The sequence below is a fragment of the Panthera leo genome, chromosome C2, assembly GCF_018350215.1.
Source record: "Panthera leo isolate Ple1 chromosome C2, P.leo_Ple1_pat1.1, whole genome shotgun sequence".
NCBI lineage: Eukaryota > Metazoa > Chordata > Mammalia > Carnivora > Felidae > Panthera > Panthera leo.
Genome location: NC_056687.1, coordinates 2,260,651 through 2,538,455, shown reverse-complemented (window position 1 = coordinate 2,538,455; position 277,805 = coordinate 2,260,651). Strand labels below are relative to the sequence as shown.

At 57.2% G+C, this 277,805-nt stretch overlaps 4 protein-coding genes and 1 long non-coding RNA gene across 10 annotated transcripts; 4 read left to right on the top strand and 1 right to left on the bottom strand.

Moving 5' to 3' along the window:
• Nucleotides 1-13,180: 13,180 nt before the first annotated feature.
• AGPAT3 (1-acylglycerol-3-phosphate O-acyltransferase 3) lies at nt 13,181-93,378 on the top strand. Of its 2 annotated transcripts, none has more exons than XM_042903275.1 (9): nt 13,181-13,202; nt 73,723-73,949; nt 81,350-81,519; nt 83,092-83,253; nt 84,346-84,499; nt 85,076-85,178; nt 87,735-87,810; nt 92,324-92,522; nt 93,129-93,378. In XM_042903275.1, exons 2-9 carry the CDS (start codon nt 73,772-73,774, stop codon nt 93,215-93,217), a joined length of 1,131 nt encoding a protein of 376 aa, XP_042759209.1. In that variant the 5' UTR covers nt 13,181-13,202; nt 73,723-73,771; the 3' UTR covers nt 93,218-93,378. The 2 variants fall into 2 exon arrangements, with proteins under 2 accessions (XP_042759209.1, XP_042759208.1); XM_042903274.1 differs by lacking the exon at nt 13,181-13,202 and adding an exon at nt 67,899-68,006.
• On the bottom strand, nt 62,443-67,819 carry LOC122198593. Its single transcript, XR_006193050.1, has 3 exons — nt 67,524-67,819; nt 63,138-63,390; nt 62,443-62,514 (listed from the first exon to the last, which is right to left on the bottom strand). It is a non-coding gene; the product is annotated as an uncharacterized LOC122198593 (long non-coding RNA).
• A 27,927-nt stretch (nt 93,379-121,305) lies between the features above and the next one.
• TRAPPC10 (trafficking protein particle complex subunit 10) lies at nt 121,306-207,765 on the top strand. 2 transcript variants are annotated; one of them, XM_042903268.1, is made up of 23 exons: nt 121,306-121,444; nt 140,509-140,590; nt 144,816-144,951; nt 155,360-155,556; nt 159,645-159,840; nt 161,436-161,547; nt 164,078-164,325; nt 176,553-176,699; nt 177,298-177,412; nt 178,437-178,513; nt 179,285-179,376; nt 181,250-181,390; nt 181,709-181,821; nt 185,779-186,293; nt 187,269-187,410; nt 188,435-188,593; nt 189,522-189,628; nt 196,856-196,956; nt 198,197-198,323; nt 199,174-199,344; nt 202,397-202,574; nt 205,821-206,015; nt 206,354-207,765. In XM_042903268.1, the coding sequence occupies exons 1-23, from the start codon at nt 121,378-121,380 to the stop codon at nt 206,593-206,595; spliced, it is 3,660 nt and encodes a 1,219-aa protein (XP_042759202.1). In that variant the 5' UTR covers nt 121,306-121,377; the 3' UTR covers nt 206,596-207,765. The 2 variants fall into 2 exon arrangements, with proteins under 2 accessions (XP_042759202.1, XP_042759201.1); XM_042903267.1 differs by having other exon boundaries at nt 189,399-189,628.
• Nucleotides 207,766-210,714: 2,949 nt separating this feature from the next.
• On the top strand, nt 210,715-226,863 carry PWP2 (PWP2 small subunit processome component). 2 transcript variants are annotated; one of them, XM_042903269.1, is made up of 21 exons: nt 210,715-210,913; nt 212,408-212,520; nt 213,557-213,651; nt 213,856-213,955; nt 214,804-214,947; nt 215,786-215,921; nt 216,182-216,399; nt 216,661-216,804; nt 216,984-217,054; nt 217,476-217,612; nt 218,065-218,213; nt 218,366-218,513; nt 218,737-218,887; nt 219,693-219,873; nt 220,839-220,986; nt 221,411-221,519; nt 223,283-223,348; nt 224,079-224,297; nt 224,424-224,574; nt 224,780-224,854; nt 226,302-226,863. In XM_042903269.1, exons 1-21 carry the CDS (start codon nt 210,896-210,898, stop codon nt 226,474-226,476), a joined length of 2,748 nt encoding a protein of 915 aa, XP_042759203.1. In that variant the 5' UTR covers nt 210,715-210,895; the 3' UTR covers nt 226,477-226,863. The 2 variants fall into 2 exon arrangements, with proteins under 2 accessions (XP_042759203.1, XP_042759204.1); XM_042903270.1 differs by lacking the exon at nt 210,715-210,913 and adding an exon at nt 211,001-211,239.
• A 2,488-nt stretch (nt 226,864-229,351) lies between these two features.
• Nucleotides 229,352-239,801, top strand: GATD3 (glutamine amidotransferase class 1 domain containing 3). 3 transcript variants are annotated; one of them, XM_042903287.1, is made up of 8 exons: nt 229,364-229,581; nt 229,968-230,020; nt 231,718-231,831; nt 232,781-232,900; nt 235,585-235,677; nt 237,011-237,117; nt 237,571-237,727; nt 238,945-239,029. In XM_042903287.1, the coding sequence occupies exons 1-7, from the start codon at nt 229,453-229,455 to the stop codon at nt 237,714-237,716; spliced, it is 762 nt and encodes a 253-aa protein (XP_042759221.1). In that variant the 5' UTR covers nt 229,364-229,452; the 3' UTR covers nt 237,717-237,727; nt 238,945-239,029. The 3 variants fall into 3 exon arrangements, with proteins under 3 accessions (XP_042759222.1, XP_042759221.1, XP_042759220.1); XM_042903286.1 differs by lacking the exon at nt 237,011-237,117 and having other exon boundaries at nt 229,366-229,581; nt 238,945-239,801; XM_042903288.1 differs by lacking the exons at nt 237,011-237,117; nt 237,571-237,727; nt 238,945-239,029 and adding an exon at nt 236,137-236,999 and having other exon boundaries at nt 229,352-229,581.
• Nucleotides 239,802-277,805: the final 38,004 nt, after the last annotated feature.

Here is a 277,805-nt window from a genome sequence, read left to right as displayed (position 1 = left end):
CACGGGGCGGCCACCGCCTATGTGAGTGCTCTGAGTGGCAGAGACACGTCTGTAGAGACGGGAGGTGGATTTGAGGTTGCCTGGGGGCGGTGTCGGGGGCCGGCAGGATTACTGGTGCGCGGGCGAGGGGGATCTGTGGGGGCCACGGAGATGGCCCGCGGCTCGGGGAGTTAGTTACAGACCACGGGCCGTGTCCTTGAAGGGGGCCGGTGAGCGCTCTGTAACGCAGCCCTCGACTGAGGGATAAATACCGATCTTCCATGGAGCCTACGGGCTTCAGTCCCCAACTCTCAGCCCAGATGGCGTGACGCGGAGGGAGAGCATTCCGTGCGTTTTTACGGCCCTTCTACGTCAGATGGCGTCACCTTCAGACGAGGCCCTGGTCCGGTCCTTGGTTGTGAGGACAGGACGTGCTTGTCTACCCTTCTCACCTGTGACGTGGGGTGGCCTCGCCACCTCGCGGGCTCGGGGGACGAGGGAGACGGCAGGCAGGGCCTGGCCGGGAACCGGCGTCACCTGCCCCGCTGAGAGCAGCCACGGCTGCGGTTGGGATTTCGGTGAGGCTGCGGGGCCCCACTTAGGTCAGGGCCGGACGGGGCCGTGGCTTTGGCTCCAGGAGTGTTTCTTGCACCTTCTGCAGGAGGAGTGTGTGCGTGTGTGTGTGTGTATGTGTGTGTGTACACACTGGCCCGCGTCTGCTGGCCTCTCCTGACACTCTGGCCTCTCCAGCAAGTCGGGGCCTTGCTCCCTGGGTGCGACCCGGCTGTGTGGTGGCACTCCGCCTCCGTTGTGACACTTCTCACACTGGTCGGTGGGGCGGGCGCTCCGGGTGGTGCTAGGCCACTGTGGGGGCAGGTGTCACGTTGAGTTGCCCTCGTTTCCCCAGTCCCCACTTGCCACTGTGCCCTCTGCAGACACACAAGACCGCCAGGCGTGAGCTCTGTTCTTACCACAGCACACACACACACAGCACACACACACAAAGCACACACACACACAGTGCACACACACAGCTCACACAAAGCACACACACACAGTGCACACACACACAGCACACACACAGTGCACACACATACAGCACACACAAAGCACACACACACAAAACACACACACACAGCACACACAGCACACACACAGCACACACACGGCACACACACACAGCACACACACGGCACACACACACACAGCACACACACAGTGCACACACATACAGCACACACAGCACACACACACAGCACATACAAAGCACACACACACAGTGCACACAGCACACACACACAGCACACAGACACCACACAGCACACACACACACACAGCGCACACAGCACACACACACAAAGCACACACACAGCACACACAGCACACACACACAGCGCACACACAGTGCACACACACACAGCACACACCGCACACACAGCACACACATGCAGCACACACACACAGCGCACACACATACAGCACACACAGCACACACACACAGTGCACACACATACAGCACACACAAAGCACACACCGCACACACAGCACACACACAGCACACACAGCACACACACAGCACACAGACACCACACAGCACGCACACACACACAGCACACACGGCACACACATGGCACACACACACAGCACACACGGCACACACATGGCACACACACACAGCACACAGCACACACAAAGCACACAGCACACACAGCACACACACAGCACACACACAGTGCACACACATAGCACACACACACAAAGCACGCACACACAGCGCACACAGCACACACACAGCACACACACATGGCACACACACAGCACACACAAAGCACACACACAGTGCACACACACATGGTACACACACACACACAGCACACACAGCACACACACAGCACACACACAGCACACACACAGCACACAGCACGCACACACACACAGCACACACGGCACACACATGGCACACACACATGGTACACACACACACACACACACAGCACACACAGCACACACAGCACACACAGCACACACAGCACACACAGCACAAATGACAAAGCGCGCTTCTTCCTTCCCGGATACACGTGTTCGTGAGTCTCCCACCCTGAGGTCGGAAGGAGAATGTGTCGAGACCCCTCCCAGTGTGAGCTGGTGGAGAGCGGGTACTCAGTGTGTGGCAGACAAAACCGAGCGGCAGAGAATAACCACGTGTTTGGCCCCTGGTTCTGTGGCTGGCAGTGAGGCCGGGCTCGGCTGGGCGGTTCTTCTCTGGCTCTGGCAGGGTCACCAGCCTCTGCGCCCAGCTGGCGGTCAGCGGCCTCGCTTTCCTGACGGTGGTTGACAGGGATGATGGGGCTCTATTGTATTTATGTATTTTTTTTAATGTTTATTTATTTTGACACAGAGAGAGACAGAGCATGAACGGGGGAGGGTCAGAGAGAGGGAGACACAGAATCCGAAACAGGCTCCAGGCTCTGAGCCGTCAGCACAGAGCCCGACGCGGGGCTCGAACTCACGGACCGCAAGATCGTGACCTGAGCCGAAGTCGGACGCTTAACCGACCGAGCCACCCAGGCGCCCCAGTTAGCGTCTCATTTTGTACTACCTTTGCCGTCGTCCCGTTGGCCAAAGCAAATTGCAAGAGCAGCCCAGGATCCCCCTCTGGGTGGAGGAGAGCAACGTTCCTGGGGCTCTTTGTGCCACGGGCTGGGCGGGGCCGGGGAGCCAGCTGTCAGGGGCTGGGTGCGCCCGGGGCCTGAAGGCCACCACTGGGGAAATGTGGCCCAGGGTGGCCCTCCCGGTGTTGCTTGGCACAGCGAAGATGTCTGATGGGACAGGACAACAGGGGCCCTGGTGCGTCGCAGGCAGAGGGCAGGCACGTGGATGCAGGTGCTTTAGCCAGTGCTGGAGGTGGGGACGCCGCTCCAGTGTCCTGGCGAATGGGCCCAGCAGCAGGGGGCCTGGGACTTGGAGGGGGGAACCTGGGACTGGGAGGGGGGGCCTGTGACTTGGAGGGGGGGCCCCGAGGACTGGCGGGGGACGGGGACCGAGAGAGGGGGCCTGGGACTGGAAGGCGGGGCCGGGACCGGGAGGCGGGGCCGGGACCGGGAGGCGGGGCCGGGACCGGGAGGCGGGGCCGGGACCGGGAGGCGGGGCCGGGACTGGGATGGGGGACGACCCTGGGGGGGGAACCTGGGACTGGGAGGGGCGGCCTGTGACTTGGAGGGGGGGCCCGAGGACTGGCGGGGGACGGGGACCGGGAGGGGAGGCCTGGGACCGGGAGGCGGGGCCGGGACTGGTAGGGGGAGCCTGGGACAAGGAGGGGAGGCCTGGGACTGGGAGGCGGGGCCGGGACTGGGAGGCGGGGCCGGGACTGGGAGGCGGGGCCGGGACTGAGAGGGGAGGCCTGGGACCGGGAGGCGGGGCCGGGACCGGGAGGCGGGGCCGGGACTGGGAGGGGGGGGCCTGGGACCGGGAGGCGGGGCCGGGACCGGGAGGCGGGGCCGGGACTGGGAGGGGGGGCCTGGGACTTGGCGGGGGGAACCTGGGACTGGGAGGGGCGGCCTGTGACTTGGAGGGGGGGCCCGAGGACTGGCGGGGGACGGGGACCGGGAGGGGAGGCCTGGGACTGGGAGGCGGGGCCGGGACCGGGAGGCGGGGCCGGGACCGGGAGGCGGGGCCGGGACCGGGAGGCGGGGCCGGGACTGGGATGGGGGACGACTTGGGGGGGGAACCTGGGACTGGGAGGGGCGGCCTGTGACTTGGAGGGGGGGCCCGAGGACTGGCGGGGGACGGGGACCGGGAGGGGAGGCCTGGGACCGGGAGGCGGGGCCGGGACTGGTAGGGGGAGCCTGGGACAAGGAGGGGAGGCCTGGGACTGGGAGGCGGGGCCGGGACTGGGAGGCGGGGCCGGGACTGGGAGGGGAGGCCTGGGACTTGGGTGGGCTCCCCAGCCTGTTTGGGAGCAGGCGGTTCACAGGCATCGCAACGCAGCCCTGCTTGTTGTTGTTGTTGCTTAGGTTATTGAAGTGTAATCGACAAACAGCGGTCTGCTGGTTTCAGGTGCGCGACACACTGATGGGCAATTGTACACGCGGAGCGTCCCTCCTCTTGATAAGTGTGGTCGCTGCCCCACGTTATCACAGTATTATCGACTCTGTGCCCCACGCTGTGCTTTTCTTCCCCGTGGCTCGTTTATTCTAGAACTGGAAGTCGCTGCCTCTTCCTTCCGCCACCATTTCACCTGCCCCCCGACCCCCTCCCTTCTGGGAACCACCAGTTTGCGCTCTGGATTCGTGAATCTGTTACTGTTTTTGTCTCTTCTTTTGTTTTTCGGATTCCACATGTAAATGAAATCGTATGGCATTTGTCTTCCTCGGACTTTGCTCAGCGTGGTGAACTCTCATTCCATACACGAGATTTCATTCTTTCTGATGGCTGAGTAGTATTCCATTGTGAGCATATATCACTCCACGGCCATTTCAGCTCTTTCCATAATTTGGCTCTGGTAGAGGATGCTGCTATAAACACAGGGGTGCACATGTCTTCAAATTAGTGTTTTCATTCTTTTTCTTTTCTTAGTATTTCTTTATTTTCGAGTTAGTTAACATACAATGTAGTCTTTGCTTCAGGAGTAGAGCCCAGTTGCTCGTCCCAACAGTGTTTTCATTTTCTTTGGGTAAAAACCCAATAGTGGAATTGTTGGATAGTAGGGTAGTTCTATTTTTTAAAAATGTTTATTTTGAGAGAGAGAGAGAGAGAATGAATGAGCAGGGGAGGGGCATAGAGAGAAGGAGAGAGAAAATCCCAAGCAGGCTCTGCACTCTCAGCACAGAGCCCAACATGGGGCTTGATCCCACAACCCTGAGATCATGACCTAGGCCGAAATCAAGAGTCGGATGCTTAACCAACTGAAACACGCAGGCTCCCCTATTTTTTCAATGTTTATTTATTTTTGAGAGAGAGAGAGAGAGAGAGAGAGAGAGCGAGCCGGTAGGGTAGGGACAGAGTGAGGGGACAGAGGCTCCGAAGCGGGCTCTGTGCTGACAGCAAGCCCAGTGTGGGGCCCAAACCCACGAACCGTGAGACCATGACCTGGGCTGAAGTCAGACGCTCAACTGACTGAACCACCCAGGTGCCCCCAGGTGACCCTATTTTTAATTTTTGAGGAACCTCCACGCTGGTCTCCAGAGTGGCTGCACCAGTTTGCGTTCCCACCAGCAGTGCGTGAGGGTTCCCCTTTCTCCGCATCCTGGCCAACACTTGTTACTTCTTGGTTGTTTTTTTTGTTTTTGTTTTTGTTTGTTTTTAATGTTAGCAATTCTGACGGGTGGGAGGTGGTGTCTCACTGTGGTTTTGATTTTTATTTCCCTGATGCTGAGTGATGTGGAGCATCTTTTCATGTGTCGCTTGGCCATCTGGGCGTCTTCTTTGGAAGAGTGTCTATTCAGCCCATGGTTTCTCGAATAATGACCGTCAAAGCCGAGCACAAAAGCACAGGCAGGTGCTGGGTGAATGGGAGGAGACGGGCAGAAGGCAGCCAGTGAGAAGATCCCGCCTGGGAGTCCAGGCAGGGGTCAGAGTGGCGGATGGGGGGGGGTCTCCGTGGAGATAAGGGTCCTACCCTGGGTAGGCTCCACGTTCCTGGTCCACAGGCAGGTATTACAGATTGAAACCCAATCTTCATCAGGGCCAAAGTGTCCTTCGGACCACAATGCCGCCATGACACAGGTCATCGGATCAATTGTGGGTTGGCTATAAGAGGGGCCCTGCTCTCAGCCATCCACCTGCCATCTGATTAGCGGGACTTTGGTTGTAGATTGTCTGGTGTTGGAGTGGTCCGCACCTGGTGGCAGTGGTAGGAGCCTGGGGCTGCTGGATCCCCAGGAGGGAGCTTCCGTCCCTTGTTGGGAGCCCCGAGGGACTTGCAGGGGGAGGGGTCGGCGGGGGCGGGCGCTGTGAGCCCCGGGCTCTTGGCAGCGACAGTGGTGGGTGCTTCCCATTAGCCTCTCATCTCACGTGCAAGACAACTTTGCACCAGGAATTTGGGTCCCCATGTTGCTCCAGAGGTCAAACACGCCGAGGTCATAAGCTGTGAGGTTGGGAGTTGGCAGGGATCTGGCCGCTGTGGGAGGGGCTGCAGAAGGAGCCAGAAGCATGTGTGTCCCCAGGAGAGGGGGTCAGAAACGGGTCCGGACTGTATCCCAAGTAGGGATCCCATTGATGCGCTAGGAATGAGCCTGACCAGCAGCCACCTTGCCTTGAAACTCCCAGGCTGTGTGACCTCAAGCCAACTACTTAGCCTCTCTGTACTTCGGTTTCCTCCCCTAGAGATGGGATGACAGTCCCTGCCTCATAGTGTTGTTAGAACAGCAGGGCATGTGGAGGACATACGGCAGGTGCTGGCTGTTGTCACCACCATCCTCAACCCTGTGACCCCCGTATCATTATTCTGACCCTGCTGTCACTGTATCATTATTCTTTTTTAAAAATTTTTTTAACGTTTGTTTATTTTTGAGAGAGAGAGAGAGAGAGAGAGAGAGAGAGACAGAGCACAAGCAGGGGAGGGGCAGAGAGAGAGGGAGACACAGAATCCGAAACAGGCTCCAGGCTCCGAGCCGTCAGCACAGAGCCCGACGCGGGGCTCGAACTCACGAACCCCGAGATCATGACCTGAGCTGAAGTCGGACGCTCAACCGACTGAGCCACCCAGGGGCCCCCGCCGTATCATTATTCTGACCCTGCGATCGCCGCATCATTCTTCTGATTCACTGGGTCAGCAGGTGCTGACTCTCTACTGACAACGATCCCAGGACAGTGGGAGCAGATAGTTGTTACTTTTGATCTTGTTTCTTTCTCCTGCCAGATTCTAAGCTCCCTTTAGGTCCCGTTCCTCAAAGGTGGCAGCCCCCGCCGAGCCCCAGCAGAGGTGGGTGTCGCAGAGCAGGGCCGCTCACCGACCCGGCCAGCCAGCACCCCGCTTCTCCACGCGAGCCCGCTTCTGCTTTCACGGATGGCGTGCCCCTTACGGCTCCCCTGCCCCGGCATCCTGGGATTTGTGAGGCGCAGGTGAATTTAGAATGCCTTCCAGCGTTGTATAAGAACCACATGTTTGTGGCACAGAGTAAAAATGAGAGAGAGCGTACGCATGGGCTGTGGGGGGGGGGGGCGACACCCCCAAGTGCATACGTCAAGTCTCGTATCCAACGTGTGTTGAATGTGACTGTGTTTGGAGACGGGGTCATCAAAGAGGCCACTCACTGGTGTCTTACAAGAAGAGATGACATACACAGGGGACGACCACGGGAGGGCAAGGGGAGAGGCGGCATCTACAGGTCAGGGAAAGAGGCCTCAGAAGGAGCCTGCCGACCCCGTGACCTTGGACGTCCAGCCTCCAGACCGTGAGAGGGTGGACTCTGTCATCTGGGCCGTCCCCGCCGACTAATACGGCAAGTGGGGCTCAGACAGTGGCCATCCCTGCGGGCCCCTCCAGCGGTCTCCGGGGATGTGCCCGGCCTCAGAGACCTCCACCTGTGAAAGCACATTTGCGGCCTTTTGTGCACACAGGATACAGGGGCTGGGGCGCAGCGGGGCCGGGTGGGGCGCTGTTCTCACGACGCACCCCTGCCCGGCCCGGTGGGGTTCCAGGGCAGAAACAAGCCGGCTAAGTCACACAGTGACAGGAGCCAAGAGGACATTGAAGGGTGCTGCCGGAGAGCCTGGGGGGGCAGCGCCCCATAAAGGGGGCGGTGGGGTAGGGAAAGCCCGCCGGGAGGAGGCCTGGCGGAGGAGACACCAGGGGAGGGATTTCAGAGAAACTGCGAGCGCGGCTTTCCCTGTGTGCCTTCACCCGGTCCTCCCAGAGACCTCACGGGGCGGTGGGCAGGGCGGGGCAGGGGGGCACCGGTACTCCTCATGGACCGTGCCGGGAACTGAGGCCCCGCTTCAGCAAGATCCGCTCAGCCAGGCGAGAACCCTGTCCCCCCCATTGAGCCACGCCCGCGACAGCGCATTCACGGGTCCTGTCCGGGACGACCACTCCCGTCCCCACGCCCCCACACCCGTCCCCGGGTCCAGACGCAGAGGGGGCTTGCAAGATAGAAGTCGCTGCATCTAACAGGGTGGAGGGCACCTGAGAACCCGGCCCCCACCCCCACGCCCTAGCTAGCCCTGAGGAAAAGGAGGAACACACACGGATTCATTTTGTGACTACACAGGGCACGTCCACGGCCCGTCCCCGTGCTAAAGGATGCATTTATTTTATGTGTCATGACGTCTTGGCTAAGCGTTTCCAGGAAGTGACATTGAGCTCGCTTTTAACGCCCTGGATGGTGTGCAGGCCCGTTCTTTCTCCGTGGCCAGGGGCACTTACCCGTGCCTCTCTTCTTCCAGAAACAACTCTTCTTCTGTTACTCTGAGTACTGGGGTGTTTAGAATATTTTATTCCCCATCAAATCATGTCATGATCTGTGTCTCTGCCTGAGGCATGTCATACCCTCCCCCCTTCATACTGACACGCTTGGGTGTTTCTTCTGGAAGGATTTCATTGAGCCCACCAACAACAGTCCTGGGTACCTCCTTCTCCTACTTGTCAGGAATTAGACGACACAGTAGGTCTGTGAGCTGGGTTCGGGCTCGCCTACATGCATTAGAAATACCAGAACTGGACAGGTGAACTTTAGAAATAGTATTCACTTGTTTTTATTCATTTGCTTTTTTGAACTCTAGAGAGCAGTCTGGAAACTGATTTCTTGCCAAGAAAAAAATTAAGGTGTTTGTGTGTCTGGGTGGGGGTGCGGGGGGAGGGAGGGGGAGCTTCCTTTGAGAGGTCACGCTTCCGCGCGTCTCCTGCCCGCCCACCCCGTGCACAGAGCCTCCCACCTTTATGAGGAGCCTGGATCACTTTACCGACTTGGCGACCCGCGGGCCTCCAGGTCAGGACGTGGACGCGTGCGACGCCCGCCTTTGCCTGCAGAGTTGGGTGCAGCCCCGGGGAGCGCCCTGGTCAGGCAGCATTTCTAAGGGGCCAGGGCGAGGTCTCTTGCAGGTGCCTGTGTCAGGTGGGGCCCCCAGGCAGAACACAGCGAGCGGGGGTTAGGGCACGAGGGGCTTGAGGGGTGTTGTGATGCCTGCATGAGACGAAGGGGGGCAGGACCGGGCAGGCGGGTCTCAGACCTCGCTGACGCTGACCGAGGCCTGGAGCACAGATGGCCTGTTAGGGGCGTGGGGCCACGAACGGACGTGCCTCGGCCCCGCACCCGCTCCGCGGGCTGGGGCTGCGCAGGGAGGGGGCCTCAGGTTGCGCCTCACGGCCTGGTTCTGGTGTCCCCGTCTGTGCGCCCCACTCCACCCTCTGGCACAGCTCGGCCACCGCACCCGGAAGTTACTATCGTCCCCACGTGGCAAACTGAGGCACCCACCCTCAGAGCCGGTGCGAGGCTGGATCCAAACCCAGGGCTTCAGCCCTGCACGGAGGGCTTCCCCGCGTGCTGGACGTCGGCCCAAGGTTGGTCCTTGGCTAGGCACTGGCTTCACCCGCTCTTGTGACCTTGACTTTGAGCTCCGGGCTGATCAGGCCAGGCTTCTCTCCAGTGCCCCGACTTGTATTCTCTAGTGACGCTCGACGTCTGGAGGATGGACGTCAACCGTCTTGTCTGACTCAGGACGTCCAGACTGGACAGTTTCTCAACAACCACCTCGGAACAGGGGCTTAGCGCACCCCAGGACTTCCAGTCTCTCTGCCAGGAAAAATCCCTTGTAGGGTTTTTGCCCTGTAGAAGCCCTTTTTTTAAAAGTTAGGTTTATTTATTTTTGACAGAGAGAGAGGGTGTGTGAGTGGGGGAGGGGCAGAGAGCGAGGGAGAGAGAATCCCAAGCAGGCTCCGAGCTGTCGGCACAGAGCTCGACATGGGGCTTGAACCCATGAACCGTGAGATCGTGACCTGAGCTGAAATCAAGTGTCAGACGCTTAACCGACTGAGCCACCCCAGCTGCCCCTGCCTTAGGCTTTTGAAAAATGCCTGAGTTGGCCCCAGCTTGGTCCTCTTGGCACACTCTTGGGAACAGGGAAGTCCGGGGTGGGAACCTCTTTGTTTCACAGGAAATGGAACTAAGACCCAAGTGTGTTGTGTCCTTGTCCGAGGTCACAGGCTAGCTCTGAGCCTTGGCCCTCGGTTCCCCCGGCAGTGGCAACAACCTGACGCCCGTGCCCAGGAAGCTGGTCCAGGAAGCCTTCCTCGGTCTGGAGTCACCTGGACCCACACTGCCACCCAGGCTTGGGTAGGCCTCGGTCAGGGCTTGACGGGGGCGGTTCGCCAACAAGAGAGAATCTCCCAGCTGGAAAGACTGCTTCTCGGCTCGGGGGTAGGCAGCTGTCCGCCATTTGGTCTTAGGATCGCCTCCTGGGCTCTGGTTTACTTACCTGTGAAATGGGATCAAGCAAGCTGGTTCTGAGATTTACAGCAAATAATGAGTGTGGAGTCCCTCTCCCAGGACGCACCTCCCACAGGGTGGGTACTCATGTTCCACTTCCCTTCTTTTCGTTCGTGCAGGGAGCCCCTCTCCCTGCACATTTGTGCCAACTCTATTCCTCTAGGTAAGACTTTTCCTTTCCCATGTTAATTTGGGGAGCTGGGGACCCGAGTCTGTCTCCCAACACAGAAGCCGTCATTTGTGGGGTCAGGAGGAGCACGGGCCCTGAGGCTGGGTCAGGGTCTGGAGCCAGGCTGCCGCATCCTGGCGGACGAGACGCGGAGTTCTGCTGTGCCAGCTCAGGGCTTTGTTTGGAGAAGCAGGTGAAATAACGCACACGGATGGGACACTCGTAAATCCTAGTGGTGACCGCATTGCCTGTCAGTCTGAGCACGTGCTCTGTGTAGGGCCCAGGAAGCCTTTAGGGGCTGGCTGGCTGACTTCCAAGTTCCGTTTAAATGTTTACTCTGCTCGTCCGTTCAGCTGAGCTTTTCCAGATGCAAGTTCCTTCTAGCTAAGGTCTGTATGATCACAGATTCTATCCGAATATAGATTATATTGATGGTGCTTTCTTCTGTCGAGACAAATACAGTATCTTTGAGCTGATCTAAAAGTTCAAAGTAACAGTTAAGTGGCCATCAAGTGTCTAAGTGATGAGGTACATATTTTAATTAGTTTTTAAAAAGTACTTATAAAATGTGTGTACCTGATTAATTAATTAATTATTTTTTTTAACATATGAAATTTATTGTCAAATTGGTTTCCATACAACATACATGATTAATTTAAAGATTACCACCCATCAACAATAAAGTTTACTTAATCCCTGCGCAGCAGGTAACAGTCTCATGTTTACCCTTCCAGGAGTGTTCTGGATGTATATATGCATATATTGCTTTTTAATACAGGAAATGGATCGTTGTAAAACCATTGCCCTGAAACTTCACTCCCATTTAAAAAAAATTTTTTTTTAAAGTTTATTTATTTCAAGAGAGAGAGTGAGAGGAGGAGGGACAGAGAGAGAGAGACAGAATCTCAACCGGGCTCTGGGCCGTCAGCACAGAGCCCCCCCACAGGGGGCTCGATCCCATGGTCCTGGGATCATGACCTGAGCCACGATCAGGACTCAGATGTTTAAGAGACTGAGCCACCCAGGCGCCCCATCTCTCTCTCTCTTCACTTTACAAATGTTGGAAATTGTGTAACATTAGCATATACAGAATTACCATATACATTTGTCAATGTTCTAAGAAGTATTAAATGAGTATGCTGGAGTTTATTTAACCAGGTGTCCGTGAGTTGCTTTCAGATTTCTCTAATTCTGTGCTGTGCGTCAGAACGTGCTTGTGTCCACATCTGGGAGTCCCTGTGGGAATTCACCTGTAGGACAAGAGGACGACTCCAAGGGGCGGTGTGGGCTCCCGGGTTTCACAAGTATTACATTTCCACCAACACCGCGAACCAGAACTCTTTTTCAAGGATAAGGGAACTGTGAGTAGAGCAGGTGCACGTGTGTTTATTTTATTTTATTTTTAGTCCAAGTGTTTTCTGAAATAATTGAAGGAAGTTTAAAATAAGGCACAGCTGACGTCCGCGGCGCCTGGGATCTTCGATAGTTTTCCAATGAAACTGGTCCAAGTTAGGGAGGTCCAGAGGGACCTGAGGACCTCCACAGGCGGCAAGTCACAGCGAGGTACCACGTAGAGAAAGCAGAGTGGAGATGATCCCCCCCCCCCCCCCAACCCAGGCCGTTTCCAGGCTCAGACATCAGCAGGTGCTCCGTGAGGGGCTCGCTCGCTCGGGTGCTTTGGAGCCAAGAGGGCAGAGCCTTCGGCGACCGGGCCTGGAGGTGTGGCTATCTAGGCAGGTCACAGCCAGGCTCCCCCAACCAGTTCCGGGAAGTTTCCTCCCGGGTCAAATGCGGATACAGTGTTGCCAGCCTGGTGCCAACTATAAATAAGTCAAAGGGTGCTGCACGTGGGTCTGAAATGTATCCTCGCGCGGAGCTGGAGCCCCGGCTCCCAGGATGGTCCCCACGTTGACGCGGGCCATCCAACCCCATGCGGCGGCGAACCCCACACGGACCGGACCAGGGGAGGAGCTCCCGCCCGGAAACAACCCCAGTGCCCCGGGGGAGGGGGGCACCCCCAGGGAGCCGGGGAAACGAGGGGGGTGGTCTCCTGACCTGAGGTGCCTTCTCCCTGCCCCCCATCATACTGTGCCGCCCGGTCCCCTCCCTGCGTCAGTCCTGCCCCCCTGCCCCACCTCGCTGGTCCTGCACCCCACGTGCGCCGCCGGCTCCCATCTCTGCCTCGGATTCACGGGCGTCCGTTACCGACCTCTGCCAGAGTCCCCCCCCAACCCCCCTCCCCGGTGTCCCGTGTCCCCCACGTGTCCCCCGTCCCCCACGTGACCCAGCGTGTACCCCGGGCCCCCCCCGCGCCTTCATCCGAGTCCCCCCCCGCGTGCCCCCCCCCGCGTGTCCCCGCGTGTCACCCCCCCCGCGTGTCCCCCCTCCCCGCGCGCCGGCGGAACTGTGGGATCGCCGCGCACAGGAAGTGGCGGGGCGGCGCGGCCGAGGGCGGAGGGCGGCGGGCCGGGCGGGGCGGGATGGGGGCCGGGGGCGGCGGGCGCCGCACTAGCTGAGGCCCGACGCAGGGCCGGGCGCGCCCAGGGCCGGAGCGCAGCGGCCGGAGGGGCCGCGGAGGCGACGCCGAGGCCGCGCGCGCGCGCGCGACGAGCAGGTGGCGGCGGCTGCAGGTGAGCGGCGCGGCCCCTGCCGAGGTCGGGCCCCCCCCTCCCGCCGCCCGCGGTCGCCCCCACCCCACTCCCCGCCGCCCGAGGTCGTCGCCCGCCCGAGGTCGCCCCCCGCACCGCCCCCCCCTCCGCCCGAGGTCGGCCCCTGGCCCCGCGCCGGGCGGAGCGCAGCCGGCCCTCTGCGGCGTGGGGCCTGCGGGAGGACGGGGTGGCGGGGCGGGGGGTGGTCCGCGGGCCCGGGTCCTCCCCGCACCGCCGGCCTCCCGGCGCCTGGTCCGGCCGAGGCCCAGGACACCTCCCCGTCCGCCCCCCACTCAGGCCGCTGCAGCCCGGGGTGGGGGGGGGGCACGCGGGGCCTGGCGGGGGTGGGGGGCGCTGGGGGACGGGGCGCCCCGGGAGGGGACGGGCGGCCCAGGGCTCTGGGACGGCGCGACCCCCTGTCCCTTGTTCCCTGTCTCCCCGCGGACTCTGCTCCCCTCCGCTCCCCCCTCCCTGCCGACGCGAGGCGGCCCCTGCCGGGCTGGTGGGGGGTGGGGTGGGGGCACAGGGGACCTGGGACCCCACGGGGCGCCCGCGACCCCGCTCGCCCGTGGCCACGGCTTAGTTTCACTCTTTGCTCAATCAGAGGGCGGGCTGCAGGTGGGGTGGCGGGTGCTGAGTTTTCCGATTTGACTTTGGCGTTTGGACCAAGGCCGACTGTGAATTTCCACCGTTCAGTGATGGGGTCAGTCAGTAATGCCAGAGCCATTCGGGGCAAGAGCCGCCTCCACCCCCACGGCCACCCGGAGGACCCCGGAACGTTGGACGCCAAGGTTGTCGGGAAAGGAGGTTTATTAGCAGTTGAAGCTACCTTGAAAAATTGTGCAGTTTTTTTTTTTTTTTAACTTTGAGAGAAGTTCAGTTGCAGTAGGGAAGACGCCTTCCTAAATGGCTTCCGTGGCCTTTTTTTTTTTTTTTTTTTTTTTAAAGCACAATACTAACAGTCTTGTCTAAGGGAGTACTTGAGCAGGCAGGTTCCTTTTTGTAGGAAATACAGTCACATGAGAAGGAAAAATGAGGGCTGTTGGCCTTGAGAGGCCGGTTTGGGAAGTAGCTGGCCATGTGGGAAGTGATGATTATCCCAGAGAACCCCAGTCCACCACGGGGTGCTGGTGCTGGTGGGGCCCCGGGGTGCTGGTGGGGCTCGGGGTGGCGGGGCTAAACCCAGAGATCCCCTCCTTGCTTCCCGTTCCTGCTCCGCAGCCTGATTGTACTCATGTAGGGATTACTCATCAGTGTTTCGTCTGTTTAAAAGTTTCAGGAGGGGTCTTGGGCTGATTCTGAACATTCTTTAATATGCTCCCTTCCTTGCTGCTCCCTCCCCCTGTTCTAGACCATCGTGACCACATCCCCCCGGCCGCCCTCAAAGTTTCAGAATTAGCCTGTTACCGCTCATTTCTAAGTTTCAGAATTAGCCTGTTACGGCCCCTTTCTGAACCACGCTTAGGGGTCTTGATTACGCTGTTTAAAAGAGAAGTTACATGGCATTGACGTGCAGAGCGGGAAGGGCCTCTCGGCCCTGGAAGGTGCAGTTGCCTTAATGTTTTGAACCCGATGTGTGCACCCATAGTGGCCGTGCTTGGTGGGAGTTCGAAGCTCACCCCACGTGGGTGGGGCCCCACCTGGGGGGATCTCTACCTAAGGTCTGTGTCCTGACAATGGCCTGGAGCACGCGGGAGAGCAGGTGAAAGTCCGTGTTGTAGGATGGACGGTCAGGGAAGGTGCCGGAGGGGTGCTTCAGTTGGCAGAGTGGGGATTCTCGCAGCGCCTCCGGAGAGGGTGCCCTTGCCCCTGGACTGGCCCATGTGGCCGGCTCCGCTCCTGCACGAATGCTTCCGGGCCTGTGTGAAGGTCTGTGGGCCAGCACTGGGGAAACAAAGGAGTCGTTTTGTTTTGAAAGGTAGAAAAAAGTGCATCCACGGAAGTGATCTGGTCTGTCCGTGTTTACTCCGGCTTCCCATGTTAATTAGGGTTGACCCTGATACACGGGGTTAGCCCTCCGGACGTGTGACCTCGGATCACACTTCAACCTTGGAAAAGAGTAGTCTGAGAAAACAGAGTCCTTGCTGCCTGCTGAAGGGTAGGTCGCAGATCAGCATGGCCAGAGTTAAACCAAGATCCCCAGGCTCCCATCTTCTGAGACCCCACCATCTGCTAAAAGTCCATATGTGTTTACCTGTGGTCAAATCAGAGGTAGAAGGGAAATACCGGGATGCCTATAAACCGGAAAAATGTAGAGTAGAAGTTGTGTTTGAGAAGAGCCAAATTTACTGGATTTTTGGAGGGGGAGGGTCTGGTTCCCTTGCCCAATCACGTTTTGCCCCTGAAATGCACACTTGGCTGTTGACTTGCAGACTGACTGAACATGGGAGACACGAGAGGGACACGTGGTGTAGACCAGGTGCCCTCACTGTTAGCAGTGAGCCCCTATCACCGTCAGAACACACTTCTGGCAAAAGCAGTGGTTTCTCACCACCCCCCCACCCCACCCCCCGCCTTATCAAAACTGCTAGTTTATTGGTACAACTTGCGGCTCATTGATATTTATAGAGCAAAGCGTCGGTCGTGAGCGGCTACATTTGCCCGTTTCCTTTTTCATGATGTGTATAAGGTAAGATCTTTAGTTACTCAGCCTTATTGAGAAATTGACTTACAGTAAGGGTGGACTGAATTTTGTAAAGCAGTTGTTCAGAAACTTCGTGCGTTTTACTTTTGGTTAACCAAAGAATGTTTGAGGCTTCAAATGAGTTATCTCAAGCTGTAAAGCGAAACGTCTTTCACTTAATCTGCTCTTTCTAAAACTACCTCGTAATCATCTTAACATTAATCGCAAATTCCCAATCTCAGAATGCTGCATTTTAGGCAAACGCATCAGTGGTTTATCTTTGGACAGACTGCCTTTCAGATATTGGAAGAATTCCCCGTGTTTTGATTATCTTTGTTGAGCAAAGTGTGAGAGCTGGTAATCTTGGGAGGGCATCTGGGTGCTTGGGAGGGGGGCCCAGGCTCTCAGAGACTGGCCCGGAGGCTGTGGTCCGGGGTGCCCGGAAGGGTCGCAGGTAGGATGCGTCTTAGATGTGGTCTGAGCAGATCTGTATGTGACAGGCCACAGAGTGCTTTTGCATCACACAGGACTCGGGACTGAGGCCTGGCGCAGGGGTGGGAATAGCAAGCCAGCAGCTGGCCGAGAGGCCTGTCCCCAGGCGACTCGGGAGGCCATGCATTATTAATGTGGATCTTCTCGATTCCTTTCTGAAAGTGGGTGGGGAGTGAAATCGGTAACAAAGAACGATAGTAACGAATTCTACTTGGAGCGGTAATAAAAAGCTGTGTGCTGCGACCAAATACCTTTCCCCAGGTTTGTCGCTCAGCGGTGACTTGTATGTCCCGAGAGTTGCAAACCTGGGCGGGGAGCTGAGTCCTAGAGTTCCAGAGAGGGCGGCTCTTCTCCTGTCATCGGCGACCTGAAGTCCGTATGAGCATACGCTGACTTTAAAAGTGTCCCCTGCCTTGTCACTTGGGCTGTGCATCTTGCTCTGTAACGGCAGCTATAATTACTGTGAGGTGTCGTATGTGCAGATTATATTGTTAGATTCTTGAAACAGCTGTGTAAGGACCGTGGCAGGTCCCTGTTCGCAGATGGAGAAAACTGAGTCGGGTAGCATGGCTGGGGTTGCTCAGCCAGCAAGCGATGAATCTAGATTTCAAACAAAGGTCTTACTGCATCCAAGGCAGCTTGCTGCTCGGAAAACTCAATGTATGAAAAACAAATCGACATATTGAAACTAAGCGGTCGGCTTCACGGAAGTAGTCCTTTGACAACTTTTCGCTTACAGAAGGCTACGCTGGGTGGGCCGGGGATCAGAGATCCCCATCTAAGGTGACAGAAACGGATACACGCTGGATATGGTGTTGCACCGGGGAAGAATTCAGTGCATCAAGTTCATGTGTGCTCGGAGGCATTATGCACGCGGCGGGAGTAGAATGAGGCACTGAGGACGGACGTATCGAATGGGCGGTGGTTGGGTCAGGCTTCTACAGACTGACTTCTCCTTTAGACACCATCCAAGTCTAACTGGAGTGGTTGGATGATCGTGCCATTTATCAGGATACACATATGCCCGTGTTCAGACAGGAATCAGTCCATTGGCCTACCTTGCAAAATAAGGTTTAGTTGTGGCGAGTTTTGCCCAAATAAGAAGCGTTAAACGAGGGCTGCAACCGTTTGGGTTATGCAGGAAGCAGATGTGAAAACAGCAGCGCAGAGGTGTGCTGGGAGAGATGCCCGTGGGGGCCGAGGGTCGTGGGGTGCATCAGTGCGGGGGCGGGGGGGACCCTGGGGCCACCGTGCTGGTCTGACGCGGTGAGAGGAGACAGGGACGGGCTGGGGAGGAAGGAAGGACCTTGACGCAGCCCTGAGCAAGTCTCGGCCTGGGGTCCTGGGGGAGGGACCCCCGTCCCTCAGGTCCCGCTGGCCTGTGGAAGGCACGCTCCTGCTGTGTGGCAGGTTCTCTCTCGGGGGCGTCGAAGCTGCATGGCTGCCTCTCAGACGACGTTCAGTGACTTGGTCATCAGCAGAAGTAGAATGGCCTGGTAAAAATAATTGCGCGGCACGGGTAGCGTCGTGGTTTTGTTTCAGGAGGAGCCGAGTGGCCGCGGCAGGCGTCCTGAGGCTGGTCCGTAGCTGCTTCCCTGTACCTGCGCGTGAGCAGAGTATCCTAGTGGGGACCACCAGGCGCTTCCGGACGGGCAGTGGTTAGAGCACACGCGTCAGCACGCGGTGGCGCGTTCCCTGTTTTGAGGCGGGGTGCACACCACGGTTACTTGAGTCCCAGAAACTGCTGGAAGATGCGTTACGGCCTGCCGTTCTCTCTTGCTCTGGGCCAGCGCGGCATGTTCCTGGGGCCCCAGCTGCTTTGCACCCTTTACTTTCCTTTATGTGTTAGGGGGTTACTGGGCGTGAGCATTTCTGTTTTCGTAAACGAAACTGTCCATAAAAAGTTGCGAACACCGGTTCTGACGGGGGCCAGGCAGGAAGGGGGCCAGTGGAAACGTAGGCGTGAGGCACTGGGGGTGGCTCTGTGGACAGGAGTGATGGCCGGGTGCCTCTTCTCCGGCCTGCTCGCCGGACCTCCCCCACCGGCTGCCAGCACTACCCCAGCGGGCACGGCCCCAGCATGGACTCCCAGCACCTCACCTCCAGCACGGAGCACTTAGCTCCAGCACTGAACACTCAGCTCCAGCACTGAGCCCCAGCACTGAGCACTCAGCCCCAGCACTGAGCCCCTAGCACTGAGCACTCAGGTCCAGCACTGAGCACGCAGCTCCAGCACTGAGCCCCCAGCACTGAGCACTCAGTCCCAGCACCGAACCCCTAGCACTGAGCACTGAGCCCCAGCACTGAGCCCCTAGCACTGAGCACTCAGCTCCAGCACTGAGCACGCAGCTCCAGCACTGAGCCCCCAGCACTGAGCACTCAGCCCCAGCACTAAACCCCTAGCACTGAGCACTGAGCCCCAGCACTGAGCCCCTAGCACTGAGCGCTGAGCCCCTAGCACTGAGCACTCAGCTCCAGCACTGAGCCCCCAGCACTGAGCACTCAGCCCCTAGCACTGAGCACTGAGCCCCTAGCACTGAGCACTCAGCTCCAGCACTGAGCACTCAGCCCCAGCACAGAGCACTCAGTTCCAGCACTGAGCCCCTAGCACTGAGCACTCAGCTCCAGCACTGAGCACTCAGTTCCAGCACTGAGCACACAGCACGGAGCACTCAGCTCCAGCACTCAGCCCCAGCACTGAGCCCCTAGCACTGAGCACTCAGCTCCAGCACGGAGCACGCAGCTCCAGCACTGAGCCCCCAGCACTGAGCACTCAGCCCCAGCACTGAGCCCCTAGCACTGAGCACTCAGATCCAGCACGGAGCACTCAGCTCCAGCACTGAGCCCCCAGCACTGAGCACTCAGCCCCAGCACTGAGCCCCTAGCACTGAGCACTCAGCTCCAGCACTGAGCACGCAGCTCCAGCACTGAGCCCCCAGCACTGAGCACTGAGCCCCTAGCACTGAGCACTGAGCCCCTAGCACTGAGCACTCAGCTCCAGCACTGAGCACTCAGCCCCAGCACGGAGCACTCAGTTCCAGCACTGAGCCCCCAGCACTGAGCACTCAGCCCCAGCACTGAGCCCCTAGCACTGAGCACTCAGCTCCAGCACTGAGCCCCTAGCACTGAGCACTCAGCTCCAGCACTGAGCCCCTAGCACTGAGCACTCAGCTCCAGCACTGAGCCCCTAGCACTGAGCACTCAGCTCCAGCACTGAGCCCCTAGCACTGAGCACTCAGCTCCAGCACTGAGCCCCTAGCACTGAGCACTCAACCCTAGCACTGAGCACTGAGCCCCTAGCACTGAGCACTCAGCTCTAGCACTGAGCACTCAGCTCCAGCACCGAGCCCCAGCATTCAGCACTGAGCTCCAGCACTGAGCACTGAGCTCCAGCACTGAGCCCCCAGCACTGAGCCCCCAGCACTGAGCACTCAACCCTAGCACTGAGCACTCAGCCCCAGCACTGAGCACTCAGCCCCAGCACTGAGCACTCAGCCCCAGCACTGAGCACTCAGCTCCAGCACTGAGCACTCAGCTCCAGCACTGAGCCCTCACCACTGAGCACTCAGCCCCAGCACTGAGCCCCTAGCACTGAGCACTCGGCTCCAGCACTGAGCACTCAGCCCCAGCACTGAGCCCCTAGCACTGAGCACAGAGCCCCTAGCACCCAGTACTCAGCCCCAGCACTGAGCCCCAGCACCCAGCACTCAGCTCCAGCACCGAACCCCCAGCCAGTGTGTCCCCCAGCATGGATCCCCGGCCAACATGGCCAGGTAGGCACAGGACTAGAGGGACTAGATCTTTGGTCTGCCAGGACAAGCCAGAAATCTGGATTTTTTTTTTTAGCAATCTGGATTTTTATATACGATTATTTATTTTTAACACACTGCAGACCAAATAAAAAATGTTGCTGCCTGAATTCAGCCTGTAGAGAAGTTGAGGCGGTAGTTTTTACAGCCCCTGGTCTGAAATGTTTGTTTGATTTCTGAACTGGAGTAAACTGGGCTAGTGAGGTGACACCACGGGGCGTTCCTGAATGCACGTGAGAGAGGCAAAAACACAGGTAACGGGTGCCCAAGACTTCATGTGCAGGTGGAGACCAAAAGGATGGTCCGTCCCTCCCAAGCAGGGCTGCTGGAAGCGGGTGGGGTTGTCTGATGGCGCGGGCAGGACGAGAGAAGATGGCACAAGAGAGCCGGTGTCCTGTGGGAAACGGGAACCCTGTCCGTCCCTGAATGCACCGGGAGGCCCTCCTCGGGCCTACACGGAGATGAGGTCTGAGAACTGACCCCGACCCGCGCCAGCCGCGCGCGCTTGCGTCCGCAGGTGGGGGCGCCCGGTGGCGGGGCTCGGGCAGGCGGGCCTGCGCGGTGGTCCTGGGCCGTGGCTCACACCCGCCCCGCGCCGCACGCCCACCAGCAGCCGGCGGGTGGATCCCATTCGTGCAGAGAATGGACGCAAGAGCCTCTGGCGGTGGCCTTGACGTGCCTCTGCAGTCCTGCCTCGTACTGATGGTCCCGCGTGTTTCCCTGAGCTCCTTCACCCGGTTTCCCGCTCGGCGCCTCACCTGTAGGTCTGTGCCGTCCCTGTTCTCCATCTTTCCTTTTATGGGCCATGCCTCCTGCGTGGCGCTAAGGGTCCCCGGGGGCACTCACGCTCTAGCCTGTGTTTTCTCGTGGGAGTTCTCAAGTTTGCCCCACCGAAGTGCCCATCCCTCCGGAGCGGTCAGTCTGTGGGGAGAAGTAGGGAGCCCGGGGCCCTGGCGTCCCCACGTGGAATCCCGGTTGTCCCACGTGCGGGCCCCTCTCCCTGCTGACGTCGTGCCGCCGTGGCCCTGTCTGTCTGGTCCTCTGTCCCCCTGTCCCTCAGCCGCCCGCTCCCTGCACGTCCTTCCTGCTCTTTGCTCCGTGGTGCACGTTAAAGTCGGCTTCTGAGTCTCATGAAAAACTGTTGGGGTTTTGACCGCAGTGGCACTGACTCTCTAGGTCACCTGTTTCACTGACGCTGTCGTCCTGCTGTAGAGCTGGCCTTGCCTCCGTCTGTGGCGACAGTCGTGGCTTCCGGTGAGGCTCTGGCATGTCCCACGGCCTGTCTCACGCTCTGCGGTCAAATTTCTTCCCAGGCCCCCTTATGGCTTCTATTGCTTTTGTAAGTGGCACGTTTAAAGTTTGTTTTTTATTAAAAGTTTTTTCAAATGCCGTGTTGGCGTTGAGCAGGCACGCATTCGATCTGGGGTGTTGCCTGGACAGCCAGCCGCCTTCCCGGTCTGTTCCGTCATCCGTACGTAAATATTCAGGAGTTTCTGCGTGGACGTCCCTGCCGTCTCGGGGTGGCGAGGGCTTTGTTTCCTCCTCATGCCCTCCTGCCCTGTGGCCGGGCCGGGGCCTTCTGGATGGTGCCGAATGGAAGCGCGACAGGGCGTCCTTGCCTTGTTGCAGATTTGAGGGGAGCCCTGTGACCGCTTCCCCTCCCGGCACCGGTGCAACAGTGACACGACTCCGAATCCTGGATCCGAATCCTCCCCTGCTCCCCCTGGGATCACAGGTGGCAAGACGAAGAGAAGCAGACGGAGGCGAGAGACCGCCCCACCGTGGTCATCGGGGGCCGTGGGGACGGAGCCCCGGTCGGGCCCTGGCCCGCGCACCGGGGGCCACGGCCAGAAAAGGTGCAGAGACCAAGCGCTGGGGCCGGCGTGGAGCGGACGGAGCCCCACCGTCGGGTGCGAAGGGGCGCCCGCGGTGCAGACCGTGTGGCGGGACCTGCCGGGGAGGCGGCCTCACTCCTGGGCACGCACCGGTGAGTGCCCGGCAGGGCCCGTGCGCTCAGTGTCCCGGCCGCTGTGGTCCTGATGCTCAAACCCCGGGATCGCTCTACCTGCCCGTCTCCAAAGAGAACGAAGAGGTAGCTTCTGGAATATTCACGCGGTGGGAGAGAGAAGGAGGCAGTTACAGGTGCAGGCACGTGTGTGCGTCTTGTGGGTCAGCCGAGCACAGGGAGGGAGGGAGGCCCGGAGGGCGGCCGAGCCCTGATTCGGTCCACACGGAGCCAGCGAGGCAGCCCGCGCTGCTGGGCGTGGGGAGGGGGCTTCCCGGGAGGGCAGGGGCGTGCAGCCGCTCCGGGGGGCACGGTGACATCCCCTCCCTAGAGCCACGTGTGGGTCACATGGGTGTGTGTGGCTTGTAGAAGTCTGAGCGGCGCACCTGCGGTGTGAGCCCTTTTCTACACGTGCAGTAGGTTTAAATTAAAAGTTCAGAAAAGGTGGAAGAGAGAGCTGTCGATACAGAAGACGGGCCAGGGAACCCAGCACACGTGTCGTCCGCAGCCCAGAGCCCGGTGAGGAAGCCGGGACGGCAGCCCACGGCCGCGCTCGTGAGCGGGGCTCTAGCACGAGAGCCGCCCGGACCCTGACCCCGACCTCGACGGGGCCGAGAGAGACCCTCCCGGCAGATGTCCCACTTACACGTGCTGCGTGCAGCCGCCCGGTCGCCTGGCCGGGAGACAAGAGCGGGCAGCCTGGACTCTCCCACGGGACAACCCACGACGGGCCAGGGGCGCCGCGGGAGACTCGCCCGGCCGCGCTGGACTTCTGGGCGGTCGGCTCCGCCACGCGCCCACGGTGGCGGCGGGAGGGTGGCCCACGGCTCTGACCGAGAGGCTCGGGGCGGCGACGGGGCTCCTCAGGGTCCTACGCGACCACGCTCCCGGGACGTGTGCTCCAGGTCAGGTGACTTGGCAGGTGTGAGGTGGCCCGGGCGGGGCCGTGCACCGGCACCCACCGGGGGCCCGAGTCTGGGGGTCGGTTGGCTGAGCCGGGAGAGGCCCCCAGGCCCGCACGCCGCACAGCCGAGAAACGGGGACAGCCTTCCTTTCCCCCAGGAAGGCTCCCCGGGTTTGGAAGAACGCATGTGGGGTGGGGGAGGGGTGGGAGCCCTCTTCAAGCTTTCTTGTGTCCGATGATGACGTCCCAGGAGGGACTCCAGCGGAACGCGGTTCCTTCCCACGTGGGGTGGGGCAGCGCGGCGGGGGTGCCGACGTTGACACGCCTCCTCGGACGACGTCAGCCGTTTCGACAGTGAAATTACGGAAACAGAGAATGCTTATTTTTCCGCACAGATGCCTCCTTTCGGGGTAGAAGTTCGCGTTTATACCCAGAAGTGTATTTTGCTGGAACTGTCTTACAAAGAGCCTCTCTGCGAGTGTCAAGCAGATCACATAAGATTTTTCCATCCATCCGTTAATTTGGTGAAGCAACGAGGAGCTTCTTTGCCTTCCTGGACACCCCGTCTGGGCCGCGGTTCGCTGTTTTCTGCTCCGTCGCTGTGTTTGGTCGGTCCGTGACGTTTCGTTTGGGGTTGTCTGCGCCCGTGCGCCAGAGTGAGTCTGGCTGGCGATCGTCCCGTATCACACCGTCCTCGTCCGGCCCGGCGTCTGGATTGTGCCGGTCTCCTAACCGGAGTCGGGCACCGTTGCCCCTTTCTGTGCTGTGTAAGACACGTCACGTAAGCTCGAGACTGTGTGTGTCTTACGTGGATTCTTGGTCTGCGTAGATCCTAGTTCACGCCCTGGTTCGGCTGCAGATCTGTTCGGGTTTCCCGACCCTTTCTCTGGGGAGGAATGTGCGTGTGTAACAGGCGGCCCCAGCGCTTGCTGGCTTTAAACAGCAGCACGTGTCGTCTCCCCGTTTCCGTGGTCCAGGAGCCCAGGCACAGCCTGGCCGGGTCCTCAGGCTCCGCACTCTCACCGGCCGCCGTCATCCCTGAAGGCTCGGCGGAAGGACCCAGTGCCAAGTTCGCTCCCGCGTGGCGGTCAGGATTCAGTTCCTTGCCGGTCGTTCTGAGGGCCTCCCGACACGCCGCTTGCGTGGAAGCGAGGGGCAGAACGTGCCGGCGGGACGAAAGCCACGGGCGGTGAAGCCTCATCCCAGACGCGGCCCATCTTCGCTTTTGTTGCACTGTTTTTGTTAGAAGCCCGTGGTGAGGAGCAGCCCGCCGTCGGGGGAGGGGATCACATGGGGGTGCGAACGGGGGGGACCGTCTTCAGGCCGCCCACCACGCCGCCCGCGTCATTAGCCTTCTCGGTTCCTTGGTGCGAAGGTCGGAACATTTTGTTTTTACGTCCCTGCCGTACCCGACGTGAAGTTGCCTTGTTCCCTGCTACGGTTGCTGCTGCCCTTCTTTATTCTTGACTCATCCTAGCAGAGGCTTCTCTCCGATACCTTAGTGCTCACAGGGAGCCGGCGTTCCGTCCTGTGGCTCACTTGTGCTGTTTCTTTGCTTCTCCGCGTCATCGTTTCTGGCCGTGCTCCCCGGGCTGATTCTGGTGTTCTCTTTCCAGGTTACCGAGTTGACTCATTACCGCTGTTTATTCTTTATTATTTTTCCTAAGCGTTGCTTCTTAACTTTCAGGCTTTATTTCTAGCCTGAGACTGTCGGGCTGTAACTTTCTTCTCGGCTCAGCTCTGCTGTCCTCTGCGGTTGGTTTGCGATGCTCTCACCGTTCGGTGTCAGCACTTTAAATTAATTCCCGTTCTTCCGCAACCCGTGGGTGATGCAGAAGCACTTTTGTTTCCTCAACGCACGGGGGTTTTAGGTTGTGTTTTTATGACTGACTTCGGCTCAGAAGCCCTGCGTTCAGAGGACACGGTCCGTGTGGCCTGACTCTGCCCAGTTTTTGAGATTTGGGTTGCGTCACGGCCCTGTGCTCTGGCCGCCGCGGTGGCCGCCCTGGCGTCGGCGGTGGGGCCAGCTGGCCTTCCTGTGCCCGTCTCCGGTTTTCTCGGGGCCGTTCTCCTCCCCCCTCCCTCTGGCGGCCTTCAGCCTCACTGTGGCACTGCTGGGGCGGGGTGGGGGTGGGGGTGGGGAGGCTTGCTTCTCACTTATCCTGCTGTGGATTCTGTGTGCTTCCTGCAGATAAAGTGTTGCGCCTTTTGTAATTCTGGAAAAATTCTGGCCACGACTTTGTTGAACTCCGCGTCTACCTCACGCTTGACTTCGTGGCGCGTCCTGGGGCCTCTTGTTGGAGCTGCTTGCGTTTCGGTCATTTTGTGCTGCCCCTGGGGCGGTTCCCCAGGCCTCCAGCCCTGCCACCTGCTCCGTGTCGTCTCGTCTGCCGGTCAGCCAGCCCGTTAAACTTTTCCTCCCGCTGATCATAGCTCTTGCTTTTAAAAGTTCTCTTTGGTCCCTTCCCAAGCTGCCCCTTTTCTGACTTGGTATTTTCTTCCTTGCATATTCCGACCTCCACGGCGACGTGCGAACGCTGTATGCGGCAGCTAATAGCAGAATACTAACCATCATGGTGGTCCTAACACCCGACTCGACGCGTCTCGGGGTTCAGTCCCACCGCTGGTGCTGCTGCCTCTTGCCTCCGGTTTCTGGAGTGCTCGGTAACACAGGCTTCTGTCCCCGTGAGCTCCACGGGGAGGCTCTGCTCCTGCCGGGCACCCCGGAGCGGCACTGACCTGGGACCGGTTTAGGTTAATTTTCTGCACCCACGAAGGGACTTCTAACGACGCCACTGACCAATCGGAAGAAGAGTGATGCCAACCGGGATTCTGGCCGCAGGGGAAGGGACAAGACTGGTGTGGATGAGGTCGCTCGGGGAGAGACCGGTGTGCCGTCGGGGAGTTGGAAGCTGAGAAAATGTCCTCGTCGAGTGCCTCAGCGAGGTTGGGACACCGGGCTTTGTCCTCAGCGGCCCCGGCTTTCCATCAGCGTCTCTGCATCCAGGCGAGGTGACTCCTGCTGCTTCGGAGTCACGTTTCGACAGCTGTTATTATTCGAGTGAGGCCTGCTCGGTCGCAGGAGAGCCGCACGGGGAGCTCGCCAGGCCTGGCCCGAGAGCGGGACCCCTTCCATCTGAGCAGGTGACAGGTCACGGACGTAGGCGTCGGAGCCAGAAAATAAATGGAAAGACCGTTCGGCGTCTAGAACGAGGTGACTCTCGGGGCTTGTCTGAGGCTGTCTTCGTGCTGTGCGGTGACCAGCCCCCCCAGTGCGGGTCCCCAGGCCTCCACGTCCTGTGGCACACGGCCGTCACCTCTCAGGGGGGCCTCCCGTCTCAGTGGGTGCCTTTCTGTCCATTCTGCCGCCACCCTTCCTGTGTCTCCCCGGGTCCTGCCCGGGATCCCCTTCCTCCCCGTCCCTTCACACACCTTCCTCAACAGCACTCTTGCCCTCCTTGCCCGGTGAATTCTTTTTCTTTTCAAAAAAATTTTTTTTTTTTTTTTGGGGCGCCTGGGTGGCGCAGTCGGTTAAGCGTCCGACTTCAGCCAGGTCACGATCTCGCGGTCCGTGAGTTCGAGCCCCGCGTCAGGCTCTGGGCTGATGGCTCGGAGCCTGGAGCCTGTTTCCGATTCTGTGTCTCCCTCTCTCTCTGCCCCTCCCCCGTTCATGCTCTGTCTCTCTCTGTCCCAAAAATAAATAAAAAACGTTGAAAAAAAAAAAATTAAAAAAAAAAAATTTTTTTTTTTAATTTCAGAGGGGGCGCACATGGGTGGGAGAGGGGCAGAGGAGGGAGACAGACAATCCCAAGTAGACTCCCTGCTCAGCGCGGAGCCGGATGCCGGGATCGTGACCTGGGCCGAAGTCAAGAGTCGGGCGCTCGACCAACCGAGCCGCCAGGCGCCCGCTTCCTGGTGAGTTCTTACGCACCCTCAACTCGGCTGTCGCTTTGCTGGGGAGGCCGCCCCCGTCACGAGTCCGAGTGAAGACGCGCACACGCACGCACACTCTCAGCACACGGCGCCGCCTTGTTACCGTCTTTGCGGCCTGGCTTCTCCGGCTCACGCTGCGCTTCTGCCCTTGGCGTCGGGGGAAGGCCCTGAAGGCCGGTCTCCACTGCGCTCTGTGCAGCCGGGCTGCCCCGTGACGGCACTTGGTGCAGGGCGCGCGGGAGGCGACGTCGCACGCGGCCGCACGCGGTGGGTCGTGGCCGGGCCAGAGCACCCCGAGGACGGTGCTGCGGACCGGCGGGCACCCCACCCAGGAGGGAGAGCGAGGAGAGAAGCGAGGGCTGAGCTCTGCGCGGGCTCGTCCCCAACGGGCCGCGTGGCAGGGGTCCCCGCGTGTTTGTCCTCTGGCGCTGGCTTCGCCCTGCCTTTCCCCTTGGGGCGGAGCCGAAGGGCAGGGTGACCGTTGTCCGTGTCTGTTGCCATCTACGCCCGAGGAAGCGTGGTGGCATCACGGCGGAGCGGCTCGCCGTGTCCTGCCGTGTTTCTGGAACGCGGCAGAGGCCGGGGTGCTGACGCTGGCCGGTCCGCCAGCCCGCACCAACTCCGGGTTCTCCTTGTTGCTGAGTCATTTCGCGGCTCAGCACGTCTGACGGGAGCGTCCCCTTCTCCCTAAAGCCACCGGGCACTGCTCGCTGCCGAGTTCCCGTGTGGCGGTCGCGTGGCTGTTTGCAGGGGACGCGGAGGGCCCCGGCCACCTGCTCTTGTGTTGACGGGATGCCGCCTGCCTCCCCGGTGTGCGAGCTGAGGGCCACGAGGACCCGAGCGTCTGGTGCTGTGCACGGCCTCAGGCTCCCGGGGCGGCCGGTTTGCCGTGTGGACGGCTTCTCCTGGGCTCGGTGGGGATATTTCCCTCCTTCGGCAAGTTTGTTGCTGTTAGCAGCTGTGGATGGGTCACGTTTGTGCCTGTGGCCTTTTGACAACAGGCCTCCACATTCGCAGACACACGGAGGTAGGCCAGCTTTATTGAACGGCGGTGAATTTTTCCAATCCCCCCTTTTCTGCCCACTCCCGTGCCTCCACCAGGGAACGGAAGTAGCCTGCAGTAGAGAGAGGCACCCGACCCCCCGTGTGCAGACGGCGGTCACCTGCAGGCTTCAGGGGCGCCTTGTCTGACACTGGGACGCCGGTGACAGCAGCCTGCTGCCTGTGCGTAGCCGGGGGGGGGGGGGGGGGGAGGGGGCAGGGAGAGGCACGGGGAGAACATAACTAAGAGAGAGGCTACTTATAAATAAGATTTTCTTAAGGGTGGGAGCATTCGTTTGTTAAGAGCGGCCAGCACAAAGTGCCACGGACCGAGTGGCTTAAGGAACAAATGTTGTGTCACAGTTCTGGGGACTGGACGTCCCAAGTCAAGACGTCTGTGGGGTTGATTTCCTCTGGGGGCCGGGGGGTGGGGGGACGCGTCTGGGCAGACGACCGCCTTCTCCCTGTCTCCCCACGTGGGGCCCTTCCTTTGTGTGTGTTTCTGTGTCCTTTTTAAATAAGGACGCCCGTCCTTCAAGTAGGGCCACCTGGTGACTTCATTCTCACAGGTTACATCTGCCGGTCCCCTGCTTCCGGAGGTGGCCCCCCGCTGAGGTCCCGGGGGCCAGGACATCAGTGTGTGAGTTGGGGGGGAACGTGACTCCCCCCGCCGGTAGCGAGCTACCCGGGTGCCAGCCCCCTCGCAAAGTCCTGATTATCGGCGGGTTGGGGCGGATTAAGAGGTGACCATTCGGCCTCGTGTTGCCGAGTGCGTTCGAGCTGAGGCGTGTGGTGCCCCGCGCAGACTCGTGGGCGGCCCCGCAGCCTTCCGGCTCGCGTGGACGCCGATCCAGGCGAGTGTCTGTGTTTCCCTTTCCCCGAGCAGCGGCGTCCGTGTGGGATCCTGCCCCTCTGTTCCCTTCCTGCCGTCCTGCCGCCAAACGAAGTCGCCACGGAGAAGCTTCGTGCCGGACAGCGACCCTGGCGCCACTGGGATTCGTCCCCTGGGCGGCGGAGGGACGGCGGCCCAGCGCGCACCCTGCCCGGCAGGTGTCCAGCGGCCGAGGGCCGGGCCTCAAAAAGAACGGTGTTAGGAAAACAGGAAAATTAAAAAGGAAGTGATGATAACTACTCATTATTTATTCTCAGTCATTTATTGTGTATTTATTTCTAGAGAGATTAGTTTCTTCCTCTTCTTCCAACCTTTATAGAAGACAAAGGAAACTGGGAGTACTGGATAATTTTATCATACTTTTTATTTTGTAACTTGTGATTATATTGGATTTCCCAGAATGAGTCAGCTTTTTTTAAGATTAGGAACTACTGTAGTAAATGAAGACACGTAAAATATTCAACCCCCCTGTACCTACCATCCGGTGGAGGAACTGATCATTATAGACAACATTTGAAGCGAGAGAATCAGTGAAATTAAAAGCTTCTAAAAACCACGTAAATGGAAAAGGAAAATGGGAAGAAAACAATCCTGAAAGTGTCCTCTCTGAGCTTGTGCTGCCTGATGCAGTGCCTAAGGCCACATGTCACAGGGCCATGGCTCACGGGGGCCACGGCTCCCAGGGCCATGTCTCACGAGGCCATGGCTTCCAGGGGCTGTGTCTCATGGGGAGCCTCGTCTCACGGGGGCCATGTCTCACGGGGCCACGGCTCCCAGGGCCACGGCTCACGGGGGCCACGCTTGAGGTGTGCCTGTCCTGAATTCAGGTGTGTTCTCACTGTGAAAGGCGCGTCTATTTAAAGACGTAATATGAAAACAAGAATGTAAAATGCCTCGTTAATGTTCTTTTGTAGTGATTAGGAGTTGAAATGATAATGTTTTGGATTTATTGGGTTAAATAAAATATTACCACATCATTTTGCCTGGTTTTTGTTGCTTTCTAATGCGGCAGCTAGAAAACACAAAACTGAAGATGGGGCTTGCTCTGCGACGTGGAAACGTCACGTTTCCACCGCGCGGTGCTGGTCGCGATCCAGGTCGCTTCGCGGGATGGGGCGGGGGCAGCGTGTGGCCCTGGGCGAGCGCCTCATCTCTGGATCCTGCAGCCCCGAGAGTGAGTGAGGCGGGTCTCGCGTTGTAAGTGTCTACCCGTCGGACCCGATGCCGCCTCTGTGGAGTGTGGTTGCCACACGTAAAGTGCTCAGGACAGAGTCTGGGAACACCAGCCACCAAGCGTGTTTGATATCATCACTAATAAATTGTCCTGTAATAGCTCTTTTACCGGGTGGAAATGCATTTCGTCGACGGTCCACACCCAGCGTTTTGAAAGGATTTGTACTCCAACGTGGAATTGCTTGGGCATGTCTACACTGGCAGAGCGGGCCGGCCCACAAGTAGTGCCCTTCTTGGCCCAGGTGCGGCCGAGGGAGGCAGGTGGGTCGGAGGCCCATCCCTCCCGGGTGTTGTGTTGGGCTCCCAAGGCGGAGTACGTCTTCCCGGGCGTGTCTCGTGGGTGGCCGCATTCCCGGAACATTCCGTGTGTGTGGAAACCAGGCTTCGCGGTGTTTGCGTCCAAGTGGAGTCAGGCTCAGAACTCTGGAGCGGACGTCTGGGCGGAAGGAGCACTGCAGGGCCGGCCCTCTAAACACCCGCTGTGCTTCCCGCCGCTGTGACCACGGGCACCCCTATTTCTGCAGGGGTCCCTGGGGAGCGCGCGGTAACGTCCCGAGGTCCCCGGGCCAGAGGGCCACAGGTCTGCCGTGGTGCAGGCCGCCTCTGAGGCGTGCCCTGGCTGGGACAGCCCATCCTGTCCCCTCTGTCCCTGGGGCCCTGGGCCCGGCAGGCCGGCACGCAGGCTCTCCGTTGTGTGCGTGTGCCACAGGAGCAAACACCCAGTGGCGAGGGACCGCGGCCCCACGGAGGCCCTGGAGGCGCGAGGAGCGAGCCTGCCTGCCTTTATTGTGACGTTTTCGCACGTGGGCCTCTCAGGGGGAAGCGCCGAGTTGCTCTTTTCTGGGAAGCGGTGACTTACAGGACGTTGTATCTTGTTCCGTCCCGGCTGGTGACTCCGGGCGGCACTCAGGGCAGCACTGTTGGCGCTCACAGGCGCCTGGGCCTCCGAAGGACGAGGCCCACAACAGGTGGCTCCGGGTTCCCACCTCCCCACTCCTGCCAGTGCTGGGACCCTGCAGTCAGGGGTGTCCCCGGGCCAGGGACCACGCGCTTGTGGCCCGAGGGCGCAGGCGGTCAGTTGGTGCCCGTCACTCCCCTGGCCTGGTTCTTGAGTCCGCCTACCGTGTCCTCTGCTAAGCAGCCTCCCGCAGGGACAGTGAGTCCTCGGCACTTTCTCCCCATCAGCCCTTAGATCTGTCCACCGTGGGTGCAGGTGTGTGTCTCCTGAAAGGGGCCCCTCTGACCGCTTGGTCACCACCGTCACCAGGCCTCTGTCACCCTGTGTCACCCTGTGTCAGAGCCTCCTTGAGCGTCTCAGAATAGTCTCCAGGGCTGGGGGCCGGGTCCCGGTGCAGCCGGGGGGCTCCTCCCTCCCTCCCTCCCTCCTCCGCCCCCCACTCTCTCCTTCCCCCTCTCCTGTGTCACGGAGACATCTGAGCTCGGGTGCTATAGGTAACACCTTTCTCGATAAATGCGCTTTTCATGGCCACCTCGCTGGTTCCAGGCGGAGAACGTGCAGTAACGAGTGACCGTGGCCCCTCCGTGGCCCCTGTTCATTCTCGCTGCCCCTTCTGTGGTTCCTGCAGAGCACACGCGCTTCCCCGTGGCAGCAAGCGTGGCCACCGCCTGCTCCTGTGTCACTGCGTGGCCGGTGTGGTCACTGCGGCCGCTGGCTGGGGACGGTGAGCCGGGCAGTGCGGGCCCAAGGATCTGGCCGCGAGTGCGGGCCCCAGGCGGTGTGGACGGTGCGTGTTCTGCCTCCCCTGTGACCCTCAACACGCAGGTCACAGCCCCGCTCTGTCCTTAGGCCGTGTGGCAGGGGCCCCACCACAGGTTTGGTGCCACGGCAGCATGGGCCCCTGAAGCGAGGGGCGCGCTCGGGCCCAGTGACCAGGGCGGCGGTGGCGCCCCTGGAGCAGAGCCCCTCCGGCTCCTGGGCTCCTGGCTGCTTCCCGAGTAACCGACTCCCAGGTCTGTGATCCTCTCCACTCGCATTTGTCCCCCACGTCCGATTCCGAGGCCACAGCATCATCCTGTCCGGTGGCCTGGCCGCAGGCAGAGGGCATGCCCCCAGGGTGCGGGGTCTCAGGTGCACAGGGACTCCTGCTTCAGTTATTTGGGTTTTCTGCATCTTCTGAAGCGTATTTTTGTCCTTTTAGCTGCATTTGAAGTTTACTGCTGGAAAACTGTCCAGAAGCTCCTCTTGGCTTTAAAACTGTAGCATCGGGTTGTTTTCCCAGCGTTGTTCACGTCGCCTCTCCCTTTACCTTGACTCTCTCGTCCAAGCCGTCGGTTCGTTCCGTCCTTTCAAAGAACCAACTTTCCGGCTTTCTGTACAGGTTTTACTTCATTAACTTCTGCTTTTTAAATTATTTCCTTCCTCCCTTCCTTTTTGATTCGCTTTTTGCTTTTCTAACTTCTTGAGTTGTGTTTAATGTCATTTGTTTTCAGCCTTTTAAAATTTTCCACTGCACCCCGAGGGGTGACCTTCAATCCCTGGACTGTTTTGGCCACAGCCTTTGTGGGCTGTGAGAGGAGATACTTTTCTTACTATTCCATTCAGTGGGTTTTTAAACGTGTAATTGTCTTTTGTTGTTATTGTTGATAACTCGTTTGGATTTGTAAGCGGTGAGGTGATTTTGCCAAGTATCTTTTTTGTTGCCTTTTTAAGTTACTGTTATTTGTTAGTTTATTTGTGGTCGGAGCCTGTGCTCTGACTGGTGCCTGTTTTTGGAAACTTGTTCCTGCTTGCTTTGTGGCCCAGCATATGGTCACATTCAGAAGGGTTGTGCGTGTCTCTGGAAAGATTGTGTTCTGCGGTTGGTGGGGACAGTGTTCTGTGTAGGTTCATACACTTTAGGAATCCTATTGTCCAAACCTTCCCTATCAGGCCGGCAAACCACAGCCTGTGGGGCAATTCTGGCTTGCCACCTGTTTCTGTAAATACAATGCTGTGGGATCCCAGCCATACCCCTTCGTGTCTCTGTCGCCTGTGGCTGGTTTGTACCAGGACAGGGTTGAGTAGTTCTAGAGACCATTTGGCCTAAAAGACTCCACTGTTGACTCTCCGGCCCTTTCCAGAAAGGTGTGCCGACTCCCACATCCTTGTTGATTTTCTTAGATCTGTGGTTCTGTCGGTTACCGGAGGGTCTGTTAGAATCTCCAGTCACCGTTGCCGATCTGTGTAATCTTCCACTTGCACTTCATGTATTTGGGGGATATGTTGCTGGTGATACGGTTTCTGTCCTTGTGGATGGAGTGTCTGCCCCTGTGATGTGATCTCGCCTCCTACAGTGCTCCCCACCTCTGCTTTGAAGCTCGCACGCACAACTGGCTACGTGGGTTGTCCTGCTCTTAACCTTTCTGTCCCTCTGTGTCTTAGAGGTGCCTCAGAGGTAGCGTCTGATTAAAGTTTTTTTTTTTTTTAATTGAAATTTGACAGTCCTTTTTTTAAAGTCTGACAATTAAATTTTTTTTTTAACTTTTTAATGTTTATTTATTTTTGAGAGACAGAGACAGAGTGTGAGCGGGGGAGAGGCAGAGGGAGAGAGAGAGAGGGAGACACAGAATCCGAAGCAGGCTCCAGGCTCCGCGCTGTCAGCACAGAGCCCACTGTGGGGCTCGAACCCACGAACCATGAGATCATGACCTGAGCGGAAGTCGGACGCTCAACCGACTGAGCCCCCCAGGCGCCCTGACAATTAAAATGTTTTTAACTGGAGCCTTTAGCTGATTTCCTTAAAGGTGATAATTATCAATGGATTGGAGTTTAAATCTGCCATCGTGTATTTTGCCGACCGCTTTATCTGTCTCCTCTTCCTCATCCTTCCTTGCTTATGTTTTAGATGATTACTGATCCTGTCTTTTTTTTCTCTCCCTGCCCCCCCCCCCCCAACTGGCTTGGAAGTTATAGACTCCTCTTTTGATGATTTTCCCAGAAATTGCAACATTCTTACTTGTCACTTAGCTAAAGTTAACAAGTGCTTTACTCTTGGGGAGGTCCACCCCCCGGGGGGCACCCCAGAGTCCCTTCCCAGCACATGTGTTGCGGTGTGTTTAAACTTTGCAAACCTCACCAGACATTGTTGCTGTATTGTTAGCATTACTCTTTTGTTTCAAATTTGTAGACACATTTGCCACTGTCTTTGGTTTTTATGCTGTTTTGCGTCTGGGATTTTCCAGGTGAGAACACTTCCTGCTTGAAGGGTGCGTTGGAGGTTGCTTTGTTACATTCTGCGGGCGGGCGGCCAGCCCTTCCCGTGTCTGTCTGACTGTCTGTCTGTCTGGGAGAGTGGTGACTTTCCCTGCCCCTCAGGGATGCACTGCCCGTGGTGGGATTGTCGGCCAGCGGGCGGGTCCTTCCAGCACGTAGGTGATAAATGCAGGGGCCTTCGACGCCCTCCACACGCTGAGAAACCATGGCCCGGCTGTCTCTTCTGCGAAGGTAACCTGTTCTTTCTGTGGCTGCTTTTAGATCAAAATTAAAAAACCCTTGTGCTTCAAAGGACACCATCAAGGAAGCAAAAAAGACAACCCACAGAATGGAAGAGAATATTTTCAGATCGCGTACTTGACCGGGGTCTTGCGGCCAGAATAGAAGGAGGGCTGTCATGAGGGTGGGCTGGGCTCTTGGCCTTCCTGGGGACCTCGAGGGACGAGGAGGGGGTGGGAGGCCCTGCTGCCTGCAGTGTAGGCTCCGGCCACGGGGGCGAAACCCGGTGGCGCCCCGAGCCCTGAGGCACACCTTCCTGTGGCTGTGCCCCCCCCGCCCCCCACGGTGTGGAGCAGAGCCCCATCCACTCTGCGTGCCGGAGAATCAGCCGCTGTTCTGGAGCCTTCTCAGGGGCCGCCTCGTCTCTAGCTTCTCCTGCCTCAGCTCCGGCTCGGGTTTGGAGAAAAGGGTGACTTCAGGCGGCGAGCTGCTCGTGACACATGTCAGTGATGCCGTTGACCTCGCTGAATAAATTGGGAAGTGGTTGTTGACGGAGAAGAAGGGCTGCGAGTGTCTCAATGTGCTCTGGGCACGTGGTTACCCTTGGGCACTGGCTCGTCTGTTTGCTAATTAGCCTCGGGCTTGCTGTTCTGGAACACGGACGGCCAAGCACTCCCAGCGCTCCTTTCTAAGAGAGCGAACGTGCTCTTGATGAGATGCTTCCATCGAGAGTGAGGGATCCGAGAACAGAAAAAGGTAAACGCCTTTGTTCTTTTCAAGAGACGGGTTTACGCGAGCTGCGTGGCAGTGAGGCCTTTCCTAGGGACGGAGCCTCTGCCTTCGATTACAGCCCGGTGCTTCTCACGTGAGCTGTGTCGTCCAAACCCGTTAGACACATGCACTTCGGGTTAGAGGACAATTGAATTAAAAATAGATGCTCTCTCTCTCTCCCTCTCGCTCCCTGCCCCTCCCCTGCTCATGCGCACACGTGCCCACGCGCACTCTCCCTCTTTCAAAATAAACTTAAAAGAAATACGAGGATCTAACCCACACTTGTAGCCACGTGAGGGGTGACAGGAACTAGATTTCGCATCCCGCCTGAAGCAGCTGGGAAGCACCCAAAGTGTGCGGCTGCAGGTTGCGATGCTGCACGGCAGGGCACAGGACAGTCGTCCCTGTGAAGGGAGCCCCTGGCCTCCCAGCCTGCTGCCCACGGTGTCCCGCCGAGCCCGGGGGGAGGGAGCCCAGGGCCAGGTGGAGACAGTGTGGAATTAGGGGATGGTGTGGAATGGCAGCACGGCTGGAACTCGTGGGGGAGAACACTGGGGGTGAGGGCACTGTGTAAGAGAGGGCTCTAGAGAGCTCAGGAAGGGTCCTCGTGGTCGTCGGTTGAGCACTGATCTGGGCACAGACCATCAAGGCGAGGAGAGGAGGTGCTGGAGAGGAGTGGGCAGGACCACTCCTGCGGTCCACACAGGGCGGGGAAGGAAGTTTGTGTTCTCACCAGACAGGCGGGAAGACCTCACAGTTCAAAGGGCCTGGGGTAGAGTCCGAGGAAGGTCACTGCCTCAGCCCTGCACACAGCCGGCTCAGGACTTCCTCAGCAGGGCTCGCGGCAAGCCTTGAGGGCATCAGGCTGGTTCTAAGTCAGTTAGCCGCGTCCCCGCGTAGAGCTCACTGTCCTGAAGGGACTGTGGCAAGCGCAGCCTCAACGGCATCGAGCCCAGAGTCCGGCACCAGTCTGCAGGTAGGGGGAAGTTGAAACCCAGGAGAGGAGGGAAATCAGCAGCTGGAAACAGACCCGGGCGGAACGGCATGGGTCCCGACGTAGGACTAGCGGACAAGGGGGTCACGGTGTCAGTTACAAACGCGCTCCGTGTGTTCAATGACAATGACTGTGAGCAAGGAGAAGGTGGGAGATGTTGGAAAGGACCAAACAAGTCTTCTGGAAAACGCGCTGGCTGGCGTTCCGAGCAGGTCAGACTTTTCGGAGACCAGCTTGGTGCGCGAGAGGACGAGCCTGAGAAGCACCGAGAACAGCTGGCGGAGGAGAGGGACAGAACATCGGTGGGACCGTGTCCAGTGGCATCACGAGTGGAATTGAATTCCGAGAGGAGGTGTGCGCGGTGGGAGACGCTTGAAGAAAACAATGGCTAGAATTTTTCCAAGTCTGACGAAAACTCACTTCTGGCTCCACAAACCCCGAGCAGAGGAAACGCGAAGAAAACCACCCCAGGGCACATCGTAACCAAATTTCTGGAAATTTTAAAAGCAGAAAACCGTAAAAGCAGCCAGAGGCAAAAACCTACCATGCACAGAGGAGCAAAGATGAAATTAGGGCTCACATCTCCGGAGAGGCTGTGCGTGCCCGGTGGTGGGGGAACATCTTCCGAACCGAGGGAGATCTTTGACTGCAGTTGTGTGGACGGCAGATCGTCTGTCCAAAGTGAAGGCCGAGTAAACTTTGCGGAATTCAAGAGCTGAGAGAACTGACCCCTGCCCACCTTCCCCCAGGAGCCTCGGAGGAGCCCCCTCAGGGAGGAGGGAGGTGGCACGAGGGAGGGATGTGGGTCTGAAGGAATGAGAAGCAGCCGAAATGCAGGTAAATGTAAAAAAAAAAAAAAGACTATGTCCCCTTGTGTTAAACAAGCCCTTTGATCAGGGGTGGCTGGGTGACTCAGTTCAGCGTCTGACTTCGGCTCAGGTCATGGTTTATGAGTTCGAGCCCCACACCGGGCTCTGTGCTGGTGGCTCGGAGCCTGGAGCCTGCTTCGGATTCTGTGTGTGTGTGTGTGTCTCTCTCTCTCTCTGATCTGTCCCCTGCCCACACTCTGTATGTGTCTCTCTCAAAAATAAATACACATTAAAAAAAAAAAAAGCCCTTTGACCGAAGGTTTACTGTTTAAAGTGAAAATGGTAACGATGTCTTGTAGAGTTGGTGATGTAATTAGATGTGAAAGGTCTGCAACAATGTAGCATGAAGTGTAGGAGAAGCGAATGGAAACTCTTGTAAAGTTGTTAAAATACACACCAAGTGTTAAAATGTTGGAAGGTGGGCAGCAGTGTAGTAAAGATATGTTGTAAACCCTACCGGGCAGCCACTAAAAACAGCAACGAGGTACACCTGACAAGCCGGAGGAAGAAGAAAATGGAATCATCTGAAAACTCCTGAGTCTGGATGAAGACAGAAAAAAGGACAAAATGAAGCCAAGAAACTCAGGACAATACAGGATGGAGGTAAACCCAACGGTATGGACAAGCCCGTCGAATGTGGACGGCTTGAAGACTAGATAAGAGACGTTTTGTCGGAGGTTGCCAGACCAGATGAAGCAGAGTAAAGTGCCATTCGCAGTAAATATAAAGCGTGGACAGGTTCAAGGAAAAGGTTGGAAAAAGAGGTACCGTGCAGATGTGAACCCGAAATGTCTGGGTCGGTAAGTTCGATTTCAGGACCAGAAGTGTTTCCCAGAATAAGAACGATGTGTCGCAGCGGTAAAAGGGGTCAGCTCGTCAAGAACACATAACGTATTGAATGTGTGTGCCCTTGATAACCGCCTCCAGATTCAAGTAGCAAACTGTGATGTCTTCGAAGGGACACACTCCAACCGCAGTTTCGGTTGGAGACGCCGTACTCCTGTGTCAGCAACCGGTGGACGAGTAGATGTGAAATGAGTGCAGACGCAGAAGGCGTGGACAGTGCCGTCAGGCAGCGTGACTCACCTGGTGCTCATGGACCAGTGCCCCGCCCAGCAGCAGGACAGGTGCCCTTCTCAGGTGCGCGTGGGACACTCACCAAGCCCACATTCTGGATGATAAAACCAGTCTCCGTAAATGGAGAAGGAGTCAGCCATACAAAGCATTTTCTCTGACCAGAGACCTAACTAGGAATCAGTCATTGAAAGCTATCTGGAAAATCCCCAAATATTTGGAAACAAAATTACCCTTCTCAAGTAGCCCCTGGTTCCAAGAGGAAGGTAGATGACATTTTGAAATTAGTGAAAGCTGACGTATAACGTGTCACAGTTTGTGGAATGCAGGGACAACGGTGCTTAGGGAAAGATTTGTAAGCATTAAATGAGAGCATAAAAACTGTTCTCAAATCAATGATTTAAGCTTCAGCCTTAAAAAGCGAGCAAAGGAAATAAATAACAGAGCAGAAATCAATGAAATAGAAAACAATAGAAAAAAACTCCACAAAAGTTGGTTCTTTGAAAGGATCGTTATAATTGATAAACCCCTCGTGAGACTGATCAGAAAAGAGAAAGAGAGAAGAGCGACCAAAATCAGAAATGAGAGATGAGAATTCACTACATGTCCTAGAGGTGTTAGAATGACAAGGGAATATTATGAAAAACTTTATGCTGGAAAGTTTAGAACACGGATGAAATGAACAAGTTCCTGGAAAGATGCAAATCACTAAAACTTACGGAAGTCAAAATAGCCCAAATAATCCTGTATCTATTGGAAAACTGAATTTATTTATTTACTTATTATTTTTAGAGAGAGTGTGAGCCAGGGAGGGGCAGAGGGAGAGAGAGAATCCGAAGCAGTCTCCATGCTCAGTGTGGAGCCCCACACAGGACTCGATCCCACGACCCTGGGATCATGACCTGAGCCGACATCGAGAGTCAGACACTCAACCGACTGAGCCACCGGGTGCCCCTGAAAATGAACTTCCATGTAAACACTTTTCAACAGAGAAAACCCTTGGTCCAGGGGACTGCGTTGATGAACTCTATCGGACATCTAAGGAAGAAATAATCCGAATTCTACGCAAGGTCCTCTTGTCATTGGAAGAGGAGTAAATATTTCTCATCCCATTCCATGACGCCAGCGTTACCCTCATACCAAACCAGACAAGGACTGCGGACCAGTGTCCCTCATGAGCAAAATCCTTCATGAGTCCGGAAATTTTAGCAAATCAAATCCAACAGTTTGTAAATAGGACGCCATATCACAACCAAGGGGATTTACCCCAGGAATGCAAGGTTGGTGTAACATTTGAAATCAATCACTGTCATTCACTATATTAACAGACAAAAAGGAAAACCATACAACTATCCTAATAGTGCAAAAAAAGAGCATTTGACAAACTTTAAAACTCGTTTATGCTAAAAACCCACCAAGTCTCAGCAGTCTAGAAGTGCGTGTCCTCAGACCATCCATGAAAACCGATAGCCAGCACCATACTTAACGGTGGAAGACGGAGGGCTTTCCTCCTGAGACTGGGAACAAGGTCTCTCTGACCACTTCTGCTCAACATTATACTAGAAAAGGCAAGAAATAAAGGACGTACAGAATGGAAAAGACGTAAAGTTGTCTTTATTCACAGGTGGCATAATGGTTTCTGTGGAAAATCCTAAGAGAGCTACAAAACAGCCACTAGAATAAATCGGTGGGTTTCGTGAATTTATGGGAGGTGAGGGTCACTCTAACAAAATTAATTTTATTTCTCTATACCAGCACTGAACAATTAAAAGCTCTGATAAAACAACATGTACAAGAGCTTCAAAAATATGAAATTCTTAGAGATAAATACAAGCAAAAAATGTGCTGAGAAATTTGAAAACTAAAATGGGCCAGAAGACCCAATGTTATTGAAATGTTAATTCTACCAAAATTGATCTATAGATTCAGTGCAGTTACAATCAAAATCCTGGGAAGGGTTTTTTTTAGAAACTTATAAGTTTATTCTAAAATTTACTTGGAATTCCAATGCCCTAGAACAGCCACAATAATTAAAAAAAAAACCTTTTAATGTTTATTTCTTTTGGAAAGATAGAGAAATGGAGCACGAGCGGGGGAGGGGCGGAGGTGGGGGGGGTGGGGTGTGGACACAGAATCCGAAGCAGGTTCCAGGCTCCGAGCTGTCAGCGCAGAGCCCATCGCGGGGCTGGAACTCACAGACTGTGAGATCATGACCTGAGCCGAAGTCGGACGCTCAATCGACTGAGCCACCCCAGGCGCCCCAAGCCACAATAATTTTGAAGAGACAAAGAAAAGCCCACCTGGTTTTAAGACTTTCTCCATTGCTGTAGCAACAGAGACATTGTGGAACTGGGAAAAAAGGTATACGTGAAGATCTGTGGGAAAGAATAGATTCCAGAAATAACCCCCCACACTTATAGTCCGTTGATTTTCCACAAAAGTGCTGATGTAATTCAATGGGGGAAATAATAGTATTTTCAACAAATGGTGTCAGGACTTTGGACCTCCGCATGCAAAAACAATGAACCTTTGCCCTCCTTCATCGCCTATTAAAAAATTAACTCAAAATGGATCACAGACCTAAGTGTGAAAGCTAAAACTGTTAAGATTTACAGAGGAAAAAGTGTGGGACGAAGTTCTGACCCACGCCACAGCGTGGATGTACCTTGAGGACATCACGCTCAGGGAACTAACCCAGAGACGGAAGGACAGATCCCGTAACGCGTCCGCTTACGTGGGGTCCCGGGGCGGCAGTCAGGCGCATAGAGAAGGCAGGACGGGGGGTGCCAGGGCTGGGGCGGGGCTGGGGAGTCGGTGTTTCGTGGGGACAGAGTTCCTGTTCCGGAAGATGAAGGGTCCCGGGGACGGAGGGCGGGGACGGCTGCACAACTTAGCACCACGGAGGTCAGTGGTGCCCACTTAAAATGGTTAAGGTGGTAACTTTTTGTTTGTGTGACCACCGTTTAAAACAAGCAAAAAACAAGGGCCACACTTAGCCAGTGAGCCTGGGCTTTCGCTTTGTGGCTGCCGGGCTGACGGGGTGCGGGTGAGGGGACTGCCCTGGAGAGGAGCCCAGCACCCGCCGGGTCGGCGGGGGGCCGTGAGCGGGCTCCGAGCACACCGGCCGATGCGGAACCTGTGCGTCCAGAGGGGCCAGAGGCTGGCGGCCGTTCTCCACCTCCCGAGGTCAGCACCCCTCCCCCGTCAGCTGTCCCTGAGTCTGTAGGGGACAGGGACGTTGCTTTGGTCTTTCCTAGGTGTGACCTCTGGGTCCCTCCGGGTCTGTTCATTAATGAGCCATCTGTTGGGCCTCCTTGCCCGGCAGCAGGGAGGGAGGACGGCACATGGAAGGGCCCCGGGGTAGGCTGTGTCCACGGGTAGGCTGCCTCCCTGGGTGGGCTGTGTCCCCAGCCCTCGGCTCTCTGGGGCGGCTCCTTTTGATTGGGAGCTCGGCTCGCGCTCTGGCCAGTGCGTGGGTTTCCAGTCCCGCAGAAGAACAGCGCACCTGTGTCTCTTACGTTTAGACCCTCAACTTGGAGACCCTGAGGACAGCTGCCCCGCTGGCTCTGCCGACCTTGTCCCTTTTGGTGACTCAGGAGATGGAGGCCCGGGTGTGCGCGTGCATGCATGCGTGTGCACGTGTGTGTGTGTGTGTGTGTGTGTGTGTGTGTGTGTGGTTATTTCTGTTTCCCCGAACAGCCCTGGAGCGGGCCCGCCCCAGCCGTCTGGACATGCCGCTTGCTGGCTGCTGTGGGAGCCCAGCCACGAGTGCCACGGTTGGTGGTCCAGCCTCGTGGGGACCGAAGGAACCACGTGGGGCACGGTCAGGCCTCACTGCGTGGTCGATTAATTTTCTTAAGGAGGCATGTACTTTATGGTTTTCCAAAAGGGCATTTATTATACTCAGTCCCTGTTTGTCCAAAATCCAAACGGTGAAGTTCTGGTAACGTGCCTTCCCTTCTGCTCTTTCCTGGGAGGGATGAGCTGAGCTGAGGAGCGGCCGAACTGAAGACGCCGTGCGGTCCAGGAGCTTCCGTGGGTGCAGCTGTGGGCGTCACCCAGGGGAGCTGCATCTGGGTTTCGCTAGCACACCTGGAGTCCAGGAGTCCTTGTCAGGACACAGACCGGAGGCCCCCAGCTTAGACGCCCAGGGGTGGACATGTGACCTGGAGGTCAGCGTGCACGTTTGCCGTGAAGAGAGCCCGTGTTTGTGTCGGGTGGTCTCCCCCTGCGCCACCCCCCCCCATGCCCCCCAGGAATCCCAGGGATAACCGGCAGCTTTGGTGGAGGGCACTCGTCCATCCGGGCCTGAGGACAGAGCTGGTGCCACAGGGTGGCCTCCAGTGACCCTGGCCTCTCTCCCGTCCCTCTGTGTCCAACTCCCAGTGGTCGGGGACCTTCCTTTCTGCGTCTGCACGCACTCCTGGGTGATTGAGTGACAGGTTCCTTTTACATCAGTGGAGCCACGACCAGACGGCACCCCCCGCCCCCCCGCCTTCTCTCCGCCTGGGAGACGGCTGTCCTGGCAGGTGCTTTCTGCACAGATGAGTCCAGCCGCCGCGGGAAGGCAGCTTAACCTCCCAAGCGGTGATCTCAAGTGTGCCGACAGCTACCACGGGGTGAAAACAAACCACTTTTAGGGTATGAGCGGGGTTGATGGAGACCCACGCCAGCCCCAGACGTTCTGCACTTGGCGTCACGGCTTGCGTAAAATAACGTTGTCGCTGAAATACGCCGGCCCGGCCGCACCTCTTCAGTTTTCAGACTTCAGCCACTTCGTGGACTGTCTCCTTGGAGTGGAGTCTTTCATCATGAGGGCTGATTTGCTAAGTGGTGATAGAAATGTGATGTGCACGCTGACCGCTGCTCCGAGCGGCTCAGCTCCAGCATTCTGAATCCCCAAAAGGTCGTTTGCTTTTCTTCGCTCTTTATCGATTTATTGCCGCACTCGTGGTCTCCACTGTGAAACCGTCGCAAGCTGCCGTCTGCGGAAGAAAATCAGACCTGGCTGAGGCCCAACGCGGGGCGCGGCGTGTTCCTTTGCTTTGATTATCGTCTGGCGGTGGCTGTACTTCTCTCAGGCCTGGGACCCCCTCTCCCTCATGGGCGCTCCGGCCGGCAGGGCTGGACCCAGCGTGCGGCCCGTGCGTGGCAGCGGGAGCCCTTTGATCTGCGAAGCGTATTGCACTGTGCACACGGCAGGCCTGTGTCCCCGATGACGGTCTGTTTCCGGGGGAGAGGGGCCAAGGGTCACTAGCCCTCAGCAAGACCTCTCCCGGAAAGATGGGCTTTGGGGAGGTCGCAGATGGAAATCACCTTGATCTCCCTCATTTCTGGGGACGGGGACCACGAGAAACAATGAGGGCTGGCAGGAAGAAAGGGGGGAGGGCGGCAAATCGGAAGCATTGTGTTTTTAGGACTGTGATAGCGGAGACAGTCCCCGGGTCGGGTTTATAACCAGGTGTCAGCCAGACCGAGATTAACTCAGCATTCACAAACAAAACAACCGTCAGGGGCGTGGTGCACATATGCGTATCTGTGCATATACGCGTGTGTGTATGTGTGTGTGTGTATGCACACGTATGTGTATGTGTTCACGTACACACACACGCACACACAGCGTACCCCTTTGAAGGGGTGGGAAAGGTACAGCAAAACCAAACACAGCACAGGCGATGTGCTCCAGCGACGGCCAGCCACAGAGCTAACCAGCATCAACATCGAAATAAAGCAGACTTGACTTCACCCTCTCAAAAGATGTCCAAGTACCTGATAGACACACGCGAGTGGGTATGCAACTCAGTCATCGGAGGACGGAAGATGAAACCCCACCGGTGTGGTGTCCGTGCAGTGCCGGGCTTGACAAGGGGGTGCAGCCGTGCGGTGCTCGCCCATCGCGGTATGTGAGGTGCGCCCCAGAGAGAGTGGAGGGTGCCTCAGACCTGCCGTGGCCCATGTGTACTGTGAGCCCATCCAAGGCCCTAACGTGGGGAGGTGACTTCCTAGGGCAAGGGAGGTGGAAGACCAGGGTGCCTGCGCTCTAGGTGAGTGGGCTCCAGGTGTGCGAGGCTCCGGGTGCAGGGGCTCCAGCCGCGGTTCCCTCTGCTGGGTGAGGAGGAATTCTCTCTACCCTGAAGGTGATAGCAGGGGGCCAAGCAAAGGGCTCAGACTTTGGCCACGTTGTGTCTAGAGGAGGCAGATAGCAGGCAAGCTCTGCTCTTTTCCTGAAAAAACCAGATCTTATCAGCGTCCAGGGTAATGAGTTAGACTGTTGTTACCACCACAGAGGCAAAAGGTTGGAGCCTGATGAGCAAGCAACGTCGCTTTTCCTTTAGCCTCTAAATTCTAATTGTGAAAGTAGTACGTGCTTGGAAAAGACGAACACAGAACCAAATCTAACACAGAACGAAATCATTCTTTACTCCACCCAGGGTCCCACTCTTTTCCCTGGCTTGTGGTTGACCCTTCCGCCACCTGTAACCGTTCTTGCAAAAACACGCACACGCAGTTTCCGCGGACAGGTTTACACGTAAACCAATGGAAGTCTTAGCCTACACAGCTGCACTTTGTTTAGAAAACTTCCTTTTTATGTGTGTTCCGGGCGTGTGTGCATATACATACGTGCGCACGCGCCCACGCGTTGTAGAAAACGTCTGTGTGATGGTTTCAGAGCACAGTGACCCCGTTACCAGCTTATTAGGACCAGAGGGTGCTTTTGAGCCTTGAAGTGTGTGTGTGTGTGTGTGTGTGTGTGTGGCTCAGAAGGCGTGGCAGACCTGGTGTACCGAGGGGCTGGCTGGGGGTCAGGTGACAGCGGAGACAGAGTCCGTGAAGGGTGACGACGGGCCTCGGCGCTCCGCAGTGTCTGAGCCCCGCATGGCCCCTCGCCTGGCGCCCTGGAGAGTGGACTTTGTCCCCTCCTGCCGTGAGCGGGCTTTCCATTTCCGTCCGTGGCTGGTGCCGTTTGTGAGTCGGCAGAGTTGGGCAGGCAGGCTGTAGATGGACAGAGACTCTGCCGAGCAGTGCCTGTTTTCTGGAACATTCCACACCTCGTTCCTCCTGTTGAAACGCACAGAAGGGAAGGTGTGCAGGTTCACGTGCATTTGTTGACTGGGTCACAGCGTTTGTTCGCTGAGCTGCCTCCCTTCCCGTGCAGCAGACACGGAAATGGGGCTGTCGGCCATGAGGCCACCGTGTCGGGACACCTGGCCTGCTGGGCCACCCCTGTCCCTTAGTGAATAGAACTAAACACTGAGAGCACCTCGTGAGCTGCTGTGGGAGGGAGCAGCAGCTGTTTGGCTTTACCCCAAGGGCTTCTGGTTGAGACAGAAGGAATGAGGCCGGGGCTGCCGGGAGGAGCGGAGGCTGTGGCCTCGAAACGGCCCGGCTCCCGGCATCGCCCGAGGGTGTCTCCCACTCACCTCCACATGAATCCTCGGACGCGGCGGGATGGAGGCGGGTGGCCGGGCTCACCTCTCCAGCCCCAGATGCTGAAGCGCGTCCCAGCGTGCAGATGGCATGCACGTGAGGCCGCCCCTCGTCTCGAGCGTGCTTTGCTGTCCTCCTGGGCCCTCGGGAAGGAAGGTGGACAGCCCTCAGGGAGGCGCGTGGGCCGCGGAGCAGAGCCGGGGAGGAGGGGAGACGTTGCACCTCCGGCAGCGGCCCCGGGGCCTTGTCGGCTCGTCCAGTCGACGCTCCTGTCATCTTGGACAACGGAAGCCACTTCCCTCTTTCTGGGTACGGCCCTTGTTGTTTACTGGTGTGAAGAGGCAGCTGAGGTGAGTCCTCTGGGGGTCGGAGCCTCGATGGTGGGCGTCCTCCTCTGGGGGTCGGAGCCTCGATGGCGGGTGTCCTTAAGCAACGGCGAGCGCTGCTGACCTTCATCACCTGCTTCTCCTGAACCTCATGCAATTATCACGTGGTTTTCTTCCTTGCCCTCTATTGTCAACTGTTAGATCAACTGATTTTCCATAGTAAACCGTTCCTGAGACCTGGTATTCACAAATTCGGTCAAGGTGTTTTTCTGTGTGCTTTTGTGACGCCACGGCAGGAACTGCTTTGCTGACGTGTATCTAGGGAGCACCCCACCCGTGTTCATGTGCTCAGCCTGTTGGGTGACGGCATTTTGCCTCGTTCCTGGTTGGCTGGACCGTCTCTAAGCGTTTCTCCATGGACCACAGTGCTGGGTTGGGGGCTGAGACATGATCACCTTGCAGGGAAGCATATAATGGGCATGTAGGATTTTTTAAAAACGTATTTTGAGAGAGAGAGACAAAGCGTGAGTGGGGGAGGGGCAGAGAGAGAGAGGGAGACCCAGAATCGGAAGCAGGCTCCAGGCCCTGAGCTGTCAGCACAGAGCCCGACGTGGGGCTTGAACCCACGAACCGCGAGTTCATGACCTGAGCTGAAGTTGGACTCTCAACCGGCTGAGCCACCCAGGCACCCCTGTATGTAGGATATTTTAAATTGACTCATACTTTATTGGGTATTTTTGTCAGCAGTGAGGTTGAATTTTGTTAAATTACCCCCCCCCCCCCCGGCATTCTTGTTAAGGACCTATAAAGAATTTTATGAATAGATTTCATAAGATCAAACCACCCTTGCATTCATGGAACAAATCCCACTGGGTCATGACATATTTTTAATGTGCTAGAGTTGGTTTGCTGATAGCTTTTCCCAAATTCTGTATTCACAATCAGACTTGCCGTGGTTTGAGAGGGTGCACGTGCGCATGTGTGACCGCGTGTGTCGTGCGTGTGGGAGGCGTGCGTGCCGCACGGTGCACGCTTGCGTGTGCAGAGGGAACCGGGACGGGCCTCTCTGGGCTCTGCAGGGAAGTCAGAGGGGCGGGTCTGCGGGTGCGGGGGCCTTTAGGCCCCAGCGGGCGTGCCGCCCCCAGGCCGCCCGGCACAGCACCCTAGAGAGGTTCTAGAGAGCCGGCCAGGGGCACGTCCGGTGGCGGGAGGATGGGTTGCAGAGGGAGAGGGGGGAGGAGCAGGTGCGGGAGGCCAAAGGTGAAGGGCCCAGTGGGCGGCTGGGCAGCGTGGGAGCCTGGCGGAGACTCGGCCACGATCCCCGGGGGCGACGGTGGGCGGCCCCGCTGGTGTGCCCGGATTCACTTGTCCCCGTGGCGCTGTCGGGGTGAAGGGGGCGTTCAGGCTCAACCCTTCCCATGGCGCAGCGAGGACAGCCTCACGCTGGGGCTGGGCGCGTGGTGGGAGGCGCAGACAACAGGCACATGCACCCTCGAGCTGGGGCCAGTCAGGGGCCGGGTGACGTGCGGCCGAAGGCAGGAGGCTGGGCCGGAGCCCCCTTTTCTGTGCACAGACGGACGCGTGCGGTGGCCCCCGCTGAGAGCTGTCAGCAGGGCCGTGCAAGGGTCCCGAGCTCCAGGGAGGCATCTGGGAGGAGCCAGACGGGCTGTGACGCCGACCTCTTGTGTGTCCTAGATGTGACGTGTACATGCCGCACGCACGCCCGCAGACACAAGTACACACGGCCGTATACGCGTCACAGAGCGCACTGTACACAACACCCAGAGCTTGAACAGAGATCTGAAACCATTCGGCGGAGGTTTCCTCTCAGTGGCGGCTGCATGGGCATGTGAGACGTTGCATTTCCGCGTCTGACTTTCCGGAATGGAAAACATGTGCGCGTGCCGCTAGAGGGGAGCTTCACTGAGGGCTCCGGTCCTGGGGGCGGAGCCCTCTGCGTGGTCGAGGGGCTCCTGGGGGTTCTGGCCCAAAGCCAGCCCGGCGCCCGGTGCCAGCGGACCTTGGGTGCGGTGGCTTCTCGCACGACCAGCAGGGGATTGCTGGGGGGCCGTGTGTGGAGGAGCCTGTCCCTTGTCGGCGTGACCTGGGCCCCAGGGCACCCTGAGGGTGGGGGGAGCCTCTGCCTGCGTGCCTATGTATTCCCGAGAGAGCCACTTCCTGGCGGTGTTACCTGGTGGGAGAGGAGGGGGCAGGGGAGCAGGGGTGCATTGGAGGAGGGAAGGGGTCCACTGTCCCTGGGGGCCGTGCTGGGCACAGCCTCCTTGGCTGTCTGTGGACAGGAGCTCAGACCCAGGATCTGTTCCAGTGTGGACCTCGTCCTTCTGGAAAGGACCTGGGGTTCTGAGCATCTCCATGTTCACGAAAGGGGGGATTCCCACACAGCTCAGGGTCGTCCTCACCGATGATGCAGCACGCGTGTGCTGTCTGTTAGGCACACGTTCAGTCTGCGTGCAAGTGTGGTAACAGATCCACGCAGGTCAGCTTTTCTCCCGTTAATAGCAAGCCCGGGGCCAGGCAGGCTCCCTCTGACCTCACTCGCAGCCTGCAGCCTCTGTGCTGCTGGTCATGGCTTGCTGGTCTCCCGGGGGCTGCTTCCCCCTGGCCATTTCATCTGCATTCCAGTAGGAAGGAGCAGAAGGGCACACCTGGGCCCTTACTGCCTTTTGAAAGCTCTCCCCAGGCTCCACCTAGTGGCCTCCCTGTCCCCTGTCCCAGGGGACTGGGACCTTCCCTCCTTGGCCGCTGGTGACCTGCCTGGGCCGTCCTGTTGGTACAGAGGCGAGGGACAGTGGATGGGGGAGGGGCAGCCCACTCCTTCCCACCTCTTGCCTCGTGGTCAGTATTCCAGAACTTTGACCCGGTTTGATAGGAAGGGGCATCCAGGCCCTTCCCTCCTCGCCGTGCTCCGCACCCAGTTCCGGTTTTCAGCGTGGGGGTTGCTTCTCAGGTCCCGGCTTTCAGTGTCTCTGAAAATAAGAATAAGGAGAAGGGCACAGCCACCGTCTGGAGCAGGACTGTTCCCCGATTGGTGCAGGTCCGGCTGGACGTGGGCAGCGGCAGCCCCGGGCCACCCTGCTGGCTGTGTCTGCCTTCCTGGTTACAGAGTTTAGGTCATGGGTGAAAAGGACATCCCTGGAGACCCCGCCTCCCGGAGGCTCCTGATGGGGAGGGGCTGCAGGCAGGATAAAAGCCGTTGGCTCCGTGCACACCCGCCGCTTTCCAGGGACTGCTCTGCACGTCCGCCAGCCCGCAGGTCACAGGTAAGGGCGCGGCGCCCTGCTCTCTGGTTGGAAGGAGGTGCCGCGGCTGCCGGGGACCAGCCGGTGTTTGGGCTGCACCTCAGACCCCTCCATCTCCGCGTCTGCACCCCGCGGGCTCCCCGAAGAGCGGGGCGGGGCGTGGTTATTTCCCCGGGGAGCCCCCGCCTTGGCCCTTCCTGCAGGAGAGCTGGCTGCCAAGTTCTGACCCTGAGCTGCAGGGGAGGGCAGACAGATGTTCTGATGCGACCTGTCGTCCGGCCCCCGCCGGTGCCTGAGACTCGACGCTGGGATCGGTCAGGCCGCGAGGCGGGGGGATCTCTGAGCCGGTGCTGTCTCCCCGGTGAGGGTGGCCAGAGGCTCTTATCTGCCACAGATGTCGCTGGAGTAACAAACAGCAGAGCGCGACGGTCCAATGTCCGATGCCACGGCTCGCACGTGGCCGCTGAGCCCGCAGAGCCAGGGGCTGAACTGAGAGGCGCTGCGAGCCGGCACACGGACTCCGGAGGCCGGCAGGGCAGGGGCGATATCGCGGGTGGAGAGGGGGGTGTTTTGGCCGCATTGGGTTAAGTCACACCATTACGTTAACTTCACCTTCTCCTGTCACTTTTTTCAGTGTTTGTTTATTTTTGAGAGAGAGAAGGAGGGCGAGCAGGGTAGGGGCAGAGAGAAAGGGGGACACGGCATCCTAAGGGCTCGGAGCTGTCAGCACAGAGCCCGACGCGGGGCCCAAACTCCTGGACCACGAGATCACGACCTGAGCTGAAGTCAGACGTGTAACCGACTGAGCCACCCAGGCGCCCCTGTCCTGTCACTTTCTTTTTTTTTTTTTTTTTTTTTGTCCTGTCACTTTCTAACGCAGCTCCGAGAGCGTTTAAACAACCTGCACAGCTCACTGTTGCCCCCGGGGCGCCGAGGAGGGTGACCTGTAAACTTGGCCCGAATTGCACTGCCTCTTTGCTCTGATCGCCAGCGGTTGTGAAATCTGGAGAATTCTTAAGTAACATGCTCACCGAGAGACGAGGGGGTAATTAACTGTCACTTCTGCTTTCGTCAGCCGAGCAGGCTGCTGCCTTAACCGACAGGCTTGCGCACACACGGCCGGAGCCAGTGGCTCCGGGGGGGGGGGGGGGGGGGGGCGGGCGCTGGAGCTCGGGGCAGGACCCGAGGTAGCATCTTGTTTGGGATGCCTGCGGGTGGGCTCCAGTCTGGCCGAGAGCAGACACCCACACAGGGAGTGTGTGTGCGCGGGACCCACGTGGGCCGGAAGTTCTCATTTGTGGAGAAGAGCGATCGTGGTCCTCCTGGGGTCAGTTTCTGGGAGCCGAAGTCCGTCGGAAGCAGGGGCGGGTGGTGCAGAGGCAGAGCCGGTATCTGGCCAGGGGCCCCGGGTGGCGCGGGGTGGGGGCTGGACGGCCCGGCCAGGGGTCCGGGGCTTTGACGCCGGCCTCACCCTCACCAGGCCTCGCCCCAGGCGTAGGAGGCAGGAAGTGAAAACATTTGCTCACGAATTAAGTTGCCTGCCCCCTTACATCGATCTGTTTATTTTGTCACCAGACGTCGATTACCATCGCTGCCGCCTGGGGTGGGAAGGGAGTGCGGGGACTGTAGGATGCGGGCCGCCGCGCTGGTCCAGAAGCGGCTGTGGCCAGTGGGCCGCACAAGCTCCCACCACAGCACGTGGGAGACCAGGCGTGGGCCCAGTAGAGCAGGGGCCTGGGGGTGCTGGGGTCGGCCCTGGCGGTCAGCGCGCGCCTGCCCTGGGGCCCCCTCGCTGGAGGGGGTCGCCGGCCCCGGGCTGTCGTCTGCGTCACCCACGGCACGCACAGCCGGGGGCACGGCATCGGTGACCCCAGCTCTGGCTTCTTCACGGAGAGCGAGCGTTCACGCTCCCTGGGACTCGGCGTGCTTGTTCTCTCCCTTCTCACGTGTTCCTTCCCTTATGTGACGTGACCACCGGCCCCTTGTCTTTACAAGTGTTGGCGGAGGACTCAGCCCGACGCTAACAGGAATGACGGCCTCTCCTTCCCTGTTTTGCACAGATATCTGCGTAGCTCTGCACGGTTTAGTGAGTCTGTGCAGCTACAGGGGCAGCTCCCCGGAGTGAGTCTGGGCCCAAAGAGCCAGCTGTCCCTGAACTTGTCACTGCAGGTGGGGAGACGGGGGGGGGGGGGGGGGAGGCGGGGCGTGCCTGGGCTGGGCTCTCCCGGGGCAGGGGGCCGCGGGAAGGGTTTCTGCTGCCTGTGGGAAGCACGTGGGGCCCGTCGGTGAAGACACGGGCCACCCAGAGGCTCTGCTGCGGCAGGTAATGTGAGAGCATGTGTCCCCCCCCCCCCACTCCCCCCCCAACCAGCAACAGACGAGCTCAGACCAAGGTGGCTGCCCCGGCCCAGGAATGGCACTGAAGGACACACCCCAGGGAGGGAAGTGCCCCGCGGTAGACGGAGACACGCGCGGCCGGCTTGTGCTGGGAACCCGGGGCTGGCGCGGGGTGTCCTGCTGAGGAGAGGAACCGGGCGGGCAGGAAGGACGCAGCCCCTCGACCTTGCGGGACGAGCCTGGCTGTCGGCTGGCCCTCTGTCTGAGCTGTGCGTTCCCGACATCACAACACAGCAAGGGCCTCAAGTCTTTTGTCCCTGGTCTAGAGCGAGGGCCCCAGACGGCCAGACAGGTGCAGCTGCACGGAGGCAGAGAAGGCTCACGGTCAGGGTGACGAGAGAAGGCGGGGTGGCCTGCAGCCGGAGCTGGGCTTCCCTCCAGATGAAGCTTGTTTGGGGAAGCACTTTGGAGGGACCCCGTGAGGGCGTGGCTGCTTCAGATGCTCACCTGCTAAGACAAGACGGGACCTGGACACAGCCCCGGCTGTGAGCTAGTGACGCTGTCTGGGGGGAGGGGGGGGGGGAGCTGAATTCAATGCCAGGAGATGAGGTGAAAAGCCAGTTTGTCACCGACCTTCTGCACAGTGTGGCTTCAGTGTCCCAATGCTTCTTGATCCCAAACCCCAGAGTCAGACGGGGCGGGCGTTCCTTCCGGCAGGGGCAGCCGCGGCCCCCAGCACACGCTGGGGGAGGCTCAGAGGGTGGTGGTGAACGGCAGCCCTGGGAGGTGACAGGAGGGCCAGATGCCAGCCCCCGGGTGTCCGAGGATGCGCGTCCACCCACACGGGTGCCGTGGCCGGTCCCTCAGACCAGCAGGCAGCAGGGAGGGCCGGGGACACCCACAATCAGAAGTCTGCAGAGGGGGCTGGAGGCTTTGCATTTTGGCCCTAGAGATAGGGGTGAGTCAGCTGTCTGTGGGGCGTTTACAGTGGGTGCAAAGACCTCTTTTGAGCAAAGGTGGGCAGGAATGTGCTTGAGAGAAGGTCCCTGGTCACCTGGCGTCCTGGGAAGGTGGCGGAGGTGAGCCGCCTCCAGCGGCTGCTCCCGACAAAGAGCCCAAGGGTGGCACAGGAGGGGTGGCCGCGGTCGAGCGTGGCGTCGGGCGAGACTGCCAGTCTCTGTGCTCACAGCTGGTCTGTTCGGGTCCAGCGGGATTTGTGGGCACGGTTTGTGTCGGTCCAGACGCGTGGCACAAGGACAGGGTGCCGGGTGCTGCCGGGCTCGGCAGACCAGGCAGGGCCGTGAGAATAATCTCTTTTGAAGATACCATCTCTCATAAAACTTACAAAAATCAACTCATTTTCCAAAATAAATTTGACTTCTTTCCCCGGTTCCCTGCTGCAACCCGACATCCGAGGCCCGGGCAGCTGGAACAGGGAAGGGCCACAGGGGCACTTGTGGGGGCTACGGGAGGTGGGGTGCCCAGCGGGGTCTCTGAGAACCCCTGCAGCTAGGGACCTGGGCAGCCGTGAGTCCCTGCCTCGTGCCGGCTGTCACACCATCGTCCCTGCCGTCACCTGCCACACAGCCGGCGGTACCTTCCGCTGGAGGCCGCTCGAATAGAATCCCGCGGCCCAGGCGGCTTGTGAGCCACAGACATTTCTTTCTCATGCTTCTGAAAGCGAGATCAAGGTGCCGGCAGGTTCCGTGTCTGGGGAGGCCCCTTCCTGCTTCACAGCCGGCGGCTTCTCTGTATCTTCGTGTGGGGAGGGGCAGGGGAGCTCTTGGGGTCTCTTTGAGAAGGGCACTGACCCCACCACGGGGGCTCCCCTCTCGTGACCTGATCACGAGGCCCGAAGGCCCCACCTCCCCGTGCCGTCACCTCGGTGGTCAGGTTCCAGCCCGTGCGCTTGCCGGGGCGCAAACCCTCAGTCCCTAGCAGGTGGCGCCGGGTGGGAAAACCGGGGTGGGGCCACCGTGTCAAGTGCGAGCCAGAGTTGGGAAAGTACAGACATCAGAAGACCAGCCGCCGGCCCCGGGCCTGGCGTGGGACGAAGGCTGATCTCCCTTTCACGCCCTGCCTCTGCCTGGTTTCACATTTTACAGCAAGAATGTCCTACTCCCTGCCAACTTACAGAATCTCCTTAGGGCTCCAGAGCGGGGGTGTTGTGACTTCACACGTCTCATTCGCAGGCCTGGCTGTAGAATCCCGCCAGGGAGCGCCCCTCCCGCGGCCGGTCTCCCTGCGGGGCCCTCCGCTGCCCTCCTCGTGAGCCGTGGCAGGCGCCGCTCCTGCCTCGAGCCGTGTTCTCAGCCGTGGGGGAGACCGGCCTCTCGGTGGGTGCGATGGGAGAATGGGCGTTTCCGGTTGGCTTGGCGTCTCGGTTGTTGACGACACAGTTCCTGCTCGTGGAAGCGGTGCTTTGACGGGTACTCGGCCTGCGTTAGAATCCTGATTCTGCTACGTGCTCGCCGCGTGACTCTGGGCAGGTGGCTTAGCGTTTCTGTACCTCAGTTTCCTCATCTGCGAAATGACTCTCATGAGAGCTCACCTCCTGAGGGTGCCGCGAAGACTGAACGAGCACGGGGGCATCGGGACGCCCCGTGACGGTGACGGTTCTAGACGGCTGTCACCCTGCACGGGACTGTGCGCTCCAGCTGGCGTTAGAGCATCTCGACTGCAGTTCCGGAACTCGGGCTCCTGCTCAGGGCAGCTGGGCGTGGCAGTTTCCCTGAGGAGAGAGTCAAGTCCTCTGCGGGGAGGGGCAGGGAGGGTCGGGGGCTCAGACCCGGGTGCTCGCGGGTGCTCTGGCCACCTCCCCCCCCCCCCCCGGCTCCGTGCTCCTGAGAGGGACATGGGACAGCAGGAAAGCACACCTCTCTGGAATATGTGTGGGGAAACGGGAAGGACACCCAGGAGCCAGCTCAGGAGACCAGCCTTCCTGCCACCCGGCAGAGCAGCCTGGGGCCCTTCCCCCTGGGCCCTCGGCCTGCCCCACAGCGTCCAGCCCCCGGCTGGCCCAGACAGGTAGGAGGCCGGGGTCCAGCCCAGCTTCTCTCGTCCCCTTGAGCCCCCCCCCCACCGGCTATTGTACCCCTGGGAACGACAGGCGCCTTCGATGCAACCGTGTCCTTATTGCCACCATCGCCTGGGACAGCGGGGCTCTGCAAACCGGCTCCCGTGCTCGCCGCGTGTCAGAGAGACCAGGCTGGCACGTCGGGCCCACAGACGGAGCCCCTGGGCACTCCCCGCGCGGGCGCTTCCCGGTTCTGTGCGCTGACGCCCGTGTCCGCGGTGTGCGGAGGGGACGCGGGGCCAGCCGTTCCTTGGTGCCAGCCGGGGTGTTGTTGCTCGTTGACCAGACCCCTTGTCCTGGCAGGTGCATCAGGGCCGTGTGCACAGCTCTCCGCCCGTCACCCGCCCCTGGCCTGTAGCTGCATCTCAGAGGCTGCGGTTATGAGCACAGCTTGGCAACCAGTCCCAAGCGCAGTCTTGAAACGATGAGTGCACTCTCGTCATCCCGATGCCCGGTGCCCGAGGTGGCCCAGGGCCAGCGAGCCGGGTCACGTGTCCTCGGGAGGCTGAGCAGGGCGACCCCCGTGTCTCAGTCCGGCTGGTCCCCTCCGGGCCCGCCCTTCACGAGCGAGGCGCTCCCCAAGAGTGAGGCGCTGCCCCGGGACACCCGCTGCCGGACGCCCCCGTGCGTGTTCACCCCGACCTGCCCGTGTCCACACCGCGCGGTGACCACAAGCCGCACAGCGTCTGGCACAAGAGTTTCCGAATGTGCTTCAAAGCGCTTGAGATTTGGCCGCTGGCTTCCCTGTGTGCACACCTCAGGCTGTTTACCCGTGTTTGGTTTGCATGGCAACCCGTGCTCCCCACGCGTCCCGGTGTGGGTTGGAAGGACACTGTCAGCCTCCCGGGGAGCACCAGCCTCACTCCTGGAAGCGCCACCGCCGGCTCCTTGACCCCAGGGTGAGTCGAAGCAAAGAGGCTTGTCGCGAGTGGGCCTTGATGTTTGCTACCCCCCCCCCCCCGACTTGTTCGTGTATTTAAAGCTGCGGGAGGCAGACCAGGTTGAACACGGCACCGCCGGCCTCCCTCAGGCGCCCGCGGCCAGGTCCCCGTGGAGCAGCAGGCATCCGTCGGTCGTGTCCTGCGAGGGACTGGAGGGCACTTGGCTGGCTGGTGCTGGGGCCACAGCGCGGCCTCCTCCTGCGTCGTGCCGGGACCAACAGAGAAAGCTCAAGGAACTCAGAGCCTTTCCAAAGAAGGGCTGCGGAAAGCGGCGGGAGCCCGTGCCCAAGCGGTCAGCGGGAGGGACGACGCCCCGGGCATGAGAACGGGGTCGGGGTCGCGACTCTGCCAGCAGGAGGGGGCCCGGTGAGGCCTTGTGGGGAGTCTTAAGTGAGGGCCTCTGGCAGCTTCTCTCCCTGTTGCTCTAGAGTGCTTGTGTAGCTGGCATCCAGAGGCTTCTTCCCGGGTCTGAGGCCGAGGGAGATCTGGAAGACAGGCCGGTGAGGTGGTGCGTTCCCCGAGCACCTCGTTAACCTAACACGCGGACGACGGTGTATATGGGGGGCGGGGGAGTCTCACTGCCGGGGCCGGCGTGTCTGTGAGGCAGGGCCCGCAGCACAGTGCTTGGTCCCCAGCATCTTTCCTTCCGGAAGCTCCACGTTGTGGCTGCTCTACTGGGTGTGGAGGCAGCACGGCCTGAGGATCAGCAGTGTCTCTGGTGACGCGTGGGAAATAGCGATCAGCCGTGATTTAGCTCGCGTCGAGGCGTGGACACATCAGGACAAGCGCCAGGATGTGCCGTCCCGCCCCTGGGAGCGGCCGGATTCACTCCTGGGGGCCTGGGGTGGAACTGGCCACGCTGGGGGCAGCGGGGCGCTCAGAGGGCCGCGTTTCGGACCCCAGGCTGCCAGCTCTTTGGGGATTTGGGGCAGAGGGACTCAGAGCTGCAGTCGTGCCGAGGGCAGAGCCGTCGGGATCGCCGCATGGTTGGTCTGCGGTAGCATCTGTGGCTTGGCGTGGCCTCGGCATGTATGTGGGTGTGGCTTCATGCACGTGGGCAGGGCCCCCCGTGGCCCCTCACCAGCACGTCTGGGCGTGGCCCGTGTGGCCTCTCTCACACGACACTGTTAGCAAGCACCCGATTCCGGCAGGTTCCACGTGGGGTCCCCCCCTGAGGGCCAGGACTGCAGGAGCTGGTGGCAGGGGCTTCCGGTTTCTGTGTGGGGTCAGGGTGGGTCGGGGACGGCCAGAGCTCTGCTGGCGGTGAGCACAGAGAACAGGATGGGGAGGCTGGCGGGGAGCGGGGAGCCCAGGGCCGGCTGTGCCGCAACCCCCCCCCCCGTCCCTCCCCTGCAGGGATAGGGGGATCGTGGGTCCATCCCGGAGGGTGGAGGGAGGCACTGCCCTCGGTGCGCCCCGGCTTGCCCGCCACTTGCCCTCCCTGTGGCTGCGCTTGGCGAACTTTCTGGCGGTCATCTCTCTGATCTCCTTTCTGTCTGGGCTGCGGTTGGTGGGTTCCTCGTTTGCAGGAGCCCAGCAGGTACCGGACGGAGGAGCGTCTGGCTGTCGCCGGGGGCTCCGCGGGCCCCCTCCGGCTGTCCGGCCCCCTCCTCACAGGATCCCTGCTGGCCCCAGGGTCAGCGGGGGTAGCAGAGAACCTGCTCTGGGACCACACGATAACAATCACAACATGCTTGCCGTTGCGCGTGGCCCCGCCCGACGGGTGTGGTCACCACCAGTCAAGCAGGGGGACTGGAGTGTGCCGACTGACTGCACGGGGAGAAACTGTTTCCTCTGAGGAAGTGTTACAGAGTTTTAAAGGATACTTTTTCCCCGTGGCTGCTCTCAGCGCCAAGAACTCCTGCCAGCACATGCTCTTTCACCCTTTTGGCGGGAATCACTAACGTTCAGGGGCAGGGAAATAATCCGGAGACTACGTTCCCGTGACGCTTTCTTGTGCAATACGTTCAAATTAGCTTTGTTCTCCTCAACCTAACGAGGAGGTGTGGAGAACGAGAGCCTCGAGGGAGGGCGGTGGCGGGGGTGAGGGTGGGGAGAGGGTGCGGGGAGGGGGGCTGGGGGGTAGCTCCCGGGCCTGGACGGCGCGGCCCCCGGTCTCAGGGGCTGGAGTTTGGGAGGTGTGTCTGGGGGGCTGCGGGGGCAGCCGGGAGGGGTCTGTGACCCACTTTCCACTCAAGACGCGTCATCGCGGCCACGCCCCGGAGGTCAGGCCGGAGCGCCCAACGGAAGCCTTTACCAAGGAGGGCAGGGCCTGTCCGGCCTCAGAAGGTCCTCACGGGACGAGTCAGGGCCACCTGCCGCCCTGCACGGAGACCTTGGCTGGGGGGTGGGCCTCATGGTCCCCCAGGCCCGTGTCCTCACGCGTCACACACCGAGGTCCCCCACGGGCTGGTTCTGCGGACGCACGTCCTGAACGGCACTCTGGGAGAGGAGGGCTTTCTTTTCGTGACCCATTGGAGAGGCAGCGGTCCGGGCACCTGGCAGGGAGTGGCACCTCCAGGGCCCCGCCGTCCCGGGAGGACGGGCACGGCTACGTTAGAGCCAGTCCGCCAAGGCCGCCAGCACCCGGGATTAAGGACTTGGAAAAGCCTTAGCCAGCAAGACGGTGCTCAGGACAATCCTCTGAAGCCCCTTCCAGTGGACGGAGTGCAGGGTAGTGACCCGCCTTCTCTCCTGAGACGTGTCAGGCCAGAAGCTAGGTGACAGATGCTTCTAGAAGGAGCCTTGCAGTGACCCGTCCAGAAGCCCCAGAACCTGCCGCCTCAGGGTCCCACGGGAGTTCCTGTGCTGTAGATTCACTGTGGTGCCCGGGGGGACAGGGGACGGGGGGAGGTGCAGGGTGGGAGCGCTGGCCCAGTCTCCTGTGTAGGAGAGTGACAGTAGTGACTTCATTTCCCCCTGGGACCGCGCCCTAGCCCCGAGGAAGGTTCTCCGGCCAGAAGAATCCTCAAGACGCCCTCATGATCAAATACCTCCCCACCCCACCCCCCACCCCGCTTCCTCAGGTGTCTGCTGAGGCCTTCTTCACTGGGAGCGGGTTTTGTGGGGTGACGCTTCTGTCCTCGGGTCACCTGATCTCGTCTCAGCCCCGTCACAGATCCCAAGTCTCAAGGAGACGGGGGAGAGGCACACACTCCCCCACCTTCCCTCAGTTCCTCCAACACAGACTCCCCAAGAGTAAGACGTGTGGCTTTCCCCCCAGGAGCCCTCCCCTGTCGGCAGCTGTGGGCTGGGACCCAGCCCCGAGTACAGGACGTCTGTCCATTACCTGGTGGCCCAAGCACAGGCTCCCTGTCACTAGCTGATCCCACGGTCCCCCCCCCCCCCAGGCCGCGCTGTGTTGGGGTCGTGCCATTGTGGCTTCGGAGAGGTGGGGGGGAGACGGTGTGTGCTTGTGGGCCGCTGACCCGCGTCCCGGCCCGGCCCCGTGACACCAGCAGCTCACGGTGGCTCCCGGCAAAGCTGCTTATTGGATTAGTGGCCCCGCGGGCCCCTGCAGCAGGTGGGGGGAGGCTGGCATTTAGGGAGTCCTGTTTTCGTCTGGGCTGCTCTGTGAGGCCTGCAGGGGCCTGGGGCGGGGGGAAGGCGGTGCCTGGAAGTGTGTGTGTTCCCCTTGGGGCTGAGCAGATGGTCCTGGTGGCCCCGGCCCGTAGGACACGGGCGCCATAGTCTGGGCGTAATCCCTCTTCCTTATCCGCTGGCCAGGGGCTGACGCTGCTCAGGCCGCCGGTCTCCTTCCGTCGGGCTTTCGCGGGCACAGGGTTCCGGGGGTCCGAAGATGCTGTCCAGCTACTCAGCCTGCCTTTTCTCGGGCGTGTGCACCGCCCTGGTCGCCGTGGCCCTGGCCTATTACTTCTACTGGTGAGTACGGCCTGGCGGGCTCTGGGCCGTCCCTGCGCAGGGGCCCCAGGCCTCGCTTTTCTTCCGCTTCCCCTCCTGTTCTCCGTGTGCCACAAACTTCCCGCTTGGGAAGGGGCCCTCGTGGTCGGCAGGGAAGTCAGCGTCAGTCCTGCCGGTTGCGTCCGGGGCTCGGCCCAGGGAGATCCCACCTCGCCCCGCCGCGAACGTGTCTCCGGGACGTTCTGGGACGTTCCTGGAGAAGGTTCCGGGGCCGGGCGCCTGGCGCCAGGAGCAGCTCCGTCAGCTTCCTGGTGCTCCCCGACCTCTTACCCCGCCGTGGGCGCGGGGGGCTCACGGGGTGGTCCGTCGATGAAGTGGAAAGTGGTAGTTTCCATCACGGAGAGGCCACCCTGCTATACCCAGGCAGGCTGAGCTGCTTTGCGGTGAGTCACTCGCAACCCTTTCTGGCTGTCGTGACCCGCGCGCACACTGGTTCTTGCTGGGAGGTGGGGAGTCTGAGAGGTGGTGCTGACCCCACCGGCCTGGGGTTCCCGAGACTCGGGTCCAGCCCGACCCCACACCAGGCCGCGATGGTGAATGGGGCGCGTGTGCTCCAGGCCACCTGTTTCCATCTGTAGAATGGGAAACCGTGTGCCCTGTCTGCACGTGACCGTCTGTAGCCAGGGCACAGGGATGGGAGCCATCGGGTGGAGCCGGCCCCCGCCCGGTGCTGGATGTCGTCAAGGTGGCCGGTGGGGAGACCCGAAACCCCAGGTCTGTGGCTGACTTCATTTTTTAGGGCCAGAAAATGGGGTTATTTCCGGTGAAGAGACATTGAGACGTTGGCTCTTGTGAAGGTTCTGACCCAGATTAGTTTTGTTTTCTTCAGCACACGGTCTGGCTGGGAATTCTGTTTGCCCGAGGCTTTCCCTTCTGTTGATCCGATTATCACTTCTGTTCTGACGGTGCGGAGGGCGCTGCACACGGTGTGTTCGGGGGCTCCGTGCCTACGCAGCCCCTGCCTTGCCGTCCAGGACATAAAGGCCCTTTCCTGCCCACTGGGAGCTGGGAGCTGGGAGCTGGGAGCCCCTTCCTCCCCAACTCTGTATCACTTACCGTGCAGAATGAATTTATGCCCGGGAGTTATTTGCATTTTAGATCTTACGTGAAAACGATTGATAAAATTTACAAAGAGTTACACGGGACCACAGAAAGGTAACAGGGGTGAATCAGGGGAAGAATTGGCCCAGGTGAGGGAAGGAAGGACTTTTGTCCCCTATTGAAGGAGCTCCGGGTCTTGGCCAGGTGGTTCCCCAGACCCCGCTGGGGCCCCCAGGGGACGAGTGATCACTTACTTTCATGGTAAACTTCCAGATGCTCTCGGCCAGGGGAGGGGTCCACCAGCCCAGGGGTGTGTCGCAGCAAAGGTGCCCCCCTGCCCCCCACCCCTGTCCTGGTAATCGATGGCGTGTGGAGGCCAGGAGAGGAGAGGCAGCTCGTGTGGCTCTGAAGGCTGGCCAGCTGCGGTGTGCTGGCGAGGGCACGGGCTCGCCGGGTCCCCTCGGTCCTGACGCTTGCCCCAGCCACTCAGTCGTCACTCCATCCACACGTGGACAGAAACCCAGATGGAAGAATGTTTTTGCAGCTTCTTGTGATCTGGCTGGCAGAGTCGAGCAGCCCCAGCTGTGCCCCCGTCCCTCCGCCCCCGTCCCTGTCCTTGTCCCCCACGCTCAGAACTGGGAGAAAACATTGAGGTTTTCTTGCCCTGGGTCTACAGAACGTTCTCCTCCCCAGTTTGTGCTGGGCTTAAGTGCTGCCTTTTCGGCCGCCAGTCCCCCCGGGCCCGGAGTCCCACCCAGACTGGCGTGCGCTCAGCCAGCCTGGGCTTCTGGGGCGCTGTGACCGGCACCGAGGGGGAGCCCCTCCCCGGAAGGTGCTGGAGAGGAGTGCTCTGTTCTGGTCAAGATGCCTCCGGCTGTGCGAGTTTGTGAGCACTTCCAGGAGAAGCTCAGGGTCAGGGAATAGGACTCTGGGCTCCAAGATGCCATCAGAGACCCACTTCTTTCCGAGGCTCTGCCGTGTGGCCCGGCCCTGCTCAGACGGCTACGGCTGTCCTCTGCAGACGTCACGGCATCCAGGAGAGAGACCTTCTCATCCGCTGCCCTCTTGCCGGCGAGGACCGTCTCCGTGGTGGGCTTCTCCACGTGCCCGGAGGTGAGCCCTTCGCTAGCAAGAGGCCGGACGCGGCCAGAGCGTGGCCCCGGCCCCGTGCCGGAGCGCCGCTTTCGGAAGCGTCCCCCCTCCTCCCCCCTGCAGGTCTGTCAGCAGGGCGACGTCGGGGCGCAGCAGCCAGGGAGGCGACCGTGCTTCTCTGAGAAAGCCTGGCTTCGCTTCTGGGTGTAAGACCCCCAGGACCCACCCGTGAGACAGACATAGGGAGGCGTGGGTTCCCCCAAGCGCACACTCACCGCCTCTGGTCGCCCACCGTTACTTCTCTTCGGCAACGTCGCCGGCACGTACCCCCTTTCAGACGTCACGCTCACCGTGAAACGCACACGGACCTCGTCTGTGCTTCTTTAAATTGTTGAATAACATCAGGGCCGGAGCCCCGCCTCCCCGCCCGTCACCCGGCCTCTGACCTCGTGCCCTCTGAGGAGACCTTAGGAAGAGCTGGGCCGCCCTCCCTCTGTATCTCAAATGTTTAACAAGTTCACTGGCCTAAGTGGCATTTCATATGTTGGTTTAGGGATCTTCCTCGTTTTAAGGAGCGCAGATTCCTGCCGCTAAGAACCAGCTGCACAGGGGAAGATGTTTTACATCTTTACGAGGGACAGAGACGTTTAGGGGAGGCCTGGGGCGCCCTCACTTCCGGCGCTGCCCGCACACCCCCGCGGGTCCCGTCCCTGCAAGCTCGCTGCTTTGTTGATAAGTTTCCCCGTTATCGCAGCCGAAGTATGGCTCTGGGTTCTCTGGGCTCTTTCTGGAAAGACACACTGGCACCAAAGCCCTTACTTGAAGTTACAACAGCAGCTACTTTTAAAAGTTAGTGACTTACAACCATGTCCGATAGAGGTTTCTACCATGGCCTTCAAGGTGTGTGTGTGTGTAAAGAATCAAAATCTCGGGGTGCCCGGGTGGTCAGTCAGTTGAGCATCCGACTCTTGACCTCAGCTCAGGTCATGATCTCGCGGTTCATGAGATCGAGCCCCACATCGAGCTCTGACTCGATGACAGCTTGGAGCTTGCTTGGGATTTTCTCTCTCCCTCTCTCTCTCTTTCTCTCTCTCTTTCTTTCTCTCTCTTTCCTCCCGCCCCCCCTCTCAAAATAAATAAATAAACCTTAAAAAAAAAAGAATTAGGGGCACCTGGGTGGCTCAGTCGGTTAAGCGTCTGATTCTTGATTTCGGTTCAGGTCACGATCTCCCAGTTCGTGGGTTCGGGCCCCACATAGGGCTCTGCCCTGACAGTGTGGAGCCTGCTTGAGATTCTCTCTCTCTCTCTCTCTCTCTCTCTCTCTCTCCCCCTCTCTCTGCCCTTCCCCACTCACACTGTCTTTCTTGCTCTCAAAATAAATAAACTTAAAAAAGAATGAATTTAGAAAGAATTAAAATCTCACTGATGTCGGCTGCCTGAGGGAAAGCGGGTCCGAATCACAGAAGCTCCAGAGCCTCACTGACAAAGCGTCGGGTCAGACCGCGGCTTCGGCGTGGCTCTCCTGGGTGTGCATCAGGCCTCCTCAGCGTGGGGTGCGCCGTGCAGTTTCCCCAACGAATGTGACCGTGAGGCCCTCTCGTAGCGGGTCGGTTCCCGGCGTCAGTGTCTCAGTTACGGAGTTTTACCAATGCTCGCGATGACTTAAATATCTGTCACTGGTACGGAAAGCGGCACTTTTACGAAGGCTCTTTCAGAACCCGGTGTGCTTATGAAACCCTGATGAGTTTTCAGGGACACTCCTACCTGCCCTTATTTCATCCTTGGAGCCAGCCCGTGGTTCTGGTAGTAAAGGTCCTCTTACCCTCACTTTCAAGTCAGAAACCGAAATTCAGAACGATCACGTCACGCGCTGAGGCCACAGACACGGGACAAGAACCGTTGGCCGAGCCCTGGGCCCAGTGCACACCTGCCCCCGTTCCTCGGTGGAGAAACCCACGGTGGGCGTGGGGGCCCCTCGAACGAGTCCGCTGAGCTGAGACCTGCAGGTCATTTTCCCTTGACCGAGTTACACGAGGACTCTTTTCACCTTTAAAGGTGCTATTTCGCGGTCGGCATTAACCCAGACCTTAAATCGCTTTATATTTGCATTTCTCTGAGTTGGCAGCCTGCCCAGTTTAAAGGAAAGTGAGCTCCCACCCGTCCCTTCCTCACTCTGGTTCTCAGGGTCGTGGCTCCAAAGCCGTCCGGCCGCTGATTCCCGACCGTTTGCTGATGCTCCCTTCCGTGACTCACTAACGCACCCAGTTCTCTCGCCGATATTTACCAAGTGTCCATCCACCGCGTGCCAGGCGCGGCTCTAGACTTTTGCTTCCCTGCGAGTGTGACAGGCACCTGTCACTCCTCACCGCCCCCGAGTTTGCTGGGTTAGCATTATTTTTAGTTATTTTGCTCTTCCCCTAATACTTCAGTATACTTGAACTCTCACTTTGGGTTGAATCAACTGGAACAAAGCCCTCCTGACCTGCTCTGTGTAAAATAACTTGGGTTTACGACATTCGTATCTGTGCGGTCGTTATAATTGAGTTCTCCACGCTTCTTTTGTAGGTCGATTTCAAATATTGAAAGTCCAGAAACAGCATTCACAATAAAACTTTTAATGAATCAGTCCCTGCCGATGCCACAGAGAAGGCATGAGAATCCCGTCATTAAGTCTGTACTGCTTGGAGGAGGAAGTCGCTCGTGAAGCCAACCGTAGAAACCCACGCCCCGTGTTAGTGCGATCTCTGTCGGCACCACAGTTTCCTGGCAGGGTTTTTTTTGGTTACTTGAAAATGTTAATTGCTTCGTTTTTATTTTTGAGAAAAGAAACCTATTTCTCCTTCAATACCAAAATCTTCTAGCTCCTTAATCGTATTCTTTGTGGAACAAATTCTTTGTTCTTGAAAGATCTCTGGTTCTAGTTTGGAGCAGTTTCTTTCCGGGCCACCTACGGGTGTTTATCCCGGCGTTTCCTTCCATTGCGTAATGGGGTGAGTTCTTTGTCTTAAATCCCATGTCTTTCTCTTTCCTTCCTGTTTCGCTGGACTACACCCTCAAGTAATCTTTTCACAAAGGATCAGCAGAAGTTCCATTTTCTGAAACCTGGTCTATCTCAGGACTGCCGTGATTTCTGTCTTGATTCTTTGTGTCTCTCTGGTCCTGATAGAGGGGAAATGGTATTCAGAGGGAGGAGGCTTTACTACAGGAGCTACTTACAAAGGAGCCAGCAGGGATTGGGGAGCGGTGAGAAGGGGAAAACCCTGGAGTCGGCACGTCCTTACTGACAACGTACTCCGTTCCAGCCAGAGCCGCGCGGGGAAGGGCAGGGCCCACGGAAAAGTCGGAGGATCGTGGAGTCCAAGTTGACTTCTCTTGGTCCCGGGGGCGAAATTCTGTGAAATTTATAAAGTGGCCACATTTCGGAGTGTGCCGGAGCATGAGGTTCTGGGGGCCATCTGTGGCGCTCCGCCGCTCTTGACCCAAGGGTTCCGGCCTGGATGCTCCCGGGGACTGGGTGACGCTTGTCACGGTGCACGTGCGGTAAACACGCATCATGCACTCAGCAGGCTTTGATGGAGCGCCTGGGTATGACACCCAGACCCGCGTGCTGGCGTCCCAGAAACGGTGGCTTAGATGCGTGCGACTGGTCCTCTCTGCCTGCGAGGTCTCGGCCTCGCAGGACCCGCGTCTTCCACACTCTGGGCCTTTAGGCCTCATATGTGTTGCTTCATGCTGACCTTGAGCCACCCTTCCTCACTCGGGGCAGAAGGGCAGAGGGCGTCCCAGAGGGATTTGTCTCTTGTCCTAAAACAGACGCCTTCTTGCAAGTACCTATGGACGTCTCCCCTGTCCCCCCCGCCCCCCGTGTCCCCCTGCCCGGAACTGGGCCTCACGGCCCACACCAGTCACTCCAAGAGGGGATGGGGTTCCTTTATGGCTTATATCTGGGGCCTTAGATCCCATCTTGGGATTCGATTCTCACCAGGAGCGGTGTGGCGGGAGGGAGCCCATGGTGGCTGCACGGGACTCGTGGGCCCCGAGGGGAGGTTGGCCTGTTGTTTAATGGCCTCTTTTCACCCACTGGTTGAGGAGATATGTGATGCTAAAAGAGCCTCCTGATTCCCGTAATGGTTTTAAGTTAATTTTGTATTCTATTTATTGAAACGTATTAAACACAGTAGAGAGGAGCCTGGGTGGCTCAGTCGGTTGGGTGTCTGACTTCAGCTCAGGTCATGATCTCGTGGTTTGTGAGTTCGAGCCCCGCGTTGGGCTCTGTGCTGACAGCTCGGAGCCTGGAGCCCGCTTCGGATTCTGTGTCTCCCTCTCTCTCTCTCTCTCTGCCCCTCCCCAACTTGTGCTCTGTCTCCGCCTATCAAAAATAAATAAATGTAAAAAAATAAGAAATTTTAAACACAGTAGAAATACACACGTGCCTCAATACAAATACAGCAGAAAGTCGACACGTGTCTGAGGCGTGGTGTTTGCTAAGCCAGTAGCCACACTCGGCGTGTCCAGCAGGGGTGCACCTGCTCGGGCGTGAGGGCTCGCGGGCCGTCAGCTCTGGTCCAGCTCACTGGTCTGCTTGTCTGTCCACGCGGGCCGGGGCTCGCTCGAGGCTTTGTCGTAGTTGTGACATCTTGTGGGCCGTTCCCTGGTCCCGTGCGTGGTCTTCTCGGCTTCTCTTTCTTGTTTGGTTCTCCACACGAGCTGTAGCACCCGCCTGTCTAGTTCCCGGTGAAGCTGAGGGACCGGTTGGTGTTTTAATTAGGATTCAAGTGCATCTGTAACTTAGAACGGTTTGCGTGTCAATCGCGTGTCACCATCTAACACACGCCCTCACAGTGTGGCACTTGTGGCCACCACTGGCTTCTGTGGGTCAGCAGCCCGGGCCGGGCCCAGCAGGAAGGGGCGTCAGTGTGGCTGCAGTGGGCTGGCACCCGCCTGGGGCTGTGGGTCCACCGTGCTCCGCGGGGCCCACCCCCCACAGGCCGCCCCGGGACCCCCGCCCGGTGGCGCGGGGCACAGGGGAGGCGGCAAGGCCCTGAGGGCCGAGCTGCGGTTGAAGGACCACGTGTTCTCCGCGTGCAGAGCCCAGAAGCCAGCGGGGCCCCAGCGCCGGAGAGGGGACCCCACGTCCCGACGCCTGCCTTGCCAGGGGCGGGGCACAGGGAGGGCAGCGTTGTTCCCTTTGCTAGGCCTGCTTATTGTCTTTCAGGATGTCCTGCCGTGTCCTCGTGCGGGCTCCGCCGTCAGATCGTTTCGTTGCAGACACACGCGGGGTCTTGTCTTCCGTGTGCCTCCTGCATCTGCGTGTCCGCGTGCAGGCGTGCCCACTGGACGGCGGTCCCCGGGCTTATCTTCCTGCCTTAAGTGCTTGGACCGTGAGCCCGCTCCCCACTTGCTTTAGGAGAAACCCCTGGTCCTGGACGTGCAGTTTTTCTGTTTCTGCTGCTAGAAAGACAGTGGAGCGACCCGGGAGCCGCCAGCGGCCGGGGCCCCAGATGATCGGGGGGTGGGGGCAGAGCCGCCAGCGGCCGGGAGCTCCCCATCTTCCGTGCATGGCTTCCGGGGTTGCTCTATGGTCTCGGATGACCACCTGAGGCCAGTGTCCTGGGGCTGTTGGGTAGAAATGACTAAACTTCTCTGCTGTCTTGGTCCCTTCTGATGACTTCGGTCAGAGCGAGTTACTGAACGTTCTGAGAATGTCGATCTCTGTACATTGTGTTAACTGCCTGCGGCACTCTGTCATCTGTTGTGTATAGTGGCACTTTGGCCACAGTGGATTCTCTTGGGTCTGCGGGATACACACCTGTCATTTGCAGATAGGGATGATTTTCTTCCTCCTCCTAGACTTTTCGGTTTCTTGGTGGTTCTGGGAATCTGACGAGGCGACAGACGATTGTTAGCAAAGAAACGTGTCCTACTTCTTGGCCCGTAGAAGGATAAGATGGTCCCTGCCAGTGAATTTACCCAAGAACGAAAGGTGGTCCCTCAAAGACTCAGAAATAGGATCGTGTTTGACGTACAATTTTAGTTGGCCTCATAAAAATACCCTTTCCGCTCCCTGGCCCTGTCAATAACATGATGATGGGATACAGCCTTTCTCTCAGCGTCGTGGTCAGGTCAGCGCGGACAACAGTGGCCATTGTGCTCTCATTCGTGATGTCATCGATGGGCGCAGGGTCACCCTCTGAGGCGGTGCCCCCCGGGCCGCCGGCCGGCGCCTGCCCCTCCGTGTCATTGTCCGAAGGATGTCTGCCACCAGCGCCCCTCCCGCCCCCGCTCACACCAGGTGGGTCGTGGGCCAGGAGGCCACCCAGTCCCTCTTGCCCCTGCCACATTTACAGCCAGAGGGAGGAGCAGCCGGTCAGGGACCGGTCAAGGGGCTAGACGGTCCCGCTCTGAGTGATGTGGATTTGCTCCCGTGCGGCCCGGGCTGGCCGCTCGGGGAGCGCGCGCCTCACTCCTGGCTCCGGGCTGCGTTTTGGGCAGTTGACGTTGCGTCTACGTGTCTCGGGGTAGCTCGAGAGTATTCGAGACGGTGTTCGCTCTCGACTCTCCCCTGTTCATGGGTTTTGTCCTCCGGTGTCTCCCGACTCAGAAACAACAGAACGGCCCGCGCGCAAACCAAACACCCAGGCTCGCTCCTGGGGTGTCCTCTGTGCGGCCAGCCGGCAAGGCCTTTCTGTGGTGCCTCCGGGGGACTGTGCGTGCCTCACGCATAGGCCTTCATGGGTGGGACGGGACAGAGGGAAGGAGGGAAGGTAACGGTTCTGCTTTTCTGCTTCATCGCGGGCTTTGAATTCGGATGACTGAAATCCGCATGAAACTCAGCGGCTCTTTCTGTCCTGTAATGCAGACCACGTATCTAGAACATCAGAAACGCTGCCCTCTGGCGTGTTTGAATGTCTTCTCCCATAGCCAGCCGCTGTCGGCTCACGGAGAGCACTCGGGGCCAGCTGAGGCCACGGCTCGGAGGGGCAGCGGTCCCAGAGGGGTGGTCCCACGGCTGCACCTTCCTCTGGTCCCTGGGGTCGGGCCGCAGGTCACCGGGAGAGGCAGCCAGAGCAGAGCAGGAGACACGGCCGAAGGGGCACCCGGTGCCGTCGGAGGACGACGGTATTGGTTCGGGTCCCGTGCCGCGTCCCCGCTGTGTGATGGGGACACCCTGGGCGGAGGCACGCGAGGCACGTGGGTGGAGGGACTGGCACCGAGTCTGAGTTGGTCCCCATGCGGTGCTTCCCTGCACGGAGCCCGTGTGATGGAGATGCCCGGTGCCGCCCTGCCGGCCTCGATTTCTTTCCCACGCAAAGGCTTTGTCAGAAACGTGGGAGTTTCCACAAAGACGGGGGACGGGGCGCCTGGGAGGATATCTGAAGGTCAGACCACCTGACTGGCTAGTTCATGAACAAGAGGGACCCAGGGACCAGTGCCGGGAAAGAGGGGCCCTGGGAGTCTGGGGACGGGCCCTGAGGCAGGTGCAGGGGACGAAGCGCTCTGCCCTTGAGCGGTGAGGCGGGGCCAGGCTTCCCAGCAGGACGTGGGAGGGGCCTGGGGTCTGGGGACGAGGCCGGAGTATTTGTGGCAGGGGTGTCACTCCACTAGGGCGGCCAGGACAGAGCGCCGCGGGCCGGGCAGCTTCGGCGGGCAGTTCTGGAGGCTGGCTGTCTGAGATCCAGGGGTGGGCGGGACTGGATCCCCGTGGGGGCTGTGGGGGAGGGATCTGTTTATAGACAGCGTCACCCCCGCCGTGTGTGTCTTCCCACATGGTCCCCCTCTGCGGGAGACCGTGTCCGAATCTCTCCCTACGAGGACACCAGGCAGGGTGCTTTACGGCCCACCCCAGTGACCTCATTTAACGCGATCACCTCTTCAGAGACCCCGTCTCCAAATACAGCCACATTCTGAGGTGCTGGCAGTTAGGACCCCAGCATGTCTTTTGGGGGACACCGTTCGCCCATAACGGGAGGTGCCCCAGTGGGCTCTGAGAGCAGCCAGGGGCCTCACGTGACGGCGGTGAGGTGTCGCAGTGCTGCAAGGGGCTTCCTCCCTTCCCCTCGTGGCCCTAAGCCACAGACAGCTCGGCCGTGGGCACCACAGGCTTGTAGCAGCAAAAGCACCGGGAGGGACAGGGTGTCAGACCCACCAGGGGTCCCCCTTCTTCGGGGGCGGGGCGCTAGAGCTGGGAGGAGGGTCTGGTTTGGGCTCCCAGTCCTTCCTGCCACGCTGGAGGGAAGGCTGGCTGGCGTCCCCAGACGCCCCGGGTCGGCGTCTGTGGTGGCCGGCGGCCCCTGAGTTCCATGTGAGGCCGCGTTTAGCTCAGTCGCCTGGCTTACTGCCCTCCCGACAGGCCGGCGGTCCGTCCTTGCCTTCCAGCCCTGAGGGGGTAACTCCACCCCACACCCCCACCTTGAGGAGGGGTGCAAACTCAGGAGGCAGCCACCTCACCGTCAGGATCAAGTTGTGCAGATGCGGGCATCTGGAACGATCTAGACCTATTACCTAGTGAAGGGGCTTAGAGACAGGCCCAGGCTTCCTTGCTCTGTCGGTGATGGCGTCTGAGCATTAGTGAGGGGGTACCAGGTACGCGGGCCGGGGCGGCCGCCTGCCACAGGCCCCAGGGGCCGCTCCTGAGAAGCAGGTGGCCTCTTCTGAGGCCCGGGCGCGGGGGGCTCACCCAGGCGTGCTGTGGTCACGGTCACGGACGGGTGAAGGGCCGAGTTCCGGGCCTTTCCTCGTCTTCCTTTGTTGGACGCGCAAATCGGGGAGCAGCTTTATGGCCGAGGCCCGGGCCCTGGCCTCCCCCGTCGTCCTGAGCTGTAGGCCTTGAAGCCGCTTGGGCCCTTCTGGTCCTCAGTTTCCAGCGGGCACCAACAGTGGCCACAGGGGCGCCCGGTGGCGCTGTGGCCGTAGCCAAGACGAGAAGTGTTTAGGACGGAGTGTCTTCAAGTAACCCATCCAGGAGGAACTGTTTGGCTTAAAGCCTCGCGCGTAAGAAATGTAAACTTGTTCGGGAATGCTGGGTCGGGTGGCCGTCGAGAGACTTCATGATGTATTTCGTCACAGCGAGGTCGCGTGAGGCGGCACGGGAGATGCAAACCCGGCGGGGAAGACGGGAGGGAGTACGCTCCCTGGCCTCCCAGAGGAGGGTGGTGCCCCGCGTTTTGAGGGGGGACGGTGACAGAGGCTGTTGAGCAGTGAGGCGTTAGACCCCCTTGGCTGCCTCTAAAAGAACGAAGTCGTATTTAGAAAGTAGAAACTTCACAATGTGCCAGAGTGCGTAGCGCTCCCGTATTTAAAGTCGGGTTTAAAAACGTAGAGACTCGCTTAAACTCGTCTGGTGAGAAGGTAAGCCGGTTTTGTCGGGCGCACAAGCCAGCGGTCTTGGCGGCCTGCGTCGAGGGCTCCCCCGGCCGTGCTCCTGCCCCTCCAGTGGGAGGCCGAGGCCGGGGAGAGGCTGGGAGCGTGTGGGCCCAGTGGGAACGGGGCGTCGCCCCACCCCCACCCTTCTGCAGGGGACCCCTGCCGCCTGTCCCCGAAGGCCTGTGATGCCGGTGTCGGCGGCGTGTGGCTGGGGCGCTAGCGTCCAAGCAGACAGTCGGCTCGGGGTACTCTCGCGGGGTGGGAGGGAGGACCCCTGACCGCAGCTGGTGACGTTCCTGAGGGTGGAGTCTGGCCCCCAGGTGAAGTCGTGCATTTTGACCCCACTTCTCGGGTACCCGGGCCAGATCCTGACAGCCCGGCTGACCAGCAGCAGGGGAACATGCCGGAAGACGGCCAGCCTCAGCAGAGCCCCGGGCCAGGCTCACTTTCTGGTGCCCGAGAGCCCGGCACACAGCACCTAGGACCCACCTAGGGTGGCTGCAGCAGGGACCGGTGGTGGCCGAGGCTCACAAAGAAGGGCAGTCATCGGAACGAGGCCCCAGGACCACTACCAGCCCCACACCACGTCCATCAGCCCTTGTCAGGTCCCCCACTTAGCCCCGGGGATCAGCCCTTGTCAGGTCCCCCACTTAGCCCTGGGGACACGGCCGGGAGGCCAGCTGGACCCAGACAGGAGGGTGTGGTGCTGGCGATGGGGCCAAGGGGTGGGTGCAGCTCTCCGGGGGGTTCTGCAGATGGACTTTTAGACCAGAGCCTCGGGGGCAGACCAGGGACTGGCTACTTACCTTCACAGCCGCGGGGGCTTGTTGTGAAACAGGTGCAGGGGCGGAGCGGGGCCCCCACGCCGTGGAAGGAGCTGTGGTGCACACTGAGCCACCAGGCATGTTCCGTGTGGGTCTCCTCGCGTGAGCCCTCGGGAAAGGAGGCCGGGTTCACGGTGCCGGGCGTGGAGCGGTGCTGCTGGGGCAGGGGCGAGGGGAGGCTCCCAGACTCGACCACGGCAGTGGCTTTCCAGGCCGTCCCGCCGCACAGCAGTGAGCGCGTCTGAGCTGTCATGAGTTGTACCTCGATAAGGTTGACTTTAACATCAGATTCTCATACCTCGCACCCTAGTGATGGAAACAGCAGGTCGGCCACAGAACCTAGGAATCTGCCTCAAAAAGCATGACGGCTGAGGTGCCGATCTCTGAGCTGGCTTCCGGGGACCCTGGTTATTCTGGCCCACGAGGCCCGAATCCGAGATGGTGGGGGTGCGGGCAGAGCCGGGCCTGCTGGAGCAGTGGGGTGCAGAGAGCCTGCCACGGGCCGGCCTCGGTGCCGGAGGACGGACAGCAATGCCAGGTCTGGCCAAAGCCATTGCCTCCAGGGCAAGGAAGAAGCTTGTGGTCAGGCCCGGCCGGTATGTCTGAGACTGCTTTACCGAAGGGCCCCTGCTCGTGGGAGGAGCGTGGACCCGGCCTCACTGCCTACTCTGGAATTGGGTCCTGATCCTTCTCTCGCTGTGACCCTGAGCCAGGCACTGAGCCTGTCTGTGCTTCTGTTTGCTCAGAGGGGGGTTTGCAGTGACCCCTAGGAGGCAGTAAGACACTTCTCAGGGTGGGCACTTCAGACACAATGGGCTGGGTCAGTCGGGATTGCTCGTGGGGCTGCGGGCATCCGAAGGTCTGGCTGGAGCTGGACGGTCAGCCTCCGCGTCCAGAGCCTGCCGCTCACGTGTCCTCCTGGCAGGGCAGCCAGGTCCCCCAGAGCCAGCTATGTAAGGACCGGGGGCCGGGCAGAGCTGTGCTTTTATGACTCGGCCTTAAAAGTCACTGCACTTTATTTCTGGCCCAGTCGGTTTATTCTCTGGGGGTGGCCGGTTTCCGTGTGCCCGCAGGTGTGGTCAGCTTGTAAAGTGACACAGGGCCTGCCCTGGAGGGTCGGGGAGCCCGGTGTGTGGCTCAGAGCCCCCTCCGCGCCCCACCCCCAAAGAGGGTGCGGGCGCCTTTCCCACGGACCAGGTCTGCGGGTGCCCGGCCGCGGGCAGCCCTGAGTTTGGGTCACGACTTCCTGCTTGGTTCTCTGCCCACAAGGGGGTCACGGGGCAGCTCACGGGACAAGTTCAACCAAGAATTGTGAGCTTCTGGCTTCACCGTTGAAAATAAGAAATGCATGTGAAAAGGGGACAAAAACTGGTCAGGTTCCTGGGTGAGTCACCGCCTTTGCGTTAGAGCCAAAACAAAGGCTTTTAGCTTAAAAAGTGCACCACTGTTTGGGAATTAGGAGGCATTAGTTACGGTATCGTGGATCTGTTTTCCTGGAGAGTTCGTGTGCAGTTTGACGACGGTGAATGCGTGGTAAAAAGTCTAAAATAAAAACAGTGTGTCATGCCGTTTCCTAGAGGGAATCACTGGTAATGCTCGGGGACATTGGTTCTGGTCTTTTCTGCCTCTCTTGTGTGCCCGGGGGTGTCCGCGTGTGGGCCTGTGGGGTGCGGGGTGGGGTCGCGGGGTGCGGCCCCCGTGAGCTGCCGGGGGTCGGGCCCCAGGTCGGGGCCGTGCCGTGAGCGCCGCGGACGCGTCCCCGGGGCCTGCGGCCGCCGGGGCCCCCGCACCCTCCTGACCGCTGCCCCCTGTCCTTTGCAGGACGGCCGTTCTCGCTGAAGGACCCTGCACTCGCTACTGAGCGGCGACCATGGGCCCGCTCGCCTACCTGAAGACGCAGTTCGCGGTGCACCTCCTCATCGGGTTCGTGTTCGTGGTGAGCGGGCTGCTCATCAACTCCGTCCAGCTGTGCACGCTGGTCCTCTGGCCCCTGAGCAAGCAGCTGTACCGCCGGCTGAACTGCCGCCTCGCCTACTCCCTGTGGAGCCGTGAGTGTGGCCCGCGCCGCACGGCTGGGGGGGGGTGGCGGTGGGGGGGGTTCTTTCTGCCGGATGAACCCCACACACGCCGCGCCGTAACGGGCAGGGGCCCCCGGGGGTGGCGAAGGCTTCCGATGACGTGACCGGGAGGCGGGGGCCTGGCTGGCGACCCCCGGGCTGGGAATTGGGGGGTGGGGGGGGGTGCTCCAGGGTGCTCAGGGCTGGCTCCTGGCCAGGACACGAGCAGAAAGACACTCCCCCCCCCCCAGACTCTTGGTCTGGCTGACCCAGGTGACGTTGCCCCACTTGACCGCTCGGACCCGCAGAGACCAGTTTCCTGAGGTTTAACGTGGGGTTTTGGATATTTGAGAACAAATGCAACTCAGCTCAGCACCCCCCAGCCCCGTCCCTGCCAGCACACAGGCCGGGGTCGTGTCCCGTGTGCTCCGCCAGCCTGTCACCAGAGCGTCGTGAGGCAACCCTTGGGTGGCCTGTCCTCTGGTACCTATCTGAGCGTCTCTCTGTGGAAGAGAAGGGCTCCTGCCTGCGTCCTGGTTAAACAGCTGCGTGTGGACGTGTGTGTCTGAGGCCTGTATGCACGTGTGCGTGCTCAGACCTCGACGACAAAGCCCACCGTTGACAGAGGTGAACGCCGCATGGGGGCCTGGGGTGGGGGGGAGCCAGGCACACGTCAGGAGGGCAGCTCGCCAGCGGGCGTCCACAGCTCGAACAGCGGCAACTTCTGACGATTAACCCACAAAATAAGGATGTACCTGGAGGGATATCTGCAGAAGTACATACGTACAGACATTCTCGTCGTGTCATTTCTATATTAGCATAAAAGTGGCGGCAGCCACAGTGCCCACGAGTGGAGGCCGGCTACGGTGAGTCCGCCTGGCACAGCCGTTACCGACCGGGGACCGTCTCTCGACTTGATAGAGGACCATCTTCAACGTCCTTTTTTCCTAAAGTCTACTCATTTATTTTGAGAGAGAGAGAGAGAGAGCATGCGCAAGGGGAGGGGTAGGCGGGGAGAGAGAGACAGAATCCCAAGCCGGCTCCACACCGTCAGCGCGGAGCCCGACGCGGGGCTCGAACTCATGAACTGTGAGATCGTGACCTGAGCCGACACCAAGAGTGGGACGTTCGACCGACCGAGCCACCCTGGCGCTGCTTAAGACACGCTTTTAAGCGCAAAGGGAAGGTCTCCCGCAAAGTACGTGGCATGCTGGTGTTTTTGAACACCGTGTGTGTGAGGTGTGTGCACGTCTACACGGCCGTTCGTGCCCAGAGGGTCTCAAGGGGTCAACGGGAGACTGAGTGTCAGGGAGTGCAGGGAGGAGGGCCTTCTACTTTTTTCCTTTTTTGTCTTACTTCTTTGCTGTTTATTTTGCCTTTTATTTTTTTTAGGGTTTACGTTTATTTATTTACACGTCTGACTTTGTGCCGTTTCCATTTTTTCGCATAAGACCCTGTTTCTTTTCCACTAAAGAGAGAGTAATAGCCACCGCGTGCCTGCCGTGTGGGGAAAGGTGGGTCTCCATTCGCCTCCCGGTTCCGGGGCAGAGAAGGGAGCCCCGTCGAGGAGGCCGTGACCTCCCGCTGCCTCTGCCGAGGCCAGCACGCCGGCCTGTGGCTTTCTCTTGCCTTACACACGTAGCAGCTTCAGTGCCCAGGGTTTGGTTTCTTTTCTGGATGAGACACGATTTGTGTGTGGGGGTGGGGTGGGGGGAGAACCAGAATTCCTCTGACGTGAAAAATACAATGAGTTGTTGATGAGCGTAAGACGTGATGTGAGCACACACCCAAAGGGCAAATGCTAATCGATAAAAACAAAATTGTAGACTCCGCCTCCAGCAGGATGGTGAGGAGCTCAGTCCCGGAGAAAGCCGGCTGGCTTCACAGGAAGTAAGGGAACCTCTCAGCCCCGCCCCCTCCACCCAGCAGAAAGCGGGGTGCTCACTGAATCTCGAGGTTGCCTTCCCGGGGCCCCAGCTGGGCCCGCTGCAGGGGAGGGGGGACGCTGGATCTACACCAGGACCCGGAGCCGTGGCCGGCGGGGACGGGGAGCAGGTTCGCGGCACCTCTTGGGATCAGTAGCTCCCAGTTAGGCCTGAGGAATCTGTCAAGACAGATAAGATGGGAATTCACGGTCCGTCCGAGGAGAACAAAAGACTGACAGACAGCGACAGGTGTGACAAAGAATCAAATAGAACTTCTATAAATAAAAACCGTAATTGTAGTTTTTAAAGTGAACGCGTAGAAGACGCGTGTTCCGTCACGTTGGACCCTGCTCACGAGGGACGGGCACGTGGGGCGCACACGTGTGGCGGAGCCCCGCCAGGGAAGTGTGACACGGGAGCAACGAGAAGGAAGGGGGGACGCGCAGGTCTGTGGGGGGACACGGGGAGGCAGCGCCGGGGGAGGTGATGGCCGAGGACGCCCCCGGATGGATGGAGACGTGGTTCTGTGGCTCTAGGGGGACAGCGCATGCCCAGCAGGGAAAGAAACAGAATCCACACGTGGACCTGCCCCAGGGAAGTCACAGCCCACGGAGACAAAGGGCAGGCTGTACAAATACCCAGACAGGAAAGCCGGGCACCTGCCGGCTGGACCGATGGGCCTGGTCTCGGCCCAGCGGGGTCGAGTCAGGGGCTGGGAGGCCTTGACCCCGAGGGAGCCTCACCACCCTGGCCCAGCTGCCCGCACAAGTCAGGAACAGCCAGAGGCCAACGCACAGTGGCAGCCCTCACAGCCCACGGACAAGCACCTGAAAACTCTCTCTGGTGAGAATAAAGCTGACAGCACGACAGGGGCTGAGCTGCAAGAAAGAAGGAAGTCAGAGAAAACGGCAAGTAGGTACCTCTGAACGATCCTATTACATAGTGATGCCCGGTTTGTGAGGCTGAAACAGGGGTCCGGGTGGGGATGGGGGGGCCGCAGTGTTCCGGTGCCCCACCCCCACCAGCCCTCCATTCTCATATTTGCCAGGAAGAGAGCGGCCATGTCACCATTGGACTTGGCTAAGGGAGGGCAGGGTGGGAAACAGACATCAGACCAACCTCAGAGCTATTAGAACAAGGTGGATTAAACGAGCAACGACAAATCCTTTTTTGCAAAACAGACAAAGTAGCGGAAAGCGTGGAGAGGAGAAAACGTGCTGGAGGGGTGAAGCGGGCTGGGTGGGGCCCCTCACCCCCGCCCCCCCCCCCCCCCCCCCGCAGCCGGGCCTTCTGCTGCTGAGTGCCAGGCCATGGGAGCCCCCAGGGCACCTGCTGAATTTGGGGGTGTTCTCCACGTTACCCTGAAATACAGGGGCAAGTCCTCCTCATGTTAGGGCCGCGTGGGAGGCTTCCCTACATTCCGGGGCGCACGGTGAGCCCTGGAATCTCAGTGCCCCCGAACCTGCCTTCTGTTCAACTGGATGTGTGGTCCTGTCCCCGCCCCGTCAGGCCTGGCGCCCTCCCGCTGACCACCGCGTTCCCAGCATGACTGTCGTCTGGCCACAGAGCTTAGGGTCACACGCGTGGAGCCACATGGCCTGTTCTCGGCCGACCCAGCCGAGACTGAAGCTTCCCAGCTGCAAAGGAGAAAACCGCCAGCCTCACAGCAGAAGTTGATGCAGGGAGCACGTGCGCAGCGATGTTCCTTGCGGGGCTGGGGTAAGCAGGGAACGCTCGCTCGCCGTGGAGGGGCAAACATGTGCCTGAACAGAGGGAACCACAAAAAAATTAGTGAGGGCTCAGGAGCCAACCAGCAGAACTGCTAATTCCAGATGCTCCCCAGCTCGGCCGGGACCACAGGCAGGGACCCTCCGCCCACCGACGGCTGGCAGGAAAGAGCGGCCTTCCATCAGGCGACCCTCTGATAGGGCCCATCTCCAGGACAGCGACAGGGGGCGGCCGGTGTCCATCCGTCTCGTCACTCCCGGGTCAGACCTCTCACTCCATCAGAAAGGCAGAGGTCCCCGGTGCTGACCACAGCGAGGGGCTGCGTTAGGAGGGGGAAGCCTGCCCGCCAGCGCACATCTGCTTGTGGGACTCCACCCGTGTCCTTGCGCGCAAACGCGGGTGCCACGTGCCCAGCCGCCCCCCACAGGGCTCTTCTGTGCATCTGGGCTGCTGCCCTGTGCTTCCCCTCGGCGGTCGTGGGGACCCGGAGAAGCCTTACGTGCGGTGGTGATGTGCTCGCGTCCCTCTGTTCTGATGCAACGTGCCTGCATTTGTGGCTGCCTTGAGATCCAACGCATGGCGGGACGTGGTCATCCTCTGCCTGCCTGCAGAGTGCGGCCGGGCCGGGCCTCAGTGTCCTCACTGCTGTCACCGGCCAGCACGAAGGGCCGGTGGCTGTTCTGAGCCCGCGTCGTGGTTTCCAACGGTGTGCTGTCCAGGGCCGTCTTGGGAAGCGGTCGTGGCCACAAGGGGTGTGTAGGCATCGTTATAAGTGCCAGCGTGAGTGAGGCACGCGTTGTCAAGCCTAAGTGAAGACACGGCCTTGAAAAAGATCCTTTTTAGAAAATTCCGCGTCCTGCGTCAGTCTTAGATGAGCACTGTCTCGCTCTGTTCCGGATGCCTCCGTGAAACGCAGCGATGGCTGGGAAAGCCGGCATTTGCGGGACGTTGACCACGTGGGGGACCCCACAGCTGGCGCACTGCCCTCGCTGCCCTTGGCGTTTCTGAGTCTGGAGGTTGAGGCATCAGTGGCCCCTCTCAAGCTAACGATGAGGAAGCGTTGCAGAGTCTGCCCGCGCTCCCAGTGGCGTCGTCCACGGGAGTCGACAGCGGGACACATTCAGTGTCCATCGATGGATAAGTGGATGGAGCAAATGTGGTCCGCGTACAGTGGAAAACAGAGGAGGAACTCCTGCCACGTGTGACCACACGCAGGCAAGTGCTGGACCTCGTGCTGAGTGAAATAAGCCGGTCACAGAAGAAGCACCACCCGGCTCCGCTCATATGAGGGACCCAAGGTCGGCAAACCCTACAGGCGCACAGGGGCGTAGACTCTTGTCGTGCGAGGTGAGAAGGTCCGAGAGGTCCGTGGCCACCAGCACCGTGCCCACGCGTAACGATGCTGGCTTGTGCGCTGAAGGTCTGTTAAGAGGGCAGACCCCAAGTCTTCTTACTAGAGTAATGGGAAACCGCTTCCTGGTGCCCTAGCCGATCGCTTTCGGAGCCACGGTCCCATCCACGGTCTCTTGTGGACCAGCGTGCACCTGGAACTTTGCCCAGGCCCTGCCGGACTGCTGCCATCGGCTAAATGACAATCGGCCGGAGAGGGAGGGGCAGGAGCAAGGCTCGTCACCTGGTGTGGGCGTCTGTGGGGTGCGGCTCTCCGGGGTTGGGGGGGCCAGGGGAGCCCGGTCCACAGGGGATGTGCTTTCAGATGCACCAGTGGCCTTGTGGCCTCCCTTCTTTCTTTCCTTTTCTTGTCAACAGCTTTACTGAGATAAAATTCACCCACTTAAAGTATACCGCCCAGTGGTTTTGGGGTTCGGCCCAGAAAGGAACCCCGGCCCACCGACGGTCACTCCCCTCGTCGCTGCGGCCAGTACGCTTCTTTCTGTCCATGGATTTGCCCATTCTGGACATTCCTGCAGCAGGTGGTCCTTGAAGACAGACTCGCACTGAGCACGATGCTTTCAAGACCCGTCCACGGTGCAGCTGGACGACGTCACCTGGTGCGGACAGACATCGTGTCCCATCCGTCCAGCAGTCTGGGCGCTCGGGTTGTTTCTGCCTTCTGGCTGTCACAAACGATGTGGCTGTGGGCGTGCGTGCACAGGCTTTTGCGTGCACATCTGCGTTCGTGTCCCCCGGGCAGATCCCCCCGGGTGGGGTCGTTGGGTCTTCCCACCTGTCTGTTCCGAGATCGCGCCCAGTACTGTTCCAACCACGGCAGCTGCACCGTTTTTGCGTCCCCACCGGCGCCGTACGGGGCTCCAGTGTCTCCTGCCCTCGCCCACACTTGCCCCCGTCTGTGTGTGACCATGGCCGTCCCGATGAGCGGGAAGGGATGTCTCACTGTGGCCCGGGTGTGCGTTTTCCTGGTGACCGACGATTCTGAGCGTCTCCTTGTGTGCTCGTTGGCCACTTGTGAGTAACCTTTGGAGAAGTGTGTGTTCGGATCCTTTGTCGTTCCACGCCCCTGCCTTTCTCCAGTGCAGTCTAATGTGGGATAGACGTGGCCACGACTGGCGGGTTCCCGGGTGCTGAGTCAGCCTCTGACAGGTGGCCTCTTCTGTTGACCCCGCCTTGGGTGGCAGGGACTTCGGCTGGTGAGTTCAGGTATCATCCGAGGGTCATACTTCTCATCCAGCTCCCATCACGGAGGAAGGTGAGACTCCAGAGGCTGCACGATCGGGAGCGTGCTGGGGGCCGAACTTTTGAAGCCCCCACTTTAGGCCGGGCTGATGGGGACGCCCATCAGAAGGAGAAACCAGCCTCGGTTCTCTGCTTCTTGCGTGTTAACGTCACAAGCTGTAGCCCGTTGGGTCCTCCAGAGGCCCCTGTGAGGAAGCTACTGTCTTCTCCTGTGTGTAAATGGGGACACCGAGGCCTGGGAAGTCAGGCTTGGAGCCCAGTCTCCAGGCCCTGCCCTCCATCCTCAAGGGACGGTCCCCTCAGAAGACGGATGGGCTGGTACCGAGAAAGAACGGGGCTGCCCCGTGGAGACCCTGAGCCTGCAAGTCGGGCTTCCTGGTCTGCGAGGCCACCTTTTTCGGGACGCCTGGCCCGGTCGGTGGGCCCACGCTGGCTGGCAGTGGCTCAGCACAGCCACCCTGCTGACCTCAGCAGTCCCGCAGCTGACTGTGCGCGTGCGCCCACCCCTCTCCCCTCCCAGTCGGCGGCTGCAATGTGACAGTTCCTCAAATCACAGCACGTGTGGGAATCACACCTGGACATTTCACAATTTTAGAAATTACTGCTTTCCTCTGCTTCTGCTTTCCAATTTGTCTTCTACCTGACTTACGTTTAAAGTTTTTTAATGTTTGCTTATTTCTGAAAGAGAGAGAGAGAGAGACAGAGCGTGAGCAGGGGAGGGGCAGAGAGAGGGAGGCACAGAATCGGAAGCAGGCTCCGGGCTCCGAGCTGTCAGCACAGAGCCCGACGCGGGGCTCGAACCCATGAACTGTGAGACCGTGACCTGAGCCACAGTCAGACGCTTAACTGACTGAGCCACGCAGGCGCCCCTCCCTGACTTTTGTTTAGAAAAGGTAATTATAATTTTGGAAAATCTAATTTATGAAACATAAAGCGCCAAGACTCATTTCCAGCAGGAAATCCCGCTCTGGATGGACGTTCTGTGAACGTCCCCAGGGGCACGGGCTCGGCCTGTGCCCGCCCACGGTGGGGGCCCGGATCCGAGCGCAGCCCCCTGCCCGCTCACGCCGCCCCGTGTGTCCGCAGAGTTGGTCATGCTTCTGGAGTGGTGGTCCTGCACGGAGTGCACGCTCTTCACTGACCAGGCCACGGTGGACCGTTTCGGCAAGGAGCACGTGGTGGTCATCCTCAACCACAACTTCGAAATCGACTTCCTCTGTGGGTGGACCATGTGCGAGCGGTTTGGCGTGCTGGGGGTGAGCCACACGGGGGTCCCAGGGAGGTGCTGGGGGTGAGGGGTGGGGGGGTTCCGGGGAGGTGCGGGGGGTGACGGGTGGGGAGGTTCTGGGGAGGTGCTGGGGGTGAGGGGTGGGGGGTCCTGGGAGGTGCTGGGGGTGAGGGGTGGGGGGTCCTGGGCAGGTGCTGGGGGTGAAGGATGGGGGGGGTCCAGGGAGGTGCTGGGGGTGAGGGGTGGGGGGTCCTGGGAGGTGCTGGGGGTGACGGATGGGGGGGTTCTGGGGAGGTGCTGGGGGTGAGGGGTGGGGGGGTCTGGGGAGGTGCTGGGTATGAGGGGTGGGGGATCCTGGGAGGTCTGGAGGTGAGGGGTGGGGGGTCCAGGGAGGTTCTGGGGGTGAGGTGTGGGGGGTCCAGGGAGGTGCTGGGGGTGAAGGATGGGGGGGTCCAGGGAGGTGCTGGGGGTGAGGGATAGGGGGTCCTAAGAGGTGCTGGGGGTGAGGGGTGGGGGGTCCTGGGAGGTGCTGGGGGTGAGCCACACGGGGGTCCCTGGCAGGTGCTGGGGGTGAAGGATGGGGGGGGTCCAGGGAGGTGCTGCGGGTGAGGGGTGGGGGGTCCTGGGAGGTGCTGGCGGTGAGGGGTGGGGGGGTCTGGGGAGGTGCTGGGTGTGAGGGGTGGGGGGTCCTGGGAGGTGCTGGGGGTGAGGGGTGGGGGTCCGGGGAGGTGCTGGGGCTGAGGGGTGGGGGTCCCAGGGAGGTGCTTGGGGTGAGGGGTGGGGGGATCCTGGGAGGTGCTGGGGGTGAGGGGTGCGGGGTCCTGGGAGGTGCTGGGGGTGAGCCACACGGGGGTCCCGGGCAGGTGCTGGGGGTGAAGGATGGGGGGTCCAGGGAGGTGCTGGGGGTGAGGTGTGGGGGGTCCTGGGAGGTGCTGGGGGTGAGCCACACGGGGGTCCTAGGGAGGTGCTGGGGGTGAAGGATGGGGGGTCCGGGGAGGTGCTGGGGGTGAGGGGTAGGGGGTCCTGGGAGGTGCTGTGGGTGAGGGATAGGGGGTCCTAGGAGGTGTTGGGGGTTAGGGATGGGGGGTCCTGGGAGGTGCTGGGGGTGAGCCATGCGGGGGTCCCTGGTATCTGGGTTTTCCTTCCCAGGAAAGGAAGGCCCCTGGTCCCTCTGCTCCCAGAGTCTGGGGTCCGGGCACCCACAGCTCCCCGGGGCTTGTCTTGAGCTCAGGTTTCTGACATTTCCTCTGGGGAAGTCTTACCCAGAGTCCCTGCCGGCTGAGCTGTGTCAGGTGAGGGCCCCGCGAGGCAGGCCAAGGAGCACGATGCAGAGAAAGCCTCTGTGCCTGGCGGCCCCGGGTCTCCCTCAGGCAGCCCCAGGCCCGGCGGCCACGGCGGGCGCCCTCCCTCCGCCAGGCCTGCGCCCCAGCCTCCTCGCCTGTGGGACAGCGCGCCTGCGTGCTTGGGGTCACGCTGAAACCGGCGGCCAGGCTCAGAGCCCGGCCTCCTCCCTGACGGCGAAGTCCCCAGACACCCAGCCGGTCCGGGGCGCCTGAGCGGGTTCTGACCCTCGCCACCTGCCCCACCCCCCCGCCCCCAGAGTTCCAAAGTCCTGGCGAAGAGGGAGCTGCTGTACGTCCCCCTCATCGGCTGGACGTGGTACTTCCTGGAGATCGTGTTCTGCAAGCGGAGGTGGGAGGAAGACCGGGACACCGTCATCCGGGGGCTGGAGCGCTTGGCGGACTACCCCGAGTACATGTGGGTGAGTGCCCGTCGGCCGCCCGTGCCCAGGACCCCCGCGGCCTGGGCCTGAGCCAGCCGCTGTCAGCCCACGGGCTCTCCTGCACCTGAACTTGCAGGCCGGGGCGTCCCTCCAGGGCGGCCTCCTCCACCCGCTGCAGCCCAGACGGGAGCCCCTTCCTGTGTCCCCAGCGGGGCCCCTCAGGAGACTTCTCTGCGGGGAGCAGCTTCGGGGCGGGGGGCGCCAGGTTGCGGAGCAAACCCCAGGGACCCCATGGTTCTGGGGAATACGTTTGTACCTCGGCCCCAAGAAGATCTACCCTGCTGTTCACAACATCCACCCTTCAGGCACCTGGGTTTGGTGGGATGGCCATCTGAAATTACAGAAATTACAGTCGGTTTGAAGATGGTTTCTTCCTTTTTATTTTTTAAGTTTGTTTGTTTTTGAGAGAGAGAGCACCCGTGCGCACCTGTGTGAGTGCGCGTGTACTCTGAGCGGGGCAGGGAGAGAGAGAGAGCACGCGTGTGAGCAGGGGAAGGGCACAGAGAGAGAGAGAGAGAGAGAGAGAGAGAGAGAATCCCAAGTAGGCTCTTGCATTGTCGGCACAGAGCCCGACGTGGGGCCGGAAACTCCTGAACCGTGAGATCATGACCTAAGCTGAGAACGAGAGCCGGACGCTCGACCAACTGGGCCCCCAGGCGCCCGAACGGCTTTACTCTTTCTAGTCTTTCTTTCCGGTCTCTGGCAGAGTAGTTCTTTGAGAAGCGGCCCCCCTCTCAGCATCTCTGACCCTCACGTTAAGGCAAAGGGATGAAAGCCTGTTTTCCGCTCAGGGGGGCAGAAGGCTGCAGGGACACCTTCCTGCTTCCGGGAAGTTGCGTTCTGCATTCTTTGAGAACGAGCGACATGCCGTTAGCCGTTGGGTGAGGGACTTTGTGTGGCTGGAGCATGGATTGCAGCCCGGAACAGGACGGCGTTTTCAGCGATGCCACGTGCTGGTCACTAGAGTGTTCCGTCAGTTTGACAGATTCAGTGACGCGCGCTTTGTGGGTGGGAACGTTCCCCGGGGCCTGTCGCCGGGGTAACCTCCGTCCCCGTGCTCTCGTGTCCTAGTTCCTCCTGTACTGCGAGGGCACGCGCTTCACGGAGAAGAAGCACCGCGTCAGCATGGAGGTGGCCGCCTCCAAGGGGCTGCCCGCCCTCAAGTACCACCTGCTGCCTCGTACCAAGGGCTTCACCACGGCGGTCCAGTGCCTCCGGGGGACAGGTAAGCGGCCGCCACCTGCCCTGGGCTCTGCGTGCAGCAGGACGGGGGAGTGACCTGCCCCGAGCCACGCAAATGACATGTGAGATACAGGCAGAGGCAAGTGGGTGGGGTTAACATGTGTGAGGCTGTCGTGTCCTTTCCGACACGACGGAACGCTAGTTAGTGGGGAATCAGCAAAGCGATGAAAAAGCGTGTAACTGGAAACCTTACGAGGGGAACCGTATGTGTTCCTGATTAATCCCAACGGAGGCAAGATCAAAGAGAGGGGACAAAGAGCAGAGCAAGTAGGAAGCAGCCAGACAGTAAATTTGGACACGAACGGTCAGTAACTGCACTCGACCCGCGTACCCACGTGGCAGGAAGGTGAGCCTGCGGTGGGGCGCAGGACTGTGCGGGGCGGGTTCGGGGTTGTGCGGGTGCTGAGCTGCGCGCGCGTGCCGTGCGGCGTGGGCACCAGCGATGCTGTGGTGCAGGGGTGGGCGCCGAGGGATGCGGGGGCGGAGTGGTGCGGCCGCAGGGGCAGGTGCAGGCGCGCTGCGGCCCTGGCCCAGGGCTCACCCCCGCCTCTCCCTACAGTCGCAGCCGTGTATGACGTCACGCTGAATTTCCGCGGAAACAAGAACCCGTCTTTGCTGGGGATCCTCTACGGGAAGAAGTACGAGGCAGACATGTGCGTGAGGTGAGCTGGGAGGGTCCCCGCCAGTGGCAGCCACCCCCCGCCCCCCGCCCGCCTCCCCAGCCCCTGGCACCGGGCCCTCCCTGCGCCCAGGGGAGGCAGCCTTCTCCCCAGGACTGCAGATGTGGGGACAGACACAAGCACCCCTCCTGCAGGGTGGAGGGGTGGGTGCGGGGGTAAAGGCAGAATGTTCTGGAAGCTCTGGGGGAGCAGCAGCCCCTTCTTTTTAAAAGGGGCCGAGTGAGGTTCAGCTTGGACAGTGACCAGGCTTGCTCTCGACAGAAGGGTGAGCTGTCCCAGCTCAAGGGGCCGATGCTCTTAGTGGGGACTGTGAGGCCAGCTCGGGCGTGATTCCATGCGCGCCCTCCTGCTCCGCTCTCTGTCCGAATATCCCTGGGGAGACTTGTCCATCCCTCCGTCCCTTCAAAGGCCCGGGAGGGCAGGACCTTCCCCGGCGTGTGGGCGGGTCCCGCGGAGCCGTTGGCTCCTGTGTCTGACACCCGCCAGCACCGGCTGGGTGTCTAGCCGGTCACGCTGGCCCTCGTCAGAGGCCCCCCTCCAGTGAGTGTAGAGAACGTGAGCAGGTACGTGTTTGAAACGACAACATGCTGGGGGGACCTAGTCTCCCCACCAGGAGTAACTTTGTGAATGTGAAGAGTGAGCCGGGAGGCTTTTTCCTTCTGAAGTGTGCAGCAGAGCTCGAAGTAGGTGTAAGGCCTCGCTGCATCCTGGGGTGGGGAGAGAGCCCGGGATCCTTGCCCTTAGGCCTCTAGGACCACCAGGGACTGCGTGGCTGATCTGGGGCTGACCTGACCCTGGCCGTGACTCCGACCAGAACACATGCCGTGGTCCCGGGCAGTGGCAACAGTGGTGGGCTCTGTGTCCTCCCTCACCTAGCCGGTCCCCGGGGAGTCAGGGGTGCGCCTCGGCCGCCGGGGTCCGAGCTGGCGGGTTGAAGGAGCTGGGGGAACTCTGCGGTCCAGCCCCAGGCCGGTGCCCACGGCCGCCGCACCGGTTGCCCCTCCGAGTGGACGGTGCCCCCCGCCCCCCACCAGCAGGAGGAGACCCGTTCCTTCCTCTGTTTGTCGTGCCCTTTATTGCAAAAGGCATGGAGTGACATTTTACCTAATCTCGTAATGGATATGTGCTTAGAGCTTCTAAAGGCTTCAACTTCCTGTTTTGTGATACTTGCCATTGGGGTATTTTGAATAAAAGCAGGATTCCGACGAGTGTAAAACATGCTTATAATCCAGCCAAAGTTCTCCTGGCCCGAGGGGGCTTTCCCCTTTGACCCCACCTCCTGTCCCCTCCCGGTGAAGTTGCACTGGGGGCAAGGTCAGGGGCATTTGGTGGTGGGGGCCCGAGCTCCCGGTGTCTGTGCTGGCCCTTGGGGCAGAAGCCTTGAAGAGGCTTGAGTCGACGCCTCAAAGCGTCTCCAAAGACGGAGATAGACGCCCGTCTTTATCTTTATGTTTAGCACCATTTTGAGTCCTTATTTTATACGTTTCATACTGCACGTGGCCGCCTTGTGATAGAACGTGGCTGCGGCATCCACTCTGGGATGTGGATGTACAGCCAGGGAGGGCAGTCGAGTGAGTTGGAAGCCCTTAGCAGCCCTCCCTCTGTGGACAGCCCCCTTCGGAACTTCGTGTCCTCACCTGTGGCACACCAGTTCCCAAGAACTTTGGGGGTCCACAGAGCCACCCAGGGGCTGCTTGTCGTGTGGCCCCCGCGTCACTCCCATGTCTGACGGCACATGTGCTTATAAAACTTTGCCGTTTTCCTTTCAAATACGGGGGGAGATCGGGAGGTCTAATCCGCAGAAGCAAAGTTCTCCATTTTCTTAGAGACAGGGTTAGGATGCCTTCAGCCACAGAGCTTCTCCCAGGGCCGCCCTTACTCTGGCCTGCTGGGTGGGCCCCGGCGCCCCCTGCTGGCGATCTCAGGTGCCGCGGCTGCCGCGGGTCCCCGTCCTTGCCCCGGTTCCCCTCCCCAGCTGGACACCCGGGCTCCAGGGCCGGTAATGCGGCTGCTGACCACTTTCGTAAATAAGTTCGTGTCTTCACTGGAGTCAGCTGTCTGTGAGTGAAGACTGAAGTCCTGAATCTCTATCGCTTGTCGTATTTGGAGCACGTAGCTTTCGTTCGTGAAATACGTAATTTTCTTGGCCTGGTGGAAGACACTCTCAGTTCTGACTATTTCCAAAGAACGAACCATTAAGACCCAAACTCCTGCTGCAGCCCACAAATGCCCGCCCTCCACAGTGGGAACGGGGCACGATCTGCTCAGGAGAACCCCTCGTGAGAGTCGCTGGCTTTGCCTCGAAGGTGAATGGTCTCCCGGCCCTCCCTCCGGGGCCCCCGCGGTCCCGCAGGGCTCCACTGTGCCCGGGTGGACGCCTTCGACGTTTGTGTGTTTTTAGGAATTGAGAGTGAGGCGTGACCAGAAAAGGCGGGGGGAGGGGGCAGAGAATAACCGAGCTGTGCCACGATTATGTCCCCTTTTCTGTGCGATGCCATCCAACAGTGAGCCACTTTGCTCTCGATCTTAACAAAACAGGAGATTCCCTCTGGAAGAGATCCCGCTGGATGAAAAGGAAGCAGCTCAGTGGCTCCACAAACTGTACCAGGAGAAGGTAACTCAGCTTTCCTCCCCGGGGGCTCGTGAAGAGGTCTGGACGGGGCGGCTCGCAGGGCAGGTGGGACCTTCTGGAGACGGGGGCGGGGCGTCTGCAGTCCTCGAACACTTCTACCCTCTTTATTCTTTCCATTTTCTTGTGAGAAATCAACACGCTGGAGACGAGTGTAGAGGATAACACGGTGCTTCTACAACCGCGGCTGGTTAACGTTCTGTCACATTTGTTTCCTTTTTTCGTGTAAAAGAAGGTATAGATCTGTAGCCTCCACATATATATATGGCGTGTGTGTGTGTGTGTGTGTGCGCGCGCACGTGTGCACGCCACAGGTGACATGAGGTTATCCTTATGCCACCCACCCCGGTCCTTCCCTCTCCATTCCCCGGTAGCACGCCCTGCCCTGAACGCCCTGCCAGCTTGGTTTCCGTACGTGGGCAGGACGTTAGATCTTCATCTTCAGTATCGTGGGAGGCTTAGAGAATGAGAAAGTCCTTTCTGCATTCAACAAGTACCCTTTTAAAGGCACTGACGAGCTCTTAAGAAAATCTGGGAAATCTCTAAGGGTCCAAAAAGGAGGTTGAGCTGAAAAGCAGGTGGCGAGCCTGTGACCCGGGAATGCCACGCTCTGCCAGCGGGTTTTGCGAGTCCCCTCAGCCTGGAGTCTTGATTTTTAGCGCCTACCCGGAACAGAAGATCAGGGTTTGATCTCATGCCAGGTCCCTGAGATCCTGAGATCCAGGCCTCAGGACCCTCCGAGAGTTTTCCCCCGCACGGTGAACTGAAAGAAACCTACTTTCCAGCGCAGGGAAATGGCTCTGACGCTCCCCCTTCTCCTCTCGGTCTGGACAAGGGCTCCCTGATAACACGTAACCACGGGTCTGCCCTCGAACGGCTATGCTAGCGACACAGCTCAAGGAGAATAGAACCAAAATATCAACACAAGTGGTTCTAGGCAAATCACTAGAGTTCCTGAGAGAAGCCCACGCAGGACCGGAGGGACGTTCCTCCGAACCTCAGCTGCTCACGATTTCCACCGGGAAAATTCCGTCGGGGAGGAGCTCATAACCAGACCACACGGGCAGGGCGCACAAAGAACCGAAGAGGTAAACTCTCCAAAAACTGTAGCCAGTGGAACTGTCAGAGTCTAAAATCAGTGCGTCCGAAGCGATGGGGCACAAAGAAGGAACTGAAAAGAGAAGGGAAGGATCTGCAGAAAAAAAGGCAGATTTAAGAAAAACCGAGTCGAATTTACAGGCAGGAAAAATCTAGCTGTGGACAGTAAAATCTTAATTAATAGATTAAACAGCAGATTTGATACAGCTGAAGACACAATTAGTAAAGTGGAAGATGGAGAAGAAATTCCTGGGAAGGTAGCAGGAGGGAGTGGAAACATAAAAGGAAGTACAGAAAACACGGAGGGCAAAGTGAGAGGTCCAGAAAAGAACTGCTGGTGGGTCTGGAAAGAGGCAGGAGTGGCGAGGAGCAGGGGTCAGAAGGCCGCCGTCAAGCTCCTAGGACTCGTCAGGTTCAAGAGCCACAAGTCTGGAACAGGGTAAGTGAAAAGATACCCACTCCCCAGTCATCACTGAAATTGCAGAACACCAAAGACGACCAGGAGCTCTTAGAACAACCAGAGAGACAAGACCGATTCCCCGGGAGGGAACGACCGTCACGTTGACATTAGACACACGTCTTACTGTGTATCCGAACCTCTTCTAAATGTCTTACGCACGTTTTGTCCTCACAGTAACCGCACACAGCACTCTGGCACGTGCATACATTATACGTGAATACACGTAGAAAAACAGAGAGCACACACAAAATAGAACGAAGAAAATAATAAAAACAGCATACGTCATAGTGACGGAAAGCAAAGCCACAGGAGTGGATCAGCTGTACCGCATGCTCTTCCTGTGAAAATATTAATGATCTAGAAATCCCCGGGCAAGACCGACCAGTTAGAAGCGTAATTGCATCAGTAGAGACAGAAAGGTGAGCTGACCAGAGAGCAGAGGACAATGGTGAGAGTAGCATCTCTAGCTTAATGCCCGTACATTTGAAAACTTAGACGGAACGCGGGATCTCCAAGAACACAGCTCTCTCCCGAAGAGAAACGCAGCCTGCGTGCAGAATCCGTACGGCGTGTGTGTCTCGGGTCGGTGGAAAGGCAGACCTGGCACCCGCCAGCCGGAAGAGGGGAATGCGTCCCTGAATCTAGGTCCGCGTCAAAGAGTTTGAAACTCTTGCCGCAGACCTTTGTGAGCAACGGCATCTGCGCGGCACGAGATGAGCCGTGACCTGGTCGCGCGTTACTGGGAAATAGGGAGCCGGTGTGTGTGCTTCCGTTCGCTGCGAATCCATCCGCGTGAACGAACTGCGGCCCATCAACACGGCTACGCCTTGGGGATGTGGTGTACCGAGAGAGCCGGCAGCGGTGTGTGGGGGACGTATGACGCCCCTCACGGGAGGCTGCCAGCGCGTCTCGCACGCGTGCCCGTTGAGCGTGTGTGTGATCGGCGTGGGGGGAGCATGGTGACCCCGGAGGGGACGGAGCGGGGGCCTCATCTCCGGCTCCCGGGTGTACCTCCCCAGATCACCTGGTGCAAATGCACCAAGCGACAAGTTTCGACATCCGCGACTTTTTGGGGTATTTTTATATTATCTGCCATGTTTTTCTCGAGTATCGAGACATATACTAATACGGTAGGCTCGGCTGTCCTTCCTGTCACATGTATTTTACAGTAAGGACCGCATACCGTGTGCTGTTTTTTCTTTCTCCGGTCACCATCGTTTTTATGTCTGTCAGCGTTGATATACGTAGATTTAATTCACTCCTTTTCTTTTAGAAGATCTTTAAAAAAAATTTTTTTTTTATTTTAATAAATCCCACCCCCGACGTGGGGCTCGAACTCACGACCCCAAGATCAGGAGTCCCGCTCCAATGACCGGGCCAGCCGGGCCCCCCAGTTCACTCCGCTTAAATGCCCTCTTCTGGCCTTGCGCCACGGGTGACGGCCTGTTGTCCTCTGCGAACAGTCAGGTCGTGTCCCGCTCTGTGCTGCGCGTTTCTTGGAGACACGGACTCGTGCCGTCACCGTTGGCGTAGCCTACTCACTTTGCGAAATGTTTCTAAGCTGTGCTTCGAGGAGACGCCCAGTTCACGCTGAGCGTGAGAGGCCCCTTGCCCCCCGGGTCGTGTGAGTAGAGGGTCCGGCTGGCCCCCTGCAGGGACCAGGCTCGGCACTTGGATCCCGAAGCCACAAACAGCCTCCGAGACACGTTGACACCTTACACGGCTACCTCCGGTCATAACCTAGGAACGGACCCCGCTCTCACCAGCGGAGTACAGAGGTCGTGCCCGCGGCTTCCCCATTCTGCAGATGTGGAGACGGGGCTGCGAGTGGCCTCCCGGCCTCCTGCCCTCGCGCCGTCTGCGCGCCTGCTGCACGGTCAGGAAGTGGTACCCCGAGGCCAGCGCTCCTGCCTCCTGGCCACTCGAGCCCTCCTAGAATGTGCGCTCTGGGCCTGTGGCCCCGGGGCCCCTCCGCCGCCAGGCTTCGGGGGGATGGGGTCAGGGGTCTGCAGGCGTCGGCGGTTGGGATCCTCGCCAGCGCCAGCATGTTGAGCGGAGGTTTGCAAGGAAGGGAGCAGGCGGGGCAGGGGAGGGTCGGGAGGAGAGGGCGGGAGCTCCGAGAGCCAGCTCCAAGAGGCCGCCTCGGCGGGTCGGGCCCAGCGTTTCGTCTCAGTGAGACAGCCCCAATGTGACCGAGTCTGAATGCTCCCGTGTGCCGTGGGTGAGTGCCGTTCCCCCTGAAATGCGGGCCAGGGCCACACGCCCAGTGCATGCGCACACTGGCACACGCTTCCCGCCGGGGGGCCCCGTTCAGAACGGTGCAGAGCCGCCTCCGCCCGGGAGGAGCGGGTGTGTACGTGCCGCGGTGGCCACGAGCACCAGGCTTTTGTACAGGTCCTCCCTCAGGACGGCAGGCGGGCTTGGCCGCCTCCCTCCCCCTCCCCCACCCCTGCAAGCAGGATCCTGGCTCCCAGGTGGGTGTCGACAGGGGGTGGGCCTGAGCCCTCCCGGTTAGACAGGGCAGTGGGCGGGACCAGCAGCCCCGAGAGGAGCCACGCCCCCTCCCTGGGAAGCAGACAGGTGCCTGCAGGAAAGGATGTCCTGGACGGGAGGAGCCCCTCCCCTGGGAGACCTGGGGGCAGGGGGATGCGTTGTGGCAGGTGCACGACTGGGCTCCAGGCAGGTCAAGGCCGTGCCCCACCCGCCCCGCCTTCAGAAGGTAGCAGGAGGCAATGAGGTCAAGGCGGAGGTGACTGCCTGTGCCTGGCTGGCTTTCAGCTTTGACACAAGCAGCCCAGGGGCTCCGCAAAGGACACACCGTCCCGCATCTGCCGCGCACTCACGGCTCGCCGCTTTCTTTACGCGGAACTGTGGTAGACTGAGTCCGTTTCCGTGGTCAGTACTGGTCAGTACAGCGGCCACTGTCGTTGACTCTTTCAGGACGCGTTGCAGGAGATGTATAACCAGAAGGGCGTGTTTCCAGGAGAGCAGTTCAAACCTGCCAGAAGGCCGTGGACGCTTCTGAATTTCCTCTTCTGGGCCACGGTCCTGCTGTCTCCTCTTTTCAGCTGTGTCTTCGGCGTCTTTGCGAGTGGTTCCCCCCTCCTGATCCTGACGTTCCTGGGGTTTGTGGGGGCAGGTAACGCACGCGAATGATAGCACAGCTCAGGGTCGGGGATCTTCTGAGCGCCAGCCGCAGAGCTCCGCAGGGAGCTGGGTGCGCCTGGAGCCCTTTTGGCCTCAGAGAGCGGGCTCTGTCCACTAAGCCACAGGGTCGTGGAGACCACAGCCAGGTCCCAGGGCCACGTGCTCTCGTGGCATCCTGTGCTGAACTGGGCAGGCGCCTGTGGGGAGTCCCTGAGCTACTCTGTCTGCGTTCGGGTTTGGGGGGTTTGGGGGGGGGGCTTGATGGTCTGAGGGTCTCTGAGGACATGGTCATTACTGTCCCGAACAGAATCGTGGGCGCTCGGGACCGCCCAGGTATCCTTGTCGGAGGGACGGGCACCCAGTCTGTCCCTGGGCACCTCACAGGGCAGTGCAGCCCCCACCAGGCCCGCACCCACCTCCTGTCGCTGGAGGAGCGGAGGCCATCACTCCCCCCCAGACGGACTGAGCACGGCAGTGGGAGGGGCCGGGGGAGGGGAGAGGGCTGGCCTGCCATCCCCTCGGGACCCTGCCCAGTAGCGAGTTCCCTCACCGGACGGCCAAGCCATCAGTCTGACCTTGCCTCTTTCCTATTTCAAAGCTTCCTTTGGAGTCCGCCGGCTAATAGGAGTGACTGAAATAGAAAAAGGCTCTAGCTACGGAAACCAAGAATTTAAGAAAAAGGAGTGATTCCTGGCTGTGGTGGCGCACACGTAACCCGACGGCGGTGTCCAGTTAGCTCGATTAAAAACAGAACCACGCACCCAGATCGGAGGAAAAGACACTTAGAAACTATTTTTCGTATTAACTGGTGACTAATATCAACCAATAAACCTTGAGCCAAGAGTAAAGCCGTCGGAAGGCCTGCGGACGGTGACGCCAGCGGCACCCCGGGCGGGGTCCCAGTGTCCCACGAGCCAGGCTCCGAGGGCGCCGTGCGTGCGGGCCCACCGCTGCCGCTGCCGGGGGCCGGGTCCCACCCCACCGCGACCTCGCGAGAGTTCTGCCTGCCAGAGGGAGCCTTCGGCTGCTTTCTCTTCTTAAACTTAGATCCATTTTTGGTTTTTACCAGTTATTTTGGGAACTCCCCCTGCCCCCCCCCCCCCCCGCCTCCTCCCCTGACCCCAGCAAACCCTCCCCGTCCCTCCCGGGAACGAGGACATGTCAGCCCCCAGGCCCACAAAGCACCTGCCCGTCCTGTCTTCACACTTCCCGCCGCGTGTTCTCGGGTGACCAGGGTGGGCCGAGCGCCAGGTGGCCGGGCAGGTGCCCCTGAGCTGGCGGTGGGGACGCCCCACCCCGGCTGCCTGGCTCCTCCCTGAGCCTGTGTGGAAGCACTTTACATCTGTTTCTAAAGTGATCCGCCCCCTGAGACCTCTGTCCCTCTTTTTCCCTGCTCAGTCGTCAGCCCCTCTACTGGGCCGCACCCCTGCCGCCAGCCCCGGGGACAGCTGCCCTGCAGCCCACGGGCCTCTTGGATGGATGTTGGTTTCAAAGAATGTCCCCACCAGACCTCCTCTCTTCTGGAGGCGGTTGGAGACTGTTCCCTGGGAGCTCGTCGGCTCCTAGGGGTTTTATTTTTACTGTTGGTCTGTTCATGGCTCTCGTCTCCCTGAGAGGTAGAGGTGGTGGCCCCCCCCTCCCTTCCCCGAGCAGGTGCCCGGGTGCCCGGGGCGGGGGTGGGCACCTCCTTGCGCAGGCTTCACCTGGGAGCCTGGGAGCACTGCCCCGCCTCAGCTCCCCCTGCTGTGGGGTGTCTGCCAGGGTCCCGACTTCGCTGCAGCCCTGGGCGTGGGGCTCCCCAGCAGGCCTCTCCCCAGGCTCGGCTCAAGCATCCCGCTGTCCACCCGCTTGCATCAGACTTCTTCCTTAAGCCTCCCGCGTGCTGTTTTCAAGTCACACCCCCCTCGCCTTTTTTTTTTGTTGTTCCCTCTTTTTAGCAAAGGAAGGAAAAGTAACGGGTGTTAGTTAGCCCTGGTGCACTGGAGCCAGCGTGCCGAATAGAGGCAGGTTGGATTTTCTAGGAGAAAAGGTGGGGGAAAGAGGCATGGAGAAAATATAGACTAAATTGGACAAGTGCCTCTGCATCAGCCCTAAGTGTGTATTCTGGGAGGCTCTCTGGGGACAGCACGCGGTCTCTAGGACGAGGACGCTGCTGGGTTCCGTGTGAGAGCACCCCGCCCTCCCCCCGCTGCAGGGGGGCCACCTCGGGTTAGTCTGCTCTCCTGTGGCATGTGGCTCCCGGCTTCCGTGTTCGTGTCCTGTGCTAACTCACTAACACCTGAAGCATCTTGAGAACGGTGGGAGGGCACTCCTGTGTGCATGCGGTCCCTAGAAGGCCCAGGTTGAGGTCTTGTACCTTGTAACTCATGGTTCTCCTTGGCCAGAGAAGTTCTCTCCCCCTGAAATGACTATGTACCGGGCACCCTCCTCCCGGAGCCACTGGAGGGGCCGTGCGGGGTCCGGGTACGTTGGGGGCTGAGGGCGGGCGTAGGTCTTAAGTCTCAGTGATTCCCTTCTGATCTAACACAGATGAGCCCGTGCATTTGGTGCCCAGACCTTGAGAGCAACCAAACCTCACCATGGACGTTTCGGGGGGGTTGTTTTTTGTTTTTCTGTTTTTTGTTTCTTTTTGGAGGGGGATGGATTTTGCTTTTCGTCCGCTTTAGAAGGAGACGGAGAGGGGGCTCCTTTAATTTTCAAAATTAATAAATCGCAGAATAGTGCTTTCCTTCTTTTCTTTTCCTTCACGCCCACAACTCAACATCGTTGGTGGCTGACGTCACGTCCACGTGGAGGCCGCGTGTTTGGACGGCGCCGGCCGGCCTCGGCGGGGGTGGCTCAGGGCCCGGACTCTGGCGCCCTCCACGCGGGGCGGTGGGCCGGGGAGCGCGGGCGACGTGGGCAGACCCCGTCTACCGGGCCAGCTTGCCGCTCCGTGCGCCTCCGGAGCCCTCGCCCCCCACCTCGCTGGAGGCGCGGCGGGAGGACCCCGCGAGCACCCCACGGGCTGAACTCCAAGCCTGGGGACCGCGGGCGGCTTGCATCTCAGGCACCAGGTGCCGCGTCTGGTCCGCCCCGCCCGGCGAGTGGAGTTTGGGTTGTGGGCACACCCCCCCCCCCATGTCCAGCTGGGGAGAGGACCACAGATTCTTTGCCGGCCCCCCCCCCCGAGTTCCAGGGGCTTCTAAGGTGCCTATGGCACTTCCTGGTGACTCTGTGGCAGCTAGCAGCACCCGGGGACTCTGGTGGCATCAGTGACAGTCCCCACTGCATGCAGGCGAGGAGGCCCTGGGGAAGGGCTTCGCCGGTCAGAAAGAGAGCCCGTCCTCGTTTGCGATTAATCCGAAGGAAGAAGTGGCACCGGCCGTACTGGGCCTGGTGGCCGCGTCCTTCCTGTGTCCCCTCCAGCCCGTCCTCAGGAAGCACAGCCTCTCGTAGACACGAGCTCTGCATCCACAGACCGCTAAAGACCAACAGAAAACGGCGTGAGCAGCAGTCCATTGTAAACAGTGCAGGAATGCTCACTGACGCGTTCTGGGTCTCTAGCTGTCCGTCCCCGGGACCCCTCCTCGTGCACCGTGGCTCGGGAACCCTTCCTTCCGCCCATGTAGTTCCCGAGCGTTGAGGCTGATCTGAAGAAACAGCAGTGGCCTCAGTCACGTGCGGTTCGGGAGGCTCCCGTCTGTCCGGGCCCACGTGGCTACCGATTTGTGTCCTCTCTGGGGTGACGGATAAGTAACTCTCTGCATGCTGCTTTGTCTCTGCCCGAGACGCCTCTAGGACCAGCCAAATAGGGTCTTTCCGGCCTGCTGGTTTTCAGCCGCACCGTTCAACCTCGTGTGTAAACTCACGCTTCAGATTTCGCACCCAAACCTGCATGCTTTCCCCGGCATGCGGCACTCGGTGTTTAGCGGTGTGATGTGGCTTCTAACCCTTCCGCGGCGTAACCAGGCTTAGGGCCAACACGGAGGGCCCCGCACGCCTACCTGCTTCCTCTGGACACGGCACGTCCCTGGCCCACGTGCCGCCCCTTTCTCTCGCGAGGTAGCTCCTGAAGAAAAGCGAGCCTCCGTGAGCACCCGGGGCCACCAGGGTGCACGCGGACGTCACCCCCCGGGCTCCACGTCCTCGCCTCTTGGGGCCCAGACACGCGCACACACACACACACACACACACACACACACAGGGTCGGGTCTGGGGCGGAGGACATGACGCTCCGTTCCGCTTGGCTGGGGGATGGACACACATGCACCGAGTGTCACCGCAGGCATTTGCCGCCGTCCGGTTTGGTGAAACCGGTGAGAGGACAAGAGCACTTTTCGGGGACCCAGGAGGTGGCCGGAGAAGTTGACACCAGTCAGCCCCGCCACCAGCCGAATATTCTTTTCAAAGACGATTGCTCAACAGTTCTAAGCCTTTTGTCTCTTTGTTCGTAAACCTTTTAGTTTCTTTCTGTTGCAAAAGGGGACAGAAATCGCACTGTGAACGAGGCACTGAAAGGCACTGAGTGAATTAGGCTGGTTGAATTGAGCCAGAGCGACTTGATTCAGGTGAAGATGCACATCCGCTCTGCTTGTATTTATTGTCCCAGAATCGTGCGCTGTGACAATCAGACGTGACTTGCCTCGATGCCGGGGAAATTCAACTGGCTTCTTGAACGTAAAGACCGTCCATAAGCACCGTAGCTGTAACGGGAATCTCTCTCTCGGGAAAAACCACGCAAACCATTGACTCGTGCAGGCGACGGGCGCTAGGGTTCTTCTTCCATCACCGATGACCTGTCACGCCTGACTGTCGGCCAGTTTCGAAGAGTGATACATTATATACAGGGTGCAAATGTACTATACGAATGTTTCCTTTTGTACACTTCATTTTTTACAAGTTTTGCTACTCACAAGCTGTATGTAGTCGAGGATAGCGGTATTTTTGGCCTCTAGGAGCCTGTGGGGGTGGGGTGGGGCTTGGGGAAGCTACCTTAGATCTTAAAAGCGTGGGTCCCAAACAGCTGGCTGTGTTTGCCACGCTCCGTAAAGATCACTTTGTACACGGGCATGTGCGAACCTGCCTGAGCGATGGTACTTTCTAGATAAAATGCTGCAGGCGCCACGCGTGTTTACTAAAATCGCTGCTGGCCCAGAGAAGGACGAAACCTCCACAGTAGAGGTGACAGCGACCTCCTCCTTCTGTTCCTTTGCTTCGAGCCCGGGTCGCCCCGGGGGGGGAAGCGGCGGACCTCCCGGCACCCGCCGGCCCGCGGGCCGGCCACCCGCACACGCCACCCCCCGAGGGGCCGCTGTCTCTGAGGCTGTCCTGCTGGCTGCACTTTTCAAGCTTCTCCATTTCATAGAAGATGCTTTTGGAAGGGGAAACCGCAAGGGAGGGTGACCATCTGGCAAGGGCAAAGGAGAAAGTCAGCAGGTGCATAAAGTGCTAAGCGACCCTCTGCCTAAAAAGGGGTCTCAAAAGCCATCAAGAACAAAAGGTTTTCCAACGTAGGCATGTATATATCGAAAATTATTTTTTTGTAAGAACAAATTCATTCTGTGGAGAAAACCAAGGGACAATTTTTCTTCTTTATAAAGAAACGGACTCTTGTTAGAACCTATTCTAGGTTCTCATGTGTCTGTCTTGTGGAAATAAACTGAGCTGAAAGAATCGTGGTGTCCCCCGTTCTCCGGAACGGCCCCCCGGTGGTGTGCTTTTCTGTTGTGTGGGGGTGGGGCCACATCCACGTCCACGCTCCGCTCAGGCCACCCGAGGCCAGGCTCACATTTCGGGCTCTCCCCAAAGCCCCACGTCTACACTCGTTTTTAAAAAACTGGTCCCCAGAGCACCCCTGCTCCAGCCCGTGCACACGCACATGTACACACACCCACCCGTGCACACGTACACAAACACAGGCGCAGGACCTGGGGTGGGACGATGCTATCTTCCCGGGGGACAAAACCCGTCCCGCTTGGTCTTCTGGAACGGCAGGGTCGGGCCAGACCCTCCTCACCTACGCGCTCGGTTCTGCTTTGTCCGTGTGCTCGGTCCTGTTGGACATGACTGTCCACGGACGAAGACGGGTGGCTGTGGAACGCGCCCACGGGCTCCTCCCCTGCAGTCTCACGGACACCTGGGACACCTGGGCCCTGCTCGACCATGAGCCCCGCCTGCTCTGCGGCCCCGCGGCCCAGCTCTGCTCTGGCTCTGCGGGGGAGCCTCCGTGTGTGGGCGTCGGCCGCTGGCCGCCTGAGGCAATAAGTGTGAGTGAGTGTGCACGAGCACGTGTGCACACACGTGCCAGCACACACGCGCGTCTGTACACATGTGCCAGCACACAAACATGCGTGCACACATATGTCAGCTGGTGCACGTGTGTGTGTGCCTCCGTGCACGTGCCACCACATGTACGTGAACACGCAGGTGTGCACACATATACACGCAGAGGTATACACACACCCCAGACTGTAAGGGGAAACACGGGTGCTCGTATAAGAACAACCCCAGGGGTGCCCGGGCGGCTCGGTCGGTTGAGCGTCCAACTTTGGTTCAGGTCACGATCTCGCGGTCCGTGAGTTTGAGCCCCGCGTTGGGCTCTGTGCGGACGGCTCGGAGCCTGGAGCCTGCTTCCGATTCTGTGTCTCCCTCTCTCTCTGCCCCTCCCCCGCTCATGCTCTGTCTCTCTCTCTCTCAAAAATAAACATTTAAAAAAATTTAAAAAAAAGAAAGAAAAGTCATCTTGAAGAAAGTGCTCCCTGAAGGCTAAAAACTCAGTGAGGAAACAGAGTTGTCCTGTGACATCTCCGAGGCTGCGGGTGAGGTCACTAGATCCGGGTCCAGCCCCGGCAGCTAGTGGGCAGGACGTCACGCCCGTAGGCACGTCACGCCAAGGAGCACGTTCTGTGACACGTGGGCAGGATAAAAGCCTGGAGTGTGTGCTGAGTGCGGGGGAGGGGTGTGGCGTTTTCAGCTCCTCCCCAGGGAGAATCTTGCAGGGGGTTCAAGGGATCCCCCCACCTGCTTGGAGCGGAGCCCGAGCCCCTAAGATCACACCTGTGGAGTCCAGGGAGGCCCTCCGGCCGTCTTCCGGAAGAACGTGTCTGCCGAACGGGGTGTGTGAGTCTGTGCCCACAGACGGTTCCTCCCTTCAGGAAAAGCAAGACCCAGTGCGGTCGTGGCCCCGACCCCCTTCCCCACGCGCTGCGTGTGCGAGGGGAGACCCTAGGAGGGCACGGGAGGGGCTCCCTGAGCCAGCAGGTGTGTGCAGGGGCCTGGAGGGCGTCCTTGGAGACAAGCAAATGCTAAGGAATCCTAAACCAACTCGGGCCGGGGAGAGGACAGCCGCTCTAGCCTGTCCGCAAAACCACTGCAAGATCTAAGGTCCCCTCAGGGAAGCTTCTGGAGGGTGGGATTCTCCTTCCATCTGCCACCTGTCACGGAGGGACACCTGCCTCGCCAGGGCCCAGAGACTCGGCAGGCCCCCCGGGAGCCGCAGAGCGCACCTCGCCCCGGCTGTCTGCGGAGGCCTCTTCCCGACTCTCAGCCGCGATGCGGGACCAGAGAGCCTCCTGGGCATAGTTTCCCCGCAGCCTGTGTGCAAACGCATGTCTTTCCGGTCAAGGACTCCACCGGTGTCTCTAAGTGGTCGCTCCCACCTCCACCGGACTTCCGGAGACCTGACCCATCGGGCCAGCCCGAGGCCGTCGGATACGCCTTGCCGCCTCCGGTGACCGTGCCATCTGGACACGACACGGGAACCGTGCCCACGGGCTCAGGATGTGCCCTTCAACGCCGGACGACAGCAGAGCAGGAACGAATCGCCGGCCCCTCTTCCCGCTCGGTGCTGCTCCCAACCAGGAAATGCGGGTGGAGACCAGGTACCCGAAGCCCCTCTGCCAGCCCAAGGTGTGGTGTGGAGGAGAGGACGCCGTGGCCGCGGCGAGACGGGGGTCACTGGGAGCAGCCCCGCGTCCGGAGCGTCCCCTCGGCCCGAGCCGGCCCGTTGCCCCAGGACAGCCCTGCACGTCTCCGGCGTCCTCCGGGCCAGGGAGAGATGCCTCCCGGTGCACAAGTGGACACAGCGCCGCTAAGTCAGCCGTGACCGCCAGGGAGCACAGCTGCGTCCCTTCCTGCGGCGGGTCAGTGTCGGGAGACTCCGGGATCCACGTGGCTGCGGAACGGGCCGGTGGCGCGACCAAAACCCACACGTGCCGCTCTCTGCCAGCCTGCGTAGGACGGCCCCTCGTTGGTCCCCACTCTCGGTCCCCAGTGGGGGAGACCGGTCTCCCTCATCCTGAAGGCTCTTCCTGCCTAGACTCTTTGAGACGCTCCTTCCAGGGCCCTCAGCACGAGCGTTTCTTCCTCTGTCACAACCGCTCATAAGTAGGTCATCGCTTGGCCTCTTCCCGGGAAAATTCCGGAGGGCTTCTCTCCCTTACGGAGCACAGGCGGGCCGCCCGGGCCTTCCCCCTGCACACATCCGGCCGCTGCCCCGCCTGCACCCGCCTGAAGGGGCAAGGCCTCCTTCTTCAGAGCACAGCAGGGGGTGGGCGTCCCGGGCTCGGGCCGTGGGACGCGAAGCGTGGGACACGGACCTCGGGTCTCCAACGTCAAGTGGGTCCTGGGTCCGAGGCCACACGGCCCCTCCCACGCCCACCAGGACGCAGAGAAGCAGGGGGAGCTGGCCCCGGCCAGGCCTGGGTCACCTGCTCCCTCCCTGCAAGAATGAGCCACCAAAGGGGCTCCCCTGGGGACAGGGGCCGATGGAAGAGGCGGGAGCAACCAGCCCCAGGCACGGTCAAAGAGAAACAGAGCTGGACCCCAGCTGAGGTGCAGACTGAGCTTGGTCTGGGCGGCTGCTGCAGGGGCGGGAGCCCCAGGGCGACCTGAGCCCAACTCGCCTGGGACAGAGGCGGGAGACTCTCTAGGGCTGGGCGTGCAGGGGTTCAGGCACGGGGGGCAGTGCGTGTGTCGGGGGTGTGGGCTCCACGGGACCGGGCCGCCTGGGTTTGCTACCTGGCACCTACCCAGAGGACACAGAAACTCCTGGAACATTAGGACAGGAGGCCGTGGTGCATGCACCTGGAGAAGGGCGTCCACAAGATTAGCCCCTGACGCCACGAGTGTCCGTGTCGGAGCCCCCGGGTCCGTGAGGGGACAGTTCCGGGCAGTGGAAGATGGGCACCTTAACGTGCAGAGGACGATTTAAAGTCACCAGGCGTGTTATGAAGCTGGCGCTGGCGGACCGAATTATGATCTGCTGACTGAGGGGCCCCGGCCCTGACCTGGGGCGGGGTGGGAGACCCCCGGGCCATTTTGACCAGCCGTGTCAGGACAGCCCCACGAAGGGAGTCGAGTCACGCGTTTATCACCTACAGGTCCCAGTGGCAGGTGCTCGATGAGCCAGGGAAGGGCCGTCCCCAGTCCCAGGTCGTGAGCAGGCAGGAGACTGACAGCAGGGGACAGGGGCCGGAGATGGCTAACTTTTCACGGGCTCAAGTCCGAGTGGTCACTTTAAACCACACCCGGGAAAAACAGAGCAGGAACTTAGGGCGGGCATCCGGGTGCGAGTAGGTTATCGACCCGTGAGATGTCCAGGCAGCAACTCCGAAGGACAAAGTTGTTTTCCTCATCGCCCAGTTTTCATTAGGGACTGTCCCAAGAGGGGCTCCAGGGGTCCCCTCGCAGTCAACGCTGACTGGTCCGTGCAGCACTGAGCGTTGTAAGAGGGGCTGGGTCATCCCAGACACGCGGCTTTGCGCTCCCGTCTGGTGGCGTCTCAGTGCAGGGTTCGGACGGGGCCGCGATGCCCGGGAGGCTTTTGCAAGTTCTCACGGCCCAGACCGAGGGGCAGGGGGGCACGAGGCCCCGGGCTCTCCAGCTCGAGGGGCCTGGGAAGGCCGAGGGAAGGCATCCTGCACGGAAGCTGCCGGAAGAGGCTTAGGAAGATTGCGGCAGAATGCAGGGTGGGGAGTGTGGCAAAAGCATTCTCTTTTTTTAATTTTTAAGTTTTATTTTTTTGTCGAGGTATAACTGACATGTTAGTTTCAGGTGTTCCACATAATGATTTGATATTTGTATATATCGCAAAACGACCACCACAGCAAGTGTAAGGAACGTTTGCCTTTATGTAAGTTGGAGGCACTTTTTCTTTTTAAACGTTTTTATCCATTTTTTTGAGAGACAGAGAGAAACATGAGAGACAGAGAGAAACAGAGCACGAGCTGGGGAGGGGCACAGAGAGAGGGAGACACAATCTGAAGTAGGCTCCAGGCTCCCAGCTGTCAGCACAGAGCCCGACGCGGGGCTCGAACCCACGAGACATGAGATCATGACCTGAGTTGAAGTCGGACGCTCAACCGACTGAGCCACCCAGGCGCCCCCACTAATGTGCCTTCTTAATGTGACCAGTCCTGAGGTTAACCGTGACTCAGCCTTCTTCTGACCTCGGCCAGTGCAGAGTGGGCTGGACCCCCCTCCATGGGACCTGTCCCCACTTCCGGGCATCTGTGGTTCCTCCTGATTTTACACCTACAGATACTGTTATTTTTATGTTCACATGCAGTTTGCTTAGATTTACCCATGTTTGCAGTTTCTGTGCTCAGCAGCCGTCTCATGTCTCAGAACCTCCCCTGGGATCGTTCTCTTTCCTGAGACGAGCCTTCCTGGAATTCCTTTGCTCGGATCCCTTGGGGGGTAGATTCTCTCACTTTTAGTTTTCCTGAAAATTCTTTCTCTTACTCTGGTTTTGAAATGGGAGTTTGGCTGTGGGAATAATTAATTATCGTCTGCCATTCCTTTCTGTCCAGACTGTTGACACTTTCCACTTCTTGCTGGGAAGTCCACGAACAGTCCGTCCCCCAGGTGGTGATCTGTCCTTTCTATTTTGAAAGTCACTCCTTGGCGGTCTGCCCAAAACAAGGAGTCTAAATACGTGTTCCTTTTCATCTGGCTTGAACTTTGATTTGCCTCCTGAATCTTAGAATGGACTTTCTTCAGTTCTAGACATTCTCCAGTCATCATCTCTTCACACACTGCCTCTGCCCCATTCCCTCTGATTTTTCTCCTGTTCTTCTGTCCCCTGGGCTCCGACCCTCCTTCCTGTGTCCCAGCTCATTGTCTCTCTGCCCTGCATTCTGGCTAATTCTGTGTAGCTTCCTGTCTTCGAGTTTACAAATTCTCTTAGTGGCTGCATTTAACCTTGCCTTTAAACAGACCCCTGAGTCTGAATCTTAATTTTTGCATTTTTATCATAGGGTTTTTTTTTTTTTTTAAACATACTGATTTTTTTCACTACAGTGTCATGTTCTTTCTCCTGCTTTAGGTCCTTTCTTTGAATATTTGAAACATTATAAACATACTGTTATCACTGAATGTCTAAGCAAGAGATGCCCCAGAAAATCCCCTGAGTTCTAAAAATACTCCTCCCCGGTCACATTGTGTACCCACACAGGCGGGACAACGACCCTGTCCGGTCAAGTGACCCCATTCTTTGATTACCAGGCTATTGGCACAAAGAATTCGCAGTGACCATGAGTAACCCTTGCTTTATTTCAGGGTAATGTAGCACAACTCCAGTGGGGGCACCCCCACATTCCTTCCAAGCCAGCACCTCCAATCCGACAGAATGTGAGGTTGCAGGGATGGGACGCACCCTTTTGCCAGTATTTCCGGGACAAATATCAAGGCGCCGGTCCCACGCCTATCTCTTGGTTCCCAGGTTGTGTATTCTGATGACCAGGGATGTGACCGGAGGCTCACCTATTGGCTAAACGTCCTGGGATTTAACACCCCAAGCCCACAGGGTTGGTGCCTTGGCAGAGCCTTGGCTGGGCCTGGCGTCTCAAGAGGCTGACACTCTGGGGTGATGTGACATGACAGACCAGTGATTTCTACAGTCACAACTCTTTTGCTAGAAAACGAGTCCCTTGCACGGAGGCTATGATTGGCGAGGTCCTGGGTCGGTAAATGCAGCACTAGTGGAGGCTTGAACAGCGATGTGGGCACTGGCACTGTGGGCGGGGAGACAAGCCTGTGGCCGGAAGTGCCCACGCCCCCTGGTGTGGACCGGGTCTCCTGTCTCCAGTCAGACCCCAAGTGGCTTGTTGAACTCCTTGAAAAAAAGGCCCTCTCAAAGGCTCAGCATCACTGTCTTGGCTGGCAGGGGGACCACTCAGCCACGTCGCCCTTTGAGAGAGGGAGCTCATGCTGCCGGCCCCCCCCGCGGCCCCCTGCACCGTGCCATCCGAACCCCCCCCAGCCTCTTATACCCCTGCACTGCGCTGCCCGCCCCCTGCCACGGCCCCCTGCACCCCTGCACCGTGCCCCTGGCCCACCCGCGGCCTCCTGCACCCCTGCGCTATGCTGTCCGCTCCCCCTACCCACCCCCCCGGCCCCCTATACCCCTGAACCGCACCGCCCGCTCCCCCTACCCACCCCCCTGGCCTCCTATACCCCTGCATTGTGCTGCCTGCCCACCCGTGGCCCCCTGCACCCCTGCACCGCTCTGTCCACCCCCCCACCACCCCCCCGCCTCCTATACCCCTGCACTGCGCTGCCCGCCCACAAGCGGCCCCCTGCACCCCTGCACCGCTCTGTCCACCCCCCCTACCGCCCCCCCCCCGCCTCCTATACCTCTGCACTGCGCTGCCCGCCCACAAGCGGCCCCCTGCACCCCTGCACCGCGCCTCCCGCTCCCCCTACCCACCCCCCTGGCCTCCTATACCCCTGCACGGCGCTGCCCGCCCACAAGTGGCCCCCTGCACCCCTACACCGTGCCGTCCGCCCCCCCACCCCCCCGCCGCCTATACCCCTGCACTGCACTGCCCGCCCCACCCCCCCGAGGCCCCCTGCACCCCTACACCGTGCCGTCCGCCCCCCCACCCCCCCGCCGCCTATACCCCTGCACTGCACTGCCCGCCCCCCCCCCCCCGAGGCCCCCTGCACCCCCTGCATAGGGGCAGCTCAGTCCGGGAGCCCATCGGGCCAACACTGGTCTGGCCGGAGAGTGAGGAAGGCTGGCATCTGCCAGAGGAGTCCTCCGTCCCCCCTGCTTGTTCTCTGCATGTTCTCTCCCTGGTGGCATTGACGGGACATAAGACCCACAAACTTTGCTCCCCCCGCTTAGACCAATTCACTTGCCCAAAGGCATCCTGCCGACAGCCGACACCTGGCCCCCAAATCTTCTTGACTCTGCCCTTCCCACTTTGCTGCTTCCAGACGCGTGACCGGCCAGCCAAACCCTTCACACCACTCCTCCCCCATACAGTGTCCTGTCCAACCCTGCACCCTCTCACCACGGGCCCCTGGGACACGCCTGGCGGGCCAGGGTACAGGCAAGGTGCCTGTGCGGTCCGCACCGTCGAATCACGCGGAGCCTCTCGTGAATCGGGCCCGTGATGCTCCATCAGCGGTTGTGGGGAGCACCACGGGCGTGGGAGAGGAGCCAGGCGTGCGCTGGGAGGCTGGCGTCAGGGCAACCCGGATCGTGGGAGGGTCTGGACCACGCACCGTGTGCCTGGCCGGCTCGGGCTCGGTCCCCGATGTCCCGCGGCCCTCACGTGACAGACCGCTGTGGCGCCTGCCCGACCTTGTGACCCAGCGGGTTTGCCGGTACGTAGCTTGGGGGGGATAGTGCCCCTCTCACAAGCTGTTCCGCAGTGCGGCCCTCAGTAGCTACTAGGAGCCGGGAGCATGCCAGGGACTGCTCTCAGCGTTTAGCCGTCTGCTGCAGAAGGCATGGCATTACTCCAGAATCCTAGGGCCCTGGGCCCTGACTCTCCTCCTGACCTAGGCAGAGGCCTGGCCCTAGTTCATGCTCTGTAAGCAGGGAGAGCAGTGGTGGTGGTGGGGGGGGATGGGGATCTTGTGAGACATCTGACCAGGTGGGGTCTCTGTGGCTTTCCGGGTAAGGGGGGGTAGTTTCCCGTTTGGGGGAGAGGGATCCTGCTGGCCCACAGGTCAGGGGGATTTGGGGTTCAAGATTCCCAGGCTTGTCTAGTAACATTCACCCCGTTCTGAGTCTCAAGGTCCCCTTTAGTTCCTATCATGGCCTCGTCCTTAGCACAGGAGACCTGTCCATGCAGCTCTGCTTCCCTTTTGATTAAGGCGAACAACCCTCCAGTTTTCGGGACGCTGTCTTCCTTTTAGCCCTGAGGGTCCTGTGTCCTGAAACCCCTTAGGCGTGGGCAAACCGAGGGAGTCTCGGACTTAGAGTCAGATCCTCCTGATTTTCGGCACCGCCTGACGGAAGGTGACTGAACACCCAGGGACACATCCGGGGAAGCTGCTGAGGACACACCTGCCGGTGTCCTGCCTGAAGCCATTAACTGGCTGAAACCACTTTCATTTAATTCTTGTAATTAAAATTCTGTTCAAATAAAGGGAACTTGAGGACCCCAAGAGTAAGCAATAGGTCGTGTCATTTACTTTGAAAATGCAGAATCAAGATTCACAAGCGCATGGGGAGTGAGATCAGTTAATTCAGGGACCGAGATCAAATTCCCCTTAAGGGCCTGAGCACACGCCCGGCCCAGAGCGTGGCTCATGGAGACACTGATGCCAGGTAGCTTTCCCAGCCTGGCCTGAGGAGTCATTTGGGGACACGATGTGTCCGAGTGAGGATAAGCAGAGTGGCCTGTTCTTAGCAGGCACATGGGGATCGTGCCCAGAGGCCATCCCGAATGGAGGTGTAACCACTTCCGGCAGCCACCCCGGGGCCCTCCTGCCACCCAGCTGGAGCCTCCAAGGCCACACAACCCATTTAGAGGGTGGCCCCACTTAAAAATGCATGACCGTGGCTCCCGCCAGGTCCTTGGCGGCATTGGAAGGATCCATCCCCAAGGTCCCTCTGGAAGGACCGAGGGAGCCCTGGAATCAGCATCTCCTTAGTCTCCCTCTGTCTTCTCTCCCCCCCTCCCTCCCCTGAGCTCTGTCACAGGTTCTGATTGTGTCGAGGCCCTTCTGCCGGGCGTGGTTCGGGCTCTGCACTTCAGCCATGGCGTGAGGACTAATCCCGTGGCTATGAAAGCCGAGGTTGCTGTCTGGCCCATTTTCTGCTCAAATGCACCAAAGGGCATCAGTACCCAGCACAGCTGTGTTCCCCACTTCCTGCCCTCCAGCTGGCTCTCAGCTTGTACCAGCCTCCGCTCAGACAGCAGGATTTGGCTCTTGCAACCCTGACAGACACCAGCTTATGGGAGGCTGAGTGGATTTTGAGGACAGCTCCCAGGCCGAGGGCTCGGTCAGGGAGGAGCTGTCTCTCTGAGCTCCTCTGCTTCCACAGTGGCCCCTGTAGTCTGAGTCCAGCCTTCTCTCGCGAGACTTCGCGGTGACAGAACTCCCTGTCCTCCCAAGCCCAGTGGGTGGCACTTTGTCATCACACTGCAGACCTCCGCCCTGCCTCCGTGGGCGGCTCCTCCCTCCTTCCTCAGCCACGCCCACACGCAGGGGTCGGCCACGGGTGGCATTCAGTGGCGTTGGAAGCCACCAGCAGGAGACCCTGCTAACAGGGGCCCAAACAAGAAGGAGGTGGTGTTCTCCTATGACAAGGGTCCACACTGACCTGGCTCGGCAGGCGGACAAGGTCATGGCCATTGTCTGGCCCAAGAGATGGCCATCTGCATATCACTGGCCAGCACGTTGCCCTGCAAACAGTCCAGGCTGAAGTGTGGCTGGGAACGTGCCTGCTTGGCTGTCCTGCGTCCACGTGGAGGCCCTGGAGTGGGTGGCGTCGGGATGTCTGCTGGGTGTCTCTGGAACATGCTACTTCCAGCACCTGTGTTCCCAGAAATGTTCCCCAGCCCTCCAAACCACACCGAGAGTCTAAGGGGCTTTGAGTGCCTGGGCTTCGGCAACATGTGCTAAAAGTGGAACAGTGCACCGGGAAGCCCAAAGCCGCTGAACCCCCACAGGTAGAACCCCCGAAGGGCTGAACCCCCACAGGTTAGAACTGGGGCCTGAGCAAACTGGCTCCCGAGGTGTTCGGGAGTCAGGGGGCTTCCGTGGGCCCAGGACCCTCGAAGGCAAGGGACGGGGGCCTGAGAAAAGTAAGCTGGCAGCAGTCGCCATGGTTACCATGCATCATCCCCCCCCCCCAGGGACACAGGGGCCTAGACTTGGATGGAAAGGGCCTGACTGATTTTAAAGAAAGTCCTTAAGGCATCTCTTTATTGGAAAGGCCCTGGAACTCGTCCGGTTTTATTTGGTTAGGATGTCTCTCTCCGCATAAAGTTCACCCCGTTCCCAGGAGGGTTCTCAAGTGATAGGAGGGGGTTAAACATCGTCTGTTTAATTTTTTGGATTAGTTAATACACTACCATATAGCCCAGTACCCACAAAGAGGTCCAGTGTCCTGGGACCTTCCTGCTGGTGCCCCTCCCCCCCACCCCCCCCAACACACCTGCTCTGAGGGGAGACAGCGTGGGCGTGGCACGTGGGTGGAGGCCGCTAATCCACACGTGGGCCTGGCCACCTTCTGTCTGCCACCGGCAATACAGGGGTCCTACTTCCCACCACGGCATCACTGAATAGGTTGTCAATTTTAGACTTTTGCTGATTTGATGAGTGTCAGATAATAGGGACTATAGTGCTGGTCCCTGCCCCCGTCCCCGGCACAGAGCTCCCGAAGGCCCCGTAATTTTCTAGGTGACAAGGGCACCGGGAGCATCTTTTGGGCTAATGAGGTGACTCAGTGGGCTCCTGGATGGCTCCTGGGTCTTTCTGGGGACCAGCCGGGACTGGAAGCTCGGAACTTTCAGCCCCGACCCCCAATTCTCCGGGGAGGGGGAGGGGCCAGGTATGGAGGTGATGAGCCGCCTCACTCCTGCGTGAGGAAGCCCCGCAAATCCCAGCAGGTGGGGCCCAGAGAGCTGCCGGGCGGGTGCACACGTCCCCGCCGAGAGGGTGACGCACCCCAAGTCTGCGGGACAGAAGTTCCTGTGCTCAGGACCCTCCGGGACCCGCCGTACCCACCCCTCCATCCGACTGCTCATCTGCAACTTTGTCCCCTCCTTTATCACACGATGACCCGGTGACCGTGTTTTCTGGAGATCTGGGAGCCGCTCTAGTAGACTGATGGAAGCCCAGGAGGGTCGTGGGAGCCCTGGTTGCAGCCCGTGGTCAGAAGCGGTGGGTCCGCTGGGCCCTGCCGGTCGTGATTGGCACCCGAGGTCGGGGGGTGGCTCACGTCTTTACCTTTTTATCTGGTTGGGTTTTTTCTTCTTGATTTTCAGGAACTCTTTATATATTGTCTACTAGCAAGATTAATCCTTTGTGATCTATATTACCTTTCTTTTCAGGGTGTTTATCTTTTGACTTTGCTTATGATGTTTTTTTCCAGGCATGTCTTTATTTTTACAGTCACATTTATAAGTCTTGTATTCTTTGGTCTCTGGATTTTGACACGTTATTAGAAAGGCCTTCTCCACTCCAGGGGTAAAGGGATTCATGCTATTTTCTTGTGACGATTTCATGGTTTCATGTTCTACATGCAGATGTTTGATCTGCCCGGACTGTACCCCCGGGGTAGAGTGTGAGGCACGGATTTAATGGATCTTCTCCCAGTTGGGCACTTAGCTGTCCCAACATAATTCGTCTAACGCCTGTCTTTGTGATGACTCTTTTTTTCAAATATCTGATAAGCCTCCCCAGAGCCTTATAAGATTAGTATCAATTCTATTTGATAAATAGATCCACAACAATAAAAGGGGGATAAGATCTATTTTCTGGGTGGCTGGGATTCAATGAGATAAGCATATGTAAACCCCTGAGCACAAAGTAAGCATTACTCAATAGCATTTTTAAAACCACGGCGCTAAACCAGGATCACCCTGCTGTACGGAATCTCAGAATCAGCCTGGGCCACAGTTGTGATAAATGAGCAGAAACGTCTTGTCGTGTTACACTACTTTGGCCCTACTCCCGAAAATAGTTATGAAAATAACAGGAATACAACTTATACTTCTGTATTCAATGCCTCTTGGTCTTGGGCTCTCCTACCACTTCCCAAAGATTTTCATTTCAGTCCGTGTCTATGTTCGATTTGAAATCCCAACTCTGTCTCACGCTAAATGCCCATGTGTATTTGGGTCTGTTTCTTTTTATTCTTTTAATACTTTATTTATTTATTTTGAGAGAGAGAGAAAGTGCGAGTGGAGAAGGGGCAGAGAGAGAGAGAGAGAAAGAATCCCAAGCAAGCTCCGCACCATCAGCCCAGAGCCCGGCGTGGGGCTCGATCCCATGAACTGTGAGATCATGACCTGAGCTGGATGGAACCAAGTGGACGCTTAACCGACTGAGCCCCCCGCCCCCCCCCCCCTCCAGCTGCTCCTGTTTGGGTCTGTTTCCGACTGTCTGAGGTCCTGCTGGTCGGCGGGCGGGACGCTGTCCAGCCCTCTCCGTTTGCGCTGTTAAGCCTTCGTAGAAGACTTCGCCACCTCGTAGAGCGTGCTTGTTATTCTTCCTTCACAAAATTTTCCTGGCTACTTTTTCTTGTTTGTTCTTAATACCGTGTTTGAAGTTAGCCTTTCTAGTTACAGAAAAAATAGGGCTGTTGATATTTGTTATTGTAAGGAGTGCCTTAAATTTGGAGATCGGCTTGGGGAGAGCTGCCCACCCACAGCGTGAAGTCCTCCAGCCCAGAGCACACTTTGTGTTTTCACCCGGGCCACTTTGGGGGGTCTTTGAAGGTTCTCCCCATATGTGTTTTACACATACACGTATGCACGCATGCATTATCTATCAATCGTTGTAGACGTATACGAAGGGCACTAATTCATTAGTGCAGATTAGTTTCAATATTATAAGTAACCCACTGAACTATCTTATTACTTGTGCTTATTTAAAATGTGTGCTTGGGGCACCTGGGAGGCTCAGTCAGTTAAGCGTCTGACTTTGGCTCAGGTCATGATCTCGAGGTTCGTGAGTTCGAGCCCCACGTCAGGCTCCGGGCTGACAGCTCAGAGCCTGGAGCCTGCTTCGGATTCTGTGTCTCCCTCTCCCTCTGCCCCTCCCCTGCTTGTGCTCTCTCTCTCTCTCTCTCGCTCTCTGCCTCTCTCCTGCTTGTGCTCTCTCTCTCTCTCTAAGAATAAATAAACATTAAAAATATTTGTAAAAAACGGGTGCTTTATCGGTCATCTAATTGCCAAAATAATAATAGTTTTTATGCCTCGAATTTCTTTCTCTTGTCTAATTCCCCTCTCTGCCAGTATCTCGTGCAGTGTTAAATAGCAATAGTGGTAGGGGGATCCCTGTCTTGTCTCTGACTTCAAGGGAATAACCCCAGATCCTCTTCATTAAATACAGAGCTGCCCGATGGGCTGGTATTTACACGACTGTAGCGTTGTATATGTTGCTGTATTAAGGAAGAAATCAGCATTCTTATTTCCTGGAGCATTTTTTTTTTTTTTAATCAAGAATGTTGAATTTGGTAAATGCCTTTCCTGAATTAATAGAGATAATCATAAGGGTTTTCTTCTTAGATCTATCCCTAGGATGCATTATATGAGCAGATTTTCCAATACTAACTCACCTTTTTACTTTTGCAACAGATTGCATTTGCTGGTCGACTATTCTTTAGCATGTTAATGGATTCTACTTGCTAATGTTTTATTTAAGACTTCTGCATTGATATTTGTAAGCTACACTTGTTTCTAGATTTCTCTTCCTTTGTGCAGTGTTTATCCAATTTGGCATTCATGTTATAGTTCTTTAATGTAAAAGAGACATAAGTTTTCCCTCTTTTTCTACGCTCTGCAGTAGTTCAGAGACGGTGGGCTTGCCCTGGGAAGCCCTCTGAGCGAGCGGTATGTTTTGAGAAGGAGGGGGGGAGGCTTTAACAACTTTCATTATTTTTTATTTGGAAATTATCTGTTTAGTCTTTCTATATATTCCAGAGTCCATTTTTTCCCTAGAAAATTAAATGTCATCCCAGCTTAAGATTTATTTTAAACAAATACTGTAGTTGCTTAGATTAAATCAGTGCACATTAGTCACTGAGAACCATTTTCCCTCGTTTCTGTGGTTACTCCAGGGCATTTGTACCGCCCCCGCTGTCCTCACCCGCTCTCCTGCCCCCCCCCCCCCCCCCCCCCCCCCCCCCCCCCCCCCGCCGTGCCAGGCGGGTCCTTCCCGGGCCCCTGCTCCTCACCTCCTGCTCCTTTGTCACCCTCCTTCTCCTTTCCTGCCGTCTAGTTTTCTGACCTGCTAAGTCAGTGCTGAACTCATTTATTTTCGTTCTTCCTTTTTTAAATATTGATGTGTGTGAACCTGAGGCCGTGTGTGTTCCAGGCAGCCCCTCCTTGACTTTGTTCTCGGGAACGGTGCCTCCGGGCTGACATCCGCCCCTTGACCCGAGAGCCCCCGAGGAGCAGATCTGTAGATTTCCCAAGCAGAATGGCTGTTTGTGTATCAATCTCTGGTGTTGTTGCGTTACGATCGGAAAAAGTGGCTGTGGTATTCCTGCAGTTTGGAAAGTGATCGAGGGTCTCTCGGCGGCTTGGTGGACGGACAACACAGTTTCCTGTCCCGGCGCCCGGGAGAAGGTGGCCGGCCCTGCTGCTGGCCCGGTGGCATCTCCCCGACGTGTATGTTACGGCTCATCGTCGGGCCTCAAATACACCTCCTCTGTGTCCTGGTTCTGTCTGGGACCGGGAGCGTAGAACACAGTCTCCTGCTGGTAGCGGCTCAGCCTCGGTCTTTGTGTCTCTTCACAGGAGAACCTACCTGAAGTAAAGACACAACCTCTTCCTCCATGCAGAAGTCTGGATGGTGTGAGTGACCGGGCTGGAATGCCCGGAGGACGTCTGGCCTCCTTCCCCCTCGCCCTCTTCCCCACTTGTGCGTGTCTGTGCAAGTCTCTGCAAAGGAAGGAACCAGAGGGTGCAGGGAGGGCCCCGGGGCCAGTGGGGGCTGCTGGGTCTGGGGGAAGGAGCCCTGGGGGCCCAAGAGCGTGAGGCACAGGAGAGCCCAGCTGGTGCTGCTGTGCTGGCCGCAGCCGAGGCAGGACAGAGGGGCCCTGGCAAGCCACCCACCGGCACCCACACCACGCCAGCCTCTTTAAAGTCGTCTGTCGCCTTTCATCTGGAGCCCCGGGCCCAGTCTGCCGGGGACAGCTGGCTGACCCCTTGGAGGGAGGCCTTCAGTGCCTACCAGAACTGGGCTGGGGGGTGTGGCAGCCTGGCCGGGTAGCCACGGGCCCTTCCGGGCTGTGGACTTGCATTTTCATTTAAAAGGTGCAGGGAGGGGCGCCTGGGTGGCTCAGACGGTTGAGCGTCTGACTTCGACTCAGGTCATGATCTCACAGCTCTTGAGTTCAAGCCCCACACAGGACTCCACGCTGACGGCTCAGAGCCTGGAGCCTGCTTCGGATTCTGTGTCTCCCTCTCTCTCAGCCCCTCCCGCATTTGCGCTCTGTTTGTCTTTCTCAAAAAAAAAAAAATTAAAAAATTTCAGAACGTGCAGGGAGAAGCTGGATTTTCTGTAACAGTTAAGTGCTCAATGTTCAAAATGAGGCGTTTATTAGGCATGATTCTCTGAGCCCGGTGAGTTCTGGGGCAGAGCATTAAACAATAAATGAATTGATTTTCAGTAACCGGCCGTGGACGCATGTGGTTTAGACCCTTGGGCAACCATGGGTGCCCCCTCGCAGGCTGCTGGCGGGACGCACACGCCGTTGCACGCGTGTGCGGCAGACTGGCTGCGTGTTGGGGGGACCGTGAGCTGGGACTCAGGCGCAGGTGGTCGATGTGCCGGTGGCTCCAGAAAAGAGGAGGGGAGTGGGGACGGTGAGGGAGGGCCGGTCAACGAGCGACCGACTGCCCACAGAGCCGGTTTTCTGTTCGGGCTCGACCCCGTGGGGCCCTCTCAGGAGCTGCACACAGTGCACGCTGAGAAAGCGGGGGCACATTTTCCCCCCCACTCAGGGGAGAGCCTGCCGGGTAAACTTCCTGGAGAAGGTCCTGGGCCTGGGGCAGGAAAGTGGAGGCCAGCAGGTCTCAGAGGTGGGACCCTACCAGTGCCCCGGCCATCCAGCCGCCACACCATCAGAGTAAAGTGTGGGAAGGTGGCCTGGGCTGGGTTGTCTCGTACAGCCTGTATGCACCACTCAGGCTCCTGTGACTGGACGGTCGTACACGCTGCTGATTTGGTGGGAAGAGACACAGAAATCTCCGTCAGCTGACACCACCCTCCCACCTATTCCAATGAGTTCTGGGGCCTTTGGAGGTGACTGTCCTGGGCGGCCCGGCCCTTGCCTCCCACCACCCTTTTCTGCCCCTGGCGTCTGACGTTACACGTGCCAGGGGCCGGCCCAGGTGGTGCCAGCAGGGCAGGGGCAGCTCCCTGGGCGTGAGAACAGCCAGGAAAAGCTGGATGGAGGTCAATGAGGGTCTCCGGCAAGGTGGTCGCTCCTGCCCCTGACTCCCACCTCCGTTGATCAGGACACAGGTGAGGGGCAGGCCTCTCAGGGGGAGAACCTCAGCTTGAAAGGATAAAGCGAGGATCCAGGCTGTCCGAAAGCCAAGAAAGAAGGCAGCGGAGCTAAACACAGGAGCACAGAGCAGAATGTCGGGAAATGTCATCCGCAGGGCCAGGTCTGATTTCGTGATCCCTGATTATTTGAGTCACATCACGCAGAGTAAAACCTGGGAAGAGGGTACTGTCTCTGCACAAGCAGATGTGGAGAGCGGGTTCTCTCTGAAAACAACGCACAAGGACAACAGCGGTTTCTAGGAGGGGTGGGGGCCCGGGTTGTGCCCCAGCTCTGCCCTCTAACGCGCCGTGCACCCCTCCTCCCCGCCCCTCCTGTGTTGAGGGGGTGAGAGCAGCAGGCTTGCTCCCACACTTGGCCGATGCCGTGAAGAGTGCTGCAGCAGGTGTGTTTCCAGTCACCCAGGCTGGGGAGAGACTGCGTCCTTAACGACAGGCAGCGCCATTGCCGGGTCAAAGGACGGAACGTAATCACTGCCTTTTGCAAAGGTGGGCTCGGGGAAGCCACCGACGCCCCCGCCAGCACCCTGGAGTCAGCGCGATGGCCACCCTCATCTTCCTCGGCTCTCCCCACCCCGGCAAGTTTTTGTTAGTTTAGGAGGAAGAAAACGTTTGTATGGCATTTCCTTGGTTCCTCACGACGAAGGTTATTTCTCCGCAAAATCGTTCCTGCTTCCACTTGCCTTCTGTGGACTATCTGCCGGCCCGAGGATGTAATTGACAGATGGCTCGGATGCCGGGACGCATCAAAACGCGTGTAGGGAGACGTCTGACCTGGAGGGGCCAGGCTGCCTGGCCCAGCGCAGTGCTGCGCGTGGAGACGCTTTTCAACACGTGGTGAGCCCACCAAGCGCGATCACAGAGGAGCGGGCACGGGCCAAAATGTTCAGAGCATCACGCAGCTCACCTCGTGGATCCTTTGGGGACTCGCCTGTTAACTACTTTAATGCCAGTTGGGTTTTTAAATATTTATTTATTTTGGGGCGAGCTCAAGCAGGGGAGGGGCAGAGAGAGGGGGTCAGACCAGCTGACAAGCTGACAGCAGCGAGCCCCACGTGGGGCTCAAACTCACGAACCACAAGATCATGACCTGAGCTGAAGCTGGACGCTCAACAGACCGAGCCACCCAGGCGCCCCAATGTCAGCTGGGTTTTTAATTAAACTTTTCTTTTGGGATAATGTAGAGTCACATGCAACTCTAAGTGTGCCCTTTACCTCTTTTCTCCCCAGGGGCGACACCTTGCATTGCCTCCGGCGCCCACCCCGACGGGACGGTGACGTTGACACAGCCCAGATGCTGCACCGTCCGTCCCCACCAGGGTTCTTCCGCCCCCTTCCCTGCTTACCCACACCCTCGCCTTAACTCTCGGCAAACACTCATCTGTTCTCCATCTCTGTAATTTTGTCATTTCACGAGTGTTCAGGAATGGGATCGCAGAGCACGCGACCTTTGGGGTTGGATGTCTTCATTCGGCGCCGTTCTCTCAAGGCCCACCCAGGTCCCTGCACCTGCCAGCAGGGTTCTTTACCGCTGTGTAGTGTTCCAGGTGCGGAAGGCCCGTTTAACCAGCCACCTAGCAGAGGACATCTGGGTTGTTTCCGGTTTGGGGCTACTTCAAATTAACCTGCCACGAACATTTGCTGGCTGGCCATTCCTTTGGCCCGGGTCTCTGAGCGGCGGGACAGAGCAAGCGCCGTGGTGCCTCCCTGCAGGCACAGAATATGCAGTGCCCCGATACATAATTTAACAGGCTCTTTGGAGCCTGGAGACAAGGTAACGGGCTACCAGGAAAAGACCATTTGGGCACCAGTTCCAGCAACCTTTAAAAAACCTGAATGCTATCAGGAGCAGAGGATCTGGAAAGAGAATAGACATTGATTAATGGGAATAGCATCATGTTCACCATTATTAGAAGGAATCGCCAGACCAGTATTTGTGCTGAATTCAAGCATTTTTCAAATTCCCATGTGAAAAAAAGTTCTGATAGGTCTGTTCGCAGGGAAAAGAGCCCAGAAGTCCCCTTACTGCTCATGAACCCGGAGGCTGGCTGCAACGGAGTGGGAGGCTTGGCCCTTCCCTTCCTTCCCTCCAGAAAGGAAACTTCCATACCTTGGCTATTATAAATACTGCTGCAGTAAACACAGGGGTGCACATATCTTTTCAAATTAGTGTTTTCATTTTCTTTGGGTAAACACCCAGTAGTGGAATTATTGGATCGTATGGTAGTTCTATTTTTTTTTAAGTTTATTTATTTGTTTTGAGAGAGAGAGAGAGAGAGAGAGAGTGTGCAAGTGAGGGAGGGGCAGAAAGAGAGACAAAATTCCAAGCAGGCACTGACACTGTCAGTACAGGGCCCAACGTGGGGCTCGAACTCACAAACCGTGAGATCATGATGTGAGTGTTGAAATCGAGAGCCGGCCAGATGCTTAACTGACTGAGCCACCCACGTGCCCCTGGTAGTTCTATTTAAAAAAAAAAAAATTTTTTTTTATTTTTTATTTATTTATTTTTTTTATTTTTTTTTTTTCAACGTTTTTTATTTATTTTTGGGACAGAGAGAGACAGAGCATGAACGGGGGAGGGGCAGAGAGAGAGGGAGACACAGAGTCGGAAACAGGCTCCAGGCTCCGAGCCATCAGCCCAGAGCCTGACGCGGGGCTCGAACTCACGGACCGCGAGATCGTGACCTGGCTGAAGTCGGACGCTTAACCGACTGCGCCACCCAGGCGCCCCCAAAAAAAAATTTTTTTTAAATGCTTATTTATTTTTGAGAGTGAGAGATAGAGCACGAGCAGAGGAGGGGCAGAGAGAGAGGGAGACACAGAATCGGAAGCAGGCTCCAGGCTCCGAGCTGTCAGGACGGAGCCCGATGTGGGGCTCAGACCCATGAACCATGAGATCACGACCTAAGCCAAAATCAAGAGTTGGACGCTTAACTGACTGAGCCACCCAGGCGCCCCTAACTAGTTCCCTTTAAGGGAACTATGGAAAGAAGAAAAAAGTGCAACAACTTATGTTTACCCATTTGTTAACCACTCCCAGAGCTATCCTTCCTACACATCCAAGATTCGATCTTCTTCCTTTCCCTCTGCAGAATAGCCCTGACCATTTCCTGTTGCACCTGCCTGCTGGCCACAGATTCTTGCAACTCAATCTGAAAATATCTTTATCTGCTCTCATGTTTTAAGAATACTTTTGGGGCGTCTGTGTGGCTCGGTCAGTTAAGTGTCTGACTTTAGCTCAGGTCACGATCTCACGTGGGTTCGAGCCCTGTATCGGGCTCTCTGATGTTGGTGCAAAGCCTGCTTCAGATCCTCTGTCTCCCTCTCTCTTGGCCCATTCCCTGCTCTTTTTCTCTCTCTCTCTCAAAGTAAATAAATAAATAAATAAAAGAATACTTTGCCGGACGTAGAGTTTTGGGTTAAGCTTTTTCTTTAATTTGGCACTTTAAAGGTTTATGCCATTAGTTTCTGGTTGACGCCGTGTCTGACGAGAAATGACTGGAAATTTCCATCATTGTTCCCCAGAGGGCCGTGTGTCCTTTGCTGCCTGCTTTTACGACACTCTTTTTCGGTTGTTAGCACTTTGACCCTGATATCCTTGTACATAAGCTTCTTTGCATGTGTTCTACGGAGGCTCTACTGACTTTCTTGACCAGTAAGTTGAGGTTTTTCAGCAAATTTGTGGGGTTTTGGCCATTAGTTTTTCAAATGAATTTTCTGTCGCATTCTGACAGTTTTCTCCTTCCGGGATTCCTATTACTCGTGTGTTAGGTCACTTTATCCTGTCCATGGGTCTCTGACGCTCTGCCCATTTCATTTTCAGTCTTTTTTCTCTTTTTCAGATTGAATAATTTGTTTTGATTTGTCTTTCAAGGTCACTGAGTCTTTCTGCTCTTTCCAACCTGCTGTTAAGGCAGTGAGATCCTCAGTTATTGTGCTTCACAGTTCTAGACTTTTCATTTGGTTGTTTTTATACTTATTCTGTCTCTGTCTTTCCTCATTAAGAGCGTATTTTCTTTTCATTCTTTGAACACGTGTATTACAGCTGCTTTATAGCCTTAACCTGTGAATACGCTATTTGGGCATTTAGGGGCAGGTTTCTAATGACTGCCTTTTGTCTTGACTATGGTTTACGCTTTCTAGTTTTCTTATGCCTCGTAGGTTTTTAGTATCTATTGGGCATTGGTAAATCATAAGCTGTAGGGGCTCCGGATCATCTTCCACCGAAGCGTCGTGACTTTTGTTCTTGCTGGCAGTTCAGCTACTGTGTTTATCACCTTGACTTTGGAGAGGCGTAGTTTTATGCTTTTTGTTAGGGTGGATCTGAGGAATGTTCAAGGTGTCCCCAAGCCCCAGAACTCGGCAAGATTTAACATCCAGATGCCGTCGGTCTCGCAGCCTTGACAGGCTTTGCGTTATACTGCATTACACTATACTGCGTTAAGATAGGTCTGGCGTGGGCCTTATTTCAGGGCAGGAGTGGGCAACCTAAGGCTCACAGACCACCTCTGGGCCATGCCCTGTTTTTGTATGGCTGTTGAGCTAAGAATGGTTTTTATATTTTTAAATAACTGTTTTTGCTTTTTTTTTTTTTTTTTAACGTCCCAAAGGAAAATGTAAGACGGAAACCGTATGTGACCTGCAAAGCCTCAAATACTCATCTGGGCCTTCACCGATAAAGTTGGCTGACCCCTGGGCACACGGTCCTCCATCTAGTGTCTCAGCTGAATGCCCTGGGAGTGAATGAGGTACCAATGAGGTCTTTTCCTGTAGCCCAGCTTCGCGACTCGCCTTTGTGCCATGCTCGACTCTGTCACGGCCCTGTTCTGGTAAGCCCCAGGGAGCTTTATCCCACCCACGCTGAGCCCAGCCAAGGCCACAAGGATTCTGGCTCTGCGGCCCTCCTTAGTTCCTTCTTCCCCCGTGCTCTGCCTCACGGGCTCCAGCTGTCCGAAACTCTGCTCTTGGCCTCCTCGCCCAGCCACAACGCACGTGCTACGCTCTACACACACACTCGGCAGCTTTGATCACACCCAGACTACTTCGCCCGTGCATGGACTTTCCCTCATTTGCAAAAGTCAAACCACCTTCCTTGCACAAGAAACTTACACGCGTTCTAGTAGGGTTTAATTCTGTGGCACTCCCCAAACATGCCCACTGGGTGAAGGCCCTGCGTGGCTGGGCACGAGGGAGGGCTCAGGACACAAGTAAAAGGCACAGCCCCTCATTCTGGCATTTTGCAGTACGGTGGGGGCAGGCGTGGAGGCAACCTGCTGTGGAAATTCAGAGAGAGGCAGTTCCTTCCAACCACCTGGGAGGGTCTGTGCGCCGCTGCCTCCCAGGAAAGCCTGGAGCAGGAACCGCAGGGCTGTAGGGTCTCTGGCTACAGCCAGAAGGTGTGTAATCTTGCTGTGCTTTACGGCGGCGACGCTACTTGCTAAAACCAGCGTCACACGAAAACACAGGACCGGGAGTTTCGCAAGGGGTAACCGCCATTCAGCCCAGCGGTGGGAGTTAAGCTGGTGCCTTGACCGGCTCCCCTGAGGCACTGGGTGTCCGGTTACAACAGCAAGAGCTGGGTGATGGGCAACAGGTCACAGAGGTGAGCAAGTGCCTCACCGGTGCCCACAGGCCCCCCCCCCCCCTTAGTGACCCCAGGGTCGTCCCAGTGCCCACGTGCTGTCAGTGCCCCTCAGGGTCACACCAGTGTCCAGTGATCCCCGGGGTCATCCGTGTCCGCGTACTGTCGGTGACCCCCGGGGTCGCGCCCGCGTCCAGGTGCTGCCGGTGAGTCGCGGTGGCCGCCGCCCCCGGGCCCCGAGTCCCAGGGGATCCGCACGGGGGGCGGCGGCCGCGCAGCCGGGTGGCCAGACGCTGGGGGGCGGTGGAGGCGTCCCCTCGGCCGTGGGCCGTGGGCCCGAGGGAAGAGCCGCGCGTCCCCGCGTCCCCCACGCCGAGGGGACCCTGCTGGCGGGGGCGCCCGCAAGTAGACCGCGGCGCGGGACCCACTCCGGGGACCGCGATCGCCTCGCGTGGAGCCGCGGCTCCCGGAAGCACGTGGGAGCCCCGCAGGGCCGCGCCGGGCCCGCCCCCCGCCCCGCCCCCCGGCTGTCGGAGGACAGCGCCCGCCCCCGGCCCGGAGGCCTCCCCTTTAAGCCGCGCGCCCCGGAAGCGGTAGCGCGGCGGCGCCGGGACCGGAAGTGGAGCGGCCGGCGGGCGGCGGCGGCGGCGGCGGCGGGCGGCCGGCTCGGGAGCTGCCTCGCGCGGCCGGGCGGGCCTCCCTGTCGCGGCGCCGCTCAGGCTCGGGCTGGCCCGGCGCGGCCTCGGGGCTGCCCATGGGGCGCGGGGGGCCGGGCCGGTGACGGCGGACGCCCATGGACGCCCCTGAGGCGCCGCTGCCGCCGGTGATCTACACCATGGAGAACAAGCCCATCGTCACCTGTGAGTCCCGTCGGCGCGGGAGGGGGCGGCGGCCGTTGCGGGGCCGCCCGGCGCGGGCTCCCGTCCCCAGCCCCCGGCCCTTGCGGCCCGGCCCCCGCGCTCCCTGCCCGGCCGCTTCCTGGAACGGAGGTGTGGCCGGGGCGGAGGCTGCGGCGGGGCCCTCCGAGCGGGAAGGCGACCTCCGACCCCGCCGGGACGGCCTGGCGGGCCGGGGCCGCTGCACTTGGACGGCCCCCGGGAGGCGCGCGCGCCCCGGAATCGCGGGCGCGGAACGGGGGGCCCCGCCGTGCGGCCCCGTGCAGCCCCGAGGCTTGGCAGGCGGCCCCGCGCGCGGAGGGGACCGGCCTTCCCAGTGGGGGCGGACCTGTCCTTCCCGCCCGCCGTCCCCTTCGCTCCCGTGGGAGGGTCTCGTGGCTCTGAGAGTTGCGAGCGTGGACGAAGTTTGCGTGCGTGCGCACTTCGCTCCGGGAAGTGGTAGACGTAGTGGGAGACCGAGCACACGACGCCGGTGATGGGTCGCAGCGGTGCGAAGTGTGCGGCCACCGGCCTGACAGCTGCCGGCCGAGCTGGGCTGCGAGCCACCCCCAGTTCCGGGCGCGTTACCCGCGAGCCCTCCCCGCGGCCAGAGGACAGACCCGCTGCACGGGTGAGGCACGGGGGAGCGTCCCCCTGGCCGGCTCGCTCTCGGGACAGCCAGACGGGTGGCTCCCTGTCGGGCGTGCGCCACATCTAGGCATGCACGCGGGGCCCGTTTGCTTTGCAGAAAGAAAAATTCTACTTTTTACGGGAACTTTAGGGTTAGATGCTTAAAGGAACACGGAGGCTAGAGGAGATGTCGAAAGGTCGGCTGACGTTTTGATGTCTTGCAGGGAGGTGTTTCAGGCTGTTAGGATTTTTGACCTGTGACGGTGTTCAGTTCGTTGCCAGTGGTCTTCTTCTGCAGCACAGTCGGGGCGCCCAGGCCCTAATGGAGTCTGCTGTGTGGGCCTTGAGCACCTCCCGTCTCCTCCCTTTATTCTCCTTTTCTGGTTAGGACGCGCTCCTGTGTGCGCCCTCTCGTCGGACCCTGAGAGGTGGCGTGTTTAAGGTTGAAGCGGGCTGCTCGTCGTGACGTGGTAGACCTCAGGGAGACGGGCTGCGTCTGCTCTGAATTTGGACCCTGGCGTGGTTCAGCAATAGCTGTTTTCTTCCCTGGAGTATCTGTCACCTGAAAGTCTTACTCAAGGTGTTGCACCCGCACACCTTCAGCCCGGGAGGACAGGTGCGTGTGGCCCTGCGGAGGCCCTGCGCTCTGAACCCTCCGGGAGGAGGGGCCGGGCTGGCCGCGGTCTTCACCGTGTCCGAGTAATCCAGATCCTGGAAAGGCCTCCCCCAAGTGCGGGGCGCTGGGAGCGCTGGGGGATCCCCAGAATCTAATTACAGCTTCTGCCCCTTGGCTTGTCTTCTGTAAGCACCTTCCTGGAGGGAAAGCTCCTGGGTGTCCTGACTTCGTGCGTGAACTGTTACCCCGAAGGACAGCGGTCCACAGGGGTGTTGGATGTTCGCTTTTATGCACACGCGCGTGACCGCTAGAGGACACGCTCTCCTTTCCGGCAGGTTTGTCACGAAGGCTTGTCCCCTGTGTGGAAAGCACACAGAGTAAGTGTCTGAAAAGGCACACAGCCGGTCAGGAGGCTTGAGAGAATGTTCGCTGGGAAAGTAAAAAAGGTCCCTTTAAACGTGCCACGTTCTAGGAGACGTGGCTTCCCCGTTCACACGTGAAGCTAGCTTGGTGTTTCGTGCCAGGGGCTGACGCTCCGGGCGGCACCTGTCTGGTCCCTTCTCCGGGCCCGGCTTTGCAGGGAGGAGCTGGTAGTCCCAGCCGTAGACAGGATCCCCCCCAGGCTGCGTGTTCTTCAGATTCTCGATCGTACTCACCCGTCTTAGTTTGCAGCGCTTCTGTTCTCCACGTCTGTTGGCCTCTGGGCCGCCCCGCACCTGGGAGGTCAGGCCTCGTTCCTTTTCTGGCGAAGGCAGAGCCTGTGCTTGGTTTTGATGTTTCTCGTACAGCTTGGGACGGCTCACTTTCAGTGGAAGTGAATCGTGAGGACCTTCCTGACGAGAATGTGGGGTGGGGCTGGGTCGGGCAAGTTTAGGAAGTGCTTGTACGTACGTGGCCAGGAGAAGGGCGGAGAGCGCCCAGAGACTCGGGTAAGTAGGCTGCGTTATCACTTGGCAAGCTGGCTGGGTTTTTTTGATAAGATTCTGAAGCTGCCTGTAAAGCATCCTGACCTTCAGCCCGTCACTAGCAGTTTCTGAGCCTGCTGCTCACTTCCTCCTCCCGACTCCCTCAGCAGGGGGTGTGTCTAGACCCGGGACTAGCTAAGTTAGTAAATCCCAGAGAAACGCAATGCACAGGGAGGTCGGCCGAGCGGGTAGTGGTGCTTAATAGCGTGACGAGTTCCCCGATCGGAGCGGTTTGAATACCTGTAGGATAAGTTATTAATCACGAAAGATGCACAGTCTGAAACAAACCCAGCAGTTTTATTTGATCTAATTTTAAGTTGGGGCTTAGATTCCCCCCCCCCCCCCCGGCCACTGGGTCAGTTGTCTACTGTGGAATGAAGACTTAGGTTTCTGTTCCAAAGGTATGTCGGGAAAGATATGTTCCTTTCCCAGCTCTCGTTTAGTTGGCAGAGTTAGTGTAATTCTACTGATTTGTGCTGTTTCTTTGCTGACTGCTGGCATCACGCCTAAAATGGCACATACTGTCTCTCCACCTGGAAGTGCACAGTATTCGAAAAATAATAGTGCTTCATCCAGATGATCTGACCAGTCACTTCTTAGGGTGCGTACTTTATTTTTCTGAATCTCTGTATTTGGTTGGGGTTTACATCTGACATTATACATTTTGAAAGGGGGAAAAGGCGACAAAAACGAGCACGTATGTAAATGCTTTGAACCTGGTTGGAGTTTGATCCCCCATCCCCTATGGTTTTTAAATTTGCACGTTGTAATTTTCCACCCACCCTGAAAGTATGATGCTTGTGATTTAATCACTGTCTCAGTTTGAGTACCAGAAAAGTAACTTAAATTGATGCACATAAATGTAGGTCTTGGTCCATATTAAATTTTTTTTTTTAATGTTTATTTATTCTTGAGAGAAAGAGCAGGAGCAGAGGAGGGGCAGAGAGACGGAGACCCAGAATCCGAAGCAGGCTCCAGGCTCCCAGCCGTCAGCACAGAGCCGGACGCGGGGCTCACACCCACGAACCGCGAGATCGTGACCTGAGCCGAAGTCGGACGCTCAACCGACTGAGCCCCCCAGGCGGCCCTAAATTCTTAAGCCAGTAGTGAATCAGTAGTGGAGATGTGGGAGAAACATCTGTCCTTAGGGAACCTCCCGCTGTTCCGTGAGGTATATTTGGAGGGCAGGGACCGAAGGAGGTACCAGAGGTTCTCACCCTGCAGTTTGTGTGTCGTGTATGTGTGCGTGCTTAACACGGGTAGGTCTTCCACGCATGACCTAGAGCACGTCACGGTCTCTTCCTCATCTGGGAAGTAGGGATGGTGATAGTACCAATCTCATAGGGTCGATAAGCGCTCAGAAGAAGAACCAACGTGCAAGAAAAGTTAACCAGCAAGCAGTGATTTCTAAACTTTTCTTTATTCACAGTGCCTTTAGCGTCTCAGTAATTTTTTCATGGTATCTCTAAGTTAGGAAGAAGACTTCAGGGGCACCTGGGTGGCTCGGTCATTTGGGCGTCCAACTTCCGCTCAGGTCGTGATCTCGCGGTCCGTGAGTTCGAGCCCCGCGTCGGGCTCTGTGCTGACGGCTCGGAACCTGGAGCCTGGAGCCCACTCATGCTCTGTCTCTCAAAAATGAATAAACGTTAAACAAAAAATTTAAAAAGAAAAGAACACTTCGTAATTCCACTTATTAGTTAGGTCCAAATAATTTTATTAAGTATTATGTCTTAATGGTAGTTATTTGAGAAAATAATACACATAAATTAGAGGAAACATTTTCATTTTCATTCTTAGATAACCAACCACAGTAACATAAATGGGATGGTTGTACCTGTTGGGCACTGTACAACTTCTGTAGCTTGGGAGTCGGATTGGACAATGCCATCCTGTGTGTGTGTGTGGGGGGGGGGGGTTTATGGTACTTTCCTTTTATCCTGGCAACCACCCTGTTTTATGATATAATGATGTCTTTGAAAGGAATGTAGCAGGACCTGATACTGAAACTGAATACCTCGAGTGGGGTTCAGTACCTCTCAGCACTGCTGTCTTCCTCATAAATTCAGAATACTGTGTGATGGGGCCTCTGTGGGTTTGCTGCGGTACCGGGAGGCACCAGGGTACATGGCTTGGAAACCCACGTTACTAGTGTGTTACCTCTAGGGTGGATTTGAAAGGATGATGTAGAAGTAAAGTTCCTTTTCTGTTTGGATTTGCTTACAGGCCCGATTTACAGGATGTGTTTGTGAAGAGTCTCCAGTGAAGTGTGATTTGGTTTATGCAGGTGAAACTCCAGGGTCTGATTTTCGTTCCTAAGCTCTGCCGGGACGAGGTAGTCCAGTCCGGCGGACGTCACGACCGCGTGTGCCCAGAGAGGAGCGGAGCACGGGGCGGCCTGGCACGCTGGTGGGGACCGGCGGCCTGGGGGGGCCGCCTTCTGCGGGCGTGCAAGGGACGGGCGGAAGCGCTGCTCGTCTCAGAAAGCTTTTGGCCGGTCGTCCGAGCGTGTGCTCCCGGGAGCCGCAGGGTTCGGTGTGTGCGGTCACGGGGTGCTGGTCCCCCGCCGCCTCCGGTGCCTGGCGCTTCCCGTCCCGCCGCCACCGGCCGCCGGCCTTTGGTCCCCTGGGCGCACCGGTCGCTCCCGCCTCCCTGAGCCTCTGCCACCCTGTGCCCTGTGCGGCCTTGGCCTTGCTCCCTCCCGTGCGGGCGTCTTTCCTCTGTAACTGCTCTGGGCGGGAGTGCACGTGTATGCACGTGCGCTCGGTGTTCGGTCGCAGAGAATATTTGGTTTTTCAGCGGAACATTGAGGACTCCTCTCTTTCTCCCACAACTGGCAGTCAGGCTGCCCACAGTCGTTGTTGACCTCTGACATTTATCTCCAATCCAGCCACTTCTCCCACCTTTGCTGTCACTCCCCTGAGCACCAGCCAGCGTTGCTCTCCCGGCTCTGCCCCAGCGGCCTCCCCGCCGCCTCCCCGCCTCCGCCCCAGCCCTTTGAAGCCGGTTCTCCCTGGGGTTCGGGCGAGCCCGCTATAAGAGAAGTCCCGGCGTGCACTTCCCTCGCTCGGACCCTTCCAGGACCGTGCATCAGCTGTCCCTCTACACTGGTGTTTTCTAGACGTTTCGTCCAGACGGAATCCCGTGGCGTGCAGCCTTGTGGCTGCCTTTTTGTCCTCAGCGGTGTCTGGAGGCTGATCGTCCCCGTCCTTGGAGGCTGTGCCTTCGTCTGGAGTCCGTTCCTTTCATTTGTGGCTAGCGGGCCGCCCGAGGGATGGACCCCGTCTTGTTGGGCTGTTCCCCAGCTGGTGGACGTTCGGAGTGTTTCCGCTTTTTGGCTGTTAAGAATAGTGTGGCTGGAGCATTTGCAGGTCTATCTGTGTGGACCTGTTGTCATTTTTTGTGGGGGATTCTTAGGAGCCGAGCTGCTGTGTTGTGTGATAAGCTTATGTTTAACTTCTTAAGAAACTGCTCAGTTTTTTTCCAAAGTGTCTGTAGTGCTTAGCCATGGCCACCAGCAGTGTGCGAGGGTTCCAGAAGCTCTGTATGCCCGTGGACACACACCTGTCGGTGTTTTTTTTTTTTTTTTTTTATTAGAGCCATCCCAGCACACGTGACGTGGTGTCTGATTTTGGTTTTAATTTGCATTTCCCTCACGACTAGTGAAGTTGAGCATTTTTGCCAATTCTTAGTAGCCTTTTGTATATCTTCTTTAGTGAAATGTTTATTCAGATATTTGGTCCTTTTCTTTTTTGATTTTTTTTAATGTTTGTTTATTTTTGAGAGAGACAGAGCACAAGTGGGGAAGGGGCAGAGAGAGGGAGAGAGAGAGAGAGAGAGAGAGGGAGAGAATCCAAAGCAGGCTTCGGGCTCAGAGCTGTCAGCACAGAACCTGACACGGGGCTCGAACTCAGGAACCGTGAGATCATGACCTGAGCCGAAGTCACATGCTTAACTGACTGAGCCACCCAGCCACCTTGCCCTTTTTTTTTTTTAAGTTTATTATTTTTTGAGAGAGACAGTGCCCCCATGTGTGCATGAGTGAGGGAGAGTCAGAGAGAGAGAGAGAGACAGAGAGAGTAAAGATCCAAAGCAGGCTCTGTGCTGTCAGAACGGAGCCCGATGTGGGGCTTGAACTCTTGAACAGAGAGCATGACCTGAGCCACAGTCAGGAGACGAACGCTTAACCGACTGAGCCACACAAGAGCTCCTGTTTTGCCCTTTTTTAAATTAGATTATCGTTGAGTTATAAGCGTTCATTGTATTTTCTGATACTTGTCCTTTCTCAGATCCATGATTTGCGAATATTTTTTTCTAATCTTTGGCGGTCTTTAATTTTCTGAATGCTGTCTTTCGGAGTACAAACATTTTTAATTTTGATGAAGTCTCATTGTTAATTTTTTTACTTTTGGGTGGCTCTGTTGATATCGTATCCAGGATCTCTTTGTTCAGTCCAAGTTCATTGTAGTTGTTTGGCGGTGCATTTGCCTGATGATTAGTTCTTCTTATGTGTTTATTGATGACTGGACCGCTTCTGAGTTGCATGTTCAGCTGCGTTTACTTTGACATTTAAGAGGTATAGCCCAAAACATGACTAAAACACGAATTGGAATGGTGCTAGGAAAAAATGTGCATTCTATTTTGTATTTTATGCCATATACCTTAGTTTCCTAGGGCTGTTGTAACAGATTATCGGAAACCTGCCGGCTTAAAACCATGGAAATCTGTTCTCCTGCAGTTCTGGAGACCGGAAGTGGAAAAGCGAGGTGCTGTAGGCCGTGCTCCCTCCTGCGGCTCCTGGGGAAGACCCTTCCTGCCTCTGCACGCCGCCAGCAGCCCCTGGCATCCCTTGGCTCGTAGCTGCGCCTCTCTCGTCTCTGTCCTGGGTCCGCCTTGTCTCGCGTGGTTCGTCTCTCTCTGCATTTGCTCCCCTATCTCTTATCGGGACGCGTGTCGTGGGATGTAGCGCCCACCCGGATGATCTGGGGTGATCTCATTTGAGATCCTGAACTTCATTCCATCTACAAATCCTTTTTCCAAGTAAGATCCCAGCCGCAGGTTTAGGGGTTCGGGAGGTGGACAGGTCGTCGGGGGGCCGAGTTCGTTCCCTGCCTCAGTGTCTGCGTTGGCATCCGGGCGCACATCAGCCAACGTCCCTCGCGCTTCCCTGGTTGTGTAACGCGGCCTCGGTCGTAGAGGTTTGTCTTTGCCGTTCTCTTGACCAGGGGAATGATTCCTCGGCATCTGGGATTTGGGGCTCTAGATGTTGGCACGAGGTGGGATGGTCTCTTGGAAAAACTGAACGTTTTTGGTAATGTCTCTCTCCTTTGTTATTTTCCCCTGGGCGGTCAGTGCCTTTAGTTAGCTTCTTGTGCTTGTGTTCCGTGGTGTTTTGTTCCTTCATGTTCTTTTAGGTCCTTGTTTGCAAAATTTTAAAGAAAGTGAGCAGAGAAATTATGAGGAAACTGACAACAGGTTTAGACCTTGGTTTCACTGGGAACTATTGTAAGTTTGGAATGTTTCTTGTTTTCAACAGGTCTGTTTAGCATTCAGAAGTAATTGTGTACATTTTAGAGCTAAAATTTTAGGTAGAGCCTTGGAACTAAGAATAACCTTTTCAGGTAGTGATTTTTACTAGCTTCACAGCTCCCCATTTACGGGCACTTTTGGATCAGTGGATCAGTTAGTAGGTTTCTAAGTGTGGAGGTGAAAATAGGATGGGCCGTCGGGTCATTTTGAAGGTGAAGACGCCAGGGCGGGTTCGGCTGTGCCCGACCAGGGTCCCTCAGTATTTGATGGCACAGCGAGGATCGGCCTCCTCCCGTGCCACGACTTTACCAAGTAGGTGGGGAGGCAGACACCGTCTGCCACACTGAGGGGGGGACTTGTCTCTAAAATTACCCCTCAGAGAAATCCTTTGCCATAGAGTTAAGTGAAATAAAAATCTCGCTTCCTAAGTCTCAGAACCGAGTAAGTCAGCCGCGCTAGAAATCCTCAGTGTGATCTCATCCGTTCTAAAGTTGCATTCATAGCCTGGCAGCGTATTCGGACCCCAGCACTTGGCGTTACTCTCTGCTGCAGGGTGCCCTGTGCCGCGGGGCCCTGGCTGTCTGGTGTAGGGTTGGGCTCCGCAGCGGTGATGTGTGCAGGCGCATCCGTGAGCACAGACCCCAGCCCTCGTAGAGCCTACATTCCAGCAAGAGGAGGTAGACAGTACGCATGTGCAGTAAATTACGTAACTGTTGCTACGTGCTGTGGGAAAAAAGAAAAGGGGAAGGGAAGTGGGAGAACTGTAGCATTTCAACTTTTTATTGCAAGTATGGAGACTGGCAAACGTGTACAAAAGTAGTAAGAACGGGGTAAAGGAACCCCGCCAACCTGTCACCCAACTTCAGCAGTTGGACGGATTGGCCAGTCTCGCACGTCCAAACCCCCATCCCCCTAATCCCGTGTTATTTCCGAAGCAAATCCCAAGTGTATACACTTATCCGTAAGTGTACGTGTTATGGACCAAAGGTTTGGCTCCCCTCCCCGCAGTTCCTAGGTGGGAGCCCCACTCCCCAGTGTGGCAGTATTGCGAGACGGGGGTCTTTGGGTGGTGAGCGGGTTAGGAGGGGATGTAGGCCCCGGGGATGGAGTCAGAGGCCTATGAGAAGGGGGCGAGCACGCGCCCTGCCTCCTCCTGCACGGCAAGGAAAGGCCACTGAGCACCAGGACGGGCGAGGCACCAACCGGGAAGAAATCAGACACCTGGAACTGAATGGCCAGAACCTTGATCTTGGACTTCCGGGCTCCAGAACTGGGAGAAAACAACTCCTGTCGTGGTATTTTGTCATGGCAGCCGGAGCGAAGACAGCGTGTGCCTTTCAAGACAGCATATCTCTGAAAGACCGGGACTTTTATTTTTTGAAGTTTATTTACTTATTTTGAGAAAGAGAGAGAATGAGCTGGGGAGGGACAGAGAAGGAGAGAGAGAATCCCAGGCAGGCTCCGTGCTCTGTGCTGAGCCCAACTCAGGTCTCCGTCTCATGACTGTGAGATCATGGCCTGAGCTGAAGTCAGATGCTTAACTGACTGAGCCGCCCAGGCGCCCTGGTGTTTACATTTTCAATGTCTTTTTTTTTTTTTTTTTTAATCTTTGAATTAATTAGTATACCGGTAGGGTTTTGAGCTCAATGCTCTTCTGGTCTGTCTTCAGATCCCGGTTTCCCTCTGTCTCTCTTTTGAGGTTTAATTAACTGCTCTCTCTTCCAATTTTCTTTCCCCCCCCGCCCCCCCCGTTCTGTGGGTACTTGGGGATGAGAGAGGTAGAGCGAGAGCTGCATCAGAATCCCCTAGAGGGCTTGTTAGAACCTGACCCCGCGCTCCACCCTAATTTCTGACTCAGCGGGTCAGGGGTGGACCTGGGAACGGGCATTTCTAACAAACACCTTGGTGATGGGGCTGCTGCAGGCCCAGGGAGCCACTTAACGCGGTCTCTTTCACTCAGCCGTCGACAGTGACTCGTGAACACCGAGTTAAAACATTTTTAATAGCTCTCTGATGTTTGGATATATCCCACTAGGAGCGCAGTCAGACTGCCTCCCTTGTCCGACTTCTTTCTTGGTGCTTATACTGCCCACCGCGCATACATTTAACTTCATTTGTTGTATTTTTTTCTGACGTTTTTAGGGAAAGCTTTTTAGAAGTTTAACCTTGTTTTGTAATAATGTGAAATACGTACCTGCTTTCAAAATCGTATCTTCCAAGCAAGGTGTATGGACAAGAAGGCAGTGTGTACTTGGCTCCTCTCCACCCTGTCCCTTCCTTCTCCAAGTATTCTCCTTCCATAAAAAAAATTCATACGTATTTGTACTTCCCTTTCTGGGGTAGGAGATTGCAGACCACACACACACATTCCCCCCCTCGCTTTTTTTCTCAACATTTCCTGGAGATCTTTCCTGTTGGTGTTTTCAGTCCCGCAGAACTCTGTTATGTAGCCATTCCGTGGTTTGTTCTCCTTGGCCCCCATCCGGGGAGAGAAATGGTTTTGTATTTTGCTGTTTCATACAGTCCTGAATCAAACAGCTTTGTGCGTGTGTCTGTTGGGATAGGTCCCTTCAGGGATTGCCGGGGCTACGGAAAACACGTGATTTTGCTAGGTGTTGCCAAATTCCCCTCCATGATGGTGCGCCCTTTGGAAGCTACAGCTGGACCTCACTGAGAAGGTGGTCTTTGGGAACCCTAGGGGAAGAGCCGTTTTAGGAGCCCTTGTCTCCAAAGCCCCAGAGCAGGGGCGGGCCTGTGGCAGGCATGATCTCTTGAACTCGTAAATGCTGTGTGTGATTCAGACTGCTACAGTCATTTCGTATTTTCTTTTCTTTTTTTTTTTTTAACTAAAAAAAATTTTTTTAAGTTCATTTTGAGAGTGCGTGCATATGCAGAAGAAGAGCAGAGAGAGAGAGAGGGGGCAGGGGGAGAATCCGAAGCGGAGCCCGACGTGGGACCCGAACCCACGAACCATGATTATGACCTGAGCCGAAATCAAGAGTTGGAGGCTTAACCTACTGAGCCACCTCTCCATATTTTCTTTATTTAAAAATATGTAAACCGACAAGGGCTAACTCTTCAGTGTTCTTTATTTAGATGCACTCATCCAGTCTTCTTTTTATGTTTCATCTCCTGAGTTTTAGGCCGCGTTCGATCCGTGAATGCCAGAGAAGGGGACTGTTGTCCTGGTTAGAATTGTTTACTCGAACATTTGGCGCTCTTGGCGTGTGCTAAATTGTCTTCATGTCAAAAAGGAAGGCGACTTTGGGGCTTTATTTCTTGTGCGTAGTCTCTGCGTGTTGGCTGTGGTTCCTTTCCTGCTTTCTCCCGCGGCACACAACTCGATTACTGCTAGCGTAGATTGTGTTTTTCCCCTTTGATCACACCCGGGGTAGTAACTGTTCTAGAGACCGGCTGCTGGGGGAGAGAAGAGCGGCGTGGAGAGCGGCCACGTGCACACGTCACAGCGGTGAGAGCAGGGTGCAGTGGGTGTGCCTTGAACTCCAGTGCTGGAGGGGCAGGATACACGACTCGTGATTTAACATCTGTATTTTGGCAGGACGGCGGACGACCCGACAAGGGAGCTCTCCATCATCCCCATCATGTTGACTGTGGGAAATTACTTTTCTTTACGCTTGGCCTCTGTGGTGCAGCGCTGTGGGAGGGAGGGCTCACTTGCTTCCCAAGCATGCGCCTCGCGATGAAGGGAGGGCAGTGTTTATACGCAGCAGCGAGGGGTCAGTTGCCCATCTTACAGGACAGACTACACCTGGGTTTCTGCTTCTAGAATCTGAATGACTTCTGGATCTTCTTTGTTTTTTCTCATTAACCTCACTCCCCACTTCCAGTCCCCAAATGTGAAAACCTTGTATGTGCAGATACTCGGGGAGGACCACGGGGGAGGGTTTCTATATCCTGTGACTATGCATCTGACATTAGGTTTCCCCACGAAAGAGCTACCGGTTTGAAGCATTCATTAATTTTCATTACTGTGCTGACATGGTACAGGAAGTATAGCAAATACGCTTTACACATGATTGAACGGGCTGGCGGGACCTCCCTCCCCGCTTGTGACCTTGGACGTTTTTATCGTCCGTTTGAAAGTCCGTTCTCCGAAAAGCTGTTGAGCAACGGAGTCATGTATGGTCTGTGGGCAAGTGCATGCGGTGTTCGGGTCACTGACGGTGCTCTCTCTTCAGCCCCCCGTTTTCAGACGGGAACACGCTGCCGGCTGCTGAACCGTAGCTTGCGTTCGTTAACCGCACACCCGAAGAGTGGCTCTTTCTGAAGATTTTTCTGTAAGGCAAAGGCTAGATACGTTATATATTTCCTTTGACGTATTTGTTCAAAGGTAGAATCATCTAATCCCTCGCTTGGAAGGGCCTCGACATTGGTCATCCGTCCCTAGTCCAGGCACCCCACAGCTGGCCGCCTCCAGGGTCCCGGCGAGGAGGGCCTCAGAGCGGGGCACCCAGGCCTCCAAACGCAGGCTCCTCGGTCTCTCACCGGCACTCATTCACGTTGAGTTACAGCCCGTCCCGTCTTGGCCACCCGTCCGTGCGGGAACCTGTGGAGTCCCGCAGGCTAAGTCTAATGCTTTTAAGATAAGACGTTGCCCGTTAGATTGTCGAGGACACCCGCTTTGCTAACAGGCTAAAATAATCTGGACGTCTTCGAGAGCTTGAGATCAAGTGAGAGGAGTGTTTTATTGGAGTAGTTACTATTTCCCTTTACTAAGATTATACTAAAGAATTCGAAGAACAATTATACTGTATGAGAAATTTGTATCAACAGATATTTAAAAGCTTTATTTAAGATCTTTTACCCAACATCAATCTGCAACTAAAAATACTGAGCTTGAAAATACACGTATTAATTATGAGGGAAGCTACCCATCAGCTGCAAATTGGCTGAACCTTTTGTTTTTCTCTGCAACTCTCTCATGGTTATAGTGTCCCGATCCTTTTATACTTCTGTGTTAAGATTTCATAGCTTTGCATGTTTAAGGGCTGGTGACTGGTAAGCAAATGACAGAAATGTTCACTGTTGAGGGAAGGAAGTGTCTCCCGGAACCTGTATCTTCAGCCAAGCAGCATCGACAGAGCCTGTCTGCAGATTAATCAGCACACAATAAAATTAAGAAATAGAGACGCAACCCAGAGCCGTAGAGAAGAATGTTGAGTGCAGAGCCAGGCTGCCTGGAGGTGAGTCAGTCCCAGCTTTGAGGCTTATTGGTTGCTTGACCTCGGGCAGGTTAGGGAGATGCACCTGCTCGGGCCTCAGTTTCCATTTGCGGAGTGGCCTTCTCTCCTCGGGCCGGCTTGCGAGTGCAGAGCGCGTGTGCCCAGTGCTGAGGGTGTCCCCGGTGCACTGTGCTGTGTTTGGACAGTAAATGGACGGCCCCTCTCTGACTTCTTGTAGCCAGCTCTCACCTGGTGCCAAACCGCCTGTAGCTTAGCAAGCCCTCCTAGAACCTCAGAAGAAAGATATTGTGCAAAATTTGTCGTTGTTGCAAATTAAGCGCTTTAATTTTTCTTGTGGTGTTGTAACAAATTGTATAGACTCAGTGCCTTAAAAGAACACAATATATTATTTTAGAGTCGTGGAGGTCAGAAGTCTGAAATGGGTCTCATTGGGCTAAAATCAGGGGGCCGCCGGGCTGATTCCTTCTGGAGGCTCCGGGGGAGAATCCGTTGCCTTGTCCTTTGCCGGCGTCTGGAGGCTGCCCGCGTTGTCCGGCTCACGGCCCTTCCTCCGCCTTCAGAGGCAACAGTGACCAGTTGGGTCCTTCTCAGGATGCCACCTCTTTGGTTCTGGCCCTGCTGCCTCCCTCCTCCCCCATTGAATTACTCTCCTGTGAGCACCTTGGCCCTCCCCGGAGGATCCGGGGATAATCTCTTTGTTTAAGATCACCCGAGGAGCAGCCCTGTCTAGCTGCACCCTTGCCGTGTGAGGGAACGTATTCACAGGCTGAGGCAGGCGGGACCGTGACGTAGATTCCGAAATGCCCTTCCCACGTGTCTCGGGGAAAAAAAAAATCATGGGAAGTAACGGTTCTACAAGTGTGAAAACCCTGTGTCCTTCCCAACTGAAAGTAACTTTTAACTTAGCCTTGTGTTTCCCCTGAGGCATAATTTATAGCTGTCAAGTACTCAAACCACATTTGGTAATTTATGCTACTTTTTCTGTAGACCGTTTAGTGCCAAATTCAATCCTCCTGTCATAATTGAGTCCTAAAATCGTTTAAAAATTGTTGCATAAACATCGTAGGAACATCAGATTTATAGCTTTTTGAAGGTAGGTACGGGCGTTTTTCTTTTAGGTTAAAGAGAATACCTTTATGTTATTTTAGTTGAGACATCCCATATTCCTGACATGCAGAAAGCAAACACCCCTGTGATCTTGTCCCTCAGATAGAACCCCTTTGGACGGTTTGCTTTGGACGGAGACTCCCAGGGGGTAAAGTGCCAGTTGTCGGTCTTGTTTGAGGCATTTTTGCACAAAGCAGGGCATCCTGACGTCCTCTAGTCTGTAAGTGTCAACCTAACGTTGATTCTGTTCCAGCTGTTGTCCACTGTTACGAATGAAAACTCTGGGGGCGCCTGGGTGGCTCAGTCGGTTAAGTGTTTGACTCTTGGTTTCGGCTCAGGTCATGACCTCACCTCTTTCTCGAAAGAAAGAAAGAGAAAGAGAAAGAAAGAGAGAGAGAGAGAAAGAAAGAAAGAAAGAAAGAAAGAAAGAAAGAAAGAAAGAAAGAAAGAAAAAAAAAAAAGAAAGAAAGAAAGAAAGAAAATTCAGAATCTGAGTCTCAAAAATTTGGACACTAAATAACTTTGTGACTTTGTAGTTGTAGTGGACTTAAGATAAAGGCTTCGTGCTCAACGTGATTGAAGGTGAATGTCGTACGGCTCTTCTGGTTGCTGTAGGACAAATGCTCTAGGGTTGTGTGGGCAGCTCGTGGCTGGCCTGGCGCTCGCGTGGTGTTGTCAGGTGGGGGGTGGGGCATCTGGGGCTGCTGTTACGCTCTGGTTAGACTCTCATCTCAGCGACCGCATCTTGGGTCAGAAAAGACTGTAGCCGACAGGTTTCTATTTTTAGTTGTGATCGACTTCTTTGAAGATGAGAGCTGTTTCAAAAATAGCTGTTTTCCTACTGCCGGTGATCTAAAATCGAAGTGATACATCTGTATCTGAAGTCATATTTTGTAAATTGGACACGTTAGTGTCTTTTTAATGTTGGCATAAGTTCCTAATTACTTTCTCTACAATTGAGTTCCCAAGCCCTTCTGTTTTAACGTTTATTTTATTTTTGGGACAGAGAGAGACAGAGCATGAACGGGGGAGGGACAGAGAGAGAGGGAGACACAGAATCGGAAACAGGCTCCAGGCTCTGAGTTGTCAGCCCAGAGCCCGACGCGGGGCTCGAACTCACGGACCGTGAGATCGTGACCTGGCTGAAGTCGGACGCTTAACCGACTGCGCCACCCAGGCGCCCCAAGCCCTTCTGTTTTAAAGGTCTGAGAAAAATGTTGAGTTTGTTGAAAAAGACCCATTTATGCTTAAATCACTGAAGTCATATTTTTTAATTCTTTTTCACTCTGTGTTTAGTTAGTCCCTATCTGCTTTTAGCATAAAAACTTTTGAATAACATGATTAATACATATAAACATATACTCGTAAACATTTCAGAATACAGTAATAGTTCAGGAAATAATGAAGGTCCTGCCAGTCATCTGACAGCATGTAACAGAAAATCCAGTTAACTACTGGCATAAATTATAGGAAAACAGGTTCATATAATCGGAAACCTGGGACTCTGCCCGCCTTTGTTAGGGGTGTCTGAGCTGGACTTTGCTCAGCGGGTCTGGGCGGCGCCCCAGGTGGTTACAGCCCTGTCTTCAGAGCAAGGTGACTGTCCCAATGTTTCCCTTCACATTTGAGTGGCTCCTGTGCCTATGCGCCTCTCCCCCCTCCTGCCAGGGTCCTGCCGGCAAGGCAGTAGCCGGCGCAGAGGGCGACTTGTGGTCCGCGGCCCCCTGGAGCCGCCTATGGGTGTGGGGGCCACTGTGTGCTCCCTGGTCCTCCTGTCTCCACGTGTCCCCTGGAGTGACGAGAGCGGGGTCATACGTGTAGTCACACATGCAGGGAGAGAGGTTTATGTTAATGGGGTTATGCTTTGAATTACCCTTAGTAATTATTTTGAAGTCTCCCCTTTCCCTCCCTCTCTCTCCCTCTCTCTCCCTCTCTCTTCCTCCCTTTCCCTCCCTCCCCTGTCCCCCTCCCCCCCCACACACATACACACACACACACACACACACACACACATATACACAGGGATCTTAGTTGTTGCAATAAATACTTTGACTTTACTTTTTTAATAGGGTTCTCAGGGTGGAAAAGTAAACAGGACAATTTCCTGAACAGGGTTCTCGAAACTTGAGCACATCAGTCTTAAGCCTCATTTTTGCTTTTAGTAGCTACTTAAAAAAATTTTTTTTAATGTTTTATTTATTTATTTTTTATTAAAATAATTTTTTTAACGTTTATTTTTGAGAGACAGAGACAGAGACAGAGTGCAAGTGAAGGAGGGGAAGACAGAGGGAGACACAGAATCCGAAACAGGCTTCAGGCTCCGAGCTGTCAGCACAGAGCCCGACGTGGGGCTTGAACTCACGGACTGCTGAGATCACGACCTGAGTCGAAGTCGGCCCTCAACCGGCTGAGCCCCCCAGGTGCCCCCGTAGCTACTTTCACAGAACTGAATCCTTGGTGTTTCTCCCTCTGTTGCCCATGGGATTAAAGTTGAAACATCAGCTTGGACGTTCTGTCTGTCTTACCATTCAGACCTCAAAGCTCTAAGGACTTTTCTACTTTGTGGCTATTTGGGGACTCTACAAAGCATGTGTTGCTAATTACTTATCACGTTAGCTGAGATTTCATTAAGAGTTTTAGCCTCAACTCCTGTCTTTCCCTTTTCGTGCTCTGACTCTCCAGAGCCCGTTTTCAGGGGGCATCGCAGGTTTCCATAACCCTCGATCTGAAGGTTGAAGAGAATTTTGATAATAGGTGTGTATTCTGGAACATCATGGTAGCTTTTCTCTATTCTTGTTCCACAGTGTAGATAGAGCCTCAGTGGGTTAGAAGAATTTGGTCTCCAGATGTAAATCGGGGGGCACGGTTCTGTCTGCTCGGGCTGCCTTTGTGGCTGAAGCAACCGAAACTTGCAGTTCTGGAGGCCGGGAGTCCAAGATCAAGGTCTCAGTAGGGTCTGCTGCTGAGGCTTTCCCTTCTTGCCATGTAGACAGCTGTCTTCTCTCTGTCCTCCCACAGTCTTGTCACATCCCTGGTGTCTCTCTCTGTGCGTTCACATTTTCTTTTCTTAGAAGGGCACCAGTCAGATGGGATCAGGGCCCGAAGACCTTAAAGACGTCATTTAACGTAATTGCCTCTTCAGAGACCTGATCTCCAGATACAGTCCCATTCAGAGCTACTGGGGTTAGGACTTCAACATGACTTTCGTGGGGGGGACACGGTTCAGTTCAGAACAGGCACTGAGGTCAGCCGGTCACATTTAAGCCCACAGTTACTGTGCTGGTTGACCTGTAATCTTTTAAAATTAAATTTGGGACACAAATTAAAGATTTATTCCATGAGAGAATTCAAGAGAATTACAGTCTCCATTTACATGAGTTTCACTGTTAGGATTTTCCTGGGAGCTCGCTTGGTGGGGGGCATAAGGGGCGTTTCATCGTTCCGCTCTGTGTCCACACGTATGTCCGCTGGAGGCTCTGGGACGAGGACGGACGAACACCAGTGAGACAGGGCACAGCTTCCGTGTGGTTGCCCTTACTGCCGCGTTAGCACAAGAGTGGTAATTTTTGTACATTAATCTTGGAACCTTCTAGAGAGACAGTAGGAATGGCAGTCCACGGTAAGAAATGTGACGCTAACCGAATATTTTCTTTAATGATTTCTAAGGTGGCTGCCAACTGAACGTAAAACATAAAAATGGTTTTTGTTTTAACAAAAAATGTAGTAGGAAGAACCCAAAATACTTTGTGTCAGGCCTCGTTCAAGGTTATTTGTGTGGCCGCAGCCCTCGGTATTATTTTCCTACTTCGAAGATGGTCCTCGGAGGCGCAGGAGGGTGGCGGCGTCCCCCGGCTGACTCAGCTGGTTAGGTAGGTGGCGTTGGCGAGGAGCCGGGGCCGGGCGGTCAGGCTGTCAGCGCCCGTGTGTCCGGTCCCCTCGCCCCCGCCCCTGATGCTCCGCTGCCCGGAAACACCGCTCCTCTCAGCGGGGACTTGATACCGTTCTGTGGTTTGGGGGAGGCGTTTTGTTTGGTCTCGTCTTGTTTTTTTTAATGTTCACGATAGCAAAACAAGCAACTGTGTTAATGGCCCGCATCAATTCCCAATGATTTCCTTAAGATCAATACGAAAGCAATTTGGGTAATGGTTTTGCTTCAAGTTTGAGGATCCTCGAGCGTAAGGGTTTGAGTCATCTACGTTAAAAGGTTCTGTTTTAGCTTCGGAATGATGTGGTCGTGCTATGATTTAATGAGAGCTAATGGACTTGGCGTTGCGTTAGGGCTGAGATGACCGAGCCGAGTTAAGCCCGAGCGTGCGGCCCGAAGTCGGGCACCCGGTTCATAACTAGGCCCCGCCCGCAGCCCCGTGGCCCGAGCGCCTCGGCCTCTCACGTGCCGCCTGCATGTCACCTTCCCGGCCGGCGAGGTCGGTGCCTGCCGGTCTGAGCGGTCAGTGAGGCCCGCCGGGTGTGGTGTGTGTCACGTGCACGGGCAGTGTGCTGTACGTCTTAGCTCCTGCCAGCGTGTCGATGCGTATCGAGTCTGTTTCAGTGAACAAATTCGTGTTCACTTCTCGGGGTTTCCTTTTCTGCACGGCGTTTGTGGCTGGTCTCACGAAGTCAAGGAAAGCGATGGCTGTGGATCACGGACTCGGGAGGCAGCTGGAGGGAGCCAGCTCCCTCTCTCCTGAGCTCCGTGGCCTTGGGCAGGGCGCTCCGCTTCTCTGATCCTCATTCTCTGCGTGGGGAAAGGGGTCCCTGCCTCGTGGAGGTGCCGTAAGGGAGAAGCTGGGTTACGGGTGTCAGGTGAGATCAGTTATTTATTTACTCGTTTTTTTTATTTTTGGGATCAGTATTTAAAGGTATAGAACGATCTTGTTTTGTGGTGTCATTTTGCTAAATATAAAACTGTCTACAGTTAGCAACTCAATAAATTCCAGAGCCCATGTTGCCCGTTTTCACCTAAAAATGTTGTAACTGCCTTTCTCTTTATTCCTGTTGTAGGTGCTGGGGATCAGAATTTATTTACTTCTATTTATCCAACGCTTTCCCAGCAGCTTCCGAGGGAACCGATGGAATGGAGAAGGTGTGGCCTGTTTGTTTTTTTTGACTTTATCTCCCTCTTCACTTTTTAGACATTTCTATGAGCAAGTGAGGTAGTCAAAGTTAAAGCCTAAGTTCTAAAGTGTATTGGAACGAAACTGAACATGTCACAAAATCTCTTGGCCTCACTCTTTAAGGAGTGTGTTGGCTTTGTTACCGAGACATAGGGTGGTAGAAACAAGACTGATCTTTTGAGTTCAGGGCCCTCTTTTATAGAATGACGTGCGTGCTTCTTCCCGGTGGCTCAGAGTGTCTTAAAGACACAGGCATTTTGGAAACGAGACCTGCACCCTGACCCCGCACGGAAACAGAAGGTGTCGCCTTCACCTGTGCTCTCAGCAGGACCGCTCTCCTCCCTGAGCTCCTGTGCTCTTCTCTGAAGGATGAGCACGTGTACGGAAAATGTTACATAAAAATTGGGGGGAAACCAGATCAGCCGTGCCGTTTTCCCTTTTCTGTGTATTGTTCATCTCATGACTTGGTCGGAGAAATGGTTGACGTTTGAATTATCTCATTGGGAAACTTCTTTCTGCTGAGATGAGATATATTATTTCTGGAAGATGCTTGGATTTTGACTTGCTGGTTCAGGTAATCTGCTTTTAACCGGTTGTCACTCACACTTGCGTAGTCCCGGTTGTCACTGTCCCTGCATTCTTTCTTACTGACCAGAGTGTTTTCCCTGACACCATGCAGATGAACGTGGCTTTCTGGGTGTCACTCACCAGGGCTCTCTACGGGCTCTGGGCTCGTGTCTGTGTCCGACTGTAGCATTAGAAGGAAATGTGTTACTAAATTTAAAGTAAAGGGCAGATAGAAAATGGGAGAATTGTTCACCATCTGAGGAGGCCCAGCGCCGTCCATGAGAGAAATGATTCGGCGGAGGAGGAATTCGTATCTGGAGAAGATTTCTCATGCACGTAATTTCAACATCCAGAAAGATAAAAGAGGTGTGTCCGCGAAGCAAGAAAAGGGGTTACGAGGAGACAAGGAGAAACTGTGTAGATTCCGCGTGTGCTCATCTCTTCGTGTTCCCGAGCTTCCCTGAGCCGGAGGAAAGGGCTGAGGAGGTGGGAGGGCGCAGGCACGGAGCCGGGCGGGGGGGACGCAGCGGAGACTCCACACCTTCCCGGGGAAGGAAGAGAGACGGAGGCCTCGGGAGAGAAGGCCGAGCCCGTGTGTCTGCAGAGGCGGCTCCCAGGGAAGCAGGTGACCGGGCCCAGGACGGCAGCGGGCGAAGGCAAGGGCGCGCTGGAAGGGGGCGGGCGGGGCGCGGGCAGGGAGCGGTCGCCCACCTCTGCGGGACAGAGGACGCCCGCCTCTGCTGACGGGGCACCGCGGAGCGGGGAGAAGTGCCATTCTGGCAGCGGCCGGTCGGGATCTGAACAGGTGCAGCCACGTCGTGGCGGAGCTCGGGCCCCACCCCTGCTCCCCAGGCAGGAGAGTGGAGAATTCCTCGGGACGGGCCGATGGCCCCAGGAAAAGTCCTAGCGTGCTCCCACGTGCTCCCACGGTGCCTTCCCGATTGGAGCAGGAGGCCTTCTGAGGGCCGTGAGCCGGGGAAAGGGACTGCCGGGCTAGCTGAGGCTTGACTGTGTGGGTGGCACTCGGCTTTGCGGCTCTGCCGGAGAGCTTGGGAAGGATTAGAAATGGTGACCGTGGGCGGGGGAAGTGAAGAATGCCGCAAGACCAGGGGCACGTCACTGAGCTGCTGTAGCCCGAGCGTGTCGCTCAAGCGTGAGCAGTGGCGCACACTTAACGCTAGGGGAAGCACGCGGCAGGGGTGGCAGTCGCCCGCGAGAGGGCCGTCGGGAGGGTGCGGGGAGCGCAAGAGGACGGACGGGCGGGCAGGCGGAGCCTGGCCTGCACCCGTCACGGACGGTCGGACATCCTGTCTCAGAGCGTTCGAGGAGATACAGTGGGTTGAATTGTGGCCCCCAAAAGGCAGGTCCATCTGGAAGCTGTGAGTGTGACTTTATTTGGAAGAAGGATCTTTACTCATCGGGAGTAGCGTGGGCCCTACATCCAGTGACAGGCGTCCTGAGAAGACACAGGCACACAGGAGAAGTCCGCTGGGGGTGGAGGCAGCCGTCGGCGCGGTGGTCTGCCAGCCGAAGACCGCCACCGTTTGCTGGAAGGGGGGAGAGACCAGAACGCAGTCTCCCCCGGAGCTTCCAGAGGAAGCCAGCACTGCCAGCACCTTGGTTTCAAACTTCTGGCCTCCTGAGATGCGAGCGAGTTAATGTTGTGTTAAGCGGCTGGGTTTGTGCTAATGTGTGAGAGCAGCTCTAGGGAGCGAGCACAGCCGGGAGGCGGAGGAGGCTGGGCCAGGCAGCCGCTTGTCAGTGTGAGAGAGGGAAAGGCTTTTGGACACCATTTGACATGTTAAAGTAGGTACATGTGGCTCTGATGAAAATTTACAGGTAATTGAGTAGATCTTGGATCTAAACTTGAAGCCGGAACTTTACTGGATGCAGCGAACAGGTGTGTGGTGGAGAGCCACCGGTGAGCCGGAGGACGGGGCTCTGTCGCCCTGCAGCTGGGGCTCAGTGCCGAGAGCACAGGTGCGGGGCCCAAGGACACGCCAAGATACGGGGACAGCCACAGGTGTCGGAGCAGAGGCTAGAGATCCTGGGGCGGGCACCACGTTCCCCGAGGCGGATGAGAAGCTTGCTGGAGCCCGCTGAAAGTCCAGTGGGGTGAAAGCCGACCAGAGCAAACCAAAAGCCGTGCCGGGCAAACAGACGGACAAGGACGCCAGTCTCTAACGACACTGCAAATGCAGCGGGGCAGACCGCGCCTCTCAAAGTACTCACGGAAGACACCTTTCAACCTCGAGTCTGTGTTAGTCAGACTCCAGTGCGGAACGGAAGACCGAGTCAGCGCCCCTGCCTGTGGGCCCGGCTGCCGTGGGACTGAGAAGGTTTGTCCCTCGAAGGGCTGGGAGCCAGCTGGGGCCAGGATCTGTCACTTCTGGCTGCACTAGGCCACACGTGTCTACTCCCGAGTGCCATTCAAATGTTGTGTTCGTTGCTTGCCATGACGTGGAGCCGGTTGGGAAAGAAAGGAAAACGATAGAAACGTTTTCAGACACGTGTGATCGGAAACCTCACCACCCTGAAGGAATAAAAGGACACGTCGCAACAGGAAGGAGAACGAACCCGGGATTCGTAGGATGAAAGGCACAGCTGCCGGTAAATGAGTCAGAAAAACATTTTCTGTTTCTCTGAAGTTAAGGTGTCAGCCCTTTTAAAAATTAAAAAATCTAAAACTTTAGAAGTGGGGAAGAAGCAGAGGGAAGAAAGTACTCGATGTATTCAGGGAGAAGAGAGACATTTACTCTAGTCTTTGAAGAAAAAAACGTATGCATATTAAAAAATGAAAATGTAACAAACAGGAGGACAGAAATAGATGGTTAAGCTTTCGAACCAGCAGAGAAAAAGGGTGGAAAAAGAAAATTTGATTGGTTTCCCAAAGGACAGGAAGGAAGAGTGAGCCCGCAGGTAGAAAATACACAAGGTCAGGCATCCGCGTGATCATGTTAAATGTGGTTAGTTTCAGTTTATTACACGTAGACTCTTTATCGAACAAAACGTACAAAATCCAGCTGTAGGATTTCTAGGGGTGGAGAATCCAAGCGTGGAGGGAAGATACCTGTAGCATGGTGGCCTTTTCACAAGCGCAGTGATCTGGCACCCATGCCCTGATAGCCTTTCTTTGGGTGTCTGCAGCCTTCCGGGGCCTCTCTGTCCCTCCTCCCTGGGGGGTGGGGGGCAGCTCTCTGCCACCAGTCGTCCTCTGCTTTGGATAATACAGGTGATCACGCAAGTATGTGTGTGGCTTAAAGCTTTCATATCTTCCAACTGCGCTTTTGGGAATCTCTTTTTTTTTTACAGTAACTTCTTTTTATAGTGAAACTCTTAAGTAAAAGCCATTTTTCTCGTAAGTCTGTGTCGCAAAGAAGCCTGTGTGTGCCACTGAGTAAAAGGACAGACGTTATGGAGAGGGAGCTTTGATACGTAATTTTGAGCCTTGTTGCGATAATTTATGGAATCTTTTTGGACAGAATATTATCGCTGTAATTCAGGACTGATAGCATATGTGTACTTCCAAACTCATGGATGTGGTTACAGTTACTGTCGGATTTTTCCCTTTTCTTTCTGCTGAACATCCTTCATTTTCCTCAGTGACGTTTTAAAAATTGTTTGTAGGTCCTATGGCCGTGCTCCAAAGATGATTCACCTGGAATCCAACTTCGTTCAATTCAAAGAGGAGCTGCTACCCAAAGATGGAAACAAAGCTCTGCTCACTTTCCCCTTTCTTCATATTTATTGGACGGAATGCTGTGTAAGTATTTCTGTAGGGAGAGAATTACGAGAAAATGCCTTGGAGTAGGATTCAGAATTCACGGGTCTAGCTTTTGTTCAGGCGGCTCTAATTAATCAAATTGACTTTTCAACGTACTCTGTTTTGGTGTGCTCTCTTCTCCGTTCCTCAGCCGAACGTCTGGCTTTGTCCTTCCGTGTTTCTGCTCTGGTCCAGTGCGTCACCCTCTTGGTCATCACCAAGTACGGTCTTCTTGTGTTTGGAGATCTTGTGAGCCCCCCGCGCCCTCGTGGCCTCTAGGTATCGTCAATATTGACTCCGAGCTTCCTTTTCCAAACTCCCCATGTTCACTCCCATGTGGTTCCTCGACTTTGTAATCCTTGTTGGTCTCCCCTGCTGGTTTGTAGGCTTTCTGAGGGCAGGGGACGGCCCTGCTTCCCCACCGCCGTGGTGCCCGTACAGCGGGCGCTCCGTGACTACCCGAGTGACGCTCGACGTCACAGCCCTTACGTGTACTTTGCAGTCGTGTGTGTATGAGCCCAGAAGGAAGCTCGCCACTCTTGACAGAACTCTTGTGCCCTGAACTGGGAGGAGACCCTGTGGGTCATTTCTTCCTGTCTGTTTCGGCTCTAATAAAACAAGCATTTCATGATACATGGCACACGCAGGTCGTTCCACGTTGTGACAGTTTCACCTGAACGTCAGCACGCAGAGGTGGCATTTTGTAATTATAATAAGGAAGGACTAGAAGCTTATGCCTGGACCCTTTTGCCTTTGCTGATTTTGCTTTGTAGCCTTTCCCAGTGGAGACAGTCGTGCAGGGTGGGCTTATACCTCCGGCGGTGAGCATGACGTCCCGTGGGAGATGTCCACCGGGGAGCTTGTCAGAGAGCAGTGCCCAGGGCTTTTTTCGGGGTCTGGGCACGTGGGCACCCTCTGCCTGCCTCGTACCAAAACTCTAGACTCCCAGAGGGCAAGCAGGTGTTCAGCACAGGCCGTATTTGTCCATAGAGCCCGGGTCCCGTGAGGCCCTCCTGTCACGTGGTGGTGGGAGCCATCCCACGATCCGTGTTCCCAGGCCTCAAACAAGGGCCCACCCTGTGAGCAGGCCCACGGACGGCCGTGCCGGGCCCGCGGTGCTAACTGCCTCTTCTCTCCACGCCCGCTCGGTGGCAACGTTAGATTTGATCTTGTGGTCAACGTTTCTCCATGCTGTAGTTACCCCTGCCACTAATAAGCTATGTCTGGGGGGCCACGGAGACCACCGGATTATCCTGCCCCTCGTCCAGCTCTCCCGCTTAGGTTGAGCACCCAACAATAATTCTTCTGAACCGGTCTTCCTTGGGGCCGCAAACACGCTCTGCCGAACGGATCAGCCGGTGCTCCACTCTAGGAAAGAGCCTGCGTGGGCCTCTGTCTCATAAGGTGTTGTCATCAGGTATCCTTGCTTATCTCGCTGCTCAGGTCGTCCCAGATTTGGCCTGGGAGGGTCACTGTAGGCTGGCCCCTGTGTCCTTTTCAGGGACGTGTCTTGAACTTTCTAGCACAGCACGGTATCCCGGGCTCTCCTGCCTTCGCTGTCCTTGTGCTGGAATCAGCCATTTCTTTGCAGAGTGAGCCCTGAGGCCTCTGGCAGTGAGGGCGTGTCGGTGCCTGTGGCCCTCGGGTGGGCAGAGCTAGGAAAGCGTGTGTCTGAGGGACCGTGGGCTGACACCCCTGCCTCCGATTTGAGCCTCACCCGCGGGGCTCTTTGTTGCCGAGTCCCATGCCGTGTTTGCATCTCCCGTGGCTCTGGACAGCATCACCGCGGTTGGCACGTGCAGAAACAGTTTCAGCATCGCTGTACCTGCGCGACAGCTAGAAACACAGCTGCCGAGGCGTCCGAGACTATTCGCGGGCGGCTAACGGGTTCACGGCCTGTCTTCCTGCCTGGCCGGCAGACCAGGTGCCCGGATGTCTGACCCTGAGCGAGGGGCGTCTTTCTGCTTGTGTAAGTCCACTTTTGTGTCTTTGGAAGTGCTTTGTACTTTTCTTCATTATAGATTTTAATTGTTTCTTGTCAAATTTCTAAGATTTTCCTTTTTTTTGCTAATGTAAGTGGGGTTTTCTCCCTCATTGTGTCTTCTAGTTGGTTAGTTTTGTGTATATGAGGCTGTTGATTTTTTTCAACAAGGTTGATGTTAACCTTGATTTCTCTTATTGTTTGAGTTAGTTTTGTTGCTGATTCTCTAGGGCCCAAAGTCTGGGGCTTTTCCACGTATCCTATCATGTCGTCTTCTCTTTCTCGGTTCTTATGCCTCTGGTTCGTTTTGTCTGTCTGGACCTGTTGTTAAGGAGTAGTGGAGGTCGTGGGCATCGTCGCCTAGTTCCTGACCTCAGTGGGCTGCCTGCGGTCTGTGCCCAGTAAGGAGGGAGCTGGCCCCACGACTCACGTAAACTTCCGTGAGCACGTGAAGGGGCTTCCGTCCGCTCCTGTTTTCCCAAGGATCTTTATTAGGAATACATTTCGAATTTTGGTAAAGGCTTTTTCAGACTCAATGGAGACAGTCATATGGGTTTTTTCCTCTTAAATTTACGGATGTGTTGAATTATATTCATGGATTTCCTATTCTTGAGCCATACTTGCATTCCTGGTATAAATAACACTTGGTCAAAGTATTGTTTTCTTAGTGTGGTATTAGTGTCTGTTGATTTAGGGTTTTTTGCGTCTGTGGTCACAAGTGATTGGTCTATAACTTCTTTGGTGCTATCTTTATCAGGTTTAGGTGGCAATACTATACTTGCTTTGTAATTTGGAAGTTTTCATTTATTGTCTATTTGTGAGACAATTTATGTGGCTCTGGGACTGTCTAGTCTCTAAGGTTTGGTGGAGTTCTCCCTTGACATCTTCTGGACCTGGCGCTTTCCTGTGGGATCTTTCTTTGGTCGCTTTCTCCATGCCTTTTGTGGAAACGGGTCTGTTTCAGTCACTTGTCAATTTTGGTAAACTACCTTTTCCTTAGAAATTCTGCATTTCAATTAAGTTACAAAATTTAATTTCATTGGGGTGTACAAAGTGGTCTTTTTTGGCTTTAAAATATGCTCTGTGGCGGGGTGCCTGGGTGGCTCAGTTGGTTGAGCGTCCGACTTGGGCTCAGGTCACGATCTCACGGTTTGTGGGTTTGAGTCCCGCGTCGGGCTCGCTGCTGTCAGTCTGTCAGTGCAGAGCCTGCCTCGCACCCTCTGTTCCCTTCTCTCTGCCCCTTTCCCACTTGCACTTTACCAAAAATAAATAAATACTAAAAAAAAAAAAAAAGAAAAAAGAAAAGAAAAAGAAGAAAATACGTTCTGTGGCAATAGTTATTTCCCCATTGTTATTTGTTTGTATATTTGTACTTTCTCCCTTTCTTCCTTGATTAAATTAGCTATTAGTTTGTAGTTTGATGATTCTTTCTCCCCAGAGAAGCAGGGTTTTATTTTCTGATACACTATTCATCTGTTTGCTACTTTATTAATTTCTGCTTTCATTTTTATTATTTCCTTCCTTTTGCTTTCTTATGGTTTACTTTGTTCTTTTTCTAGGTTTTGGTTTTCTTTTTTGGGGAGCTAGTTGGGAATACATTTATTTTCATTTTAAATATGAACAATACAGGTCTTTAAAGATAGGAATTTCAATCCCAGTATTCAGTAACTTTTCAGAAATTCTCTGTTTTGTTTGTGTTGCCTCTCTTACCTAATAGTTTAACGTGAAGTTTTCTTATTTCCAGAAAGAAATTCTTTAAAATGTTTACTTTAAAACTTCTTATTTTATTGCATTGTGATTAGGGTGTTGTTTATAATATTTCTGCTTTATGAAACTTATTTTTTCTCTGTGACCTCATAGTTTTTGTGGGTATTGCTGTGTGTGTTTGAGAATGTATTTTCACTTTTTTAATTTTTTAAATTTTTTATGTTTCTTTATTTTGAGAGAGCGGGAGAGAGAGAAAGAGGGGGGCAAAGAGGGGAGAGAGAGGTGGAGAGAGAGAATCCCAAGCAGGCTCCACACTGTCAGCACAGAGCCCCATGAGGGGCTTGAACTCACGAACCGTGAGATCCTGACGGAGTCGAAATCAGAGGCTTGACTGACTGAGCCCCCTCAGGCACCCCTCTCTGCTTTTTCGGTTGTAACGTTAAATGTAGATCCGTAAGAGCTGCCTTATTGATTTGTTGTTTGTGTCTTTTATATTTCAACGTTTTGTCCACTCACCCTGTCTCAGCGGACAGCGGTAGGTCAAAGTCTTCTATTGTTGGTATGTGTCTGTGGCACCTGCGGTTTCTGTTTTGCGTCGACGGGTCGCGTATCACTTAGTGCATAGGTTCGTGGCTATTACGGTTTTTATGGAGTGAAACCTGTCATTTTAAAAAATGGTTTCTGAGTAGAGCATATCATGTTTAGGAAGGCCTTGTCTGTCTGAAGATGATAAGTCGTTCTCTCCTATGTTTTCTTGTAAGAAATTTATTTATTTATTATTATTATTTTTTAATGTTTTTATTTATTTTTGAGACAGAGAGAGACAGAGCACGAGCAGGGGAGGGGCAGAGAGAGAGGGAGACACAGAATTCAAAGCAGCTTCAGGCTCCGGGCTGTCAGCACAGAGCCCGACGTGGGGCTCGAACTCACAGACCGTGAGATCGTGACCCGAGCTGAAGCTGGACGCTCAACCGACTGAGCCACCCAGGCGCCCCATCTTGTAATAATTTTATAATTTGTGTTTTATACTTGGATCTGCATAGCTTCAAGGTATTTTTGTGAGTGGCAGGAGCTGTGGGGGTGTAGGGTCTAATTTTATAGTCTTAAGTGGGTAGCAGATTGGTCTACCGTCATTTTTTAATGGTCTGTCTCTTTTCCAGTTACTGAAAATGTCACCTTCGTTTGAAACCAGCATCACGTATGCACGATATTCTGGACACTTCAGTTCTGTTAACTCCTGTCTATTCTGTGCCAAGACCAGACTTGTAATAATTATATTTTTATATGTATTGATATGGGTTCTTTTAAAAGAGATGCCCTTGCTAGTGTACAAAATTGATCTTCCAAAAGTGACTGTATCCACATACTCTACTCCATCGTGCCCCATGCTCTTCTCCACATGGCAGTGACTTTCTTCCATCGAGAGGAAGAATGGTCGTGTTTCCTCTAGTTGAATCTGAACGGGCATCTGACTGGCAGGAGCGACACTGTGACTTTTTTTTAAATATATATTTTAAAAAATTTTTATTTTGAGAGAGAGATAGCAAGCGGGGGAGGGGCAGAGAGACAGACAGACAGAGAGACAGAACCCCAAGCGGCTTCTGTGCTGCCAGCGCACAGCCCGATGCGGGGCTCAAACTCAGGAACTGTGAGATCATGATCTGAGCCAAAGTCGAGAATCGGATGCTTAATTGATTGAGCCACCCAGATACCCCGACACTGACACAGGAGAGGGGCAGAGAACGAGGGAGAGAGAATCCCAAGCAGGCTCTGCCAGATACAGGGCTCAAACCCACGAAACCGCGAGATCATGACCTGAGCTGAAACCAAGAGTTGGACGCTCAACTGACTGAGCTCCCCAGGTGCTCCCCCAGCCACCATTCCATGAGGAAGTCAGGTGTCCCCGCGGGAAGGCCACCTGGGGGTGTGCAGCGTCAGTCCCGGCACTCCCGGCAATGATCGCCTTCTTGTTGCCTCGTCCGCAGCCTGCAGGCGCCACAGCGGGGGCAGAGGAGCTGGGTGCCCGTGCTGTGTAGACTGTAGATGTGTGAGCGGAGAGAGAGGACGGGTCGCCTTGTAGCAGTTTGTCACAAAGCCACGCAGAACAGGAGGAGAGGTCGAAAAGAGAAAAGGAAAGAGCAGAGGAGTTTGGTTAGGATCGCCTTGAGTAAGTTCGGGTTGATTTGGGAAGAATTTTAGTAATCGCAGAGCTTCCCATCTGGGAATGTGGTTTTATTCTCCATCGTCTCTGCCCTTTTTTTATGCCCTCAGTCATGTGTTCTAATGTTTTCCCTAAGTCTTGCGTTTTTATTGCTAAAGTTTTCGTAGACATTATGAATGAGGGTTTTTTTTTTTTCCCTCTTAAAATTACATTTCCTAATAGGGAGCCCGTGTTTTGCATTAGTTTTATTATCTGTTAAGGAAAGTTTTCTGGAGCAAGTTGACCATAATTGGAATTTTAGAGTGAAGAGAGAAACTCCCATGTTGTTGTAGCAGTCACTTTCCGGTTCGTGGTGCAGACCCTGGGCACCCCCTCCTTCCTGCCACTGTGTGCCTGCACCTGCCTGCTGGTCCCTGCTGTCCCTGCCGTCCCTGCCGTCCTCCAGGCTGGCTGTTACTGGTTTTGCCTTATACCCTCACATTGTAGAGATTAGTCTCTCTTGGCCCGCGGTTACCACTTCTGGCGCCTGCCCCCCTTTCTGGCACACAGGGGAGAGTCCTTCCAGTTTCTGCAGATCTGAGCAAGTCTTGATTTTGCAGAATATTTTACTGGATGTACAATTCTGCTCTGACAGCCCGCTGTGTTTTGATTTACATTGTGACCCATGAGGAGTCTTTGCCACTTTCACATAAACTTTTCTTTTTTTTTCTCCCTTCTGCAGTTTAAGATTTTTTTTTTCTCTTCACGGGTGTTAAACCTTGTGTGATATGCCCTGGTGTGCTTTTCTTCATGTTTCTTGTGCGTGGATTTTTTTTTAGGTTTTGTGGGTCTGTAATTCTAATTTAAATTTGGAACATTTCTGGTCGTTATTTTAGTCACTTGTTCTGTTCCTGCCTCTCCTCTCCTCTGGGGACCCCAGTCACTCACATATTAGCCCCTGGAAGCCCTGCTGCTCAGGGACACTGTGCTGATGGCTTTGCAGCCTTTCTCTTTGTCTCATTTGGATGGTTCCTGCTTCTGTGTGTTCAAGTTAACTAATTGTTCGGTGTGTGGTATCTAATCTGCTCGTAACCCCCCACTCAGGGTATTTTGCAGTTCAGACGCCGTGATTTTCATCTCTGGAAGATCCTCAGGGGTCTTTGCCTTTTTTAACAATTATCTTCCATGTTAAGCGGAGGCTTAACATCAGTTTTTTCTTTGCTTTCTTGAACACACCAGATATGGCCGCAGTAAGGATTCTCATGGTTTTGTCTGCTAATTCTCTTATGTGTGTCATTGCCACATCCATTCTGTTGGTTGATGTTTCTACTTGCTATGGATCGTATATTCTTACTTCTTTGCCTGCTTGGCAATTTTTTAGGGGATTCCAGACATCGTGAGTCTTTTATTTTTGGAATTCTAGACATTTTCTTCAGCTTTGTGTAATTAAGTTACTTCAGATCCTTTTAGCTATTGCTTTCATGATTTGGGGGTCTGAAACAGAGGTCAGCCTAATACTAATTCCTCCTTCCTTCCTCAGTTGTCCTCCCAATGCCCTGTGGTTTCGGAGGTTTCCGGCGTAGTCTGTGGGAGTAGGCCCTGATCCCAGGCCCTGTGGGTGTTGGGTCCCGTCTGGATGGGTCTCTCCTGGCTTTGGGTAGTTTGTACACTCCTCTGCTGGTCAGCCCCCTCCGAGCGCTCACTGCAGGGGCCCCCTGACCTCTGACCTGTGACATCTCGGCCTTTGCGTCCGGGGCCCTGTGTTCTGTCTGCGCCGCGGGGGGCGCCCGGGAGCTCCAAGCACTTGGCTGGCCACCTGCACGGCTCGCCCCCCGTGTCTCCCTCTCTGTTTTGGTTGTTTCCGGTGGTTGGGTCGGTCTGCCCCCTGCCACTTCACCGTGTTTGGAGGCAGCTGTCCTGCTTATCGGTTGAGGTCCGTCTGCACCCGTTGACTTCGAATTGGGGAGTGTAACCTGTTACTGTTAGTGTCACTTTGAGTGCTCACATTGTCCCAGATTTGGCTTCTGTGACCTTTTGACATGTCCTTGTTCTCGGAGCTCTCCCTAACACAAGACGTGCCAAGGTCAGCTCGTCCTTTCCCTGCCTGAGCCCCGGGGTCAGCCGCTTCTCCAGGGAGTGCTGGTTCCTTCTAGTGGGAAATGGTATTTAGAGACCAAGCCCTGGACTAGACGTGCCCTTTGCTCTGGAGCACGTACGTGTGCACAGGCGTGTCCCCCCCCACACACGTGTACACACACACGTTCCGATTGCAGTCCCGGTGCCTTTCCTTTCCACGTTTGCGACTTCCTTCTCCGAGCAGCCAGGCGCTCCTCGTCCTGCGTATGTCTGCTTACTCGAATAATCGCTGTCACTGAGCATTCTCTCACTGCTGTCCTGCTCCTCTCCCCCCACAGGTGCCCTCTCCCTGCCCTGGGGCTGACGCTCCCCACAGGACCACTTCCCTCCTCACCTCAGCTGACCCACAACACCCAGATAAGGTCACCCCAACAGGGAGGCCCTCTTTGCCGTCCGGGCCCCTGACACCTCAGCCAGCCCCCAAGCCTTCATCGTCTCTCTTGGGGTGTCACATCTTGCACTCTGATACCCTTCTTGCCCTGCATGGCTCTGGTTCCCCGGGTGGGGGCCACCCTGCACCCTCCCTGCCAGTGGCTTCTTCCTGTATTGGCTTTGCTTTCTGGAGACACCCTTCACCTCATTGGCTCAGCCTGGGCTCTTCTGAACGGTCACCGGGTCTTTTTAGTAATGTGTGGGGTTTGCTCACTGTTGGAAGCCACGGCCCAGATTATCCACTGCTCACCTCCCCCAGAACTTCGGGGGACTCCGCCCTGCCTGTTGCTCTGCGAGGTCTCTGTCCCAAGCACAGTGTCCCGAGAGGGGATGCTGGTGCCCCCTCAGGGGGTGTGGCAGCCCCTCCCTGGTTTGTAGACCTGGGAGCCAGGGCTGGGCTGGGCAGAGGGTGCCTGGTCCCAGCCCTGTGGCGGCAGCCTATTTCAAAGCGGTCGGGGTGTCTGTGGCCTTTGGTTTCACTCTGCAGGCGTGATGCGCTTAGGCCCCTGGCCTGGCAGAGCACCAGCAGCGTGGAGTGGGAGCATCCAGTCCGGGAGCTGCCCTTCTGTGGAGGCTGTGGCGTAGGAGCGCCTTCCAGGGCACGTGGAGTCTCAGAAAACCGGTCTTTGCGGGCTGGCTTTCCTGTTAATTTTTCAGCAAAAGATCTTTCCAGATTGTATTTGTATGTGATGTAAACTGAGGATACGGAGGTCTTAAAAATCAGACTAAAAATTACAAGTACTGACTTCTGGAACTTTTCACTTACTGATTAAACCAAAGGAGGGGCTGGGGGCAGAATTTGAGGTTTCTCGTTCATGGATTGTTCCCTTTAGCATGTTCAAGAGAGACTAAAAAATCCAGAGAAAGTATGGACAGGATAACAAAGAATCTTTCTATTAAAAAGGGGGAAAATCTATGTATGTATAAATAGTAGCTAAAAATGACAGTTTGTCCGATTTGGAAGTGAAGCATGTTGGTTTTAGATTTTTCACTCTGAATTTGCCAAGTGGATTTATGGAGCATAAGGGCAATTATAGACCATTGCTGACAGCAAGTAAACTTTTGGTGTGTCCTCCTGTCTGTGGAGGGGCTGAGGCGGGCCCCTGGGCTTTCTTTGCAGGCCGGCGTGTGCATCTCTGAGTCCGGCAGTGTTGACTTTTTAGGAGCGGGACGGCTCCCCTGTTGGTCCTCGTGAATTGGAATGGCTTTCAGGAAGCCCTAGGTTGTCCTTTTCCCCTGGGTTTGCAGCTGAGGCTGCCTCGCCCCCATGTGGCCTGCAAGTGGCATTGGCTTTCGAGGGGTTCTGGGCGCCGGCAGAGGGCTGAGGGGCTGCGGAGGAGGCGCCCGGAGGCGGCCCGGGCATCCTGCTTCCTGCAGGTGCGCGGCCTCCGGCCTGCAGGTCCCGAGCCGGGTGGTGGAGGGGGGCGCTTAGCCCCATTGACACGGCACTTGCCAGGATGGGACTAATCACGTAGTTGGTGGGCACGGGGCCTTTGGCATAGCAGACCTGAGTTGTTTTTTTTTATTATTATTATTTTTTTAATGTTTGTTTATTTTTGAGACGGAGCATGAGCAGGGGAGGGGCAGAGAGAGAGGGAGACACAGAATCCGAAGCAGGCTCCAGGCTCCGAGCTGTCAGCACAGAGCCCGACGCGGGGCTCGAACTCACGGACCGTGAGATCATGACCTGAGCCGAAGTCGGACGCTTAACTGACTGAGCCACCCAGGCGCCCCAGACCTGAGTTTTAAAGTCCCAACTTACCCAGTGGACTGTGTTGCCTTGGGCAGCTTACTAGGCTCTCTCTCGGTCTCCTCTGTGACATTGGAACCATCTTCCCTCGGCGTCCCTGGGCCTGCCCAGAGCACCCAGAGGCGCCAGGCTCTGCGTGGAGGGCCCCATCGCGAAGCTGTAAAGCGCGGTGGCCGATGTATTCTCTGTTAGTACACACGTGTTGCTGTTAAATTAAAGGGCGTTGATTAACTTTCCTTCACGGTGACTTATTTATTTTTAGGATACTGAAGTGTATAAAGCTACGGTAAAAGACGACCTTACCAAGTGGCAGAATGTTCTGAAAGCTCATAGCTCTGTGGACTGGCTCATAGTGGTAGTTGAAAACGATGCCAAGAAAAAAAACAAAACCAACATCCTTCCCCGAACTTCTATTGTGGACAAAATAAGAAATGATTTTTGTAATAAACAGAGTGACAGGTAAGTGGATCTTTCATTTTACGTCATTGGCAGAGCCCCGGACCATAGAGATGGCCGGTTTCTGCGTGGGGAGACTCCCTCAGCGAGTGCGCGGGGTGCCTGACACGTCAGCACGTGGGGGTGCTGCACACCGGGTCCCCGCTCATGGAGCTCCTGGTCTGCTGGGTGAAACACGGGCCGCCGTAACCCCCGGCGTGCTGCCCGGTGACCGCGGCGGGAGAGACCGCACAGCGGCTTCCCTTTGAGGATCCGTAGCGCGTGTCGGTGTGGCCAGGGCTTGGGGACACCTTGTGTCCTCGCGTACGGGAGGGTCCCTTAAGCCTGTGGTGCATGTGTTTACCTTCACACCTGTTCGGAGTTCCTAAGAACCAAAATTCTGAAATGCCGACTGTATCTTTAGAATCTTCGAAAGCGAACCACGAAACCGCGGCGGCTGCTGTGTCGCGTGGACTCCCTTTCCCCGTGCTCGGCTCTGTCTGGCCCAGTTCTGGCTGCTGGGGGTCACTTCCCTCTCGGCGGTGCCGCGGCCCCGCCGGGCAGGCTGGCGGACTTCCCGGTGCCTGCTCGACGGTGTGGTCTCACGGACGGGCGGGCGTTGCTTTGCGCCCGCGTCGCCACACCTGTGGTCGCCCCGGTGGCAGGTGCTCAGGGTGGAGCAGGGGGCCGGGCGGAAACCCCAGGCCCGTGGCCGGAGTACCGACCGACACTGCCACGCGCTCTTAGAATTCCGTGACCGCGTCCAGTGTCAGGGCCCCCCGGTGGATCGACGGTCCTTCAGGGGAAGGAGCCTCTGTGGGCGTCCTTTTTATGTTCCACGCAGTTGTGGGCGCTGAGTGATGTTCAGACTTGTTTTGCTTATAGTTTGAGATAAACGTTAGATTGTCGAGCTCCCGGTTTCTCTTAGAGAAATTTTGGGCCATCTGGACTTGGGGGATTTTTTCCTACGGTCTGTTATTCCTGAGTTAGTTGTCCCAAAGGAATCGGCTTAGCATGTCAGCGAGACCCCAGAACTGAGGATCCTTCCCCTGTGTGGTTCGGCTGTGCCGGCTCACTTGCTCTGGAAAGGGGAGCCCGCTGCCGGGAGGCTGGCAGGGAGCCCAGCTCTGGGCCCCGTGGGGGGGAGGGACGGGAAGGGGGGGGTGGGGCAGCGGAGCCGAGGGGCTCACCAATGGCCAGGCCACACGGCCTTCCGGTCATGTTTCTTTGGGATTTTATTAAGAACATAAATTGGTAGCAATGGGGCAGATTGGTCTAAGCCTGTGAGATGTTCGAATTCTATAATTTTTTCAAAGTGCCTATTGGCTCCTTTTAAGGCTATGGTGTAATTTTATCTAATTGCTTAAAGGACGTTCCTGCTGAGCCCACTGAAACCTAACTTGTCTTTAGTGACTAATTCTTTGTACATAAAATTCAACTTCCTGAGATTTTCAGCATTTCTCAGTATATAAACATGCCTTCTAACGTTTTGATTTTCATTAATTTGCAAGCTACCTTCAACAAATCTGTTCTTTATTATTTTTTCAGTGAAGAGCTGGGTCCATACCTTCGAATTTGGAAATATCTGTATTGACAGTTGTTTTATTAGCCTGTTTGACTTCTGGCCTTTGGAAACATTGGCCCACCTGGCCCTGCGGTGGCTTTCTGTTTTCTTTAACTTTAATCTTGTACATAATTTCTGATTATAAACACTGCACGTTCATTGTAGGATTATTAGAAGAAGGTAACGAGCAAAACGAAAGTTGATCTTAACTCTTGGTGTTTGGTATGTGTTTTTCAACTTTTCCTCTCTACGCACATTAGACACGGGTAGTGTGTGCGTGTGTGTGTGCGCGTGATACACCACGCATTACATTTTGTGTTTGCTTTTTCCGCCTGATGCGTTGTAAAAATGTTCCCGTGAACAGTAAATGTATTTCTCCACCATTATCGTCAGTGAGCACGTAACACTCCATAGGAGAGATGGTACTGGAAGCTGTTCACCCAGCCCTCTACCGGACAGACGCGTTACCGCCTGTTATAAACAGCACCGTAACCATCTTTTGAGCTTGGGTGTTGTGTACGTCCTTAGTTATCTCCTTAGGATAAATCCCTAAAATGAAAATTGCTTGGCCAAACGATCTGTGCGTTTTTCAGGCTTTTGGTAAGTATTTCCGGCGTTTGGTAAAGGGTCAGAGGGCTGCCCCGTTAGCTGTGTTCGCAGCAGCCCCGGTGGCTGGTGGAGGCCCGGGCCTCCGGCTCCCTGCCGCCCTGGGCACCGGCCGCCAGCACACGCCGAGAAGCCCTTCTCCACGCTGGGGCCCGTCGGTCTGGTGAGCTGTTCTGGGCTGTCTCTCTTGAGTTAACCGCCTGGGCTTAACGCGAACTTCTGAAGCACAGTTCTTTTTTGTTAGAAAAAGAAAATCTAGAAACTGTGCAAGTTGAAGGCACAATAAGAGAGAGAACGTAATGAACGTTTTGTCTGGTTGGTCAGCACCGGCTCACGGAAGACGAGGACCATCCGGGCGGTCGGCGTTTGCCGGCAGTTTCCTTCCCCATCCACCCTGTGGCTTTAGGGGACAGTCCTGTGTCCGGTCAGGGGTACGTGTCGATGATGACCCAGGCTGGAGGATGCCTTGAGGATACATGGCCGAACCGATAGACTCTCGCAGCTCACGCAGGGCATAAAACACGTCAGTCCTTCGGGGCTGTAGGAATGAGCTGGCGGGACGCCTTGTCTTTCGTGGTAACAGGCCCGTGGGGTGGAGTGACTGGAATGACCAGCTACTGATTCTTAAATTTTCTTCCTCGTACTGATGGCTCACCTGATGGATCATCTAGGCCGTGGGCTTCGCGTTTTGGTCCGCTGGTTTGTGATGCCAGAGATTCAGCCCTTCCTCCAAAGGCTGTGATGGCACATGGAGACTTAGAATCGGTCCGTTTTGCTACTTGCTAGGAAATAAGGCAACACATTCACCACGGAGAAATATTGAAGCTCACAGCATCACTATTTTAAAATCATTTCTGAGTTCATGTTTATTCATCTTCTTTCTAAATTTTTATCATAAAAGATAAAGAAGTCTATGTTTTCCAACCTGTTAGATGAACATACTGCCTTTTCCAAATCCATTGGAAACTTGTAATTCCGTGCCACAGATAGTCTTTTTAAAACAAAAAAATTTTTTTAATGTTTGTTTCTGATAGAGGCAGAGCACGAGTGGGGGAGGAGCAGAGAGCGAGGGAGACAGAGAATCTGAAGCAGCCTCCAGGCTCCGAGCTGTCAGCACAGAGCCCGACACGGGTCTCAGCCACAAACTGTGAGATCACGATCTGAACCGAAGTTGGATGCCTAACCGACTGAGTCCCCCCACTGGGTGCCCCCAGATAGTCTTTTTGTAGGGAAATTGTATCATAGCTACATGTTAAGCCATATTCTTTAAGCTTTTATTTACTGATTACTTCTAAACCCTGCTCTTGAGGAGCTCGCGGCCTAGGGCCCAGGGGGAGAGACAGAGCTATGGAGAGGGAGCGTATGCTGCGCGACACTCACCGCCGGGGTAGTGGGGTCACAGGGCAGCGGGGGAGAGGTTCCGGGAGGACGTGCGTCGGCAGAGCCGGATTTGGAAGGGTGAACGGGAATGTGCTGGATGAAGAGAGAGTAGAGTTCGAGACGTTGGGTGGGCTTGGCTGGGAATAGTGAGAAGGGCTGGGCAGCCGGACCGGGTCAGGCCGCAACGACCCTCGTGTGCCGTGTCAGTAACTCTGAGTGCTGTCCTGTCAGTTACGGGGGACCAGCGACGTTTGTGAAGTGGGCAGTGCGAGTGAGGCTTGGGAGCTGATTGTGTGGGGATCACCTTCCCTTCCAGGGGGCCCTGGAGGCCGGATCTGAGACGACTCATCATACGCCCCCGCCCGCTGCCGTGGTTCTGCAGCACTCGCTGCTCCTGTGGTGTTAAACCAGTTCGCGATGAAACCTTCTCCTAATCTGGTTTCTCAGCATCTGCCTGGTGGTTGCCAGCGGTTCACGAAGGAAGGAAGCAGGGGCGGAAGCAGTTGGGCTGCGTGCTGTGCCCGGAGAGTGTTTTCCAGACCGTCCGTTCGTGTCTCTGCAGGTGTGTCGTGCTCTCCGACCCCTTGAAGGACTCTTCTCGAACTCAGGAATCCTGGAATGCCTTCCTGACCAAACTCAGGACCTCACTTCTTATGTCTTTTACCAAAAACTTGGGCAAGTTTGAGGACGACATGAGGACGTTGAGGGAGAAGAGGACGGAGCCAGGCTGGAGCTTCTGTGACTATTTCATGGTCCAGGTATGGGACTAAGTGTAGAACTAGACGCTTCCGTCTTCTCTTCCTTTGTAAGTAAGGCAGGCTTTTTGTGGTCGCTCGTATCGGCATAGTTTTTAAAACCAAGGGACGATGTAGTAGCTAACAGATGTTTCCGTCTCTGGGCTCATGAAGCAGATCAGAGGTGGTCTCCTGGGTAGTTGTGCCGTCAGCTCTCCTGCTCAGCATCTAGCCGTTTTCTAGAGGGCCTTGTCCCTCAGAGTGATTTTGGTTTTGTTAGTATCTCGGGCCTTCTGGGGTATCCACCGTGGAAGTGTCTCAGGCAGAGGGGCCCTCGCCGTGGTGTTGATCCTGAGGACAAAGATGTCTACTGCCTGCATGGCACTGATTACATTAGGGCTCCCCGGGGACATTTATTTCCTCTGTAGCTTTGATTTATTATTATTATTTTTTTTAATGTTTATTTATTTTTGACGGACAGAGCATGAGCGGGGGAGGGGCAGGGAGAGAGGGAGACACAGAATCCAAAGCAGGCTCCAGGCTCTGAGCTGTGAGCACAGAGCCCGACGTGGGGCTCGAACTCATAAACCGTGAGACCATGGCCTGAGCCGAAGTCGGACGCTCAACCGACTGAGCCACCCAGGCGCCCCTGTAGTTTTGACTTATAATCTGGGGTTCTGATAAAGGCTAGTTTCCAGTGAACCTTTCTAACACTGCAAAGAGTGACAGGAACGTGGCCCTTAGGTTTCCTTATTCTTGTTCACCATGTTGAGACAAAAAAATGTTCATATTTAAATTGCACTTGTGTGTTAATTACTGAAGAAATAATGCATTTTGAACAAATAAAAGACCAATTCTGATTAGAAATTTTGATGTTTATCTCTGACTATTGCTTATGTCTTAGTGGTATTTGGGTGATCGGGCGCGCATGAGGGAATCACGTGTGTTCATGTTCACGGGATGAGTGACCTGTTACCGACCTTTCCGATGGCCTTGTCGCTTCGCCTTTCAAGTGTATCTACACTTGATTTCTAAGAGTTATAAACCCGGAGGGGGAGAATCTAGGTGGACCCAGTGGTGTCGGATTGGACTCTGAGATACCATTGTGAACCCACGGTGGGATGGATGGATGGATGGACGGACGGACGGACGGACAGGTGGATGGATAGATCAGGAATATAGATCCGTGTGTGTGAGGATCGTACATACGCTTGTATTTCCTCTCCCCGTCCTCTGACAGGGCCTGGAGAAAAGACGACTTCCCGGTAGCGGCAAACCCACTTAGTGCCAATAAGGTCTCAGATTCTAAATTCCGTTCTGAAAACGTGCCGGGGCTTCTGGGAGAAGTGGTTGATTCTCGGGCCGGTGTAGTCCTGCGGGGGCCTCGTGCTGTCAGCTTGCAGCCCGACTTGGGACTCGGACCCACGGCCATGAGATCATGACCTCAGCTGAAAACGAGAGTCGGCGGCTCCACGGACTGACCCCCTGGGCGCGCCCTGCCTGAGCGTCACTCTTGGTGCCGCAGGCTTTTCTCCGTTGTAATCTTTACTGGCTACACGTTGTTTCAAAAAGTCGACTGACACGTTTGCTTCTTTAAAAACTTTTGTTTGGATCACCAGGAGGAACTGGCCTTTGTGTTTGAGATGCTGCAGCAGTTCGAAGATGCCCTCGTACAGTATGATGAACTGGACGCCCTGTTTTCTCAGTACGTCGTCAACTTTGGTGCTGGGGGTGAGTAGTGAACTTGTGGAAGCAGACCCGGGTCTCAGCATAGTTTTCCTCACTTTTAAGTAGCCTGCAGGCTGCCATTATTTAGCCATGATTTGTTCCCCCAATAATTAAATCACCGTTGGTTGCTTTATGCAAATTACATAGGATGTATTGTTGTGGTTCTAACAGGAAGTGAGATGAGAATTGAGAATTGGTCGTTTTCATTGTTAGAAGAGTCTTGAATAAAAGCATTTGAGAAGAAGGTATTTTTGCTAGGTATAGAGAGTCATCTCTACAACTTACAGCTGCCTAGGTATGCTTCCGATGCTGTGCCTCCGTGCTAGCCTAAGAGTGGGCCTCCTGTACCGTGTTGACAAGTTGTCTTTGTGATATTTGGGTGCTCGTTGCAGCGTTTTAAACGACACCACCGTAATGAGCGTTCACCGCTCTTTTAACATTTTAAAGTCTTGAATTATTTTGGAAGTACAAAATTAGCACAGCGAGACCGTGTACAGAGAAAAACGTTGATCGTTCTCACTGTTTTTTGGTTGATAACTTGCTTTGCTGGAAATGGCATCATATCACGTGGACGTTTGTCCGTAGCTTGTCGTGCTTGGTGACAGCCCTCTGCGGGCATCGTCCCAAGTTAGCACATGAGGTTTTGAGCTGTTACTGTCACCAGCTGCATCATGCCGTGCAGTGTTTATCTGACCGTCCCTCGGTGTGGGACATCTGGGTTGTCCCCAGTCCCGCCGCCACAAACAGTGTGGTGCCAGACATCTTTGTCGGGTGTCCTGAGAGAACCCTGATACGGTGTGTGACGAAAGGAGTGATTCCAGGGAACCGCGGTGTCTGCTAGAAAACCTGTAGGACGATGAGGTACCGGGACAGCCCGCTGAAGCCCCGGGCACTGGCTTTCTTCTAGAAACGATGAACGCCACCCATTGGTTCTCTCTCAAACCCAAGTTTGGGAGGTTCAGGTTTGGATCTCTTACTTTGCTGAAACACAAATGTAAGCATAGCCAGAGCAAAATATTTACTAATTAAATTTAAAAATTTTGAGAAGAGGCAAAATTACATTTTATGTATCCATATCGTACGTGTTTAAATATCTTACGTATCTCTTTCAGCATATTTCACATAATTTCTTTGCCCTCTTAGTTTTAAAGTAAATCTGGGACCAATTAAAATCCGAAAGTAAGCCTGGACCAAGTTGTGCAGCTCAATGATAAGACTGTTCATTTTTGTTCATTGATTTAGTGGATGCTTTTTGAGAGCTGTGTATGTACCAGGTGCTGTTCTGAACGTAATAGGGAACAAAACAAAAGCCCTTCCTTCATGGGGTTGACGAAGGGGAAGCATAAATAACTTACGGTGGGAAAATAAATAGCTTGAAGTCAGACAGTGTGATAATGAGAATAAATAACTTGACGTCAGGCAGTGTAATGAGCGCGGGCCGCAGGAGGGGTTGTGGGTGAAGGGGCAGAGTGTGACGCTAGGCGCTGGGTGATCTCGGACAGTGTGGTCCTGGAGGCCGTCTGAGGAGGCGGCACCGGCACAGAGGCCCGAGTGGAATGTGAGAGGCAGCCAGGCGAACGCTAGGCAGGGGGCCGGCCGAGGGGCCCGCTGGTGGAGGCTCCCGGGGGGGTGGGTGGGCACCTCCCTGAGTGTGCACTTGGACAGCTCTCTATAAATCCCGGTCAGTGAAGGATGCTGTTGTAAGTTGGCACTCGAGATGTTTACTAACGTCAGCGTGCCAATACGGAGTCATACCCGGTGGGAACATAGCCTGAAGAAATGGCTCTCTTTTGGAGTGAGTGAATAGATTCAATTTTTGCCATATGGATCGAATGACTAGTTATCATGGGCTCTTATGCTTACTTTAAGACCGTGTTTGAGTCTGGCGCTGTCCGTTAGAATTGGGGAGCCTCGTTGCAAGGTTTTGACAGGCAAGAATTTTTACCTTCTGCCCCCCACTACTACTCCTCCTTTGTGCCTCCTGTCCTTCCTCTAGGAGCGTGATTTAGGTAGCTGACGCGGTTGAGTTAGAGACAGGCGTGAGGCCTAAGGACGGGTGAAAATGGGTGAGGGAGACCCAACAGACAGCACGGTCACGTGAACCGGCTGCTCTCGGCGCCCGGGCAGAGGGGAGCCGGCACAGCGTGCCCCAGCCCAGGCCTCGAGCCTTCTCCCGGAGCTGGCCGAGCGTGGAGCCTGGGCCTCCCTGACCCCGAGCCCGGCGGTCTCCCGTTGCCTCCCGACCTGCTCGTGACCCCCTGGGCGCGGGACGCCGGTGTGCCTCGTGGCCCGGGCCCGCTGCCTTGCGCCTGTCCTCAGTTGCCGCGTACCGGGCGGGCCGCGGGCCGTCACTACCCGGTCCGCACGTCTCTAGACCGGCTCCGTGCCAACGCTGAGGGGGCGGACCGGTGGTGAGGGGGCGACCGGTTGTTTGGCTGCCCGTGGGTACCCGGGGTCCCGCAGCCCCGAGCGAGAACCTCGGCGAGGTGAAGTAACGTGCCGTCAGCGCCTTTCGTGATGTGTGTCTGTTTAGATGGTGCCAACTGGCTGACTTTTTTCTGCCAGCCGGTGAAGAGCTGGAACGGACTGATCCTCCGAAAGCCCATAGACATGGAGAAGCGGGAGTTGATACAGAGGCAGGAAGCCACCCTGTTGGACCTGCGCAGTTACCTGTTCTCTCGCCAGTGCACCCTGCTCCTCTTCCTGCAGAGGCCGTGGGAGGTGGCCCAGCGCGCCCTGGAGCTGCTGCACGGCTGCGTGCAGGAGCTGAAGCTCCTGGAGGTGAGTCCCCCGTGCCCCGTTTCCCCGCTGCCCCGTTGTTCAGACGCGGAACTCCGAGCCCCGACACCGGGCGTCGGCCCGCCGGTGCCTGGCGGAAGAGTTCTCTCTGTTTCTGAACGTTCTTAATTTGTAGCGTACCGTTTGGTCCCCTTTACGTGGATTAACCGCTCAAAAGTGTCATTTCCGCTCTCAACGCGGTGGAGTTCGTGTGGCCCGAAGCAAGGTGTTTCTTCATACAAGCTTTTCAGGTGCCTTTGGCTTATTCTGGGGGTCAGGGCCGGGGGGCGGAGGGGGCGGGCTGCTCTTCCCTGAGAAGGAGAGCTCACCTGGCGGGCACGCAGCGTTAGGTTTTGTAGGTGGACCTTCGTCTTACTGCAGAACCGCCTTTTTGTCTTGCACGTGAACACACGGGTGGCACCGTGAGGGACGCACACCGGCCGTGCCTCGTGCGTTAGCAGCACGGAGTCTTGGCCGGGTACGTCGTGAGCGCGTGTGCGCACGTGCGGGTGAGTGGGGGAGACCAGGCAGTGAGGCTCGACGCTGTGCGTCGCTGGTGAGGCGTTTGCCTTGAAGGATGGCCTCCCTCCGGGCCCGCTGCGCTCGCCCACGGCCCCCGGCCCCCGGCCCCAGACACGTTGCAGTGAAGTAAAGGGAACTTTATCGACGGTCTCGTGGGGGGTGGGGGGGGTCCTCACCTTTTTTGTTTCTTTACCCGGAAAAAGGCACACATGCACATATAGAATCTTGCACACAATTTCAGAGGATTCGTAGACACCCCCACCCACCCCACCCCACCCCACCCCGTTCCCCGGTTAAGAACTAAGTGAGTGTTCGAACTGCATCTTACAAATGAGGAAAGTGGGCCTGGAAATGGTTAGACTTACCCAGTAACACAGCGAGTCTCAGCATCAGACCCTCCACGCCAGACTCGCGTTCTTCTGTCACACCCCTGCCAGCGCGTCGAGGGCCGCAGTTGTAAGAGGTCCTGGCGTACAATTGTACTGCATGAGCCGAACCACGGTGGAGTGTCTTTCATTATACGGTGACTTGGATCCTGTGTATCCTAGAATGCCAAGTAATAGCCTTAACACTTAGTTTGAATAATCTTAATTTAAACAATCTTTTTTTTACCCAAATGAAATTATTTTAGTTGATTTCTAAAGGAGAAATGCTTAGCCTAGCTGAGCCACAAACTCAGGAACGTAAGAATTTGTATCAAATTATTTTTCTTGCCTAGATACCTAATCGAGCAAATGAGGGAAATAGCATTTTCCACCTTGAAATGATACTCTTTTGGCTTCGTCTAACCACGTAGACTTGGGTGATCTGCTTTGGCCTCTCCGATCTGACCGTGCAGACCAGGGGGCCGTGAGGTGACCATTCATTAATTGGACAGGGCTGTCTGTGTTCGTGTGCCTAGATACTTCACCTGATTCCGAGATTTTGTCACCTTAGCGGATGGGGGGGAAAGCAGGGTGTGTGGGAGAGGCCACGCAGTTCACGCTCAGTACCGTCAAAGCGATGACCCCAGGAGGGTTATTAGGAAGCACTGTCTACGGCACAGGGCACGGGTGGGAAACCGCGGAGGGTGGTGCAGCCAGTCTCTAGTGCTGGTCCCCCGCCTGTCACAAACCGAAGGATTTAAGAATCTGTCCGAGAGGCTTTCTCTCGCCTTAGGAAATTGACCAGTCCCGGCACGGCAGCCAGTCTGGGGCTGGAGGAGACACTGGGAGAGTGGTGAGGGCTGCTGGCCCTGCAGGGAGGGAGCCGGGCCCCTGCGGCCCCGTCCTTACGCCTTCTGGAAGCTGGAGGGCGGGAGAGCCTGCGGAAGCGTTAAGTACAGCTCCCCGGATCTGGGAGGCCTGCCCGGGGACACCAGCACAGGGTAGGCATGGGGGGACCATTTCCTCAGATGCCGGCTCCCAGGTGTCCTGGTCCCACCACGGATCCCTTCTTGTCCCGACGCACCAGACGGGGCCAGTGGGCTACACGGGGACGTGCGTGGTGGCCCGCTCTTCCGTGGCCCTGCCGCCCACCCCAGCTCGTCTCCCGAGCGCCGTGATACTTCTGGCCGTGGCAGGGGTACGCGGAAATGGGGCACCCTTCCGGCTGGAAAGAGGCGCGTGAGCAGCAGGTGGCATGGGCTCTGTCCGGAGCCGCTCCTGGCTCGGGGTCGGCAAGTCAGCCGGAAGCGGTAGGATTCTGCAGGCTCTCGTCCTCCCCGTGCAGGTGCCCCGAGGGCTCGGCACCTGCTCAGTGTCGTGTTGTGCACTTCACAGCCCTTGCGGTCACGTTTCCGCTCCCTTCTTTCCTGAGTCAAGTGGTCTTCGTCGTCGACCGTTCCTCCGGGGGAGGCCCCCCCGCTTTCAGTCACGTTGACTGCATCGCACCTCTCCGGTTCTGCCGCGTCCTGCTTGCTGTGCGTGGACCACAGCTGGATTCGGGGCGGGGACACACACCCCACTGTCCGCGTTCCCTTTCTCCACGCCAGCGACCCACCTTCTCGTTCCCTCTTCTCCGCATGCCGGGCCGTCCCTCGGCGTCCCCGCCGCACGAGGGCCACGGGCAGCAGCCGGGCCCCGGAAGTGTGGCCTGCCGGTTGCACCGCGCGGGGCCCAGAGCTGCCGACCTCCTTTGTCGACTCTGCTCGCCCCACGGCCGAGCCTGCGCGGTCCTCATGCGACACCCGCTCTCGCGTGGGGTCAGCCGTCCGCTTGTAGCTGTCCGCTGGGAGCTTGTCCCTGTCCCGTCCCGGCAGTTTGGCCGTAATCTCGTCGTCAGGTGTCCTTGTGAGGGTCGGCTTTGGGGAAGACAGTCTAGCACAGGCTGGGAGGGGGGGCTCCGGAGCCAGACTGTCTGTGCCTGGACCCCACCTGCCCCTCCCCGCCGGGGACCTTGACTCACTCACCCCTCAGGGCTCACCTCTTCCGTCCGTGAGGTGGAGGCAGCCCCGTAGCCGCCATTCGGGTGGTGAGGCCTCAAGAGGCGGCGCGCATCCAGGGGGCAGAGCCGCAGCGCCTGCGTGTGGCCGCCCTTCGGACATGACTTGTCATCTCAGCCTCTCTGGAGGTTGGTTTTGGCCGAGGGAGAACACTGGTAGGTCCCGAGTAACAGTTTCTCCGCTGGCACTTACCGAGAAAAGTTTACTCTTAGGATTTCTTTTAAGTTTTTGTAGAGACTTTCAAAATCCCAAAGACCCCAAATCAGTTACGTTTTCTGTACATGTAATTCTACTCTAAAAAATAGACTCGGTTCCCGGCGTGTGGGATAGCTTTTTGGTGGGGTGTTTCTCGCATCCGTGTCAGTGGCCAGTGCGGAGCTGTGGCTCTGACCCCCGCCGGGGGGGCTTGCGACGGTGCCGTGTGCGGACGGAGAGGCCGGCGACCCGGCCAGCTTGCAGGCTGGGCCCGTGTGCGGCTCTTTTGGGGTCAGGCCGCTTTTGTGAAGTCTGTTAAGCCTGAGTGTTACACAGCCTGTGTGTGCATTTCCAATTACGACATATCTTTAGCAGAAGACGCTGGTACGTTTGCCTTTGTGATTTGTAAAACGTGTCCTCGTAACAACCGCCTGGTTGATTTTAGCCATTGACGTAAAGTATCTTCTTTGAGAGTCGGAGGCCGTGCGGTGGCCAGATGCCGTGGGAGCAAGCCCCCACCTCTGTCACGGGGCCTGGCATCCCACATCACGGGTGCCGGTGAAGAGCCTGGGCCAGCTCTCGTTCAAAATGCGTACGGCTGGGGATTGGGCCTGCCCTGTGAGCCCTGAGGGATCGAGAGGGAACATCCCTAAAGTATGCCAGTGCTGCGCGAGTTCAGATGACGCTTTCACAGGGTTTCTCTTTTTTTTGGACAACATTCAAAAAGATTTTCTCTCCGTTTACCAAAAGTTGAATATATTCTCTATGTAAATTTGGAAGGTAAAGATAAACATACAGAAGAAAATGTCACTGCATGTCCTGACGGCAGGAGGTTTCCTTTCTGGTCTACGGCCTTTCTGTCTACAGAGAAATGGAGTTGTTTAATCAGTCCTATTTTGAACATTTGAATTGCTCAGAATTATTTGCAATTTGTGTCAGTGTGTATTCTCATCCATTTGTCTCTACGTGATGTATTCATGCAAGTAGACTTGCCCTTTCAAGGACACGTGTTTTTAAAGCTTTTAGTGTGCATTGTAGAACTGCCTTCCAGAAAGATCCTCCCATTTTTCAGTTAACCGAGCAGTTCCTATTTCCTTGCATTTTTGGTAAGAAAAAAGGTAATAACGTGCAGATATTTTAGTGTTTACCAAATTATGAGTGAGAATATAAGGAAGATATTTTCTAGAAGGCCGTTATACATTTGTTACAATGACTGCCCAAATGATTTTTTAAAAAACGTGTCCTCCATGGGGCGCCTGGATGGCTCAGTCGGTGAAGCGTCTGATTTTGGCTCAAGTCGGGATCTCAGGGTACATGGGTTCGAGCCCTACGCAGGGCTCCATGCTGACAGCTCAGAGCCTGGAGCCTGCTTCGGATTCTGTGTCTTCCTCTCTCTCTGCCCTCCCCTGCTCACGCTTTTTCTCTCTGTCTCTCTCTCTCTCTTTCAAAAAATAAACGTTAAAAGTTATGCATTAAAAAATAAAATAAAGTAAATAAAAACGTGTCCCCCTCAGTACCGATTTGTCTTTTGTTGGGTTCGGTTCTGAGTGTGTTCACAGGGTAGGCCAGGAAGGCTCGGGATCCCAGAAGAGTGACCTGGTCTAGAGACTGGCCGGAGCCATGCACAAGAGGCCAATCGTGGCCAGTCTGCCAGTTTGTGAGCGGGGGCCACGTGTGCTAGAAGCTTCCACATTAAACTGGATGGAACAGAAAAGGCGTGCCTTCCAGGCCGGCCCCTAGGATTGGTACCCCGAGGTTCGGGCTCAGCAGAGGCCAGAAGCAGAGGTGGAGCTGAGGGGTGTAGCTCCGGGTCGCTGGGCGTGTCCTGCTCCAGGCGCTCCGCGGGGCCCCTCCGTGGACAGGTGGAGTTGTTGCGTGACCGTGAGCCACGCGGACCTGAGCTGGCCGAGCAGCAGGAGCGGACGGGAGGACAGGTGAATGCCAGAGGTGTTGCCGAGGAAGAACCAGTGAGGGTTGGTGGCTCTCGGGAAAAGAGAAGAGGGGCTGCCAAGAGTCCTTCGGGAATCAGTCGATGGCTGCAGGGCACCGGGGTAAACACGGGGTGGGGGGGTCGGGCGCGCAGATGAGGAAGAACTCGGGAGACCCGCGCCCGAGGGCACTGAGCCAGCCAGGTGAGCAGAGCATCAGAGATCGCTGTCGCCAGGCGGTCGGGGCGGGAGGAGTGTCGAGGCCGCAGAGGCCGCAGCTCTGCACGGCTGCTTCAGTTCAGTTCGGCAAACCGGACTGGCGCCTGCCGTGTGCTAGGGAAGATTTCTAGAGGCGGCCTTGTACGAGCTGGGTCGGAAAGGACTCTTCCGTTCAGCAGGCACTCCTTGAGCACCCGGGCTGTGCCGGGCAAGTGTTGTTCTGGGCCCTGCATTTTCAGCAGAGAGCAAGATAGACCAAACCCCATCCCTGGGAGCCTGCTTTCAATAGAAGGAGTAGCCCGAGGGAGAATTTGCCAGGCGGATGTGGCCTGTGGCGGGAGATGCGAGCACGTGTGAGGCAGAGGAAGTTTTACTGAAGGAACTCGGACGGAGCTCAGTCTTGCTGGAACTTAAGGGACGAGGCAGGCCCTGTCGGGAAGGCTGCAGAGGTGCTAGAAGCTGGGTTTCGAGGAGATGATGGAAGTATTTGTAGGTCACCCTGAAGCCTGGGCTTTGTTCCACAGTCCGGTAAGGAGTCGCTGCGGAGCCATGGCAGGCGAGGGACCTGGCGGGGCAGAGGGCAGAGGGAGGCCAGCGATTAGATGGAGCAGGGAGGAGAGCCAGGGACTGAGGGCGTAATCCGGTGGGGAGGACAGGGTTCAGAACTAGAGCACTTGGGGCACATTTAAAAAAAAATTTTTTTTGAGTTTATTTTGAGAGAGAGCGAGCGAGCACATGAGCGGAAAAGGGGCAGAGAGAGAGAATCTCAAGCAGGCTCCGTGCTCTTAGCGCAGAGCCCGACACGGGGCTCCAACCCACGAACCGTGAGATCATGACCTGAGCCGAAATCAAGAATCGTTTAACTGAGTCACCCAGGTGATCCCATCGGGGCACATTTTATTTGTTTATTTATGTTTATTTTTGAGAGAGAGAGAGAAACTGTGTGAGTGGAGGAGGGGCAGAGAGAGAGGGAGACACAGAATCCGAAGCAGGCTCCAGGCTCTGAGCTGTCAGTGTGGAGCCCTGCGTGGGGCTCAACTCAAGAACCGTGAGATCACGATCTGAGCCGAAGCCAGACGCTTAACCGACTGAGCCACCCAGGCGCCCCTGGGGTATATTTTAAATAAATGGATTCAAGAAAAGTTATTCTGTGTGTCTACTAAACACATGTGGAGATAAATCTTGATCTCATACCTCACACAAGTAATCCCAGGTGGAGTTTTGGTCTAAGCACGAAAGGTGAAACAGGGGAGCTTCTGGAAGATAGCATGGGAGAACGTCTCCATGGCCTGGAGGCCGGCAGGTATTTGTTACCCAGGACTGCAGAGTGACAGGCCGGACTACACGGAGATCACAACTTCTCTTCTACGTGCGTGTGAACGCCCAGCATCGAGCGAGTGAAGAGGCCGCGGAGTTGAACCCCATGGGTTATGCGGTCAGGACCGGCTCTGGCCCGGATGCAGAGCCCCTGCAAATCAGCGAAAAAAGACTGACAGATCAGTAGAAAAATAGGCCGAAGAAGATACCCAAATGGCCGAAAAGCATACGGAGAGGTACTTCATCTCCTTCATCACAGTGAAAGCAGACTGGTGGCAGAGAGATGCCCACACGTGGCCGGGTGGGACCCGGTGCCTCCCTGGGGAGAGCTGTGCTGTGCGGCAGTGCCCGCCAGGGCGAAACACACACGCACCCCGGGACCCAGCCGGCCGCCCCGGCGTCTGCACACACACGGACGCACAGACACACGGACGTGCGTGCCCCAGGAGATGAGCGCAGAAATGCTCGTGGCAGCAGGATTCGGAATTGCCGGAAACGAAGTCACCCGGATGTCCGTCACGTACAAGGGACACAGTCGTGGTCTGTGTGGGCAGTGGACTAGCAGACAGCAGCGAAAACAGATGGACTTGGACACGGGAGCGAAACAAGTCACACGCGGAGGAATATGTACGTTTTAAATCCGTGTGTACAACGTTCAAATTAAGCAAAAGCAGTCTGTTGTGAAGCGTCTAACCAGGGATGGGTGTGCAAAGGGGATGGCATCCGGCGGGGCTGGAGGGGGCCGGTGGTGGGGGGCACTGCGCGTGTGATTCTCCAGCAGGGGGTGGGCACGCTGGGGTGCTTAGGATGCTATGTTTTTAGTGTTTGGTCTTAGAAAAAATGTAAGTTTAACAAGAATAAAAAGAATGCCTTTAACTTGAGGCTTAGAAAATGGTAAAACAGCTCTTGGGTTAGCAATAACAGCGGTACAAGGAAAGGGGGGGCTTTAGGAAACTAAAGAAGAAACACCGGTATCCCCGATTTTCCCAAGTTTGCTTTACAAAGGGCTTGTCTAGGTACCTGTTCTCACCGACCAGGAGAAGTCTCGGAGAGGCTTCCTGCTTTTAGGGAAGAAAACCTGAGAAGCGTCCAGTCTGTTCTGCAGGGGCCGTAGCCGAGGCGGCGTGCACCTGCGCGGCCCCGGGACCTGCACGCAGCTCCGCAGCCTCCGGCCGCCTCAGCTCTGAGCCGTGTCCCTGAGCGCCGGGCTTGATCGCGACCGATTTTGTGCACGTTAGCGAAACGGGTCCCGGGGAGCAGAAGAGCCTGAGAGGTGGTTTTGGGGTCTGGAAACGCTCGGAAACTTTTCCACGTAAATTAGGGGTAACCGCGTGTTCACTTTATGCCGTTCAGGACTTGCCGAAGGCCTCATGGGAACGCTGTGCCTGCGGATAGTGGGTGACACCTGTATTAAGAAATCAGTTTTAAAAGTCTGTCGTTTACAAAAGAGGTTCTCCAGAAGGCCCAGAAGTCTGTGGACAGGTGGTCAGCATCCTTCTTGTTCCATCCTTGTCAAGAGCTGCTGAGCCCGCCGCCCGGTTCCAAGCGACACGCAGAGCTGTGGCAGGCTCGCCTTCAGCAGAGGAGGGGCTCATCTTTGCTGGGTTTGGGCGGCGTGGGGTTGGGGGCTGTGGGTCTCGGGGGGCTGTCGCCACCTGGGTGAGTCCCGTGGCACACTCGAGTGTTTGTTGACGCACGTGTGTCCCCCAGGGGCCGCCACACCCAGACCGGCCTGCAGAGGCCAGCGGGGTTGTTTGAGTGGGTTTAGAGCTGGATCTCGTGGAGACGTGCTGCCGTGGCTGTAAACAAGCCCTCTTTCCCAGAGTTCGTGGGACTTTGCAACAATTCTCAAGCTGTACCACAGCGGACGGAAAGAACGTTTAGAAAAGACTGACGACACCAGACAAACATCGGAACTCGCACGTGCTGATACAAGTGCGAATGTGTGCGGCCGCTTTGGAAAACTTTTTGTCACTGTCTGCTCAAGCTGCGACCCGCGCCTGTCCGCGGACTCAGCAATCCCAGATTCCTAGGTACGTGCCAAGAAAAATGAGTCCCGCCGAAAGACAGTAGGAGCTTGTGAACTGGCAGGAGGGTCTGACCTTGGCTGACGTCCTGGCTTGGGTTCCCTGGAAAAGGATGGAGCCGGTGCGGTTGTGTTCCAGACAGCCTGGCTTAGGACCGGGTCACCAGTCGCCTGGACCGGGAGGTGACAGACGTCTGGTGGGGAGCCCGTGTTCTCAGCCCCCCTTGACGGCGGCTCTCGTAACCGCCCCTCGCCGAACCCGTGCAGCTGTTACCAGAGACCGTGGCTCCCGTGGGCCGTGAGCATCCCGAGAGGCCCAGTGTCGATCTCTCCTCCTTGCCCTGATGCCGCAGGGATCCCTGCAGGAGAGGGGCACCTAATGCTGCTCGCCTTCTCCTCCCATGTGGATTGGTTCCGGGGGCTGGGGGTCTCCCGAGTCTGAGAAGGCTGCTCCCCTAGAGAGGCGGGCAGCACTACCAAGAGTTTTACCCGTAGTAGCCGAAGCCCGGAAACCACCCCAAGGCCTGCGGACGGGCGGATGGACGCATACGTTGTGGCGGATCCGTAGGAAGGCGTACGGCCCCGCAGTAGGAACAGGCCTCTGACAAGCCTGGCAAGGTGGGATTGCACTGTCCCGTCCGTTCCATGTGATTCCGCTCACGGGAAGGGCAGCAATCGGGCAGAAGTCGCCGGTGGCGACAGAGGACGGAAAGGGGTTCCTCTTGGGGTGGGTGCTGACCGGGAAGAGGGCCTCGAGGGGACCTTCTAAGGAAACCCAAGTGGTCAGTTCTCGATTTGAGTGCTGCTTATATTTGTACAACTTCACGGAGCTCTAAACTTAGGATTTGTATCCTTCACACATCTCCCCGTATGTGTTCGTAACTTAGTTTTTTAAAGCAATGAGGAAAGTATGGCTACGGTTATATTTTAAGCGAAGTTTGTTTCACGAGTGTTTCTGGAAGTCTTAGATGAGCCACTTCTGAAGTCCTGGCTGCCGGAGCCCGGCTCTGTCAGGCCCGGAGATGTGTTGAGAAGCATGCAGAGGGTCGCTGGTCCCTTTGGGGTGTTTAGTTGGGATTTGCTTGGGAGCCAAGACGGACGGACACACGTAAGAAGCAGGGCGAGAGGCCGGTGCACCTCGAAGCCCGAGATCAGGGGGCACTGTGAGGTGCCGCGGGCCGTGCCGATTAACGCGCACGTGTCCCCCAGGAGGAGCTTCCACGGAAGAGGGCGTGTGCCGGGAAGTGCCAGGAGCTGCGGTCGCCTCTGCGAAGGGAGCCAGTGAGAGCGCTGAGGTTACCGAGCGGACCTGCGGGAGCCAGGGAGGGGCCGGCTGGGGGGCACCCGTTCCGGTCCCGGAACAAGCGCCGGGTCTGGGTAGTAGAGCGCCTCCCCTTGGTTCCTGTGCGGCACCTGCCGGCCGGGTCGCTCTGCTGGCTCTGGCCTCCGCCGCGGCGCAAGTCGGAGCTCCAGCAGCGGCCGGTGGCTGCCACGAGTGCTGCTCTCTTTACCCCCAGAAAAGCTGCCGCTCACTGCCCCTACTGCTTTCTCTTACACACCGCTTTCCAGAGGGCGGTGCTTGCTCCTTGCAGAAAAGAAAGATGCCAGGAACATACCTATTCCACGGTCTTTCCATGAACTAAAACCCTCATATCGCGGCGTGTGCCTCTTTAGGGTCTGCACGTGCACGCGGGTGCCCTCTGGGTGCCTCACTCTCAGGTTCTTGGCCACTTTCGCTCCCCCCAGCAAGTGCTCCGATCCCGGAAACCTGCCAGCCCACACCTGGCCCTTCTCAGTGTCCATTGCCCCATGGCCCCTCCTAGTGCTCCCCCTGCTCCCCTGCAGCCCTTCTCGGTGCTCCCCTGCCCACGTGTTCTCTCTCAGAGCTCCCCCCTGCACCCCTCACTGTGGTCCCTGCCATGGTCCCCCCGAGGGCTCCTCCCTGCAGCCCCTCCCGGTGCTCCCCCCACACGGCCCTGTCAGTGCCCTCTTTAGCAGCCCCTCTCAGTGCTCCCCGCCATGGTCCCTTCAGGTGCTCCCCTCCCAAGGCTCTCTCCCTGTGCTCTTCCCTGCGGCAGCCGCCTGCTGTGACGACTGGGGTTTCCCTCTCCCTCTCTGGGTTCGTCCGAATCAGAAGCACGGTGCGCAGCCTTGATACGTGCCCTTTATTCTCGCGGGCAAGTAACCAGTGTGTGCCCGAGGAGAGGTGGCGTTCAGCAGAAGTTTCCACAGAACGGCTGCCTGTGGTCGCAGGGTCTTGGAAGGTGACAGTACCCGGGACGTGTGGCACCTAGTTCGCAGGAGGGCCCGCCGAGCCGAGTCAGCTGACTGAGAGCCCACCCCGGTTTGACTGGGGAGGGAGGGACGTGCCCCATCAGGCTCCCGGGCTGTGTCCTGCTGACAGTTCTTCTGCGCGTCCCTGCGTGTGGTCCGTTGTCTCTGCCAGGTTTTCTCCTCAGACATCTAAATGGTTCATCTCATTTTGCAGAGACGGGGCAATTTGGCTTTTACAGGACCATGAAACGGCACCCTGGTTCCTTCTAGTTGGTTCCAGGGCCTTTTATTTGTGCTCAGGGTGTGTTGAAGGAGGCTTTTTGTCAGCGTTAGCAGCTTCCCTCGTCACCTGGTGTAGAATTACCTCTGACGTTCCCATTTTTGAATAGTTCATATTAACATATCTCAGCAAACTGGGATACCAGATGTAAGATCCCTCATGACATTAGTGCCGCCAAGAAAACGGTCGGTCCTGTCAACTGTATGTGTTAGATGCCATCGATGGGAGACACATTCCTATTTCAGAGGTGCTTAAATGTGGGAAAAAGTGCATCTCAGAATTGGTTCTGTGCAGTTGATGGTTTTTTGTGTATGCGGTAATGTAATATTTATCTTACTGGTCCTTTAACGGAGAGGCTCAAATACACACAACAGTCGAGAGGATAATGGGATGAACTTCTGGGTGACCCGGCCCCAGCTGCAGCAGACGACCATTCTCTTGTTTCATCCGTGTCCCTGCCCACTTTCCCCTGCATTAGTTTTAGGCAGATCTTAGACATCATGTTTTAATTGTGGGTAGTCGTTCACTGTGTATCTCGAGGCAGCAGGAGTTCTTTTTAACAAACATAATGACACCTGAGAAGATTACCACGTCGTATAATTCCCGAGTGTCACCTGACAGCTACTTGGTGTTCGCATCTCACGTATGGAGCGTGATCTTTCTGAAATGGGGCCCGGTGCTCATCTGAGGTCCTGGCCTCTGCCCTTTGTCATGTGGCCTCTTCAGACTCAGAGTGAGTGTTGACAGTCACCCTTTTTGTGGGCTTCTTTTCTTAATGATCTTTCCAGAACATATTGAACGTTCTATCCCTGCCCGGTCTCTCCTGTCGTGGGAAATATAAAACCAAATACCGTGTTTGGACGTAGGTCACCCCTCCCCTCGCCGCAAGCGAGCCGATGGGATTATTGTTCCGTCCCTTCTCTCCCCTGATAGTTTTGCAGATGGCGGCCCGTTATTTGGGCCGCTGCTTGAAGGGGCGCACTAGGACGTGGGGGTTCCGGTGCCTTCCCTGGGCGCTGTCCTCACGGCCACACTTACACCCTCCAGGTCTCTGTCCCGCCTGGCGCTCTGGACTGCTGGGTGTTCCTGAGCTGTCTGGAGGTGCTGCAGAGGATAGAAGGTTGTTGTGACCGGGCACAGATAGACTCGAACATTGCCCACACTGTGGGCTTATGGAGCTATGCCACCGAGAAGGTAACTGCCAAAGGCAGATGTGGGCGTTGTTCGTGGGCTGTGCGCCTGGGGCGGACGGGCCGAGGAAGCTGTTTGGAGAAGCGTCCGCTGGGTCACTGCACGGGCCGTTCTGGTTCCTTCAGGGCGTGTCTGGTAGCAGGGATGCACCAGATGGCTCCCTGACTGCTGAAGATGTTCCCCGCCAGGAATTGGGGGAGGGGGTACGAAGAAGGGTGAAGCCGGAAGTGTGTAGAAATGCAGGTGGCTTCTGCTTAAGTGACTGACGGTCACCGCGTGTGTGCAGAGGATGGCCTGCTGGCGTCAGGGTGGCCGGGCGCAGACTGGGCGGGAGGCCTTGGGAGGCTCAGGACGGTGTGGGTTGGTTAGTGGCGTAAGCTCAGAACTGCCAGCCTCGGAATCACTCGGAATTCTTGCACACGGGTGTGAATCCGAGATGGTCCCGGTAAGATACGTTTTTGTATGCAGATAAGAATTATTTGGATAGGAAGGCTAAATTTCTTCTAGGATTTAGTTGGATTTTAATTTGTATATTCAAATTCATAAATTCTCTGCTGATCACTTCTGTAAATAACTGAAAATGGTGGGTTTATCTCAACAGCTAAAGTCCTTGGGCTATCTGTGCGGACTTGTGTCGGAAAAAGGACCTAACTCAGAGGACCTCAACAGGATAGTTGATCTTCTGGCAGGTTTGGGAGCTGAGCGACCCGAAACAGGTACTTTTGGATGTGTGTCTGTGCACTGGCACAGTGGACAGTAACGAAGACGTCCCTTGCATCTTGCCACATTTAATTCATATTCTAACAGTGTAATTGCTCCCATTTGGGAAGTTGTGCTCCTTGTTAGCTGACCAGATTAATACACAGAGTATTTTACCATTTAATAGTGTAAAGAAATGTTGGAGATAGCGTAAGAAATTGGAAGGATTTTAAAAAACGTTTCTGAGTCTCTCGCAGGCTCGAATGAGCGGATCGTGACTTTTTACAGCCTGTGTGGAGTCAAAATGCACCAGTCTCCCTCTGAATTAACAGGGGACCTAGTTTCCTAACAGTATGGCCAGAGAAATCCTTTTACTCCGTAAACTACTCCTAGGTCATGAGGCCCTTTGAAAGGAGCCTTCCCGATTCTTGGAGGTGTGAACTGAGACGGAAGAGTGTGACTTAGCCGAAGCCTTGCTGAGGTCTGGCCCGCGGGCACACCGAAAGTAGCCGGCGGGCCGTGCGGTGTTCACATTCCGTGGTGACCACTCGGGCGAGACCACTTCCGATCGTTGTGGAAGCGATGTGATTAAAGACTCTGGTCTCAGTCGGGAATGAAACAGCACGTGAAGGGTTTCAGACTATTTTGTGACTGTATTGCTTGGACGAGCACGGAAGTAGGGATGGAGTTCTGGGGGGCACGGCTGTTTGTGGGTCCCCAGGCAGCAGGTGCAGGTGAGTGCCTGTCCCCGTGGCACTTGAGGGTGATTGTAGACTCATGACGGGTCTGAGGAGGTGCGTAGAAACGCAAGCGGCTTCTGCGTAAGTGACTGACGGTCACCCCGTGTGTGCAGAGGATGGCCTGCTGGGGTCAGGGTGGCCGGGCGCAGACTGGGCGGGAGGCCTTGAGCGCTCGGGACAATGCGGGTTGGTTAGTTAGAACTGCCAGGCTCAGAATCACTCAGAATTCTTACACACAGGTATGGATGAATAAGGATGGAAAAGGACTGAGGGTAAATAAGGACTCTCATTTCTTTTTAAGCCAACACAGCTCAGAGTCCTTATAAGAAGCTCAAGGAAGCATTATCATCAGTAGAAGCTTTTGAAAAACACTACTTAGTAAGTATTACAAGTGATACCTGTCTACCCACGGCCCAAGGCTGTCTCCAGAAGGCTCTGTTGACCGTGGGGCTGAGAATGGGATAGTGTTCGGGACCTCCTCCTTGTGGGCCTTTTCCACTTCTTGGTGGGTGCCCTAGGGAACTACGGGTGACACCCAGGATAGTTGCTGTTCGTTAAATGTGCATTGGTATCCCTGGTGCCATAATTAGGCATAAAAGCATCTTTGGATGTTTATAATTTTGTTCAGAGTGATACTGCGCGTTCAATGCAATAGAAATTGTAAGAAAGGCCAATGAATGGTTTTGTGCATACCAGAAAATACGGTAGACTTGAACAAACCTATTGTGCTTCATTTTAAAAGATTTCGACTTAGAGAGACCGTAGGAAGCGCAGTGTAGGTAGGAGCTCGGTGGGCCAGCCGGACTCCTGACTTGCAGGTAACGTGGGAGCATTTGATAGAGCGTTTTTGTCCCTATTGTCCAGAAAGTGAGAAAAATACTAAAAATGTTACCCCATATGGAAAGTACTTTGAGAAGTTAAATACTCTATGCCTGCTGAGTTCCTATTTCTTTTATCATTAGGCTTCATAATTTATGTACAAGTTAATGACTTTGCATAAATCACACATCACGTAAAAACTCAGCACAAAAATAGACATAAACAATGATGTTGTTAACAACGAAGTCTTTCGCTTCAGTGCTGGGTAGATACGTGTGGGGTTGCCTGGTGATCAACTACGGGCTCATGCGGATTTCCGCTTTCCCGCAGGATCTGTCCCACGCGGCCATCGAAATGCACACGAGCATTGGAAGGCTCCGGTCTGCTAAGTTTGTTGGGAAGGACCTGGCAGAGTTTTACATGTAATTGAATTTGAAATTTTCTTTGAGTTTCAGACGTTTCAGACATGTACTAAGAATGTCAGGTATGGGGTTAATGCGAAGTGTACATAAATGTGTAGAATGAAAAATGTAGAATATGTCAGCCAATCGTTATCAGGTGTTTTTTTCTATTTCTTCTAAAAACCAAATGGAGAGATTTCTCAGCTTGTTACTCTTAATATCTGTGTTTCTTTGTGATCGCTCTGTGATCTTTGTGTTTCTTTAGTTAAATTAGCGTAACGTAACTATATACGCAGGTGGTATACATAACATCTACGGTATGTAATAATTTTACTTAAGGAAAGAATTATGAGGAAATGGTTACAAATCTGTATCCAGTGGCATAAACTGGGATACCGATTCGTAAGTATTTTGTTATATAGCATTTTCCGTAGTTACATCAGTTGTCTTCTGGAAGATGGAAAGCCTCGAGGTCAGTGATGTCAACGTCCAGGAGAGTGGGGTGCTCGTTTCGGGTTGAGGGGCGGTGTGCCTGGTGCAGACCAGCGCCAGCTTTGGAGTCGAAAAGACTCCGCATATTTCTCACGTGGCTGATGAAATCGGCCCATCGAGGAGCTGGCGGTGTGCTCGCTATCTCAGAGCCCTGGAAAGGGATGTAAATCATAAGGGAAAAGATGGTTACGTTTGCTTAAATGTGTGTTTGAGACGCTATCTTGAAATCTGTCATTAATAAAGTAATTTTAGTAGCCGAAACCAGAAAAGGCGATTTACTTTCACTGATTAAAGTGGCCGCAGAGGGCTTCGTAAGTCGTCTGAGGGAACTTCCTAGTTTTCCACACGCGCTCGTAGCCGCCAGCCAGTCACACACCTGAGGACAGGGCTAGAGTGTGGCACTCCTGAGCCTCCATCTAGTAAATCTGAGGAGTGAGTTTTTAGTTGGAGCGAAGAGGCCGCCCCCTCGGATGCTGTGAGCCGAGCCCCCCCCCGGACACTGGTTCTGGCGAGGCCGGGAGCTCCAGCGGGCTGGCGCTGGTCCGCCCAGAGGCTCGGCTCCCGGCCCCCGCTTGCCGCAGACTTGCTGGGGGGCCGCTGGCCTCCGTGTCCGGGGGCTGGGCACTGGCCTGTAGACTGCCTGCTCTAGAACATGAGAATCTTTGGCTAGAGATAGTAACTGAAGAAGTATTAAAGGTTCTGACCCCTTTGAAACACCGGGACGTAGGAATACCGACGTGCGTCATTTGATAGCTTGCAAATTTATGTGATTTGAGAATTTGAGAACCTTACTTCTTCAAGAGTAGGCTAGTCAACACTGGAAGGTCTCCCAAGGGTGCCTAGAGCGGACGAGTGCTTGTTCCGCGCTGGCCTTTGTCTAGCGAGCTCAGGAGAGCCCGGACCCTCCAGGGAAGGACGGGGGGTCCGTGTCGTCACCGAGGCTTTGGCAAGCTCTCCTCAGTTGTGCCCTGTTTTACTCTAAACATCTTGAAGGTTTAAACTGGGACTGGAAGATCCTCTTGGGCGATGTGTGTTGCTATTTAAATTCTTCCGGGTTCTCTGTAAATCTCTGAGGCCTGGCGAGGGCCGTTTGCCCGAGTTTCAGAGCCGATCCGAGCTCCCTCTCAGTCGGGCTGTACGGACCGCTTCTGCGTGTGCCCGACTTTAGCAGGTGCTGTGGCACCGACGCAGGCGGACGCGGGCGTCAGCGCTTCCTGGCCAACCGGCCGCGTCCCCGTGGATGAGTCCTTCACCTCGCCTCCCCCTTGGCCTTCCCACGCGTCCTGCTCCCGTGGGGAGCGCCAGAGAGGGACTCAGACGGCACAGGGTCGGTGCAGGGGGCGGCGGGCAGGGCGGGATTGTCACGAACCATGACGAAAGCTTCTGTGTGTTGGTTTGCAAGGAGGAAAAAGTCTCCGCAGAAGGCGGAAGTGTACCTGCAGGGAGCACTGAAGAACTACCTGGCTGAGGGCTGGGCGCTGCCCATCACTCACACGAGGAAGCAACTCGCCGAGTGTCAGAAACACCTTGGACAGACCGAAAAGTATCCTTTGGGTTTAATATTCCCCGCGAAATAGGAGACTTGCTTTCTGTCCGTACGAGCAGCGGGGCCCACGGTGAGTGTTTGGCAGACACCCAACGGCGAAGAGAGGAGAAGCCCGCCTCGTGCTCACGGACCGGGCCGCCTGTAAGTTAGGGGCCTAGTCGGCACGTCTCACGTCTGTCCTGGAGCTCCTGATAACGTAGGCCCCGAGGAGACTCCGCGCCGGGCTGCACGCGGAGGCTCTGGGGACCGGGAGCCTCTGGTGCCGGTGCCGCTGGGGGAGTGGGGCCTCTTCTCAGATCCTTGACTCTCCTCCAGCTACCTTCAGACCAGTAGCCTTTTGGCCAGCGATCACCACCTGACTGAGGACGAACGGAAGCACTTCTGCCGGGAGATACTCAGCTTTGCCAGCCGACAGACGGACAGCCCAGGTCAGACCCGCTCTTTGCGGGAGGGGCGGGGGGTGCTTTGAAGAACCTCACTTTTGAAAACCCGCTTCGCGCTGAAGCAGAGTTGACGCACGGCGTTCTAGTTGTTTCGGGTGTGGGCGTGGCGATTCAGCGGTTGTCTGCGCACTCCGTGCTCGTCACGACAAGTGTGCTCTTCATCCCCGCCCCTCCCGCCTCCCTTCTGGCGACCACCAGTGTGTTCTGTATTTAAGAGGTCTTTGTCTCTTTTCCGTTCGTTCGTTTTGTTTTCTCCTTTTTATTTTGAGAGAGAGAGAGAGCACGAGCAGGGAAGAGGCAGAGAGAGAGAGGGGGAGAGAGAAGCCCAAGCAGGCTCCGTGCTGTCAGCACAGAGCCCGATGGCGGGACTCGAACCCACGAACCGTGAGATCGTGACCTGAGCCGAGATCAAGAGTCAGACGCATAACCGACTGAGCCACCCAGGTGGCCCTGTTCTGTTTCTTAAATTCCACATATGAGTGAAATCATGTGGTATTTGTCTCATTTCTTTCTGACAGACACTCAACTTGACCAGCTGACAGACAGCCCTGGTCAGATTCGCTTTTAAAACTTCTCCTTGTGAAAACTTTCAAATACTGTGGGAAAGTAAAAAAATAACACAGTATATACCACAGGCTACCCACCTAGATTCAGCAGCTGTTAACTTTTGCCGTGTGGCAAACATGTATCTGTATCTTTCTTTCTGCTGAACTTGGCAGTGACTCCAGACCACATGACACACTTCACCCTGAAACTGCTTAGCGTGGCCTTCTGAAATCAAGGGTGCCCCCAGCCACCCAAAGAGCAAGGTTCTGACTTCAGCTGCTAAGTGGTCTATATTCAAATCTTCCTCGATGGTGCAAAAGAAATGTTTTTATAAAGTATTTTTAGTAGAGTCCAGTCAGGGATCACACATTGCCTTTGATTGTTATATCTCACTTCTCTTTTAATTACTTTTTAGTTTTTTATTTTTTGAGAGAGAAAGCGTCAGCAGGGAGAGGGACAGAGGGAGAGAGAATCTCAAGGGCTCCGCGCTGTCCGTGCAGAGCCCAACACGGGCTTGATCTCGCAACTGTGAGCGCGTGACCTGAGCCAAAAGCGAGTTGGATGCTCAACCAACTGAGCCGCCAGATGCCTCGCTTCTTTTTTAATTTAGAACAGTTCTTCCCGTCTCTTTTCCTTTTTTTAATATGCTGTTTTTAAATATACTAGCTTTATTGAGATACAACTCACCCATTTGCAGTGTACAATTCAGTGGCTTGTAGAACATTCATAGACACGCACGGCCATCTCCATACAGTGAATTCTAGAACGTTTTTGTCTCCCCCAAAAGAAGCCTCATACTTCTTTCTCCCAGCCTTCCTCCTACCCGCACCCCTGGCAGCCACTGATCCACTTTCTGTCTCTGTAGATGCCCATTCTGAGTATTTCACGTAAATGGAGCAACCTCACGTGGTCCTTTGTGACTAGCTCATGTCCCCGCGCGTCACGTTTTTAGCACTCATCCATGTCGCAGCCCGTGTCGGTGCTTCCTTCCTTTTCGTGGCCGAAAGTAGTCCTCGTATGGATGGACCGCACTCTGTTTATCCCTTTGTCCACTGTGTGACATCTGGGCTGTAAGATGCTGACCTTTTAAAGGCATCGAGCCCATTGTCTCACAGGCTCCCCACCTTGTGGAATTTGTTGAGTGTTTGCTCAAGGGAGCATCACCTAGGAAGGTAGGTCTGAAAGGCTTAGATTTAGGCCAGAGATTCGGCAGATCCATTTCGTAAGTGGTGCTGTGTGGTGAGGTTAAATTTATTGTAACATTTAGCTCCTCGTGTTTAGTTTTTCAAGAAGAGTGCTCATCTAAGATAGTTACTGCCTTAGTCCACTTAGACTGCCATAGCAAAATGCCTCACACCAGATGCTTAAACAACAGACATTGTTTCTTGCAGTTCTGGAGGCTGGACGTCCAAGGTCAGGGTGCCAGCAAGGTTGGTTTCTGATGAGGCTTGTCTTCCTGACGTGTCTTTACGTGGCAACAGGAGAGACAGAAGTGGGGTGGGAGGGGCAGGGCGGAGAGGGGTGGGGGGGAGGGCGAGGGAGGGGGAGCGCTCGCTCTACTGTCTCCTGATAAAGACACTAACGCTTCATGACCTCATCCAAACCTCATCATCTCCTAAAGGGCCCATGTCCACATACCATTGTACTGGGGGCTAGGACTTCCACTTAAAAAGGGGGACCACAGTGGGACCCCTTGAGGGCTCAGTCAGTTAAGCTTCTGACTCTTGAGCTCAGGTCACGATCTCACAGTTTGTGGGATTGAGCCCCATGTCAGGCTCTCACTGACAGCACGGATTCTCTCTCCCTCTCTCTCTGCTCCTTCCCCGCTCGTGTGCATGCACTCCGTCTCTCTCTCTCTCTCACTCTCAAAGTAAATAAACTTAAAAAAGAGGATGGGGTTGACCACAGTGCAGTCTATAGCAGTTTTTAAGTACTTGAAAGCCAGTGTTTCCAAAGATTTTGGCTTCAGGTAGGTAGATATACGGTTGTTGATTGCTGGGGTGCATTTCACTCAAATTGAGCTATCTGGATGGTTTCTCAGGAGCAACATGGCATTGGTTTGTTTGTGTTTTTTTAGATTCTTTTTTTTAAAATTTTTTTTTAACGTTTATTTATTTTTGAGACAGAGAGAGACAGAGCATGAACAGGGGAGGGGCAGAGAGAGAGGGAGACACAGAATCCGAAGCAGGCTCCAGGCTCCGAGCTGTCAGCACAGAGACCGACGCGGGGCTTGACCCCACAAGCCGTGAGATCATGACCTGAGCTGAAGTCCCACGCTTAACCGACTGAGCCGCCCAGGCACCCCTTTTAGATTCTTTAATGTGCCCCAAATGGTCATTGGCAGAGCCATGTGCCACGTCTGCTTTATGTGACACGTATGTGAGACTGCACAGGCACGCCTCCTGCCAGCATTCCTTGACGACGTCTCTGTAGGACTAAGATAGTCTACGATTGACCGCTTGTGCTTCCTTTCCTTCTTTCCTTCCTTCTTTTTAATTAAAGTTTATTTATTTATAATTTATAGTTAAAAGGGAGAGAGAGAGCACATGTATGAGAGCTGGGGAGGGGCAGAGAGAGAGGAAGAGAGAATCCTAAGCAGGATCCGTGCTGTGCTGTCAGCGTGGAGCCCGACGTGGGGCTGGAGCCCATGTTCCGGGAGATCGTGACCTGAGCCAAAATTCAGAGCCAGACACTCGGCCGACTGAGCCACCCACGCCGCCCCTCAAGTGCTTTTAGAACATTAATCTCCGCAAGTCTTTCCTTGAGTTGATTAGTGTTTAATAAACTTACCAGTCTGGCAGCCTTGTACATTTTGTGACAAACCAGAAAGAAGGCCAGAGAGTACAGTGGGTTCTCCCGCTTAGTAACTGGGAGGCTGTGGCCTCGCTGCCCTCTGGGGGTCCAGGACACAGGGCTCCCCACTGGCTGGTTTCATAGGCTGGCAGGCGCCTGGGTTTATTTCCGGATATATGGGGGGAACGTGGCGTCTTTACCTGAGAATTTCTTTAGGTGGGAAAGCGGTGGAGTTCTTTGAAACAATTCTAGTAATTGGACTATTTATAAATACTGTTTTGAAATTCAGGGCTTAATTGACCTGTTTTTCTCTTAGGTTTGCCAAAACAGAGCTTACAGACCTTAATTTGTTCACATTTTATGACTTCCAGGAGTTATCTGGGCATGTGTTTATGCTTCCCTTTTGACCAAATACCTCGTTTAGCTGTGCGAAGACGGCGCGGGGCCGGGGGGTTTCCGCCGTCCCCTTTGAATAGCGTCGCTTCCTGCTTCTCGTGCCCGGTAGCGACCGAGGCCCCGCCGCCTGCAGGCAAGCCAAGGTGACAGAGAGAGACAGAGAGACTCACTCGTGGGGGACTAACTCGTGGTAATGTGCGTTTACAGGTCAGAAAATAGTACTCCCTCTGCACTGTTTTGCACAACTGAGAGACCTCCATTTTACCCCTTCCAACGCCGTGGTCCACGTCGGGGGGGTTCTGTCCGTGGAGATCACCTTGTGCAGCCAGATGCCCATGCCCGTCCACGTGGAGCAGGTCGCCATCAACGTCCACTTCAGCATCGAGAAAAACAACTACCGCAAGACCGCCGAGTGGCTGACCAAGCACAAGACGTCCAATGGGACCATTAACTTTCCGACAGAGACCTCGCCTCTCCCCGTGCCCCAGAACAACTTACCCGCGCTGGAGTTGTATGAGATGTTTGAGAGAAGTCCTTCGGACAATTCCTTGAACACAACGGGGATTATATGCAAGAATGTTCACATGCTCCTGAGGAGGCAGGAGAGCAGCACTTCCCTAGAAACGTCCTCCGGTGTGGCTCTGGAGGACGGGGCCCACGTGCTGAAATGTAGCGGAGTGACTCTGGAACCGGGGGCCAATAGGATAACGTTCAGGACGCAGGTACGTGTCGAGGTGGGGAGCTGACTTTAAAGACGGGTCGGGGAGGGTGTCGAGCTCGCCCCAGCTGTTGGAAGTGTGGCGTCTCTGTGCCCTACCCTGGGTTTTGTTTGTATCCTTAAAGAAAAATAGACTGACGTTTTAAAAAATCTTTTATACTTAAACAGATTTGTGGCAGTTGATACATTTTTTACAAATGTTTATTTATTTATTTATTTTGAGAGAGAGGGTGCGAGCCTGCTAGCCGGGGAGGGGCAGAGAGAGAATCCCAAGCAGGCTCCACCCGCGAGCCTGGACGTGGGGCTCACTCTCATGAATCGTGACCTGAGCCGAAATCAAGAGTCTGATGCTCAACTGACCGAGCCACCCAGGCACCTGGCAGTTGATGCGTTGTGAAAGAAGTTCTTAACGTGGATAATTCTGTTTGCTCTCACTGGTATTAAAAAATACCGTCTGTTGGCCTGTGCTTTCAAAGAAGGTAGCACGCTGTCACACTAAACTTTGTTTCCTTTTGTTGGCTGCTCGGCTGTCAAATTAGCGGCTCTGGCCTCTCTTCCAAACCTTGCCCTCAGGCAGGGAGCCCTGTAGTTCCTGGGCTGAAGACGGGGCCAGCGCAAAGTACCGCTCGCTGTTGGTCACGAGTTCATAGTGTAGGCCCAGAGCAGGGCTCCGATCTCATGCCGGATGTTCCAGTAAACACCTGTCGGAGAGAACGCCAGTTTGTTCGATTGAAGATAACGGACTAGAAGCAGAAGGGCAAAGTTACGCCTCAGTGACTTAGGAAATCCTCGTCGGGGATGGAGGGCGCTCCCGAGCGACCTCGTGCGCGGCTGGCCCTGGAAGTGCAGGGCGGAGGGGGGAGGGCGGGGCGGGGACGGCCGGCTAGGACGGCACAGCCCTCCCTCGGAGGATCCATACATAGATCCATAGATCGGATTGGTACAGGGGTGGGGGTGACTCGCCCGCTTGTGCCTCTAGGCCAGGGAGCCCGGAACGTACACGCTGCGGCAGCTGTGCGCCTCGGTGGGCCCGGTGCGCTTCGTCCTCCCCCACCTGTACCCCCCGGTGCAGTACGACGTGTACTCGCAGGAGCCGCAACTGCGCGTCGAGCCGCTGGCCGGTGAGTGGGCGCCGGGCTGGGCGGGGCCCTCCCCGAGGGGTCCCCCGGTCCCTCTCCGCAGCCACCGTCCTTTTGTTAAGTCCTCAGAGTAGGAGGAGCTGGCGCAAAGACCACGTGGCGCTTAATTAAAAGCGCGGACGAGTGAATTTCTCAGCTGTTGAGGCCGAAGACGACCTATTTACTTGGCTTATTTCTTCCATTTGGGACGAAGAGTCAAGGAAAGCAGTTTTCCTATTTAATCTCTCCATACTCCCTACTTTTCTTTTTTTTTAAAAAAAGCCCCCATGGCCTCCAGGGAAGGCCCTCGGGTGCTGAGCCGTCTCAGCCGGTTCCACGGCACCACCGGAGGGCCTCTGCTGACACGAACCTAGCGCCGTGGCCCCGAGGGCCCAGGTGCTCCGAGCGCCACGGTCGCGGTGCTCATACCCTGCTCCCGGCCGTGGCCCTCGCTCCCGTTCTTGCCTGCGCCTTCCCGCCCCCCTCACCTGTTTCTTCCTCCTCCCTCTTCCTCACCTCTTGCCTTCTTCCTTCTGCTGTCCTGGGGTGGGATTCACGGAGACCGCGGCCCACCTCCGCCCTCCATTTCCTTCCGCGAGAAAGCAGTGGCCGCACCTTCTGCCCAAAGGTCCAGACCTGACCCGAAGAAGCCAGAAGCGGTTCTGAATAGCAGCAGTACATTCGATTCCACGTCCGGTCTTTAGTGTCCTTACCGGATTCTCTCTCGCTGCCTTTTTGGCAGATCAGTTTTGAGACCCTCACAGACGTGGTTGCCACTGTGATCCCCAGGTCTCTCCTCGGTACTGACGGGTCTCAGGTTCTCTTGTTCCCGGCGAGGGCCCCCTCAACTGTGCACCCCACAGCACCGAGATGAAGAGTGAGGGTGGAGGGGTGGGCCGTGGGGGGATCATGGAGCACCTAAAGGGAACACATCTGGTTTAGTAGGAGAAACGGAGCATCCTTTTAACCTCGCGGTAGGCCTTCCGTCCGCTGATTGTGATACTGATCGCTGTCTTTTTCCCTTTAGATAGCCTTCTGGCTGGTATCCCTCAGAAGGTAAAGTTCACTGTCACCACTGGCCATTATACAGTAAAAAACGGGGACAGCCTGCAGCTCAGCAACGCGGAAGCCATGCTCATCCTGTGTCACGCAGAGAACAGAGCAGTGATCTACTCCAACACGAGAGGTGAGGCGGCAGTCACCTGGTGAAGGCGGACCCTACCGCGTGAGGCTGTAAGGCGCCTGTCGTCCAGGCCGCGCTCAGGCGGTGTCTGAGGACCACTTCTCCCTGCAGCCCTCTCATGGCAATGGCCTGCCTGTAGGTGGGCTAGGACCCTGTTGCTGGATGGGACATTATATTTGGGGGGGGGGATGGACTGAGAGCCGTGCATATGTTTGGTGGCCAGGCGGTGCTGAGCTTGCTAAGGACTTGTAATGCAGCATCATGGCCTGGGTCCCTGCTCCAAGATGATGCCCTGTCAGCCTCCAGTCTCCTCCTACCTCCCCACCCCCACCCCCATCACCAAAAAGCAAAAGCAAATCAGCCTTTTTAGGCACTGGGCAGAAGCCCTCAAAAAGTCCCGTGTCCCCCGGTCCCCAGGCAGGAGGTGCGGAGAGAGGACACTGGTCCCCTTCTGGGCAGGCGTTGGTCTGGTGGTGGGACGGAGCGGGAGCACGTGATGCAGGGAAGCACACAGTAGGCCATGGGTGGGCCCTGTGGGAAGTGTCCCTTTTCTGCTTTCAGACTTAGCACAGCGACCGTTCTGTGGCCCACGGCCAGCCAGCTTCCAGACAGTATTACTGTCTTAGAGGGTTTGTTCCCGATTTTCCTGCCTCTGCCCTCCCACCTTAATCCTTTCTAGTACACTCTTCTGCACACGTAGCAGCGGCAGAAGTTGGGCTGGACCTTCACTGCTGAGCCTATCACCTACCAGCAGAGAAAGGAACAGCGGAGGGAATGTGTTAGAAGTGACTCTTTCTGTCTTTCCTAGAAAAGGCTTCTGATGCATTGCTCCGGGTTCAGTCGTCTGACAAGGTCACAAGCATCAGTCTGCCCGCTGCTCCTGCGTACCACGTGATTGAATTTGAACTGGAAGTTCTCTCTTTACCTTCAGCTCCAGTAACTGGAGGAGAGAGCAGCGTGCTGGGGATGACAGAGTCCCACGGGAAGCATAAGGACACACAGAAAGCTGGCCAGTGCATGGCTACCACAGACCACAAAGTAAGGAGGGGCTGGAATTGCTCAGCCCGGGAAGGCGGCCTCTGCCTGCCACGCTCGCGCGAACGAGGGGGCTTCTGTTGAAGTGGCAGATTGCCCTTTCCTGATGTCACAGCCTCTCGTTGGATTTAGCATGTATAGCTTCGAATCACCCCTTCTTAGATAAGGGGTACGTCGTGCAAGGACAGAGACAAACAGGCTCTAAGTTTCCTACACCAACTCGAGAGGGAAGGACGGTTTATCGTAAGAGAGAATGTTCGCTTAGGGGAGGGAAGTTTGGGTCTGTAGTCCATTTGTCTTGATGAAGAGGCTAGGTTGAGTTCCGCGTCTTGGTGTGCTTCCATTTCTGCCCACTGAAACGCCATCAGACTTAGCCAGGAGGAAGCGCCATCATTTTACGCTTTGATGTTGATGTCGATTGACCGTTATTTGAGAGATCCATGGCTTAGGTCCACATGCACGGTCCTTCAGCTCAAGGACTGCGTAGCTGCCGTTGTGCTCATTCGGGCATGTCCATGTCTTGCCACACAGATGTCACTTCTGAGGGTTTTTAATGGCCCCACAGGACTGTACGTATCTGCACACCTTAAAAAGCTGCTGCCGGTGGGCCTGGCTTCCAGTCACCCTGAATCTGCGTGCTGAGACCCTCCGCTCTGGGACAATGACAAGTCTTGGCACACCCTCCACTGCGGGAGGTATCAAAGACACAACAGGTGCTGGGACAGCACGAAGGTTTGAGTGACAACCGAAAGCCGGGACGGGACTGAATGACGAGGTTCATCTCCTACACGAGGCCGCTCCTTCCAGACTGGGAGAGGGGGGTGTTCCCAGTTGGTATCGAGACCAACTCAGACAGTCCAGCGAAATGGACAAACAGGAATATGTTCCCAGGAAAGAACAAGATAAAACCTCAGGAAAAAGGATCTCAGTGAGACGGAGACAGTTTGCCGATAAGGAGTTCAAAGTGATGGTCACGAAGACGCTCACCAAACAGGAGAAAAACCGATGGACACAAAACCTCAACAAAGAGGTGGGAAATATAAGAACGTACCAAAGAGAAATCGCAGAGTGAACAACAGAACGGCTGAACTGAAACACAGACCAGATGAAGCAGAAGAAAGGATCAGCCACTCGAGGTCAGTGGAACTCAGTCAATGAGAGCAGCAAAAAGAATGAAAAAAAGTGAAGACAGTTAGGAGCTCCTAAGACATCATGTAGACTAATATTTGGATCATGGGGCTTCCAGAGGAGGAGAGAGAAAGGGTCAGAAATCTCCTTGAAGAAGTAATGGCTGAAAACTTCCCTCATCTGGGGAAGGAAACAGGCATCTAGATCCAAGAAGCCCAGAGAGTTTCAAGGAAGAAGAACCCAGAGAGACCCACACCAAGACACCTTATAATTACCTACCAAAAAGTAAAAGCCAGGAGAGAATCTTCAAAGCAGCAAGATGAAAACCACTTGTTATGTACACGTACGTGATGCTAAGTTATCGGCAGACTTTTCGGCAGAAACTTTTCAGGCCAGAGGCAGAGGCACGATACATTCAAAGCACTGAAAGGAAAATCTGCAACCAAGAATACTCTCCCCGGCAAAGTTACGACTCAGAAGTGAAGGAGAGATAAAGGGCTCTCCGGAGAAACAAAAGCTAAAGGGGTTCATCACCACTAACCCGGCCTTGTTACAGGGAATTCTTTAACTGAAAAGAAAGGGTGTTCACGAGAACACATGTGAAAGAATAAATCTCACTGCAAAGGTAAGAATATAGTAAAAGTACTGGGTTAATCAGTTATAAAGCTAATGTGAAGGTTAAAAGACCTAAGTAGTAAAAATAACTACCATTATAATAACTCATTAAGGAACACACAGATAAAAAGATATAAAGCATGACTCAAAAGTATCAAATGTGGGGGCGAGGAAGAGTAAAAGTGTTGAGCTTTAGAATGGGATCAAACTTCAGTATTAACTGAAAATAGATTGTTACAGATACAAGGTGTCACATGTAAGCCACGTGGTAGCCACAAAGCCAAACCCTGTAGCAAATACACAAAAAAGAAAGAAAAGGAACATAAGCATACCACCGAAGTCATCAAAGCACAGAGAACAGAAGAAAGGAACAGAGAGAAACTACAGAAACGGTCGGAAAACAACAAAAATGGCAACAGGCATGTGCCTGTCAGTAATTGCTTTAAACGAACTCACTCTGTGTCCAGTCAAAAGACACAGAGCGGCTGAATGGGTAAAAAACGCGAGACCCGTGTATATTCTGCTTACAAGAGGCTCACTTCAGATACAGGGACACACACAGACTGAAGTGAAACCAAATAAAGAGATCAAAAATCTAGAACAGCTAGACTTCCATCAGACAAAATAGACGTTAAAACAAAGACTATAATAAGAGACAAGGGGGAGAGTGTTACTTAGTGGGGTCAATCCAACAAGAAGATACCACACTTGTAAATGTTTGTGTGCACAACACGGGAGCAGCTAAGTATGTAAAGCAAATGTTAACAGACCTACGGGGAGAAATGGACAGCAATACAATGATAGTAGGGGATCTCAATGCCCCATTTATATCAATGGATAGATGATCCAGACAAAATCAGTAAGGAGACATTGGCCTTAAGTGATACATTAGACCAGATGGACTTAACAGATGTTTACAGAACATTCTGTCCACAGGCAGCAGAATACACATTTTTTTCAAGTGCACATGGAACATTCTCCAGGATAGATTGTATATTAGGCCACAAAACAAGTCTTAACAAATTTAAGAGGATTGAAATCACGTGATGCATCTTTTCTGACCCCAACAGTATGAAACTAGAAATTAATTACATGAAGAAAACTGGGATATTCACAGATATGCGGGGATTAAACAACAGGTTACTGAACAACCCCTAGGTCAAACAAGAACTCAAAAGAGAAATCCAAACATGCTTTGCGACAAATGAAAATGGAGATGGGACATACCCAAATTGGCCAGATGTGGCAAAGGCAGGTCTAACAGGGACGTTTGTAGGGATAAATGCCCACCTCAAGAAACCGGAAGTCTCAAGTAACCTAACTTTACACCTGAAGGGACTAGAAAAAGAGGAACAAAGCCCAGAGTTAGTAGAAGGAAAGAAATAACAAACGTTAGAGCAGAAAGAAATGAAGCAGACTAAAAAGGCAATAGGAATGATCAATGAAACTGGGAGCTGGTTCTTTGAAACAATACAATCGACAAACTTTTAGCTAGACTCACCAAGATAAAAAGAGAGAGGACTCAAATCAGAAATCAAGGAGATGTTACAGCTGACACCACAGAAATACAAAGGATCACAAGGGACTGTTATGGACAATCGTATGCCGACAAATCGGGCAACCTAGAAGAAAGGGATAAATTCCTAGGAACATACCGCCTACCAAGAGTGAACCATGATGAAACAAAATCTGAACAGAATGATTACTAGTAAGGAGACTGAATAATAAGAACCTCCCAACAAATGAAAGTCCAGCCAGAAGGTTTCACTGGTGAAGTCTACAGAATGTTCAAAGAAGATGTGTTAATTCTTAGCACATTCTTACTACAATTCTTAAACTCTTCGAGAAAACAGAAGAGGGGGGATGTCTTCCCAACTCATTCTACGAGGCCCGCATTGACCTGGTACCGAAACCAGAAAAGGATGCCACGAGAAAAGAAAATTACAGGCCAGTGTCTCTGATGCGCACATGTGCAAAAGTCCTCAACAAAATATTAGCAAGCCGTATTTAACAATACACTAAAAGGATCATACACAGGATCCAAAGGGATTTATTTCAGGGATGCAAGGATGGTTCACCAGCCACGAATCAGTCCGTGTGCTACACCATGGTAACAGTAGCGAAGTGAAGGGTGGAAACACACACAGGAAAGGCATTCGGCAAAATTCGACATCCATTTATGGTAGAAACTCGCAACAAAGTGGAGATAGAGGGAACATACCACAACGTAATAAAGTCCACATATGACAGGCCCGCAGCTAATAACGTGCTTGACGCTGAAAGCTTTTCTTTGAAGATCAGGAGTGAGACAAGGATGCCTGCTCTTGTCACTTTTATTCCACACGGTACTGGAAGTCTTTGCCAGAGCAGTTAGGCAAGAAAAAAGAAATAAAAGGCATCCAAATCGGAGGGAAAGAAGTAAAATGTCACTATTTGCAGATGGCATATTGCGTGTATAGATATATGTGTATATATACATATATATATACATAGATATATGTATATATACACACACACACATATAAAGCTCTAAAGGCTTCATCAAAAAATTTCAATTCAGTAAAGGTGCAGGATACCAAATGAGTATGCAGACATCTGTTGTGGTTCTCTATACTAATGATGAGCTATTGGAAAGAGAAAGAAAACAATTCTATTTACAATTGCATCTAAAAGAAGAAAATACCTAGGAATAAATTTAACCAGGGAGGTGACAAACCCACATACTGAAATCTACAAAACAGATGAACATAAGGGAATACAAAAATAGAAAAATAATAGAAAAATAGGGAGGGGTACAAAACATAAGAGAGTCTAAAATACCGAGAGCCAAATGAGGGTGGCTGGAGGGGTTGTGGGAAGGGGGATGGGCCAAACAGGCAAGGGGCTCTGAGGAGGACACTTGGGGTGAGCACTGGGTGTTGTGCGTGGGGGACAAATCACTGGATTCTACTTCTGAAATCGTTATTGCACTAGATGCCGACTAACTTGGATGTAAATTTAAAAAATCAATCAAGTAAGTGAACTTTAAAAAAAAAGAAAGAAAACTACAAAACTTTGATGAAAGAAATTGAAGAAGATACAAATACATGGAAAGATAACCTGTGCTCTTGGATTGGAAGATTTAATACTGTTAAAATGCCCGTAACTACCCAAAGCAATATACAGATTGAGTGTAATCCCTACCGAAACTCCGATGGCATTTTTCGTAGAAATAGAACAGAGAATTGTGAAATGCATGAAACCACAAAAACCCCAAATACCCACCACTTTCTTCAGAAAGAATAAAGCTGTGGGCACCATGCTCCCTGACTTCAAACTATATTACAAAGCTATAGTAATGAAAACATTATGGTGTTGGCATAAAAGCACACACACAGATCAGTGGAACAGAATATAGAGTGCAGAAATCAATGCACACATATATGATCAGTTTATTTATAACAAAGGAGCCAGGAATGTGTAATGGAGAAAAGACAGTGTCTTCAAATAAATGGTGCTGGAAAAACTGGGCAGCTACATGGAAAAGAATGAAGCCGGACCCCTGTCTTACGCACAAAAAAATAACTCAAAATGGATTAAAAGCTAGAATGTAAGACCTAAAGCCATAAAATCCTAGGAGAAAGTAGGTGGTGAGCTCCTTGACATTGGTCTTGGCAGTGATTTTATGGATCTGACACCAAAAGCAAAAATTAACAAGTGGGACCACAGCAAAAAAAGCTTTTACACAGCAAAGGAAACCATCCGCAGAGTAAAAAGACAACCTACCCAACGGGAGAAAATATTTTCAAATCGTATGTCTGATAAGGTGGTAATACCCAAAATATATCAAGGACTCCTACAACTCTAGCAAAAGCCCCCACAACCTGATAAAAATGGGCAGAAGATCTGAATAGACATTTTTCCAGAGAAGACACACAGATGCTCAACATTACTAGTCAGGCTGATGGGATGTGCAGAGACGGAGCCCTCGTGCGCTGTTGGTGGGGATGCAGACTGGGGCGCTGCTCTGGAGAACAGTATGAACGTGCCTCAAAACATTAAGAATAGGGGCGCCTGGGGGGCTCAGTCGGTTGAGTGTCCGACTTAGGTCGTGATCTCACGGTTTGTGGGTTCGAGCCCCGCATCGGGGTCTGTGCTGACAGCACGGAACCTGGAACCTGCTTCGGATTCTGTGTCCCTCTCTCTCTGCTCGTCCCCTGCTCACCCTCTGTCTCTCTCTTTCTCTCTCTCTTTCTCTCAAAAATAAACATTAAAAATAGAACTACCCTACAATCTAGCAATTCTACTTCTGGGCATTTATCCAAAGAGAATGAAAACAGTTACTTGAAAAGGTATCTGCACCCCCGTGTTCACTGCAGCTTTATTTGCAACAGCCCTAAGTGTCCAGCGATGGATGAATGAATGGATAGAGCAAACATTGTGTAGATGCACCGTGGAATATTACCCACCGTAAAAAAGAAGGAAATCTTGCCATTTGCAATCTTGCCATGGACCTTGAGGACGTTACGCTCACTGAAATAAGACAGAGAAAGACAAATACCATACGATCTCTCTTCTCTATGGAATCTAAAAACAACTAAAACCAAGCTCATAGATAGAGCAGACCGGTGGATGCCAGAGGCAGGGGTGAGAGATGAGGCATAGGAGAAATGGGTGAACTGGGTTTTTTTGGTTTTTGTGTGTTTTTTTTTAGTTGAAATAAGTTGAATAATTAAAAAAAAAAAACATGCGTTAAACCAGTAGGATAACAGGCTATAACACACACAGTCAGAGAGATGAGGCTTAGAACACGAGACTGGTCAGCACCTCAGGGATAATGTTTTAATTTTCATTCCTTGAAATTTTCTTCCCTTATCTGGTAACAGAGTTCAGGAGGTGAAGTTGATACTTACTTCAACGTGAGCACGAAACCAGGGCTGGATGAACATGCGTCTATGCTCTGTGTCATTTGTTCCAGGGGGAAGTAAAAGGAAGCTTGAAGCAAGGCTCGTGCCCTTATTGGAGTTATCAGCTGGGTCCACACCGCGCCCCCAAAGTGCTTGCTTCTCTGTTATGTAGTCGTTGTCGTGTGGATTATTTGGATAATTCATTTTGTAACAGTGATTGATCATGTCGACTTGACAGAACGCTTTGTTATAACCTCCCGCACGTTCAAAACCGCCTTTGGCGTCCCGGCCACGTTGGTGTGGGAAGAGCGAGGTGGCGCTGGTATTCCTAGCCACGGCATCAGCTCTGGAGCTTTGGAGACCGTTCTGGTGACTCCACACATTTGGCCGCTTCCGTGTTTATTTTTCTCGTCTGTGTACGTAGTTTTATGTTTCTCCTTTGTTCGTGCATGTGATTAATGGAGGTTTGCTTTCTAAATAAGAAGTGGCGAGGCCATCGAATGTCTAAGAGATTGGCAGCCACCGCTGGTTTGGATGGATGGTGTGGCGGTGGCTGTGGTCGTCGAGTGGTCTGAACGCGTGTCCCTCCGTCTCTCCTCAGGTGTCCATTGACTGCCCGTGGTCCATCTACTCCACCGTCATCGCCCTGACCTTCAGCGTGCCCTTCAGGACCACACACTCTCTTCTGTCCGCCGGGACACGGTAAAGGTGGCCCCCAGGCCTTGCTCCTGCCCCACGCCCTCCTCCACGGAGCCCCTGGCTGCGCAGAGCTCGGCCTCAGGGACACTGAGCATGTTTTCTTACGTAACCGTGACGCCGCTTTCCACGTGTTGAGATTCACAGGGATTTCCTGCTGCTCTGTAACAGCCGGTCCGGATTCACATTTCCCCAGATGTCTCAGAAATGCCTTTGTGCGGTTAGGATGTGGGCAGTGGGATCCAAAGCAAGGCCCCATTTGATTATTAGAGACTTTCTTCTCTCCTGTTTCTCAAGCCAGCGACCCATTGACAAACTTGGGTCATTTCTCCTCTAGAAGGTCCACCATTCTGAACTTGACTGGTCACGATCTTGTGGGTTTGTGTAACTGTTTCCAAAGGCAGCCGCTGGTTCCGTCTGAGCCAGGATTTCAGCCCCAGCACTACTGACGCTCGGGTCTGGTAGCTCCTTGTTTGGGGGGGGCCGCGGGGCTTCTGCACACCCCCGCCGCTCCCGTTTTATGCCCGTGGTCCTCCCCATCCTCCCCACCCCCACTGTGGCCACCAGAAGTGTCTTGAGGTGTAGCACCACGTCCCCTGCAGGGGCAAAACCGCCTCCAGGGGGAAGCGCTTCTGCTCTAGAAGCCGGGTTCGATTCTGATTCGGCCGTTGGACGCGAGTGCTTGGAGGCGGAGCCCTGTGCCGTGTGTCCCCGCCAGGAGACCGCGTCCCGCTGTCCCACCATAAGTGGTGACGTGCACACTGCTCCCTGGGCTCAGGGCTGAGTCTGGCCTCTCGTCACAAGATTCCTTTTGTTTTCATCCGTTGATGACCTCGGCTGACCTTTGCATCATTTGGGTCAGACCCAGAGCAGAGCCTGGGTCGCTTTATTCAGACTTGTCTTTGTGTGCATCAGGGGTCGACGTGGACCCCGCACTTCGTTTCTCTGGGACCGTCACTCTCTCCAGCCTAACTCCCCGGAAGCTGCTGCGTGTGAAGTCCAGTGACAGCCGTGTAACGGCACTGGGTCAGAAACAGAACGTTCTTTGGCCCGGTTTTCCTCAGAAGCAGCTTGCTTGGGGAGATTGGGTTTCGGTGGGGACACTTTCCCCCGTAAAATCGTAGGTGGAAACACACGTAACAAGTGTTCCTACTTCACTTCCCCAGGAAGATCTTCTCAAGAAACCAGAGTACGTTTACCGAAGTTCTCAAGTTTCAAAATCATATTCTTTCTTTTTCTGCTTCAGGAAGTACATTCAAGTTTGTGTCCAGAATTTGTCGGAACTTGACTTTGAGCTGTCGGACGGTCACCTCGTGGATCCTGACAGTAACGCCGACCTACGGCTGGTGCCGCTGAACGCGAAGTCCCCGCAGGTAACGGCTCTCTGGGGTGGAGCGTCCACCCCCGGCAGGAAACGGCGGGGGCCGGGGTGCGACGGTGGTTCCAGCAGGTTTTGATGAAGACGTAGTCTGCCGTAGAGTGAGCCTTGCAGCCCCGAGAGTGACGTCCCGGTGATAAGCGCGTCTGCTCTGAAACGGCTGCGTCGTTGCCGTGACGTGCGTGCCGTGCCTCCTGCGGGCTGGGCGGCATGGGGCGGATTGGGGACAGTGCTCTCTGCGTTCTGAGAGGGGTTCAGCCTTAAGCTTGCCCTGCTGTGTGCACAGCTTTCTGGGAACACCTGTCCGTGTCCGAGGAAGACCTCTTGTGTCCGTGTAGCTTTGTAAGGCGTCCCACCCGTGTTCGCGCTGCCCTGCTGAGCGCAGACCTTGCCGTCGCAGACGTTCAAAGGGTTTCTCAGGATGTGTGATCTGTAGCATTTTTGAAGGACTTCCCCCGGCTAAGAGCTGATCCATTTCAGACGCTGGCCCAGTTCGTCCCTGTGCTCACGGGCGGTGCTGGTGCTTCATTCGGGCTGATGTTAAGTCTAAAGTCATTGGCCTGAACGGAAGGGCGACCTTTGCCATCGGTTGGTGGCATTTCCCAGTTTGGAAACGTACGAGGCACTGTGCGCTGATAAACGTTCTTGCAGCACTTTTATGGTCCCCTGTGCCACGAAGCTTACGGAGTCAGAGAAGATTAAAACCTTTAACTGACTTGGCGCAGTCTTCCAGTGGAGAAGGGCAGGAGGACCGTGGGGCACGGGCAGGAGCACCAGGAGGCGGGTCCCGGCGGCGGGCTCGGAGCGCGGCTTGGGGTGCGCAATGACAGTGACTCTTTCTGCAGCACATCCACAGCAAGCAGTCAGTGTTCTTTGTGTGGGAGCTGAAGTGGACGCGAGAGCCTCCGCCTTCTCTGCGCTGCCGGTTCTCCGTTGGATCCTCCCCGGCTTCGGGAGGACGGCTCTCCATCCCCTTAAAGCCGTACACTTACGAATTTCGAGTGGAAAATTTTTTCGTACGTATTGCATCATTTTTTGGTGGGAGTGTGGGGTGGGAAAATGGAAGGTGGCATCATACTCCTTTCAATTAAGAAAAAATCGGATAGAAAAAAGTCTTTCAGAGTAATGAGGCAACAGGTCAAGGAAAATAGTTAACACTTGGAGTAGCTCAGTCGTTGGCCGATTTATTTTAGACCCGCGGGTCCTTTTCGGGTGACATGTGTGGTCCTGGCGCAGGCCTGCCGGTGGCCTTCAGATGGGTGTTTATAAAGACCCAAGGCTCCTGATCTCTGCTCCCTTTTCTCTCGCCCACATTCAGAATGTCCTGGAACTATTTCTTAGGGTCCTTTCATCCTGATCCTGGCTGCCGCTCGGGGGGGTTACTTTATAAGGCACATCTCTGATTTTTTAAAAGAAAAGCTGACAATATGTAGAAACTGACTTCACGAGTATTGCGAAGACGTTCCCATAACCTGCGCATGAAGCGTGGAGCTGAATGTAGCCTTGAGCTAGATGAGGACACGCGGCTGTGTGTTCGTTTCTTTGGTGAGACGCTGGATGTCGTGTCAGGGAAATCAAAACGCAAATACACGAGTTTGTGCTGTTTCCTTCCCTTCTCTACTGCTGAAGTTGTCGGGCACTTTGAGGTGTGTTTGTGTGTGTGGCTCTTGCTATGTAACCCCTTTCAGCCAAAAGACTGTTTTATTTCACTGTCTTTATCAGACTTAGATTGCGGTGTAGTCACCAGCAGGATTCGTCTTTTCGTGGCACAAGCAGGAGGCTTTTTGGTGTTTTAACACCAGCGCCACGGCCACTCCTGTGGTGCAGAGGCGGTGACTGTGTCTGGCCTGCTTATTACCACGCGGTAACTCGCCCGCGGTCACGCTGTGGCTTCTGGCTTTGCTGCTTCCTCTCCACGTGGAGAGCACAGAGACATTTCTGGTGGATCGCTCTTTGAAAACGCATTCTCTCGGGCGCCTGGGTGGCTCGGTCCGTTAAGCGTCCGACTTTGGCTCAGGCCACAATCTCGCGGTCCGTGAGTTCGAGCCCCACGTCGGGCTCTGTGCTGACGGCTCGGAGCCTGGAGCCCGCTTCGGATTCTGTGTCTCCCTCTCTCTCTGCCCCTCCCCGGCTTGCTCTGTCCCTCTCTGTCTCTCAATAAGAAATAAACGTTAAAATAAAATTAAAAAAAGAAAACGCATTCTGTGAGGCCCAGAAATAAAGACGCCACTTTTTTTTAAGGAAAGCTGTTTTGAGATTGAGATACACACTCTATACACCATGAATTTCACCCATTCGAAGTAGACAGTTCAGCACAGTCGGCGTATTGACAGAGTTATGCAGCCATCATCATGGTCTCATTTTATTTTTGTTTTTTAAATGTTTATTTATTTTGAGAGAGAACGAGAGTGTGAGCAGGGGAGGGGCAGAGAGAGAGAATCAAGCAGGCTTCCACACTCAGCATGGATCCCAGTGTGGAGCTCGATCTCACAACCCTGGGGTCTGACCTGAGCCAAAATCCAGTCGGACACCCAACTGACCGAGCCACCCAGGTGCCCCCAGGCTCTCAGTTTAGAACACTTCAGACGTTTTGCTTTATTTATTTTGTTTTTTAAATTTTTTTTAAGTGTTTCTTTATTTTGAGAGGGAGAGAGCGAGCACGAGGCGGGAAGGGGCAGAGAGAGAGGGAGAGAGGGAATTTCAAGCAGGCCCCACGCTGTCCACACAGAGCCCGACGTGGGGCTTGATCTCACAAACTGAGATCGTGACCTGAGATCAAGAGCGAGACTTTCAACCGACTGAGGCCCCCCACTCTGCCCCGGGCGCCCCTTCATTTTAGAACACTTTGATCTTTCTGGAAAGAAACCTTCTACCCCAGCCCTAGGCAACCTGCAGATCTGCCTGTTCCAAACACTTCCTACACACGGGAGCGTGTCCCGCGGCTCTTTCTGCGACTGGCCTCTTTGCCTTGGCAGGCTGTTCCCAGGGTTCACACATTGTGTTGCTTAGATCAGACTTCAGACTTCAGTGGAGGAAGAGTATTCCTCTGTGTGCATAGACCACGTTTCCTTTCCCAGTTGTCGGTGGCTGGCCATCTGGGTTGTGTCCGCCGTGGAGGGGACACACGTGGCGGGGGCTGTTCCGAACAGTAATGCCGTGCGAGTCCCCGTGCGAGTGTTTGCGAGTCAGCTCTGGTGGGCGGATAACCGGGTGGGGTTGCCCTGTCCTGTGGCAACTCTGTTTAGGGTTTTGCGAAGTTGCCGCGCTGGTTTTCAAAGGGACACCGTTGAATACCCCCCAGCAGCGTGTGAGCTCTGGGTCTGCACATCCACACCGACACTTGTTTTGGTGTCTCCTTGCTTCTAGCCGGCCCCGGGGCCGTGAGGTGGCATCTCACCCTGGCCCTGTTGCCACACTTCCCTGACGGTGAATGATGCCAATCGTCTCTCGTGCACTTCTTGGCCGCTTGCATTTTTTTCCTTTGGAAAGACGTCTGTTCGTATCCTCTGCCCATTAAAAACAAATTTTTTTTAATGTTTATTTATTTTCGAGAAAGAGAGAGAGAGACAGAGCACGAGTAGGGAAAGGCAGAGAGAGAGGGAGACACAGAATCCGAAGCAGGCTCCGGGCTCCGAGCTGTCGGCACAGAGCCTGACGCGGGGCTCAGACCCACGAACCGCGAGATCGTGACCTGAGCCGAGGTCGGACGCTCAACCCGTTGAGCCACCCAGGCGCTCTGGATGGATCCTCTGTCTTCCCGTCCCCCTCTCTCTGCCCCTCCCCTGCTTGCCCTCTTTCAAAAATAAACAAGCATCCCCCACCCCCCCGCCCCCCCAAAAAAGAGAGAGACTGAGGTGCCTGAGGTGGGGACTTGGCAGGCACGCCGTCCCTCCAGGGCGGTTGTTTAGGGGCCGCGCGCAGCAGCTCTGCTGGCTGACTCCGCGAAGGGCTGAGCCGGCCCCTTCCCTCAGCCCTCTGGCACGTCTGTGGGCAGCACCCCCGTGGCCTAGGATAGCGTTTCTCCAGGTTGTTTCTGCATCTGTGCTTGTCTGTCTCTTTCTTGCCCAGACGTTATATAACGTGAGAGCTGAGATCCTGCCCCCTTCGGGAACGGAGCACTGTAGGACGGGCTCGCTCTGCTCCTTGGAGGTGTCCATCACGCGGCTCTCCGACCTCTTGGAGGTGGATAAGGATGAGGCGCTGACAGAATCCGACGAGTATTTTTCCACCAAGCTTATGTATGAAGGTAGGTCTGGAGGCATCTTTTCCCCTGGCTGTTGTGCTAATCCAGTGCTTGAAGTGATGGTGCCCTCCCTTTCTCAAAGTATAGTGTTCTTTGTCTGAAGAGAGAATGTTCTAGAATCGAAAAAGCTCATTTGAATGTTGCATTGTATAGCAGCTTCCTAGGCTGGCAGGATGTTGGACTTGGTTCTGGGGAGTCATTCTTCCTACAGGTATTTTTAAGCAGTCGTTGGGCTCAGTGCTGAGAACACGGGGGCCCCTAGAGCTGCCGTCCCTCTCTGCCTGGGGCTCGGGGCCTTCCCGTGGCCGTGGAAGCGAGGCCAGAACTCTGGCGCTCAGCGGCCCGTGCGCCCTGGAGTCCCTGCCCCTGTCCTTTCCCCTCTGGCCTCCTGGAATCCCCCGCTCCGTCCCCCACCTGACGCTGACCCCCACCTGGGCCCCTCTGCTCGCTGACTCCCCCCAGAAGCCCCGCTCCGCCTCCGCCAGGGCCGTCGGCGTGGAGTGTCGGGACCTCTTAGGCTCTAAAAAGCGGTTGAGGAGCCAAATATTTCTTTCTTTAGCTACTTAGAAAATAACATTACACGAACTCATGCTTGAAAAATAGCTGTTTTCGAAAACAAGACAAAACAGTGAGAAGGGGCGCCTGAGTGACTGTGGGTTAAGCATCTGACTTCAGCTCAGGTTCTGCGCGGACAGTGCAGAGCCAGCTTGGGACTCTCTCTCTCTCTGCCCCTCCCCATCTCATGCTCTCTTACTCTCAAAATAAATAAACTGGAAAAAAAAAAAGAGAAAAGAAAATAGATGGATGACCTTGATTTGAGTTCTTTCAAATCTGTCTGATTCCTGGTTCCACGGAAGGCAGCTGAGCCTTCCTTTCTGCCGACTCGGTCTGCGGTGACGCATCGTGCCGGCTGGAGTGCGTGACGGGACCCCAGGCCCGCGTAGATCTGTAGTTGGTACAGGGCAGTATTTTAAACAACCTCCTGTGATACTACACCAAAACGTGACAAGTGCTGGGCTTTTAGAGGTCAGTTACGGGGTGGAGTCTGAAATCACGTGAATGAACTTTTCGTACTCGGTTTCTTTAGATCCTTTGACCTGGCTTGTGGTTTGACTCTTTCTTCTTCCTTTTTTTTTTTTTTTTTGAGAGGGAAAGAGAGAGTGTATGGTGCAGGGGCGGGTGGGGAGAGGCAGAGGGAGAAGGGGGGGGGGGGAGGGAGGGAGGGAGGGAGGGAGAGAGAGAGAGAGAGAGAGAGAGAGAGAGAGAGAGAGAGGGAGGGAGGGAGAGGGAGAGAGGGAGTCAGTCCCAAGCAGGCTCCACGCGCAGGGCAGAGCCCACGACGGGTCTCTGTCACAGCCGTGAGATCATGACCTGAGCCGAAATCAAGAGTCACATGCTTAACCGACTGAGCCACCCAGGCGTCCCTGGCTTGTGGTTTGAAAGGCTCTTCTACCCAGGCAGCATTTTGTGACACCATGGCTTGGTCCCTTGGGAAATGGGCCTCCTGATGCACGTGGACCTGCACGCGCTGTCACCTTCTGTTCTACCGAATGACGCGTTCGCACCCATTTCCAGCTCCCGCTGAGCTCATTAGGGTGGTCTGAGTCCTGGGACACTGCCTGGATCCCAGTGGCAAAGCCAAGCTTTCCAAAAGCCCAACTTTGATCAGAGTTTGAGATTGTATCGTTGGCACCTTGGAAGTGACGGCGGGCTCCCGCCACTCGTTCCCGAGACCACATCTGCCGAATTCCCCAGACTGAACGGCACCGCCGATGCCGTCCGCGGTGAGCTCGGTAGTCTGTGACCCGTGCTGCGCCCGTGTCCGCGTGCTGAGCTACCGGAGACGGTGCCTCGGGGAGCCCAGGGTGAGGAGCACACAGGACCTCCCTCTAATGCTTTGCAAGCTCTTGTGAGTCCGTAACCGTTTCTGAGTTAAAGTTAAAAAGATGTTTACTTAAGGGTTGCATTTAATAAAACTAACTTGACTGCTTCAGGAAGGACCTGCTTAAGTAAAACTGGCAGTTTTTATCCCCAGATGTGTGGTGTTGGGGAGCCCACCGCCACGACTCTCCCGCCTGTGGGGCCTCGGTTCACGCTGGGACCCGCGGTCCTGCCCGCCCGGCGCGCAGGGCAACACGGGGGGTGGGGGGAAGGCAGGAGTGTGAAGGCAGCGTTGGCCCCGTGCTGCCCTGGGGACCACGCACAGAACCGCTCCAGCGTGTCCCTCCCACATGCCGCTCGGCCTCAGCGTGTCCTTTGGTACCACCTGTCCCCAGAGGCTCCTCCTCCCCATGTGTAGGCAGCCTGCCCTCTGCTGCCCCTTCTTTGCTGCTCGTGAAGCTTCTAGTCCTTGAAGCCCCTTGGCTCCTGCTTTGCGTCCCCTTACAGAGGGGACGCCGTAACCTCTCTGCGAGGTCATCCACTTCTTGAGGACAAGGCTCCTCTCCTTTTTGCTTTTGAGTGCCTTCCCAGTTGGGGATTCACATCGTGCCGAGGGACCTCACGTTTGTGTTGTAGAAGGTGCCAATGACTGCTGTGCGCGAAGGCTCTCTGAGGCGCTGGCGGAGGTGCTCTCCATACGTCTCTTTCCGTCCCATCGAGAGGCTTGTCTGAGCGGCGGAGTTGGGATCGGGACCCCTAGTCTTATGCCACCGCTTACCAGACGCGCCAGCGTCCTGCCCTGCCCGCGTTCCGGGTTGAACAGCCAGGGCGGCCACCGTCTTGAAACATCACACACGAAGTTTTCAAGTGAAATTGAATTGCTGCTGTTCATTTCTTAACTTGAGGAGAAAAAAGTGATTTTCCCTATGTGTCTAACATGTATTTTCGTTATTAAACCGATGTGTTTTGGGGCGCCTGGGTGGCTCAGTCGGTTGAGCGTCCAACTTCGGCTCAGGTCACGATCTTGTGGTCCGTGAGTTCGAGCCCCCCGTCGGGCTCTGGGCTGATGGCTCGGAGCCTGGAGCCTGCTTCCGATTCTGTGTCTCCCTCTCTCTCTGCCCCTCCCCCATTCATGCACTGTCTCTCTCTCTCTCAAAAATAAATAAACATTTAAAAAATAAATAAATAAATAAAATAAATAAACCGATGTGTTTTATGTTCAGGAGCAGTTAGGAGACATTAAGATACAGACTGTGTCCAGTTTGGGATTTTGCGCTCTGGAGCGTGGGACTATTGACGCCTCTTATTTGGGTGTGAAAACCGAATGCTCTTGCCGGGGCCAAACCAGTGCTCTCGTCTGCGTTTCAGTGGTCGACAACAGTAGCAACTGGGCGGTGTGTGGGAAAAGTTCTGGCGTCATCTCCATGCCTGTGGCCGCCCGGGCCACTCACCGCGTCCACATGGAGGTGATGCCCCTCTTTGCGGGTTACCTGCCCCTTCCCGACGTCAGGCTCTTCAAATACCTCCCCCACCACTCCGCGCACTCCTCGCAGCTGGACGCTGGTAAGGACTCAGAGATGGGGTGCGCTCGCCGTCGGAGCGAGAGACGGCTCCGTGCGGGGATGGGGGAAGGGGGCTCCGCTCGCAGGGCCCATGCTTCCTGACCAGTCGCGTGTGCTCAGTGCCGGCGGCGTCTAACCGAAAACCCGGTCGGGGTTACGGGTCGTAGGCGCCTGCTCCGGGGCTGGGTCCTCTGAGGGCCCGCGCGCCGGATCCCCTTAGGGGTGGCCTCGTTTAACGTTCTCTCGCTCGGAAGGTCAGCTTGGGTGGCTTGCGGCTCCCCGGGGCAGGTAGCAGGTCCCCGTCGCGGGCCCGCACCTCACTTCCTGTGCGTTTTGCAGATAGCTGGATAGAGAGCGACGGGCTGTCGGTGGACAAGCACGTGGACGAGCAGCCGGACGGCGGCGGCGGCGGCAGGTGCAGGGGCAGCGCGCACCTGGCCTCCGGCGGCGAGCACAGGGGTTTGCCCATGCCCCGGCTGCAGGCGCTGCCTCCCGGCCAGGTCTTCAACGCCAGCGTGGGCACGCAGGTGCTGGTCATCCCCAGCAAAGACGACCACGTCCTCGAAGTCAGCGTCACATGACCGTGCCTCGGGTCCTCGCGCGCCCCGGGCCGTTCGTGAGTGCGCTTGAAGGGGTCCCGCCTCCTCTGCCCCCCATCGTCACATCCTAGCGCTAACCGGACTCTTGGTGATTCTGCCTGGCCGTGGAGGCGTCAGAGAATGTCAGCGCGCAGCCGGTCGGCCGAGTGACAGCGTCATTTCCGTGTTGTCCGTGGTGTAAGATTCCCCGTTATTTCTTTTTTCCTCCCTGTCCTTGTGCCGGCGCCTCCGGGGTTTGCCTGGACCCCACCCCCGCCAGTCCTCTCCCTGCCCCTGGGAGGTCTGTGCCCTGCTCTCTCACCCGGCAGCCTCCCGGTCTGCCGGCTCCTTATGGAGTTCGTGGGCCTTCCAGGGCGGACACACGGCCACCCTCGCCGTCTTAGTAGTGACACGTGTATGCCTTTCTGGGCACACGGCTGCCCTCTTTCTGGACCGGTTGGATTTGTAAGGCTCCTGAGGGATAAAACGCCATCCTTTACCCAGATGAGTTGTGCTTCTCTAGAATAACACCCTTTGAGAGCGGGTCAGCGAGGTTGAGTGCTGGAGGGGGGAGGGAACTGAGCCCCTTCTGTGCCTTGGGACGTCACACTGGGAGGGCCTGGAGCCTCCATTAGCTGGAGCCATTTTAAGGTACTTTGGGGAGACTAGACCAGGGCCTAAGGGACCACTGGTATTGAAATAGTTTAGGAATAAACGTTTCTGGAACCCCTTTTCCCCATGATATTGATTGAATTATCATATGCACTTGGAATTAAATATGTATTTATTTTAATTATCATTACATTGGGGGTTGGTACATTGTTTTCTTCTCACCTTAAAAGTCTTTCCACGTCATTGTCGCTGTGTAATCGATACTTTCTTCCGCACCTTAAGTCCTAGAGGTTAAGAGGCTCCATTTCAGTGGAGATTGGCGGGGCCCTGTCAGTGTGCTTCTAGTCTGGTTGTGGGAATGACGGAAGTCTTGGAATATTCTCTGCCGGTCCACTAAAATTGCAGTCATAACCGTACCAATGGATTAATTTGCTCTCGGTTGTAAATTTAATTGTACATATGGTTGATTTATTATTTTTAAAAGTACAGACTAACTGATGTAATGTTTATGTAGAAGTTGCACCAAAAATCAAGGACAAAATAAATGTGTGTTTGTTTTTACTGGTGTGAGAGTCACAGCTTGTAAATAAGTGTTGGCTGTATGAAACCTTTTCCAGCTCTCCAAAGCGATGTATTTTTGTACATAAGAGATAGAGAACTCTTACTTCCCCGGGAAAGCGTGGTCAGAACGGAGCCCGGCAGGCTGATGCAGAAAGGGAGTGCGGTCAGGCCCAGAGGGCACGGCCTCACGCCCAGCTGGAGAGGAAAGGGGCCTGCTTGTCACCTGCCAGAGAGAGGCTGGAGGAGGCTGGCGTTGAGGGGGTGGCGGGGACTTGGGGCTGCGGGGGTGAAGGGGCAGATCAGAGTCCTTGTTCCCACGCTTCTGTGTTGTCTCTCAAATCACTCAGAAAATAAGGTGGTGTGATTCCCCCGCACCCCACCCTGTGTCTTTTTCGTTTACAGAAATTGGAGATACGTAAAGAAGATCAATATTTGTGAGTTTAATTAAACTTTTCAGAAATTAATCTTCCTTAGGTGCACTTTAAAACTAATAAACTTGGTCAACTAGGCAAATTAGAGCTTCGGAGTCTAATGATAGTTTAGGGTTTCTAAAATGTTTGTTTTGTTGTAAAAATTGATGATTGCCCTACGGATCTGCCAAGCCCTGTGGATGAAGAGATGTTTGAGATGTGATTCCGCCCGAAACACCTCACGTGGTCAGTCTCGGAGCCTCCGCGCCTAATGCGGCTTTCCCTCTACACTCTGGAAGGGGACATGTGATTCGATGGTTACCTTATTTCTGTTTGATGTGTGTGTGTGTGTGTGTGTGTGTGTGTGTGTGTGTGTGTGTGTGTGTGTGTCTAGGTTCCAATCCCAGGATGAAATTCTCTAATTACATAATATATATAGAGGGAGAAAAGGAAGGGGAAATCCAAAATGTTCATGGTGGCTTCTTATTGTCCTCAATTCATATGAAATAAAATTTATTGGAGGTTTGGTTTTTTTTCCCCCAATTACCTGAGAGGTCTTTTGCAACCTAAGTTACAAGGGTGCCTCTGTTTTTATTTTGTTTCGTTTTACCCAAAAGAAAAATGTTACCTAAACCTTCGTCTTTTTTTTTTTTTCTTGAAGTCAGTAATTTGATTTTTGTTGTGTTTACAATAAAATAAGGCTCATGTGTTTGCGACAAGCTGGTTTTGTTAGTAAAGATGTAACAGCTGTTAAATAATTGTGAAGCCAGATATGGAATGTGCAGCTAAAAAGCAGAATGTGCAGCTGTTTTACAAATATCTGTGGAACATGTAAATACTAGCAAGTGGAAAAGGAAATAAGTTATAATTTTGGTGAATTTCATGGGGTTTCCTATGATTGGAAAAGTTATAACTTCTGATCTAATGTGGAAATTGTATTTAATCTGAAAATGAGTATTACCTACGGTCCATTGTCAGCACAGCCGGTCGTGGGTTGGATTCTTATATAAGGAAGTCTTGGTTGATATCCCATAGTTAGTAGAGAAAATACACACAGGCTACTATCCAGTTTTTCTTTAGTGTTTAAAGGAAGAGTGAGTTATAAAATGAAATGAAAGAAACACTCCAGAAGTGTGCATTAAATGAAAAGGATACTACTTTTTAAAGAACAAACTACACTGATCTAAATGTTTTGCAGTCAACTGTGATCTTTAAAATAAACCCTACGTGATTTTGGAATTCGATTTTTCATGAAAGTGCCCCCTTTCTCTAAATTTATTCATCATATACGTCAGGCCGTAAGACCCAAAAGTATCCTTAATACAATTTGCTGGGATTCTGTGACTGGAAAAGGTGACAAGTTGGTGACTTTGACACTGCAGGTATTAATTACATTTTCATGGTTTACTACGAGAGTCATTTTTCACATTATTCTGTAATATATTGTTAGACTAAAACCATTGTATTAAGACTGTTTAAAATGTAAGCATTATAATTCTGAAAATACAGATTTTAAGAAGAAACTTTGCTGTTTTGAACTTCATTCTTTTGGTGAGGAGCATGAAAGTTGAGTGTGTGAAGTTAAAGAATTTTCTGGTTTTCTCTCCCTAATCCTTCTTCCTGACTCGAAGCATAGATTATTTGCTTTGTGGGGAGCACGAGGGATTTTTTCATAATTCATTACCCTACAGGAACAATAGCCTACAGGAACAAAGACATTTGAGTGTTAAGGGCTTGGGGTTGTGGGTTTTTTTGTTTTTTGTTTTTTGCTTTTTGTTTTTGTAGCTCTGTCTGCCAATGAAATTAATTGCCTTTGTGACGTTTGGTAGCATCGCTGATACGATTCTTTAGTTTACTCAGTCTCCTTGTTTTTGGTCCCCCCATTCATAATGCAGAGCTTAAATAAGCGTGGGGTCAGAGCGCCTCACCCACTCAGGACGTGAACCTTCTGGGCAGCGGCGCAAGCGGGACCCTAGAAGGACAGAGCCCCAGTCCTGCTTGGTACCCGCGGGTGCGCGGCGCGGGGGGCGGGGCCGGCAGTCTCACGCCCCGCCTCGGCGGGCGGTGGGGGCGGGGCCTGCGGACGGACTCTGTCGGGGCGGGGGCGGGGCCCACGGTCTGAGACTCCGCCTCGGGGAGGGGGCCTGGGCGGGGCTCAGCCTTGGGAAGGAGCGAAGGCGGGGCCTGCGGGATAGGACTCTGCCTGGGGGTAGGGGCGTGGTTCGAGGGCTCCGGCTCCGCCTTGTGGAGGAGAGGGAGCGGGCCTGCGGGCTGAGGCTCCGCCTCGGGAAGGAAGCGGGGGCGGGCCTGCGGACCGGGACTCCACCACGGGAAAGGGGCATGGGCGGGGCTCAGCCTCTGGAAGGAGCGGAGGCGGGGCCTGCGGGATAGGACTCCGCCTGGGGTGGGGACGTGGCTGGCGGGCTCCGCCTCGGGGAGGAGCGGGGGCGGGCCTGAGAGCTAGGTCTCCGCCTCGGGGAGGAGTCGGAGGCTGAGACTCCGCCTCGGGGAGGAGTGGGGGCGGGACCCGCGGGCCGGGACGCTGCCTCAGGGAGAAGGGGGCGTGGCCTGTGGGCAGGGCTAAGTCTCGGGCTGCACCGTCCCTCCGGGTCGCCTGGGGGCGCCGTGGTGCGGCGCCGCGGCCACTCCCGGAAGCGCTCTCTTGGGGTTGGCAGTCCTGGAGGCAGAGGCTTCTCGACAGCACACGTGCGGCAGCCGCGATGAAGTTCGCTTACCGGGTGAGCGAGGGCGCGGGACCGGGGCCGCGGCGCTGGGTCCGGGGTGGGGGGCGGTGGGGCCGCACTGTCTCTCAGCCTGTAACCTGCGCGGCCGGCCCCAGGGCCATGGGCGGACATCCCGGACCCGGACGGAGAGGCGGGCCCCGGCCCCCAAGCGGCAGGTGTGGGCGGGAGAGAACGGAGCCCTAGCGGGATGAGCATGGACAGGCCAGCCCTGGACTGAAGGCCTGATTCCCGGCTGCACGCGGGCAGAGGAGCCGCGGAGCCGAGCCCCGGAACGTCGCCTTCATCTTCCTTCGCTGTCAGGGTCACGTGGCTGCCCGATGGTGGGGACACTGGAGGTTTACCCCGTCCACACCTTGTGGGTCCCAATTCTTGAGGGTACTTCTGCCCCCGGCCTCCTGCCTGGTCGCGTGCCTCTCTCCCTGGTTCGTGCCAGGTCCTTAGCGCCTTGGCCTGGCTCTGGCCACAGCGCAGGCCTTCTTCAGCGCCACCCCACACTTGCTGGCGCTTGCCCCTCAGTGCTCTCTTCCCCTGCCACCCAAACCAGGAGGGGCTGGGTGGCGGCTCTCCTCCCGCCCATAGCCAGCTTCTCTCTGGCGGCTGCACTTCACCTGCTCTCTCCATTCCTTGGGGCCACCTTCCTGGTCGGGACAGCATCACCTAACCGCCTCCCTCCTGCTCTCCCTGTTGTTCCTGCTGTGGTGAGCATGGTCTTTAAAAAAAAAAAAAAAAAAAAAAAGGATTTGAATCACAGCCGGCCTCTGCTTAAAATGTTCTCAGCTGGCCAGGCTTCTCCCTCTGAGCTCCCTGAGGTTATGAGGGCCATCACTTCCAGACGCTGGTCCTGCTGGCTCCTTCTCTCTAGGTTCTGGTTCTGGCGGCCCCTCCAGGGCTCCTTCCCCGACCAGTCTCGGAACTACCTCTCTCTTCCAATCGCTGCACATGCTCTATAGTTACTTCTTCAGTGCCCGCCCCCTGGACATAGACTATGAGGGCATCAGGGCACAGAGCCCAGCATCCAGCAGCATGTCCAGGGAACACATGAGTTTGGCGATGAATGAATGAATCAGCTAATAAATTGGAGCCCAGCAGGTTACTTTGTTCAAGAAGCCTTGAGCCCCAGATGCCCTTGGAGTGCCCTTTTCTCCTCCTGAAACGTGGGTCCTGTTCTCTTCTGCACTTGGCAAACGCCTCTGTCCTTGTACGCGTCCCACATACTCCCAGTGCCCCTCCCCCACCTCAGTAGGAGCTTAGGGCCCCTGGAGGTTGGGCTCACTTTGCTTCCCCCCCTCTCGCTCAAGGCTGGGCTGCACAGGTGGCCAGCAAGTGTCCCAGGGGATGCCTGGAGGGACCCCAGGAATGACCAGGGACCTGGGGGGAGCAGGGAGTCTGTGCTGTCTCCTTGACCAGAGAGAGGCCTCGTTTAGCCCTTTCCCAAAATTGAGACTTTTGTACTTTTGTTGTGTTAAGATGGCTTTATTTTCTTTCCAGTTTTCGAATTTGCTGGGGACAGTCTATCGGTGTGGAAACTTAAATTTTACATGCGATGGAAATTCAGTTATTAGTCCTGTGGGAAACAGAGTGACGGTGTTTGACCTTAAAAAGTAAGTGCGTTACCAAGATGTTAACGACAGTGACCGCTATGGCGCGTGGGCAAAAGCTGACCGCGCCTTCCTCTCACTAGTGCCCCCGTTAAGTGCCGCAGCCCGAAAGCCTGTTCCAGGGTATACGGAGTGTCAGCGGGTCAGGAGTGCGCCTGGTCCCTCAGCTGAAGCCCAGTATCTAGGTTGTTGACCTCACCTCCAGGGCAGAGCTCCCGCTGCTGGGCTGCGTTGTCGCCGGCTCACTGCGGCTCAGTTCTGCCTGCTGGGTGTGCTGTCCTCCCGGACGAGCATGTGGCTCTGTCCTTCCTTCTCAAGGGGAAGGACTCCTGAGCGGTTGTCACTGCTTCCCACAGTCGTGTGGCCGGGGTGAGACCCTCCTGTCGCCCGGGTTTCTGTCCTGCTCTGCAGGCCTCAGCCTGTCTGTACGGTGGGACGATGGTCCACGTCTTTGCCGAGGGGGACTTCTGAAGCTCCTGAGAGCAGTGCTGGTGGGGGAACTCAGGGCCAAGTGCAGGCGTGACCGTCACGGCTGCCGTTGCGTTTAAATGACATCTGCTGGGGCTGGCTGGAGCAAGGAGCACGTGCTCGTTGGAGGAAAACTAGAAAGTAGGACAGTAGGGAACCAAGTTAGACTCTGAGCAGCGGTTACCCGTCTTTAACGTGATTTTTCCGTTTTTGCACACTCTCCCAGCTCTGTAAGAACAGTTCTGCCTACGTGTGCCGACCTTGTGGTTAATCCTTTCTGTTAACGTGTAGCTTGTTTCCAGTTTTCCGACTTTGTAACGTCTGTAAAATTCTCCCCAGATGTGGTTCTACAAACAAAATTGGCAAACCCAAGCCCAGTTTTAAGGTTTTTAATCTGCTTTACCAGATACTCTCCGAGGACCTGTTTTTCTTTCTGCTTTCCCAACCGGGAGCTCTGGCCCCAGAGCCAGGAAGGGACAGGAAGGGTGGGGAGGGGAAGGGTCTCAGGCCACCCCTGCCCCCCTCGTCTGACAACTGAGACCAAGGACACAGCTCTGGTTTTGTCTCCTAGCAACAAATCCAGCACTTTGCCCTTGGCCACTCGGTACAACGTTAAGTGTGTCGGGCTGTCCCCAGACGGCCGCCTGGCCATCATCGTCGATGAAGGTAAGTGCCCTTGGCCGGGAAACAGCGGCTCAGGTGGTTGGGACACACGAGGCCGTCACCCTGTCCCGCTGGGGGCGTAGGCCTCCGCGGTCCTGCCTGCGGTCCGGGTGGGCTTTGGGATGAGGGTGTTGGGGGGGGGGACGCAGATGCGCCTGGGTGTCCCGTCTGGGGCGACCGCACATCGGCCACTTTCCCTTCCTGCAGGGGGGGACGCGCTGCTGGTCAGCCTGGTCTGCAGGTCCGTGCTCCATCACTTCCACTTTAAGGGCTCCGTGCACAGCGTGTCCTTCTCCCCTGACGGCAGGTGAGGGCTTGGTGTGGCCTCCATGACCCGCACGGCGGGGCTCGGGGGGGCTCTCTCGACGGGAGGTGGCAGCGCAGGAGCCTGTGCTCAGGCCTCATCTTCATGCGCGTCTGGGCTCCCGCAGGGCTGCACAGCCACAGGCCCCGCTCCCCCTACTTGAGGGCTGGGGCTCCCACCCTGAGCGGGAGATTCCGAAGGTCCTTGTCCAGGACCGCCTCCAGAACAGCCACTGTCCTCAGGAGGATCTTGTGGCCTCCAGACAGCAGAGCCACAGAGGGGCCCCTGTCTCTGAATGGCGCTGACCCCCAGCCTCGACGTGCGCAGTGAGAATGTTGTGTGCAGACAGGGCCCTGGCTGGACCCAGCCTTGCTCTGGGTTCAAGGGCCACAGGAGAGGGGGCTGGTTCCCAGCATGCTCACACTCAGGCTGACCCGGATGTGCCCTGGAGGGGGCAGCCCTGGATTTCGGCCGTGAGCCCCCGTTCCACGTCCACACTCAGAAACTGCTTAGAACGGCCTCCAAGGCAGTGGCCACTCCCCAGCGCCCGTCGTGCAGAGCCCTGTTGTCCTTCCGGCTCCCAGGGCGTCTGTCCCAGGCTGGCGGGCGGCCAGAGGTGTGGCAGCATTCAGGGTGCCTGCAGGGTCGGTCTGTCTCTCTGACCGTCCACCTGTCCTTCTTTGGCCTCAGTCCCTGTAGGAGGAGAGGGGGCCTGGGGGCCATGGAGAGGCGGGCCCCTATGTTTTGCCTCTCATAGGAAATCGCCTCGTAGCACGTGCACTGTCCTCAGAGGCTGAGCTGGTCTCGGGACTCCATGGGTCTTATGGATCAATGGCCCTTTTCTGTGGCAGGAAGTTCGTTGTCACAAAAGGCAACATCGCTCAGATGTACCACGCCCCTGGGAGGAAGCGGGAATTCAACGCATTCGTCCTGGACAAAACCTACTTTGGGCCGTACGATGAGACCACGTGCATCGACTGGACGGACGACTCCCGGTGAGGCCTGCGGGCGGGGCCTGAGGGGGACGCCTAGTAGCTGGCCTCTTGTTGGAGGGGCGGGGGGGGGAGCCTGGTGACTCTTGTCGAAGACCAGAGTTTCGGTCTGGAATGGCCTCCGTCCAGCCTCACGAGGTGCTGGAGGCAGGATGGGCTCCTGGTTCTGAGTGGGGCCTGCGCTGCCTGGGGCATCCGCCCCTGGACACGGAGCGCGGGATGGCAGCCTTGCTGGGGATGCTGTATCCGGTGTGTCGCGGCCCGGTCGGTGCCACCAGATGGGCGGAGCAGCTGTGTCCACGGCAGAGTCGGGAGCTGCTCCCAACATGGGGGCCGGCCCCGTCCCCTCACGGCCGCACCCCTAACCGCCCTGAAAGGCACCTCAGCCGCTTGCTCGCTCCCAGCTGCCCTGTACTGTGCGCATGGGGACGGTGGAGGCTGGGGGTCAGTGCCGCTTTGCACACCGGCCACCACCGGGTGAGAGGTGGGGCACAGTCGCGTCTGCGGGAGATGGCCTCGTGCTCCTAGTGCGTGGCTCCTCTATGGACGGGCAGGGGCGGCGCCCTGTAGCCATGCCTTCCCGCCTCTTCCGCGAGGCGATGCCTATTCCCGCGTCTGCCTGTGTTCATGCCCTAAACAGGGCCCCCCGCGCGGCACCCCGTGGGCGTGGTGGTCCATTCTCAGGGCTCCCTTGGGCTGCCCTGTGGGGAGGGCAGTGACCCGTCCACCAAGACGCAGATCGGTGCAGCGCAGGCCCGGCTGGTCTCCCTGGGTCTCTCCCCCGCACTTGTGTGGAGCTCCACCACAAACCCCGAGGACGAGCTGAGTCTCTTTTGTCCAGGTGCTTTGCGGTCGGGAGCAAAGACATGTCCACGTGGGTTTTCGGAGCTGAGCGCTGGGACAACCTCATCTACTATGCGCTGGGAGGACACAAGGACGCGATCGTGGCTTGCTTCTTTGAATCCGGCAGCCTAGATGTACGTTTCACTCGCCCGATGGCGTCCCAGATCTCAGCTACGCGCCAGCTGGCCCCCCACCCCGGCCCCCGTAGACACAGGTGCCCCCCGGGTTACCTGGGGTGTTCAGGAGCCAGCGGCACCTGTTGGCTGCCCGTTGGCCATCGTCTCTGCCAGTGCTCAGGGGCAGGCTGCAGACGGATGTAGCTATGTGGGATTTTGTCCACCACGTGGCTGGCGCGGGCTGACCCGTACCCACTCCCACACGCTTCCTTTTCCAGCTGTACACGATCAGCCAGGACGGGGCCCTGTGTGTGTGGCAGTGTGACACCTCCCCCGAAGGCCTGAGGCCGAAAGCCCCCACGGGCTGGAAGGCAGATCTGCTGCAGGGGGAAGAGGAGGAGGAGGAGGAGCGGGAGGAGGAGACCACAGTCCGGGGGAAATCCGCACCGGCCCCGGAGGAGCAGCAGGGAAAAGTGAAATACTCTCGGCTGGCCAAGTAGGTGTCCTCACAGAGGCTGGCGGGGGCCTCGCGCCCTCCAAGGCTGAGATGTGACAAGGAGGCACAGAGGGCCTGGGAACCAGCCGGGAGGCCGCCTGGTGTCCCAGGTGCAGGGTCAGGGAGGGGAGAGCCTCGGGCAGAGGGAAGGAGGCCCGTGTCCTGCATGGAGCCGGGGCACCTGGCCTGGGGCACAGGCATGAGATGGGCCTGGCGCCCCGGCTCTCCATCCACGGCTCTTCTGACCCCCCGTCCATTTAGGTACTTTTTCAATAAGGAGGGAGATTTCAACAACCTGACTGCTGCGGCCTTTCACAAAAAGACCCACCTCTTGGTCACCGGCTTTGCTTCTGGAATCTTCCACCTTCACGAGCTCCCCGAGTTCAACCTCATCCACTCCCTGAGGTGAGGGCCGGGGGGAATGGCAGGTTGCACGTGTGCTCGCCGGCCCCACCGGACGACGGCAGGGAGTGAGTGCAGGGCCGTGCGGGGTGAGGCTGTGGGACGGCCAGGCGAGCGGTGGGCAGAGTGGGCTCGTGGTGCCGCCTGCCCGCCCGTTTCAGATGCCCCGCCTTCCCGCCCAGCGTCTCCGATCAGAGGGTCGCCTCCATCGCTGTCAACGGCTCCGGAGACTGGATCGCCTTTGGCTGCGCAGGTTCGTCTTTGTGCGGGGTCCGGCCAGAACAAGAACGGAGCTCCTGTCCCAGGACGACCGCCTGCGGCCCCCTCGCCTCCGGGGCCCAGTGCCAGCGAGCACGGCTGGTCGGCCAGCGGCCCTCGTCAGGAGCAGTGGTGCAAGTCCACCAGCGACGCCTCGCTTGCTGAGCCCCTGTCTCCATCAGCCAGGCCCATGGCCGTGGGCCTCGGGTGGGCTGCGTTAGGTGACGGGGCCGCCGCGAGGCAGTGACACGGGGTGGCAGCGTCCCTGCCGGGTTCCTTCACTCAGGTGGAGGGTGACAGAGGCACTGGCCTCGGTGGGTCGGGCGGTCCGGTGCCGGCACAAGGCAGGACCCGATGGGGCGCGGGGCACAGTATGGTGGGCAGGTCCCCAGCCCCTCCCCACGTGTGCTCCGTAGGCCTGGGCCAGCTGCTGGTGTGGGAGTGGCAGAGTGAGTCCTACGTGCTCAAGCAGCAGGGCCATTTCAACAGCATGGTGTCTCTGGCCTACTCCCCCGACGGGCAGTACATCGTCACCGGCGGGGATGACGGCAAGGTGGGGCTGGTCAGGTGGCCAGGGCCGTGGCCTGGGGCGGGAAGGACGTGGGGCCTTGTCTGCTGGCTGGGGCACCGGGGGCTGGCCCAGCCGGGGAGACCCAGGCTCCAGCTCCGGGGTTCAGCCCGGAACTCACGGGCTCGCCCCGCTTCATCTGGGCTCGTGGGGAGGGGTTCACAAATGACCCGGGGCCGGCTGCCTGTTTCTCTGTCTCTGGCTCGGATTCCCGCACACGTGCACCCGCTTGTCCGTGGTGGCAGCCGTGGCATGTGGGTGCGTGTACGCCCCAGGGTGACACAGGCCCCACAGACCTCTACCCTCCCTCACGTGGAGGCGGCAGAGAGGCAAGGGGCAGATGGCGTCTCTAGGCTCGGCGGGCACACGGTGGAGTGTGCACATGTGTGCGTGTGTGTGGTCCTGAGCTGGTGCCAGCCTCCCTCTCCGCGCTGCAGGTCAAGGTGTGGAACACCCTCAGTGGCTTCTGCTTTGTCACTTTTACGGAGCACTCGAGTGGGGTCACCGGCGTGACCTTCACTGCCACTGGCTATGTCATCGTGACCTCTTCCATGGATGGGACCGTGCGTGCCTTTGACCTTCACAGGTGACCTTTCTAACAGTCTTTCTCTGGGGCGGGCCGTGATCGCGAGGCAAGGGTCGCGGGCGTATAGACGAGGGTTCGGGGAGGGCCCAGGAACCTGAGCGGGGGTGTCCGGGACTCTGAGCGTTGCCAGCTGGACTCGTGTCTCGGGGCAGGTACCGGAACTTCCGCACCTTCACGTCTCCACGGCCCACCCAGTTCTCCTGCGTGGCCGTGGACTGCAGCGGGGAGGTCGTTTCGGCCGGGGCGCAGGACTCCTTCGAGGTCTTCATCTGGTCCATGCAGACGGGCAGGCTCCTGGACGTAAGAGCCGCACGGCTGGGGGCCGGGGTCGGGGGCACAGCCACACGCAGGAGGGGCGCCTCTGCAGACCCGCAGGGAGCAAGCAGCTCCGGCTTCCGGCCGGGGCTCCTCCCTTCCTGCGGGGATACAGCCAGCCCGTCCTGCATCCTCGGGGCAGCGGGACCTCGTGCGCAGCACCCTCGGGGCGGGTGGCCTCTTCATACCTCCTCTTCGGCCGCCACAGGTTCTGTCCGGCCACGAGGGCCCCATCAGCAGTCTGTGCTTTAGCCCGGTGAAGTCCATCCTGGCCAGCGCCTCCTGGGACAGGACGGTGCGCCTGTGGGACATGGCAGACAGCTGGAGGACCACGGAGACGCTGGGCCTGACCTCGGATGGTGGGTGCACGGGCCAGGGGAGGGGGGCTGGCGGGCGGGAGTTCTGACACAGCGAGGAAGGCTGCGTTAGACGGGGCGCTGCCCGTCCATCTTGGTTGTGGGTTCAGATGTAACTCCAAGACCCCTCGCCGCCCCGGGCGTGGTGTCCCTCGGTGTCGGGGGCCTCGCGCGCTGGCTTGCTCAACTGCCGGCCCTGAGAAGCAGCCAGCGCTGTCGGGCGGAGCCTCGGGGAGGACTCCGGGGTGACGGTAGGCTGGGAGGCCCTGCCACCCGGACTCCGGCCGTCTGCGCGTGCAGGCGAAGCTTTCCTGCCCCGCACACGTGACGTTCGCGTCGTGGGCCCCTGGGACTCGCGGCCTGTGCGGTGTCTCTGCTTCCCGCCACCCCGCTCGGCTCTGGTTCGTGCTCTTCGCGGCCGGCCGGCGGCCTGTGTCTGCAGGGCCTCCAGGTCGTCTGTGTCCAGTCCGTCCCGCGGTTCTGTCAGAATCACCTGTGTCCTGCTCTCCGTGTGCCGCACCCCTGCCGGGCCTGGCCCCTCGCCCCCGGCCCCTCCCAGCAGGCTGGCCTCCTGCCTGTCTCGTGACCCCACCCGGACCCTCTCGCCCCCTGAGGCAGTTGGAGCCCTGCCCTCGCTAGCGCAGGCCCCGGGGCCTCCCTCGCAGGGTGGGGCTTGTCTGGGGGAGCTTCCGTGTGCCTCCACTGGTGCTCGCCTGGCTCTCCTGCACTGACACCGGCTGAGGACGGAGGGTGTGGCCTCCTGCCGGCTGGGCTCCTTCTCTGGCCCTGATCACGCGTCTCTTTTCAGCCCTGGCTGTGACCTTCCGTCCCGACGGGGCAGAGTTGGCTGTCGCCACGCTGAACTCACAGATCACCTTCTGGGACCCCGAGAACGCCGTGCAGACGGGCTCCATCGAGGGCAGGCACGACCTCAAGACGGGCAGGAAGGAGCTGGACAAGGTCACCGCCAAGCACTCGGCCAAGGGGAAGTGAGTGCCTCAGTGAGCGGGTGCAGAGCCCGGGTTGGGTTTGCGGTTGGCGGGTGTCCGTGTCTCTCCCCCCCTTGGCCTTGTGGACCGTCGGGGACTGGTGTTTGCACATCTGCCTCTGCTCCTTTTGGGTGTGGCTCTTGGGCTGGGGTCACCAGGTAACCCAGGTTCACTTTTTCGAGGAACTGCTGGAGTGTTTTGCAAAGTGACGGCACCATCTGATATCCCCGCCGGCAGCAGGAAGGGTCCCGGTTTCCCCACGTCCCTGTCCCTGTCCCTGCCCATTACTGCCAGTTTTTTCTAAATCGCAGCCGCGTGGGACGGGGCGTGAGGTGATGTTTCGATGTGGCGCTGACTTATCTTTTTCTTAAGGACCGATGCTGTCAAACACGTTTTCGCAGGCCGAGTGGCCGTCTGGACGTCGTGTCTGGAGAAGCGTCTGTCCAGGGCATTTGCTTGTTTTAATTGTGTGTTTCTCGAGTGGTGTATGTATTCGAGACGGGAGCTCCCCGACAGACCTGTCCCTTGGAAATCTCTTTTCTGCTCTGTGGGTTCTCTTCGCTTTCTCTGGTGTGTTTTCAAGCGTGAACGTGTTTATTTTCTCTTCTGTCGGTCGTGCCCTTTGGTGTGTGGGACAGTCGTCTCCCGTGGCCAGGCCTGTAGGCACCTGGTTTCCGGGGATGCAGGGCCGAGGAGGCCCCCCTGCCCGTGGTTGCCTTGCGGGTGACAGGCACGGTGGCCTCCTTTTCCTTCTGACTTCAGCAAGGAAACATCGTGACTGGAGCCATGGGGTCCTTTCGTGAAAGGGCCATGTCCGTTGAGAGGTCCCTTCTTGGGGGGCCTGCTGCCTCGGAGCCTTGTGAGCCCCAGGCCAGAGCCCCGCGGACGATGCCTGCTGGGCTTTGAGGGAGCGCCACACGCTAGGGGTCCCTGGGGGTGAGCGTGTGTGTGTCCCCTCTGCTCAGGGCCTTCACTACTCTGTGCTACTCTGCGGACGGCCAGAGCGTCCTGGCGGGAGGGATGTCCAAGTTCGTGTGCATCTATCACGTCAAGGAGCAGATCCTCAGGAAGAAGTTCGAGATCTCCCGCAACCTCTCCCTGGACGCCATGGAGGTGAGCGGGTGCCCGGGTCTGGGCTGCCCTCCCCACGTCCTGGCGCCACGGGGACCGGGAGAAGGCTCTAGGCATGTGTGTGCCTGCCTGGGTCCCCGCCCCCTCCCGAGGGATTCTGGGCGCAGGTGTCCCCGTTTCCCTGAGGACAGCAGGCTGAGGGGGTAGACGCCCCACATGTGCCGGCCTTGTGGAGGCTGACGGGAGCCCTCGGTGCAGCGCATTAGGGAATCTGACCGCCGTGGTGGTGGCAGCGGGGCCCTTGCACGTCCGCAGCAGCTCTGAGGGCGGGTTCTGCTGCGCAGCGGGTAGGGACGCGTGTCCCACGTGCATCCCACACGGGGCTGGGTCTCCGTCAGTATTTGTGGCATGTGAGGAAGGCAGGGGACAGGGGACAAGTTAGACATCTGGAGCTTTGCCCTTCTAGGAATTTCTGAACCGGAGGAAAATGACAGAGTTTGGCAACCTGGCGCTAATCGATCAGGACGCCGGGGCAGAGGACGGAGTCGCGATCCCATTGCCGGGTGTGAAGAAAGGTGAGCGGAGGACCCCTCGTGTCTCCAGAGGCCCCGGCCACAGCAGCCTGCGCTGCCCACCTCCTTTACCCGCGTGACAGCAGCCTGGCTCAGCGGCTGGCACCCGGCCCTGTGCCTCGCGCTCACCCACACGTGGGCCACAGGGAGGGCTCCGGGGTCAGGGAGCTGGCGGTCCAGGAGGCCCACAGGGTGCGTGCCCCTCACGGGGACGGGGCAGGAGAGCCGGGGGCCTGGTAGACCGTCAGGAGGGGACACCGCCAGCTAGAGAGCCCCTGTGCCAGCCCTGGGCAAGCAGCTGCTGCGCAGCTCCCCGCCCCCCGCCCCCCCTTCCCCGTGCTGGCCTGGGTCGGCTCATTCCAGCCCTGGCTCGTGCCCCACCACGTGCCTGCGGGCCCACACTGCACGCTGGGGAGTGGGGGCTCCTCAGCGACTGGCTGGGTGACGGACCCAGGACCACACGATCGCCGTGGGCCCTGGAGCGGCCCTGCCTCCACCGAGCCCCTTCTCGGGAACCTCTTAACAAGAGTGGGGTCTGTAAGCCCTCAGGATGGGCAAGGGTGCTTCTCAGCCTGTGTGGAGACCTTTTTTTTTTCTTTTTAAGTTTCTTAATGTTTATTTCTGAGACAGAGAAAGACAGAACATGAGTGTGGGAGGGGCAGAGAGAGAGGGAGACACAGGATCCGAAGCGGGCTCCAGGCTCCGAGCCATCAGCACAGAGCCTGACGCGGGGCTCGAACCCACAAACCGTGAGATCACGACCTGAGCCGAAGTCGGTCGCTCAACCGACTGAGCCACCTGGGCGCCCCGTGTCTGGAGACCTTTGATTGTCACAACTCGAGCAGAACAGGCACTGTTGGTGGTGAGTGTGGGGGACTGAGGGGTCCGCTGGACCCATGAGAACCCAGCCCCGTGTGTTGGTCCCCCTGAGGTCAAGAGCCCCCAGAGAGAATTTGTGGGGAGATACACACGAAGTGTTGCTGAGCTGGCTTCCGGGTGGCTGGGGGCCAGGCAGAGAGGAGCCTTTTCTCAGGTGATGTACGTGTCGTTGAGCTTGGAACATAGCACCCCTCACACCGCAGATTTGAAAACAAATTTCAGGAGCGCCTTGGGGGTGCTCAGTTGGCTGAGCCTCCTACTCTTGAATTCGGCTCCGGTCACGATCTCGTGGTTCATGGGTTCGAGCCCTGCGTCAGGCTCTGTGCTGACAGTGTGGAGCCTGCCTAGGAGGCTCTCTCTCCCTCTCTCCCTGCCCCTCCCCCGCTCCTGCTCTTTCTCTTTGTCCTAATAAATAAACTTTAAAAAGTTAAACTAAAATAGGTTTCCAGAGGAGATGCACAGGGCGATGACCAGCGAGGACGAGCCCCTACAGGTGCATAGGGTGGTGACCAGTGAGGACGAGCCCCCACCCCACAGAGCTGCCCTGTGAGGTCGTGCGTCTTGTGCACTGCACAGAGTGCTTGGCAGAGTGGCCGGTGGGGACTGGAGCCACCCTGCCCTCAGCCTTTGGGTTGTGCCAAGGCCTTTTCGCAGAATAGGGCAGGTGTCTGTCGGCCAGGCTGAACGCCCACAGGAGCGTGTGCTCCAGGGGCCCGTCCGCGGAGGCCAGCGGCGCCTGTGAAACAGCATCTGGGGCCCTGGCACAGGACTCCCCGCGGGGCCCAGGGGCCAGAGCCGCCGCTCCCGCTGGGCCTGGAGCAGCAGGGCAGCCCTCCTTTCGCGGCGGGAGAGGGCTGCCCTGTAACCGCAAGGGCCCTGTGTTCCAGGTGACATGAGCTCTCGGCACTTGAAGCCTGAAATCCGGGTGACTTCGCTTCGCTTCTCTCCCACGGGTGAGCCCCGGCCAGTGGGTCGTGGGTGGCGGGAAGCGTGGGGGTTGGTCCCGATGGGCTTCCGGGCCCACGGTGCACGTGGTGGGCCTGGCACCTCTGTGGCAGTGACGAGGTTGGTCACAGCTTCTGGCTGGCTCTGGGCCTCGCTGTCCTCCACGGGTGACGTGTGGTCTTTGTTCGCTCCCGACACGCTGGGCTTTGAGGCGGAGGCAGGCGGCTGCGCCGAGCGTCCTTACGTGTGCCAGTCTGTGGCGCGGCAGGGGAGGGTCTGTGCCCGCAGGGTCTGGGACCGTTAGGTAAATGCGGTCCCGCAGGGCGGACAGGAGGGGGGCTTGCAGTGGGCTCGTCCGGGGGGTGACGGCCGACACTCCCCGGCATCGACGGGGAGGCGGAGGCAGCAGGGCACAGAACGGCACGTGGCCGAGTACGGCCGTGCGAGTCGGGGTGCAGACCGTGGCCCAGTCTCGCCGGCTCCACAGTGGGGACGCCACGTTGCCGCAGAGCCGGAAGCCCACAGGCTCACGGAGGACTTGACCGGGCCTGGTGCTCGCGGGACGCGAGCGGACGCACACGGGCTCTGCCCTGAAGCGGCTGGTGGCTGGGGTGGGAGCGGGGGGCGGGCGTCCCCGTGCCCCTTTCTTGCTGATACTCTTGGGACCGCGGGGACTTGCTCGGTGCCTTTTAAGTAAAAGCGGGTGTTCAGGAAACCCCCCGACTGCCTAATTCCCAGGGCGCTGCTGGGCGGCCACCACCACCGAGGGGCTCCTCGTCTACTCCCTGGACGCCCAGATGCTGTTTGACCCTTTTGAGCTGGACACCGACGTCACCCCCGCACGCATCCGGGCGGCCGTGCGCCAGCAGGACTTGACCAGGGCCATCCTCATGGCCTTCCGGCTCAACGAGCGGACGCTGCTACAGGAGGTCCTGGAGTCGGTGCCCTGGGACGAGGGTGAGCGCCGGACGGGCCCGGCAGCTTCTCGGCCCCTGCACGCGCGGGGTGGGGTCTAGGCCGCGCTCGCCTTCTCTCCCGAGGGAGAGTTCTTGGCGGAGTGAGCACAGTTTCCTCCCCCCGCAGTCGAGGTGGTCAGCTCCTCGCTTCCTGAGCTGTACGTGGAGAAGGTGCTGGAGTTCTTGGCTTCCTCCTTCGAAGTGTCTCGCCACCTGGAATTCTACCTCATATGGACTCAGAAATTGCTCCTCGTGCACGGGCAGAAGCTGAAGTCTAGGTGAGGGGTGCGTCAGCTGTGACGCCCGTCTCCCGTCGCTCAGCTGCGCTTTGCTGCAGGTCAAAGGGGGAGCTTTGCGCGCGCGCGCGCACACACGCACGTGCGCGCACACACACACACACACACACACACACACACACACACACGAGAGGGCACAGCTAGCGCCTCGGCGAGTGCTGTGCGCTGAGACGAGTCTCCTTTCCAGAGCAGGGAAGGTGCTGCCGGCCGTTCAGTTCCTTCAGAAGAGCATCCAGCGGCACTTGGACAGTGTCTCCAAACTGTACGTGTGGCTGGTGGGGTCAGTGGGTGGGGCGGGGTGGCCCGTCGCCGGCTGGTTCCACGCTGGGGGCTGCCCCCCGAGTCGTCTGTTTTGGGGACAAAACACTGGGAGGTGTTCCCTCCCTCCCTGGTCAACTACTGAGCGCACGGGCCGCCCCCCGGTGGGACTCAGGGCTGGCGGGCTGCGGGTGTGGCCGGGAGTTTCGAGCGATCCCCCAACGAAACGAGTTCTCTGTCCTGTCGCCGGACGGTTCGTTCGTGGTTCGTGCACCTTCTGCCCCCTGCCCTGAGGCTCAGCAGAGTCACAGCGGCCGTGATCACCACCGCTTGGCCTTTCCTGGGCCCGTTGACTGGGCACGTAGGGGGTCTGCGGTCTTCAGGGTCAGCGTTGAGGTGTCCCAGCCCTGTTTCCGGAGCGTGTTCTCTGCCCTTGCTGGTGACTGCCCGGTGTCTAGAGGCAGGGCCTGTGTCTGTCCTTGACTGCCTCCTCAGTGTTCAGCCCACAACAAGCCCTTCCTTCTAGTGTCCTGGCCGCCCGCTGGAACACGCCAGGGGGCGAAAGGGGTCTGTGTTAAATTCTGCCGCATGCTCAGAAGAGCCTTCTGTCTGTTGAGGCTTCCGTGACTCGACAGAGCTCAGTCCCAGAGACCGAGTGCCTCTCGTTAGACGGATTCTTCTGTCACGTTCACGTAGATGTGTGATAAATGCTTCATTCTTTGGACGTCCATGCTGCTGACGTGTAGGGTGCCGTTGGCTTTTGTGTATTGATTGGGGAGGCAACACTTAGGTTACGTTGCCAAACCTAGTTTGTGGGGGGGGGGGGGGGGTCAGTTTGTTTTTAAAGTTCATTTATTTTGAGAGAGTGAGCGAGCACATGCACACGTAAGCAGAGGGAGGAGGAGAGAGCGTCCCGAGCAGGCTCTGGAAACAGGGCTCGATCCCACGACCTATGACCTGAGCCGAGATCAAGAGCCTAACTGAGCCACCAGGGCACTCCACCTCAATAGTCCCTTACCTTTTACTCCTTCTCACCGGGTGGCTTCCTACATGGAGACAAGGGTGTGATTTTTTCCCTTTATTTTGTTAATGTGGGGACTGACCTGATTGGGAGCGTCCTTCTCTGCTCTCTAAAAGGCCTTCAAGCTCTGCACCCACCCTTCCTCCGTGTCTGGTGGGGCTGGGGAAGCTATCGGGATGGGGTCCAGGCAAGGGCAGGGGCGGTGAGGGCGGACCAGAAGAGGTGGGTCTTACAGCTGGGTCCTTGAAGCCACTCCTGCAGGGCTGGGTGGGTCAGAAACCGAGTTAGGAGGGGCAGGGAGGGGGCTCCTGTAGTCCCTGGCTGGTTTTTCTCAGGGTCACAGGGAAGGCGGGTGCCGGGTGAGCCAGAGTCTTGATAGAAGAGAAAATCTGCTGCTCTTACTGACGTGACTCCTGTGCGCTTTTCACAGCTGTGACTGGAACCGCTATAACATCCAGTACGCTCTGGCAGTTTCCAAGCAGCGGGGCATAAAGCGCCCCTCAGAGCCGCTGGGAAGCGAGGAGGAAGCGGATGCGTCTGACGACGATGACACTCTGCACCCGCTCGGGGAAGGACAGGAAGACGGGGACAGACAGCTGGTGTAGAGCCGGCCGCGTTCGCCACCCCACATCCCACGTGTTTTGGTTAAGACTCCCGGAGAGATGGAAGCACGCGGCCTGGGCCCGGAAGCGAGTGGGAGGGCCGTCTGAGGGCTGCGGAGGTCCCCACGCCGGGACTCCTGTTCCCACGAGAACCAGACGTGCCAGCAGCGGCAGCGAGAGCGCAGGCTCGTCACACAGGCCCGGGGCCCGCGGTGTAACCGCGAACGTTGCTCATCTCCTGTTGAAAACGCCTTTTACAGAAGCAAAAGGGTTCATTTGTATAGACTCAAATTTTGTAGGACTATTATTTATATTTTTAATACACTCTTGACGACATATTTAGAGATAAAAAAGATGAGGTTTTGTACGTAAAAGTGGATTAAATCTGAACTCTGAATTGAGAATGTTTATAACATATCCTGGGTCGTGCAGGGGGATAGGGTCCCCTGTCTGTTGGCCTCCTTGTGCAGGGGGCGTGGAGGAGCAGGGCAGTGGGATCACCCTCGCGGCCCCCAGCCTGGGCCGCCTGCCCCGGGGGTCTGTGCACTGACCTTGGAGGGACGCTAGCAGCCCCAGAGCTGAGACCGGACAGCTCCCTTGGGGAGCTCATGCAGGCGCAGGGGGTGACACGAGATGCTCTTCCGTGGAAGGCCCCTGAAAGCCTCACCGAGCAGGGCACAGAACCAGCTTCTCCCCAGCTGGGGGCCTGTCCCAAGGGCTCAGTAGTGAGGGCCACCAGGGTCAGGAAACTGGGCCGACCTGGGTGCAGCTCTTCCCTGAGGCTGCTTGGAGGCCTACAGGGTCGGGTGCGGGTGGGGCAAGCGCCTGGGGGCCCTGTAACCCTTGAGGGCCCATGCGCAGGTGTCACCGGGTGTTTGTGTCCACAATTCTCCCCACGCTCGCGGAGGCTGGAAAACCAGCCAGTCTTTCCAACGCACCTCTGCTTTCTTGCTAAGTTTCACATGTGCACGTTGAAGTTACGAACATTGATAGTGGGAACTGGTTTAGAGTGCAGTTGGGAGGCCAGCAGCGGAGGCTCTCAGCCCCATGGCTACTGGTCCACTGCAGACCCCAACCAGGAGAGACTTTCCTCCTGCCCCGGCAACGGCCCAGCCAATGGGAATCCACTACACTTCCAACTCCCAGTTTACTCCAATGGACTGTTTACAACACGCCCCCCCCCCCCCCCCACCGCCCCAACTTTATAAATGAGACTTCACTGGACCGCCCCGTGGTTTGACTGTAGTTTCAGCTTGGTGGTAGGGCTCCTGTCTCCAACAAACCCATTTTTGCCTGTAAAATAACCGGCGGCGTTATGTTTGACAAAGTGTAGCCGAGCAGACCCTGGAGAGGACAGAGGAGTGGGAGGTGGGGGCCCTGCAGGGCCTGGAGATGTGGCTGGCCTCCTACACGCTCAGCAGGGAGGCGTCTCTCAGCTCCCAGCCCTACTGAGTCAGAATCTGCATTGTAGCCCTCCCTTCCCCAAAATGGAGACACAGTGCATGTTAGCATCATCCCCGTGACTCTGTCGCTCTTATCAGCTCATGTTCTGGAGGTGACACTGAGGGGAGAAATGAACGCACCCACCCGCTGGTCCCCCAGGAGCCGTGTAGAAGCCAGAATCCCCATGGGAGAGTTCCCAGCTGCAGGGAAAGGATTGAGAATGGCTCTCTTGGGACCAGAAGAAATTGGGTCCATCTGTAGAAATGGAGGGGTCACGACTGAAGGTTCAGGAATAAAGACAGTGATTGTTTCAAGCTCATCTTTGGTTCTTTTAGAATATCCTGAATTTATTATTGTAGTTTCCCAGGAAGATCTCTATGCAGAGATTTACCCTACGTCTTAAAAAATGGAAAAATTTAAACATCAATGACAGTGGCAGCTTTGGGTTGAAATGCACAATATGTCTGCAGTCCTCCAGTGGCTTCCAAAAGTGACCACTTAAATTATCTTGGGGGCACCTGGGTGGCTCAGTGGATTAAGTCCAACTTCACCTCAGGTCATGATCTCTCTGTTCGTGGGTTCAAGCCCCGCGTCAGGCTCTGTGCTGGCGACTCTAAGCCTGGAGTCTGCTTCAGATTCTGTCTCCGTCTCTCTTGCTCTCTCTGCCCCTCCCCCACTCACACGTTGTCTCTCAAAAATGAATAAACGTTTTATACATATGTATATAATATATATATATATATATTACATATAAACTCTTGGACACCTGTTAGTTTGCAAAATAATAGATTAAGGGAAAGTATAATAAAGAACTTATCCAGGCGGCTCACGTGGACTGAATCCAGGATAACAATTAGGTATTTTTAACGGGAGAATTCCAGCTAGTACCTGAAAGAGTCCTGCTATCCCCACTCAGCAAGGATTTAATGCATGGAGACACTGTGCATCCGAGGCAGCGCGCGCCTGCAGCAGAAAACAGACATCCCCGTGGCTGCCCTCGCCCCAAACCGACCCGGGGAGCCTTTCCAACCAAGCTCAACTTGCAGGAAATGCGGAAGGCGGAGCCCCGAGGGGGCTCCCATCCGGATCCCGAGTCAAACACCACGAAAAGACGACTTGAAATGTGAACGTGGGTTATTCGCTATCAAGGAGCTGCTCCCAGGAGTGCGGACAATAACGAAGTCTGGAGTCTGACTCTCTATCGGCCGCGAGCCGCGCCCGACCCGGGTGCCACAGCCCGGCCCAGCTGGGTAGGGGGTGCTTCCCGCCCTGGGGTCCGGGACCCCGAGCCCAGGGCAGCAGCAGCTCCCCGGGGGGCGGGACACGCTACTGCGTCGACTCACGCAGACAACAACCAGCGCACTCGCGGGAGAGGGGCCGGGGCGGGCGGGCGGTGCGCAGGCGCGGCCCCGCCCACCAGCGCGCTCACGGGAGTCTGGGCCGGGGCGGGCGCGTTGTGCGCAGGCGCGAGGCACGCTCGTTCCGTTCAGGCCTCCGCGGTCGCTGGCCCCTGCGACCCAGTGTCCCCGCGCAGTCATGGCGGCGGTCAGGGCTCTGGTGGCGCCCAGGCTGGCGGCGGCCTCCGCGTTCGCGCCGCTCCATGCACTCGCCCCGCGCGCGGCCCTACACAGCTCCGCGCCGCGGCCCCGGGCCAGGGTCGCGCTGGTAAGCGGACTTCGGCGGGCGGGCATGGGGCGGGGCTACCGCCAGAGGTCACGGCCGCTTCTCATCCAGTTCCGCCCGAGGTCGGGCCCTCCTCACCCCCCACCCCCGAGGTCGGGCCCTCCTCACCCCCTCCCCTCCCCCTCCCAAGGTCGGGCCCTCCTCACCCCCACCCCCTCCCAGCACCCCCACCCCCCGGGCCGTCCCCCAGCCCTCCTTCACCTCTGCCCGCGGCGGTTCTTATGGTCCTCACCGTCACCCCACCGAGGCCCGCCCCCTACCTCTCTCCATGCAAGTCCCTTCTTCACGCCCCTCCCCCTGGCCGGCTGCCTCCAGGTGGAGTCCCCCTTGACCGCCCCCCCCCCCCCCCCCCCCGCGCTGTCCCGCAGGTGCTGTCTGGATGCGGAGTCTACGACGGGACTGAGCTCCACGAGGCCTCAGCGTAAGCCCTGAAGGACCCTCTGCCTTTTCCTGAGCCATTTGGAGAAATGTTTGATTAGAAAGGCAGAGGAAACGAGCCACCAGGCAGCCACCAGGCACGGGGAGGCACAAAGCGGGAGCCAGAGATAAGTTCTCTAAGTGCCACCTGCTGTAGCGTTGTCGCTCAGAGACAACCATGTAATACATCTCGTGTTTAACACCCATGGTTAACTTTTATTTTTATTTAAAAAAAAAAAATTTTTTTAACGTTTATTTATTTTTGAGACAGAGAGAGACAGAGTATGAATGGGGGAGGGTCAGAGAGAGAGACACACACACAGAATCTGAAACAGGCTCCAGGCTCTGAGCTGTCAGCACAGAGCCTGATGCGGGGCTCGAACTCACAGACTGCGAGATCATGACCTGAGCTAAAGTTGGACACTTAGCCGACTGAGCCACCCAGGTGCCCCACCCATGGTTAACTTTGAGGTCAGATTGCATCATCATGACTCTAGGGCGATGAACGCCTGGGTGGCTCAGTCGGTTAAGCGTCCGACTTCAGCTCAGGTTATGTCCTTGCGGTTCGTGGGTTTGAGCCCTACCTCTGGCTCTGTGCTGACAGCTCGGAGCCTGGAGCCTGCTTCCGATTCTGTGTCTCCCTCTCTCTCTCTGCCCCTCCCCTGCTCACGGTTTGTGTGTATCTCAAGAAATAAATAAACATTAAAAAGTTTTTAAAAGAAGGCTGTGAGGCACGAGGCAGCCAGGTCAGCTGTGGACAGTGTTTTTGATGTAACCTGTCAGATGTTAGTAGCGTGTGGCTTTTTATTAAAGGCTTCTGTGAGCAGGACTGGTAGATGTCAGATCTGGAGTCGGTGGGCAGGGAGAGTTAGGTCATGGTTGGGGAACCTCTGCCTCCCAAGTGCAGGGCCCAAGCGTACCCAGAGGAGCCTGAGGCCCCTCCCCATCCTGCACCTGCCTGCGTGTGCGGGTGTGGGCACTGGACATGGAGTGGTCTTTGGAGTGGGCAGAGCTGGCAGAGGGCCAGGAGAGCTGGCAGAGCGGGGCTCGGAGCAGGGGCACGAGAAAGCAAGCGGGCTGCGTGAAACCTCCGGGGTGTGGGCAGGGAGCCCTGTGTGGAGAACCCTGCAGGTTACAAGGACGAGAGCCTGAGTCCCAGGGTGGTTCTACCGGGTCACCCACCTCATGTCTCCTCCTCTGAAAGGGGGACAGTGAGAGCCCCGTGTCTGGGACAGATTTGGACTTGTGCCTGGCACACAGCAGCCCTCAGGGAGACCTGCGTATCTCTCTCCCAGCCCTGTGACTATCATGGGAGAGGCGGGAGAGAGCGAGTGTCGTGACCGGCAGCCCCCCTCAAACCCTTGAGGGCTGCGTTGATTGGCCTGTGGGAGGAAGACCGCCCTGAAGCAGCCTGGGGTCCAGGCTGGGACACCAGTCGAATCACCCGTCCCTGCACCCCGGTTTGTAAAGGGAGCCTGGGGACTAGCTGGGCTCTGCAGGCTAGTTCAGGGACAGCGAATCTGGATTGTGGCCGTTTGGGTCATCGGCAGGCCAGCTATAACTTTTTGTAAAGCAAGTAGGATATTAAGGTGCACGAGAGACTTCTGCAGGGCGCTCTGCAAAAACCCTGCTTGTAGAAACACGCTAAGAGGTAAAGCTGGGTTGGGCATGTTTCAGTTCTGTGTGATTTTTTCCATGCAGGGTACTGGTTCACTTGAGTCGTGGCGGGGCTGAGGTCCAGATCTTTGCTCCTGACGTCCCTCAGATGCACGTGATTGACCACACCAAGGGGCAGCCTTCTGAGAGCGAGACCAGGTGTGATCCTGCTCCTCCGTCCTGGAATGTGGGCACGGGCCTGGTACAAACGCCCTGAGAGCCGGCATGCTGGGTGGCTTTGTCCTGGGGGGGACCCTGCCTGTGCTCTGAGTTCTGAACTCAGTCATTCAGAGCCCCCGTCCTCAGGCTGTCCTGTGGTCGTGCTGTTGTTATCTTTTAATGCCTACCAAAACACGGAAAGGATAGAAAATTCCGGCTAAGTTCCTCCTGTCTTTGTTTTGATCCACTTCTACTTTTTTTTTTTTTTTGTACTATTTATACACTAGGTGGGGCTTGAATTCACAACTCTGAGATCAAGAGTCATCCCCCCACCTTTGTTTTGGTCAAGGCTGTGCCTCCCAGCTGGGTCTCGTGCCGTGTTCACCTGTTTGGGCCCCAGATCTCTGATCTGGTTCGAAACGGTGTTTCTGTCACTGAGGCCTGTGCGGTCTTTGTGCTCTCAGAGCCTTCCTTCTCCTCCAGTCTTGCTCCAGTGCAGGGACGGCCACACTTGCCCGCCGGCTTCACACAGGGGGCGCTCTTTCTCCTGGGAGCTGGTGTCAGCCGCCCCCCCCCCCCCCCCCTCCTTTTCTGCCTGGGACACTGGTCCTGGTTGCAAGGCCTGGGGGAGCACGGCACGGCGCCTACTGTGGCTGACCCTGGTTTCCTTCGCTTACCTGTGCGGCACCTTGGCCTTCCCCTGCTCTGTCCTGTCTTTCATCCGTCCCCAGTTCTGAGCACTCCAGATGCTCCAAATGGCCGTGTCGCCTTCTCTAGGTCCTGACCTTGAGTGCAAGTGCTGGTGCACTTCCCTGGCCCGAGTACATGTTTTCTTGTCCTGTGGTAGTGTTCCCCCTCACCCCCACCCCCCACCCCCCCCCCACCCCCGCCCCGTTTTGTAGTCTGCAGGCTAAAGTTTGCTTCAGGCCTCTTTTGTGTTCTGTCCCAGGAACGTTCTGACGGAGTCTGCAAGGATCGCCCGCGGCAAGATCACCGACCTGGCCCGGCTCAGCGCGGCGGATCACGATGCTGCCATCTTCCCTGGAGGCTTCGGAGCCGCCAAAAACCTGTGCGTGTGGGGTCTCTGGGGTGTTCGCTTTTCACCTGTAGCGAAGCCGGGGACGGAGACGGGGTGGGGACGCGAGCAGCCGTTGGGGAGCTCAGGTTCCAAAGGGCTGCGCGGAGCTGGTCTGTGACAGGGAACCGGCGTAGCTTGGGGCTTAGGTCAACAGTTAGCCAGACGTGCTTTTTCCTGTCACTTCTCCCAGAATGCTCCTGGGCTGCTGCTGCGGGGGTGGGGGGCGGGGGGGGTTGGGGCTTTCTCTGATCTAACCCTGTGCCGTGCCGGTCTCCGTGTCCGTGTGAAGCTGCTGTTCCGGTGGGCCGTTCAGATGCTGGTCCCAAGTGGAAAGGTTTTGCTCTCTGGTTGTCACCCTGGTAACTAGATCTGCAGCCGGGAGGGCTCGCTCTGGCCTGACGTCCTGTGGGTTTTAGATCCTCTTTCTGTGCGCGTCCCGGAAGCTCTCTGCGCACTGGCCTCGCCATCCAGCACATCCGTTCCGAGGCGGCTCTGCCACAGCCGTCGTGGGTGGGAAGCCGGAGGGGGGGGAGGGCGGGGGGGGGTGCAGGTGCCTTGGGTCCTCGTGCTCACTGCCTCCCTCGCCCTGTTGGCTTGGCTGGCCAGTGCCACCCCCCCCCCGCCGCGGTGCAGCAGCTCCCTGGCTGCCTCTGTGGGTGCCGTGCAGCCAGACGTCAGGTTCCCTGATGTGTACGCTGACCCCTGGCGGCTCCCCTCTGCCTGCAGACATCTGAACAGCTTTCGTCCACATCCCAGCCCTGCGTTCCCAGCCCCTCGTGGCAGTGCCTCCCGCTCCTGTCCACTTTGTCTTCCAAAAACCAGCCTTTCAGGCGACTGCCACCTTCACACACCTCTCGGCAGTAGGTGGCAGAGTTGTTGGCTGGACTTCCTCTTCTGCCAGACCGAGGTTTTTTCGTCGGGAGGACGAGCCTTATCTGTGACCCTTAGCTCCTCCCTGAGGATGAGGGCACATTGGGGGTCTGTCGGGGTTGTGTCCCCGGCACAATTGACCACCCACGCTCGGTTAACTACAAACAGACACAAGGCGCGCTGGGCTGTCGGTGGGTCCGTGTCTGTGTGCCCGTGTCTGTGCGCTCAAGGAAGCAGTGGCCTTGGGTCAGTGCTGTTGTCTGAACCCACTTCCCTGGGGAAAGCTGTGGCTTATGGTCTCTTGCCGGTTTTTCCCAACCTTTCTAGAAGTCAGGCAGGCTCCCGTGTCCTTGGTCTCCGAGGCTGCGGCTGCTGTGGTTGTTGGTTGTGCAGTGTGCACGCGGGAGGCTAGTTCGCTGGGGATGCGAGTTCACAGCGGGAACCGGGTTCCTCTCCTGTGGGGCCTCAGGCTCCTGCCCGGCCGTGTTTCCTCCGCCAGAGGTTCATACGCGTGGTCGTGTTAAACTAATGAGGTGGAGGTGTCTTAAGCTCAGTGATTTGGACTTTGTGTTTTCCGCCAACGCGGTGGCTTGTCGGTGGCCCTCTAACCACCTCACAGCCACACACGCAGATCCCTTTGGGTAGACGACCCAGCTCTGACGGACACCCGTGTTTCCAGTTCCCCTTTTGTCTTGAAAGCTGTTTGGAGGTACAGTTGACATGTGTGTAAAGAGTAAAGTTGAGGGGCGTCTGGGTGGCTCAGTCGGTTGAGCGTCCGACTTCGGCTCAGGTTGTGGTCTCGCAGTTCATGAGTTCGAGCCCCGTGTCGGGCTCTGTGCTGACAAACAGCTCAGAGCCTGGAGCCTGCTTCAGATTCTGTATCTCTCTCTCTCCCCCTCCCCTGCTCATGCTCCGCTTGTCTCTCAAAAATAAACAAATGTTAAAAAAAAATTAAAAAAAAAAAAAGTGGGGCGCCTGGGTGGCTCAGTCGGTTGAGCGTCCGACTTCAGCTCAGGTCACGATCTCACAGTCCGTGAGTTCGAGCCCCGCGTCGGGCTCTGTGCTGACAGCTCAGAGCCTGGAGCCTGCTTTGGATTCTGTGTCTCCCTCTCTCTCTGCCCCTCCCCTGCTCACGCTCTGTCTCTCTCTGTCTCAAAAATAAATAAAAACCTTAAAAAAAAAAGTAAAGTTGGCTGCGTTTGGACATGCACGCACCCCAAGGATGCAGCAGCCCCTCAGGTGGCACACCTCCCTCACGCCCACCGTTGTCCGGTCCCGGGGCTGTGACGCTGCCGTGGACCTCCCAGGACGGAGGAGCCGCGTGTGCAGAGCGGACAGCCCAGAGACGGGGCTCGTGGCAGGGAGCGTGTCCTTTGGGATTCGGTGGGTGTGACCAGTTGCCTCCCAGAGCAGTGTGGGTGCACACCCGCCAGCTGTAGGAGGGGGGCCACGCCGGACGCCTCCGCGGTCATCGCCGCAGTGACAGAAGCCGTGTGTCATCTCACCTGCGCTTCTCGCCTGGTCAGTGGGGGGCCTGCTGGCTTTAGGTCCACGGCCTGCGCACCTGTCACCTTCGGTTCGCTGTGGCATCTGCTGCCCTCCTCCGCTGCCGTTTTTGCTTCTTTCTGACATAAAGTTAGAAAAAAACACGTACGTGTAATTGTACAAAACACACAACACACACGTGAACTGCTTGTCGCGGGTGCTGGGGAGGGAGCAGAGCCACACGTAACGTCTGCGGGGTAGGGTTGGAGGCGCCCCAGGCTGGTGGACACCAAACTGTGAGAGGCCTCTTCTCGTGCTAGGAGCACCTTCGCCGTGGACGGGAAAGACTGCAGAGTCCACAAAGACGTGGAGCGCGTCCTGAAGGAGTTCCACGAGGCTGGCAAGCCTGTCGGGTACGTAGGGGTGGGGAGTGCAGGGCTGCACCGTCCTGAAAGCCTGTTTTCGCTGAGGGGTTCACAGGGCGTCCTAGGCACCTTCCAGCTCGGAAAATTCTGTAGTTGTGTGCTTAGGTCAGTATCACTTGGTGACTTCACAGGAAAGAGAGCTTCTAGGAGGTTCCCCAGTCAGTCCTTCCCTGACCGCCAGCCTTTTCCAGTGCTCATTCTCCTCTCCTGACCTCTGCCTCCTGTCCTTGCTCCGGGCAGGCTGGAGCCAGTCACACACGAGCACCGCTCCCCAGCACCTTCCTCTGGGCCTGCACGCTCATTGCGTGCTTGGGTCTTTCACACTTGTCTGCACACCCAAACTCACCGGACCTTGCTCTTGTCGAGGTCCGAGTTCCTGGGTCCTGGCAGGGGGTGAGGCCGGCCACACCTGCCACCAGGAGCACGATGGTGCCCCCCTGTTGCCAGATCTGAGCCCCTGAGACTCGGCTTCCACGGACGCCTGGCCCCTGCTCTGACGAAGGTCGGTGTTTGTCCGTGTCAGTGCGCCGGAGCGTGCAGAGTGCGCGGCTTCGGGTCTGCTGGTTGGAGAGACTCCCTCGGGAGCTCTGCGGTGAGAGATGCAGTGAAGACAGCTCATTGTGGTATAGACGGGAGCACTCCAGATCCCCTCTGACATCTGTGTGAACAGGGCTGTGTTAGAACCCTCCCACCTGGATGGGATACAGCGCCTGGCAAGGACAGTCCCCGCCCAGTCACTCTGCGGGGAGCCCCCTCCTCACGAACAGGGCCGGCCTCGGGTCTGCAGGTCGGGAGCATGTCTGCTCGCACGGTGCCTTCTCAGTCCCGGGCCTGCTCGGAAGAGACAGCAGGTGACGGCCGTGCTCCACGCCTCTCTCCCCCAGAATGCTGTCACTGGAGCGGCACCCACTTCTGTGGGCCGAGCGCTAAGGGGGACCCTAGCGCCCTGCTTGTCATGAGCACAGGTGGAAGCAAGGGGTCCCGGTGGCTCGGCCGCCTGTGTGTATGTCCTCTGACCTCCGTGCAGGAACGGTCCCGGCAGGGGCCTCTGTCCGGAGCACGTGGCTTTGGCTTGCTTCGGTGTCCACAGCCCAAGACCAGCACGGTCGGCCACACAGACAGCCCCACTTGAGGGCCGATGCCGCCGGGTGTCTGTGCAGGCTCACGACACAAGACACTCTGGAGACACTAGGTCCAGGGACTGTGTCAACTTGGTGGCTGGGGGAAATTTCTGTCCGGGGTTTCTAAGTAGGCGGGTTAGCTGTGGGGTTTGAAGCACTGTGTAAGTTTGTTTTGATGACACTTTTTCGTGGCTTGTTAGGATACCTCCTACGTGGGGCCTTTACAGGCCGCGCAGGAGAACCAGCTGGGTGCTGTGGAAGATGAGCCAGAGGAGAGGCCTGTGTGGGAACACGGCGGCCCAGAGAGGTCTGGGCGGTGGCTGGAAGGGTTGTGGACCCCGGGTGAGGAGAGGGCAGTCCCCGACAGCCACACGCTGGGGCGGCCCGGCCCACAGCCGCTATGGTGGATGGCCCGTGTGCCCCCTGAGGGCGCGCTGACACGGGCAGGGCGCCGGTGTGATGTCTGGTGCCCAGAGGTCTGGTGTGGCTGAACCACCGTGCTCGGGAGCGACTGGTCGGGAGTGCCTCCTGACCGCGGCCCGTAGGGGAGTGAGCGGAAGCTCGTGTCACCTGCGACACCCCTCGCCCCGTTGGCCACGGCCGCCCCAGGCGGCCCGGCTTCCACCTCTCAGCTGCCAGGCCCCTCTGGCTAGTGTTGGCACTCATCCTCGAGGTCAGGGAGGTTTGCGTGCCTTGCTGCGCCCCCTGGCCTGGCATCCACTCGTGTGGTCCCGAGCTGACCCTGTCCTTCACTCTTCAGCTTGTGCTGCATTGCTCCCGTTCTCGCAGCCAAAGTGCTCCGCGGCGTCGAGGTCACCGTGGGCCACGAGCAGGAGGAAGGCGGCAAGTGGCCCTACGCGGGGACCGCAGAGGCCATCAAAGCCCTGGGCGCCAAGCACTGTGTGAAGGGAGTGACCATATCCTTTCTGGCAGCCAGGGTGGCGGTGGTGGTGGCTCCGGGGACCCCTCCTCTGGCTCTTGAACCGGGAGCTGCACTGCCGGGGGCACCTGGGAGCACATGCGTGACACGTGTAGGGTCCGATGCCGGCACGTGTCCCTCCCTGGCCGTGTTTCCAAGTCGGCCTGGTGGATGCGGGCTGGGTTCGGCACACCCCAGGCACACAGGGCCACCTGGTCAGGCGAGCGGTCGGCCTCGGGCTCGACGGGGATGGCTTTCTGGGTGGGAGGCTGGGAGCTGCCTGCCAGTGAGGGGAGTGAGCTTGCGCCCCACGGTGGGGTGGAGGCTGCCCGTGGATGGGAGCAGTACCGGGGGGTTTCCTGGCTTTGGTGGAAGTTCCCTGGTGGTGTGGACAGGAGCCAGCCCGGTGGCCTCATTTGTCCCTGATCCTCCTGCGGGTGCCCGAGCATTGTGCACACAGAGCCTCAGGCCAGGGCCGACCACGACCCAGGTCCACACCTGGACCCAGACCCAAGGAACAGAGCAGCACGGTGTCCCGGAAGGTGCCGGAGACAACACCGTGACCCTGGGTGTCTGTCTCGAAGGTGCTTTTCTCTCCTTGGAGGGCTGTTTGGCTTACAGACAGTTTCGGTTAAGTGCCCACCTCCCTCCTGCGCAGAGTGGCCGGCCCACCCAGCAGCTGTGTGGGTGGAGCTGGCCCGGGGCCTTTGCAGTAGGTCCAGGAGGGCACCTTATAGGGAGGGGGCAGGGCCAGTCCCATCAGCGCTTGGCGTCTGCCCGACCAGGGCGAGAGCTCGGCTTGTGTCGGGGGCGGGTCCTGGGTCGGACTGGCCTCTTGTGGCGGATGCTCGCAGCGGCTCTCTGTTCAGGTTTCTCAGACGAGGTTGCTGTGGGGCCGGCGCTCCTGGGTGCGCAGCCCAGGTCTGCGGGCGGGCCTGGGTCCCGTGGGGCCTGCCACCGTGAGGGGTCCGAGGAAACCGGCGCTGGGCTCACCGAGGTCGGGACGCGTGTGCTCTGGTTACGGGGTGTGAGTGGCACGGGACGTGGACCCTGGCCGCGGGGACTGCGGCAGGAAGGATCCCCCATTTGGAGCTCCATCGAGAAGGGCGGCGGAGCACACTCTGGGGGTGGGCGGGGGCGGGGGTCAGGGTGGCGCTTCACGCCCGCCACCCGTGTGTCCTTGCCGGGTGACCGTTTTCCGTAACTTCCGTGCACGAAGCTCACGTGGACCAGAAGAACAAGGTGGTCACGACCCCGGCCTTCATGTGCGAGACGGCGCTCCACCACATCCACGACGGGATCGGGGCCATGGTGAAGAAGGTGCTAGAACTCTGTGGGAAGTGACAGCGCCGTGAGCCCCGCCTCCTCCACCAGGTGGAGCTAGTGGCCTGGCTTCCCGTGCTGCCTGCCGTGTGGCAGGAATTCGGTTCTCTGCTTGCATCTATGGGTGCTTTCTGTCTGAAGAGGAATCCTTGGCTGGGGTCGGCGGACGGCGTTCCTTCCGCTCGGTGGAGGCAGGCGGGGCCCGCGCTGAGCCTGCGGCTGGTACCTGCTTGGTGCCTGCGGGCGCAGGGGCGGCTGACATCCTCCTGTGACAGAGATTAAAATGGGACCTGCTCTTTCAGGAGAAGAATTGGGGCACGACATCCCACACTCTTAGGTTTGGCCGGCTGTAGGGTCCTTGGTGTCTGGGGGGAAGAATTTTTAAGTTGGTGGGTCTGGTAATTAGGAAACCACGTCACTGAACTTCTTGGTGATTGAGAACTCTGTAACTTGGAGTAACGCGTTCAAAAATGACACGGGGGCTTCATTTGAGGCCGGGGGAGTTTGCTTTCCCAAATGGACGCTGGGACGGCCGCGTGTTGGGCCTCCTGAAGCTGGCACGCGGGAGCCCAAACCAGGGCTCTAGCTTTCCCGAGAAAGGGGGGGAGGGTGTGGCAGCCGGTCTGTGTGGTCGGCCTGCTGGGCGGAGACCGTCGGGTTGGTCCCAGGCCACGAGCAACAAACCGGGCAAGAATCCGGTGTCGGATGTACAGAGCAGGGGCAATAAAGCATCTTGTAGCCGCACTAGCCGGTGTCTGTCGTGCGTGTGCTTCTGTTTTGGGGAGAAACGTCGAGGGCGGCATCTGGGTGCAGGGCAGGCTCCACCCCCTGTGGCACATCCCTCCTTCTGTCCGCCTCCCGTGACCCCCGGGAGGGTGTCCCCGCACGCAGCTGCCATTGCGTCCGTCTGTGCCTCATTTGCTTTTGAGAAAGCTGCGGGGGTCGGCATAGCGGGCCGTTGAGTGTGGTGCAGCCGACGCCGAACTGTGTGGGTGCTGGCCTGGGAACGGGGCACCGAGGCACAGGCCCCCCACGCCACCCTTCAGCACCCTCTGCTGCCGTGAGAGGTAAGTGACAATGAGCCTTGTGGTTTTCCGGGCTTGGAGGGGAGCACGGAGAGCAGGGCCTGTGGACAGGGCAGTAATGCCTGATCGCGTGCTCCCCGGTCCCCCCGCTCGCCTGGTGTCTGTGCCAGCCGGCCGCGACGTTTCCGGCCCTTCCTCCGTGGGCACTCCGTTCTCTGCGGCCTGACCTTCCCCCGCTGAAGCAGGAGCCCCCTCGGCACACCCACCGGCACCAGCCTCGCTGGCCGGGATGGTCCTTGCCCTGTGTGCTGTCCCGGGGCCCGTCAGGGGTCAGGTCACAGACGACCACCTCTCTCTTAAGAAACTTGTCTGTGGAAACACTTGTTCCCTGTACACCTGTGCACGTGGGGGGGGGGGGGCTGGATCACCAGCGTGTGGCTCACAGAGTTATCACAAGGCGAACACAGCTGTGGAACCAGAGGACCCGTCCCTGCCACACACACACACAACCCCCCCCCCCCGCCCGCCACCAGGGATGGTGCACGTCTTGGCTCTGTGTACAGGCTTTTCCCTGTGGAAATGTTCCCAAATGGGCTTCTCCACTGGGGCTTTCCCATGTCGCCCGAGCGCTGCCTTCACGAATGTCCTTGTCGGTGTTTTGGCGCGTGTCGCGGCCCCGGCTGTTGCCACATCCAGGGGTGAGGCCGCCGGGTTGCAGGGATGTTTCGAGCTTGGCTTTAGTGGGGAGGGTCCATGTGGCGCTGGGGCCTGGCCGGCCTCCTCTGTGTCCTCCCCGCCACCTGGTGGGCATGGATGGCGTGGCCCTTGGTTTTTTTCTGGTGTCTCCTTGACGTCCGCTGAGGCCCATCGCCTTTTGTCTATTTCTCGGCCTTCTGACGATCTGGTTTGGTGAAGCACGTGGTTAGGTTTTTCATTGAAGCTACTCGTGCGTTCTGGTTACACGTCCTCCGTGGGTACGTAGGCTGCACGTGTCTACTCCCTTTTCTTCCTCAAGGGGCCGTGACGAGCAGCCCCTCCCAGTGCTTGTGCAGGCCCGTCCCCCGCCCTCCCCGGTGTGTGGGGTTGTCTTGAACTTCGCTCCCCAGGTCAGGAAGGCGTCTTCCCGCTCCCTGTTGTCTCTCTCCACCCGTATGTCAGTGGTCTGTCTGGAGGCCGCGTTTACGAATTCACCTGCTCTGCGGGCCGTGCACGGTGGCCCGGGAGCAGTCCCCACGTGGCCACGGCGCCCCCGGGAGCTGGGCCCTGCGCGGGGGTCGCCGCTGGCACCGCCTGGAGCCCCCTCCCACCTCCGCCCGCTCGGGGGTCTCCCCACGGGGCTCGGGTGACGTCAGGTGGTGCGGGACCCAGAGCCCGTGCTCAAGAAGTGGCAGGCTGGCTGGCTGTCACCTCCTCTCGCTGTGCTTCCCCGGAGGGGCCCTAGAAGGGGCGGGGAGAACGTGAGGGATGGTCCCCACGGAAGTGCTTGTGTGATGGCGTAGCGTTCGCACAGTTCTGCGTGCTGGCCGTCGCCGTCCATCCTGTCCCTTTTCAAAGAGACGAAGTATCTGCTCTCCCAGTTCAGAAGGACACGCGCGCCTTTCCTCCTAAAATCCTGCCACCGCGATGCGTGCGGTGACCGCCAGCGTGTGTGGCTTCCACGTGCCAGAACCCGGCGGCACTCGCACCCGCTCACTTAATCCTTGCGGCAGCCGTGGGAGGGGGCCCGGATTGCCCCACGCTGAAAGGTCAGGCGGAAGGACCCGCGTTGGAGCCCGTGCTCTGGAAGTAAACCCCAAGCGTCGGGAAAGCCCGGAGAGTAGCCCAGCGGACCGGAACCAAGGGGGTGCGGCCATCTCTTCATTGACGATGAACGAGTGCCTCCTGCGTGGCAGGCACTGTCCCGGGGGTGGGGGGACAGGTGAATGCGAGGTGGCTGGCCGTGTGTGAACAACGTTCCAGATGGAACCCCGGAACCTACGGCCAGAGAGTTAATTCAAGGGCGGCGCCGGCGTGGGGCGGCAGAGGGTACGGGTGACGTGGCTGGTGTCCGCGACAGGGCGGTTCCGGTGCCCAGAAGGCCCTTGACACAGAGGACAGGCTGAGGAGGATGCCCGTGGCTTGGGCCCTGCCCCCGCGGGGCCTCTCTTCACCTGTCCTGTCCCCTCCACCCAGAAAGCCCAGCGCCCCTGGCCCCTCGGCTCCTTGCTTTAACATCAGCCCCCAGAAGGCGTCCCACACCCCCTGGCCCGCTGTTGTGAGCTCGTGCTCTGTATCTACGCGTTACAGGTTTCTCATCTGCTCTCTGCATGGGCCAGGGGTTCCGGGAAGGAAGACACCAGCCTCATACGTGTACCAGGAGCCCCAAGGAGGGTAGGCTTGGCCTGAATGTACCGGTGGATGCCCGCCCTCAGCCCAGCTCCAGGGCCCCCTTCCTCACCCCTCCCCACCTCTGAGCGACACCTGCTTTTCCTGCATTTCTTCTGCAAGGCTTCCCTTGGTAGCACTGTTTGCTCGGTACTGACTGTTTTCTAGAGCAATTTTAGGTTCACAGCAAAATTGACAAGGGCTCCCTTACACCTGCTGCTCTCAGATATGCATAGACCCCCCCCCCCCCCATTATCACTGTCTCCCACTGGGTGGTGCCTCTTGCGAACCTGCACTGACACGTCATCGTCGCCCACAGTTTACGTCAGACCCACTCTCGGTGGTGCGCATTCCGTGGGTTTGGACAAATGTGTAATGTCACGCAGCTCCCGCTACGGTGTCTTACAGGGTAGTTGGTGCTGACGGTTTTCTGTGCTCTATTTATCCCTCCCTCCCTTCTCAGCCCCTGGCAACCCCTGACCTTGCTGTTGTCTCCATGGTCCCGCCTTTTCCAGGGCGTCGCACAGATAGAATCGTACAGGATGCAGCCTTTTCAGATTGGCTGCTGTCTCTTAGTGAGATGCACCTGCGGACCCTCCGTGTCTTCGTGGCGTGACGGCCCGCTCCTTCTTAGCGCCGAATACCATCCCGTCGTCTGGACGCACCCGTGTGTTTGCCCATCACCTCCCGAAGGGCACCTTGGTTGCTTCCAAGGTCTGGCAGTTATGAATAAAGCTGCCGTAAACATCCGCCTGCGGGTTGTCGTGTGGACGTGAACGTTCACCTCCTCTGGGTAGACCTCAAGGAGCACGGCCCCTGGGTCGTATGGTCAGAGCGTGTTCGGTTTTGTAAGAAACCGGCAAACCTTCCTCCGCGGCGGCTGCCCCTCTCTGCTTTCCCGCCAGCAGTGAGGGAGCGTTCCTTCTGCTCCGCGTCCCCGCCAGCGATCCGTGTTGTCGGGGTTCCGGGTTGTGGCCGTTCTCACGGGTGCACAGTGACGTCGTTGTCGTTTTCATTTTCGTTTCCCTGATGACGTGTGATGTCTGTATGTCTTCTCTGGTGAGGTGTCTCTTCAGGTCTTTTGGCCATTTTAAAATCTGTTGTTCATTTTGTTGAATTTAAAAAGTCCTGTGGGGGCGGGCGCCTGGGTGGCTCAGTCGGTTAAGCATCTGACTTCGGCTCGGGTCATGATCTCACAGCTCGTGAGTTCGAGCCCCGCGTCGGGCTCTGTGCTGACAGCTCGGAGCCTGGGGCCTGCTTCGGATTCTGTGTCTCCCTCTCTCTCTACCCCGCCCCTGCTCATGCTCTGTCTCTCTCTGTCTCAAAAATAAATTTAAAAAATATAAAAAAAAAAAAAAAAAGTCCTGTGGATATTAGCACTTTGTCAAAGTCTCCTCAGTTGGTGGCTTGTGTTCTCACACTTGGCGGGCTCTTTGGCAATGTGCTTGTTTTTACTGTGAATGAATTTTAGTTTATCAGTTATGTCCTTCACGGATTGTACCTTCAGTGTTGACCTAAGAAGGCTTCACCGTCTGGGCCGACCACGCTTTCTCTGATGTCATGTTCTAGGAGTTTTATAGTTTGGCCTTGCACATTTATGCCTGTGACCCATTTTGAGTTCATTTTTGTGAAGATTTGGTTTTTTGCATGTGAATAGTCAGTTGTTCGTGTACCCTCTGTAGAATAGACAGTTCTCCCACTATATTGTTTTTGCACCTTTGTCCGAGTTCGGTTGTTTTTGCGTGGATCTATTTCTGGGCTCTCTGTTCTGTTCCGTTGGTCTGTTTAGCTGTGCTGGTACCAGCACCACATTGTCTTGATAATGGTGGCTTTATAGGAATTTTTGGAGTTGGGTAGTACCAGTGTTTTAACTTTCTTCTTCTTTTTTTAAAATATTTTAGTTTTGAGAGAGTGTGCGCGAGGAGGGGAGGGGCAGAGAGGGAGGGAGACACAGAATCCGAAGCAGGCTCCAGGCTCCAGGCTCCGAGCTGTCAGCACAGAGCCCCACGCGGGGCTCGAACCCCCGAACTGCGAGATCATGATCTGAGCCGAAGTCGGATGCTTAACCGACTGAACCCCGAGGCACCCTGCCGTTTCATTGATTTCTGCTCTAATTTTTATTACATCTTTGTTTGTTTTGGATTTACAATATGCTTTTCCTTTTCAGATTTTCTAAGGTGGAAGTTCTGATTGTTCATCTCAGATCTTTTTTTATTTTCTAGCATATGTATCCGATGCTATAAATTTCCTTCTGAGCTCTGCTTTTGGTGCATCCCACGTATTTTGATAAGTTCAGATTGTCATTTAGTGTGAAGTATTTTTAACTTTCTCTTGAGACTTGTTTGATCCCTGTGTTATTTACAAGTGTGTTGTCCAGTCTCCAAGTATTTAGGAATTTCAGTTGTCTTTCAGTTACTGATTTCTGGTTGAATTCCACTGTGGTCTGAGAGCAGACATTGTATGGTTTCCATTCTGTTAGATTTGTTGAGATGTATTTATGGCCCAGAACGTGGTCTGTCTTGGTGAGTGCTCCGGTGAGCCTGAGAGGAAAGTATTTCCTGCCGCTGTTGGATGAAGCGGTCACAGATGTGCCCAATGTCCAGTTGATGGATGGTGGCGTTGAGTTGGACTGTGTCCTTACAGATTTCCTGCCTGCTGGATCTGCCCTTTTCTGAGACAGGCCTTTTGAAGCCTCCAGCTGTAGCAGTGGGTTCATAATTTCTCCTTGCAGTCTATCTGTTTTTGCCACGTGTAGTTTGACACCCTGTTATCAGGCACATTTATGGTAAGGGTTGTTATGTCCTCTTGGAGGATTGACTGTGTTGTCATGATGTAATACCCTTCTTTATTCCTGCTAATTCCCTCGGTTCTAAAATGCTGTGTCTGAAATTAATAAGGCTACTTCCACTTTTGGTTAGCATTTACATGGTATGTGTTTCTTCATCCATTTACTTTTAACCTAAATGTGTTTCTGTATTTAGAGTAGGTTTCTTCTAGACTACCGATGGTTGAGCTGTGTCTTTTGATCCACTCTGACGATCTCTGTCTTTCTGTTGGTGCACTTGGACCCTGGACATTCACAGAGGTAACTGGTGGAGTTGGGTGACTGCCTGCCATCCTTGTTTCTCTGTCGCCCTTGGTCTTTGTCCTGTTTTTGTCCTCCACTCTCTTTCTGCCTTTCATGGTTTTAACTGAGCAGGTGATATGGTTCCATTTTCTCTCCTTTCTTAGCATCTCAGGTTACTTCTCTTTTACCTTTTTCGGTGGTTGCCCTGCAGCTTGCCATACATTTACAGCTAATCCTGATCCCCTTTCGGATAACGCTGCCTGCTCCCAGGTACAGGGGCCCCTTATGGTAACACGACCATCCCGCTCCTCCCTCCCCTGCCTCGCACAGTGCCGTCGTTCATTTCACATGCTCCTCAGTCACCGCGACTACCCTCCTTGCTGTTACTTTGAACGAACTGCTGTTAGATCAAGTAAGGAAAAGAGAAATACAATTTGTAACTTTTCCTTCAGTGACTTATGTTCCTTTAAGGAGATTTTAATGTTTCTTGCAAGGCAGGTCTACTGGCAACAGATCCCCTCAGTTTTTGTCTGAGAAAGATGATTTCCCAGGGTGTAGACATCTAAGCTGGTGGGCTTTATCTCTCAACCCTTTTAAATATTCACTGCACCGTCTTCCCGTCACATGGTATCTGGGGAGACACAGGAGGTCGTTCTTTGCTCCTTGGTCGGTAAGCTGTTTTTTTCTTCTCTGGCTTCTTTTCAAGACTTTCTTGATCTCCTGCAGTCTGAATATGACAGGCCTAGTTAGAGATTTGTGGCCTGCCGCCTTGAACATGCTCTACGCTGAGGGCAAGGCTGAGCCCCTAGGCACTGCTCCCAGCAGCACAGACTGTTCTGGAAAGGCGGCCCTGGCTCTAGCCCAGCAGATGCTGCAGTGTCTCCTCTCTGACGCACAGAAGCAGGAAGGTTGTGTGGCTTTGGACGTTCTCACTGGCTCTTGTTGGATCTGGAAGTGCTTCCCCCGTGTGAGAAAGGAGTGTGAGAAAGGAGTGGGCGTGCGCGGCGGGAGGGCGGTGCCACAGCTGTGCCGGCCTGGGCGGGTGGGAGGCGCTGGCCGCACAGAGTCCAAGGCCGAGTGCTCCCTAGGGGCGGGGAGCGGGAGCCCCAGAGGCCCTGCTCCGGGTGGCGAGCTGGGGTGCCCGAGTCTGGCAGCTGCACTGGTGAGCAAATGCCCGCAGACACACTTGCAGTCTGGGGCCGACCAGCCCAGATTGTGGACTCACACAACCACGAACAGATAAAATGATGTTTTAAGTAAGTCACGAGGCTTCAGGGTAGTTTGTTACTCAGAAGAGGTGACTGATAGGCCCCGGCCCAGGCTGGGCTGGGGACCTGTTCCATCCCCCGATCCAGGGGTCTGTGCCTCTGGCTGAGCCCCAGGGGGTGGACGGGGCTATTCTTGTTCATAGGGGGGCAGAGTCCCCCGCATAGGGCCTGGTGTGAGGTGTGCCCTGAATCGGTACCTGTGGGCTCGACAGGTAAATTCTGTACCCCAGGGCTTGCACGACTGCTCAGGTCGGACAGCAGGGGTTGGGGTCTGGAGAGTCAGCAGATCTCCCAGACACCGCATCCGGGCAGGCGGTAGAAACAAGGAAGTGGGTGGATGGCCGGGTCACAGCCCGCCCGTGGCTGGGGCGCAGGGAGGCCCATGCCTTGGCAGTCCACGGTGGGACTGGCCGTCTGTAACTTGAGACCGTCCTACCTGCGCTGGGGCCTGGCCCCCTGCTGTGCCATGTGCTGCTCCCTCACCCCCGCCACCCCCACCACCCCCACCCCCACCCCCACAGGCTTGGGCTCTGAGGATCAGGAGGAGGGAGAACGGGGGAACTGCCAGGCGAGAGTGCCGCGGGGTGAGTCCTCGGCTGGCGTCAGGGCGCCATGGCACTGGAGTCACCCTGCCACGGTTCCTGGCCAGGCTGCTGTCTTGTCAGGCTTTCCTTTGTTTTTGTTTTTGTTTTTTTTTAATTTTTTTTTTTTTAACGTTTATTTACTTTTGAGACAGAGAGAGACAGAGCATGAACCGGGGAGGGTCAGAGAGAGAGAGGGAGACACAGAATCCGAAACAGGCTCCAGGCTCTGAGCTGTCAGCACAGAGCCCGACGCGGGGCTCGAACTCACGAACTGTGAGATCATGACCTGAGCCGAAGTCGGAGGCTCAACCGACTGAGCCACCCAGGCGCCCCTTTCCTTTGTTTTTAATCGTTGTTGTTCTTCTTTTCTTCTTGTGATAAAATGCGCATAACGTAAAGTTTAGCATCTCAGCCATTCTAAACTTCAGTGGCATTAAGTTTGTGGCGTGCACCCGTCATCCCCGTCTGTGGCCAGAACCCATCTCCGTCTTCCCGAGCGGGGACTCTGTCCCCATAGAGCACTAACTCCTCTCCCCTCCCCGGCCCCCAGCCTACTATGGGTCTGAATTCGCTCCGGCACCTCCCCCTTTAGGCTTTGTGCGTGATGGTCCCATGAGCACGGCTATATGGGCACCAAGTGCCTGACTTCAGTTCTTTTCGGGAGATGCCAGAGGTGGCATCTGTGTTTATGTTTTGAGGAACCTCGTGCTGTTGCGTGCAGCGGCTGCCCCGTTTTGCGTTGCCGCCGGCTGCGAGCGGTTCTCCTCTGCACACCCTTGCCCACACTTGTCCCTTCCAGATAACTGCCATCCTAGTGGGTGTGAGGCGGTCGTGGGGGTTTCTTGCCGGGCCTTGTCTACAGTGCTCCCCAGGGAGCCGCTCTTGGCCTCGTAGGTCATTTCTCAGTGGTTCTGCTGCCCCCGCCCACGAGCTGTGCTGGACACACAAGTGACCCAGAGCCCCGGCTGTGACCCTGCGTGTCCCTCATTCACTTCTGTGCTGAGTGGCTGCCATACGTGGTCCCTGAGCTAGATCCTGGGTGGACAGTAGGGGTCAGGAGAGGGGTCCTTAGGAGCAGCAGTGCCATGGGGACCTCTGGGCCAGCAGAGACACCTTCAGGAAGCCTGGCCAGACTCACCTCTGAGCCTCCCCTGGTGCGTCCGCCCCTGGTGCCAGGGCTGCGGGGGCTGTGGCGGGGCTTGGCGAGCTCTTTGCGAGGGGCTTCAGGGGTCCCGGGTGTTGTGAAAATCGGAAAGCATTGTCCATCCAGGAGAGAAACAGAGCTTTTAGTGGGGGGAGGGGGACACTCTAGGTGTTTGTGTGCTCAGGGTTCGCCCATGTGTGAACAGGGGCTCTCTATAACAGACATCCCCAAAGAGACAGGCCCAGCTCCCCCAGGTGGCCGTGGGGCTCCAGTCGGGTCCTGAACCTGTGCTCCCCGAGTGTACGTACGGCCTCTGGGGAGCTGCTTCGGGAGCCACGGGTGTGTTGCTTTGGATGTCTGAGAGGCCGACAGGTCCCCATCTCTGATGACGGAGTAGACTTGGCAAAGGCTGGAGCTCTGGAGGAATTCAGACGCGCTCCATCACCACTGGTGCCACCGGTCCGTGCCGGTCTGTGCTGAGAGCACGTGCCCCTTGACCACCACCAGCACCGCCTGGGGCCCAGGGCGTCTCCTGTGCCGGGGGCAGCCTTTGGCCAGGAGGGCCTGGATCCCGGTTCCCGCTCAAGCAGATTCCCAAGACTGTCATGACCATAGAGGGGCAGCGAGAACACCTGCCCACGGGGCTCACGGGAGCTTGGGGTGAGTGTGGCTGTATGCATACGGTGGTATGTGTGCACCTGTGTGTATATGCAGGCGTGTGCAGTTGTGTATATGTTGCTGTGTGTGCACGTGGGCTGGTATGTGTGCTCAGAGGCATACGTATAGGTATGTGTGATCGCGCGTACATGTTGGTACGTATGCGTGCGTAGGTATGTGTGCTCATAGGTGCCTACGTAGGTATGTGTAATCATGTGTAGATGTGTGCATGAGTGTAGGTATGTGCACACGTGTAGGTGTGTGCAGGAGTGTAGTTATGTACGCGTGTGTTTGTATGCATGTATAGGCGTGTACGTGTGTGCAGGTGTGTACACGTGTGTAGGTGTGTGCATTAGTGTAGGTGTGTGTGTGCATGTGGGTATGTGCGTGCGTGTAGGTGTGTATATGTGTGTAGGTATGTGGACATGTGTAGATATGTACACACGTGTAGGTGTGTGCGCGAGTGTAGTTACGTACGCTTGTGTATGTATGTGTGTGTGGGTGTGTGTGCACACGTAGGTATGTGTGTGGGTGTGTGCGTGTGCTCACGTGTAGGTGTGTGTACGTTTGTAGGTGTGTGCGCACAAGTAGGTGTGTGTGCACAAGTAGGTGTGTACACGTGTGTGTGTGCATGGGTAGGTATGTGTGTAGGTATGTGTGTCTCTGGGTGTGTGTGCACGTTTAGGTGTGTGTTCACTTGTAGGTGTGTGCGTGTGTGGGTATTTGCGTGTGTAGCCGTGTGCGCACGTGTAGGTATGTGCGCGTTTGTAGGTGTGTGCACACAAGTAGGTGTGTGTGTGTAGTTGCACATGTGTAGGTGTGTGTGCACATGTAGGTGTGTACACGTGTAAGTGTGCATGGGTAGGTATGTGTGTAGGTATGTGCATCTGGGTGTGTGTGCACGTTTAGGTGTGTGCGCGTGTGGGTATTTGCGTGTGTAGGCGTGTGCGCACGTGTAGGTGTGTGCGTGTTTGTAGGTGAATGCGCACAAGTAGGTGTGTGTGTGTAGTTGCACATGTGTAGGTGTGTGTGCACATGTAGGTGTGTACACGTGTAAGTGTGCATGGGTAGGTATGTGTGTAGGTATGTGCGTCTGGGTGTGTGTGCACGTTTAGGTGTGTGCGCGTGTGGGTATTTGCGTGTGTAGGCGTGTGCGCACGTGTAGGTGTGTGCGCGTTTGTAGGTGAATGCGCACAAGTAGGTGTGTGTGTGTAGTTGCACATGTGTAGGTGTGTGTGCACATGTAGGTGTGTACACGTGTGTGTGTGCATGGGTAGGTATGTGCGTAGGTATGTGTGTCTGTGTGGGTGTGTGTGCACGTTTAGGTGTGTGCGTGTGTATTTGCGTGTGTAGGCGTGTGCGCACGTGTAGGTGTGTACACGTGTAAGTGTGTGTGCATGGGTAGGTATGTGTGTAGGTATGTGCGTCTGTGTGGGTGTGTGTGCACGTTTAGGTGTGTGCGCGTGTGAGTATTTGCGTGTGTAGGCGTGTGCGCACGTGTAGGTGTGTACACGTGTAAGTGTGTGTGCATGGGTAGGTATGTGTGTAGGCATGTGCGTCTGTGTGGGTGTGTGTGCACGTTTAGGTGTGTGCGCGTGTGGGTATTTGCGTGTGTAGGCGTGTGCGCACGTGTAGGTGTGTGCGCGCTTGTAGGTGTGTGCACACAAGTAGGTGTGTGTGTGTAGTTGCACACGTGTAGGTGTGTGTACACATGTAGGTGTGTACACGTGTAAGTGTGTGTGCATGGGTAGGTATGTGTGTAGGTATGTGCGTCTGTGTGGGTGTGTGCGCGTGTGGGTATTTGCGTGTGTAGGCGTGTGCGCACGTGTAGGTGTGTGCACGTGTAGGTACGTGTGCTTGTACACACGGAGGTATGTGTGGTAGCGTGTAGCGTATGTTGGCACATACACGTGTGTGGGCACACGGGTGTGTCACATACGCGTGCAGGCCTGCGGGATGTGCGCGTGAATGTGCCTCTGGGATGGCATCAGGGAGGTGCCAGCCTGCAGGCGCTGCGTCAGCGGTGACTGTTTATTGAGTATCTCGCAGTGTGAGTTTCCTGTTCGGAAACCACCTCAGCCGCAGAAAAACGACCCCCGAGCGGTCGGGCGGGGCCGTGGGCCAGTGGCCCGGCGCTGTGAGCCGTGTGGGGAGCAGCGAGGGAGAGGAACGGGCTGGGTGGGTGCCGCTTCTGACCGCGGGCCGCCGCAGGGTGCACCGCCTGCGGCTCTGGCAACAGGGGGCCGGGTCTCCTGCCCCACCTCTGCCTTGCTGGGAAAAGCTTTGGGCGGCTCCGGGGACCCCCACCTCTCCAGCCGGAGGGGCGGAACCCAGGGGACCAGATGTGCCCAGCAGGAAGCCGGAAGGGTCCCGACTGCCGCGACCCCAAGGGGCTTGGGTGCTGCCCTGGAGCGTCTGCGATTCGTGGGGTGCAGGGGTCAGTGGCGCCCGGGGGTGGCCTGCCCGCCCTGTCCACAGGCCGCCGCAGAAGTGTCCTCAGGAGCTGCCGGCACCCTTCCCTTGGGCCGTTCTGAGGGCCAAGTGAGGTCACACCTGCGTGAGGCTTCGCAGACGAGACCGGCACATCCGCACCAAAACCCTGTCCAGGGAGGCCTTGGGGTTTGCCGTGCGGGACTGCAGAGGGTCTCCCCTCGGCCCTCAGGCCCAGCAGGCACACCCCTGGTTTCTACTCAGTGGTCAGCCTCACGGCTCTGCTCACATTTGCCCCCCATTCCTTAGGCTTCCCAGAACCTTCTAGTTTGGGGGCTCCGTCGATTAGGTCACCATGGGTCTCCAGGGCATGGCCCCACAGTCCAGGTACCATCCATATTTTATCTCACCTGTCCCTGTGGACCCGGAACATCGCCGTGGTGCCACCACCGACCACACAGCAGACTCCCATAGTCGAGGCCACGAGTCCAAGGTCACGGGTCGGGAGGCTGGCTTCCTCCTGAGGCCGCGAGGGAGAGTGTCCCGTGCTGTCTTAGCTGCTGGCGTTTGCTGACGGCTCGGCGGTTGCTCGGCCCGTAGAGGCCTCCGTCCATCGCTGCCCGAATCCTCAACGAGATGTGCTCCCCTGTGCCTGCGTGCACACCGCCGTGTTGTAGAGGGACGCCAGTCCGTGGAGCAGGCCCAGCCCTGTGACCTTGTTTCAACATGCTCACATCTGCAAAGACCCTGATGCCAAATAGGGTCACATCCCCAGGTACTGGAGGTTAGAATATGCCAGCGTGAATCTGGGGAGGACACGTTCAGTCCTTTACGGTAGGCGCTAGGATCTCGTTTGTAAGCGAGGAACTGAGGTGCAAAGCGAGGGTCCCTCCAGAGGCCCCGCAGCCCCAAGGAGGGCCACTGGGGGGACCCCAGATGCTCTCTCTGCACCTCCCCCCCGACCATGGCTTCCAGGCCCTCCTGCGTCTTGGTGGTCGGGGCCTGTGGTAAGTCTGCCCTCAGGTTCCCTGTGACTCTGGCTGAAGGTCACACTGGCTGGGCTGCCCGAGAGGACGTCCGCCTCTCAACCTCATGGGTCTTGTCTCTGTGCAGCGTCTCCCAGGACCCCCTGAAGCTCCTCAAAGGCACAGGCCCAGCCCCACGCCTCTGCCGCTGAGAATGTGGGGCCGAGGGGCCGTCACAGTGCCCCTGACTGCTCTGATCTCCCTCTGTAACTTCCCCTCTGGAGGCCGCCCCCCGAGCTAGCCGTCGGCCCCTGGCCTCCCTCCTGGTCTGCGCGTGCGCCCCCGGATGTGGTCTTAGCTCTTGGGTCCAAAAGAAAAGGGCGTTCTGCAGGGAGTACGGCGAGAGAAAAATACCTGGAACCGTCTTTAGAGAACACAAACGTCAGTGTGTTTTCTGGATGTTCTCTTCAGCGTCTTCTGCCTCCTTTCCACGCTTCCCTGCACTTCCTGGTTTTGGCTGAGGTCAGATAGCAGAAGTACTGAAATATTTCTCCTTAAGTGTCTCATGGTACTTCTGGGCTGGCCCAAAACAGGAAGTTCTGTGGGACATGTCTCCCGAAGTCTCTGTGTCCACCAAGGACTCCGTGCACACGACCTGGGGTCCCACAGGAGCACTCAGACTCTCCACCAGGGAGGGACCCGTTCCTCCTGGCTCGGGAGGACACCATTAGCTTACTGGGGAGAAGACACGTTTTGGGGGAAACTAGGAACCTGTGTTCGTGTCCTCGGGCTTCTGAGCAGACACTTCTCCCAGCCCTGGACGCCTCTCTCTAGTAGAGGCTGTCCTGTCCCGTGTCCTCACCCAGCCGTGCCTCCGTGCGTGTCTGTGTCATGTCCCCTCCTCACACGGGCACAGTCATGTGGGTTCGGGGCCACCCCAGTGACCTCACTTCAACTCGATCCCCTCTGTAAAGGCCTCGTCTCCACAGTCGTATTCGGCATGGATCTTAGGGGGACATAACTCAGCCCATAAGACCATCTTCGTTGTTTTCTAAGTCAATGCGAGGTGGAAGGTGAGCTTGCCCTGGGGGCCACGGGAGGCGGCCGTCCGGGCCCCTCTGACAGCCTCCAGGGGCCTCGCCCTAGCCACTGCGGCACGGCCCAGGACGCAGGGCTGGGAAGGCGCTGGCGCTCCCCAGGCCAGACACCGTGCCCCCGGGGCCCCCAGCTGGCTGTCCGAGACTCCTTCTCCAGAAACAACCTGACCCGGGTGTCCAGGGATTCTCAGAGGAGGGACGTGCAGGTGGGGGTGGGTCGTGGGGCCCTGGGGGGTGAGTTAGCCTCAGGATTGCCCCCGCCTCGTCCGTCAGTCCTGGCACACACGCTCCCTTTTGCCTCCCAGCCCAGACAAGAGCCGAAGCGCTGGCCACGGGAGCCTGAGTGCCCAGAGTGCCCCTCAGTGGGGTGGGGGCGGTGAGGGCCGAGGCCAGAAGGGCCGGAGGGGATGTGGAAGGGCTTCTGTGGGGATGCAGTCCCTCCAGCAGCCTGTGGGGGGAGGGGGTGGCGCCCGGCCTGGCTTCCCCACCTGCCCAGCTGCTCCCGCAGGGCAGGGTGGCGCTCGGGGCCTCGGCCAGAGCGGAGAGGGGCAGGTGGTGCGGGCGTCACAGCCCTCAGCTGCCTCTGGTGGAGGAAGTTGGTCTCCGGAGCCCCGTAGGGGATTTTGAGGGGGATTTCCAGCCAGGGCCCAGTTTTTATTGAAAGTGCTTAATGGGCCTGAAAGGTCTGTCCTTTATCAAATGAGTCACCTTGGAGGGGAGACAGCGGCCACAGCATCTTGGGGTCCCGAGCCGTGCCCTGGCTCGGTGGCCGGGCGGGTCCAGGCCAGGCTCTGGAGGGAGGGCCAAGGCAGGCCTCCTCAGCCTGGCCCTCCATCCGTCCCGGCGGGCGGGCGGGCGCCATGTCCGCGGTGGTTACTTCTGTGTGTCACCTGCATTTCTGTGCGTCTGTGAGGGTGTTTCCTGGCGAGCCTGGCATTTGATTCGGTGAGCTCTTGCCCGCTTCCCCCCGCACCCCCGCAAAGCCCGACACCAGGAAACCCAGGCCGACACCGGGACCGCGTGGAGCCTGCGGGACACCCCCCTGCTGGCCAAGTCCCCAGACATCAGATCTCAGCTGCCGTCCTGATGAGGGGCTGGGCCCGCGCTCCACTCCCCCGGGAGGCTCCCGGGAGGCTCCCGGGGCCAGGCTAGCCGTGAGGGCAGGCGGTGGGGGGCGCCGCCTCCCGCTGGGCTGGGCACCGGCCCCTGGGCGGTGCAGGTGCTGCCCACCGTCCCGGCGGACACAGGGATGGTCCCACCCGACGTGGTTGTCCCCAGCCCCCGCTCAGGACGGCGGCGCGGGGAAGAAGGAGAGGGAGGACCGTCCAGGGGGCCGCCTCCGAGAGCTGAGCCGGCCACGCGCCTCGTACTCGGTTACGTCCCCGCCGTGGACGCGTCATAGCCAACTTGCCAAAACCGGAGGACGGAAAATCCAGCGTCTCCCCTGCCAGCCTGGAGCCGGCGCCGCCGTGCTTGTGTTTGTGGTGTCTCCGCGCACACGCGGCCGGCTCACAGACCTGGTGATTGTGCACCGTTTAGCACGTTGTAACAACCCGAGCGTTACTGCCATTCCATCCTGCCTCCCTGCCTCCCAGCCTCCCTGCCTCCCTGCCTCCCTGCCTCCCTGCCTTCCCTTGGTCCTTCCTGCTGGCCCTGGGCATTTCCTCAAGGGGCATTTGCATAAGACTCCCTCCCCACCGCCTTGTCCTAACTGACCTTGGGGATTGTTTGCAACTTTTCCTGATTAAAATGAAGTTGGGAAGGATGTTTTGGTCTCTGAGACTTTTTGCTCAGGGCACTTTCTCAGAAGTGGGGTCATAGAATCAGGGTGTCGGGTTGGGGATAGTTTCCAGCCCTGTGAGCTCTTTTTTCTTGGATGCTTCTGGGCCCCTGCTGTCCTGAGGGCCTGACTCCAGGGCCCATCCGCTGCGGGGCAGGGGGTGGAGTGGGGGGGTGCAGGAGGGTCCCCAGGGCCTTCCCTGTGGGCTTTTGTGGTGAGATGCCCTTCTCCTGGGAAGCCCCACTGCCAGGCCGCTGTGGCCGTGGCCGTGGCCGAGTCTCATTCCCTCTGTGCTCCCTCGGCCCTGGTGAGAGGCACCACTGGGGGCTCTGCTGCCTTTTAGTGGAGGGCTCCCCACTCTTCGTAATAGTCTGAAAGGAGCCGGGCTCTGAACACACTAACTCCGCCTTCTCTGGATGGCTGGGTGGCCGACAGGTCTCGGAGCCCGGGGCGGGGGGTGCTGGGTCAGGCCTGGGGCTGAGCTGCGCTCCGCTTTAGCGGCTCACTCTAGTGCCGCCGCCGCACCTGTCCAGCTCATCTTCCCGCTGACCTGAGGCAGGGGGGAGTCCACACAGGCCCCCGGACGCTCAGCGCTGGGGCTCCCCGGGCCCCTCTGCACATGTAGGTGGCTGGCCCTCAGTGTCCCTTCTCCCCTGAGTTCATCCTCCTGGAAACCAGCAAACCCAGGTGCCCACCAACGGCAGGAAGAGTCAGCTCCTCCCACCCGACCTGTGTGCCCCTCTCTCTCCCGCGCGCCCCTGCCCTGCACACACCCAGACCCCTCTGCTCGCCCTTTCTGGCAGGGACGGGCCCCACGCATTGCTTCCTCCTCACATTGTGGCCTGCTGAGGGGCCAGACAAATGTCCTCTGGCCAGATCTCAGCCAGGCTCCACGCTGGGCTCAGCCTGGGGCTTCCGGGTCTGCCCCTGCTGAGTCCCTCACCCCCGGTAGCCAAGCTGACCGTGTCCCCTGCGCCCCTGCTCGGGGGTCTCTTCGGTGTCTCCAGCACCTCCTCCCCCGCCCCAGGCCCTGCACAAGTGCACCCCATTTGCTCTCAGCAGGAGTTTGCCGTGGGGGCGATCACCCTGCACTCATCTGGGCCCTCCACCCCATCCGCTGCCTCCCCAAGGTGGAAGAGGAGCCCCACGCCGAGGTCCCAGCGGTTCCCTACCCGTGACCTTCACGCCAAGCCTCCCGTCTGTCCCCGGGGTGTTGATCTCGGACCACACGCTGTCCTTGTCTGCGGGGAAGCAAGGACCTTCCCTGTAGCCTGAACATGTGCCCAGAAACCCTCCCACGTTCAACCCACTGGGAGTCGGACTCATAAAGGGGGGTCTCTGGGGGCCACGCTCCCTCCTTGACCTGCGACCTGCAGCGCATCCCCCAGTGTGGGGTTCCAGAATCTGGCATTCTAGCCTGAAGTCACCACCACGGAGGGGACGCTTGCTGTCCAGACAGAACGCTCTGAACCCCAGCCCGTCCCTTCCTGGTGCTGGAGCCTCTGGCCCTGCTTGGCCCAGCTTTGCTGGAGGGGCCGCCAGGCTCCAGTTTCTTTGCGCCCCACGGTGATGTGAGGAGAACCCAGAGGGAAGCCTCTGTGAGGGGCAGGTGCAGGTCTGAGGGGTTTCAGACCCAGGGCCACACCAGGGCCACCTTTGCGATGTGATCGAGGAAGGACAGCCACGACTCACTGGGAGGCACCTGGGGCCCCTCCCAGGAACCCTGCCCTCCCCCCACCCCTCCTGGCTGGGCCGCCTGGCTCGGCAGGGCCTCCAAACTTGTGGACAGTGGGACAGACCTACCAGTCCCCAGGTCTGCCTCTTGCAGCAACCCCCCTGCCCCCACCCCACACCCACACCCCCCACCCCGGTGGTGGCTGTGTGTTCCCGCCAGGTCGTCCTGGAGCCGTGCCCCCCACCGGCCTGGCCCCACTGACTCCCACGGGTCCGGGTCTGGGACAGGCTGTGAGGGATGGGGCACAGGCCACAGGGGGACCGGGAGGCTGCCCTGGAGAGAAATAGAAACAAACCCCGCGAACGCCCCGGAACCGGGGTGGCTGACTGCGTGTCCCAGGCCAGGGCTGGCCCCTCTCAGACCCGAAAGTCCGAGGCCACAGTCTCAGGAAACGTTCAGGAAGTGCTCGGGGCTGGTGGGCGGCAGGGCCTGAATTTCAGGATGACTGAGCTGGCAGCAGTCAGAGCGGAAGTCCGCCCCCCCCCCAGCCCCAGCGGTTCCCCTTTCACCCGACCCCCCCCCCCCCCAGAGGCGCCTTCATGTGGTCACACAGCAAGGGTGACGGGCCCGGGTTTCTGGACCCTGAGTGCTAGGAGCTGTGGTTCAGAACACTGAAAGCTTTCTCAGTTTTGTTCTGAAGACGCTCTCTCGAACCGACATTTATCGCCTTCTTAAAATTGTGGTGAACTGCGCAAAAAGTAAAATTGATCATTTTGACCACCTTACATGCACCGATCGGTGGCAGTCAGTCCTCTCACACTGTGCGACACACTGGCCCCCGCCCTCCCTCCCCCGCGCCCTCCGTCCACCTTGTCCCTAGGGCCGGACGCCCGCGGGGACCTCATGCGGGTGCAGCGCACGGTCTTTGGCCTTTGGTGACCGGCTCGTGCCACTCGCTGTTGCGGCAGGTGTCGGGACTTCTTCCTTTTTAAGGCTGATGTTTCATCACGTGGACGGCCACGGGCTGCCCCTGCCTCCTGGCTGCCATGACGCCACTGAGAACGCGGGTGCACGGCCATCCGGGAGATCCCGCTTTCACTTCTTTTGGATAAATACCCAGCGGTGGGCATTTTCGACCCAGTCGTGGAATTTCTGGGTGACGCGGCAGTTCCGTTTTCGGCGTTTTGAGGAAGCGCCGTCCTGTCCCCACGGCGGCTGCACCCCTTGCGTTCCCACCGGCCGCGTCCAGGCTTCCGAGGTCTCCACGTCCTCGCCAACCCCTGTAGTGTTGTGGCTTTGTGGGCGTGTGCGGTGAAAACCGTGAAGCGCGCGGAGGACCGGGAGAGCGCACCCCCTGCCCGCCCCCGGGGGCCCCGTGAACGTCTTCCCTCGGCCTCACTCCCTGTTGACCTGCACGTTGTTTTTGATGTTGTTTTGAAAGCCGCAGACATTTGAGGCTAACTACCGGCAGACTGCTCCGGGGATGAGGAGAACGTCCTCACGGTCTCCCTGCCCTGGAACTTTCCATAGTAGTTCCCACGGGGCTGTCTCTGCTGCCCCCCCAAATGCCTCCCCACTCCACGCTGGCTCCCACCTGCCCCTCTCAGCCTACACTCAGTTCCCGATGACATTTCACTTTGCTGGGGACAGTGACCCGCACTCTGGGTCTAACTGCCCCTCCGGGGTCTCTGACTCGCCTGCCGTCCCCTCCCTGGCTTCCTGTCACCTGGAGGGTGGGTCCAGAGCGGCCCTTCTTAGCTCTGACTCTGCCCTCAGGAGGTACTTGTGGCACCCAGAGATGGCTGTGGCCTCACGTTGGAGCAGGGTACTGCCCAGCACTTCAGGGCACAAGGCACCCGCGGCACTGCGCACAAGAACCCTGGTGTAGAGGCTCGCTGAGCTCCGGGCCGCACGTCTCTGGCCGGGCCCTGGGGCTGCTGCAGGTGCTTGCTCACCAGCAGGCCGCCGTCTGGTGTCCGGCCCCCGACTTTGGCCTCCTGGCCAAGAGGTACGTGACCACCCCTCGGCAGCTACTCAGTCCCACGGGGCGCCCGCCACAGCCCCGATAGATGCCCTGGTCACCAGAGACCCTTCCTGGAGGCCTCCACCGCCACTGCAGTCCCAGGAGAAGTTGGCGATCACGTTGGGGGCTGCAGAGCACGACGTTCTAATTCCACGGTGTTCCTGGGTAAGGAAAAGCCTGCCTTCATTTCCCCTTCTGCCTGGCCTCTTTTGCTTTTTTCTTTTTGGTTTAGTTTCAGTTTTAGATTTCATGAAACGTCTCTGGACCCAAGGATTCTTGTTCGTTCCAGGTGTCACGGGGAAACCGCAAACCGTCCTTCTGCTGGAAGCACAGACTGTCCCGGCCGTCCCACTCGTCAAGCGCCCTTTCCTCCGGGCCTCACCCGGGGCCCCGTTGCAGACGCGGGGTCAGCCACTTCCCCACTTCCTTTCCGGAGGGGCTGAGATTTCCAAACCAGGAGCCAGGCCAGATCAGACGCGACCAGCGCGTGCTTTCTAGGTTACTCGTGGGACCAGCTGGGGACAGACGCAGAATGCAGAGCGGACACGTAGGAAACTTTGAAAGCACAGTTGACGTTTCCATTTTAAGTGTGGCGTCGTGAGGGCTGTTAACCTCGGCTCTTGTCACCTTTTTCTTATTTTGAAACTCTCGGTTTCTAAGAACTTCGCTGTATTACTCAGTCTCTGGGTCTCCGGGAGTGCCTGGTTTCACAACTGCAGCCCCGAGGGCCTGGGCGCCGCTGAGGGCTCAGGTTTCCTGGGGCTCCGGGCCTCGGCCTCGCTGGGTACCAGCCCTGCCCGGGAGGAGGGACCAGAAACCCACGCGCACACTCGTCCCGCCGCAAATTCACTTGTCTGAACGGGCACGTCACCGGTTTAGAGACTATTTGAAGTCGAACACTGTTTCCTCAAAATATCAAAAGTAATACTTTGCACGTGGACTTTCTTCTTTCAAATCTTGAAAATATACTCGACAGTGTCAGTGTTTTCGGAGGCCGCACCTCACCCCGCCCTGGGGTAGGGACTCCGCCTCGTGTCCGTGGCCCAGCACATGCCGCCCGCCCGTCACCTCCTCCCCGCCCTCGCGGGATGCTCCGACGGGACAGTGGGGCGGCGTGGTACTGTGTCTCCGCCAGCTCCCAGACCGGTGGCCTCCCCCGGATGCCTGCGGCCTGGCCCCAGCCCACCTGAGTGTTCGCTGGCTGCCTTGGGTCCAGACGGGGCCCTGGGCTCCCTCCTGCCCTGCTCTGCTGCCTGCCTCGGGCTGGGGTATCACAGCAGTACGTGTCCACGATCTCCCAGCTACCCCCTCCCCCCTCCCACCCCGGCACCGTCCGCCTGCGCCTGGGGCATCCCGCCCCCTTGTTCTGTGTCAGCAGGAGCGCGTGGGTGGCTCCGGCTTTCTTCTCCCAAGCTGCCCGCTTCCTCCGGGGGGTGGGGGGGGGGGGCGTTTCCTGCTGGGTAGGCCTGGGCAAGCTGTCCACCTCTCTGGGCCTCAACTTCCTCACCTGTGAAATGTGGAAACTGAAGGTGCTCCTTCCTCGGACACTTGGCGGTTGGGGCAGGCTAGGGCAGCGCTCCCGGCAAGGGGCGTGGCGGGCGCCAGGCCTGTGAGGACACGGCTATGTTGTCAGTCCGTAGACTCCGTAGAACGAGGCAGGTGTCCGCTCCACCGCCCAGAGAGCCTGCCACCTTCATGCCAAGGGCGTACCTGCCAGGCAGAGGCAGATGGGACGACGGGGGAGGAGAGCCGTCCTAGGGGCCAGGTGGGGATCTTGAACGGGGGTCTGGGGTTGACCCCTAGCCGGTGTCTCTGGAGAGCTACCCAGGAGCCAGAACAGGGAGCATCACCCGGCGGCCGTGGCTGGAGGCCGAGCTGAGGGCTGGGAAGAGAGGGCCAGTTGTGGCCGGCGGGCCGCGAATGCCAGCTGGCAGAAATGAGGGGCTTTGGGGGTGCCGGTTCTCGGGGTGGTGGGAGTTTGGCTCTCCCCAGGGTGCACCTGAGATAGCTCGGGCTGGGACGCTGACTTGGAGGGTGTCTCCTGGGAGGGGAGCAGGGTGAGAGCTGTCGCTGTCGGTGGGGGGGGGGGGGGGGGGGGGGGGGGTTACAGACCCTGGAGGCACGGGGGCCGGTGGTCAGGGAGGACCCTGTGTCCCAGACCCAAAAGAAGACGATGCCGAGGTTGGGGTGGCCACTCCCTGAGTGGACTCTGGTCAGTGGGGTCACTTGCGGAGAAACCAGTGTATTCTGTGTGGGCCCTATGTACCTGAGGAGCCCTGATCACAGGGGCAGGGACCAGAGTGGGAGGGGTGTCAGTCTGCCCCAGGACGATGAAGGAGCTGGGGAGGCCCCACCTGGAAGGAGGAGGCACCCAGGAGGTCAGGCACCATCCAGAGGCAGACGGGGCCAGTGAGCAGCTCAGGGGACACACTGGGGGACAGTGACCAGCCAGTGGGGCAGCCTGTGGGGTGGGAACAAGGGCCCCTCTGCCACCGGCCCTTGAAGGGTGGCAGTGAGGCGCGCCTGCCCCGCCTCCACTCACTTGGCACCTCCCTCCCCCGCCGGTGGGTGGTGGTTGGCTGGCGACCTTGAGCTCCAGACTCCCATGGACACCACGCCCTGCTCTGCACCTGCCTGCCTCCCTGGCCGGTGTCTTGCCTTCTGAGTTGGGGTCACTTTCTAGATGGCAGCCTAGCTGTCAGGGCCCCAACACCCTTGTTTTGTCCCCTGCCAGTGCTGGCCACAGCAAGTGTGCTCTCTCCTGGCCCCGTGGCCTTTGCCCACGTCCCTGGATGTCGCTGCACGACAGAGGGCCGGGCAGCACACAGGCAGGAGGCGAGCACTGTCCCTGCAAGAGAGGCTCCTGGTGGTGTGGGGGTTCAGGGGCGGGGGACACCCCACCCCCTGCTCCGGGAGCAGCCGGAGCCCCTGCGGGCCTCCTCAGGCAAGGCCTGGCCCAAGGCCAACTTTTCCTCGTTGACTGTGGTCTGGGAATTTCCTGGTCAGGCTCCTTGCCACAGAGCCGGCTCCCGGGGAAATCCCGTGTGAAAGTGGAATCACCCAGGTCAGCGGGCGGGGCGGTGGAGAGAGTGCTGGCTAAACCAGGGCCCTAAGGGGAGACCCGCCTCCTCACACTCAGGGTGGAGTGAGGTCACGCCTGGAGATGAGCCCAGCCGGTCTGCTGTGTCCATGCACCTCTGCCCCAGGGCCTTTGCACAGGCCGTTCCCATGCCTGCTTACTAAGGGCCTTTGCAGGGAGGGACCTGGCACCGTGTGGATACGCATCACGGGCTCGTTGGATGAAAGCGCACAGCAGCACGGAGTTCTTGGACTTGAAGAGAGCGTAGATCAAAGGAAAGGGTGCTGGGGCCACAGGAGAGGGATGCGGGCAGTCGAGGGTCTAGGAGGGCTGGAGTTAGGGGCTGGGACGAGGCGGCCTTACAAGGCTCCAGGAGGTGAGGGCTAGAGGCGCGGCCGTGAGGCCAGGCATGTGAGGGAAGAGGGGCCAAGCATGTCTGAGTCCTCCAGGTAACTGTCCCCCCAGCAGGGTCCTTGGGGACCCACCACACTGGCTGGGGCCCAAGATACCCATCGCCTTCTTCTGACCCCAGGCATACCTGCTTCCAGTCCCCTTTCTACGGCAGCCTCTGGTTCCTGGAAGGTACCTGCAGATTTCTGATATGCAAACCCTGTTACCCCAAGAAAGATCTAGAAGGCATGAGGCAGACTGGTCAGGACAGCGCTTTGTGCTGGGGTTTAGCACCCCCCGGTCGGTGGGGGGGGTGACGGGCCCTGGCCTGGCTGGGGCGCCCCTCGCCTCTTCTCGGGCAGCCCGTCAGCGTGGGCGCCCTCTCCCCGGAGCGTGATGGCCACGAGGGCCGCGTTAGGGGATGTGATAGGCACAGTATGCCTGTGAGACAGGCTTTCAGAAGAGAGAAATCCCCTTTCCCACTTGGGCTAAAATAAGCCTCATGAAAATGTCGGGAGGGAGCGGGACTTTGCCGGGACTTTCCTGGGAAGTGGCAGGGGGACTCGCCCTGAGTTTTCGTTTCTCCCGTGTGGGAACCTGACCCTGAGACAGGCCAGGCTGGGAGGAAGTGAGCTCTTGCAGAACTTTCTGGCTGGCACCGAGCAGGGGGTAGAGGGCCACGTCCCGCCAAGTGAAACATTCCAGAACAGATAAGGGCCGTAAACAGGTGTGCGGACGCCACACCCTGCTGGCCAGGAGCGGCACGTGCTGCGTGTGGCTTCCGGGCTGGCTTGGGGGCACGCCCCCTGAACCTAGTCCCTGGGGGACTAGGTTGGTGAGCTTGGAAGGCGGGTCGTCGCTGGCCTGAAGTGCCCTGGACCTGGCCCGGCGGCCTGCGCCTCCCCACTCCTGGCCTGGGCACGGGCTGGCTCCCCCACCGGCCCGGCCTCAGTTTCCTCAGCAGCGCCCGGGCCTCTGCTTGCTGTGACAAGAACAGGTACGGGTGCACAGTGGACCTCGGGGGCTCCATCCACACCGGCCACCGTGACTCCTGCCCCCCAGGCCCCCCGGGCTTTTCCCCGGCGCGGAGTGGCCTGCTGCTGTCCTACCCACCCCAGCAGCAGTGCACGTGGCGTCCTGGCACTGGGACAAGGTGGAAGGTAGATCGGCAGGCGGGTCAGGTGCTCTGGCCCCCGGGAGAGCGGGTGTCGAGCCCCTGGCAGACGACAGCCAGCCAGTGCCGTGTGGGCCTCAGGGCTCTGGTGAGGAAGGCACCCCAAATCCCAGTGGGGAGTAGAGCACGACACCTTCCTGGGGCCAGCCAGTCTCCTCCCGGGGCAGCCTTCCCAGGGCCAGGAAAGGGGCATGTCGTTGTTGGGGCCACTTCTGTGCGACTCCCAGGAAACAAGCAAATAACCGACACGGAGAAGAACGCCGATGACATTCCTTCAAACGTGCACGTGGGGCCCCGTGTGCTCCAAGCGTGGCTCAGACGGGCCTGCTCAGGCTCAGGTTCCCACCTGCCCGGTCCTGCCCCTGACCACGTACGTCCGGGGACACCTCTGCACACGGCTTTCTGTTCGTTTGCACGTACCCGCGCGAGCACAGCCTTACTGAGAGAGCCGCGTGTTTATTCCCGCATCTTCCACCGGGAGCCAAGGGCAGGAGGCGGTGGGAGCGTGTGCTCTGGGTGGTTCGGCAGGGCGCTCCTCCCAGGCCGGGTCCGGTCCTCACCATGCGTCTCGCTGCCCTGGAGCAGGGGCCGAGGGTCCGGGCTGGGCGTGACATTCACGGGCTTGCCCCTCTCAGCACGAAGACCCCCTTTCTGCAGCAGCCGTCACCCTCCTCACCTGGAGATGGAACCCCCACCTCGTCACGCCCAGCCAGGTAACAACTCCGAAGTGTGTGTTTGCGTTTGGGGCTCTGACGCGAAGTTAAACATCATCTACGTTTTGGGGTAGGTTCGGTTCCCAAATCAAACACACGCTGCTACCTTTTAAAGCGAGGATTTAAGGGGCACCTACCTGGGTGGCTCAGTCGGTTAAGCATCTGACTTCGGCTCAGGTCGTGATCCTGTGGTTCGCGAGTTCAAGCTCCACCTTGGGCTCTGTGCTGACAGCTCAGACCCTGGAGCTCCTTCAGATTCTGCGTGTCTCTCTCTCTGCCCCTCCCTCGCTCCCGCTCTGCCTCTCTCTCCTTCCAAAATAAATAAACGTCCAAAAAATATTTAAAGAAAATAAAGTGGCAGTTTAAAGACTGGCGTCTGTGTTAACAGCAGCGGGAAGGCGTGTGACAGATCCGCACGCGTCTGTACGCGGGATCTGATCACAGACACCCCGGATCCTGCCTTACACATACATCTTCTTACACAAGTGAAATACACAGTACGTGTCATTTGACGAGTGGAGGGTTTTCTTATATTTCTTATTTTTTTATGTTTAGCGTAAATGTCCCTTTTTATGTCAGTATAAATGTTAAATCTGTAATAAGATGCAGATACAAAATTCACTTTTTTTTTAAAAAATTTCTTAACTCACTTTTTCATGGTGTGCCATTTATAAATGGCAAAATGGCACAGTGGTCTGTGAGCTGGTAAAGCTGGGGGATGGGGTCCAGACCCCTGGGCTCCGGGGACTGCTGATGGAGCCTGGGGGGTTGGGGGGGGCACGTGCCATCCTGGGGTGGCAGGATGACAGAGAACGATGCTCACCCCACACTGGGAAGCAGAGGGTTCCAGCTGAGGCCAGGCACTTTCCAGGGGGTCTGTGTCCTTACGGGGGTCCAGGGCTGAGAGAGGATGGGCGGTGGGAAGGGCTTTCCTGCTCCTGCTCCAGGGACAGAAAGGGAAGGGACATGCCCTGGCGGGACTGGGGGGCTGGTGAGCCATCCTTGCTGGCGGGACTCCCCTCCTCGGCCCCCCCACCCCCCCCGCCACACTGAACGTCTTAAAACCAACCCATCCTGGGGTCTGGGAAGCTGCTCCTGGGGACGGTGGGTGGCAGGGTGAGGAGTGGGGAGGGCTGGGAGTTTGGTTGCCGATTGTCCCTTAGGCGGGGCAGCTGAGATGTCAGCTACCACCCCCAAGCCTGTCCCCTCTGAGCCATGGCCACAGCTGCCAGCTGGCACCTTCCCACCTGTCCTACCCCCGGGCCCCTGGGCCTGCGCCGCTCCTCGGCCCGAGACGCCCCACCTGCTCTGTCCAGGCTTGTGGTGCTGGGTGGGGGGGGGGGAGTCCCCAGTGCTGAGTCCCTGTACTCTCTCCCAGGAGTCCTGTCCCCACTGGTACACGTGTGAAGTCTTCCCGTACCTTGCTTTGTGATCCATCCTGTTCTAATTGAAACCTCTTTAAAGGTTAAAGGCTGGGGGGCACTCACAGACTGCAGTTGCTGGCCACAAACCAGCAGCTGAGTTCTTCTGTACTTTCCAAACTCCCCACAAAGTGCCTTAGACGAGGTTATAGTCAGAAGGCATGGCATCTGCGTTAACAGCACTGGGAAGGTGGCTGTGCGCGGGATCTGATCTCACAGCCACGACACATCTCCGTGCACACACCTGGGTCCTGCTTCCGTCCCTCCCTGAAGCCGTCCTGCCAGGCCAGGAACACACGGTGCCGTCCCGTCCCCACCGTCCCGGGCGTGAGGGGGCACGTGGAGTGTCCTGAGGGCTGATGAGGTCTGGACCTTCGTTGGGGTCTCCTGCAAAAATGAAAACGATCCAAATAAGAAAGCTGATGCTGGTGGACTTGGAGGGGCCGGAGTGGTGGGACTTGGTTAATCTCTTCAGTTATTAGAGGGGCGGAAAGAAGATTCTAGAATGAGTCTGGGTGCGGACAGAAGAGGAGCCAGAACGATCCTGCCCGATCCCCACCCCATATGTCCATCTGGTTCCAGGAAGGGGAAAGGCAGGTGGCCGCTGCAGTGTGTTGGGCAGTAACCCTCCTGACCTGTGGGTCACGTTTATGTTCTCGTGAACGTGTAATTGTATGTGTTCGGGCACACGGATCCACGGCCGGGTCACATTTACGCTCTCGTGCACGTGGACTTGTGTGCGCGTGGGCGGGTGGATCCGTGGCTGGGTCAGGAAGAGCTGTTGCATTTTGCAGAAACTCCTCTCCAGGAAGGAGACCCGGGGCCCAGGGGAGCAGATGTAACCCAGGTGGCAGGTGCTGGGGCAGCGGGTGCTGGGGCAAGCCTGGGTCTGCAGCCTCCCAGGTTCCTCGCCGTGGGCCAGGGGTGCCTGCAGCCCCCGTCAGCCCACACCCTGCCACAAAGGCCAAGTGCAGACCAGCGCCCCCACCCCTGCACCTGCATAGAGTCCGGCTTCTCCCCTGGAAAATTCCCGGACGTGGGTGCCAGCCAGGACGCCCAGGAATCCTGGGGAAGGTGCCCTGCTCACCGAGGTGGCCAAGGTCAAGAGCAGGGCAGACGCCTTCCTTCCCCCCACCAGGTAGCACACACTGGAGCATTTGGGGGCTGGAGAACGCTCACGTCTTCGCTGTGCCCGAAGTTTGTAGTGGGTGGAACGTTTTCTTCTCGAGTGCCGGCTGTGGAGTTTCCCCCGAGACTTGGAGAAAGTAAACATGGGTGGGGCTTGCCAGGAGGAAACGGTCTGCGTGGTGGCCTGGCTGGTGAATGTCCGGCAGGGACTTCCCACAGCTCCCGTGGCCTCTGGCCAAGACCCACAACTTTCTCCGGGCAAGTTTCCAGAGACCTGAATTCGGGGCCACTTTTCTGCAAAAGGTTCTGAAAGCAGATAGAAGCGGTGGTTCACGGCACCGTGAGCGTGCTGAATGCCGCCGCGCTGTGCATTTGAAAATACGTAGAAAGGCAAGTTACGTTACTGCGTAGTTTGGCACGACAGAAGTCAGTAAATGGGATGAACTCACAGCCAGTGCTCAGCTGCGTCCGTAGGCAGACGTCCAGCGCGGTGCGGAGGCCCTGCACGGGTCCCGGGAGCGGCACGGGGCAGAGACCAGGCCCTTTACTGACCAAGTTACCTGCTGGCTTGTTGTCCCTTCTACCAGTGTCCTGCCCGCCGCAGGACTGCTCAGAAGCCCGTGAACACGAGGCACCTGGGGGCCTCTGAAACACAGGCACGGGCTCTGCAAGTCCCGGGCCGCTGTCCAAGGTCCACACCGCGAGCGGCTCACGGGGCTCGCGCTCCATGCCACCAGCAACTCCGACAGGACTCGCTGACCCCACCCCCGGCCCGGGGGCCAGCAGGTCCTCCTCTCCCGTCCCAGGTCGTCCAGCGTCTGTTGTCAGAATACTTCCCTGCCCCAGCCGCTGTGCTCACGGTGCCGCGTGTGTACCTATCCACACGTGTGTCTGTGTCTGTGTCTGTGTGCGTGTTGTAGCCCACGCAGCCTTTCGTGGCCTCCTCTGGGCACCAGAATAGTTCAAGGTGGTGCGTTCTGACCCTGAGGACCCCGCTGAGCAGGAATACCTGGCCGCGTGCAGCCTGCGTGGACCCCAGGACCCCAGGATCCCCTCGGAGATCTGCCAGCCTGCCCCACGGGGAAAGCAGGGCCCGAGTGCTTCCTGGAGCCTGGGGACCTGACCCCGTGGACTCTGGTCAGACGCGGCCCACACCCCGGCCCTGCACGTGGGCTGCCTGGTGGGAGCGTGTGCACCATGTCTCCGTGGTCCTGCCCGTCCCTGCCCCACTGTGCTATGTCAGGAAGAGGGTTCCACTCTGGAAACACAGCCAAAGGGAGGAACTTCCCCAGGGCCCACACGGCGAGGGTGTGCACCCAGCTCTGTGCTGGGGTTCCTTGCTGGAGCCTCGGATAGGATGGGCACCGGGTGTGGGTGTGGGGATCCCGGGAGACCCCAGCAGTAGGGGCGGGACCCCAGATGGGGTGGGGGGAGGGGGATCCCCAGAGGGAGGGGAAGGGAGCGAGGGCCAGGTTTCCTGCTGAGTGTCTCTGGGGTGAAAACCAAATCGACCTTCTTCAAGACGGGCCCAGAAGGAGTTGATGAGGATTTTGGACGCTCATCGCTGCAGATTCAAATGGCTGGTTTTTGATTACATAACGGTTTTCCTCGGGGAAGGAAGTCATCTGTTGTTGTTTAATCACCCTGAGTCACATGGCCAATTTCAGCATACTCATTTGAAATCACTGGATCGGTCCGGAAGTTGACCTTGAGCCCACAACAGGGCGAAAGCCGGATTTCATGTCTCTCTGAGGATACGGTCCTACCGGCCGGCATCAGCCGCAGGGCGCTCTCGCCGGCACTGTCTAACTTGACTCTGACGAGAAAGGTGGGGCTCCAGGGAGCGGGCGTCCTCGGGACAGCTGGCCCGTCCCCAGAGCAAGTGTGCGCCTCTGGGATTAACAACCGTGTGTGTGGTCTCCACTGAATCCCCCTTGCGGAGAGAGAGCGGCTGTAGCTGATGGTCCCGGGCAGTTTGGGAAACTGGTCCGTGAACCGGGGATCAGACATCATCAAAGAGCTGCCCTGGATTTCGTGACGTGCGCAGATGCGGCTGCTTGGCTGTGGGCGGAATGCTTGTGTGTTTGACAGATGTATGCGCGTGGTTTCTGTGACCCGCTGTCACATTCTTCAGCTGTCTTGCCTGTCTTTACTGTTTATCACGCCCACCGGATAAACACTTAAACATCCAACTCACTTGGGATGCCAGCATGAGCTTGGCCTGTGTGGTCTTAGCCCAGCCTTCCCGGCCTGCCGATTGCTGGCCTCCTCCGAAGGGGAGAGGAGGGGAGAGGGGGAAGGGTATTCTCTGAACTGCCCGCCCCCTGCCTGAACTGTCTGTGGGACAACCTGACCCTGCCTCTGCCCAGAGTGGGCTCCAGTCCAGGAAGGTCAGCTGGACCCCTTCCTCGGGAGCACAGGGCCCCCCTCACCGCCCCCCCCCCCCCACCGCAGGACTGGAGCAGAGGGACGGGGCAGAGCAGGGATCTGCCCGACCCTTCACCTCACCACGCCTTCCTGACCCCTGGCCCGCGCACACCTCTACTCCCAACGTCGCTGTCTGAGCAGGTGCCGTCCCCGCCGCCACTCTGGAGCGGTCCTCGGCAAATGCCATCTGGTGTGGCAAGCGGGTCCGTTTGGGACCAGGGAGCTGGGTGACCGCCGACCTTTTCTTACCCCGATGGGTGTGGATTGGCTCTTTATTGAAGTTTACTTCCCTCTAATGGTCTAAGTTCCCTGAAAGCGTGATGTTCTCATTTCATTTTCTAAGCATTTCAGGTGCCTGACAAGAACCACTTACAACGCAAACCAAACTGCCCAATGCTGTGATTACTCTTACTTGGTAATAAGTCAGCTTAGAGCAAATGGGGTTCACTCGCGGATTCCACTGCCAGTTTGCAAATTAAGTTACTTCTCGCGGTCAGCTTGGAACCACTACAGAAATAACAGGTCGTTCCTACGCTTGAGTTTGAAGGCCACCAAATGCACCGGCTGACGTAGCGCGTGGCTTCCGTGAGGTCTCCGTGTGGCACCCGCTGCGGTAGATCCGTAGAGACTGTGATGAACTGTAAGGCGTAACGCGCGCATTACGAAAACACATACGTAGGCGTGTTTGGGGGCTTTACCTGTTCAGTTGTGATGGATGATACAGCGCGTGAGGTTTGCCCTTCTGACCGTTTCCAAGTGCACGTCTCAGCGGCATCGAGCACATCCACCCTGCTGCACAGCCGGCCCGTCCACCCCCAGGGCTCTGCGTCTTCCCGGACGGTGACTCTGTCCCCCTGGAACGCCTGCTCCCCCACCCCCAGCGCCCACCGCCCTACTTTCTGTCTCCAAATCGACTAGTCCAGGCCCCTGGATGAGCGGACCACCCCGCGTCTGTCCTCCGGTGACTGGCCCGAAATGTCATCGAGGTTCATCATGTCATGGCAGCTGTCAGAATGTCCTTCCTTTCAAAGACTCCGGAACAGCCGTTGTCTGTTGCCCACATTTTATGTATCCATCCTCCTGCAGCTGGACACTGGGCTTGTCTCCTTCCACGGCTTGGCTGTGTGAATAGTGCCGCGTGAACGTGGGCATACAAATACCCACCCACCCCCCTGCTTTCCCTTTTTGGGGGCAGGTGCCCAGAAGCAGACTTGCTGGATGGCGTGGCAGCTTGCTCTGATTTTTCGAGGGGCCCCCGTCCTGTGTTCCGCCACCCCGTGTCCCCATCCACAGCGCACGAGGGTCCCCCCACCTCCACGTCCTTGCCAACACTTTTTTCCTTTTTTTTTTTTTTTTCCAGGTTAAGGCTCTCAATTTGATTTTTATGTAAACACTTAAAAAAAATGAATAGACTTCATTTTTTAGGGCAGTTTTGGGTTTAAGAGGCATTCAGCGGAAAGTACAAAGAATTCTGGGGCACCGGGGTGGCTCAGTTGGTTAAGCACCCGGCTCTGGATTTCAACTCAGGTTGTGACCTCACAGTTTGGGGGGATCGAGCCCCGCGTCGGGCTCTGCGCAGACAGTGAGGAGCCTGCTTGGGATTCTCTCTCTCTCCCTCTCCACCCTTCTCCCCCACATGCATACGCGTGCTCCCTGCCTCCAAAGTACATAAATGTTAAAAAGGCAAAGAAAGCACAAAGAGTCCCATCGATTCTTTCCTGAGTCCTTTGGTTTTCTTGTTCTGTTTGTCGTGTTCATCGTAGCCGTCCTGAGGGTGTGAAGTGACAGCTCGCCAGGGTCAGTCCCGAAGGATTAGTACAGCATCTTTTCTTGTGCTTCTTGCCAGTTTTTATCTTCCTTGGAGAAACATGCGTTCAAGTCCTTTGCTCATTTTGAAAATCAGCGTGGTTTTGTTTCTTGTTGAACCTTCGGAGCTCTTTGCATACTCTGGACAGCAGCCCCTGTCAGATCCGTGGTCTGTGGGTATTTTCTCTCATTCTGGGGGCTTTCACTCTGCTGACTCTGTCCTTCGGAGCACACGAGTTTTTAATTTTGGTTCATTTATTTTTTCTTTTGATGTTTCTGATTCTGGTGTCATATCCAAGAAATTGCTGTCCGATCCAGTGTGTGAAGCTTGTCCTGCATTCTTTTCTCTAAGAGGCTTTTTTTTTAATGCTTATTTATTTGGGTGGGGGTAGGGGGAGCAGAGCGAGGGGGAGACAAAGAACCCCAAGCAGGCTCCACACTGTCCGCGCAGAACCCGACGCAGGGCTCGATCCCACGACCCTGGGATCGTGGCCTGAGCTGAAATCAAGAGTCGGACGCTTGACTGGCTGAGTCACCCAGGTGCCCCCTCCTCTAAGAGTTTTATAGCTCAGGCTCTTACATTCAGGCCTGGGTCCAGTGTGAGTCAGTTTTTGTGTGAGGCGTGGGCTTTTTCTAGAAGAGCTAGCCAGGGTCTCGCTGGCCGCACTTCGGGCGGCCTGTGGAGCCGGGCAGGGTGATTGTTTAATTGAGGCCATCTGTTTAAAATTGGCTTGAACTTGCCCCGCCAAGTCAACTCGCTCAGAGGTCGACGAGCAAAACTGCTTGGGGAATGTCAGCTGAAAACAATAAAAATTTGCAGGCGCACAGAATCTGACAATGTGAAAGTCATGTGGGCGGCCGGGCACACGGCTCTGGCGGCCCCGTGGCGATGTGAACACGGACGAGAGCGTGAGTTCTGGCCCGGTTGCCGGTCACGGTGGCTGCGCCCCGGACGAGCCGTCTCGGGGTGCCCCCTGCCCTCCCGCCCGGCCGGGACTGGGGCTTGCAGACCTGGGCAGCCTCCCTCATCCACGGACCCCGGTCGTGCCTCTCCCTGCACCTCGATCGTGAGGGCGTCTGTGCTCACGTGGGCCCTCGGGTGTGGACGTGGGGCCCCCGCTCCTGCTCCCGCTCCCTCCTATCGTCCCTCCCTCCGGTCAGGTGGCTCCTCAGCCTCAAGATTGGGCCTCACGTCCCCTGCTGGGTCCGGTGCCCCTCGAGGGTTCCGGCCCTGCCCGCTGGCTCGCTTGTCTCTGTCTGCGGCGGGAGACACACGGGGCGCATTCCTGATGGGCGCACGTGGGGGACCTGGGCCAGGGCGAGGCTGGATGGGGGCCGTGTGCATCCCGGGAGAGCGGAGCCCTGCCCGTGCCTGGCACCTGCAGGCTGCCGGCCGAGTCAGGCGACACCCCCTCCGACCTGGGTGGCCGAGCAGGTGCAGAGGAAGTCCTGCGGGTCGGGGCAGAGGCAGGTGGCCTTGTCTAGAAAGGCTGAGAGCCACATGCAGCCCCTGTCCGGGTGTGACGGAGAGGTAGGAGGAGCCAGAAAGCTCAGTGGTGCTTCCTGCATAAGGGTCTGGGAGTGTCCCTTAGCCAGGAGACTGAGTCGGTCCCCAGCCTCACCCCTGTGGCCAGGGAGCAGGGATTGGACCCCGCGACAGCCTCCCTGGGCCTCCACCCCCCGCCTCTGCAGACGTCACCTCTGAATTTCACAATCCAGGGCTTCCAGCCGCGCGCAGGTGTCCTCGTGGGCGTCAGGCCTGGGGACCGGGACTCCCCTGGGGCAAGGGCTCCCCCCTCCACCCCTCACCGCCGGTCTTTGTGTCCCAGGAGCTTGGCAACACGGCCGCACGGGTGGGATGTTCTAGATCTCCGCCATCACTAGCCCACAACTTCCAGGTCGCGTGGCCCAAGGGGACAGCGTGCAGCCGTGTCTCGGGGCCGCCGGGCAAGCCCGGCTCTTCCATTGCCCAGCTGTACAGCCCCGGCCGGGCCCTGCCAGGTGGGGGCTCCTCACCCCACAGCACGTGGTGGTGGCCAGATGTGGGGGCACACCTGGGGGAGCTGACAGGAAGACGGGTTCTGCCCCAGGCGCCTGGGTGGGGGCTTGTCTTCTCCACCCCCTTCTGCCTCCAGTCCTCACCCATCCGGCTTCTTTCTGAGAAACTTCTAGCAGCTGCAGGCACAGGCTTGGCTCCCCACCAGGCCTCCCAGATGCACAGGCTAGGACATCACAGGGGCCCAGCGGCCACGAGCCTGCTGTCCAGAAAGGATGCTGAGAGGGACTGACGCGTCAGGCTTTCTCTTCTGTCCCCAGAGAGTCCCAGGAAAACCCTGAGAAAAATAGACCTGTGAGTGGCTCCTTCTTGACTCCTGGTCTGCTTCCTATCCCTGGGGCCTCCCCTGGCCTCTGGGTCGCCCCTCAGGCCTGCAGGAGAATGTTCTAGGGAGACAAACCCAGACCTGAAGGGCTCAGCTCCTGCCTTCCTCCTGGGTCACTCGAGGAGACAGAGACAGTGTCAGTGGCAACACCAACACGGGAGCCTCACCTTCCCCTGCCCCTTGCTGTCGCTGTCCCTTCTCCTTGCTCTGTGGGCGTGCGTCCCATTGTGGCTCTTTGCTGGTGGGTGGGCGGGAAGGAGAGGGCAGCACCACAGTCTACACTCCGCTGCTGGGGATGCGGTCGTAAGGGCAGAGAAGACCGCCATGGTGTCAGGAGAGGCCGGTGCTCTCTGGGGCACCCGGTGTCGCTCCCTCCCTCCCTGCCGGCCTCCCTGGCCCCACTGCTGTGGAGCCTGACCAGGCCACTTGGCTTTGGCCGATGGGACGTGGCCGTACCCCAGCCAAAACCGTCAACGCGTTGGGTTCTTCCCTCTGGCTGTAGCGTCCGCCGTGCGAACAGATGTTCCAGAAGACCCTGGGATGCAGCCGGGCCCTCCGAGGTCAGCGCCCACAGAGCTGCATCCGGTGCAAGGACAGTGAGCCGGAAACACACGCTTCCTGTCGCGAGGCTCTGGGGCTGTTTGTTGCTGCAGCAGATGCTGACCCGTACGATTCCCCAAAGCAAAGGGTAACCAAGCGTAGAATTAGAGGTGCTCAGTTTGTCTCGAGAGTGGACACCACCGTGTCCCATGACAGATGCTGGCATGAACAAGGTGGCAGGTGATGGTCAGAGTGCCTGGCTGTGTGGCCCAAGTTTGGGGAGCTGGAAGGAGCCTGGAATTCAAACCCAGGTAGAGGTGGTCCTAGAGGTGGCATGGTGCCTCAGCTTGGCTGGGAGGGGCAGGCCGTGGACCAGTGTCCCCCGTCCCTCCTGGGGCAGTGACCATCCGTATGCAGAGCAGGCCGCCGTCCTTTTCCTTCTGGGAGCACAGCAAATCCACACCTCCCAGCTGCCCTGACACTGAGCAGGGGCGGAAGTGACAGGGCTCCACCTCCGGGCCTGGCCCTATAGCCCTGCCCTGTCCCTACCCTGTGCTCCCTGCCTGGGGGGAGGGGGGGGGGCGGAGCCCGAGGGAGGAGCTGTCACACACCCCGGGCTAGGCTCTTGGACTCTGGCGCTCAGGGGAACCCGTGTGGGGTTAAGCCTCTGGGGCGCCCTCGACCTCCCTGGGGTCCAGCACCTGCCTCGCCTCCCTCAGCGGCGGCTGACTTCCTGTGTCTGGGTCCCGCGCTCCACCCCCCCCCCCCCCGCGAGCCCCTTGTGGCCCCCACTGCCCCCCGGATGCAGCGTGGGTGCTGAGGAGACCGGCGTGTCCCTGGGGCTGCTGCCCACCTGCCCGCACCAGGCCCCGGGCCCTCTTCGGCCTGTGCTGCCCCTCACTTCTCCCCCGGACCAGTGGTTTCCTTTCCAGGCCCCATCTTTCACAAGGTCCTGAGCCCATTTTGAGACACTCTGTGCCCCTCAGCACTTTCTACAGTTAACAAAAACCACCCGAATCAAGGTTATTTTCCAGGTTGCTCTAGCAGGAGGGTCCCCCTGGCATCCTGTGAGCCGATTAGGGGTGGGGGCAAGAGGGACTGCTTGTGCTTATAGGGAGGCAGGGCGGGGGGTGGCAGAGTGGTGGGGGGTGGGGAGATGTGGGTGGGGGAGGCTGGGGAGCAGGGGAAGCTGGTGGGGAGATGCTGGGGGGAGGGGAGGGGAGGGGAGTGGGGGAAGCTGAGGGGAGGGGAGGGGGGAAGCAGGGGTGGTGTGGGCAGGGGATGGGGGTGGGGATGGGGGTGGGGGGGAGCCTGGGGAGCGGTGAGAAGTTGGGGGAAGGGAGGGGGGAAGTGAGGGAGGTGTGGGTGGGTGACAGGGACCCTGGGGAGAGGCAGGGGGTGCAGTGGGGGAGAGCTATGGGTGGGGGAGGCTAGGGGGGGAGGGAGTCTGGAGGGAGGGGAGGGGAGGAGCGGGGGAGGGGGAAGATGGGGGAGGTGTGGGGGGGAATGGGGGAGGTGTAGGCGGTGGGGGGGGCGGGGAAGCTGAGGGGACAGGGCAGGGGAGGCTGGGGGGCAGGCACCCCTGGGGCTGGGTGGGGCAGGTCTGGTCCTGAGCTGGAGGGGCTGTCACTGTCGCCGTCACTGGAGGCAGCAGGCCACCTTCCCGCAGGGTGGCCCGCGGATGCTGGCCGGCTGCTGCAGGCTGCTCAGGGCTCTGGGCGTCCACTCCGGCTCTCCTCTCTTTAGTGTCTCATCGTAAGTTTCAGTAGTTACTGTGAAAGGTGACACTGGAGAGGTGACCCCGAAGTCACTCTTTGCACCCCAAGACCTGCGGCTTCACGCCCCCACCATCTGCTTCCGAACGTACAGGACCAGACCGGTCACCACCACGGAGACATCTTTGCCCTCTTCTCCCCCTCGCGGTCACATTTTCATTCATCTGTTCCCGGAGAACCTTCTTCTAACGCGCTTTTGTTTGAAGGTCTTTTCTTGACCACTTTCTTGCTGCTCTGCAGCAAAATCCTCCATCAGTGGAGAAGCAGAGTCCGTTTTGTTTCCTGGGACCGCGAGGCTCTAAACGCTTCAACTTTTCCTCTGGGTTGTGCAGTAGGAGATCGGTCTGTGTTCCATGAACACGGCTCGTGTTCTCTTAGACAAGCAATTGTCACATACGCCAGTCAGACTTGGGTGGGAGGGCGTCTCTGTAGGAGGTGAGGGAGGCCTCGTTTTGCTTGTGCTTCTAGGGACGAGCTTTCTCATTGCTGACCCAGAGCTCAGCACCCGCTCTGGTCTTTTCTTTCATTTTATACACGGCGGGGCGCCTGGGTGGCTCAGTCAGTTACGCGTCTGACTTCGGCTCAGGTCATGAACTCGCGGTTCGTGAGTTCACGCCCTGTGTGAACCTTGTGCTGACAGCTCAGAGCCTGGAGCCTGCTTCGGATTCTGTGTCCCCCTCTGTCTCTCTGCCCCTCTCCCACTCACGCTCGCTCTCTCTCTCTCTCTCAAAATTAAACATACACTAAAAAAATTATAAAAATATTTTATACATGGGATGGGAAGGGGTTTTGCAGCAAAGTGTCTGGGTGAGTGGCCACAGTCATGGGACAAATGGCTGGTGAGGCCCTGCCAGGTGTCAGCACCATGAGGCCCTTCTTGGTTTTGGAGAGCCCAGATCTCGCGGTTTACAAATGGGTTCCTTCTGCAGCCAGATACAGCGTTGTCATCTTAATCTCTGGGGATGGACCCGTCCCAGGGTGGCTGTCGGGCCTCTTACACTTGGAGGCTAGTTCCTTACCTGTTCACAGAAGGCTGGGAAATTTTGTAAAAGTCGTGGTCATTTCGTTACACATTTCTCCGTTGTAAAATCGATTAAGTTATAAATATGTCTTTAGGTGCTTCGATTGTGTTTTTGTCGGAAAACCCCAAACTACACATCGGGGGCCCGGGCGAGCGGGGAGCATCCGCTGTGCCGCCTCACCGGCCACCGTGCGTCCTGCCAGCCGGGGGCTCGGCTCTCAGTTCATGGACACGCACCAGCATGAACTTCAGAGATCACGGGAGCCGCGGGTGGAAACAGCGAGCGTGCTGTGCTTAGCCGCTGCCTTCACGGTACATCGTAAACCCTCATCGCCGTTTGCAGCGTTCCTTGGTGCACTGAGTGTGTGTGTGTGTGTGTGTGTGTGTGTGTGTGTGGACGTGTCGGGTTCGGGTCCACCCACCCACGAGGGGGTGTGGGTGTACGCGTTGTGCACGAACCCAGACGTTGCGTTCGTTCGGTATTACGTAAGAGTCAAGCATCGAGCAGGTCAACACGATTGATTCCGTGCCCACAGACGTCAAGTTTTGCCGTGTGTTTGGTAGAACAGAAAGGATCGCGTGGCCCAGACCTGCTGGTCCGGAGCCCAGCTGGGAGGGCACGCTCGTCTTAGCTGGCGGGCCGTGGGAGACGTGGCTTTTGTGCAGGACGCTTGGGAGGCGTGCGCCGAGCTCCCAGACCCCAGGGCCGCGTCCGCCCCGGGAGGCTGGCGGGCGGCTGCGGAGGGGGTTGCCCCTGAGCACACAGAATTGGTGCTCATGCCGGGCTCTTTGCTGTGCCTGGGGGTCCACCCCCCGGCT

Bases quoted from the DNA above. Each gene is read 5' to 3' on its own strand.
- AGPAT3 (XM_042903275.1), top strand. From the start codon at position 73,772: ATGGGCCCGCTCGCCTACCTGAAGACGCAGTTCGCGGTGCACCTCCTC. The intron at 84,500-85,075 runs GTAAGCGGCCGC...CTCTCCCTACAG, and splicing joins CCAGTGCCTCCGGGGGACAG to TCGCAGCCGTGTATGACGTC. The intron at 87,811-92,323 runs GTAACTCAGCTT...TGACTCTTTCAG, and splicing joins ACAAACTGTACCAGGAGAAG to GACGCGTTGCAGGAGATGTA.
- TRAPPC10 (XM_042903267.1), top strand. From the start codon at position 121,378: ATGGACGCCCCTGAGGCGCCGCTGCCGCCGGTGATCTACACCATGGAG. The intron at 161,548-164,077 runs GTGAGTAGTGAA...GTGTCTGTTTAG, and splicing joins CGTCAACTTTGGTGCTGGGG to ATGGTGCCAACTGGCTGACT. The intron at 199,345-202,396 runs GTACGTATTGCA...TTTCTTGCCCAG, and splicing joins TTCGAGTGGAAAATTTTTTC to ACGTTATATAACGTGAGAGC.
- PWP2 (XM_042903269.1), top strand. The intron at 218,214-218,365 runs GTGACCTTTCTA...GTCTCGGGGCAG, and splicing joins CGTGCCTTTGACCTTCACAG to GTACCGGAACTTCCGCACCT. The intron at 223,349-224,078 runs GTGAGCCCCGGC...CCTAATTCCCAG, and splicing joins GCTTCGCTTCTCTCCCACGG to GGCGCTGCTGGGCGGCCACC.
- GATD3 (XM_042903286.1), top strand. From the start codon at position 229,453: ATGGCGGCGGTCAGGGCTCTGGTGGCGCCCAGGCTGGCGGCGGCCTCC. The intron at 229,582-229,967 runs GTAAGCGGACTT...GCTGTCCCGCAG, and splicing joins CCCGGGCCAGGGTCGCGCTG to GTGCTGTCTGGATGCGGAGT. The intron at 237,728-238,944 runs ATATCCTTTCTG...ACTTCCGTGCAC, and splicing joins ACTGTGTGAAGGGAGTGACC to GAAGCTCACGTGGACCAGAA.